General features: G+C 42.6%; 2 protein-coding genes and 1 pseudogene across 7 annotated transcripts in view; all 3 read right to left on the bottom strand.

Annotated features, from left to right (window-relative positions):
* MGAT4A (alpha-1,3-mannosyl-glycoprotein 4-beta-N-acetylglucosaminyltransferase A) overlaps positions 1-120,030 on the bottom strand; it is a 143,083-nt gene extending 23,053 nt beyond the window's left edge. The window contains exons 1-8 of one of the 6 annotated variants that reach the window (XM_059406153.1): positions 119,933-120,030; positions 84,538-84,867; positions 41,234-41,401; positions 38,910-39,050; positions 24,772-24,905; positions 9,691-9,737; positions 7,941-8,054; positions 6,255-6,330 (exon numbers count right to left, since the gene is read on the bottom strand). In XM_059406153.1, the coding sequence (XP_059262136.1) occupies positions 6,255-6,330; positions 7,941-8,054; positions 9,691-9,737; positions 24,772-24,905; positions 38,910-39,050; positions 41,234-41,401; positions 84,538-84,631 (774 nt within the window). In that variant the 5' untranslated portion in view covers positions 84,632-84,867; positions 119,933-120,030. The other 5 variants (XM_059406151.1, XM_059406156.1, XM_059406152.1 and 2 more) reach the window with 5 other exon arrangements.
* Positions 120,031-142,497: 22,467 nt separating this feature from the next.
* CRACDL (CRACD like) lies at positions 142,498-275,057 on the bottom strand. The gene is made up of 10 exons (XM_059407815.1): positions 274,874-275,057; positions 198,397-198,476; positions 186,966-187,134; positions 179,971-180,106; positions 179,470-179,634; positions 173,699-173,926; positions 166,717-168,352; positions 145,330-145,502; positions 144,159-144,303; positions 142,498-143,310 (listed from the first exon to the last, which is right to left on the bottom strand). The coding sequence occupies exons 2-10, from the start codon at positions 198,464-198,466 to the stop codon at positions 143,168-143,170; spliced, it is 2,865 nt and encodes a 954-aa protein (XP_059263798.1). The 5' UTR covers positions 198,467-198,476; positions 274,874-275,057; the 3' UTR covers positions 142,498-143,167.
* On the bottom strand, positions 207,723-217,598 carry LOC132022377 (large ribosomal subunit protein eL19-like; annotated as a pseudogene).
* Positions 275,058-288,358: the final 13,301 nt, after the last annotated feature.

The raw sequence follows: 288,358 nt of genomic DNA, 5'->3' as shown, positions 1-288,358 counted from the left end.
ACCTGTTCTCATTTCCACATCCTGTGATTTCAAAAATGCTATACAATAGAATCGTACAGTACATAAGCTTTCAAGATTGGATTTTAAAGTCCCACCAGTTCCCTCACACAAACTGTTGTGTGTATCAACAGTTTGTTTCTTTTCATTATTCCATGTCTGTGGTAGAGATGTGTCACCTGAAGAACATCGGGCTTATTTCCAGATTTTCGTTAGCACAAACAAAGCTGCTATGAACCCTTAGGTACAGGATTTTTAGGAACATATGTGCTTCTATGACATAGGTGTTTTGGCATGGCAAGAGCCGGTCTTGAACTAAAATCTTACAACTCACTAGTGATCACTAGTTCACAGAGGGAAGCTAAAAAACAAGATGTAAAATACTGTTTTATAATATGCAAATGTGCTATCAGAAACCAAGCATTATATATTAGAATATTATATATGGAAGACTTTATATATTACATTTTGGCTTAATTTTAAGTAAAAAAGAAATTAAAAAAAAAATACTGGGGGTGCCTGGGTGGCTCAGTCTGTTAAGGGTCTGCCTTCTGCTCAGGCATGATCTCAGGTCCTAGGATGGAGCCCTGCACTGGGCTCCCTGCTCAGAGGGCAGTCCACTTCTCCTTCTCCTGCCACATACCCTGCCCCACCCCATGCTCTCTCTCTCAAATAAATAAAATCTTAAAAAGACAGAGAGAGAGAGAGAGAGAGAGAGAGAAAGAAAGAAAACTAATGGTGGTTATCCATAAGGAAGGGAGAAAACAGAGTGATGGGAGTGAAAGTGAGACTTCTGTATATCTTAGTTTATGCAATTCTGACTTTGGAGTTTTTTTTTAATTACTAAAAAGGATAAAAATTCCTAAAAACTGAATATGAAATGAAACAATTAAACCAAGTTTCATATCAATTTGGCAGCATCGTCAAAGAGTATAAAGAATTTCTTCCAGTGGCTTTCAAACACAGAATTTTTACTAGATATCCATATTAGGATATAGGAGGGAAAAAAGGACAAAGAAAATTTAAATAGCATTCAGCAGTCTAAGAGTTAGTAGTGATGCTGGTATGACTATTTTGAAACTATTTCAGACATACTGTAGAATAAAAGAATTGTGTTAATAGGATAATGTTATTAAAAACCAAGACTTTTAATGTTATTAAAAACAAAGCCCTAAAATCTTCATTAGACTTGGGACTATCAATATGAGCTTGTAGTTTTCCCCGTAAGAAATACAATACTCTTCTCTTTGCTAAAAGGCCTAGAAGCAAAGACATCTTAAGAGCAATGAGCATCTCATGCACCCAGATTGTGGTCCTAAATACTATTTGCTTCTACAAAGAAAAAGACTCCTTAAGAGAAACGACTGATTCTAGGAAATGTGCAAATCTTGTGCCAGTCAGCAAAGAAGTGATCAAAGATTGCTGGACTTACATGGAAGGAATATAAGAACCAATTTTTTTTTTTTAAGATGTTATTTATTTGACAGAGAGATACTGCGAGAGAGACAAAGCACAAAGAAGAGGGGTGGCAGGCAGAAGGAGAAACAGGACCCCTGCTGAGCAGGGAGCCCGATATGGGGCTCGATCCCAGTACTCTGGGATCATGACCTGAGCTGAAGGCAGACACCTAACCAACTGAGCCACCCAGGCGTCCCATGAGCCAACGTGAAAAGATTCCCACTGATTTTTTAAAAAATTTTTAATTTTTTATTTATTTTCAGCATAACAGGATTCATTATTTTTGCACCACACCCAGTGCTCCATGCAATCCGTGCCCTCTCTAATACCCACCACCTGGTTCCCCCAACCTCCCACCCCCTCGCCACTTCAAACCCCTCAGATTGTTTTTCAGAGGCTCTCATGGTTCACCTACCCTTCCAATTTCCCCCAACTCCCTTCTCCTCTCTAACTCCCCATGTCCTCCAAGCTATTTGTTATGCTCCACAAATAAGTGAAACCATATGATAACTGACTCTCTCTGCTTGACTGATTTCACTCAGCATAATCTCTTCCAGTCCCGTCCATGTTGATACAGAAGTTGGGTATTCATCCTTTCTGATGGAGGCATAATACTCCATAGTGTATATGAACCACATCTTCCTTATCCATTCATCCATTGAAGGGCATCTTGGTTCTTTCCACAGTTTGGCGACCATGGCCATTGCTGCTATAAACATTGGGGTACAGATGGCCCTTCTTTTCACTACATCTGTATCTTTGGGGTAAATACCCAGTAGTGCAATGGCAGGATCATAAAGAAACTCTATTTTTAATTTCTTGAGGAATCTCCACACTGTTCTCCAAAGAGGCTATACCAATTTGCATTTCCACCAATAGTGGAAGAGGGTTCCCCTTTCTCCACATCCCCTCCAATACATGTTGTTTCCTGTCTTGCTAATTTTGGCCATTCTAATTGGTGTAAGGTGATATCTCAATGTGGTTTTAATTTGAATCTCCCTGATGGCTAGTGATGATGAACATTGTTTCATGTGTCTGACAGCCATTTGTATGTCTTCATTGGAGAGGTGTCTGTTCATATCTTCTGCCCATTTTTTGATATGATTATCTGTTTTGTGTGTGTTGAGTTTTAGGAGTTCTTTATAGATCCTAGATATCAACCTTTTGTCTGTACTGTCATTTGCAAATATCCCACTCGTTTCTGATGTACCAATTGTAAATAGCGATTGCAAGGACTGAGGCAAATCAAATCTATTTTAAAAATCCGTAAGTTCACAATAATGTTTTTTAAATGACCACCACTGGAGATTTCTCAGATACCAACTTCAGAAAAATTAATGAAGAGAAAGAATAGTCATTTATTCTGCCTTTCCTTAGTGAACTGTTTTTTAAGGTAACCAAACAGACAAGGAGGGAAAGTTCTTTACACGAAAACTCAGCTTCTAAGAACATTGCAAGTTACAGAATTAGAAAATTATCACTTGGCCTCCTCTAAGGAAATGACTTATCTGGGGAAAAATAATGATTTCAGAAATCATAGGGGGAGTGGCTGCTGGGGAGCTTTACATGGAGGAGAGATGAGGCTGGCCACCAAGCCCGTTGATTAATGTCAGCATCACTACAGCTGGGACAAACGCACGAAATGGGCATTGTACATGATTCGGCAGGAAACACCCAACAGCATTCTAGAAGACACTCTTGAATTCCAAGTCAGCTATGATACAGCACTTTACCAAAGTGTGAGATTCTGTGACAGGAAACTTCATTCCAAGCCATAAACATAACACCAGAACTGGTGGCCTTTTTTTTTTCTCCTTTAGGAATATGCCTGCGCTGACCATAGAGTTGGCTGCCTTATTAAAAGCACTCTCTCAAAGTCCTGGGTAGGCTACACCTCAGCAGACACAACATGAAGACACACACCTAGCATAATTATCAAGTCTGTACTAAATCCCTTTGCTTCCTCACACTAATTCTCCCCCATTTTGCTGGGTGAACTCTATCCTTCACAAATAGTTAAAACCAATATTAAACTGAGGACTTTTCAGGCTAATCTGTTTTTCCCACTTTGTAGCTCATAATGAACTAGAGAGAATTCTATATAATATGAAATCATGTGAATACTTCAATACGAAGCAACTCCTTTTTGGAGGCATAATTTTTGAGAAAATGGGCAATTACAGGGATGTTCACTGGATTCATCTGTGACACAACTAAAGAGTTGGGAACAATCTCAATGACCAAGAATAAGGTCATTATGATATCTGAATAATGATACTTCAATAAGTGATTAAAAAGTATTCCTACCTGTAATCACTGGCTTGTTAAGGTGTCTACCATAAGTGAAACAACAGTACAACAGGCTATGAGACAGCAGGTACAGTATGATCTTGTTCTTGCAAAAAAGAGTTGTATTAAATGAGTAAGTATGTGTAAAGCCTAAGTTGGAAAGAAAAATGTACGACGTGTGAAGTGTGTCTTAAGTGTCAGTTCATAGCTACTGTGCTTCTAACACCACATATACACACCCTGCTTAACCAAAGTTTTCTTTATCTTTTTTTTTTTAAGATTTTAAGAGAGAATGGGAGAGGAAGCACAAGCAGGGGAAGCAGCAGGCAGGGGAGAATCAGACTCCCCACTGAGCAAGGAGCCCGACATGGGACTCTATCCCAGGACTCTGGGATCATGACCTGAGTCGAAGGCAGATGCTTAATGGACTGAGCCACCCAGCACCCCTGTTATCCTCTTTCTTCACCTTATTCTTTTGTTAATTTCCTAAATGCTTACTTCTTCTATACTCCACATACACACACACAAAAAAAAGCTTTAAGAGTCTATGAATTCTATGGTTAGAGATAAATTTAAAACCCATTTTTTATTTTAAAGATTTTATTTATTTATTTTACAGAGAGAGATCACAAGTAGGCAGAGAGGCAGGCAGAAAGAGAGAGGAGGAAGCAGGCTCCTGCTGAGCAGAGAGCCCGATGCGGGACTCGATCCCAGGACCCTGAGATCATGACCTGAGCAGAAGGCAGTGGCTTAACCCACTGAGCCACCCAGGCGCCCCAAAACCCATTTTAAAAGCAATGTAACTACACTTTTAAATGCTCTCTATAAAGTTCTTGACCATCGTGTAAATATACAGAGGCCCTAGAACAAACAGCAAGATTCAACTACAATAATATGGGGCACATGAAATAAAATGTTTTGAAGCTATTATCTTAAGATTAAAGTAAGACTTCTCTAAGACATTTAAAGGATACCATGTTTTTATCCTCCCAACTCTTGTATATACAATGTTATATTCTGACCCTATCATCATCAATATTTCCCAACCTGAGAGCCAAGAAAGGGTGCCTGCTCATTTGAATGCACGTGGCCCAAGATAAAATGTCCAAGGAGACAAAGTCTGTGCTCCGTAAGACTGCCCTACAATGGAAAAGCAGGCTTCTCTTTCTTTCCTTCCCTCTCAAACCCCTGCCAGCAGCTGCAAAACCATTTACTTCCTTTCTGGTTCAGGGACCCAGAGCCTCTTCTTGCAACTCTCATCAAAACCTCCTTTTTGAAGAATAAATGAAACAAGATGAGATTAGGAGGGAGACAAACCATAAGTGACTCTTAATCTCACAAAACAAACTGAGGGTTGCTGGGGGGAGGGGGGTTGGGGGGGTAGGGTTATGGACATCGGGGAGGGTATGTGCTATGGTGAGTGCTGTGAAGTGTGTAAACCTGGCGATTCACAGACCTGTACCCCTGGGGATAAAAATATATTGTATGTTTATAAAAAATAAAAAAAAATTTTTAAAAACCTCCTTTTAGGGAAAGATCTAATAAACTTTTTATACTAAAAAACAAACAACAACAAAAAGTAACTGACAGGCTTAGTGTGCTTCGCCACTGAGGGGTATCTGCATTTTGAACAAGGAATAAAGATGAAATAAAGATTCAATTCCAACTGTAAAATTTAAGCTTAAGTCACTAAGGAGAATGAACTTTGGAAGAGATAAGAACCTCCTACAAATATTTAAGTTGTTGCCTACCTGGCTAACTTAAAAGCTGTATCATTACAGACTTATTCTCTGAGTCACACTGCTAAAAGCTAGACCATTATAGCTAAACGTCAGTTATACTATCTTCAATATAAATGTTCATGTATTGTACCACTAAAAAAAAAAAAAGAAGAAGAAGAAGAAAGAAAACTGTATTACTGTAAGACCAACAAAAAAACTATCAGAAAATCCAGGTTCCTGGGTGGCTCAGTTGTTAAGTGTCTGCCTTCGGCTCAGATCATGATCCCAGGGTCCTGGGAACAAGCCCCACTCTGGGCTCCCTGCTCAGTGCTCCCACTCTCCCTGCTTGTGTTCCCTCTCGCACTCTGTCAACTAAATAAATAAATAAATCTTTAAAAAAAAAAAAAAAACACCTATCAAAAAATCCTTCTTTAAAGTTTGCCAAGTAATTAAACCTTAGCTCTTTTTAACAGGGGAGAGAGGGAGAATGAGAGCAAAGATGGAGGGATAGGAGAAGAGGAAAGAGATAAAGAGATGAGTGACCTGCCCACCATCATACCATTAAGTAGAAAACTAGTGTTTGTGCTAAACCAGAGAATGGAACAGCAGAACCCACATTATCAGTGACTGTGATGTGACAGACCTTTCTGCTCTCTGATATACTTTTATAATCTGATACATCTTAAAAGGCTTACACTTTCAAAACTTTCTGTTTCAATGAACATATACTCTGGATATTACTTTTTCCTTAAAAGTGTGAAAAAACATTACAGGACAAACCATACTTACCTGAATGTAATATATTCCCTTTTCCTGAGCATACATCATTAGAAAACAATAATCTAGGTTTTGCTTTGTTCTCCATCTAAAATAAAAATTTTCAGAAATGAGTTAAGAATCAGACTCAAATTTAGCAAAATAAGATTCAATGTAAATATTTTATAATGCATACTACATGTTATATTTTATAATATATATACATACATTCCATACACACAGTAGACAATATATACAAAATATCTGTCGACCCACAGATACCTATATATCTATATATGTACACATAGGTTACACCCACGTAGGAGAGCATGAAAGAGAATTTACTTTTCTCTAACGAAGCCTTTATCAAAACACTAATCGTCAAGATGTCCTGAGGAAAAAAGGAGTCTAATATCAAGTAAATTTGTAAATCATATCTATCCCCCTTCTGGAGACATATTCATATATCACAGGCACTGAAACTTCCAAAAGTAAATAGATTTGTTGAATAAAAACTTTTCTATTATTTTCCAAACTCCTTCGACTGAAGGCCCTTTTTGCAAATGTAATATCTTAGTGTTTCTGGGAAATGGTGCTTCAAGAACTATACTTTGAGGATCACTGCTTTGCATGAAGGCAGAAATTAATAAAATATTATACTGAATGCTTAAAAAACCCAAAACACATTAAAGTTTACATTATTAAGTCCTTTCAGGGAATTCCTAGTAACCTACAGAAACAGACTAATGCTGAATAAGAGAAGTAGTTGTACAAACAAGTTAAAAAAAACAAAAACAAACAAACAAAAAAAGGGTTTGAATCATACAAAGTAAACTTCTCCAGAATATACCTTGGAAGTTGTTCTGAATTTAATGAGACCACCTAGAATTTACCGAAACCATTCCCAAATTTTTTAGAACTAAAATATTTCTTGAGAGACAACTCATTAGATGGTTATATCCGTCTTTCAGACAAATTAACAACTCAAAAAATATAATCTCTTCCCAAAACGTGATGTTTTCCTTCTTTCTGGTGACATAAAATTCAAAACTAATGTTAGTATCTCTTAGATTACATTGTTTTTAATAACAATACAATAAAAGTTTTCAGTCCTCCAATTTTAGAGATTTAGAGACAAATCCGGTTGACTGGATTTTTATATTATTACAATATAATTCTGCAAAACAGTAATATTGTTTTTATCACTTCCACTGAATCAGTACTCATTTACTTTGCATACAGATGTTAGGTTTCTATCTGCACTAGCTTTTGCATTATTCTGAATATATCTTAAGTCATAACCCACAGAAGAGCAGTTATAAAAGTTATAGAATGCAGTGGCTGCTTGGTTCCATGATTAAGTGCCCCCAGACCAGGTCATCATCCTGGGGTCCTGGTATTGAGTCCCGGCATCAGGCTCCCTGCTCAGTGGGGAGCCTGCTTCTCCCTCTCCCTCTGCCACTCCCCACAGCTTGTGTGTGCGCACGCTCTCTCTCTCTCAAATAAATAAAATCTTAAAAAAAAAGTTATTGCACAGAGCAAATCCAACCTCTCATTATAAACTGCATATTTTCCAATTAATAACCAAAAATGCATTAGCTCTCACAAATTAGCTGAGTCGTAAAATGTGTTACATTCCAGTAAATACTTATTACATGGTAAACATTTATTCCATATCATACTCACAAGAGTGAGGGATCTTAAACAACACAGGCTCACCTTACTCTTTCTTTGGAGTCTCCAAATGTCTCCTTTAAGTTTGTCAGGTCAGGATAATAGCTTTCAGGAGGGGATATTATTTCCACCAAGCCAGAACTGATTTCTTTAGAAAATCTGTCATAAGAAAGATTAGCTGAGTTATTTAAGCTTTGTGGGATTTTATCTATCTTAATGCTCAACTTAGTGTGCTTAACATAAAATATATCAGTGAGGTATACTGTTAGGGTCACTCACGGAAGCAGCTCATCATTGATTTTACTTGCCAGAAAATAAGAATTTTTTGAATAACACAAAGGGTTTTTTTTTTAAATAATGCTTTAAAAACAGTGCAAAAAATGCTACTATCCCTAGAGAAGCATAGAAATCCTAAGCCAACTGCATGTATTATATTCCTAAAAAGTATCAGAATTTTAAAAAATCAAAATGAAGGTATCACAGACAATAGAGAATTGAAGAAAAACAAACTAACAAATGTGTGTGTGTGTCTGTGTCATACATGGAGCAACGTCTGAAGGAATCCAGTTGTCCTAACTGTGGGATGTACTACTGACTTTAGTGGCAGACATCAAGGAGGGTGCTCAGTACCCTGGACACATACGAGGGTCCTCACGACAAAGAATTATCTCGCCTCCCATGTCAATAATGCCAAGGTTGAGAAAACCCGTTATAAAGCTTTTGTGATCAGCTTGACTAACTCAAGTGTATTCCTTCCACGTTTGCATTCCCCTCATTTAGTTTTTGCAAATCTCCACAAAATCCTTGTGCAACTACCCGCATTTACACAAATGTGGTTCATGCTTAGTCATACTTTTTTCCGGGCTTGGTGTTCCTACATACTGAGGAAGAAGAGAAATGACAAAAATCACAGCATAAACCCCAAAGACCTGACCATGTGGCCAAGGGGTGGAGGGGCTATAATTAGTGCCCTGCTCCTGTATTTGAGGAATCTATACTAAATTCTGTTTATATAAAGGGTAGCCAAGAAATTGAGCACTTGAAGGAAAAACAACAACAACAAATGCACAATTTACTTCTGCACTCTTCATAGGTTTTTAAAAAGTTTCTGGTTTCAGCATTTTAGACAAAGTAAGAACCACATTATTTTAAATCTAGGGTTGACAAATAATTGTTGCTTCCTTTTGGCTTTTTAAGTAAAAGATACATCTTTAGGGCAAAAATAGGTAAAAGTCAATGAAGAAACCCATATCATGACGAGTTTTTATGGTATCACTATTAAAGCTATGAAGGCAGTATTATGAAAACTAATATCAGAAAATTACTAAGCTTTCCCCCTATTAGCTGGTAAGTGCTTGCTCACAGTAAACTATTAATCAGTCTTTGCAGAATAGAACAGATTTAGCCATAGTTTAGCACTGAGGTTTGGAACCACTACAACTACAACAAGCTACAACCACTGTAAGACTATCCACCGTGATAGCAGAGTGTTTTCTCTGTCAACTGAGGGTGAAAGACATAAGTAATCTTGTATGATCCTCTCTATGGTCTTTAAGATCGATAATTCATTAACAGAGTTACATATGTATGGCATTCAAATCTTTTCTATACTGAAATATACCACTTTGTCCATGATCAGAAAACCGTATATCCACCCACTTTAAAAGACCAATGATAGTGACCCAATGAACACTAAACACAGAGAAATGAACTATAAAAGAGGCATTTTCTTTTAGCAAAAAGCCAGTAAGTAACAGTAACTAAAATATTATCATTTTCATAATTAAGAACTTACTCTTTCTCCAAGTTGGCTACAACACTGTGTACATAATCACTATCTGTCTGGGAAAAGAAAAAAAATTATACATACATTACTGTTTTTAAATTTTTAACTTTTAATACTGAATTCAAATAAATAATTACAATATTAAGGGAAAGCATGGCATCTAATTTTGAGACATGGATTTGCATTTCTGTATTCTATTTTATTGCACTACAATATATCATGGAGTACTTACTAATACAATAAACAGAGGTCAGTTTTTATTATGTTCAGTGGTCTCTGATTAGGTAGAAAAAATGGTACAGAAACTATTTTTGCTTCTTCTGAAACACCCAAACTATAAGCAGTGAGTTAATCACAGATGCACCACGCTATAGGGAAAGATTTCTCCACTTACAATCCTAAAACCTAGGTTCAAGATCTGTCTCCGTAGCTACTTGGCCTGTATTAAGTGAAAGTAAGTCACTTTCGTGAGCCCTCCTTTCCTATACTATTAAAAAAAAAAAAAAAAAAAAAAAGGCAGGAGGAAAAAACGCCTTAGAGACTATGACACTTAATGATAAAACCACTAATAAAAAGCTGTTGTTGTCTGTATTCTTATTATCGTCATTATTATTAGCCTGATAATGAGAACCCAAGTCAAAAGCACTTTACCCAGAGTTAGAAATAAATGCTTATCAGACCTGTATATTTTAAAATTGTATACAAACAGGGGTGCCTGGATGGTTCAGTTGGTTAAACTTCTTGATTTTAGCTCAGGTCACAATTTCAAGGTCCTGGAATCAAGCTCTGCTTTGGGCTCTGTGCTGGGTGTGGAGCCTGGCTGGGATTCCCTCTCCCTCTCCTCCTGCCCATCCCCACCACTTGTGCAGTCTCTCTCAATCACTCACTCAATCAATAAATTATATACAAATAGAGTTCTAATACTCCCTACCAATTTTAAATACATTCCCAGCTTATATTAAAATGCTCAATTGTCAAAGGAATCAGTGACCCATAAAATATGATCTAGGGTATAGAGACTGCCAAAAACACTTAATACTGGAGAAAAACAAACGGAAAAAAAAGATTAAGCTTAACCCTGGAAATTACAAAACTATTAAGCTATAAAAAGTTGTATAAAGGGTTTTCTGTAAAAGTATTTTACCTCTAATTTCTGTTAACTGAAAGTGATTTCTATTTTTATTATTACACTTAAAGAATGAGGAGTGCGGCAGTAACACCACATCCTTCAAACTCCTAACAGCTATGGAGATAAAATGGGCACGTAACTCAAACCTCTCCATATTCTTCCCACATAAACCTAAACATTAGTCAGTGATTTCTCTTTTAATAAATTATTCACAGACATGTGTAACCAATGAGTACCTTACCACTCATCAGCTCTAAGTTTGGAGAATATGATCAGAATTGGTTTATACAAATTTTAATGTTTAAGCAACAACCTGATATGCAATATGACAAGCATTTGTGAAGGGCCACTGATTTGCCAAGCCAAAGGAAAAGGAATACAGAGATGAACAAGACCAGTTCCCTCTCCCCAACAGGCTGTTCAAGAGGTGGGCTAAGATGAGTGGATGCAAGTGCAGATTTATTGTGTAATATGTAATAAAAAGTATGGAACTCAAGTGAACCATATCTAATATCTAATTACACGGAATCCTTATTTTGCATGCTAACTGACATAACTAGCAAAATATTTGCTTAAATGCCTGTTAACTGGTGTCACTTTTCTCCAAGAGAATCCAACCTTTCTGGTACCAGCTAAGGAAACCGTGCTGGGAAGCCTCTGAAGAAAGCTCTTGCCCACCTGACCTCGAGAGGGCTGGCCAGCCGGGCTTTATCTCCACAGGGCCACTCCCTACCTCTCCCCTGTAAAGGAAACCACCTACATTGCACAGTACATTGCGCAGTAAAGGAAACAACTTACAGAAAAGGAATGCAATGAAAAGTCAACCTACGGAATGGGAGGAGATACCTGTAATGGCGGCTATCCAAAATACTTGGAGAACTGATACAACTCTAACAAAAACCTGACTTAAATGGGGGCAGAAGATCTGAATAGACATTTTCTTCAAAGAAGACACACAAACAGGCACAAGAAAAGATGCTCCCTATCACAATTATCGGGGGAATGCAAATCAAAACAGCAATGAAATACCACTCCAACCGTCAGAACGGCTATTATCAAAAAGACAAGAAACAACAAGTGTTGGCAGAAGAAAAGGAAACCCTCGTACCCTGTTGGTGGGCAATTAAGTCAGTGCAGCCTCCTCTGCAAAATAGTACGGAGGTCCACAAAAAAATTAAAATACAGCTACCATATGGTTCAGGAATGCCACTTCTGGGTATTAATCAATAAAAAAAAAAAAACCACAAAAGCACTAATTTGAAAAGATACTATGTATCCTGATGTTCACTGCAGCATTACTTACAATAGGCAAGATACAGAAGCAACTCAAGTGCCCACTGATGGACAAAGAAAATGTGATCTACAAAGTGGACTACTGTTCAGCGATAGCAAAGAATGCAATCTTGCCATTGGTGATAACACAGGTGGACCTAGAGTCAATAAGCCAGACAAAGACAAAGACAATAAAATTTCGCTTATATGTGGAATCTAAAAGACACAACAAATTTACAAACAGAATGAAAAGAGACTCCTAGATAGGGAGAGCTAGTGGTTGCAGGGTTGGGGGGTGGTGAAAGAGGTGAAGCAGATTAAGAGGTACCAACTCCCAGTTATAAAGTAAGTAAGTTATGAAGATGTAATGTATAGCATAGGGATAGAATGCATAATACTGTAACAACTTTGTATGGTGACAGATGGTAACTAGACCTATCATGGTAATCATTTAAAAATACATAAACATACTGAATAGCTATCTTGTACATCTTAAACTAGCATAATATTGTATGTCAGTTATAATCCAATTTTTTAAAAAGTCTGAATTAGTCAATAGGCCATAAGAGTCTCCAGAAAAGAGGTCATAAAAATAACAATATCCACCACGTTGGATAGTTACCTCCTGCATAACCTCTTAAGACTTTGTATCATTAGGTTGATAGCATTGTACTAGTCTTCTATATCCTTACACATTTTTCTTTATTCGCTCTATCGAGTAATGAAAGAAATTACACTTAAAATCTCAAACAAAGATTGTGGAAGAATTTGCTAACAACTCAGAAGCTCACTAATCAATGGCCTACAGCCCATGACGTAGCAGAAGGCCAAGCACACATTCAGTGTGGACCAGCCCTTAGGCTGCCAACTAGTAGAAGGGATCAAGGTACCCTTTGATTCTTTGATTCTTTGTGCTAATTCTGAGAAAAATGCCATTGTTATCTGGACAGAGGTTACACTGTATCTGTATACCGCTCTAACAGACACCCACATACCTGGGTGTCATGAGGATGTATGTAGCATGAATACTTTGTAATGTTGACTGATGAGATCTAAGACAATTCATCTAAAAATTTAGAAATTAAAAAAAAAAAACAAAACAGGCTCTTCCTCTAGCACTTTAAAGACATTGTTCCATTGTCTTGGACTTGCACAGTTTCTAACAAGAATCTATAGTATTCTTACTCTTCTTTTTCTGTGTATAATGTATCTTTGCTTAGGCTTCTTTCTAGACTTGCCCTTTATCTGTTTATAGCAATTTGATTACGACATACCTGACAGTGGTTTTCTGTTTATTCTGCTTGGATTTTTTTGGACTTCTTAAATCTAAGGATTTACACTTTTCTTAAAAAAAAAAAAAAGGAAAAATTTCAGTGATTATTCCTTCCTTCTCCTCTCCAATCTGGACTCTCATATGGTAGAGCAGTTACTATTATCCCATAGATAAATGCAGTGAGTAACACTGTACTTTTTCAGTCTCTTTCTCTATATTCTTAATTTTGGGTAAATTCTACTGTCATTCTTAAATTCAAAGGTATCTAATCCTTTCCTTTGGTATCTAATCTGTTAAGATTATATAGTAAAGTTTAAGTTTCAGAGATGTACTTTCCTTTGCTCTATGTTATACCATTTGATTCTTTATACATCTTCCATTCCATTCCTCAGTGTGTTAAGTACTTGAAAACGTCTGTAATAGTTTTGTTGTCCTTTCCTTCCAATTCTATCACCTCTATCTCTTCTAGATTTGTTTTGTCAGCTAAATTTTCTTTTAGTTATGGTTCATTTTTTTCTTCTTGGCATGATAGCCCTTTTTTATTTGATGACAGACATCATAAATCCTGCATTTTTGAGTGTCTTAATTTTTTTTTTTTTTTTAAAGCACTGGGCTTGATTTAAGCAGGCAGGCAACTGTGGATCAGTTGACCCCTCACAGGCCTCTTTTTAGCTTTGGTGGGGTGGGTGGGACTAGAATGACCACTTCAAAGACAGTTTGACTCCTCTGGATTCTCCAGTAAATGTCCTGGGTGACTACCAAGGACTTGCCATTCAGGCCCATCAGAACTCAAAGTACATGAGCAATGGCAATATTCAGGTTGCAGACCCCTGATCATTTTTCTCCCCAGACTTGTGTAGTGTACCCTGTGCGCACACACACCCCAATATAACAAGGACCCAAAGGCACTCTCATTTTCTGTGCAGCAGTCTCCTTTCTGCAACTCTGTTCTACAGTTTCCCCTTGCTCTCCCTGTGACTGCCCTTGTGCAGTGTGATCTGGAATGCATCTCCAGGCAGAAAGTTGGGGAAATTGTGGTATTCACTGCATTCATTTTTCTGTCTCAGGGAATCCTGTTGTGCACAGTCTGCTGTCCAATGTCTGAGAACAAAGGAATCATATTTTGTTCAGCCTTCTAGCTGCTTATAGCAGGAAAAGTAAATCCAGTCCTTATTAACTCTTTCAGGGCCTAAAACAGATGTTACTTTACATAACAAGGAACCAAAGAAAATTCCAGAAAACTAATGTGTACAAGTGACAAATCAAAAGCACTAAAGGGACCCCATGGGCTAGAATGGGACTGGCAGCTCATAATAAATTTTATGTCCCTAGGGTCAAAGGAGAAGCTATTCCTATCCATCTAATGCTTGGCTTTATGATACTTTAAATTCAATGCAGACGTATCAGAAAGGCTAATAAATACCAGCTAGCCTTACTAGTTTCTAGTAAAATGGTCAAGCTGTTAAAAGAATAAACAAACATACACACACTTCATTTCCAATATGTCTATCACAGTCTTTCCTCCTTTCCTTCTCCTAAATAGTTGATGCTACAGCAACAGTTCTCAAACTTTTCCAATCAGAACTCATTCCGATCAAATTCTCACCACCTCTTCAATTATCCTAGTCTAAGCCTCACCTGTATTATTACAATAGTTTCCTAAGCAGGTTCTTTGCTTTCCTTTCCAAGGAAGTCAGCGTGACCCTTTCAAAAGGTAAGTCCTGTTATTCTCACCAAAAATGCATAACTACGGTCCAATCACGAGAAGATAGCAAACAAATCCAGACTGAGGTATTTTACAATGTAACTGACTAGTGTGCTCAATGAAGATCTCCAAGTTCATGAAAGACAAGGAAAGTACAACCAGCTGTCATGGGTAGAAGGCAACTAAGGAGTCAGAACAACTAAATGCAAGGCGGTACTTAGGGCTGGTTTGCTAAAGCATAAAAACGACCATAGGTGGAAAAACAACTAATTTGAATAAAGTCTACAGTTTAGCAAATGGTATTATACTAATGTTAGTTTCCTAGTTTTGATAGTTTTGTCATGGCTACATATGTGGTAAATATTATGGCAAGCTAAGTCAAGGGAATAGTCTCTGTATTATTTGCATAAATTTTCTATAAACCCAAATTATTTATTATTAATATTCTTTCTAATATTCTTCTTCTTCAAAAACTTATTACCATTTTCTGTAAGTTTCACTGGAAAGAGGCTTTGTTTTACTCAAAGATATGCCTAGTACTTACCACTGTTTGGGTAAATACTGGTTGAATTATAAGCAAATTTAATAGGATATTATGTATGTACCATTTCTTCCTAATTGACTTGGGTATGATCTGTAACAAATGCTTAAGTAAACATCTTAAAATGCAACTGCTAAAAAAATTACAGGCCCAAAACACTATTGATGCACTTACACAGTAATGTGTAATTTAAAATGAAAACCAGAAACCTGAGACAGATAATCAGCAAGTCTATTTAAGATCTGAACAATATAAAAAAAAAAAAAGATCTGAACAATACTACCAACTCGATCTAACAGACATTTATAAAACACACCTCTTGGACAATAGCAGAATCCATTCTTTTTAAGCAACATGGAATCTTGTCCAGGATAGACCATATGCTAGCTTATAAACAAGTATTGGTAAATTTAAAAGGTCTGAATTAGAAATAAAACAACAGAAGGAAATTCAGGAAGTCTACAAATAAGTAAAAATTAAACAATACATTTCCAAATAATCCACGGTCAGAGCAGATTACAAGAGGATTTAGAAAGTATTTTGTACATAACAAAATTTATGAGATGCAGCTAATGTGGAACTGAGAGAGAAATTTAAAACTTGAAATTGACTCTATTAGAAAAGATCTCCAGCTAATAACCTAAGAATTCAAGAAAAAATTCTAGAAAATCTAGAAGGGGGGGGGGGGGGCCTAAGAATTTGGAAAAATCTAAAGATCTAGAAAAAGAGTAAACCAAACTAAAAGCAGTAGAAAACTAAACTAAAAGTAGAAGGGAAGAAGTAATAAAGAATGGAAATTAATGTAGCAGGAAAATAAAAAAATGATGAAGTCAATAAAACTAAAAGTTCTTTGAAAAGATCAAAAAATAATGTCAACTGAAGAGCATTATAGGGAGGTCTGTCTGGTCTGCCTGGCTGCCAACCAGCTGGGTGAGAGGATGGAAAAGGTCTCAGCGGGAAGGAAATGGCGAAGGGAAAAGAAGGAAATTAGAGGGGCGTTAGGAAGAGTGAAGACAGGAGACTACTGTTTAGAATAACAAACTCCGCAGACTGCTGGGACTCTTCAGCCATGGGTATGTATAATTAATATATTGTTCTCAAATGCAGAACAACAAAAGTAAGTAGAGAAAAAAATATCCCTTTGTAATGCTAGATTACAAGAGCACCATCTCTTGTCTAGTGGATTTTTTTTAAAATCTCCTCCAGGACTTTCTTCACCTTAGTACTTCAATAAATACATGTTCATCGAATGAAAGAATAATTAGAATGGTATCTGTACTTCTGCCTTTATTTAGAAAAGAGGACTAACAGGTAATTATAAGAGCTTGAGAAAACATAACCAGACAGAGGACTACTGTCTCTGAGGCTAATGTAATCTTCAGATGCTTTGGGTGGGAAAAAGTTTCAAAGCATTCAGGGAACTGAACTCTCACTGAAAGCACACTAAACTAACTAGAAAAAATTGCGCCACTTATATAGAGTTTGCCTAGGAAGCACTGACATTATACAGCATTACCAATGAGAAACAGATACAAAACTGCAAACTCCATTTTCAGTAAGACAAATATTAATAACCAAATTTCTCAAACTCTAAAGGAATCCAATGTGGTTCCAATAATCAGAGGTAGCCTGAAGAATTACACAGACCAACTATATTTGTAGGAAGCAGCCTGACTGTAGCAGCTACAAAGACAGTCTTTGATTAAAAAACAACTAGTCTGGAACACTACTTTACCCCCTCCTCCTCTTGTAACCCGGTGGCCTAAAGGAGAAAAAAAAAAAAAAAAGCTATTTCCTTCCACGATGATTCATAAAAAAGGAACCAGCACAGCAACTATACAAAAAAATATAAGAAAAAAAGGAGAAATTCAGCAAAACCTATGAACAAAAACAAACAAAAAAAACCTGTATCGATAGCCACAAAACAGATGAAAAATCATGACCAAACATTTCCCCACTAATTTAAAAGAAAAAACACCCAGTTAAAGCACTTGCTACTATGAAGCAACACTAGATATTAGAAATGATTGTGAAGATTCTAAAATGTGCATGGAAATGCAAAGGACCTAAAAAATCTAAATCAATTCTGCTAGTAACAAAATTGGAGGACTTAATCCACTACCTTATTTCAATACTTATTCAAAGTTATAGTAATCAAGATAGTGAGGTACATGCGTAAGGATCAACCTATAGGTCAATGAAACAGAACAGAAAAAGACCCACATGTACGTGGTCATGGATTTTCAACAAAGGCATCAAAGCAATCCAGTGGGGAAAGGAAAGTGTTTTCAACAACTGGTACTGGAGTAAGTGAACACCCACCTGAAAACAATGAACGTGAACACTGTGTTACACCACAACAAAAATTAACCCAAGACGGATGGCAGACTTAACACAAAAATTAAAACAAAGTTTTCAAAAGAGATAATCTTCACAATTTGGGGCTAGGCAAAGATTTCTTAAGATCATGGAGAACAATAATTAGAAAGCAAAAAATTAATTAGACTTCATCAAAATTAAAAACTTCTCCTCACCAAGAAAATGTGAAAAACATGAATAGACTTCCACAGATTAGGAGAAAATACTCACAAAACACCCATATTTGACAAAGTAAAAGTATCCAGTATATATAAAGAACTCTGATAACTCAAAAACAAAACACACAAAAAACCACCACACAATTTTTTTTTTTAAATGGGCAAATGGGTTGAAGACAATTCCTGAAAGAAGATATATAAATACAATGGATTAATGATGGATAAAGGATGGATAGGTAGGGATATGATAAATGAATACTAAAACTTTAGTAGTAAAATATAGGTGTCATATATGCAGATATAACTGTAAAATTCTTTCAACTTTCTTGTCTTTAAAAGTTCACAATAAAAAGAACATTCAAAAGTTCTTTTCTGAAAAAAACAAGTAAGATTTGATTCTATATACCTAAAGACCATATTATGTGCCAGGGAAAAATGATCCACAATGGTTGAAATCAAGACGTGTTAGAGCAAGATCACTAGGCTTTAAGGATGGAAAAAGAATCATTTGGGCCACTGGGCAAGATGGGTTTCTTACAGCAAGCAGTGAGAAACGTGGAAGGTCATCTAGCTGGCTTCAGCACTAGCACTCCCCTCCAACCTCCTAAAAAAGAAACTGTGATTGGGGGCTTCTATACCCAAGCAAATAATAAAGGCAGAAGATAACATCTTGGACCACCCAGGACTTCTGGGAGAACTGCTCATGTGGACCTTTCTTGAAGAAATTAGAAAATGAACTTTAACCAACAGGTTTAAACAGATCAGCAATACAGAAACTACTTGGTGCTTATTTGGGATTAAGCAAGTAAGCAGATACACTGTGAATCATGAGGCTAAGTTTCCCACTAATGGGGAACTTAGTAAGAATAAGGAATTAGGGGAGGCTAGAACGAACCCTGCAGTATTGGACTGGAATCAAAGGTGTCATTACCCAACTCGTGATTTTTAACACATACAGATAAATGGACTTAAGACCTGTATAGATGTACAGATGTGTGTATATATGCATACATGTATTTCCTATTAAGAGATAACAGGTTTGTTTCTCTCCAATTAATTGGTTTCTCTCCAATTAAGAGATACTAGGTTCCCTCCGGACATGGCTGATTCCAGGTTTGGGGGAGGGAAAATACAAAATAAGCTGAGAACTTCTTACGCTGCTAGGATATAAGGAAAAATGATGGGGCATATTGAAAGAGCAACAAGTGGCCAAATTTTAACAATTTTAATAACAAAGTAAAAAATTTACCATAATATCCACAACTTCACACTGGTATCAATAACCAACAAAATAAAATTGAAGAAAAGGATAGTTCTTCCTTGCAAAATTCCAATTAATGTAGAAGAAACAAGGAAATCACCATTCAACAAACATAACTGTCAGAGGCAAGAATCATTAAGAATGATTAGTTGGGAAAAGTTAAAGAGAAACAGGATATATGCATGATCTCAAAGCGTCACTCCAGAAGATAGCTTCTAAGTACATCTGGAAAAAGAGCTTATTTATAGAAGAGAAACCTGTCAGACACCACCTTAATCAAGTGATACAAGTTAACAATGGTGATAATGAGATATGTCAAAATCCTCTCAATAGGAGACTCTGAAAAAGAATACCATATCACTTCTATGGTGTTCTTGCTAAAAAATGTGGAACTTGAATTTAATCATAAGGAAACATGACACAATCCCAGACTGAGACATATTCCAGAATCCCTGCTTCTTTAGAAAAATACTTTTAGAAGAAATGGGTTTTTTGCCGGTATATAGAAAAATAAATCAATCTCATCCAGTCACCTTGACAAATTTCCCTATTATTTCTAATAATTTGTCTCTTTATTCTTTGGGGTATTCTGTGTTATCAAAAAATAATTAAGCTCCACTCAAAGTCCAGAATAGGAATATCCAAGTGGCTGAGCCCAGGTCATATGCCTGAACTGGTAAAGCAATTATCTGGCATTTTTAGTTTGTATAATGGGAGGGCGGCTTCCTCCCAGTCAGATTTATAAAATGGGAGAATTCTCTAAATATAAAAACAGAACAGGAAAAACAAATTTTGCTGAAATCCAGAGGACACTGTAGGAAAACATTTTAATAATATGAATGATAATACAGTATAAGAAATACTATAAAATACATAACAAATAATGAGACATACAGACAAAAGATCATTAAAATGCAAAGGTCATAATTTAAAGTAAAGTGCTAAGTTAAAGTAAATGTGAGAATGATACAATCTTAAAATCTGAATATCACACTTGGATCATATCATGGATCCTTCAGAGCAACTGGAATTTATTCCTCTTAAGTCCTGCAATTCTAGAATAGAGTCAGTAAACTTTCAAACAGTACATTAACAGTCAACTCTCAAAACCTTGCATGTTCTATAAATGTCTCATCATTTATGCCCAATTGACCCCAGGGGAGAAATCACCAGAGAGGAACAAAGAACAAAAATAGAGCCAGGAACTACTTTTTTGTGTCTCCTCTTCTCCCAGAGGGGCAGTCTCATGGACCCTCTCCAAGAAAAAAAGAACATGAAGAATGGGAGGTCAAACAGGCATGAAAAGACTATGATATATTTTAACATCTATATGCTTTCTTCTACAGCTCTTTTTCATTTTTAATTTTTTGCTCACACATTAAAGTGGACCAGAGGTAATTCACACATTAAAAATGTTTGCAAAAGATCAGTTTACTTCTACCTATTTAACCTAAACAAATTTCATATAGGAGGCTGAGGACAGTTTCATAAAAGGGATGAGCAGGGACCTGAAAGATGATTAAGAAAGAAAGGAAGAGGCCACACTTCAGGCTAAGGAATAACACAAACAGAACTGAGGACAAGCTAGGTCTATGTGACAAACTGAGAGTAAAAGAACTGGAACACAGACCTATTAATTCTGTGAGGTAAAAAAGATTTGAATAACATGGGAATTCCCATGAATAACATGGGAAACCTGGAGGAGAAGCAGTTTGAGAAAACCAGATTAACTTAGTTATGGACGGATTAAAAACTGCTCATAAAACATTCAACTAATGTTATCAAGTAGGCAGTTCGAAATGCAGGCTTAGGAAGATGCTAGAGATCTAGAGCCAGAAACCATGCAACATACAGATCGTGGTCACCTCCACAGAATATGTATTTGTTACTAGTGTTAATGTGCCTCAGGCTACCAAACACTTAGATTAATAACTACTAATCAAGGTAGAATCAAACATAGTGATTAATAATTCTCAATTGCCTAAAGCAATTCAGTGAACTCTATAAATCCATCAATTCTTCAAATCAACTTTGTGGCTCAGAACAGATTTTCTTCCAGATGCTGAAATCTACATCAACACATATACAAACACCGCAATTCGGGGGTCTTCAGAAAACTGCAGGCAGTCGCACTGAACTGTAAGCATGCAACACCTCTCCCTGTGTGTGATCTCACTACACCTGCCTGCAACACTGCTGAGCTTACGAGGCTCAAGTGGCAGTTAAATGGCAGAATTCAGGCCTTGAATATGGGTCATCCACCCCACACCCAGTGTTATTACATCTTAGTGATCAGGTGAAGGGTCCTGAATTCTTATGTACACAAATCTGACCCTATAGACTGAAAACTATTTTTAAGTTATGGCATTGTGATTTGTAATATTAAATATATATTTGGTCTTTGCCCCATTTCGGGCACAGAGCTCCCCAAACCCTGGCAATTTCACAAATAATAAGCACAGCAGATGTTCTTCTGTTACATTAATGAGGTGGTTTGGGACCCATCCCTTCCCACCACCCTAATGAAGGATGGGGGCTGGCTGCCAGGAGAGCCAACCATGTGATCAGAGTGTTGGAACTTTCGGTCCTACCCCTCCAACCTCCAGAGAAGGTAGAGGACCAGGAGGCTGAATCAATCACCAATGGCCAATGATTTAGTAAGTCATGACTATGTAATGAAGCCTCCAGAAAAACCCAAAAGGACAGGGTGGGGGAGGTTGCATGCTGGTGAATACATAAAGGTGCTGGGAGAATGGCGCCCTCGGTGAGCATGGAAGCTCCACACCCCTTCCTACTTACTTTGTGCTGCACACCCCTTCCATCTGGCTGTCATCTCTATCCTTTATCATATCCTTTCATAAATTAGTAAACATAAGTATTGCACAGAGTTCTGTTAGGCACTGTAACAAATTAGTCACACCCAAGGAAAGGGCTCTTTGGAACCTCCAACCTATAGCTGGTTGGTCAGAAACACAGGGCTTGCAACTGGCCTCCGAAGTATGCGTGCATGTGGGCATGGGAGCCAGTTCTGTGCAAACGAGCCCTTAATCTGTGAGATTTGACCTCAACTTCAGGTAGATCACATCAGAATTCAGTTCAACTGTAGGACATCCAGAAGCTGTCACAGAGAATTCCTTGGGGTGGGCCAAAGTTCCATACAGTTGCTGACCAAAAGTGTCCACGAAGTGTCTAGGTCAAAGAAGAGACAGGGATGCCTGCGAGGCATGATCCTACCAGAGTCCCGGGATCAAGCCCCATGTCAGGCTCCCTGCTCAGCGGGGTGCCTGCTTCTCCCTCTCCTCTCTGCTCATGCTCTCTCCCTCACTATCTCTATCTCTCAATCTCTCTCAAATAAATAAATAAACCTTAAAAAAAAAAAAAAAAAGTAGAGCCACACAGGGAACAAACACACCGTAGGGAAGTAGTGAGATTTCCCTACACAGGAAGAAAAAAAAAAAGAAAAAAATCTGAGTCTTCCCTTTACCCAAGTACAAATTTCTTTTCTTTTATGGTGTTAAGGCTTTTTTTTTCTCATTAAAAATCAGTACATGCTCAAAATTCTAATCTTACAAAAGTGTATACAAGAGAAAGTGGCATAACCCCATAATCCAACTCTCACAACATGAAATGTTTGTTCCACAAGACCATTATCTCTATTCATCTAATTAATGCATACGTAGGAGCTGTATAAATGTGTGTATAAGCCTGAATATATTTACACACTTGAAAATGCTTCTACTACCTCAATTTTTAGAAGCAGAATGTTAGGTCACTGAGTATTTAGTACTTTAAATCTGAACAGCTATTGCCAAATTGCTTTCCAAGGAGACTGTCCCAATTTCTACTAGTTGACAAAAATTTGTATAAATACAAATGGCCACAAGACATATAAACCAAGGAGACTACTCCAATTTCTACTGACATACAATATGCTATTGACAAATACACTCTATAAATACAAGGGGTTAAAAGCCAATATTTAATCCCATTTGGTAAAGAAATCCAAATTAAAAGAAATATTTTCTTTTTACCCATCAAGTTGGCAAAAAACCCTGAAGACCAATATTATCTAGCAGTATTATCTAACAGAGCATGGGAACAGGTCTCTCTCAGACAGCTGGAAGAATAACCTAGCTCAACTTCTGGAGGGCCTTTGACCATGTGTGAACATTTTGATGTATGTGGACTATGAACAGGCAATTACACATTTAGGAATGGATCCCACATCAGTAAATATTCCAGTCCCCAACAATTTACTTATAGAAATGCACCGTGCAGTCTTTAAAAAAAAGAGCAAAAATTTTAAACAATCTATGTCTATCAATCAGAAACTAAGTCAATTATGTTAAAACCATATGATGGATTATTTTGCAATCACAAAAAATGATGATATGATATTCTTTTTAGCATAGAAAAATGTCCATGATATGAACAAATATATATAATGATCCCATTTACATATAAATGTATACAAGCCATAGGAAGAATTTCTTAAAATATATTTCAGAACATCAATAGTAGTTATATCTACATGGAGGAGTAACCAGTAAATTTTCATTACACATTTCTGTAATTGTTTTAAATGGCATGCATGTGTTTACTTTTATATTAAAGAAATCATTAATAATATTTTTTTAAAGACATGAGAGACCAAGAAAAGTTGCAAACCAGTATGCTAGAACCAGAAAATGTCCTAAATCCTTTCATATTCTGAAATTCTACATGATAATTACGAAAATATTTACTCCAGGTGCTTTTTTCCTTCATTATTTCCAAAAAGCATATTTAATATGCTTTCCCTAGATCTTGTGAGGAGAGTAAAATATAAGAAATGTTCCCTATCCTTATATTTTTTTTTAATTTTTTATTTTTTATAAACATATATTTTTATCCCCAGGGGTACAGGTCCGTGAATCGCCAGGTCCTTATATTTTGACTTTTAAAATAATAATGGCTGCATCTTGGGAATGCAGAGTAGGGGGGAGAGAAAATAAGGAAACGATAAAACCCCAACCCAGGCAAAACCTTTCTCAGGTTTCAAAACTCCCAAAGAAAATTAGTGCAAAACTCTAAATTCAGGTCTGAGAGCTGAATTTAAATACGGGGACTCATTGCTCTTAAAGATTATTGTATATAATAATATCCTCCTCACAAGAGATCTCTATTCCTGGACTGTTACTATAGGAGACAAGTTAAGGAAAACATAACAAGTTAGACTTACATTTAACTATCAGAAAAAAATGTATTATCTAACACTTATTCATTACATTTTTAAAAACATGCTTATAAAAGCATATTAAAACATTCATTTGTGGTTTCAACTCTTATACATTACGTTTAGTAAAAAAAAAAAAATAATGACAAATAATTACCTCTCCTATGAAGACAACTATAACACAGTCCAACTTCTCTTCAGGATACAGATTATCAATAAGGGAATGAAGGGTTTCTATGAGGTAAGATTTCACTTCTCTCTTCACTGTGGGAATTCCCATTACTATTGACACTGAAACAAAATAATGATAGTAATTACATAAAAAGATTTCACAAAGACAGTATAGAATAACACTAGTATTTCAAAAATGATTATTACCCTCTCAAATTGATAGCAACAACTGAGAAAGTGAAATATACTACTCAATAATAATTGAGGAATCAAAATATACTATAAAATGTACAACTATACAAAGAAAAATAATCAAAGCCTATAAAAGCATAGCCATAACAGTGTAATTCTTTTCCACAGGGCTTATAAAAAAAAAAAAAAAAAGTCAAAGTACTGTTGAAAATGAAGACATTAAAAACAAGTGACAGTAAAGTATTAAATATATATTACACAAGTAAAAAATAGAAACACTGAACACATCTTAAAAATTAATGTCTCAAAAAAACCCCAATGTCTCAGATATCATGTATATAATGCAGTCAGAAGGACACAACATCCCTTCTGTGGTTTTCTTGACAAAAACGCATAATCTCAATCTAACCATGAATATCAGACAAATCCAAATTAGGAGGGATAATCCACAAAATAATTGTCCAGGTGTTCTCTGAAGTGTCAAGATCAGGAAAGACAAAGAAAGAATAAAGAACTGTGAGAGATGACAGAAGATGAAAGAAGATGAAGGAAACATGACAAGTAAATGAAATATGGGATCCTGAGTCTGTCTGATCCTGGAACAAGAAAAGAATGAGAAAATGACAAAATCTGAAGAGGCTCTAAGGTTAGTTAACATGACAGCATCAATGTCAAGTTCCTGGTTTTGATCATTATATTATGGTTATACAAAATCTGAACATTTAGAGGAACTGGGTGAGGCATATAAAAACACTGTGTGTACTATCCGTGCAACTTTTTCAAGGCTAAAATTATAGCCAGCTCTGCTATAATGGTTGTTTTGCAACAAAATTTTTTCCTGAGAGATTAATGTATTAGGCAACTATCTAAGCATCATGTGGATTTTGCATTTGCTTAGGTGCAATTTCTCCTCTGGGACAAGCATTCACTAGGTAAACACAGAAAAAGGCAACCATTTGAAATGAGCTAAAAAAAAACTGAACCAAGCAATGTAGAAATACACAAACAGTATACACTTCTAACTTCTACCAGCTGCCTCAGTTTGCTGCACATGAAAAACCACACATGTCTACATCTAGTGTTGAAATTTCCACCAGATTGCAGATAACCTGCCTTGTATCACACTTCTCAAAATCTTCCAAGAGGCAGTCCTTCTGAAGCCCATTTTAACAGGCAAACCTCAAGCATTATTCAGTACCTTATTTATTGTAGTACTTAGTATTTCTTAATCATTTAGCATGTGTAAAACTGCTGGGTTTTTTTTGTCTTTTTGTACATGTAACAAAGTTTCTGACCACTGCAATACTGACTTTTCTCCTTTTATTGAACAATTCTATATAGTATAATTAATTTTAAGAATGCATATATTCTGTTATAATAGGACTGTAATCCACAGGAAGTTATTTTTAAATAACATCTTTTAAAAAGCCAGTAGAGAAATATTTTGCAAATATTAAAAACATTTAAGTCTCAGTAATTAAAAATTTATCAGAAATGCTACAAAATACTTAGAATTCATGAAATTCTGAAACTGGAAGGAAGCTGGAAGATCAGAGCTCAATGAGTCTACTACTATGATTCTGCAAATAACAATACTAACATTCATAATTTGGCTATATGCAAAAGAAGGAAACTGGACCAGTTTGTTACACCATATACAAAAATAAACTCAAAACAGACTAAAAACCTAAATGTGAGACATGAAACCATAAAAATCCTAGACAAGAGCATTGGCAATAATCTCTCTAACATGGGCCAGAGCAACATTTTTCTAGGTATGTCTTCTGAGGCAAGGAAAACAAAAGCAAAAATAAACTATCAGGACTACACCAAAATAAAAAGCTTCTGCACAGCAAAGGAAACTATCCACAAAACTAAAAGACAACCTACTGAATGAGAAAAGGTATTTGCAAATGACATACCTCAGTATCCAAAATAAATAAAGAATACAACTTAACAACAAAAAAATAATCTTTAAAAAATTTAAAAGTGGACAGAAAACTTGAACAGATACTTCTTCAAAGAGGACATACAGATGGCCAACAAGACACATGAAAAGATGCTTGACATGACTCATCATCAGAAAAAGGCAAATCAAAATCACAATGAGATAATACCTCACATCTGTCAGAATGGTTAAAATCAACAACACAAGAAAAGAGGTGTTAATGAGGATGTGGAGAAAAAAAGAAATCCTCATGCATTAGTGGCAGAAATGCAAACTGGAACAGCAACTGTAGAAAACAGTACGGAGGTTCCTCAATAATTAAAAACAAACTACCCTATGACCCAGTTAACTATACTATTGGGTACTCACCCAAAGAATATGAAAGCACTAATCCAAAAAATAAGACCACCCCTATGTTTACCACAGCATTATTTACAATAGCCAATAACGGAAGCAGCCCATGGATGGATGAAAGGATGAAGATGTGGTGTATACACACACACACTGGAATATTATTCAGCCATAAAAAGAATGCAGTCTTGCCATTTGCAGTAACATGGATGGAGCAATAGTATATAATGTTAAGAGAAATAATTAAGTCAGACAAAGACAAATACTATATGATTTCCACCTATAGTGAATTTAGGAAACAAAACAAAGGGGGGGGAAAAAAGACACAAACCAAAAAAACAGACTCTTAGCCACACAGAACAAAGAGATGGTTACCAGAGGGGTGAGTGGGAAGATAGATAAAATAGGTGATGGGTATTAAAGAATACACTTATGATGAGTGCTGAGGAATACATAAAATTACTGAATCATTACATTGTACAACTGAAATGAACACTATATATGAACTATACTGGAATTAAAATTTAAAAAGCAGTAACCACCATTCCCCCCAAAAGAACACTAAGATCCAAATGGTTTAAAAAACAGCCCCAAAAGGTAGACGCCACACTCCTCTCTTCCATTTTGAGATGAAGAGCTTCCTGGGGTTTAAAAAGGGATCTGTCATATTTGGACTTCTGAGAAGATGGCAGAGCAGTAAGATCCTAAGCTCATGAACACACAGTGCAACTAACTCTGGAAAAGACTCAAAAACTGGCACATGAGATTTAACAGTCAATCGTAGAGAAGGCCACACTGAGAAGTACAGGAGGGGCAGAAGGGGCAGAAATGCATTTAGGAACCAAACCTCTGTGAGACTAACCTCACACAGGAGGGATACCAAAGCACCAAGGAGGGAGAGGAGCAGAATCCACAGCAGGTACCACAGGTATGGAGAACCCACACTGGAAAGATGAGTCCCCATAACATCTGGCTTTGAAAACCAGTGGGGCTTAACTTCCAAAGTTTTAAAATCAGCAGACCCTAACTCCAGGTATTTTTAAATCAGCTGGATCAGCTTCAGGAGAGCTGGAGGATAACAGAAAACTGAGTCCCCACCCTCAAAGAGCCAGCATAGCAAATACTTCTGCAGAGACACTGCAAGGCAGAAGCAGTTTGGAAAGTGCCTGGGGTAGCTCACATTTTGTGCTAGATGTGCAGGAATCTTTAGGAGACTTCAAGAACAAAAGTGCTAGCCAGTGCCGTTCTTTTACCATGGCACCCCCCCCCCTTTATAGCCAGATACTTGTGGAACCACCACAAACATTCTCTACACATATTGCTCACACCAAGTCCCACCTCTGCCTTCCCTTGCAGAGGTACCACATCCAACCTGACCCACTCAGCAGGCATGCCTCCAAAGCCACATCTTCCCCAAACACCATGCAAGCAACCCCAGCAGGGACCAGTACCACTCCAAAATGACTCCTGTCCTGGGGAGAAGGGAATATAACCATACAAACCAGTGTAGCCACAGTCCCAGCAGCCAAACCTTATAACTGGCAGTGCAGACATAGTGCCCCGCAGCTCAGTATGCCTGCAGTCCCAGAGCACACTGACTAAGGGCAGGCATCCAATCTGACTGCTAACCTACTACAAACCCCCTAAAAGCACAGGGACCAAACCCTGACCAAAGCACCCCAAATAGCTAAAAATGGACCCTTGCAGCCAACTAGACTAAAGGTAAATGCAATCCAGTCACACAGTAGGACCCACATAGCTACACAGGAGACATCCCTGAAGTGCCTGGTTCCAATGAACAGAGGACACTGTGCTACAACACACCACAAAACCTCTTCATAAGGCCACTACTTTTAAGATCAGGAGATGGAGCTGATTTCCCTAATACAAAGAAACAAACACAGAGTTAGACAAAATGAGGAGACAAACTAATATGGCAAAAATGAAAGAACAGGACAAAAATCACAGCAAGAGAGCTAAATGAAATGGAGATAGAAGCAATATGCCTGATAAGGGATTCAAAGTAATGGTCATAAAGATACTCACTGGCCTTGAGAAAAAAGTGGAGGATCTCAGTAAGACCTTCAACAAAGAGATAGAAAATATAAAAAAGAACCAGTCAGAGATGGAAAATTCAGTAACTGAAATTCAAAATACACTAGAACAAATTGACAGCAGAAGAGAAGAGGCAGAACAACTAAGCAGTGATGTGGAAGACAGAGTAATGGAAAGCAACCAAGCTGAACAGCAAAAAGTAAAAAGAATAATAAAAAATGAAAATAGGGTCAGGGAACTCAACAATATCATCAAGCACAGTAATGTTCACTTCTTAGGGATCTCAAAAGACAGAAAGCAACAGAAAACTTATTTGAAGAAATTATTGCTGAAAATTTCCCTGTTCCAGGGAGGGAACAGATATCCAGACCCAGGAAGCATGGTGAGCCCCCCCACAAAATTTACCCAAGGAGGTCCACACCAACACATATACTAGTTAAAATGACAAAAACAAGTGATAAAGAGAAAATTTTAAAAACAGCAAGAGAAAAGAAAACAGTCATACACAAGGGAAACCACATAAGCCTAACAGTTGATTTTAAAACAGAAACTTTGCAGGCTAGAATGCAGTGGCAAGATATATTCAAAGCCCTAAAAGGATAAAACACTCAACCAAGAACACTCTTGGTGTTCAGTGAGGCAATCATTCAGAATATAAAGAGAGATAATGACCTTCCCAGACAAACAAAAGTTAAAGGAGTTCATCACCACTAAACTAGGCTTACCAAACCAAACCAAACCAAACAAAAAAACATTAAAGGGAATTCTTTAAAGAAGAGTAGAAAGAACAGGCAACAATTTAGTGTAAGAAAATTATGGAAGGAAAAAATTTCACAGATATAATAAAATAAAATGCAAACATATAATAAAAGTAGACTAATCACTTACAACACCAGTATGGAGGTTAAAGCACAAAGGCAGTAAAATAAATTATAACTATAAAAATCAATCAGGAGATTCAAAGAAGTATAAGTATGACATGATATACATAAACTGGCAGGGAAGTGGGAAGAGGCACATAGAAAAAATTCCGTGCTTTTAGAATGGGTTCAAAACTTAAGTGACCACCAATACATAGACTACATAGGATGTTCTATATGAATTTAGACTATATAGGATGTTCTATATGAACATAATGGTAACAAATTAGGGGAAAAAAAACCTTTAATAGATACATAAGAAAACAAAGAGAAAGGTATCCAAGCATAACACTAACAAAATCCACCAAACCACAGAGGAAAAAGCAAGAGAAGAACTGAAAAAAACAAAACAAAACAAAACAAAACAAAAAAACCCTAAAACAAGAACAAAATCGTATTAAGTATATACTTATGAATAATCACTTTAAATGTAAATGGACTAAATACTGCAATCAAAAGACAGTAAGACAAGAAGGTGACTGAATGGATAAAAAAGCAAGACCCATATATATGCTGTCTATAAGAGACTTCATTTCAGACTGAAAGACATGCAGATTGACAATGAAGAGATGGAAAGACATGTACCATGCAAACTGAAGGTAAAAACAAAACTGGGAAAGCACAATTTCTATCTGGCAAAACAGACTATGCAATAAAGACTAAAAAAAAGACAAAGGACACTACATAATGATAAAGAGAACTACCTAACAAAAGGATGTAACAATTGTATATATTTATGCACCCAACATGGGAATACCTACATATATGAAACTACTATTACAAACAGAAAGGAAGAAATTACCAGTACTACAATAATATTAGGAGATACCCACTTACAGTAATGGATATATTATCAAGACAGAAAAATCAACAAAGGAAGAATGGCTTTGAACAATAAATTAGATATATTCAGAACATTCAATCCAAAACCAGCAGTTTACACCTTCCTTTCAAAGGGATTTGGGACAGTCTCTGGAACAGATCAAATAAACATTAGACCACAATGTAAGTCCCAATAAATTGGAAAAGATTGAAATCATGGCATCCATCTTTTTAAACCACAATAGTATAAAACTAGAAATCAAAAGAAAAAATCTGGAAAGAACACAAATACATGAGGATAAATAATAAACTACTAAACAATGAAGCAAAGAAATCAACCAAGAAATCAAAGAGGAAATTAAAAAAATACACAGAGAAAATGAAAACATAACAGCCCAAAATCTTCAGGAGGCAACAAAAGCTATTCTAATGGGAAAGTTTATAGCAACACAGGCTTATCTCAACAAGAAAAATTCAAGTAAACAACCTAACATTTAAAGGAGCTAGAAAAAGAACAAACAAAGCCCAATGCCCACAGAAAGAAAGCAATAATAGAGATTACAGCAGAAATAAATGAAACAGAGACTTAACAGTAAAACAGATCAATGAAACCAGGAGCTAGTTCTTTGAAAAGATCAAGAAAATTAATATGCCTTCAGTAAGATTCAGCAAGAAAAAAAAGAGAGACTCAAATAAATAAAATCAGAAATGAAGCAGGAGAAATAACATCAACCCTTCAGAAATACAAAAGCATTTAAACTTTCATAAGAGATTATGAAAGTTATATGCCAACAAATTGGACAATATGAAAGAAATGGATAAATTTCTAGAAACAAACAGTTTTCCAAAACTAAATTAGGAAAAAATAGAAAATCTGAACAGATCAATTACTAGCAACAAAATTGAATCAGTAATTTTAAAACAAAAAAAAAAAAAACAAAAAAACAAAACACCACAACTCCCAAAAAATATAAGTCCAGGACCAGATGGCTTTATAGGTAAATTCTACCAAGCATTTAAAGAGTTAATAAGTTAATACCTATTCTTTTCAAATTATTAGGAAAAAAAAAAAAGAGGAAGCTTCAAAATTCATTCTATGAGTTCCAGCACTACCCTGACACCAAAACCAGAGGAAGGCACTAAGTAAAAGGAAAACTACAGGCCAATATCTTTCATGAACATAGATGCAAAAATCCTCAACTAAATATTAGCCAACTGAATCCAACAATATGACAAAAATAATTCACCATAATCAATGGGATTTATTCCAAGGAAGAAAGGGTGGTTCAATATACACAAATAAATCAACATCATACATCATGTTAATAAGAGAAAAGACAAAACCATAAGATCATCTCAATAAATGAAAAAGAATTTGACAAAATCCAGCATCTGTCACAATAAAAACTCTCAACAAAGAGGATTTAGTGGGAACATACCAGAATATAATAAAGACCATATATGAAAAATTAACAGCTAGCATCACACCCATGGTGAAGAACTGAGAGCTATTCCTCTAAGATCAGGAACAAGACAAGGATGTCCACTCTCACCACTGTTATTCAACCCAGGAATCAAAGTCCTAGCCACAGCAATCAGACAAGAATAAGATATAAAAGGCATCCAGATTGGTAAAGAAGAAGTAAAACTTTTACTATTTGCAGATGACATGATACTATATATAGAAAACCCCAAAGACAGCTAGAACTGAAAAATGAATTCAATAAATTCACAGGATACAAAATACACAGAAATCAGTTGCATTTCTATTCACTAATAATGAGATAGCAGAAAGAGAAATTAAACAATAATCTCATTTACAATTGCACCAAAAAGAGTAAGATACCCAGTAATAAATTTAACTAAGGAGATGAAAGATCCATACCCCAAAAACTAAAAAACACTGATGAAACAAACAGAAGATGACACAAACAAATGGAAAGGTACTACATGCTCATGGCTTCAAAGAATCCACATTGGGGCCCCTGGTTTAAACCTCTGCCTTCAGCTCAGGTCATAATCCCAGGGTCCTGGGATTGAGCCTCGCATCAGCCTCTCTGCTCAGCGGGGAGCCTGCTTCCTCCTCTCTGCCTGCCTCTCTGCCTACTTGTGATCTCTGTCAAATAAATAAATAAACTCTTTTTTTTTTTTTAAAGAATCCACATTGCTAAAACTTCCGTACTACCCAAAGCAAGCTACAGATTCAATGCAATCTGTATCAAAATAACAATAGCATTTTTCACAGAACTAAGACAAAGAATTTAAAATCTGTATGGAATCACAAAAGACCCTAAATAGGCAAAAAAATTTTGAGAAAGAGCTAAGGTGAAGGTATCATAATCCCAGATTTCAAAATATACTACAAAGCTGTACTAATCAAAACAGTATGGGAGGTACTGGCATAAAAACAGATCAATGGAACAGAACAAAAAACCCAGAAATACACCTATACTTATATGGTCAATTAATCTGTGACAAAGGGGGCAAGAATATACAATGGAAAAAAGAGAGTTTCTTCAATAAATAGTATTGAGAAAACTGTACCACTTTTTTACACCATACACAAAACTAAACTCAAAATGGATTAAAGATCTAAGTATGAGTCATGGAACCACAAAAACCCCTAAAAGAAAAGATAGGCAGTAATCTCTTGAACCAATGTCCAATCCTTACCAACACTGTTTTGGAGTCGTCTCCTCACACAAGGGAAACAAAGGCAAAAATAAACTACTGGAGACAAACCATAAGTGACTCTTAATCTCACAAAACAAACTGAGGGTTGCTGGGGGGAGGGGGTTTGGGAGAAGGGGGTGGGATTATGGACATTGGGGAGGGTATGTGCTTTGGTGAGTGCTGTGACGTGTGTAAACCTGGTGATTCACAGACCTGTACCCCTGGGGATAAAAATATATGTTTATAAAAAATAAAAAATTATAAAAAAATAATAAATAAAAAAATAAAAAAATAAACTACTGGGACTATACCAAAAATAAAAAGCTTTTGCACAGCAAAGGAAACAATCAACAAAATAAAAAGATAACCTAGTGAATGGGAGAAGATATTTTTGCAAATGATATATCCAATAAGTGCCTCATATCAACTCAATACCAAAAAACACAAAAATCTAATTTTAAAATGGGCAGAAGACCTAAGAAGATATTTTTCCAAAGAAAGCATACAGATGCCCAACAGACATAAAAAGATGTGCAACGTCATCAGGGGAATGCAAATCAAAACCACAATGAGGTATACTTCATACTTGTCAGGATAGCTAAATTTAAAAGGACAAAAAATTACAAGTGTTGTCAAGGATGTAGAGAAAAAGGGACCTTCATGCACAGTTAGTGGAAATGCAAGTCGGTGCAGCTGCTGTGGAAAACAGAATGGAGGTTCCTCAAAAAACTAAAAATAGAACTATCCATTAATTCTACCACTGGATATTTACTCAAAGAAAAGGAAAACATGAATTCAAAAAGATATATTCACCTTTATGTTTACTGCAGCATTTTTACAATATCCAAGATATGGAAGCAATCTAAGTTTCTATCCATAAATGAATGGATCAAGATGTGGTACATACATACAATGGAATACAACTCAGTCATAAAAAAGAATGAGATCTTGCCATTGCAACGATATGGATGTACTTTAAGGCTATAATGGAAAGTGAAGTAAGTCAGAGAAAGATAAATACTATACAATTTCACTGATATGTGGAATTTAAGAAACAAAACAAATAACAAAAAAGACACCAAAATATGGACTCTGAAGTACAGCAAATAAGCTGGCGTTTGCCAGATGGGAGGTGGGTGGGGGGATAGGTAAATAGATAAAGGGATTAAAAATATACTTATAACAAGCACTGAGTATAAAATTGTTGAATCATATTGTACACCTGAAACTAATATAACACTGCATGTTCAATTTTAAAATTAATTAAATAAAATTATTTTTAAAAGAAATTTCCCATATTTGTTCCAAACAAATATTTACTGAACACCTATCAAACCCAAGGTATTATTCTCGTCGATAAGGATAATAGTGAACAACGAAGGTAAGGTCTCTCCCCTCACGGAATCAATATTCTAGCAGAGGGAAAAAGATAAATAATAAAATCTTAGCAGGTGATAGGTTCTAACAAATTAAAATGTGGCAATATTAAAAAGAGTAAGTGGGGAACAGGGAAAGGGACAGATATCTCTATAGACACCAATGTTATGGAAGGCCTCTCTTCTATCACCTGAACTGATAACTAATGATAAGAAAGAGCAGATGAAGAACATTCCAGAAGAGGAAACAGCAAGGCCCCAAAGAAACAATCTTAACACAGTCAAGAAATAGAACAGAATGTATCTAAAGCAGAATGCGCCTATATTCAGAGAATTAATTCGCGGTCAGATCAAATGTAACCTTAAATTTAGTTTTAACTGACTATAAGAGAAAGTCACTGTAGAATTATAAGTAGGGGAGTGACATTATCCAATTTTTAATTTTAAAAAGATTACCAAATTTTGTGGCAAACAGATATAAAAGTAAAAATGTTTTGGGGAGATCAGTTAGAAGATAGGTGCTCTGAATTAGGGTACTGGAAATGTAGCTGAGTGGACAGACTGGAGAGAGAGCACAAGTGGGGGTAGCAGCAAGCAGGCAGGAGGAGAAAGCGAAGCAGGCTCCCCACAGAGCAAGGAGCCCGACGTGGGGCTCAATCCCAGGAACCTGGGATCATGACCTGAGCTGAAGGCAGCTACTTAATCGACTGAGCCACCCAGGTACCCCATCTACCCCAATTCTTTGTGCCCTCAATGCAGTGTTCTACAAGAACTACATAGCTCAATCGTTCAGATTGCTAATCTGATCTTCAGCTGTATCTACAGTTTATTAGTCCATCTATATGGTAATTTTAAATATAAATCGATGAAATTAGAACCAGAGATAACTAACTAATCCTTTATGAACTGGCCTCTAATCCCTCTAAAATATATTGAATATGTGTAATTTCTAAATTACATTCTTCTTGCTCTGCAAATTCAATTTCCTTGAGTATTAAAAGTCATTCACAATGTGGGTTTCCTTAAATATTTTGTAACCCTAGTTGTACAATACGCCCTTTACCCATCTGTAGTTGCTGTATGTATTTATTGCAGCCTGCAAATTTCATGGAAGGATCTAGAAAGGGTGTGGGTTGGGAGGGGGTGGCTGGCAGGTTTTTGTTCTTCACAAGGAATTCAAGCCCCTCTTTAGACAGTAGTTACCTGGAACATTCTCCCTCTTTAGTCTTAGGAAGACTTAACTGGTCTGAGTGCTGTTCCTTATTTAGTCAGCCTGACCACTTTATAACAATTTTTAGCAAGAAGTAGTTTTTCTTTGATCTAAAAAACAGAAGAGGCACGTGGGTGCTCAGCTGGTTAAGTGTCTGCCTTTGGCTCAGTTCATGATCTCGGGGTCCCAGGATTGAGTGAGCCCTGCATGGGGCTCCCTGTTCAGTGAGAAGTCTGCTTTTCCCTCTGCGCCCCCTCTGCTCATGTTCTTGCTCTCAAATAAATACATTAAAAATCTGAAAAAGAAAAGTTCTTAATATAAAGTCCCTAAAAAGATTTTGGAGCTGCACAAAATCCCAGCATACATATACAGAATTACTTTTTCTATGTACATTTTTCTAAATAGAAAGTGTATAGTTTTCCTAGGATAGCCAAAGGGTTCTTTGACTCTAAAAATGTTAAGAACCACTGCTTATGGATTTAAGAAAGTGATTTTAATGTAAATCTGAGGGTTTTCTTATATATTTTTTTTCAAGCTTTTTTTTCTACCTCTCAAAAGTAGTGCCGGCTTGGTAACAATGCTAACTAGCAGAAATCTGGCTGACCAAGATTTCATTATATTTATGATAAAGTCATAAACAAATGGGATGGAACATAAGTATCTTCAAAAGGGTAAGAGAATGTCACATTTACAAAATAACAAGGAGCTTCCATAGGAGAACCTGTTAGATGTTGCGAACTTTTAAATGACTTTAAAAATACTTGTACTTTCAGAATGGATAAAGAAGATATGGTCCATAAAGATATGGAGGAATATTATGCCTCCATCAGAAAGGATGAATACCCAACTTTTGTGTCAACATGGATGGGACCAGAGGAGATTTTGCTAAGTGAAATAAGTCAAGCAGAGAGAGCCAGTTATCATATGGTTTCACTTACTTGTGGAGCATAAGGAATAACACAGAGGACATTGGAATATGGAAAGGGGGAGTTGGGGGAAATCAGAGGGGGAGATGAAGCATGAGAGACTGTGGACTCTGAGAAACAAACTGGGGGTTTTAGAGGGGAGAGGGGTGGGGGGTTAGGTGAGCCTGGTAGTGGGTAGGTACTAAGGAGGGCACATATCGCATGGAGCACTGGGTGTGGCGCATAAACAATGAATCTTGGAACACTGAAAAAATAAAATTAAAAAAAAAAACTTGTAGGGGCGCCTGGGTGGCTCAGTGGGTTAAAGCCTCTGACTTCAGCTCAGGTCATGATCTCAGAGTCCTGGGATTGAGCCCCGCATCAGGCTCTCTGCTCAGCCGGGAGCCTGCTTCCTCCTCTCTCTCTGCCTGCTTCTCTGCCTACTTGTGATCTCTGCCTGTCAAATAAATAAATAAAATCTTTAAAAAAAAAAAAAAAAAACAACAACTTGTACTTTCTTTTCATTTGATATTCTTATTAATGAAGACATCATCTAGACCAGCAAATGTACTAAATGACTGAGACACCCTACCCAAACAGTGATTATTAAATGGAGAGATAGAATATCAACTTCAGAAAAAATTAATGATTAATGTTCTGAAGAAAATAATTCAGAGTACACCACCCATCTTGTTAGTCGTTGTACATCCAGCATCTGCTGGATAATTATTTATTTAATCAATAAGGAAATGGAAGAATGAGTTAGTCTGAACATGATATTTTAAGAATTATCACTTCGTTAGGAAGGCAGAGTGCAATTTTAAATGATTCATAAAGTAGAAAGATGGCAGAACTAAAAGACAAATATAAAAGCTTATGCTAATAGATCAAATAATATAAGAAAATGCAACATACACAAAAAAGTAAATACCCAAGAATCCTACTGAATTAAAAGCAGATTAAATCAGCGTTTCAGAAACATTATCACAAATATGAACCCCAGTATCTATCGGGTAATGGTTTTAACAAAAGACAAAAGACTTATTAGGGGAGCAAAACGATATTTTGCTATCTACATTTTAAAACCTCCAAAGAAAACATTAATAAAGTCAAAATAGAGGAATAAAAATAATGAAATAACAGTTAAGTAGGGCCCACAAGGAAAATTAAACGTCTGGCAGTTTTAACAAGAGGAAAAAAATAAACAATAAACTATATTTTCACTATATGAGAAAAAAAGTAAACCAAAGTATTTCTATTATTGTTTGAAAGGTTAAATGAAAGCGATTATATGCCTTCCAGCTCTTTAAGAAAAAGCAGGGGCAAACAGAAAAAAACCTCTCTTGACGATGACGAGACTGTGAGAACTATTAATGTAGAAAGAAAACACAAGAAAAAAAAGTCACCTCAAATTTTCAAAACAGAAAAATTAAAAAGGTTTAAACACTTTTCTGCCTGGAGATGGGGCTTAAACCAGATTTCTCATGCCTATATACTCTGATCTATGGCAAAAAATATCTAACTCCTTTCAATGTAAACGAATCCTAAGTTATTATGCAGAGAGAAGGAATTTTTCTTCTTTGACCTGCCAGACTTCTAATGGTCAATGTTATACTCCAAGATCCAATTAAGACCAGCAGTATAACCACAGTAAAAAACAAAATAAACATACCTCCTGTTCTTCCGTTACCAATCTGCAGAGCAGGCTGAAGGCTTCTTTCATTTTGCAATAAATGAGGCAAATGATAATAAATACTTGGCACTTGAAGAGATTTTTTGCTTGTTAACTCCTTTAATAGCTTAAGAGTATTATCTAAAACAGAAAAGCATAATTAATGATCGCCTTACTTACAGAAGTTACTGATTTTACAAATATAGCAGTAAAAATTTATGAGCACTAGAACTAAAGAATTTTCTTTCCTGATTTCATACTTTGGTGAATAAGATCTCCATTTAAAATGAAAAAAGACACTTCTGCAACCAGAGTTTCATAGAGTCCCAATGTTGATACCACTCTGAAGAAGCCAAAGTACCATGAGAAGACAGAATGCTTTCATCATGGAATGCTTTCATCATTTGCTGTTAAAAAGGTTCAGTTCAGAACTCAGGCCCTGCAGAACACACTCGAAACATGCTACCCATTTATGAAAATGTAATAAGCACATTCACCACAATAACTTTCACTCTCCTTATGCTATTCTATTTTACTGAATTTTCAAATGGAAGATTTTTTTTCTTTCAAAAAAAAAAAAAAGTACAATAATTTAAACAGCACAATTTGAGAATGCCCTATACAGATCCTAATTTTCAAGTAGATTTTCTGGGTTTTTTTGGAGGACTTAATGAACCCTTTAACATAATATGAAATAAAAACTCAATCTAGTAGGCAATATTGTTTTACAGTTCCAACTCTATTTTAATTTAACCTTTTAAATACGGAGTTGGGAGTAAGGATTTAAAGCCTCAAAGATTTCAGGCAAAACTATATGAAAACTCCATTAAAAATATGACAAGAATCAACAATTCACAAAAGAAATGCAAATGACTGTTATACTTAATCTCACAAGTAAAGAAACAATTATAAATTACAAGACACTTGTTTCAACCTATCAACTTAGCATAAGTTGATAATAATATTAAATACTGGTGATAATGTGATACATGTTTCAGCTCTTCAGCTATTCAGAAGAGCATCAAAAACCCTAGAACAAGTCTGCTTTACTAGTCAATAATTTCCCTTTTAGGAATTTCACTTTTATGCATGCAACAAGTATTTATCTATTTTGTCTCAGCGACTGTGTCATGTGTTTAGAAATGAACAAGCCACTAAAACATAGATCCCTGTTTTTAAGGAAATCATAATGTAATGAAATAACATAAGGGCTACCAGAAATGTGACAAATTTATACACAAAGTTGTTCATCGCAGAGTTAGAAATTGGGGAAAAAAAACAATATAGGAAAATCCTATTTGCCTAATATTAGAAAAATATTTAATTCATTATGGTATATGGTTAACTGACATATAGCCAATGAAAATAGCATTTTTGAAGAATATTCAAAGACACAGTGAAATACTAATAGCCTAATTTCAAAAGTTAAAACGAGGCTCTAACACCCAATCACAATTTTGAAGAAAAACGTAAGTGGAAAAAAGACTAGAAGGAAACAAAAAATGTTAGCAGAAATCAACTGGCAGCAGGCTTATGGGTGCTTTATTTTTTTTTTATTATCTGTCCCATTCCATAATTTTAAGTGTTACTGTGCCATAACACACATTTCACAATCAGGAGGGGAAACATGCAGCATGAAAATTTAAAATAAGGTCAGGTAGTGAATCCAAGACAAGAGGAATGAATGATAAAGGATGGGAAGAGATGCTGCTAAATGAAAAAATATATTAATCCTGAAAGATTACATAAATTCTGAGGCAACTGATTACATACACATGTCAATTTAATTATTAAACTAATGAAAACACAGAAACAGAGAGGATAATTGTCACTCATCTTACTCTAACCACAAGTTGTCAGAGAAGCAACAGATCAGATACCCCAAAAGTGCACACTGTAATAAAACCATATTTTTTCCCCTGTCAGAGATAAGAGTACTAATTGCTTCAAATAGCTCAAAGGTTCTCCAGAGTCTATCTGAGGCCCATACAGGTCACAACATAAACATGTAAAAACACAAAATTAAATTTTAATCTCATTTGGAATATGGTTTTTAAAAGATCTGGCTTTTTGCTATGGTCAGTGAAATTTATCCAACTGAAATCTAAATCAATATTATGTTACTCTCTTAAAATCAAAGTGAGTAACTAATCACAACTGTTTTATTATAATTTACCATGACAGGGAAAGTTTGTGTGATGTCTCTCGCTGGAAACAGTAATAAATGCTGGCTGATAAGCTACTTTACACGACTTTCAAATAAATTACGTCACGTAACCCTTTGAAAATAATAATTTTTATAAAACTAAAAATATCATTTGTACCTGAAAATTTATTTAATGGATCCTTACTTCCATTTGCTTCTGCTCCTACACGCTTGAACTGCTGTACAATGGCATTTAATTCAGAAGAGCGCTGAGAGATTCTATGTTCAGCTATTCGAAGACGTTCTTTCAAGGCAAGAAACTCTCGTTGATAAGCAATCAGTTTTTCTAGAAGCAAAACCAGAAGTTTTTAATGTATTTAAAAAAAACCAAAACTATAAGATCAGAATTTTTACAGTCACATTTTTCCAGAAAGATATTCATTTGTGTATTGCTACAGAACTGAAAATAAAAAAGAGCCCCAACCAGTTATATATAAAAAAGCCTGCACTAATGTAATGCTTCTTTTTTTTTTTCCTTTCTTAGCATTAGAAAGCAATTTATTTTTTTTTCCCCTGAGGCTGTAAACTTTTTTTTTGGTTTAAGTTCAAGTTAGTAAACATAGAGTGTATTACTAGTTTCAGGGGTAGAATTTAGTGATTCATCAGTTGCATACAACACCCAGTGCTCATTACATCAAGTGACCTCCTTAATGCCCATCACCCAGTTACCCCAACCCCCACCCACCTCCCCTCCAGCAACCCTCAGTTTGTTCCCTAAAGTTAAGATTCTCTTACGTTTTGTCTCCCTCTCTGTTTTTGTCTTTTCTTATTTTTTCCTTTCCTTCCCCTATGTTCATCTGTTGCTCTTTATATCTGTAAGAATGCAAGCACTTTCAACTAAGCACATAACAATGGAAAGACAGGGATAAAAGGATGAAAAGTTTTTAGAATTAACACTTCAAGCATAATACTAACATCATTTCTCAAAAGGTCCAAACAACTATAAAAACCTTATTTGTGGGGCTCCTGGGTGGCTCAGTTGGTTAAGTGTCTGCCTTCAGCTTGGGTTATGATCCTGAGATCTGGGATGGAGCCCGGAATGGAGCCCCGCATCGAGCCAGCACTGCGCCCTGCATCTGAGCAAGGAGCCTGTTTCTCCCTCTCCCTCTGCCTGCCTCTCTGCTTGCTTGTGCTCTCTCTGTCAAATAAATAAAATCTTAAAAAAAAAAAAAAAAAGAAGACCTTATTTGTACTAAGAAGAGAGAGATAAAGTATTGAAACTGATGATAATGTATCTAATAATAAATTACCATTTATAGCATCATCATTTATTTCCATAGGCCGTTTCCTCTGTACTTCCTATTCTGCCAAGATTTTCCTAGGCCAGACTTTGGCCAAATTCCTGATTCCTAAAAACTCTACCAGGCAGATGTAAAAATCAACTGGGATGACCACCGTTAAAAATCATCCTTTTTTAATTTGAGAGAATCACAGGTCAGGAAAATCTGGTCTAGGAAATAAAAGTGGATTTTATGAGGATAAATGTAGGCATTGAAACAACCGGCTCAGAGGGACAAAGTGCAGAGTGAGAAGAGCCCTAAGGACAGAGCCATAGAAATCCAAGGGATGGTGGGAGAAAAAGCATTCATTAACCACGATCAGCAATGCTGAAAGATAGCTGAGGCTATGGGAGTAGGAAGAGTAACTCCACAACCTCATTAAACTAAGAGAAACCCTAACAATGGTTTTCAACTTTGTATCAAGTTAGGTAGGCTACTATTTTGACATCTAAACAAAACACACTTCAGAAAGACTGCTTTTTACTTAATATTATTATCTCGGCTTTATTCAAGGATAGACTCAATAAGAAACAGACTTACAAAAAATAAATCTGCATGTTTCATAAAGCTAGTCTTAAAAACAGGCAATTATGTTGTTCTTTGTCCCTTACACAAAAGCCCACACAGTAAACATCTCTTCAGAATTTTGTGGCAGGGGGAAAAAAAAGTCTACCCTGCTCAACTGTCATTCTTCCTTATATTGAACAATGACAGACATGTAAGCAGCTGTATTGCCCCTTAACTTGCTGGTTTTAGGAGGGAAGGAACGACAAAGCAGGCTGTAATTAGGTCAGACATCAAGGGAGTTTCCAGGTAACCAGCAAGGTCCTAATGACTGACCTGGGTAGTGGCCCAATAAAATTCATTACTATGCATTCATAGTTTAGGCACTTGTCCATATGTATAAACTCATTAAATAAATGAAATGTCAAAAAGATGCTATTCACAAACATGAAACTATCAACAATTATATTCTAACAAATACTGTAACAATTGTAACAAGAGATACCCAAGATTCATGTAATGAAAACTACAAACCCCTTACTGACACCTGTAAGAGTAAATGAAATCATTGCTTAATCCTAAGTGAGAAGACTCAAACTTGTAAAAAAATTAAAATAATAAAATAAATTTAAAAATAAAAATGAATTCTACCACAAATTAAATAATAAATTCAGTTCAATACCTTTCAAATAAATAAACTTCTTTGGAATATGACTTTTTACACGTGATCCTAAAATTCACCTAGAGGAGAGAATGTGTTTAAAGAGGGGAAAAAAGGGCACCTGGGTGGCTCAGTGGGTTAAAGCCTCTGCCTTCGGCTCAGGTCACCATCCCAGGGTCCTGGGACGGAGCCCCGCATCAGGCTCTCTGCTCAGCAGGGATCCTGTTTCCCCCTCTCTCTGCCTGACTCTCTGCCTACTTGTGATCTTGTCTGTCAAATAAATAAATAAAATCTTTTAAAAAAATAAATAAAGAGAAAAAATAAATAAATAATAAAGGGGAACTCGCTCTGAGATCAGAACACACTGGAAGGCTATAGAAATTAAAACACTGTGGACCACCAGGTCCGGAAAGTGTGGACAAGAGCCGATTACACGAAGCAGGCGGTGTCCAAAATCAGCACTAGTGAACAGTCCTTTCAGTTCTTCCCTCTTTCAGCAAGTTAAAATCCTCTTGCGAACAGTCACGCAGTGCTGAGATTGTGGTTTCTTGACACCACCCACCCAATAGAGAATTAGAACTCTCTGGAGGATAAGTTTAAGATGAACCTGAAACAATCTGGTATAAAATAAGAAAATGCTATTTTAAAAACACCACCACCACCACCACCACCACAGGACTTGCTGAAAGGGCACAGCAAGGTACCTGAGGGGCTCCTAACCAAATTAGGGACAAATTTAAGCACAAAACAAATACTGATAGTAACAAAGAGAAATGGGTTTCTTTATAGCAAAATGCCAACTAATAAATGAAGAAGGAAGGATTAATGTTGGAAAAATCACCATTTCACAGCTATCACAGAAATAACTGATTCAGGCAAAAATTAGACCAGCAGGTGAGAGTGTGCTGAGGAAAGGGCTATGTATTTCACCTCCAAGTATCTCCCCACAAAGTGCTCATTACTTACAAAGGGAAAAATATGCTAACGTTACCATGGAGAAACCTGGTAGCTACTTTGCTTAAGTGATCAAAGTTCCCATCAGCAACCAGAAAACAGAAATGACATGACTGCTGATGTGAGGCACAGAGGACACGCCTTATTCTTGTGGCATTCCTGCCAAAAATACATAATCTGAATCTAATCTCAAGGAAACATCAGATGCATCCAAACTGAGAGACAAGGTACAAAATAAAAAGCTCATACTATAAAAAAAAAAGTCACGGCCATCGAAGACAAAAGGCTCGTGAGGAACTGCCACAGATGAAGAGATGAAGGAGCCATGAAAACCCAATGCAAAACACAGTCCTGGGCAGAAACCTGGACCAGAAAAGCTAAACCCTACAAAGAACATTACTGGGGGAAAAATAACAGAATATAGGCTAAAGACAAGATACTACGCCAAAGTTAAATTTCCCTAAATTAGATTTTCATACTGAAGTATTTTGCAGAATTCCTTGTTCCTAGGAAATAAACATTAAATTAGTTAGGGATTAAAAAAGCATGATTTCTGTAATTTATACCCAAATAGTGCTGAAAAGAAACAAATTATCTCAAATAGGTGACAGAGACAAAATAGTCACAAGAGGTGAGATCTATAAAGACATTTTGTGCTGCCCTTGTAACTCTTCTTCATTTGAAACTTAAAAAAAATAAATAAATAAAAAATAAATTAGGACTGGAAGGCATACAGGTTAGGTCTTTTAGCAGCTCTGGATTGGGTGGGATATGGACCTGAAGGCAGTCTCTGTCCTTCTATGCATTTTCTTGGTACTTTTTTGAAACCACCTTCCCAGAGGCCAGCTTCACCAAATAGGGAGAGTAACCATTACCAACAGAGAAACGCCCCCAGCCCTTACTCCAAAACACTGTTCTGCTCTGAGGTGGCCAGGCCATGCTCCTGAAAAGATCCTTTGGGCCCATGGAATACTGGATAAAGCCCTAAGTATTTCCTGTCAGCCCAGATGCTAGTGCTGCTGTTAGCCCAAAGTCCACAGCTATGAGAGGGCTCTAAATGAATCATTTCCCATCTCTCACATCCATCCTTGGTTTCTAACTCCATACTTCCATATTTAAAGGGTTCTCTCCAGACATCACAGCAAGTCCGTACTCCATCTACAATGCCAGGTCAATGAATTAAAGTATGCGTGGTAAAGCCCTTAGCTAGACCTGCTAGGATACCACAGAACACTGCTGGCTCCTTTCAACAGAGAGGAGTTATAATTTCCTCACAGCCCCCCTTGGAATGCAGTCTATCCCTGTCATCTACCCAAACACAGGCTCACTAGTGACTTCTAGAATATGGGAAGCTATATTTCCCATAGCTTTATGCTGCTCCCTTAAGGAGAGTAATAGATCATCCCAGAAGTTCAAACTTTAGCATAAAAGACAAAAAAATTCCTTCAAATTAGTGATCACATGTTTGATGATTCTCTGTTCTCAACATTAGTAACATAATTCTTATTTTTGCTTTTTTTTAATCATTTAAATCAGTTTCTACTGGGGGATTGGCAGGAAACTGTAGGAACTCTTATACTATCATCTTACTAGGAAATGTCTAGTTTTGTTTCTTTTGTTTTTATTGTAGACCGATTCTAACTTTTTTTAATTGTAGAAAATTATATATCCAGATGAGACAATGAAAGTACAAATCATGCTGCATGAACCTAAGACTCTGAAACATACAAAATTTCCAAAGAAATCACTTTAATTCCTTCCAAGCAAATAATCAAGCCAGTTTTCCAGAGAAAAGTGTACCTATAGTTCCTCAAAGACTTATCAGGTTGACCCATATGAAACTGCTGATATTTGATCTTTTTTTTGCAAAAATGTCAATTTCATGTGGTTCAACAATTTAAAAATAACAGCTTTGGACCCAACAATTTAAAAATGCATGAATATAGATGAAAAACTAACAAAAATAAAAACTAATATCCAATATGTAATATATAAAAACAGAACAAAAAATTTCATTTTTCAAGCAACAGTACCTCTTTATTAGCAAGATGTGGGGGACACCACTGAATTCTATGAGCTAACATTAAAAACCAGCTTTTTATATTAAAACTAAAATTACCAAAAATTAAACCCACTTTTAAATTTTATTTTAAAATATATTAAACAATAAAGTTCTGACACTGAGAAGAACGTTGATAAATAGTCTGGTCCACCCCTCTGTCCTTTAGTACTACAACAAACCACTTCACACAGATAAATATTTAAATACATATATATACACACACACACACACCACACACACACACACACACATATATATATATATATGGAGATACCTCAGAAATAGATTCCACAATTTAACAAGCTTTACTTTTCAGGAAGTCATGGCCTTTGAAAAACATTTCACTTCACATTCATCATTCTTAAGACAACCATTTTTTTAAAAAAGAAGGCCCAGATGAAATTATGGGCAGTTTCTCATTTAAAAATCTCTTAAAAAATAAAAGAACTGCTGGGGAAGGTATGTGCTATGGTGAGTGCTTTGAAGTGTTTAAACCTGGTGATTCACAGACCTGTACTCCTGGGGCTAATAATACATTATATGTTAATTAAAAAAATAATAATAAAAAAGAAATGGATTCAGAAAGGGTTTAGAAGAACTAGTCTAGAAAAGCCAAAAGACAAGTGAGCAGGACTCTAAATGACATAGGTTGAATGGGATTTGAACAGACAATTCTAATTAGAACGGATATAGCTAAAAGTTACAAACAAGAAGAGGTATCTCATTCTCTAATGTTCCCATGCCTAAGAACCACCTGGAAGAGACTGTTAAAACAAAACTCTGGACCCCCACCTCAGAGATTTTAATTCAGTAGGTATGACATGGTGCTTAAGAATTTTAAACAAGCGGGGCAACCTGGATGGCTCAGTTGGTTAAGTGTCTGACTCTTAATTTTGGGTCAGATCATGATCTCAGGGTTGTGATGTTGAGCCCCATGTCGGGCTCCATACCTGGGCATGGGACCTGGGTAAGATTCTCTTTCTCCCTCTGCCTCAGCCCCACGCCTCTTAAGATTTTTTTTCAAACAAGCTCCACGGTGAAGCTTAGACATCTACCGAGCAGCACTAAGGTAACCAATACTGACCTCAAACTAGGTCTAGACTCAAGCAGCTGGGAAATCTGTATAGCTCTGCTCTACTCTCTACTAGCTGCTTCTCCTCTCTCTGGCTTACATGTTAAAGGGTCCAGAGACAGAAGGTTCTGGACATAATCCTCAAAATTGCATTTGGAGCACAAAGGGATTTCAAAACATCCAGTAGACACCTATTTCTAAAGTCTTCCTAAGAATTATGAAGAATTACCAAAATCATTCCTTGTTTCTGGAATATTCCACTCAGGATCCATCATACAAGCATGGATTAGAAAAGACCAGCACCCTTCTAAACTCAAAGGGAAAATGTGGTTCACAGATACACAGAACCATATACTGCATTTAAAATAAAACAATGAATAAAATTCCTTTGTTCCCGGGGCGCCTGGGTGGCTCAGTGGGTTAAAGCCTCTGCCTTCGGCTCTGGTCATGATCTCAGAGTCCTGGGATAGAGCCCTACATCGGGCTCTCTGATCAGTGGGGAGACTGTTTCCTCCTCTCTCTCTCTCTCTGCCTGCCTCTCTGCCTACTTGTAATCTCTGTCTGTCAAATTAAAAAAAAATAAAATAAAATTCCTTTGTTCCCTTACATAATGTTTTCACTATGCTTACAAAACAGAATTCTAACTAGTGAATGAATACCACCAGATAAGTTACAGTTGAGAAGTTTTCTAGAATAAAATCATTACTTGCGAGTTGTCCCCTAAGTAATATAATCATTAACAATGTCATTCAAAAGAGACTTCCAGGTAGAGGTTTAATAAGTTAAAATTTATCCACTGACCTTATAAAGCACAATCCCTTAAGATAATCAAATGATGCTGCATATACCTGTTACAACAGACTCCTAGAAATATTTTCTTAATCTAAATAGCTGCAAATAATTTTCTTTGAGTTCTCGGAGGACAGGGAAATCTCCTCTTAGCAATTATCCTGAAGTCCCAAATTCCATTTTCATAGTGAAAGGAGATGGAAAAACAATAAACCGCATAACTTAGGAAAATGCTTACTATACTATACTTAGCCATATGTTTATGACCATTCTTTACTTTCAAAATATATCAACAATGATTTTATCAAACCCAATTTTTAAAAATTCAACAAGCTATAAGGAGCTCAGAGTAAATATTAGACAGTTACGAACTCTTTTCCCTGAGTACTTAAACTTATGAGCAGATGCTTTTCCAAAAAAGTGCTTTGTCCCCAAAGGAAAAATTGTATTCTAGAAGATATAATAGTATGTCTTTTCCCATGAAGAATCACTCAAAACAGGGCATTATATTCTATATTAGAATCATCTTTATTTAAAATGCAAAATACTGGGCACCTGGGTGGCTCAGTGCATTAAGCCTTTGCCTCCGGCTCAGGTCATAATCTCAGGGTCCTGGGACCAAGACCCACGTCAGGCTCTCTGCTCAGCGGGGAGACTGCTGCCCACCCCAACCCTGCTCCCTGCCTGTCTCTATGCCTACTTGTGATCTCTCTCTGTCAAATAAATAAAATCTAAAAAAAAAAAAAAAAAAAGGCAGAACACTGACCATTAGCCAATCCTACACTACGAATTAGCCCTACCAACAAACATCATGTCCTCTTGCTGTAGCTCGCTAGATCTGATTATTTCTTTTAGGATCTATTTCATGCTTTCTTCTTCCCTCTTTACTTTCCTCTTGTTTCTTATTTTCCACCTTTCTCCCATAACAGTCTTCAGCAAAACCCTTTTCAAATTCTTCTGTGTTTCTTTCTGGACTTCTCATTTTCATCCAGAAACTTCATATCTCTCACCTCTTTCTTCTTTCCTATTATTCACACTACCCACCCCCTCATCTACCCTGCAATATCCCCACTTTTTCTGCTGTGTTTGTTTTAAATTACAGAGGACTTTTTTCTCAAATTGACATAAGCAGTCCATTTACCTGGAGACATTAATTTTGCCGTCTTTTGTCTCACTGAAAACAATTGAGAATTTAGGATTTTTCCTTCTTGGAACCACAGTGGCAAGGGAAAAAAAAAGAAATTAGCAGGAAAACATTTCACAATTACTCGATAAATCAGAAAATAGATGGGGAGACAAGTAATATCACTCTGAACTCCAATAATGTTGGTGAAATTGATTATAAAAGTGAAATCTCAGACTATGGCTTTCCAGATGATAATATCATGAATGAATTTCATCAAGTTCAAGATCAAGGCTTCTAGTTACAGATCAAAACAGAGATGCCCCTAGCCTTCCCACTAAATATAATAAAAACCCTGTACATTACATATTACAACAAAGAAGACTCAAGTAGAGAGAAGAAGAGGAGTTAGAAGTGACAGTGGAACCCAAGGAACAGCACAACAGTGAGTTCTCGCAGTCTCTTCTTTTTGCTTGGTATATTCCAGATTGAGTACTGGAGAAGCCAGCAGCATGGAAACACCACAGGAGCACACAAAAACACCCCAAGAAAAATTTGCTCTCTCCAGACAAAGGACTAAGGATGGAGCAACCTAGCAAGAGGGAAAACTTTTAGACAATAAACACTGTATTTCTGACCAAACACCATGAAAACAACCACGGTCCCATCTCCACGCCACTGGCAAAAGCCAACCACAGAGTCTAGACCTCCACCATTGTCCAACTGTAACAAGGTCACACACACACACACACACACACACTGATGGTATCAGAAAAGACTGTGTGCAGGGCATCTGGGAGGTACAGTCAGTTGAGCGTCCAACTCTTGGTTTCAGCGCAGGTCATGATCTCAAGCACATGAGATCGAGCCCCACAACAGCCTCCAAACTCAGCACAGAGTCTGCTCCAGATTCTCTCTCTCTGCCCCTCAAGCTCGCTTTCTCTCTAAAATAAATAAACTCTTAAAAAGAAAAAAAAAGGGGAAAGGAAAAGACTGTGTGAAGAGTGGGGACTTACATTATCCTTCAACAGTAATGTGACCCCCCCCCACCCCGCAAATGCTTATCAGTAGAGACCACATGGAAAACAGTGACAGGGTACTTCCTCCTCTGCCAGCCAAACTTAGTGTCATCAGATGCCTGATAGGGAACCAATCTCCCACCTCTGCAACAAAAATAAGGAGCCCCTTCCCACCTGGTATCAACAGAGGCCAAGTAAGGAAGATGGATTTCTACCTCAGGCAGTAATAAGGTGGCACTCCACCTTTGCCTCCAAATCCAAAATTGGTGTCAGAAAAGATCAGCTAAGGGGCATTTGGGTGGCTCAATCATTTAAGCATCTGAGTTCAGATCAGGTCATGATCTCAGAGTTCTGAAATCAAGCCCTACGTCAGGCTCCCCACTCATGTGGGGAATCTGCTTCTGTCTCTTCCTCTGCCCCTCTACTGGCTCATGTTCTGTCTCTCTCTCAAATAAATAAAATCAAAAAAGAAAAAAGAAAAGAAAGAAATAAAGAAGGCCAGCTAAGACAGCAACTTAAACAAGACCCAGAGTCTCATAACATAATACTCAAAATGCCCTGGATAGCTGAAAATCACCCATCATACTAAGAATCAGTAAATCTCAAACTGAGAGAGAAAAGACAATCAGTAAATGTTAACACCAAGATGACACAGATGTTGGAGTTACCTGACAAAGATTTTTTTAATTTTCTTTAATTTTTTAATTTGTTTTATTAACATGTAATGTATTATTAGCCCCAGGGGTACAGGTCTGTGAATCGCCAGGTTTACACACTTCACAGCACTCACCACAGCACATACCTTCCCCAATGTCCATAACCCCACCACCCTGATAAAGATTTTAAAGCAGCCATCATAAAAATGTTTCAATGGGCAAATTTTTAAAAACTGAAGAAAAAAAAAAAGAAACCCTATGCAAAGAAATCAAAGACAGAAGTTATAGAAACAAATGAAAATTTTACAACAGAAAATACCATAACTGAATTTTTAAAGATTTAATGTATGGACTGAATAGCAGAATGGAAAAGAAGAAAGTGTTGGTGAATCTTGAGAAAGACAACCAAAATTGCCCCCCAATTTGAATAACAAAGAGAAAACAGACCAGAAAAAAAAATTCTCAGGAACCTTTGAAACTGTAACAAATGATCTGAGATCTAACATTCTTGTCAGGAAAAGATAAAGAGAGTAGGCTGGGAAAAGCAGTAGAAAAAATAATGGCTAGAACTTCCCAAATTAGGCAAAAGATGTAAACACACATAAAGATGTGAGAAGCTAAGAAAATAACAAAAAGATAAACCCAAAGAAACCTATGCCAAGAAACAAAATAAATGAACTTCAGAAAATTAGAGACAAAGAAAAAAAAACTGATAGCAGCCAGAGAGAAATGACACATTCCAGTGGAAAAAAATAATAATAATTTGAGTAACTGCAGATTTCTCCTCAGAGATCATGGCAGCCAGAAAAAGATGGCATGACATTTTTCAAGTACTGGGGGAGGGGGTGTGGGATGGAGGAGCCTCAGCAGGTGGAGGCGGGGAAGAAGGAAAAAAAAAAAAAAAAGAACTATCAACCCCAAATTTCACCTGGCAAAACTATCAAATAAGACATTCCCAAAGGAAAACCAATGGAAATTTTCATCAGCAAAGCAACCCTTTCAAAATGGCTAAAAGGAAGTTCTTGAAATGGAAAGGATAAAAGAAGGAATCTTGCAACACCAGGAAAGAAAGAACTCAAAGAGCAAAAATAGGATAAATACAGGGGCACCTGGGTGGCTCAGTCTTTAAGCAGCTGCTTTCGGCTCCGGTCATGATCCCAGGGTCCTGGGATAGAGTCCCACATCAGGCCTGCTTCTCCCTCTCCCACTCCCCCTGCTTGTGTTCCCTCTCTGGCTATCACTCTCTCTGTCAAATAAATAAATAAAATCTTAAAAAAAAATAGGATAAACACAATGAGGTTTTCAAATTATGTTTGGTGGCTGAAGCAAAAGTATAACATTGTCTACGTACATTCTCAATGTAGAGAAAATATTTTAAAACAATTATAAACTATGGAGGGTAAAGGGGCTTTAAAGGATGTAGGTTTCCATACTACACTTAAACTGATAAAATGCCAACAGCACTAAATTGCCATGCATATATATATATATATATACATATATATATATATATATCTCACACCTAGAGCAACCAGTAAAATACCTGTATGAAGAGATACACTCAAAACACTACAGATAAATAATAATGTAGTTTTTTAAATATTCAAGCAACCCTTAAGCTGTTAGGAAAATAGAGAAACAACAAAAAAAGAGAGACTAGTGAATAAAAATAATATGACAAAACTTTATAAAGCCTAACATCACTAATCACATTAAATGCTAATATTCTAAAAATACCAAATAAAAGAGATTGATAGAGTGGATTAAAAATACATAATCCAGGGGTGCCTGGGTGGTGCAGTCAGTTTGAATGCCTGAATCTTGGTTTCAGCTCAGTTTCTGATCTCGGGGTTGTGGGATCAAGCCCCACACAGGGCTCCACATGCAGCAGGGAGTTTGCTATGACTCACTCTCTCTCTCTCCCCCTCTTCCTCCACCCCCCCAAAATAAAAATAAAATCTTAAAAAAAATACATGATCCAATTATATGCTATTTCATACCATGGAAGGTCACTCAGAAATTAAAAGGAACACAGGGTGCCTGGGTGGCTCAGTCCGTTAAGCATCTGCCTTGAGCTCAGGTTGCTATCCCAGGGTCCTGGGATCCCGCAGAGCCTTGGGCTTCCCACTGATCAAGGAGTCTGCTTCTCCTTCTCTCCTTCTTCCTCATTGTGTGTGCTCACTCTCTCCTGCTCTCTCTCAAATAAATGAACAAAATCTTAAAAAATAAAAATAAAAAAGCACAAACTACTGAAACACCCAATAACTTGGATGGTCTTCAATTACAGTGAGTGAAAAACAAACTGTAGTAGGTTGCATACTATGTGATTCTTTTTGTGTAACATTTTCAACATAACAAAGTTATAGCAAGGAGTAAAAGATCAGTGGTTTTCAAGAGTCAGGGAGGTAGGCAGGATCATGGGTGACAATAAAGGGGTAGCACAAAGGAGATCTTTATGGTGATAAAATTGTTCTTTACCCTGGTTGGTGGTGGTGTTAGTGGTGGTTAAGAGAATCTGTACAAGTGATAATATGGCAAAGAACTATACACACCCATAGTACCAATGTCAATTTCCCATTTTGGCATGGTACATTACACATACATAACTTAAAACAAGTAACCACTAGAGAGAAATGGGTGAAGGTTACATTGTATCCCTCTGTACCATCTGCAGCTTCCTGTAATTCTCTAATTTTAAATAGTTTTCTAAGAAGCAAAACAAAAAAGAACCAGTGGATGAACAATAATTTCTAAGGACAAAAAGGAAACACAACATTTTCATCCAGTTGGTCATATAACTGGACAGACATCCTCACAAGATCTGCCATAAAAAGCGAGAACATCCTGTTTTGCTAAAAGGATGAATGATGGTCTTCTCTTGTCTAGCATGTATGTATGCAACAACATTTACTGGATTAGTTCATAAGCAGACAAATGGTAAAGGCTAATGCACATGCAAAAGTCATTAAAAAGATATGATGCAGAAATGGAAAGACTTAACTGGCTTCATCATTCTGTTCATTAATTTAATAATGAAAATGTTTTGCAATTAAGAAGCAAATAAGACAGCCATCTTCTCCTTGAACAAAATTATCAGCTGCAAAAGTTTCCATAAGTTTTGTGTTTGGATGATTCAAGTGCAAAAGAACTAGAAGTAATGAGGAGTTAAACCTATTACAGATGTATTTAAAACCAAGAATTACAATTTATAAGCAGGGTGTATTCCAGGTTTATGGAGGACAGTTGATGAGCAGTTAGCTGTGTTCAAAGGACACTGCCCATTTCAATTTGTATACCTACCAAACTAGAAAAATGTGCAAAAATTTGGCTTTCCTAAATTTAAATTATTAAAATTTACAATAAAGTTGTTTTTACCTACCAAACTTTATTTTTATTTCCATATTATTTGTAAAATTACAATAAAAATAAATGAAGGTTGCTCACTGGACCCAGATGATAAACAATGATAAAAATCCAAATTTACTGTATGATAATATTGTAATAAAATGATAAAACACTATTTTTTCCTGGTAAAATGAGGCCTTTTAGACTGATTTTAAGGAAACTGCCACTTCCATCCACAGTTCATCGCTTCCCACACCACTTAAGGCAAACCTCAGTGTTTGGTGTTTCCACTCTAGAATCATGCTGCAGAAGGGCAGAAAGGATCTCATGATTCAGTCCACTCTAACAAAGTGACCTATCAGGGTAACAGCTCATCCACACTCTCAATCCGACTCTACACCTCTTTCATCTAATGACCTAAGGGCACAAAGAGAGAATGGCCCTATTCCTACAGATATCAGAAGTTGTAGTTGTCACAAAAAACACACACCCTGAAGTTCTCATTCACAGGCTGAGCAGACTTCTCGAAAATTCCTTAGGCCCTTCCTGAAGCTTTGCCTACATTGTGGAATTTCACATTCGCCCACCTTGCTTCTTTACACAGATGCCTCTGTAAACCTTCATTTATCCTTCACCTGGATTAGAATATAACAGTTCTTGGACACCTTCTGGTATTCATCTCCAACTATTCTCTGGATGATCACACAGCTTATCTTCCAAGCTGGAAAAACTTAAGTGACTCCCGACTTAATTCTCCAACATTATCTCTAATGCCACTTAGAATTATTTCTTGCTTCAACAATATCAAACTGCTTGGGTGTCTCCAAACCCAGTACAAGTTTCAACCCTCTCTGTGCATGCTGTCTGCTCATCAGACCTACCCTTCTCTTTCTTCGTTTTTGAAATTCCATTCATCCTTCAAAATATTCTTTGGTCGTCTTCCCTATGAAGTTTTCTTTGACCTCTGTCCTCTTTATCTTTTTTTTTTTTTAATGATTTACTTAGGGGGGAGGGAGAGCAGCAGACTCCCCACTGAGCATGAAACCCAATGCTGGACTCAATCTCACAATCCTGAGATCATGAGCTGAGCTGAAATCAAGAGTTGGATGCTTATCCAACTGTGCCTCCTCTTTATCTTAATTACACTCCTATTTTATACCTACTACACTGTACTATAACTACATATATATCTCCTTTTCCCTACTAAAGTGTGAGTTCCAGGATGGCAAATATGTCAGGAAATCCCAAGACCACACCCAGGTTCGCTGATTCAATAGAAGGACTCACAGTACTCAGCATACAGTCATATAAGCAAAGGGAAAACGCATATGGGTAGAAGTCTGGAGGAAACCACGTACAAGCATCCAGGTCTTCTCCCAGTGGAGTAATACAGGACACACTTAGTTCCTCCAGCAATGAATTCTGACAACACATGCAAAGTGTCATCTACCAGCAAAGCTCACTAAAGACTCCGCGCCCACTGTTGTTATTGGAGGCTAGTCTTGTAGGCAAGCTCTGGCTAGCACATACCAAAATTCCAGACTTTAAGAAGGAAAGCAGATGTTCAGCATAAACTAAATTGCTTGTACAAATAATTTAGGCACAATAAACCACTCTTATCACGTAGGCTAAGTTTTATATCAGTGTTTATCAGCCAAGTTCCTAGATGGGAGCCGAGAGGTCCAGCATTGCAGGCAGGCCTTTCTAATGATAAGCAGTCCCAGCTCTGTTATTAACTCTCTTTGCAGCAGGAATCACATTTTAGTTTTTTTCCCCCTAAATGTCAATGACTTGTAGAATGCTACGTAATTAGCAGCTATGCCAGTGAACTACAAATCCTCTTAAATTAAAAAAAAAAATTAAAAGAAACTGATGTTTAAAACTGTATGTATAAAACTTGTCATAGCCTTATTTACATGGTTAAGCTAAAGATGGTAATTATATAATCGAATGTTTTGGACCCACTAAAAACCATGATATGGGAAACATCTGTGATTTATTAAGCAAAAATGTAGGTTATACATTATGCCTGATATGATACCAATTACATTTATATTTAGTAGAGTAGCTCTCAAGCTTTTTGGTCTCAGAACTTTCACAGTCTTCAAAATTACAGGACCCCAAAGACCTTTTGTTTATGTAAATTATATCTATTATATTTACCATATTAGAAATCAAAACCAATCAACATGTAAAATATTTAAAACTATTTTAAAAACATTAAACCCTTTACATGTTAACATAAATAATATATTTTACAAAAAAATTACTATTTTCTAAAACACAAATTTAGTAGAGTGACATATGCTCAAATCTCTCTAATGTCTGGCTTAACAAAAATACAGCTGTATTCTCATAGCTGCTTCTGCTATTCTTTTGAGAATGAAAAAGGCAACAACCAAATAACTTATCGGTACTTCTCCAAGAATAGTCTTGACTTCGTGAACCTCTTGAAAAGGTCCCAGGAATCCTCAAGTCCTTGAACCACACTGTGAGAACCACCAGTCCAGAAAAATGAAAGAAAATATACCAAAAATGTTACCAACGTAGTTCTACCTGCTAGATTCTGTTGACTAGCATTCTATTTCGGACTTCTGTGCACATTTATATTCTATTAAATAAGACTGACCCGAGAGCTTTTTTTTTTTTAATGCTATTCTTGTCCACTACCGGTTTAAGGGTACAATGTACTTTTTCTGTGTACTTCATTAAACAATGGAGCCTAGAGCTGGACCATTACTCATATCCCCAAAACTTGGCTGGCAGTCTTTCGAAAGCACCACAAAAAATTCAGTTAGCTAATGTTCTGTAATAATCCAGTGTTCTCAATTTAGTCCTCCTCTAATATGTCAACCATGAATAACATCCTTTCAGAGTTAAGAATACGTCAAGCATAGATTTCCACACAACCTCTGAGCACAGCACATGCTTAAGCAGCCTTCCATCCTAGAAAAATTAGATCAGGAAAATGTTTTGGGAAATGGATGGTAGCCAACGAAGCTGAACATAAAATAATGCCAAACCAAGCCCAAAGGATAAATCTGCCAACTTTAATATGTAAGTAAGAAAGGCGACTGGCCTACCTGGGAGAATGTAGGCCCTCTTCAGATTCTGTTTTAAAATTAGGTCCTTATTTACAATGCCTCAGATATTAAAGAATTCTCCCTCTCTCTCTCTTTTTTTTTTTTTTTAGAAATTCATATGGCAAAAACTTTATGCCACGATTCTATATGTATATATTTAGAGCCTGAAGAACCTTAGGTGTAATGGGTCTCAAGCCTGCCTACAAATCAGAATCACCTGACAGAACATTTTAAGAAATGCCCAGAGGACTTCTAACTTCTACCATAACAGACTGAGAAAGCCCACAGAACCTCTTCCTAACTAGAACTGTAAGCTTGCCAAACGAGTCAAAAAAACCACTATTTCAGTGCTCTGGAAATCAACCGGAGACATACAACAAATGGTTTATTCGTGAAAACACTGTACTTTGAGTGAGGACAGAGTTAAGCATGTGACCTTTTTTTTTTTTTTTTTTTTTTTTTTTTTGGCCAGGAACTGCCCTCATCCCTCCTCAGCTCTAACACTCAGAAGTTCAAAAAGGCAGGGGGAGGCCTTGAAACCAACAGATTCACTGTCACGGGGGTGGAGGGGGCTCACTTGATTTGGAGTGTGAGTCAAAGTGGCAATCTCTGAGGCAAATGAATGGGAGGGTCAGCGTCTCCACCAACCTGAGGCTACTATGCTATAGGAAACAGGCAATGAGCAGGCAGAGCAGCCAGGAGACTTCACAAGAAGTTCAAGACTTCACATGAGACAGCAAGAGGGAGCTTAAAAAACTCTTCACAGCTCAGGTTGAGTGGAGGCTATAAGCACGCACAGCAGAGACCAGAGTGGGCCCAGGCCACCCACACACATTTGGCTGATAGAACCCATGCACACACACAGAGGAACTGACTTTCTAGAGGCAAGAGGAAAGTCAAGCCAAGGCAGACCTGAGAATGGCCTCAAGTATGACCACTCCCCAAGTACCCGTTCCCAGAGAATGGAGGTCTTACTAGCCCAAACTGTTTGACTACAACCCCTGACCAATCTTTGGCTGAACACTATTCTATGTGCTTAAAAATAAGAACAAAACAAAAGTGTAGAGAGTTATCAGTAGCCACATACTGTGGGAAAGATGGATTTGGGAGAGTTAGTCCAGCCAAGCTACTGAACAAACAAGGAAGCAAAACCACCAGCAGCTTTAGGGATAAAATTTTAAAAGAATCTACGTTGCATCAATATATTACCTAAAACATACAGTAGTCAACAAATATTTACAAGACATAAAGAAAAAAGAAAGTGTGACCTGTACTCAGGGGGAAAAAAATTAAAAGCAGTCCACAGAAATGTTCTGAGTGTTCCCAGACGCTGGATTTAATAGATGAAGACTTCAAAACAGCTACTAGAAAAGAACTAAATAAAACCACACTTAGAGAATTAAAGGCAAGTGTGATAAAACTGATGTAATGAGTAGAGAAAATAAAGGGGTAGAAATTAGAACACAAAACGGAAATTCTGGAGTTGAGTTTCAACCCCACATTTCTGATGACAGAAGAATCCATGACCCTGAAGTTAGATCACTAGAAATTATCCAGTCTGAAGAAGAGAGGAAGAAGATTGAAGAAAGCTGAGCTATCCCCAAGCATACACAGGAGAGGAGAGAGAAAAAGTGATAGAAAAAATATATGGAAAAAGTAATGGCTTTCCACAAACTAGAAAGAGAGGGGAACTTCCTTAACATGAGAAAGAATATCAACAAAAATCTCCAGCTAATACCAGACTTCATGAGAAAACTAGATGCTCTCCTACTAAGAACAGGAGCAAGGCAAGGATGCCTGCTCGTACCACTCCTATTCAACATCATATGGGAAGTCCTGAATCATGCAACAAAGCAAGGCAAAGAAATAAAAAGTATATAGTTTGGGAAGAAAAACAAAACTTTGTTTGCAAAGGACATTGTCTACACGGCACATTCCAAAGGTTGACCAAAAAACTCCTGGAACTAATAAGCAATTATAGCAAGGTTTCAAGACACAAGGTTAGTATACAAAATCCAAGTGACTTCTTATACACCGGTAATAAACTACAGACTTGAAATTAAAGACACAATACCATTTACATTAGCATCCCCCAAAATTAAATACTGGACTATACATCTAACAGAATATGTATAGGATCTACATGCAGAAAAACCACAAAACTCTGCTGAAAGAAATTAAAGAGGAACTGAGTAGATATTTCATGAGGTCTTTTCCTCCCAATTTAATCTAGAGGGGGGAAAAATGAATAAAGCCAACAGTTAGTTCTTTGTAAAAATCTTCCCCCCAACCAAAACAAGCAAACAAACAAAATATCCAGGTTCTGATGCTAGTATCCATGGTTGCTTCATCCGAAATTAGCATTATTCCAGGAGCTCCTGGCTGGCTCAGTCAGTAGAGAATGCAACTCTTGATCTCAGGGTTGTGAAATTTGAGCCCCATCTTGGGCATAGAGATTACTTATTTAAAAAAATAAATAAAATCTTTAAAAAAGAAATTAATTAATAAACCACGTTAGCAGAATAAAAGACAAAAAACCATGAGTTTTAACAGATGCATTGAAAGCATTTGATAAAATCCAGCACTCATTTATGATTAGAAAAAAACCTGTAATTCACACCACATTTAATAGGAACAGGGCAAGGATGTCCATTCACATCACCCTTTTTTTTTAAATAAGCTCCATGCCCACCCACCATGGAGTCCAACGCAAGGCTTGAACTTGCAACCTCCATGATTAAGACCTAAGCTGAAATCAAGAGTCAGATGCTTAACTGACTGTACAGCCCAGGCAACCCCATTCATATCACTTTTATTCAATGTTGCACTGGAGTTTCTAGCCAGTACAATAAAGAAAAGGGGAGGAGGATGGAGGGAAGGGGGGAAAGGAGACAGAAGAAGGAATATAAATTTTTCAAGTTTCTGAAGGGAAGGGCAAACAGGTATACCAAAAACAGGAAGACTTATCTCAGCCACACTGACTGCAACAATACAATACAGGCATGTCTTAAAAATTCAAAGGAAACATATTTTTCAGATTAAATTCCTTTACCCAGCCATCAATTTAGTGTGAAGCTAGAATTTAAAAATATTCAAAAGCATGTAACTAGTCAGGAAGTTACTAGAGAAGTGCTCCAGCAAAGCGTAGAAAAAAGTCAAGAAAGAGAAAAAACTCAGGATCTGAACATGGAAGCTCAAAAGGAAGGCAAAGGGAACTTCCAGGATAATAAAGGACAGAGTTTCAGGAAGAAACTAACTGGAAAGAAAATAAAATAAAATGACAATCAAAATACGATCGAAATTGACATGCAGAAAACTGACACACAGGAAAAAAGGAAAGTTGTACAATGAAGGAAAGGTCCAATACCTGGCTCAAAAGTAAGATATATTTACTTGGTCCCAATAATGCAAACATGGAGTAGTGATTTAGCTGAAAATTGCCATGTAAGCATACTACAAGAATGAGAATGAAAAACATTCACCTGTAATAGGAAGTCCACAAACGCTATCTTAAAAAAAAAAAAAAAATCAGAAACAACAGATATATATATAATTTACAGATCTGGAAGTATCAAAAAGAAGAGCCAAAAGTACTAAAAATAGCTCCTTCTAGGAACGGAGACTGGAAGAGTATAGAGAAATGAAGCTGGACCCCATTCTTTCAATACACCCTTTCAGTGTTATCCATTATTTTTTAACTATGAGCATATCACACTTTCATAAAAATGATACTTAATTTAAATGCACAAAAGACACAGATAGTAATACCATGGCTTTAATTGAAGAGCCTAGAAAACAGAACCAGACAATCCACCCTGTTTAATAAGAATACAATGAGAAACAACCACGGAAGAGTCATGATCACAGAACTCAGGGAACGCACCTGGAAAGAGAGTGGAGAGGAAATATTGGCACGAGGCTGAGGGTATTTCTGTCCTGACTTCCAAGACCAGTTCGTGGCCATCACGGAGCACAGGAGAAATGCTGGAAAGGAGGTGCCAGGAAGGGTCAAAAGGACAGCTGGAGATCATGGGAGAGCTAAGGCAGTTAAGCCAGAATCTGTGGGATAGGCAAGGCTGTGGCAAAGAGGGTGAGGAGAGGAACATTTGCAAAAGTAAAAAAAAAAAGGCAAGACTTTTGGGTTCACATCAGGTGCTCAGGATGGTGATAACGTAGGAGATGAAGACGAGCTAAATCCTGGAGAGCACAGAGACGCCAGGATTAGAAATGAGAGCTGTACATAAAATTGGTCTGTCCTCATCTCACACAACCTCTCAGCAGCGTTCCACATGACTGACCGCTTTTCTCCTTCTTGAAACACTTCCCTCCATTGATTTCTTTGGTATCACAATTTTCTAACATTCCTCCTGCCTCACCAACTGCTTCTCCTCCTCTACTTGACCTCAGAGATGGGAGTCTGACAGGGCTCAATCCTGTAAGTTCTCTCATGCATTCTGTGACTTTAAATTTCACCTGTATTCCAGTAATACCAAAATGTCTATCTCCAGCTCCGGCATCTCAAATGAATCACAGAACTCTTGATGCCCATCTCTGCTCCACACTCCCTCTTACTAGGCTTTACCTAGTAAGGCTTTACTGACTTTGTGTTCTTTCCGACATGCCAAGCTTTATTCTTCTTTTTTAGAAGATTTTATTTATTTATTTGACAGAGAGAGAGCACAAGTAGGGGGAGTAGCAGGGAGAGGGAGAGGGAGAAGCAGGCTCCCCACAGAGCAGAGAGCCCAATGTGGGGCTCGATCCCAGGACCCTCGGATCATGACCTGAGCTGAAGGCAGCTGTTTAACTGACTGAGCCACTCAGGTGCCCCAATGCTAAGCTCCTTCTTACTTCAGGACTTTCACACCTGCTATTCCTACTGCTAAGACTTCTCTTCACTCTACTTCTCTGGTCTCAATTAAACCATCACCCCCTCAGAGAGGCCTTCTCTGACTATCTGTATTAGCCCTCATTCCCACCTCTGGCATTCTCACATTAGCCTGTCTTACCGTCAGTATTCATTGCTATTCAAAATAATCTCGCCTGTTAAGTTGCTCAGTTATTATTGGGTAACTCCCTCCTCACACCCTTAGCATCTCTATAAAGAGGTGATATCCTTGCTATCACAGAGCCTACCTCATTCACAACTATATCGCAGGTGCCCAGTGAAACAGGACCTTATATATGATCAATAAACACTAGGTAAATGAATGATTTAAAGAAGCTAAAGAGACGGAAAGGACCAGTATGAAGAAAGCTACTTACAAATCCACTAGCATTATGCCCATAAGCCCCCATTAGCCTATAACTAAAAAGATTAGTGTATTTCCCTCAAGTTTATTTCCCTCTAATTCACTACTATAGCAGCTGAAGCACTGAGACAGTTTAGTGAGTTAACTTCTAGACAGTCCATCAAAAAGAGCAGGGAGATACAACACACATGCAAGAAGAAACTTTCTTTAAGGAAGGTGGAAGGAGGACATCTTAGAGTGTCTTATTTCTACTTTATCTCTAACCTTAGTTTTCTTTTCTTTTCTTTTTTTTAAAGATTTTATTTATTTATTTGACAGACAGAGATCACAGTAGGCAGAGAGGCAGGCAGAGAGAGAGGAGGAAGCAGGCTCCCTGCTGAGAAGAGAGCCCGACGTGGGGCTCGATCCCAGGACCCTGGGATCATGACCTGAGCCGAAGGCAGAGGCTTTAACCTCTGAGCCACCCAGGCGCCCCAACCTTAGTTTTCTGATAAGGAAGCCCAGGTTATCTTACCTCCTTGCATCCAGTTGGTTCAGAAAGGGCAAAACTCATTTTCCCTGAGAAGAGGGTTTATTAACCTTCTAGATCTTAATCAGCACCCTCAAAGATAACTTCCTTTCATGACTGCTTCAGCAAATGCTTGCTACCACCTCAGGAAATGCTTCCCCTCTCCTCACGGTTTATACTCCATTCTTAAGGCATTCACTGCAATCCTGTGTGGGTTCCACATGTTTGATTAATACAACGGAACGTGCATTCCCTCTCGGACAGGCAGGCTCACAATGATTCTGAATGATGCTTCTAGATCACGGAACTTCACTTCCCAGCACTACTGAATCAGTTCCCTGTTTTGCCCAAACATGGCCAGTCACTATCACAGTCTTTCACTTCACTAATAGGGTGACTACATATTTATTTACCTTTGCTCAGAGCTGTTGAAATTTACAGCTATTACCCCAGCATAACTGTTAATTGCACTTGCTTTACTCTCAAGTGGCCCAAGTTGGACACAGTATCACTCTAAATGCACAGGAAATAAATAATGTCCAATGAACTTATCTATAGTCACACAATGATGATGTGATCATAGAACAGTCTGAATTTAATGAAAATCAACTAACATTCCCATTACTAGCGATTAAGAGCCAAGTGCACCCAAACATTGAAAATGAGAACTACAATGTGGATGTTGAAGAGACTGATCATAACACAGAGGTTTTGATGTCGTGTCCTAACCATTACCTACCATGTATGTAGGGACAAAAAAGTCACATCTGCTGTGCCATGACCTGAACTCTTAAAAGGCAAACTTCTGAAGGAACAAGGACAAAAATGTTATATATCTAGTTTAGAAGAACTTGGACCAGAATCTTGCTGGGAGCTAGAGAACAGAAAGGTATGAGAAGCTGCTATAGTGTGACATCAGTGAAAATGATGCAGTAGGGCTTTCCAGGGTGCCCTCCCCCCTGGAAACAGTAAAGTAATGTGGTAAAAAAAAATCCAAGATGTTTTTATGCATACAGAATAATGCCTGCATGAAACTATTACATATATAGCATAATGGTATCTGTGTAAACATTTTTAAAACACACACACATACAGATATGCATATATAATTATGGGGTTGACAAATATAAATCCATCATTAAAAAATGGATTAGAAGTATAGACAAACAGGGCCACCTGGGGTGGCTCAGTTGACCAAGCATCTGACTCTTGGTTTCGGCTCAGTGATCTCAGGGTCAGGAGACTGAGCCCACATCATGCTCCATAGGGAGTCTGCTTGAGATTTTCTCTCTCCGCCCCCCTGCCCTTACCCCACTCAGGCATGCACCTGTGTTCATTCTCTCTCTCTCTAATAAATAAACAAATAGATCTTTAAAAAAAAAAACAAACAAACAAGTTCATGATCTAGGCTAAATCCTAGTTCATTTTTGCTGGCTACTAGCAATCACTGCTTCTTCTTACAAGTATTCACGGTGGAGAGCCTGGGTTGCTCAGTCAGTTGGGAGGCCGACTCCTGATTCTCTCTCAGGACATGATCTCAGGGTCCTGGGATTGAGACCCCTGTTGGGCTCTGCACTCAGCAGGGAGTCTGCTTCAGGATTCTCCCTTCTCTCTGCCCCTCCTCCCCCACTCACTCATGCTCTCTAAAATAAATAAATATTTTTTAAAAACCAAACAAACCAAAAATAAATAGATAATTAAGCAAGCAAGCATGCGTGGTCATGAAGCATATTGCCACAAAGGCCAAGCTCTGTAATTAGCAATACCCACCTTCTTTTCCTTTAAAATAAAAAAAAAGAAAGAAAAGAAACAAACAGCCCTGTTGGCCTGCACTTTGCCTTGTAGCATTTTCCCCAATCTTTAAAACTGCCCCATGATCATTACCAGTAGAATGAAAATTAAAATTAAAAACATAAACAAAAGAATCCTCCACAGAGCTCAAGTGACTTTTCCCAAAGTCAAGAAGGAAGCTACAAGGGAACCAAGGAAGGTCTCTAGACTCCTTTCTCCCAAACAAGAACACTGCCATTATTCTTCAGGAAAAGAAAACCATGAGCAGCATCTTTTTAATAACCTCTACACCCATCCTGTCTTTCACTTCTGGAAAGAGATCAAAGCCTATTAATTCCTGAATAACACTGGTTATTTACAATCACTGGAGTTCTTTCTGGATCTTCTCTATGACTTCCAAATAGTTAAAACATCTACTACAAGTCAAAAATTCTACCATCTGATGTTGTATCTAACCCGAATAGAACTCACTCCTAGAAAATGGTTTCAAAGTAACTTAAGTTCCATACTGAAAACTACATTTTCTAACTATCAATAAAAATGTTGCCTTAGATATACCTTAATCGTTAACTCTATTATAGATCAAAATATATAGTAGTCAAGCCTATCTCTTCATCTATGATTTACTCAATGTCAAGGTTATTTCAGTGAGCACAACTGACAATGGTCTGATTTTTCATTCATAATATACCAAATTTGTGATAGTCATTGATAGTGTTTTATTTTAACCAAAGCCACCACATTTATAACTGTCTTTCTCTACATCAAAGCAATAAACCTAAAGTCCTAAAGACTAATATTCTATATATTTCTGAGCCCCCCCAAAAAAGATTATGCCATTCTAAACTATTACACATATTTAGGAAGACACTTTAACAGCTGTACTCAACAACAAAACAAAAATCCATCATGACTCAAGTTAACACAGACTTCTTCCAGAAATACTAGCAACCAATATATAGACATTTCAATTACAAGGTAACTTTGCTAGTGTATACAACAGATCATTTAATGACTTAAGTATCCTCTAACTAATGGCAGGGTGAACTTTTTAACCTAGAAGCAATCAAGGTAAAATAGATTTCTGCTAACTTTACTGAAAACTGAAACCTCATACTTAAAAAAATAAAAAGGTAACATCAACAAATAAGGCTAGAATATGATTAAATACTAGCAAAGGAAATATTGTTTTAGAAAAAGCACATGAAAAAGTCACATTAGGTGACCAACAAAACAAGACTTGCCAAAGCTCCTATGGAGACTCCATTTAGGTGACACACTCTACTGCACAGGAGGTAGCAGGCAGTGTGTCTCTAAGATTAGTACCAGCCGTGGGACCAGATACACCTGGGCTCACATCCTTTATCCTGTCATTCTCCAGTCATGTAACAGAGTGGGATTAAATACTTCACTGGTTGCCTAAGTGTCTCCTTGTCAAATAGGGATTTTTTAAAAAGATTTTTTTTTAATTTATTTGTTGGAGAGAGAGAGCAAGCACAAGCAGGGGGAGTGGCAGGTAGAAGGAGAAGCAGGCTCCCTGCTGAGGAAGGAGCCTGATGCAAGACTTGATCTCAGAACTCTGGAATCATGAACTAAGCCAAAGGCAAATGCTTAACTGACTGAGCCACCCAGTTGTCCCTCAAATAGGGATTTAATACTCACCTACTTCCCTCAAGCTGTTGTGAGAACTAAATGAGATCACGGATGCAAACATAGCCAACAATGGTATTCTTCATTGATCCCAAGTACCAACCCTATGCTTATGTTTGGTCATTACATGCTTATTTCTCTTGAAATGACACCAGTATACAGCAGTAACAGAGTTCTAATCAGTCTTATTATTTTTCTGCAAAACCATTTGCAAATAAATAGGACCTTACCATTGATTAAAAGTAAAAAGGGGGAAATATGAATGGATAAGACATTTGGGGAAATGGTACAGAGCTACAAAAGAGATAACTTGAGATAAATGCAAATTATGACAGGAAGCAACAAATAGGAAACTTTACATCACATGTCTTGAAGGTCAACTTTTTAAGCTCAACCTCCATTGACATAATGAAAGAACAAGGTACCAGGGGAAAAGTCCCATCATGACAGCAAGCCACCAGACATACAGTTTAGGATTATGATAGTTCCTGGAACATTTACCTCTTTTTTCCATAATTCACACACAGGATTTGTGGAGAATTTTTTTTAATTTTTGGTACTCTGAAATAGCAATCCAGGTACCAACAGAAATTTCTGTGCACAGAGGCTTGCCAGGACTCACAAAGAAGTAAATTAAGAAACAGCTGATTGTTTGCCACAGTGAAGAAAGAGATAAACTAGCTGGCAAACTCTTATTCTGTATAACTTTCCACAGTCTAAGTAACAAGTCCCAGACTGCTGAGTTTCCCTGCAAAACTCCAATCCTATTGGAAATTTCTCTTTATAGAGAGCTGGAGTTCATCGATATACAACAAAATTGTAGCGATTAATGAAACCTCACACAGAAGGGAAAGTAGAACACGACAATGTGGTTAGTTAAATCAGAAAAAACAACCAATGGCCATTTCCTACAAACAAGAGCAACACTTTTGTCCATCATTAAGTCTTATGGACATTCAAATTTTGGTCTCTAATACAATTGCTTCTGAAAGGAACTAGGACTCTTAAGGCATAGCTAACTCCACATCTACTGATGGAGGGGAAAAATTAGGATGTGAGTGTGTGAGTCTGTGAGTGTGGAATAGGATAGCAAAGCAAGGACGCTTTCAGAGATGTCAGGGAGAGTTCTTAAGAGATAAAGAAACAGCCTAAAGTATCTCCAGTAGACAAGTGGTGACTACCTAGATATTTCAAGAAAAAAAATTATATTAAGTGGATACAAACTTACTCTGCAAATAGAAAAAAAAATTTCAAAAATAGGCTGAAATGTGAAACAGAAAATGGTTAATTTTCTGTTAATTTAAACAAGTAGAAGACTGGTCAATATACTTGAGTACTTTTTCCTCTAATAAGCATGTTTGCTTATAAAGTGTAGACATAAATTTTTATCTCTGTCTACCAAGAAATGGGGGGTGGGAAGATTCCATGCAAGCTCAAAACTTTGGAAAAAATAAAAAAGGTGGGACGCCTGGGTGGCTCAGTTGGTTGAGCGGCTGCCTTCAGCTCAGGTCATGATCCCGGTGTCCTAGGATGGAGTCCCGCATCGGGCTCCTTGCTCGGCGGGGAGCCTGCTTCTCCCTCTGCCTGCCCTTCTTTCTGCCTGTGCTCGCGCTCGCTCGCTCTCTCTCTCTCTCTCTCTGATAAATAAATAAATAAATCTTTTAAAAAAATTTTTTTTTAAATAAATAAATAAAAATTAAAAAGGTAACAAGAACAAGGGGGTGGAGAAAATGATCAGAGTAATGGTCACACAAATAAATTTGATTTGAAAAAAAGAAAGAAGGAAAATATTCCGATCTGTCCTAAAATAATCAAACTCCTAGACTAATCCCTTATCTTAGAGGAAGAAAACTCAGGTGGCCTTCTAATCACAAGATTCTAATAAAGCATGCTTAAGTTTGCAATATCTCTATCAGGTCAGGGTAATGATAAGACAGCAATTAAGAATCCTATTCCAGAGGGAAAATGCCAGCATGGAAAAAAACAAAAATCTAAATCAGCAATAGGAGCTTAAATGGCCTTATTAACCTAACAATTAGGTTTAATTGCAAAAAAGGATGCAACTAGATAATAAAAGATTTAAATCATCTTGGGAAAAGCAACCAGGTCCCCTGCTCCACTCAAGACTCCGTCAATAACCCAGGGCATGTTTAGCGCCAGTCTCAGTAGACGTTCACTGCTTCTCCCCACAGGCTGGTGAGATTCCTAAAACCTCAGAAAGGTATAAAAATAAGAATTCCATTACCTTACAAAGGTTCGGAAATAAGGAAATGAATGAAGCCCATGCCATTGATAGTTTAGAAAAGTTTAAATATAAATATGGGTGTAAGTTTTGCATTACTTGTACTTGTCTGCTGACTGAGGTGTTTGAAATTCAAATCCAACAGCGGTACTGGGATGCCTGGGAGGCTCAGACGGTTAAGTGGGTGCCTTGGGCTGAGTTAATGATTCCAGGATCCGGGGATCCAGTCCTGCCCTGGGCTCCCTGCTCAGAGGGCAGTCTGCTTCTCCCTTTGCCTTTCACCTGGTCATGCATGTTCACGCAAACATCTCTCTCTCTCATTCCCTCACTCTTGTTTTCAAATAAAATCCTTAAAAATAAATAATCAGCTGTACTTTCTCATTCCCTCTCTCATTCACTCACTCTTGTTTTCAAATAAAATCTTTAAAAATAAATGATCAGCTGTACTTTAAAACTATGAGAAAAAAGATGTGTGCACACACATGCTAAGTGCCATGTCGTCACCTACTCAAAAAATGAACCCAAGTCTAAACAAATAAGGTATCTTACTGGAAGGACAAAGTCACAAGACAATGACCCTCTTCATCATGACCTCTTGCCTTGCTTTTCAGATCTCTCATGTCCTCCCCAGTCATTATATGTGCTTCTGATCGAACAGAAGCTGCCAGTCCCTAGACCCTTCTGATTCCCCCAGTCTCTTCCCACTTTTCTTCCACCCTTTATGCATGAAGTCAACACTTCTGGTCACTCAGGTCAAATGCTTCTGCCATTCAAGTCTTCTGCCACTTGTATGCACCATGGTTCAAGCCAACATCTACCCTCTCCATTATCCCAAGGAGCACTTTCTCCTATCAAATCCCTCTTTATCCGTCAGACCAACTCACATGTCCCTTCTTATAAGGAACTTTTCTAGGACCCCTTTCAGAATGAACTGTTTTTCACTTGATGCTAATCACAGCACTGTGTCCACAGCTCTGGGAGAGCAGAAGGAACAATGGTTACTTGGAGTGCTGGTAGGGCCACTAAAGTAACATCCCCCCTACCGCAGGTCTTGCGTCTCAATCACCCTTGCGTTCCCACAGCTTAGTACAAGATGGGCAAACAGAGCATTCGGTAAATCCCGGGCAAGCAGAAAGGCTAAATGCAAACAGCAGCATGGAGATGAAATCCAAGACTTGGTTCCTTCGGAGAAGTACCACGAGAGATGCTGCCCGGGCAACTTCTAGGTCAAACACCTACAAAATCAGGTGCCAACACACAAAGACACATAGTGCCACAATGTTCTCCTTCTGGGGTTTGTTACACAGATGGTGCCCACTTGGTGACAGCTCACAGAGCTAAACTCCTACAATTGTACACTGACTATATGTACGTTAGACTTCAATAAAAACATCTACTTGAAGAAATAAAATTGCTCTGAAGATAGTAAGTATCGAAACCTGTTGAAATGAAGATGCACAGGCCAACTCAGTGTCCCCCTGGCTAGAAAATTATATCTTATCACCTCAACTGTGAAGAAAGTAAAAAGCCTGGCATGTGAATATTTACTACTTTTTAAATTGGAAAAGTAAGAATACTGACTGTAATCTGCTTTAAGTTACTTTCTAGCTTCCCGTCAAAAAGGTATAAAAAGGGGCACCTGGGTGGCTCAGTCAGTTAAGCATCTGAACCTCGACTTGATGTCAGTCATGATGTCAGGGTTGTGAGATCAAGCCCCATGCCGGGCTCTGCACAGAGAATGGAGCCTGCTGAAGAGTCTCTCTCTCCTTCTCCCTCTGCTTCTTTCTGTTTTGTACACATATATAAATACATGTGTACACACACACACCTATATATACACATACATATATATAAAAATAAAATAGAAATTAAAGCTTCTTAAAAATTGGCCTACCTTTTATCCTTAGGTTTTGAAAATTATATACTAAGTTTGGATGCAAACAAAAATATACTTGAATAAGAGAGACAAAATCTCCTTTTCCTGACTAAGTTATTTAAATCTAAATGGTAATCAAATCAGCTCAACTTCCAGACTGTCTTGTTTACAACATAGGTGGCAACTACAGTTTTCTTCCAAAATATTAAGTCCTTGATTTCCCATGGTATGAAAAAAAAAATAATAAGGCTAAAATTAAACTTAAAAAAAAACAACAAAAAACCCTATAAACTAGATTTCCATTATTCAAGACCCAGCACAATGCCAGACAGGAAATATGTACTTAACATACTGAATACATGCATTAAAAACCTAAACACCCCTAAAGAGGAGAGTGTTTGAATGAATTACAGTATATTCAAAACAATGAAGTATGAAGTTGTTAAAAAGAGAAAAAAAAAAAGAGGAAGACCTCCATGAACTGCTAAGAAGCAATTTCCAGGACACACTGCTAAGTGGGAAGAGCAAAACACAGAGAAGTATCTGTAGTATAATACCCATCACTTAAGAAACAGAGACAAGGAAATGTTCGTGCCTCTGCTCAATTTATGCAACAAGAAATACAGAAAGAATACAACAGGAAACAAGACTGAATACCTATAAGGGAGAGATAGAAACTGGGTAGAAAGAAGGGAGAAATGAAAATGGCATAGAAGGAATGAGGAGGGACATTTCTCCTAGGCTATCTTTTCTTACAGTTGAGTCTCAGAACCAAGATAATGTTTCACATATCCAAAATGTAAATGAAGGCAGTAAACAGGACATGGAGGGGAGCCCAAAAATAGAGTGCAAACATTAATAAATGAGCTTATGTATGGGCTTACATGTATTATAACTGAATGGGAAAGCCACACTGAAAAGGAAGTGGATAAGAAATAAGCTAAGTAACTTTGGAAGACAGCATTTCACTACATAAGACAAAAAGACCTGTACACAGATATTATACCCTAAGAAATTTATTTTTCACCTGGATACTGGTTAACAATTCTGAAACTATTGTCTGTATATACAGTAACTGAGTAAATAACTATATTGGGATACTAACAGCCTTTTTTTTTTTTTTTTAAACTGTGGGATACAGAGATAAGTTAAAAAAAAAAAAAAAAAAAAAAGGCAGGCAGAAACCAGAATGAATTCAGCTGTACTGGATTAAAATGAGAGGGATCAGTATGAACTTTTGTTTGTTTTTGTTTTTGTTTTTTAATATATGTGTATGCACACATATACTTTCTTGCCCTATCTACTGAGAAGCTAAGTGGTGATGCCATGGTAGGAATGAGCACACCAAGACTCCATTCTTTAAAGGAACTGGAGGGTCCCTGAAGAGAGGACTACTTCAGGGCTGGGCCAGAGAAAATGCAAGATGAACCTGGAGCATGTTACAGCACCAGAAAATCAAAAACGGCTCAAGAAATGAGTGATAACTAGATCAAGGTGCTGGTTGTACAACACTGTGAAGGTACTAAATGCCACTGAATTGTTTACTTTAATAGACTTTCTATTTTGTTATGTGAATTTCCACCTCAATAAATTTGAAAAATATGAGAGGGGCATGTGGAAGGCACAGAAGCCAAGGTGAAGAATCACCAAAATCATTAAGGGTAACAGAGGATTATAAACCACAGAACAAAATAAATACCCTTGAGTCCATACTCCTATCCAGACAGGAGAAAGACAGAAGGAAGAAGAGACATCTCTTCCTTTCAGCAGAATTCCAACCACTAAATGTAGAAGAAATGGCAGAAATGGAAAATCACATTGGGCAAACATCACAGTAATAAATTGTTGCAGACAAAAATAATCGATGAATGTTAAAATTTATAGGCAAGAATATGATGAGAAACAAGATATCTGCTTAATTTTCAAGAAGCCTCCACAAAATGCTTATTACTTACTTAGAAGAACATAGTAGCTTTACAGTGGAGAAGCTAGGCAGATACCGGTTTAAGCAAGTGATCCACGTTCTCATAACCAATGGTAACACACTTCAACATCACGAAGCTGGTAAATACGGTGTACTGAGAAGGACACAATGTCATGTCCGTGGTATTCTTGCCAAAATGCATTACCTCAATCTAATCATGAGAAGTCATCAGACAAATTCAAATTAAGGGACAGTCTAAAAAATAACTGGCCAAAGGCTTTAAAAGTGCCAAGAACATAAGGGAAAATATTAAGGAAATTTCCCATAATGGAGGAGACTAGAAAACATAACTAAATGCAATGTGGGATCCTGGACTGGATCCTAGAACAGAAGGACATTAGTGGAACAACTGGTAAAATTCAAATAAGGTTTGAAGATGAGTGAATAGTACTGGATCAAAGGCAATGTGAGGGTTTAGAATATTATTATATTCTGTGGTACTGTAAGTTGTTCATATTAGGGAGCATAGGGGAACTCTGTGTACTGTGCCTCAGATTTGCTGTAAACCAAAAATTACTTCAAAATAAAAAGCTTTAAAAAACACATTTATTATTCATCAGCTTACTAATTGTTTTTTTATTTTGTTTTATTTTTTTGACTATCTCCTGTCTTCCTCCCCCACATTAAAGTAGATTTACTATTTACTATTTACTATTAATTTCCCTTACATCCTGTTTGAAAGGAGCATTCTTATTTTATAAAGAAAAACTTAAAAAAATGTAAAAGCTTTTTATTTACTGTTTTTATTTGTAAATAAGAGCCACAGTTTTACATATAATGGTTTATTTGGCTTCCATATTTCTTATATCTAACAGGTTATGATATCCAATCTCTTCATGCACCCAAGGTTCCATCTTGGTTGCAGCATACTGAAAAGTCATTCCACTGGCTAGTGAGGCAGTGGCTCCACACCAGAAGAGGCAGAGCCAAGACCTCCTCATGCTACTGGCCCCCTCCACTCACCCAGTGCTCAGCTCCTCAAGTGGGAGTACCACTCAGAGAGAAGCTAGCCACTGTCCTCACCCCCAACTCCAGAGGCCTGGCTCAGAAATTCTGCTTGGTGGAAAAGCAGGCCATAAAACAGACAACTCCTCATCTCTTCCCAAAGGAACTAGCCTCACTGCAACAGAGTTTAACAGCAGAAGTCATGGTGAAGGAACTGGGACAATTATAGATCGACTGAAGATACAATCTAGATTGGAGGAGTTGGTGGCTAGTTTACAAGAAAAAAACGAGGAAAGGGGACAGCTAGGAGGAACCTTCCTGTGGTCAGAACAAATAGCAAAAACTCCAAACACAGAAACATTTCTTCAAAGGAACCACAATTTGATTAGATTAGTTTGTAGCAGAATTTATGCTCCAGTGCAGTTGTAAACAACAGAACAATCAGCCCCCAATTAGTGTAGTGGTCACTGAAAGAGTAGAAGAGAGTCCTACCAGTATTAACAGTCACCCTAGGAAGACTGTAGGCAAACCCAAAACTATGTCTCCCTGAGGACCAATACTCAACCTTGCAGAGGGGAGAGGGAAGACAGACTAAAATAATCCAGCCAGTCACTAAACAAATAAATAAGCAAATAAACAAGCAAAGATAACAAGCCCTGGGGGTAGCAATGGGAGAGTATCCAGTGTTGCTAAATTATATTATCTAAGATGTCCAGTTTTCAACCAAAAATTATAGGCATAGAAAGAAATAAGTAAATATGACCCATACACCAGGAAAAAAGCAGGCAGCATAAAACACTCCCTGTGAATATGACTAGATATAGGATTAGCAGGTAAATATTCAAGGAAGCCACTATAAATACATTCACAAAAGTAAAAGAAAACTTCCCTGTAAAAGTAAAGAAATCATAACAACAAAAGAGAGTATCAATAAAGAGACAAATGTTAAGAAAGAACCAAATGCCAATTCTGGAGTTGAAAAGGACAATAATAGAAATTAAAAACACTAAAGGACCTCAACCATAGATATGAACTAGCAAAAGAAAGAATTAGCCAACTTGAAGAGAGATCAGTAGAGATTATATAAACTGAAGAAAGAAAGGAAAAAAGAAGAAAAATGAACAGAATCTCCTAGAAATTTGGGATACCGTTAAGAATAACATCAGAAATATACAGGGAATACAAGAAGAAGAGAGAAAGGTAAAAACAACAACAACAATGACAAAAGCAATACAAAAAAAAAAAAAAATTAAAAAAAAAATTAAAAAAAAAAAGACTGAATACTTCCCAAAGTTACTGAAAACCAGTAACCTACACATCTAGGAAGCAAAGCCCATCAACAGACACATCACAATAAAAATGATAAAAGCCAAACACAAAACAATCTTGAAAACCACAAAAGAAAAATGATTCATCACTGACAAGGCAACCCTAACCCAAGGAGAACAAAAGCTAACTTTTCAGAAGAAATACTGGAGGCCAAGAGGTGGTAGGATAACACAAAGCCCTTCAAAACAAAACAAAAACCTTGTCAACCAGGAATCCTAAGTCCAGCAGAGCTGTATTTAAAAAATGAAGGGTGAAATACACATATCCCAAGATAAACAAAAATTGAAAGGATTTACTGCTAGCAGGCATTCGCTCCTTACAAGAAATACTTAAGGATGGGGCACCTGGGTGGCTCAGTGGTTAAGCCGCTGCCTTCGGCTCAGGTCATGATCTCAGGGTCCTGGGATCGAGTCCCGCATCGGGCTCTCTGCTCGGCAGGGAGCCTGCTTCCTCCTCTCTCTCTCTGCCTGCCTCTCTACCTACTTGTGATTTCTCTCTGTCAAATAAATAAATAAAATCTTTAAAAAAAAAGAAAAGAAAAGAAAAGAAATACTTAAGGAAATCATTAAGCTGAAAGCAAGTAATCCTAGACAGCAATTTAAATCCACATAATGAGCACCAGTGATTATGTAATGATAATAGACACTATTAATGCACACTTTTTCTTTCTCTTCAATTATTTAAAAATAGTATAAAACGATATGCATAAAGTATCACCAAGCCTGTAACACATGGAAATGTAATATATTTGCCAATAACAGAACAAAGGAGATAGGTGAGAATAATGTGCAATGTGCTAAGGAAATAACAGATGGTAAAATAATAACAATGTATTGTTGGGTTTATAATATTGACAGATGTAAAGCATAAAACAATAACACAAAAAGGGGGGGGTGACAGCACTAAACAGAGGTAACATTTCTATATATTACTGCAATTAATGTAGCATAAATCTGAAGCTAATTCTGATAGGCTGCAATGTAAATGATAAAGCCTGGAACAACCACTAAAATATACTCAAAAAACAGTGAAAAAAGTCATTAATGAAATTAAAATGCTACATTAGAAAATATTCAAGCAATGCAAAAAAAAGTACAGAAGAGGAAGAAAAAGATATGAGACATATAGAAAACAAAATGATGGCAGATATAAATCAAACTATATCAATAACAGGAAGAATGGATGGAGAACAGTCTGAACAAAAGGTAGACATCTTCAGACTAGATCTAGAAAATCATGATCAAACTATAGATTGTTGACAGGAGTCAAACTGTAGATTTAAAGACAAATAGATTAAAGTCAAAGAACAGAATAAAGCATAAGATACAAGTAGAAGCCACAGAAAAGCTGGAATGGCTATATACTGATACACTAACAACAGACAAAACAGATGTTCAAACAAAAATGTTACTAGAGATAAACAGGGAATATTCAATAATAATTAATAGAAAATAAATATAAAAATATTTTAAAATAAAAAATACATGTACCCAATAACAGAACACCAAAATACATGAAGCAAAAAAGACAAAAATGAAGAGAGAAATAGATAATTCTATAGCAATAGTTGGAGTCTTCAATTCTCTACTTTCAATAATGGAAAGAACAACTAGAGAGAAGGTCAACAAGGAAACAGAAGGCTTGAAGAGCACTATTACTCCAGCAGGACCTGACAGACATCTAGAGGACACTCCATCTTACAACAGCAGCATATAGAGTCTCAAGTGCACATGCAACATTCTCGAGGATAGAACATATGCTAGATTATTTTTTAAAATCTAAATAAATTTAAAAGGATAGAAATAATATAAAGTATGTCTTCTGACCACAATGACATGGAATTAGGAACCAATAACAGAAAAATCTGGGATACTCACAAATCTGAGAAAATTAACACTCTCCTAAACAACCAACCAGTAAAAGAAAAAAGTAAGGAATCAGAATACACTTTGAAATGCTTGAAAATCAAGACAGAACACACCAAAATATGGGATGCAACTAAAGCAGTGTCTAGAGGGAAGTTTACAGCTGTAAATACCCATATTATGAAAGAAAAGAGATCTCAAATCAATGACCTTGCCTTCTAGAGAAACCTTACCTCCACCAAAAAAAGAAGTGCAAACTAAGCCTAAAAGAAACAGAAGGTAGGAAAGTATCAAGATTAGAGTAGAAAGTAATGAAATATATGATCTCTCTGATATGAGGAATCTGAGAGGCAGGGTGGAGGGTTGTGGGGGGGTAGGGAAGGAAAAAAATGAAAAAAGGTGGCATCAGAGGGAGACAAACCATAAGAGACTCTTAATCTCACCAAACAAACTGAGAGTTGCTGGGGGTGAGGGGTGGAGATAGGGTGGCTGGATTATGGGCATTGGGGAGGGTATGTACTATGGTGAGTGCTGTGAAGTGTGTAATCCTGACGACTCACAGACCTGTACCCTGGGGGCAAATAATATAGTACATGTTAATAAAAACATTTTTTTTAAAAAAAGTAATGAAATAGAGAGTAGACAGAGAAAATCAAGAAAACAAAAGGTGGTTCTTTGAAAGGTCAACAAAATCGACAAACTTTTAGCTAGTCTGACCAAGGGAAAAAAAAAAAAACCCTAAAACTATTAGAGTACTAAAAGAGGGGGCATTACTACTGATCTCACAAGAACAGGAAGGGCTATAAAGAAATATGATGAACAACTATACACCAATAAATTACATACCTTAAATGAAATGGACAAATTAGTAGAATACAGCCTACAGAAATTCACTGGAGAAGAAATAGAGAATCTGAAAAGAACCGTAACAAGTAATAAGATTCTATCAGTCATCAAAAAACTGACAGAATCTTATTACTTGCTGTGGGTCTTTTCACAAAGAAAAGCCCAGGCCTAGATGATATCAGCGCTGATTCCACCAAACATTTAAAGAACACTTATTTTCCACAAACTCTTCCAAATAGAAAAGAACACTTCCCAAATCTTTCTATGAAATGAGTATCACCCTAATATCAAAAACTGACAAACACAAAATAAGAAAACTACAGACCAATAACCCTTCTGACTATGGATCCAAAATCCCCAACAAATACTAGCAAACCAAATCCGGCAACATCTAAAAAGAATTATACACCATGCCAAGTGTTACTTATCCTTAAGGATGCAAGGTTAGTTGAACACATACAAATCATTTAATGTAATATATCTTATCAACAGAATACAGAGCAACAACAACAAAACAACAACAACAACAAAAATCACTCAACAGACACAGGAAATTCATTTGACAAAATTCAACATACTTTCATGATAAAAACACTCAGCAAGCCAGGACTAAAAGGCAACTTCCTTCACCTGAAAAAAAGACATTTACTTAAAAACCACAGCTTATATTCCACTTAAATAAATGTAAAGACTGGCTGCTTTCCCCTTAAGACCAAGACAAGGAGGTCAGCTCTCACATTACTTCTATTTAACACTGAAATGAAGGTTCTAGCCAGAAAAATTAAACAACACAAAGAAAAAGCATTCATACTAGCAATGAAGAAATAAAATTATTTGTATTCACAGATGGCATGATCTGGTACACAGAAGATCCTAAGGAATCCACTATAAGAATAAAAAAGCTCAGGAAGGTTGCAGGATACAAAATCAATATACAGAAATCAATTGTGTTTCTATACACTTGCAATGAAAACTGACAAAGTTAAGAAAACAACTCCAGCAATTGCACTACTGCGTATTTACCCTAAAGATACAAATGTAGTGATCCAAAGGGGCACGTGCACCCGAATGTTTATAGCAGCAATGTCCACAATAGCCAAACTATGGAAAGAACCTAGATGTCCATCAACAGATGAATGGATCAAGAAGATGTGGTATATATACTCAACTGAATACTATGCAGCCATCAAAAGAAATGAAATCTTGCCATTTGCGACAACATGAATGGAACTAGAGCGTATCATGCTTAGCGAAATAAGTCAAGCAGAGAAAGACAACTATCATATGATCTCCCTGATATGAGGAAGTGGTGATGCAACATGGGGGCTTAAGTGGGTAGGAGAAGAATCAAGGAAACAAGATGGGATTGGGGGGGAGACAAACATAAGTGACTCTTAATCTCACAAAACAAACTGAGGGTTGCTAGGGGAAGGGGGGTTAGGAGAAGGGGGGTGGGGTTATGGACATTGGGGAGGGTATGTGCTTTGGTGAGTGCTGTGAAGTGTGTAAACCTGGCGATTCACAGACCTGTACCCCTGGGGATAAAAATACATGTTTATAAAAAATAAAAAATTTAAAAAAAAAAAGAAAACAACTCCATCCAAAATGCTATCAGAAAGTATAAAACTGTGTAAATGTATGCAAAAATCGTTGAAAAAAAAGTAAAGACCTAAATAAATGAAATCCGATGTTTTATGGATTGGAAGACTGAACACTATTAAGATGGTAATGGTACTTAATCTGATCTATAGGTTCAAAGCAATCCCTATCATAATCCCAGTTGACTTCTTTATATACATTGATAGGCAGATGTTAAAATTCACATGGAACTGCAAGGGACCCAAAATAGCCAAACAATCCTGAAAAAGTATAAACTAACAGAATTTATACTTCCAAACTTCAGAAGTCACTACAATGTAATAATCAAAATGGTGCTGTATTAGAAGGAAGGAATATCAATGGACTAGAATTGAGAGTCCAGAAATAAATCCATACATTTATGATCAACTGATTTTCAACAACAGTGCCTAGACCATTCAATGGGGGTAAACAAGGGCTAGGACCACTGGATAGCTAGATGCAAAAGAATCAAGTAGGACCTTTACTTCATACCACACACAAAAATTGACCTAAAAATGGATTAAAGGCCAAGACTCTTAGAAGCAAACACAGAATTTTCATTATTTCAGGTTTGACAATGAACTCTTGGATATGACACCAAAAGCACAAGCAACAACAAAAACAAAAAAAAATTTGAATTTTACCAAAATTTAAAACTCTTGTGCTTCATAGGGCACGATCCAAGAATGTGACAGACAACCCACAAAATGGGAGAAAATATTTGCCAATCAAGTATCTGCTAAGTAAATTATATCCAGAATATATAAAGAACTCTTACAATTTAATAAATAGACTTTAATTTTTTTTAAATAAGCAAAGGATCCAAACTGACAATTTCCCAAAGAATATATGCAAACTGCTAAAAGAATATAAAAAGATGCTAGACATCATTAGTCATCAGAGAAATGCCACTCAAAATCACAATAAAACACTATATCCCCAACACTAGAATGAGAATTGAGAGCTTGATAATATGGGTTGTCAAGAATGTGAAGAAACTGGAACTCTCATATGCTACTAGAAGGAATGCATAATAGTCCGGTTGCTATGAAAAACAGTCTGGGGGCGCCTGGGTGGCTCAGTGGGTTAAAGCCTCTGCCTTCAGCTCAGGTCATGATCTCAGGGTCCTGGGATCGAGCCCCACATCGGGCTCTCTGCTCAGCAGGGAGCCTGCTTCCTCCTCTCTCTCTGCCTGACTCTCTACCTACTCGTGATATCTGTCTGTCAAATAAATACATAAAATCTTAAAAAAGGGAAAAAAAAAGAAAACCAGTCTGGCAGCTCTTCAAATGATTAAATATAGAGTGACTAAATGATCCAGCAATTCCACCCCTAGACAAATACCTAAGAGAAATGAAAACACATGTCCACACACAAACATGTACATGAATGTTATATGTTCCTATGAACAGACGGATTGCTTGCTCGGTCTTCCCCAGTTTCTGGATTGTGCCTGAGCAAAGTAGGAAGTTCCTTAGGAGAACCCCAGCTACAAGTGAGACATGTAATGAATGACTCTGGTCCCCTCTCACAATGTCTGCATACAACTTTCCAAACCTGTCTATTCCACATAATTGGAATTCTGCCTCATTTAATTCTGCATGCTCTGCTAAAACTGGTATCCCCAACCCCAAACTCCATCTTCCCTGGCTGGGTTCCTAACATCCTCCCAAACTTATGCCAATCCCATGGACCAGCTCGTGTATTCTTCCAAGTGTTAGATGAAGACCTATGAAAAATAGGTTAAGGACTGCACTGGATTACCAACTAAACCTTGAGAGTCTAGGAATCTTACATGCCTATGAAACTGAGTGTCTCCTAATTCGAAGGCACAAATATACTACACCGTTTCAGAGCTTTTTGGCTGCACAAGGACCTCTCTACCTGACGTGCCCACTATCTACTACTCTGCCTGGCATCATCTCCCTATTTATTCTTCCTCTGTGAAGTGATTCAAGAATTAGTATCTTCAGTCTCTGCTCTTCTGGCAAGCCGACCAAGAGCTAAGAGCATAATACCTGGAACCAGCATGACTGAGCTCAAACTTCACTTTACCACTTAAATGTACCACCTTGTCAAGTTTCTCAACCACTTTCCCTCAGTTCTCTCATCTAGTGAAAGGGGGTAATTCTTTTTCCCAGGCTTGTTATAAGGATTAAATGAAATCATATATAACATGTAATATGCTTCCCCAGCACTGGGTTATTACTTCTATCTCAATCTATTGATGGTATCATATTTGTTTTGTTTACCTGAATCTTCCCCTACCAGTCCCTGAGCCTCTCAAAGGTGTTAAGTTTATTATTTCTTTCATATTCATAGCATTTAATGCAGTGCTAGGCAGTACATTAAGGGGCCGATGAGTGAATGAAAAATAAAAACTACTAGCCCAGCAAAGTCAATGATTATGGAAACCACGCTTTCAATATAAAAATCAGACCACATGGTTGATGAGTGTACTAGACCTAACTATCTAAGAGCAGGCCTGCTCTGGAAAATCCAGACTATCTGACTGCCAGAATGATCTAGAAAGAATCCAAATGCTCAGCAGTTACATAAACGATAGCATTAAAACACAGAGGACTGGGGCACCTGGTTGGCTCAGTCCATCAATCATATGCCTTTGACTCGGGTCATGATCCCAGGGGTCCTGGGATTGAGGCCCACGTCAGGTTTCCTGCTCAGCAGAGAGCCTGCTTCTCCCTCTCCTTCTCTCTCTCTCCAATAAATAAAACCCAAAACAAAAACAAAAATAAACAACAACAAAAACAACCAGGATCTTGTATAACCATAACAGGAGTCATCTGTTGACACCTGAAAGAGTCTGGACAAAACACTAAGCAGAAAAACAGAGCAGAAGAATATGCATGAAAGGATTACAGAGCTGGTCAAAGAATGATAATCAAAGAGAACAGACTTTATGTGTATCTAATATCACAGAAGGAAAGAATATTTCTATGTTTTAAATTTTGATTCTAAAGACAATTTTTTTAAAGATTTTATTTGTTTATTTGACAGAGAGAAAGTACATGCCTACATGCAAGTGGAACAGCAGGCAGAGTTAGAGGGACAGGGAGAAGGAGGCTTCCCACTGAGCAGAGTGACATGGGGCTCAATCCCAGGACACTGGGATCATGACCCGAGCCCAAGACTGTGATCAGCCAACTGAGCCACCCAGGGGCCCCTAAAGACAACTTAATCCACAAAGAAAATAATGCTTATAATGCCTTTACACAAGAAACAAGGTAAGTGGAATAGAGATTCCGAAAGTTTTAATCCCTTACATAAGACTCAGTGAAAAGGATCACATTTCTCCATTACTATAACTCTGAATAGATAAGTTTCCTGATAAGAAAAAAATCCAGATATGCCCCTCACGGTCAATTCTCTTATTTCAATAAGTAAACTTATAAGGCCAGGCATCTGTTTTGGTCATGTCTGGGACAATCAACAGTTTGATTAAATTAACCAAAGTTCTTCCTAAGTATGTCTTCTCCTTTCCATACAATTAAAAAACAAAATCCAAATTGTATATATTTGTCCACAAAAAATAAAGGTCTTCAGCAAGTTTTTCATTCATTTCTCCCTGAAACAGTTCCTCTCAAAATTACAGCCCAACTCAGGAAAAAAAAAAAAAAAGAGAGAGAGAGATCGTATACTTGCAAGAGATAGTATACTTGCTCAAAGAACAGATCCTATGCTTTTCACTTTAATCGGCTTATTTTATACATATGTACTCACACAGATATATACACATCTGCATATATATATACCTATACACACACCAGAGGAAAATTAAGTAATGAATGCATCTTTTCAGTTATCTTCATATAAGTTACTAAAACAGGACCCTAATAATCTGGAGATGATGACTACTCTAACGATTCTAAAAAACAAAATATGTACTTCCATCCTTCTATGCCATCAACTTTCCCTAGATTAACATAGGAATGGGAGCACCTGGCTGGCTCAGTAGACTGACCGTCCAATTCTTGATTTTTTAGGTCATGATCTCAGGGTTGTGAGACTGAGCTCGAGTCACTCTCTGTACTGGGTATGGAGACTGCTTAAGATTTTCTCTCTCTAGGGCGTCTGGGTGGCTCAGTTGGTTAACCAACTGCCTTTGGCTCAGGTCACGGTCCAGGAGTCCCAGAATCCAGTCCCGCATCAGGCTCCCAGCTCCGTGGGGAGTCTGCTTCTCCCTCTGACCTTCTCTCCTCTCATGCTCTCTCTCAAATAAATAAATAAAGTTTTAAAAAAAAAAAAAAAAAAGATTTTCTCTCTCTAACGTCTCTCTCTGCCCTTCCCCGATCGTTCCTGAACTCAAAAATAAATTAAAAAAAAAAAAAAAAAAAAAAAAGCAAAGGCATTATCCCTGAATACCACTTAACAAATAACCTTCCTTAAAAACACAATTAAACAGTCTAAACACAATAAACTTAAAACTGGTTTCCAATTTTGAGTAAGAATTTATCCTCACCTACTTCATAAATACTCTTGCCCAAAGAGCAATCTGTCAACACATGTAGTTTAAATCATTAACTACAACAGCACCAAATCATTACTATAATCAGCATGTAAATTTCATGAAGGCGCTGATTGTGTCCTTTTAAGCACTTTAAACAACATCCAGTACAAGGAAGCTTATTAAACATTTATGATGTTTAATAAAAATAAAATGCCAAAACAAAAGTCTTTGTTATTCAGCTTGGCTGCCATGTATAATATAACCACTGATCATTATCTATTTCTCCAAGAGCAATTATAAGGAATCGAAAACAAACCCCATTCAGATTAGAAATTCTGTCTCCTCTGTCCAAGAATACAGTTTCATTTTTGCATCAGAAAGAAACTAGCAGGCCTCCAGCAGAGAGCATGCAAAATGCAGATTGTTGTGGTGCTTAACCCAAGCATTTATGCATTGTTTACTACTATATTTCATGCACATTTTTGGAGATATTTGCCTTACCTTTCCCATTTTGCCACGTAGTATACCAAGATAAAGTCAGGAACGACGTGATAAATGCTAAAACAGTAGCTACAGTTCCATTTCGGAGCCTCATCTCATTTCACCATCACACTGGTTCATATGTTTATGATGATAACCAAAACAGTTCTCTTTCTAATCCTGAAGTCAACTGAATCCAGTACTCCTGGCTCGGGGCCAATAAAAACAATCAATAAGAGAGGTTCATTTCAGATGCTCTGCAGAAGGAGCCCAGCAGCAACACCATTCATAATTGCAATTCTGGATTGTCTTCACAGTCGTCATAGGCTGCTGTCTCAGGCTTCTTTCTTCCTGTTCAGGGGAAAAAGAGAAAGGAAAACTTGTTCAATAATGCAAAATACTACTTTCTTCATTTATCACTCACCATTATGAACAAACTTTTGGCTGGGCTAATCCCCAGCTACCAAGATTATACCCGCATCTAAACAATTCATTTAATATACTAGAATCATATGATGTTTCTCCTCCAGAAAAAGAGCTTCAAACTATATTCCCTCCTCCTTGATTCGGTTTTGTCTGCAAAAAAAGAAAGTTATGGCTCATTATTTAAAGGGAGAGGTTGTGGGGCTCATTAAACAAATAGGAAGCCACAGATTTGAAGCTGATTAACTCTGAGGATCATGCAACGGGTCCTACGAAACAAAATCATCATACTCCTCCATTTTCCTCTTGCAAAATAATAGTCAATGTTTTGAAAACTTTAAGAAAAACTGGGAGACTACAACAGACAAGCATCAAAAAACCTGGGCTCTAGCTCCAGCAACATCATTATATATAGGACTTCAGGTGTGCCACTGATTTAGGCCTTGTTTCATCCATAAAACAAGCAAACCACCTGGCCTGGCTCCACTTCTAGGACACAAATAATGTTTATAAACCATAGAAAAGTCACAGTGATTATTGCCATTTATCATTATCATAAAAGAAATGTAGTTTTTCAGGTGAGTAACCTGCTCCCAAGGTGTCAACTGGGAATACGAAAAGGCATTTAGGAAACGAAGCAACCCAACCAGAACACTGCAGGACCTAGGACCTCGTTCTGCTTTCACTCAGAAAATCTGAACATCAAATTCAATCAAGTCCTTATGGGTACTTAAGTATACTCACCTAGCATTTAATAGGTTCTCCATAAATGTTAATTGTGTTAAAAAATAAAAGCAAACCAAACAAACAAAACTGCAGCCAGCCACGGGTTTGGTCTGCACTATGCATTGCCAGTCTCTTTCCCTGGGGGCATGTCAGGCACTCCAAGATGTTCACGGATTCCCAGTGACCTCAAAGGGACCACAAGATGCACTTGGCAACATACTGAGACACACTGTACTGGGGTAAGTTAATGCACTTCCAAAAATGCCTCACAAGCCCCAGGGACAATTCCCTTGGCTACAAAGTATGGCTGATAAAAGTAGCCATTGGCAGGCAATTCAGAAACCACCATGTCAGCTACAGTTGTAAAACTGAACATAGTGACTAGAAATCCCCCCTAGACTAAGGGATAGTACTGATGGTAAGAATGACAGACTCTACAAGGCACTGAGTGTTTCCTATGCAACCACTATATGCTTTAAATCTTCAACAAAACCCTAAGAGGCAGACCTTTTCTTTAACTGAAGTATAATTGACACACAATGTCACATTAGTTTCACATTAGTTTCACATTAATAATGCCTGCCTGAGACAGGCATTATTAAACTGGAGAGGGAACACTAATCTGTAGGACTTCAAAGTTCAAGCGCTTACCTACTGCCCTTTGCCTTTCAAACTAGGCCACCTGCACCTTGTAAGAATGAAGAGAAGGGCAAGGGCCACTCCCAGTCTAGAGCACCTTCCTGAGGTATTAACTTCACGCAACAGTGTGTGAATTTCAAAAATTTTCTCTTTTATAATGAATATGTATTTACTAGGAAATAAGCTGCAAAATTCATAGGAAATTTCTGAGTTTAAACCTAAAACTTTTTTTAAAATTTTTTATTTTTTAAAGATTTTGACAGAGATCACAAGTAGGCAAAAAGGCAGGCAGAGAGAGAGGGGGAAGCAGTCTCCCTTCTGAGCAGAGAGCCCGGTGTGGGAGATCCCGGGACCCTGGGATCATGACCTGAGTAGAAGACAGAGGCTTAACCCAGGCGCCCCATAAACCTAAGACTTTAAACAAATTTCTCACTTCCTGTAACCTCTAGCTAAGCACCCCTCCCCCACCACACACACATCCAAGCATGTCTTCTAACCCTCCTTAGCCAACAGCTCTCACTGTGGCATCATATTCTGGAAGCACTGAACCCCTCTACTTCCTTGCTTCTTCTTACTATCTGAAAACAAGGAACTCCAAAGATATTCTCAGAAGTTATCACTATTTTCTACAACCAAAGTTATTCATCTTCTATAGTTAAGACAAGTTAACATCAAACACGCTCACATTGATGGTTTAGATTTTAAAATCTTTGTGGTGAAATCCTACAATTTGTACTAAATTCCTTAAAGTGCCTAATATATTGTCTTATATTAATAAGCACCCTAATAATGAGTTCTGATTATAAAAAGAGATGTGATAACTCAGTGAATTATATAATACAGAATTACAATCCTGGTGCAACATTATATAAAAATGCATCTAGCTTTCTGTTGCTACATACTTAGCTGCACCCTACTTCAGGAAGAATTTTGTCCTAGTTAAAGATCTAAAAGTATACAGGTTATTAGAATAAACATCCAATTGATAATTATGGGGAAGTAAAGAAGAAATCATAAAGGATATTTTTAAATAGTTTTATTAAATACAAAAAACGCCCATATGATAAAATTCAATATTAACACGTAGAGACAGTAAAAGTGAATGACTTCAAAAGTCAAAGTAAGCTATAGATATGCTATTAATAATATGCAAAGAATATACCAAATATGAAAAAATTAGATCCAGGAAGCCATTAAGCTCTGGTTTGAAGAAGATACTTATCAATTCTACTAACAAATAGGACCTAAAATTCTGCAGGAGAAATATAAGAGCACTTTACTCAGTAAGAATGTAGTAGTACATTTTAATTAGGGTTTCCAAACTAATCAAATATAACTGTACAGTACAACTGAAGACTCCAGACTAAAGCAAAACTAGTGATCTCTATGATCTTCAACCAGGAGAAGCAGTCAGGCTGGACAGCCAAGAGCCCTCTGGACTGACTGACTACCTAAAGCAAGAAACAAATTGTGTCATTATTTTTATCGGTATCCACATTTGCAAAAATTTCAACCTAACACCTTAATACTCTCTGAGATTATCACTTAATGTATCCGAATCTTTAACAATAAAAAATGTGATAGCTAAAACTTTCAATCATCTTCTTCACCCTCCCAAAGACATATGGAACTTCAACTCAAGACCACAAACTGAAAAACCTGTTTTATTTGACTGTTCTATTGTTTTATTATTGGATACAAAAACCTTAATTTAAAGTGTTTTCTGAACTATTCAATACATTTTATGGCTGAGAACACTTTGCTGAACACTTGGCATATTCCCTCATTATTCCATAGACAGGACAGAGGTGCCTGAAGACTGAAAGGCAGAAGCATGAAATCCATGACGTAAGCTATATAACTTTATACAAATTATGTAAAAATTCATTTTAAATTTATCAAAGGTTTAATACTTTTCATTAACACAGCTTACATAATTTCACTGTCCAGCACGTTTTTGGATTTACAAGTGTGGACTAAAGAATCCCATGCCACGATAAGCTGTTAATAAAACTATTTTTTTTAACATTCAGAAAACGAAAGATAAACCACAAAAGGCATTATCTGATTCTAAATTTAGGTTTTATATTCCACCAAACGACGCTATCATTATCTTTCATGAGAATTCGTCCGAGAGCAAAAGCAGAACAGCAAAATACATGAAAAGCATTAAAAATATACATTATGTCTGCTTATATTTCGCAATTCGGACTGTAAGCAAATAAACGGGCTCAGGAGAAACACACGCTGCGAGAAATAAAAGCGGGCGCGCAAGTGGTATGACTGCCAGCTCATAAAACACGCCTCAGAGGTGTCACCTGGTACACTTTGTGTGCAATCACCCAGACCCAATCTAAGGGTCCCACTTGCAGCTTCCTCCTTCAGGGCAACTGGGGCCTGGGGGGATGGCGGACCCGCACACCTTCACTTTGTAGAAATATTCGCGACGACCGCTGCACACCGCCTCCGCCACGGCGGGAGCACCCCTGCCTCCATGCCCCGCACCTCCTGGCCCCCACCCCACCTGCCCCCGGCCCCGTAAAGGCGCCCACCCCCGGGCCGGTGAGGGCCCTGGGGCGGCCCGGTCCCGCGGACAACTCTCCCTTCCTCCCAGTACCCCCTAAGCCCGCACTTTCCTCCACTTTGCCCCGAAGTCGACGAGCCCCGCCGCGCCGGGGAGCGCCGGGAAACGCACCAGGCGCCCTGCCGGCCACAGCTAGAGCGCTCGGCACCAAGGGGCTGTAGCGGCGGCGGCGGTGGCGCGGGGCTGACCCCACGACCAGGGCGCCCCGGCCCGCGCCCCGCCCCGAGGCCCAGCCAGCGCCCCGAGCCCGCCCCGCAGCAGCCGGAGACGCGAGCTCCCGGTCGGGCCGCGGCGCGGGTAGCTCCGTTACCAGCAGGTGGATCTCCCGCGACCCCGGCGCCTCGGAGCCCAGCAGCCGGCACCGCCCCTCCATCCTGCGCCCCTCCGCGCAGCCGCCCTGCGCCCCAACCTCGAGGCCGCCCGCGCGCCGCCGCCAGCCGCGAGCCGCGAGCCGCGAGCCCCTCACCCGCCGCTGGTGCTGCCAGTTCTGCCGCGGCCGCCGCCGAGGCTGCTGTGGCCGCCGCTGCAGCCGCTGCCGCTGCCGGGTGCCCCGCCTCCCCAGCGCGACTCCGCCCCCGCCGCTGGAGCGCCGCAGCCGCCCCGCCCCCCGGCCCCGCCCGCGACCCCACCAGCCATTGGCCGCCGGTGCTGCGCGCCCTCCACTGGGCGCCCCCGCGCGGCAGAGCCGCTCGCGTCAGTGGCCTGCCCGGCTGTCATTTAGGGGCGCCGACTCGCAGCTACATAACTCTCCTGAGATCCCTTTCCTCCCCCCTGCATTTAATGTCACGGCGAGGTCTGGCTCTGCGTCTTGGTCTCCGGTCCCAGGCTCCAAGAGCTTGGCTTCTCCGCGCAGCCGCCCCAACCCCCCGCGCCCCGCCAAGCCACATCTGGCTTTAATCCTCCCCGGCGTGTGCAGAGGCAGCTCAGACTGCCAACGGAAGGCCCCAGGGAACCCTCGGCCTCAGCCTGGGCGCACGACCCGACCACCCTGGGCTTCCTCAGTCGGAGCCCCTGGCCCCAGCTGCAAGTGCCATTCCTCGGTCATCCGGCCTGGGCAGCATTCCTGGCGACAGGTCCCGGGGGCAGGTCCCAGGGGCAGGTCCCTCTCCAAACCAACAATAGCTTCCGAGGCCCAGCAGTTCCAGGACATCAGCGACTGTCTCTGACCTTCGCAGCATCCCCAGCGATAGGCATCCCTATCTCCAATTTACGGGGACTCAGAAGGAAGGACTGGCATAAACATAGGAAGAAAAAATACAAGGTTTAAAGGCAGATCGTTTGCGTGCCAAAGCCTTTGATTTTACCACTGCATCACATATCCTGCCCCTTTCTCCTGGGCCCCATGTTCTAATCTTTCACCATGTCAAGTTAACCAACTAGGTAATCGTCTATAGAAAGCCTGAGTGGTCCACCTCTCTTTTGCTTAGTGTTCATATGTATTATGACTTGTGTTAATAGTAACTACCATTGAGCACATCATCTTTTGGTTATACCAAAGATGTCTCATTTTAACCATTACCATAATCCTCACAACAGCCCTCCAAGTTAACATTTACAGGGAACTACCAGCCAAAGATCAAGGGAACATCCTTCTTCCTGCCAAGCTCCCAAAGTAATAAGTAGTTTCTTTTTAGAAATCCATAATCTAAAAATTCAAAACTCTTAAGAGACAAACCTCAATCAGAATCGTTCCCCGCCCCCAGCAAAATTCCTTTCTTTTGTCTCAAGATAGTGGTAATTAATAATCAGCTATGACATGCATGGATTTCTTAGTTCTTCCATGGTGATATTTCTCTCCATGACTGTTGAGCTGTTTTTAAAGGTCCAGGAAGACCTACATGATTCTTTCCTCTCATGGTTCTCCCTCAATTCAGGGGGAGTAGACAAAAAGGCTCCTCCACTACCCAGCACCACGAACATAACTTAAGCATGACAGCCATGACATCGAATGACAACTTTTCTCTCTGCCTTGGGGGCCGGAGAACCAGATTTCCTGTGTTCTATGACAATGACATTTCCTTGTAGCAAGCTGACAATAAGATTTCCAGATGTAAGCATTAAAGACTGAGGCCATTCTAGGATACAACCTTTGAGACACTGCTTGATACATGTTGCTGAAAATATCTTTTGGGAATGGAAAATCCTAGACCTTATTATACATTGCTCTTAATGACAGACTAGCCTTTTGCAAACAGAGAAAGCTCTGCCATTTGACAGATGATGGGGAAAGCCACCAAGCCATGCCCACAAGATTGGCCAAAAGACCGTGTACCTGGGTAGCTACTATTCTTATTTTACAGAGGAAGAAACTGAGGCTCTGAGAGATTAATTTAGCAGCTGCAAATAGTAATTTAGGCAACTAGTAAATAACAGAACCAGAATTCACATCCAGGTCTGTTGGATTCCAGAGCCCCTACATCATTCCACCACACCAACTCTCTGTTTGAGTCTTTAGCAACTGACAAAATTTTGTTGAATGGATGAATATCAAAAAGATAAGTTTCTCTCCACTTTCTCCATCTTTTTCCCTCGCACGAAGAGACAGAAATGAAAGCATTCACAAACATTCTGTAGAGGAATATGTCAGAGGAGAAAGGAAAGCCTGGAAGGCCAAGTTTCAATTGCAGACTCAATGGTCTTATTCAGGAAGGTGGCAGGAACTCCCCCTGGACACTGGTTAGTGGCAAAACCTATAGCAAAAGACGGAAAGCAAGCAGAAAAAAAACAAAAACAAAAACAAAAAAAAAAAAACCAACTGCCTTCCTTTTGGGGCCTTTCTGATGATATGTTGCTTCTCTATCTGTCAGCAGAAGGGTAGGTTTGGGAAGAAATTTGGCCCTACAGTTAGTCATCACTAACCATTCACATTTTAGCTCAGGAAAATCTGGATTTCAATTCATTGTCCTAAAAACTGGAATGACATGGAATATGGGCCTCCAAAGCGTAGGTCATAATTGGTTGCTCATTTGTCCTAACTTTGCAGAGCACAGGATCCTGGATTTTCCAACTACATCCGTGGTATCTGTTTAATAAAGGCAGTCATGCCAAGCCCCACTGAGTCCTCTTTTTCTTATCTTTTCCATGATGATTCCCTCTTTTATTCCCTCTTTGTTGCTTCTCTACTGTGCAGTTTCTTTTTGCCTTCTCCAGGCCTTTAGTTCAGAGTCAGTGGAAATAAGAGAAGTGTTTAGGCAAGAAGTTCTGCCTGTAACTTCACTGATCTGGATTCTGTCCCTAGCATCTTTCCACATTTTCTGAGGGCCTAGGAGGTGCAGAGGTAGCCAGCATCTAACCACAGGGCCATCACACACTACTGGGAGAGGTAAGTAAGGAATTAAACCCCAAGATACTGCCACAAGTTCAAGGTACTAGGACAGAAGATAGGATGGGGCCACCAGTCAGATTCTCAGGACAGGGAAGGCCTCCTGGAGATAACATGGGAGCTAAAGGCAGAGTCCACACCAAAGCTAATCTTTTCCCTTTATTGCTTTGAGGGGGCATAGTTATTGGTGGGGCCACACCTACAGTAATCAACTTCTAAGAAATGAAGCAAGTCATCTTTAGTTCTCTTCAACCCTGGTCCCCTCCAATTGCATCATATATGAACATTTATAATTGTTGTGATTCTGGAGCACCTGGGTGGCTCAGATGGTTAAGCCTCTGCCTTTGGCTCAGATCACCATCCCAGCATCCTGGGATTGAGCCTGCCTTGGGCTCCCTGCTTCTCCTTCTACCTGCCACTCCCCCCCTGCTTGTGCACTCTTGCACTTTCTCTCTCAAATAAATAAATAAAATCTTTTAAAAATAAATAAATGTTGTGATTCTGGTTTGTTGGCTACTCACTTAAATGGGATCATTTTTCAATTATAAAGGCTTCAAGAGGAATCGCCCCAGGAGGTCCTTCCTGGCTCCTATAGATCTGGCAGGAACCCTCTCATTTCTCATGGTAAACAGTGTGCTCTATCACTTTTAGTCTAGAAGCTACAGAAAAACTAGGGCCAGGATGGGCAGTAAAAGCTTATGTGTTTTCAGACACAGTATCCAAACTGTTTCTGCTGTGTAATGAGACACAGGGACCAAGAAATTAATGAAACAATTCAAATAGAACCAGCCTATTTAATATGCAACTCTAGGTAGGCATGAAGTTTCAGCCAGCTGGACAACAGAGAGCTAAATGATTTTTACTTCATTTTTACAATTCCTCCTCACACCTTTGCTTATCCTGATGTGAGAGAAACCTTGAAAGAGGACTTTCCACTTCATTCACATTCACATTGTTGGGGTAGAGGGGCCTATCCCATTATTCAGACAAAAACCGACATGGGCAGCTATGTAATTTTGGAATTGGGGGTCCTCACCATACTTAAATGCTGTGGTCGGTGCCACTTGTGTATGTGTACAAGCCATTGCTAAAATTGTTCAAGAAAACCCCAAAAGAGGATCCTACCACCTTACTGAGAAAGGGCTCCCTTCCAGGCATTGTTAGAACAATCGGCAATGCCCCGTGGCAGGGAAAGTCTCTGCCAAGAGTGTTTAGAAGGATTGGAGGGATCACTCCCTTTTTAGCCACACCATTAAAGCTGACTCACTGGTTTTATTATATTTGATGTATACTCTGAAGGTACGAAGGAAGAGAATGGTGAGCCAGAGAATTACAGAGCTTTGGGGATATTTTTTTTCCTTTCTTTTTCTTCCTCTGTAAATTTGGTAATTGTAAAAGATGTTGGGTCACAGCCTTGTGTCTGAAATCCATCCATGTGTAACACCAAATCCAGCAGTTCAACTGTGCTACTCTATCCGTTCCTTTCAAACAGGATAAAAACCTCTACTCAAAAAATACATGCAGGACCATTACTGCCCAGTATCAGGCCATTTGGAGCTATGGATAGCTGGACAACATAATCATTGTCACCTTTTTCATAACAACCAGTATTTCTTGCCCCTCTCTTACAGGGGTGGTTTACCACCCTACAAGCAGGTGGGTGTATCAGCCAGGCACCAATCAGAAAAGAAAAAAAGAAACAATTCTAGGTATTTTGCACAGAGGAACTAATACTCGGGAGATGGGTTGCAAAGGTGTTGGGAGGACAGAAAGAAGAAAGAAAAGGGTAAAGAGCAGAAAGAAAGCCGGATGGTTACCCAAGGATCCTGGGTTGCTGGTGCCTCCAGGGTGGACACTGGGAGCTTGCATCTGCAGCTGCACTATTGGTTCTAGAACCCTAAAAACATACTGCCTCCGCATGGGGGGCTGGAGACAGGAATCACCCCACCCCTTTAGCTCACGCAGCTGTTGCCAACAACCTCCAGCAACCCTTGGTCTCAGAAGCGGGAGGCTTTTCGCTTGTCTGTGACTTCTCATCTCCAACCACGGTCTCCTCTTGGCAGATGCTACTGGGAAGCCTCAGGGAGCCTTGGGAACGGCCCCTCCCAGCTCCAGCCTCTCAGGGCAGAGGACACAAAGGCAGCACGGGTGAGGCTAGAGACCGGGGTATAACCAACCCAGTGTCAGAATAAAAAGCCATGTCAGGCATTCTGTGAAGCGAAACCAGAGCTTGTCCTGGAAACTTGAGGGACTGGAGAACTGTATGCCTGTCAGATCTTTCCACTCCAGTGGGGTTCACACAAACTCTAGAAAACACAGTTCACATTCACATTGCTCTTAAGAGAGACTGTTCATGTGTCTTATGGCAGCCATCAAGACCTGTCACTAGTAAAGAGAGACTGTGCTATCAGACAAGGCCATATTCAGCCCTTACGTGAGTAAAAGTTTGGAAGATGCCGAATTGTAAAATGCGGTCTCATCCCCCCCACCCCCGGGTGTTCGGATTCTGGCTGGAAGAACACCCACAGCTCTCCTAGTCTAACACCCATTTGCCACAAGAGCCACATTCTCCCTGCCCCCGCCTCAAGCTGAGCCACGCCATCCTGAAAGGCTCCCTGCCTTCCACAAAGGGGCACAGGCGGTCTCCTCTGGCGACTCATTCCCTGTCCCCCTTCCACCACCCTCGGTGGCCAGCTAACATCCTCGGCGAGATTCAGCTTGCTGCCACTTCCTGGGAAGCCATTCCTTACCTACGAGCCTGGGAGACAGACCCAAGGCACTCCCGTCTCCACTCCTACATATGGATTCCTCACTCTGTAGCATTATCCTGAGTTTCAAAGCTGGTGTTAGTTGGAGGAAGGGAAAGCTTTGGCCCCTCTAGGCCTTTAGAGTGATTGGGTCAGATCTGACTGCAGCTGGAGCCCTCCAGCTACAAACAACCCTGGGGCCATGAAGAATGTTATCATTTTCTCTGTGTTTTTTTAAGTGAAAAAAGGTGGGCTGCCAATATCATCGTCTGCTGACTCATTCACTCATTCACTCAGCTATTATGCTCTTCACTAAGCAATGTGGGACAGGCCCGAGGGAATTACTCTGCACATGTTTGTTGATGGAATGGAGGGTTTCATGGAACAAGATACACTTGCTCTGAGTCTTTAAGAATAGGTATAGGGGAATTGGACAGGTGTAGGGGAAAAAGAAGCATTACAAGAGAAGAAGCACACATAAATACACACACACACACACACACAGAGGGCAGTGCACACTGGTTATTCATGGCACCTGGGCAGGAGTGGGTGAACAGAGGCATTGGGGAAAATATGGCAGGTTATGGAGGAGAGTGCAGGAGAGTCCCAGCCTCGGGCTTGGGTAAGAGGAAAGTGCGGAAGATTTCTGAATTGAAACGCAATGTTACAAAGCAAATATTCAAGGGTAGAGAATCAGACCATTGACACCAGCAAGAGAATTGCTGTAGTATTTTTACCTGAATTTAAGAAAATGAATCTTAGGATTATCAAACAGGTATTTTCTGAACTGCTACTCTTGGGCCCATCTGTGTACTCTTCTAGAGGCACTTAGTAAATATTTACTCATTGCTTTGGTTGTGCTTCCTACTTTAAATTTTACATTGGTCTAGGATCAAAATCACAAGGTTTATGAAAGGCTGAAGAATGAAGAAAGAAGTTTCTCTTCAGTAAGTAAACATTCTAATATTGGCATCTCAGACGCAACCAAAAATACAATATCACTTCAGAAATGAACTATTGTGACAACTAAGGCATCTCTTCAGAGGAAAGAGTCTTCCAGAATTCTGAACACTCCATTTAATACACTTCTTCATAGTCATGTTCATAATGACTTTGGGGAGGTAGAGACATTGTAAGCAATCGAGAGTGTCTTCTGAATACAAAATCTTGGTACACAGAGGTACCAGTAAGACATTCCAAGACAATCACAGCGGAGTGCTTTGTAAAGCTAATTTTTAAAATATTTTCTACAGAACTTTTGGATAGCCACTGTTCTGTGTCAACGCACGCTGATTGATAGTATATACTGTAAGAGTGAACTGCCTGTGGCTCTCTGCATGGGAAGGAAGTGGAGGAGCAAGTTTCCACTCACACCGTGGAGGCAAGAGGGGGTGTCAGCAAGGACTTCCCAGTTTAGGGGACAAGAGAACAGCTCGAACAGGTACAAAAACTTGAACACAGTTGAGTTTGAGCACAAAGGCCTCCTCCTAGGGGAACTCAATTCTGGTACAAATTGGGTCCTGTTCCTTTTCCCCTGGGCCCCCAGGGCTGGTTCATTGCCTTGTGCTATGGTCCAGCCAGCTGGCCTGGCTTTTCCTCAGATGTTGACTTCTTTCACCATCTGAATAATTGCCATATCCTTTCATGGCGGAGAACATTTTATTCCTGTCGTTCTCCTCACAAGGGCTCCACAAGTTAAATGTATTGAGTAAGCATTTCCCTAGTTTATCCAGTAATACACAGACATACAGATAGACAGAGGCATATACAATCAAAAGTTCTGACTCGCAGCAATGCGATGGCCAGCTCAGAGATGGCTAGCCATTAACTGACAAGCTGGTGTCCCAGGATACAGGGCCCTCACACATGGACCCTCCCGTATTTTTACACTGGCTGGAGACCAACAGAACTCATCAAATCTCTTCTCTGAAGGGCTCTGAAACAAAGATGTGCAGTGTCAGGGCAGAAACAGAAAGACAGAGGATGGAGTACACAGAAGCCATGAGAAAGAGGAAGCCAGAGGTAGAGGGGAAAGCAGAGAGAAGAGAAATGAGTTCATGAAAGGGTAAGAAGTAGCAGCCTGGCAGGGAAGCAGACTGAGCAGTGAGGCTTAGTCTAGTGCTGGACCAGCCAATCAGGCCAAGCCGCTGTGGGACAGGAGTGCCTACTGCGGGCAGGACAAGGACTTGAACTTGCCCAGGAGGCTGAAGGCTTGCTTCCTGCTCTTCTCAAAACTTCCCTTCACAGGACTTTTTAGGGAGGGCAGAGCAGAGAGTCAGGGGTTTGAGGAAGGCTGCCTTGTCTTCATAAGTAGGATTTGACTGTTTTTATAAAGGACCATGAGCTCTTACGAGATCACATATCCACATGCAAATACAAAATCTCAAACATTCTGGAATCAAAGCCGTATTTTAGATTATCCACAGTTCACGTCATGTGCTCCACTATTCCATTCCCCTGTCACCTGTGAGTTGAAAAAAGTAAGTAATTATACTTATTTCCATTTTGAAATTTGAACTTAAGACAGTTGGGCATGGATTGAAAAGGGAGAGAGGCCAAGCTGCTGAAGCTCATCAAGGCAGCCAGAGATTCAACAAGGCCAAGATTGGATAAATGTGTAGTCACATTTGATGGATGTCTTCATATAGAGGACAAAATGTGTAGTCACATTATGGATGTCTTCATATAGAGGACAAAAATGATCTCTTTCTGATAATGATGATCATAATTTCCACATTCCATTCTTTTCCCCAAAACCCAAAACATGAGATCACTCAGATAAATCCTTTTGCATTTTGGAATTCATTAGAACTGCCTGTGTGGTATATTTTTTTTAATCAGCCTTCTAATTTTCAAACCTGAATCCTATCTCACTGGCCACATTTATGTTGCCATTCAACGGTAACAGAGATGATATTCAGAAGTACCAGGGAGTTGGACTCAAACTTCTAGCAGGATGTGGATTTGGCACTGTGGGCTTCTAATGAAAAAAATATAAGAACTGCTCCCAGCTAATGGAAAAATAAATTGGAATTGTATTGGGAAGGTGCCCAAAGGAACTTGCCTCAAATGAGAATTGAGTTTTTATTAGAAAAATCAGATAAGAGTAAAAAAATTCCTCTGATCCCTCTAATTATCAAATGGTCCTTATAATTTATTGTTTCGTTGCCCTCTATAAAGGGATATTACACGAGTGTCTGTCAAATGTTCTGTCATTATGAAAGTCCCCTCTGTCCAGCAATGTGAAATAATTTCCCCTTTCAAATGAAAACTTCAACCTTGCAGTGAAAAGTATGTGTGCCAATTTCTGTAACGTCCAAGTGCTAAGGGAAAAGTCATCATCTTGGCCTCTGCAGAGAAAAACAAATATTTAGGAAGCTTCTTCCTCATTTTAGCGTTTGCCGTAGTTGCTATTTGGCTACACATCATATTTCTTTCCTCTTCAACAAATATTTACTGAGGGCTTACTGTGTTCTGGGCACCAAACACTGTGTGGCACACACAACTGAACACAATTCTTCATTTTGTTTGGAGTCGGGGTAAGAGCAGGAATATAGCAAGAAATGAGGCTGCCCTGAAGACTGGTGTCTGAGGTCAGTTTCAGGGGGAGGAGACTGGGGGAGGACTTTGGGGCTAGCATAGGGAGTATGGACTTCTTTTGGTAGATAATGGGAAGTCACCAGATAAGTTTGAGATAGGCGGATTGGAGCTGTGTTCAGAACGTGTGTCCTGACCCTCCTGGTGGCAGCCTATACTGTGGGGTGGAGGGGAGGGAGGGTGGAGCCTCTGGGCAAGCATAAAAGAACAAGAGAGAAGAGATGGCAAAAGTGGCATGGAGATTTTGAGCCCAGTGACGGGGCTGACAGTAGCATCCAAAACCAAAGCAGAAATTACAGAACTTCCATTCTGGCTCTGCTGAATCAGAGCTGTTAAGAGATACAGAGATGGAGCTCTTTGGCAGGAGTGGGAAATGAACATCAGACCTTAGGAGAAAGATCAAGTGATGCCAGCAAGATGGAGAGAAACAGGGGTGAGCAGAAGCCACGGGGTTTACCAGTTAGCTCACGGGCCACCTTCACCAGAGCCATTTCATTGGAGAAGTGTCCACAAGAGGCTCCAAGGCCATTTGCCCAAGATGAGTGGGTGGTCAGGAAGTGAAGGCAGTGAGTGTGAGCTACGCTTGACAGGGTGGAGAAAAGCCTTTCTGGTTTTCCTGATCAGATACATTTGAAGAGGAAGAAAAAGGAAATCTAATGGATGCATCATAGTTCATCACTGGCTACATCCTACTGAGCATTCCCTTTTAGATTTGCCAGCTTCATATTCCTAATCATGCCTTATGTCTCCGCTATTTTTCTATAGTTGCAAACAAGAATGAAGTAATCATAAATAGAGCATTCCCAGAGCATTTATTTACCCTCCGCCAGACATCACACTAAGAATTCTTGAAGTATTAGTTAATCTTCACGACAGCTATAAGGTTGAAACTCTGATTTTGCCTGTTACACACACAAGGAAACTGAGGCAAGAGACATTAAACAACTTGTGTAAATTCACACAACTAGGAAGTCACTGAGCTGAGATTCAGCCTGGGTGTCCTGCTGAAGTCTGTGTCTTTAGTTGATATGCTGGCCTCCCCCACCACTGCAAAGGTGTAAAAGGAGTCCTAGGAACTTTATAGAAGCTAAACAAAATCATAGAAAGCTTTCAAGTACTTACTGTATTTTGAGAGTGACTTGGGCTAAGTTCATCATCCCTGTTTCACAGCCAAGAGTTATACAGAGAACTTGAAAAATCTGCCAGCATCCTAAGCCTAGAATTGATGACTCTAGGAGGGAGGAGGAACCCAGAAGCCCCTTTGGTCAAGTGCTTTCGTCACTTAAAAAGAAACCACCATCTGGGGTTTCTGGGTGGTTCAGTTGGTTAAGCGTCTGACTCTTGATTTTGGTGCAGGTTGTGATCTCAGGGTCCTGGATTGGAGCCCCACAACCAGCTCCAGGCTCAGCTGGGGGTCTGCCTCAGAATTCTCTCTTTCCCTCTGCCCCTCCCCGCATTTGCTTGCTCTCTCGCGCGCTCTCTCTCTCCAAAATAAATAAATAAATATTTTTTAAAAAGAGGGACTCTGGGTGGCTCAGCCAGTTAAGCATCACCTTTGGCTCAGGTCATGATCCCAGGGTCCTGGGATCAAGTCCTGTGTCAGGCTTCCTGCCTGCTTCTCCCTCGCCTGGCTCTCCCCCTACTTGTGCTCTCTCTCTCTCCCCCTCCCTCCTTCTCTCTCTCTGACAGAAAGCAAACAAGCAAGAAAGAAAGAAGGAAGGAAACCACCATCCAGAGAAGCAGGGTGGCTTGGCCAAAGTCACATGACCAGCTTAGTGTCAGCTAAGTCTAGAACTCAATATCCTGAGTCTTTCTACTGCACCCAAAGGAGCTGGAGATGGAGGGGACAGGGGAGGGTGTGTGTGTGGGGTGGGGGTTGGTGAGAGAGGACAGAAGCCACTGGAGCAAGGCTGTGCCCTAGAACCCAGTTCAGGGTGAGGGTGAGCAGTACCAACCTGTCTCCGGACCTTTTCCTGAAAGAGCTCCCTGAGGTTGTGTGTTCCCATCAGCCATTTGGTGCCACTCTGATTTCCTAATTTCGCCCCATCTCCACCCACCCCCACACCCTCACGCTGTCTGTGCCCAGAAGAGAGGGTGGATGTGGATGAGGCCTGGCATGCAAGTGCTTAATGAATGTTTTAAAGTTCATTAATTGACCCACCAAGGAGTGAATAATTAAGGGAGACACATACAAAGGAAGAGCATCTCCATGGGTCTCCCCTTGATCCGCTAGGGAAGCAAGGACATAACCTGGAGCAGAAGCTTCTGGGATCCTGCAGAGTGCACACATGTGGTCTGGACCAGTGACCGGAGCTGTGCGGTACTGGTACCGGTCCATTTCTTCTTAAAATGGAGGCTCCCACCATATGAGCGGCAGTTGGTAGCTTTCACCTTTTATTGGCATTTAATTCTGCTGCCAACAGGGACACGAGAATGTGAAAACACTAAATAAGTGTCTCTCACAAAAACAACTTTCCACAGAAAAACTCACTGTGCAAACACAGCTGCTCCCTAAATGGCCCTACACATAAGGCCAAGAGACAGAAAGCACATTTTGCAGAATAACGGCCTCTCCCAAAACTGTTAGAGATTTTGGGGTGGTGTTAAATCTTGTAGGCAGAAGAGGGCGAAGTCATGATGATTCAGGGATGGTCTTTTGTGTTCGGCTTGGAGATGCATGACGTTTTGAGGCCATTCTATTTGTATGATTAAAGCAAATGACTTCAGGAAAATACAAAATTCGTCCTCATAACAAGAAAAACTTTTTTTCTGATGATGTATGGTGATGGATGTTAACTAGACTTGTTGTAGTGATCATTTCACAATGTGTTCAAATAGCAAATCTTTCTGCAGTACCCCTGAAACTGATAGTGTCACATGTCAATCACACCTCAATTAAAAAAAAAAAACAAACCAGAGATAAGAGATCAAAACAAACACACAAACAACCCACTTCTTACGCAAAAAATGTAGCAAATTTCCAGCTTGGATTTGAGAGTATGCAGAATTGGAAGTTATGTATATGGGCTTCATTTCAGGGATAGTACGACAACCCCAGACAAAAAATATTTTTCTTGGTGATTCTCAGCTGCCTGAACATTAATACTTTGTTATGACTTATCACCGAAGTGTAAGAATTTTCTCTTTGATCATTATCTGGATCTTGGTAATCGTTCTATAATACATGTTTCTCAAATCATGTCATATACTTTAAATATATATAATTATACTTGTCAAGTTATTCTATAATAAAGTTTTTTGGTTTGGGTTTTAGTTTTGTTTTTGTTTTTGTTTTTGTTTTTGTTTTTTTTAAGAGCAAATGCCCCTGAAAAGGACACTGCATTACCCCAAGGATGCCCCAGGCCTGTGGGTCCAGACAGGTCATCACAGACAGTGACCAGGGCTGGAAGGGAATGTTTTCTGCCCCAGGGGCCACAGCTACACAGTTCAGCTTGTTATCACCTCCTGTGGACAGAGGCCCAGAGGAGCCCGATCTGCTTTTTCAGAAGAAAGTGAAATCTTTGCTCTAATGTTAATTTTCCCTATATGAAAGTAACAGGTGGACCAAACAAGACACATTTTCTAGCCATAGATGAATGACAGATCTCAGCTTCCAACCTTGCAAGATATTCTTGGTTAATAATATCTTGACATGAACCGATGGATCTGATCCTTAGACTTCATTTGAACCCCAGATCTTCCATTCAATAAATGTGTTATATATCGGGATGCCTGGGTGGCTCGGGTGGTTAAGTGTCTGCCTTCAAGTTAGGTCATGATCCTAGGGTTCTGGGATCAAGTCCCACATAGGGCTCCTGGCTCGGCAGGGAGCCTACTTCTCCCTCTGCCTCCTGATTCCCCTGCTTGGGCTCACACTCTCTCTGATTTAAAAAAAAAAAAAAATGTGTTATATATGAATACATGATGTATATATTTTTTCAAAGATTTTATTTAGTCATTTGAGAGAGAGGGAGAGAGAGAGGATGAGTAGGGGCATGGAGAGGGGACAAGCAGACTCCATGCTGGGCATGGAGCCTGATTCTGACAGATCCCACCACCCTGAGATCAGGATCTGAGCTGAAACCAAGAGTTAGATGCCAACCAACTGAGCCACCCAAGGGCCCCTATGATATATATTTTAATCATGTATGTGCTGCATATTAGTATAGATATTATACATTATATCCTGCATATTATATAAAAATATCAAGTAATTAGGTCTCCTTATACTTAACGCTTAGAAGCCCAGTTTTGACACCTATGAAATAAGTATGACATTGGCCACCTTGCAGAGATGTCGTGAGGATTTATTGCATACATCCTTTCCCATTCTGATTGGCCATCTTGGAGGAGCTGCCTGACTCCGGAGGACTCCTGCATCTGTTATTGTGTTCATAGCTTGTGCTTAGCGTCAGCAGAAAGCAGTCAGGGGTGGGATCAGGGACCTGGTGAACACGGGGAGAGTCTGCCGCAGCCACAGAAAGGACTGAAGACTGGACTCATTTTCTCATCTTCAGTTCTCCTATTTTCATGACTGGTTGAGCTTTATGAAGTTCAGTACACAGTCCTCTCCAGGAGCATTCACCCTTCTTCGAGATCAGAGGGAGAATAAAAAGAGAGAGCGCTCTGGCGGGGCGGGGCTGGGGAAGCCACACCCCAGGGCAGGAAGTGGCCCTTTCAGACCCAGGACGTGGCTTCTTCCACCATACTTTGTCCCTGAGGCCCCAGCAGCTCCTGTATCCTCAAGTTTTGCCTAGCCCAGCCCTGCCCAGACAGTGGTAGTCACATTAGGTTGTTTAATAAAAGCAACTTACACTCAGTGTATAAAATACAATTCTAACGTCATAAAAGGAAATGTATACTCTGATATGGAAACCAACGTGGAAAGAACCCGGGAAGTGTGGTGGTGGTGGGCGGGGCTTGGGGCGGGGTTGCCCGGAGAACGTTTAAGCTTGCAGAATGGCCATGGCATAGTCCTCAGTCTGAATTTTTCCCCTTTCCCAGCAGTGTTCAGCTCTGAAATTCCTTCCGCTGGGGTAGCTCTGAAATTCCTTCTGCGGTACCATGCACAATGCTTTACTGTTCTGTGCCCTCTCTGGGTTTGAGTTTATGCCTTCCTCCCACCCTGTCATGTAAAGGGGTACAAGTTCTGGTGCTCAGTGGACGCCTCTCGTCCCCTTTCTCCCTCTGCTTTCTACCAGTGCATCCCCCGACCCCCATCTCTGCCCCCAGCAAGCCTGTTATGTCATGGCCTGCATTCTATATCATGGCCTCTTTGTCTGATCATCTCCTGCCCCTACATTGTCCATAAAGCATCACCTGAGAGGGGACTCTGCCCTCAGATGTTAGTGACCAACTCCCCTCCTTCTTCCCTTCTTAAACCAAACTCATCATCTTTCGCCAAAATGCATCTTCTCCTGCCCCTGCCCCCATCTGAGGGATTAGTATCCCCTTGCTCACAGCGGCTGAGGCAGAATTCACAGACTGAGCCTTTGCTCCTCTCCCTTTCTCCTCTTACACATGGGGTCAGCTGCCAATTCCCATCTGTATGCCTTTCATAAATGGTATGGGCTTCTGATCTTGTTTCTCATGTGTCCTCATTAGGACAAGCCCTCATGACATCAGCCTTCCTGAAAAGTGTTACAGAAATCCCGGCCAGCTAGCTTAAATGCAAAAAAGGGACGCATCTGGGCTTCATGAGGGATGGAGCCAGAAACTAGAACCAAAAACTGGGGCACACCTGGTGATAAGTTAGTAGCACGACTGGGGAGTGGTGGGGGGAATGGAGAATTCAAATTACTCCAAAGGGTGAACCCCAAACTCTGGTGACTGGCCCTCAAAGCTTGCCTCAGATGTACTGTTTCCTGCCCAGCCAACAGTACCTCATTGTATTTTGTTCTCAAAAACACATGACCATTTTTGCTTCTCTTTCCTGATACTTTTCAGAAAAATATGATTTTAAATCACAAGGGGCCTTATGCAATAAAAATGTCTGAGAAAAGAAATATGTCTCTTTAAGATGAAGCCCTCTTTTTCAATACAACATATGTAAAAATGAGATTTAATATGTCTTGCTCTTTTTAGAAAGTACACTTTTATTTCACTTATAATTAGCACATATGGCATCGGTGTTTCTTCTGCTATTTACTGAAGGAGTCCCATGGGTAAGGAGAGAACTCTCTCTAATGGGTGTCTGTTGGCTTGGCTTCTGGTTAACCAACATCCTTGTGACAGAGACAAATAGTTGCCTTTCCATTATCAATTTTCCAATTGTCTTTACCAACTGAACCCTGATTTTTCTGGGAATGGCAATGTATCCAACTAAATACATTTCTCAGTCACCCAGCGGATATGGGTGACAATAGGATGAGGTTTCTGCCACTGACAGTAATGCAGAAATCATTACATGAGGCTTGTACCCTTGCCCTTCATCAGACCCAATGGCTGAGGCTTTAGCCGTTATTTTGTGACCACACCCCGAGGGACAGTAAAGCTCAAGTTTAAGGGGAATCTGGTTCCCTAATGCTTTGGGAAACTACCACACCAGACTTGAAGGGCCTAATTTTAGATTTCTCACATAAAATAAAAACAAACCTCAATCCATGGCTCTGAGCTTGAGCTGCCCACAGGACTCATCAGAGGAGTTTTAAAAATTATTGTTGCTTGGGCCTCACCTCAAAAAATTGTTATGTGATTGATATGGGGTATGGTCTGGACATACAGTTTTTTTTTTTTTTTAAACTTCCAGATGATTCAGTGCACCAAAAGTTGCGGTCTGCTGCCCTACTCTGTGTAAGCCATTGCTTTCCCAATTTTTGTTCCTTGCAGCCAAATGCAATGACTCACAGACGTGATCTCTATTCTCAATGACTCAGTGTGTTTCTAGTTAGAATGACAGTCAACAGTACACAAGCTACTACATAAAATCAGACCCAAGGATGGGTAGGTAACCTTACCAGGACCAGTAAAATAAAAACCAGAAGCAAACCAGGAGAATAACTTCATGACCTTTTGGCAAAGATTTCTTCAATAGAATATAAAAAGCACTAACCATGAAAGAAAAAATCAAAAGGGTTTTCTTTTCATGTTGATTAAAATGAAAAACTCGTGTTCATCGAAAGATACTAAGAAGAGAATGAAGAGGAAAGCCATGAGTGGGAGAAGATCTTTGCACTACATATATCCAACAAAGGACTTATGTCCAGAGTATACAGTGAACTTCAATCATTCAATAAGAGGCTGTCAGCCCAACAGAAAATGGGCTAAGACTTGAACAGACACTTCATGAAATACAATATCCAAATAGCGATCAATATATAAAAAGGTGCTCCATCTTCTTAGTCATTAGGAAAGCGCAGAGAAAAAGTATAATGTGATACCATTGTATACCCATTGTATAATGGTGTAAAACAGCTCAAGTGAAGAAGACTGGTCATACCAAGTGTGGCTGAAAATACGGAGTAACTGGCAATCTTCCAGACTGCTAAGGGAAGGGTAATTAATACCACTGCTTTGGGAAACTTTGTTTAGAAGTAGCTCTAAAGTCTCTTGAAGGGAGAAATGTAGAAGAATTTTTTGGACATCTTTTTATAACCACCAAAAATCCCACGCCAACCCCAAATTCTGAACACTTTAACAAAGAATAAAGAAAAACAACCCAGCAAACTTTGATACAAATCACATCTGGAGGACCAAATAAATTGCACGTTGTTTATAGTAATGATACATAGCAGGGCCATATTGGCTGGAGAACAGAAATACCATCCAGTATAAAGTGTAAAAGGTCTTTAGGAACATAACTCTGAGGTAAAATGCAATAATGTGTACTGGTCTATATTGATAGCATATGATCAAACATCACTAGAATTATTAGGATAACTTTGAATGTAAGCACTAAAAGCCAATTAGAACAAAAATTAGCTAAATAAATAAATAAATAAATAAATAAATAAAGGATTTTTATGGATGAATGCTAGGTTAAGAGCTGTAGAAGAGACAGCCTCAGGAACAGCTGGACCTAAACAGCCCTGGAATGCCCTTGTCCCCCTCAGCTCTTCAATCTTCCCCATGTATGGCTTCCTTCTTCTTGCTGACTACATACTTGCCTCTCTCTACATAGTCTTATGTACAATTTCATCCCTGGGAAGACACTCATTTTTTTCTCATTTCCAGTCTTAAAATTCCAGGGAAGGAGAGTGATTAGCTTCATAGGTCAAGACCCCACCCCTAGACCCCTCAGCTGTGGCTTGGGGATGGGGCTGATAAAGACACTATGAATGTCCAGCCCCAGCCAGGTGCCCTGTATGAACTCTGGCCAGAAGGCATATTTTCAAAATGCCTACTCCTGAGTTCTCATGAAAATTAGGTGAACATGGTGGAAACCAACACCAAGAAACGTGGGACACCAGATAACTGGGGAGAAGCACATTCACTTTAGGGAAACTTAGATTTTCCTGTTGAACACCAGGTTATGTGATTGTGTTTTCCTGTATGATCATTTCCCTCATTCAGCCTCTATGGGGACTGAAATTGGAAGAAAATCGGCCACAGCTCCTAGTCACTATCTACTTGGACATATATCCACAGGGAGCCTGACATGCCTAAAACAAGACTGCCACACTCCATCAGCCATAAACTGTACTTCCAATTATGGGATTGGGAAGCAATGTGTACTCAGAACACAAAATGTCAAGCATGTCCTGCATCAGTAAATGTAGACCGTGTAGTATGCCCAAAAATAGAACTCATGGGTTGCTAGCGGAAGCCCAGTTATAAAGTGTGGGGCAACAAAAGTGTTCCCTGATCTCCTAGAGCTTGTGGAGGGCACACTCAAAGCATGCAATCTATTCTCTGAAGATGGACTGCTTGGGAGATCCCAAACACCAAGGGCAAGTCAGTGTGTGTTGCTCAAAACAGAACATGGCGGCACCTGGATGGCTCATTGGGTTAAAGCCTCTGCCTTCAGCTCAGGTCATGATCCCAGGGTCCTGAGATCGAGCCCCACATCAGGCTCTCTGCTCGTCAGGGAGCCTGCTTCCTCCTCTCTCTCTCTCTCTCTTTCTCTCTCTCTGTCTGCCTATTTGTGATCTCTGTCAAATAAATAAATAAATATATTAAAAAACAAAAAGCCAGAACATGGAGGCAAAGGTATATGCCCTCCCATACAAAATCTAGTCTCCGGATGCCCCCTCGCCTCAAAAGTGGGGATCAGGCTGTTCCCCTGCTCACTATAGAGAATTTTGGAAGGTCTGTGTTCATGTCATTAGCTGCAGAAATCCAAGAAAGTCCCATGAACTTCAAGACTGGGTAGACCAGAGTCTTCTGGAACTAATTCTGTGTGTGCGTTGGATTTCTCTGGACAATAGGAAAACTTTATACTTTGTATCACATGTTTCATCTACCAACTTAGGGTATTTCACAGGAAGTTGTCTTCCTGTATTTTTACCAGTAGAGTAGATGTACTGTGGCAGAACACAGTCTGCAACCTGCACCATCAGCACTCTATCTACTCATGGTGTGGCCCATGAGTACACACACACACGGCAGACTTCCTGCTATGCATCTGTCTGGGTTTTTGTATAGGTGGAAGCAAATGTTGCTTCACGGAGTGTTTCCCAATTCATTTCCTGAAAATACAGCTGTCTTCTTTCAATTCCCTAAAACATGCTTTAATATCTTTTTTATTTTTTTAAGATTCTATTTTTAAGTAGTCTCTCTACCCAGTGTGGGGTTTGAACCCACAACCCAGAGATCAAGAGTTGCACACTCTACCAACACATCCAGGCAGATGTCCCTGTGCTTTATATAGCTATAGCATAGTTCTCAAAATTTTGACTTCATGGCATCAGAAAGAAAGTGGTCTGGATCTGCTTCCTAGGGACAGAACTCAATTTGTAACTTTCTCAATGCTACAAAAGCAAACAAACACACAAAAAACAAACACACTGCCTGTTAGGCTCAAAAGAGCCAGTTCCCTAATTGAATTTTACTTAAGGTTTTGGTGACTTACACAGACAAAGCCTAGGTTTCTTGGGGACCCCAGGGCATGTCATCAAAGACAAAGTATCTGGTAGAATGCAGGAGAGCATTAGGAGGCAGGAGGTCTTCATCATGAAATAAACCCCAGAAAAGGGAGCAAGTTCCCAGAGATGGTGGTCACGTGGGAAGCCGGGAGCCAGGTGGGATGAATGGTGATGGGTCGGACATGCCTCTTAGTGCTCTAGCACTGCCTTAAATCAAAGGAGAGGCCTTCTGAGTCCTGACCTGGAATTCCTCCCTTCTCTCCTGAGCCTCTGCCCCCTTGGCATGCCTTGGCAATGTGATACATAAACCACGGAAAGGAACATTTGCCCACACTGTCTTATAGATGAGGGCATGTGGCCAGGAAGGAGCCATTAGAACCCCTGTTTGTGCTTCCTCCTCTCTCCCTGTGTCTGGAGAACCTCGGGTAACAAATAAGAAGGACTCCAAAACATTGATTAAGGTGGCAAGTAAGAGTTTAGTTCTGGAAACCACATTACTGTAAGTGCCATGCAACGTGCCTGGTGGGGTGAGGGGGAGAGAGAGCAAAAAAAAAGAATGTGGGAGAATAAGAGGGAGTGTCCCTTCCCACAAAGGGCCCATTTATACCGACAGACAAGATCAGAAATTAGAAACAGCCTGGTTAAATTGGACCAAGAGAAGGGTTCATTTAGTCCCTAAATTTAAAAAACAGGAGATTTCCACATTAAAATCTGGTAACTGACTTCTTGTGAAAATGAAAAATCACAACCCCAGATGTGCATCCTCACAAGGCAACAAACTGCTGGGGTCTGGACGGCCAGGCATTCTCCACTTGGGAACAGACGGTACCACTCTCTGCTGCCTCACTCCTGAGCACTGTAACTGCGCGACTGCCACAGCGTATCACAGAGGAATCTGTCATTCTTGGCTGGACACCAGAAACGTGAAATTAGAGGATGATTATATAAGTTCAACAAAAGGCCACTTCGAGGACCATCACGAATTCTTGTGGAAAGAGGAACACTGAAACTCAATTCCATAAATTATCTCAAGCTCTACACTCAGGAGTACAGGGTTGGTGCTGGAGGAATCCATCCGGCTTCTGGAAGTTGGACCAGGCAGCCTAATTGTAGTGGCTGACCTCCTAGTTTCTGAGCCCACTTGGAGGAGAACCAATTGTAGGATGGGGAATTCTATACCCAGCTGCTCAGCACGGGGTCAGAGAGGGAGTGCAGGTCCTGCCCTGACATCAACCTTCAACAGAAGAGTGCCAAGGGGGAATCCATGAATAATTCAGATCACCACCAGATACATGCCCAGTCAGCGTCGATGGCCATGAATTACCTTGTGTGTATTTCCTGCCTACATGTCAGTCTATCTTTTCACAGGCGTCCGTGGCAAGTTTATGAATGAGCACATTCTCTAACGCCTCTGCTGTAGGCAAGGCCGTTTCAGGATCTTGGCCCAAGTTTCCAAATTTCTGACTTGTTATTTACCAACCGTACACCATAAGAGATCGAATAACTCATGACTAAAAACATGCCCTTACTGGGGTGCCTGGGTGGCTCAGTGGGTTAAGCCTTGGCCTTCGGCTCAGGTCATGATCTTGAAGTCCTGGGATTGAGCCCCACATTGGGCTCTCGGCTCAGCAGGGAGGCTGCTTCCCCCTCTCTCTCTGCCTTCTGCTCTGCCTACTTGTGATCTCTCTCTTTCTCTCTCTGTCAAATAAATAAATAAATAAACAAAATCTTTAAAAAAATAAAAATAAACAAAAACATGCCCTTGCTAAAGAGGAATGTGGGTGGAAATAGAAAAACAATATTTCTTATAAAGCCTCTGGAAATTTGCGTATGTCCAAGTCATGAGACTTGGGTGCTCTGGGGAGAAAATGTGGTAGGGAAGGAGCAAAACCAATTATGGAACACTCACTCCTTGGGCACCTGACACGTGGTCCGTTAACTTCATTTTCCAGGTGGAGAGACAGAGGTTCTGTGACACCCCTGTCTAAATGGAATATAATGTGGATCATGTTCCTAATGGAAGACTGTCTAATAACCACATTTTTAAAAGATAAAAATAAAAGGGGGAAATTAGTTTGAATAGTGTATTTTACTTAACTCGATGTGTCCCAAATAATTGCTGAAATATGTCATCTATATAAGCTACCAATGAACCCAAGACAGAGTTGACACTTAGAGCTCATCTCAATTTGGACCAGCCTGACTGCTGTCTCTGCGCGAGACAGGGGCACAGTGCTGTCCTGGTGAACAGTAGGTGCACTTGAGATCCTTGGGCAGATGGCTGAACTTTTCTGGTCCCTCATTTCCTTATCATGAAATGTGAAGAGTAACAGTTGGACAAAGCATGAATGCACAGTTCCTCGAGGTCTTCACGATAACAGATTAGCCGGACACAGAGGCCATTGTTACATGAAGATAAGAAAACTGAGGGTGCAGAAAAATGGCAACATGACCCTCTGCGACATAATTACAAGTTGTATCTCAAATCTAGGGGATGTAGCTCATTAAAGGCAGTTTTCACAACCATCTGGACTTTGGGGTGACACCTGGGACTTCCCCCAACCTGTCAGGCCTTCACCTGGACAGGAAAATTCAAATGCCCACAGCCACAAGCATCTTCTTTGAGAAACTGGGGAGATGACAACCTTCCTTAATCTTATCACAGTGAACTGTAACTTGTCTAAGATTTGCAGGTCGGATATTTGTTTACAATTTTTACTGTCCCAGAATAACAAAACACATGCAAAAATTCTGTATCTAACTATTGAACATTCGTTTGTTCAATTTTATTCAGACCAATCAGATGGTCTTTTTTTTAAACCATTTTTTATAGTTTTTATTTAAATTCCAATTAGTTAACATACAGCATGATATTAGTTTCAGGTGTACAATTTAGTGATTCAACACTGCCATACAACACCTGGTGCTCATCATAACAACACCACAACAAATCCCCATCACCTGTTTCACCCCCCACACCACCACATTCCCCTCTGGGAACCAACCATCCGTTCTCTGTAGTTAGGAGTCTGTTTCTTGGTTTGTCTCTCTCTCCCTCTCTTTCTTTTGGCTGTCTGATTGCTGTGGCTAGGACTTCCAGTTCTGTGTTAAGCAACAGTGGAGAGAGTGGACATCCCTTTCTTGTTCCTGACCACAGAGGAAAAGCTTGCAGTTTCCCCATTGAGGATGATATTAGCTGTGGGTTTTTCCTATATGGCCTTTATTATGTTGCAGTATACTCCTTCTAACCCTACTTTTTGAGGGCTTTTATCATGAAAAGATGCTGTACTTTGTCAAATGTTTTTTCTGCATCTATTGAAATGATCAGATGGTTCTTATCCTTTTACTAATGTGGTGTATCACATCGACTGATTAGCAAATATTAAACCACCCTTATAACCCAGGAATAAATCCCACTTGCTTGTGGTGAATGATTTTTTTTTTTAATGTATTGTTGAATTTGGTTTGCTAGTATTTGATCGAGAATTTTTGCATCCACGTTCATCAAGGCTATTGACCGGTCCTCTTTTTTAGCGAAGTTTTTACCTGGCTTTGGTATCAGGGTAATGTTGGCTTCAGAGAATGAATTTGGAAGTCTTCCATCCTTTTCTACTTTTTGGAATAGTTTGAGAAGAATAGGTATTACCTCTTCTTTAAATGTTTGGTTAATTCCATCTGACCCTGGACTTTTGTTTGTTGGGAAATTTTTAATTACTGACTCAGTTTCTTTGCTGGTTATTGATTCTGTTTCAGTTTTGGTGGTTCATATGTTTCTAGGAATCAGGTTGCCTTTTTAATATAATTATTCAAAGAACTAACACTCTTAAGGTAAATCTTAGTTAAAGAAAGTTAGGTAGAATGAGAATTTTATATAAAGGAGAATATTTTTGTTATCAAAGGGGAAGTTTATTCTGATAATAGAAAGCTCCAGTATAGAATAAGATACAAGTTAAAAATATCAGAAATAGGGATGGGACGGAGCAGAAACTGGATCCCCTCAACCCTGAAGGCAAAAGCCAGTATTCTTTGGCTGCTGCCATAAGGAAAAATAGGAAAAGCTCAAACTCCATTCCTCTTCAGTGTGCCGTCTTGCAGGAATGCGGAGAGAGGATGCTTACTGAAAGGATGCCTGCTCCCAAGACTGGACTTGGGGGTGAAGACAAGACCAAACCAGTCAGCGCCGAGGTGGACCCCAGGGATGACCTTTCACCGACTTTCCCCCTCATTACAATACTAAAAAAAAACCCCGGGGTGGAGATTTACCATGTTAATTAGACATGGGGCACAAGAAGCATGACCTTTAATTGCACAGGTGCTAATAATAAATCCCCGCCTCTACTTGCTTAGATGTCATCCTTGCCCCACCTGGGGTCTTTAAAAACTCTCCCTGACCTCTCCTTGGGAGTCAGTCTGAGGACCCTCTCCTCTGTGCTGTCTCCCTTGTGCAGAACATAAGCCTGGATAAAGCCTTGCCTGAAATTCACATTTGGCCTCTTGTCAGTTTCTTCTGGGCCCCCCTGGGATGAGGGACAGCAGACACACCTTTGGAGCTGATGGACCTGTGTTCACCTCTTGGTTTCTCCACACTTTTCTTTGTGACTTTGTTTAAATTTAAGATGGGAAAAATTTCAAATGGGAAAATTATGTCCCTTCCAGAGGCGCAGGATGAAATTAGTTTCTCAGCAGGATAAATGTTAGTACCCCTTTTTATCTACATCAGTAAGAAAGGATGGGGTAAAATAGTCAAGAAAAACATCAGGCAAAGACCTTTAATGTTTTGTTTTCGCTTTTTTTGTGTCCTAATTTCTTTTTAACAAATAACAATAATCTCTCTGATTAGGAAAATAGTACATTTGTTGCAGAAGATTTGGAAAATATGGCAAAATATATTTTTTGAGTTGCGAGCAATTCTACCACCCAGAGATAAAGACTGTTAATGCTTTTGTGTTTGTCCTAAGCATGGGTGCATGGAAACATTTTTCCTTCCTTTTGCAAAACTGGGATAATATTATTATATAAATATTACATATTTATATAAATTTATAAATTTATATAAATAAATATTATTATATTATATTATAGCCCATTTTCACTTTATGTGTACTCTTATTTTTTAAAATTTCTTAAGAAGTTTTGGAATTTCTCTTATTTTAAAAATATTGTTCAAAAACATAACTTAATGGTTATATAATATTTCACTATATTGATGTACCATATTTTACTTAGTCCTATTTTGGAACACTTAGACCATTTCCAAGTTTTCTCAAAATAGAAATTCTACATGGTAATCTTGCACACAAATTTTGGTGCACATCTGTTGATGTCTTTAGGATAAATTTCTAGGAGTGGAATGAGTAATTCTAAGGGTTTTTAAGTGGTCCTGACACATTACTAAATCACCCTTCTGAAAGATTTTAACAATTGATGAATGATAATTTTTGTACCATCTGGTCTCAGAACTGAATGATCAACTACATTTTGAAAGTATTAGATTGAGAACTGATGGATTATAGCTACATTTGGGGGATCTATTTATCTTTCTATGAGGCTCTCTATGTGATTTTCCACAATTTGTAATGGGGATGCAGAGCTGCAGAAATTTGGGAGTGAGCCAGATGATTTCCGAAGAGACTGGCCTGGGCATGGAAAACGGGAAACATTTGTCAGTTCTGTAGATCAAACACAATCAAGTACTAAGACTGAGGAAGGTCCATACAATTGGGAAGATGCTGGGTCAGCCCCAAGTTTTAAAGGGAACTTGCACTAGACTTGACTTCCGCACTTGGTGAACGAGGCTTCTGGCTGCCTGCCAGTTAGGAGCAGCTAGGAACAGAATGGCACGAGAAACAGTAAGCCAAAGTGGGGGCTGGGAGACACTGGCAAGGGGCTGGAGGAGAGGGACCACGGAAGGGGAAAAGCTGCAAGAAGGAGGGTCTGGGTCTGTGATGCTCCTGGGGAAGCTGGATGCCCTGCTGCAGCCATAGCAACAGCTTACTGGAGACAAATCACAGAACTTTCCAGAAAAGGCCAGGCTTCTCTGGTGCAGTCTAGGAGGATAGTTATGCGGGTACCTGAAACTGTCAGGAGGATGTCCCTGACCAATGTGGGGAACACCCAGGAGGCAGTGTCACACCCTAAGCTTGGCCTAAGCCAGCAGCTGCTATGGCCAACAGTAGGCTCTAGGTTGTGTGAAGATTCAACAGTAGTATTAGGAGTTTGGAGATGATACGGAAGCAAAGAATTAATTTATATTTATTTAAACTAGAGATACGCACAAAACACAAGTCCTGGTGATTTAGAGTGCCTAACAATTGCCATGGATTTTGATAACTTTAGGAGAATTAGCAAGGTAACTAAATAAGAAACTGATAAAAATCATTCTCAGGTGGAGGGGGTGGTGAAACAGGTGAAGGGGATAAAAGGTACCAGCTTCCAATTATGAAATAAGCAAGTCATAGGGATGAAAAGTACAGCATAGGGAATATAGTCAATAATATTGTAATAACTTGGTGCAGTGACTGATGGTAACTACACTTAGATTGTGCTGTTCATTTCCTACATAATTGTCGAATCATTATGATGTACACCTGAAACTAATACTGTATGCCAACTATACTTCAATTAAAAAGAAAAAAGAAAATGATGCTCAGAGTTGTCACAAAAGAAAATACCTAATCCTAATAATTATGGATCCCCTGGCTTTGGGCTCAGGAGCTAGAGCAGGCCGACTAGGGGTTTACACAGAGCTTGGGCAGGAAGGGGGCTGGCCAACTCCCAACAAGTGTTCTTTGGGGGACCCCAGTGGAGGAGTTTGGGTGCTCTGAAACACCCTCACTCTGGCCTCCAGACCCCGAGTCTCAGCAGCCACGTTCTGGCTGGGCACAGATCCCTCCATGCTTCTCTTTGGAGACTTGGCCCTAACTTTTCCAAATATTTATGGATCCCATACTACTTAACCCACCCCAGGACTAAACACAAAATGCTCTTCACTGGCTTTGGGAATAACAAATCCTACCAGACCGGTAAAACTCTACTGGTTCTAAGTTTGGTAAATCAAATGTTATCGTTTACATGATGTATGTTAACTTCAGCAAGGGGTTTAAACTCCTCCCACATAAACCACTCAACAAGCAGAAAAATATGGTCAAAGTGTTGGTATTAGAAAACACATAGTGTTTTCAAAGGCTGGTCTTGGACCAGTATATCCTAAATTTTCACTGGCAATGGTACAAGGTGACGCATATGAATAAATCAATCAAAGAGATGACCCAGTATGGGGTTAGAACCTACTGTCACATTAACTCTCTAAGGTGAGAGACAAAGACTTGGAAATCAAAACTCATAGATATATGGAATGGGGTTTGATAGCATCAGGCACAATAAAGAACAGAATAAGCAAACAAAAAATGGGGTGAATCCATAGTGTTGTAAAACTTCCACCTTCTGGAGTGTGCAAGAGCAAGTCCCTCCAGAAAGCCAAGTTTCCAGTGACTGAGATACCTTTAAGCATAGATTTTAGGTTTTTATCTATTTTTGGTGGAAAATTTTTAAAAAGCTATCATTCACTGTTTTTTAAAGGATGAGTATAATGTAGCTTTTTCTATATGACACAGGGCAATCATTTATGATCAATTTCAATTCAGTAAGTATTTCCTGAACATCTTTGCTTTGTGCCAAGTACCGTATATTGAACTTTAACCATTTTTTATTTACTTTAAAACTAGATTTTTGGGAAAGAAGCCAGCCACGAAGGACCACATAGTGTGTGACTCCATTCAGATGAAATGCTCTGAAGAGGCAAATCTGCAAATAAAGAAAGTAGATGGGTATTTGCCTAAAGCCTAGAGGGAGTGAGTGGGGGAGGGAGGTATTGGGGCATAGTGGCTCAGGGGCACAGGTTTCTTTTGGAGATGATGATGTTCTAATGATTCACAGCTCTGTGGATATACTAAAAAAGCCATTGCATTGTACACTTAAATGGGAAAATTCTATAGTATGTGAAGTATATCTCAGTAAGGCCATTAAAAAAACAACAGGTTGTCAATATTCAGAGAACAGGAAGAGACCCCTGAGCAATGATGGGGGAGGGTGGACTGCGCTGCACAGGTGGGGAGGAACCAAGATATTAAACTCCTACTCCTGCCCCGATGACTATGCTCTCTTCTCGTCCTCCTGTCCTTGAGAGACCAAAAACAAAACAAAACAAAACAAAACAAAACAAAACACACCCCCTCCCCCAGCTAGAAGTGCGTTTCTAACCAGCTAGTTTCGCTTCTCTACGAACGCTTGCTTTTTCGCGCATGCGCGGGCTAACCGGCCAGGTCTGCTTCTGTAAGATTGCTTTGTCAGCTTTCTCCCGGATCCTTTGTCTGCTCACACGCGGACCCTTTGTCTGCTTTCGTGCGGACCCCTGCTTGTGTACTCGGGTCCCCCTGGCCCAATCCACTGGCGCCAGGTATACCTGTTCAAACTGTGGACCAATTAGCACAGCCCTACCCGAAACTTGTTTGTACCCGTCTATAAAAATCCCACACCGACCCAGCTCTGGACCTCTCGGCATTATCGGCAAGGAGCGACGCAGAGGTCCAGGTTCGAACCTGCAATAAAGGACCCTTGCTGATTGGCTTTGACTCACGTCTCTGGTGGTCTTTTAAGGTGGGGGTAATATTCAGTTGGCATTTCATCCTCATGCCTGCCAGTGACACGTTCTGTGGCATCAGCTGCTTAGCCATCAGCTCTGCTTCTGGAAACCACAGAGCTTTAAGGCCCCGCTCAGTAGTCAGAAAGGCCTGGGTTTAAGGACTGATGGTGTGATTGTGGGCAAGTTCTTTACCTTCCCCATGCCCCAGTTTCCTTATCTGCAAAACAGGGTCGATAATATTTACCTCATAGTGTTGTTTTAAGGATTAAATGAGATAAAGCTCGGAATGTGGCGGCTTTGTGTCTGACTCACCCTCAGTGTTCAAAAGAAGTTTGTGTCTGGAAAGTGAAAGTGTCACTACCAAGAAACCAGTCCTCAGAGTGTGACTTTGGTGATACTCATTCTGACTATTGGGCTGTTGAGCGGGGTAAGGACATCGGTGTCAATGAATGTTCCTGCCAGATGAGGTGTTACAGAATTACCAGCTTTCCCTAACATAGTACAAAAGGAATAAACGTTCATTGAGCCAGGTACTTGACATTCAGGATCTCGTTGAATCCTTATAATAATAGGTCCATGCTGTAGATGGGGAAACTGAGGCTCACACAGCTCACCCCAATACTACTGAATGCTTTTACGGTGTGCTATGGTTGAGCACTCATTCATTTAATCCTCACTAACCCAGTGAGGTCACGTGATATGGTGATTTATATGAAATAGACATGTGGTCTGTGTCCCCACCTCTAACAGTTACCCAAATCCTCAGAACTTTCCTGGAGGAGAGCGATACGGGCCTTTTGTTATGTTAATGAGGTGAATTCCAGGCCAAACCCAAGGGCCGGAGGCCCAATCAGATTAGAGGGGTGGACCGGTTAGTCCCCGCCTCCTGACTTCCGGAGGGGGCGGGGCCAAGAGGGTTGGAGGTGGTGTGGCCACCTCCGTGAATCAGTCGTGTTTATGCAGTGAAGCCTTCATAAAATCCTAATGGACCGGGTTTAGAGAGCTTTCAGTTAGTTTGGTGAACATTGGAGGCTGCAGGAGAGGCTGCACCGGAGGGCAGGGCAGCTCTGTCCTTTCCCTGCCCTCTCCCCATCCCTCGTCCTCGGCATCTCTTCCACATGCCTGTTCCTTTTATAATAAACCAGTGATCAAGTGAGGAAAATGTTCCTGAGTTCTGTGAACTGCTCTAGCAAAATAATCGAACACGAGGAGGAGGTCATGGGAACCTTTGATTTAGAGCCAGTGGGTCAGAAGAAAAGGTAACAACCCAGATTTGGAACTGGCACTCGGGTGCGGGTGGGAAGTCTCGTAGGACTGCACCCTTAACCTGTGGGACCCGAGGCTCTCTCCGGGGGCACTGTGTCACGATCGCGTTGAACTGTAGGACACCCAGCTGGTGTCAGAGCGTTACCTGTTGTAGGTGTTGGGGCAGCCCTACACACACACACACACACACACACACACACACACACACCCCAAAAGAGGTAGTTACCATCATTATCACATTTTACATATGAGGAAACTGATGCACAGAAAGAATGAACTTGCCCAGGTTTGCAGATCTGGGACACAAACAGAAATAAATCTGATTCCAAAGCCTGTGTCTCTTCCACATCTGTGCTATCCACTAAGACACAGCAGAAGGTCCTAGTGGTCCCTGTATCTAACAGGAAGGCATGCTTCAAAAGGCACAGTGGGTGGGATGTTGTACAAATTAAAAAGAAGACAGTCCCTAGCTTCAGTCAGGGAGTTGTTTCTTTGGGGGGCATGAGGAGGCTTCATTAGGCTCTTCTAGACCTTCCTACCTGAGAATACATACAGAGTACAATTTTTTTTTTTTAGCTGAAGGCTATGTGTGGTTTTGAGTTTGTCAAAGTGCTCTTGACAGCTGTTAGCCATTGCAAGGCTGCTGGGTGGCTGAGTTTCTGACATCTTTCTAGTATGTTTGTAGTTGTTTCTCACATGGTTTTGATAGCAGAGAGGAAAGTCCTGAGGGACTGGAGAGGCTAGGAGACCTCTGAGGCCTCACCTACCTTCCCATCCTGCACTTGACAGCCCAGGTTAGTCTTTTTTTTTTTTTTTTAATATTTTATTTATTTATTTGACAGAGATCACAAGTAGGCAGAGAGGCAGACAGAGAGAGAGAGAGAGAGGAAGCAGGATCCCTGCTGAGCAGGGAGCCCGAGAGCCCAGGTGAGTCTGAAAAGTGTGTGTAGAGAATGAGGAAAGCAGTCTGGACTGGGGATTTTTCTTACCTGTAGACAATCCAAGACAGATAGTGGCCAGCTGTTCCCAGTCTCTGCAGAGCCAGCAATCCAGGAAAAAAGGCTCGTACCCTCCTTCTGCTCTTTAAAGTATCCAGACTCAACTCCCTTACCCATTCCTGCTTTTAAGTGAGGCCCATTTGACAAGGTTGTCCACAGCCTAATGATAGCTGCATTTAATCAGTTTACCTTTGTAGGGGAAGGGGTGGGTGTGGTGGAATATATTTTAAAATGTTTTTTCATGGCTCAGATAGCTAGATAAATACAATTGTAATATTCAGATCCCTTCCCGAAATGTGTTTTCTCCAGACTCAGGGTTGTTTTGCTCGGGGTCAGTGACCCATGCTAGAGGAAGAAATCCCCACAAAGTAAATTGCTATTAGAGCTTCTTTTCCTTGTGCTCTTTCCAGCTACAGATGTGTACTATTAAGAAAACAATCACTGTACTTACTCATGGGAAGAGAAGTTTCCCAGCGGATTCCAGCATGGGCCGAGGTCGGGGGGGGCGCTGGTCCTCTTAAACTTCTCTCCCACCCTCCATCAGAGGCTGTTTGGTCTCCCACTGAAAGAAGACACTCCAGTCCCTTTCATTAGGATGGGTTAGCCCACACAGTGGGAGGTGGCCTGAGGAAACACCTGGCAGCAGTTAATATTTGACTCCTACAGGACTGCCATTCAAAGGGCTTCCAGAGAAGAACAGTGACCACCTGGGGATGGCAGTTGCAAACAGGCCTTGGGAACGGGGCAGGTGCAAGGCATGGCCTTAGATGGGGTGGGAACAGGACAGATGGGCCCCTCCACTCCCCTGCATTTCCTGTCTGCTCAAAGGTGGCTGTTGAGGGGCGCCTGGGTGGCTCAGTGGGTTAAGCCTCTGCCTTCGGCTCAGGTCATGATCTCAGAGTCCTGGGATCGAGCCCCATATCAGGCTCTCTGCTCAGCAGGGAGCCTGCTTTCCTCCCTCTCTCTCTTCCTGCTTCTCTGCCTCCTTGTGATCTCTGTCTGTCAAATAAATAAATAAAATCTTAAAAAAAAATTTATAAAAAAAAAGGTGGCTGTTGAAGTTCAAAGTGCCGCTCAACTTGGCTTCTCCTTTCCTGGGCTGGGTCACTGCCATGATCAGGGTAATATATGAAGCTGTTCACAGTTCCTTACACTTTAATATTAATCTCCAACATGCAGCTGCCAAGATCAGGTTTTTTTTTTTTTTTAAGATTTTATTTATTTATTTGTCAGAGAGAGAAAGAGAGAGCACAAGCAGGCATTGTGGTAGGCAGAGGCAGAGAGAGAAGCAGGTTCCCCACTGAGCAAGGAGCCCGATGTGGGACTCGATCCCAGGACCCTGGGATCATGACCTGAGCTGAAGGCAGTGGCTTAACCAACTGAGCCACCCAGGCGTCCCCAAGATAAGGTTTTAAGAGAGAGAGAGGGTGATCCTCATGAGGGCTAGCCTGGGTGGGGACCCTTTAGAAGCAGAGTTGAATGGGAGACACACTGTGAGGACACTGAGGACGGTCCAAGGACTGGGGTGTATTAGTCTGCTCAGGCTGCCCTCACAGAGACCACAGACAGGGGCTTCCACGACAGAAATCCATTTTCTCACAATTCTGGAGGCTAGAAGTCCAATGTCAAGGTGCTGGCAGGTTTGCTTTCTCCTGTGGCTTCTCTATTCTTGGCTCACACACGGTTGTCCCTCTGTCTGGGATGTTTGCTTGCTAATCTCCTCGCAAATACTTCATCGGGCTCTTCATGCCATCTCCAACTCCATCATGGGGCCACGATTCAAAGGGTTTCCAGGGAAGAAGAGAGTTCACCTGGGATTGGGGACAGCTAGGAACAGGGCAGGTGCTTAACAATCCCATTTTCAACTCATTGTCTCTCAAACAAAAGGCCCCTCTTTGGAGGCCTTTCCTTCAAAGTCAGTCACTTTCCAAGGCCCTGAGAGTTGGAACTTCAACATATAAATTTTGAGGGGGATGCCATTCGACCCTTAGCAGATGAAGAAAAGGACAAACTCCAAACACAACCTCCTCCAGCTTGTGGCAAACATCAGAGTCACATGGCCCTGCGAAGCATTTCCTGAGAGACAGGTTCAATCTTCCATCCAAGAAGATGTCCTAGGCCTGAGGCGCCCCACAGACCAGGGCTTGTAAGCTCAGGGCCTGGCCTACACCCTGAGGGCTGGGCTGCTGGGAGGGGTTCGGTTTTGTCTGAGCAGGAACCCAGGACCCAGCAGGACCCAGGCAGGAACAGAGGCCCTTGCCCTGCTCCACAGTTATGAAGTATACTTGGGGGAGAATCAAACTCCGTGATAATTTAATAGTTATTAATAATTAATAACATTCATTCCTCAAGGATTGTTTGCACAGTGCACAGAAGCTTGAGAATTAGCGATAATAAAATTTTAGTGTTAAGATAAAACTGGGTTAACAGTTTCCCTGCCTTCGTTTTAAATGTGTGTATATATGAAATATTCATTTTGAGTTATAAACTAATAAACAAAGATGTCCCCTAGGCTCCAATGTGTGAAAATCTAATGTGATACTGTAAATCAAGAAAGAGTAATAAAGAAATTATAAGAAAATGATCATTTGGTACACAATGAATAACTTATTAGAGTAATAGGTCAACACAAAGAAGAGAACAGGAAGGGGAAGGGGCTGGCATTTTCTTTTGCTCCGTAATTTGTGTTGCTATGCGATTTACAGGCTTCACCTTTACCTTAATAGGCATCTACTGGGCAGCTACGATTTGACAGATGCTGAGCTGGTCTCCCCACAGCTGGGAGATGGGTTCCATATGTGGTCCTCACTCACCTTCCTGCCCTTCTTTTTCCTTCTAGAGTAATTCCAGGAACGCCAGATGAAAAAGAGAAGTAAAACACAGATGCTTTGGGTTCTTAAGCCAATGGTGGTGGTTGTGTGCAGTCTCCCTGTTTCACCTCTGGTGGCTCTTTCTACCCAGTCTCTATTAAATGTTGGTGTCTCCAGGGGTTTTTCCTAGAGCTTCTGCTCTTCTCTATCTACATTCTTTTCCTAGTTGGCTTCTTCCCTTCTCATGGCCTTACAAAGTGTTGACACAGACAACTCCCAATTTATATGTCAAGCCGAGCCTTCTCGGAGCCCCGGACTCACAGATGTGTCTCCTGGACATCTCCACTTCAATTCACTCAATTCTCAAGGCTTCCCAAACCCCTACCCTCACCCTGGCTGTCACCATGCCTCCTTCTGTCTCAATAAATGGCAACTCAGTCACTCCCCTGCTCAAGACCAGACCCCAAGAGGCATCCTTCATTTATCTCCTTCCCTCACTCCCCATATCCAACTCATTAGGGAGTTTTTTCAGTTCTATCTTCAAACCCATTTGGAGTATGACTGCGTCTATCCGTTTCCTTGATTACCACACCACGTCTGGTCAGCATCATCTCTGGGTGACATTTGTGCAATAGCCTCCCAGTGGGTCTCCCCATTGTTGCTTTGCCAGCCCAAACAGCAGCTAGAGTGATTTAGAAACAAAAATTTGGTCATGTGATGCCACTTCTACCCCTTAGTCTGCGTAAAATCCTTCAGTGGTTTCCTGTTGCACTTAGAATAATATCCAAGCTTCTTACTGAATCCCCTAAGCCTTAACTAAGCATGCCCCATTCTCCTCTCCAGCCCCATCTTGAACCATTCTCACGACTCTCACGACATTCTGGCCAGATTGCCCTCCAAAGTTCCCCTAGGGTTTTCCTACTGTAACTGAAATTGCTGGATCAGCAGTCTCAGAAACTTATTAGAAATCTCAAGATCTACTCCAGACATCCTGAACCAGAGTCAGGATTTCTACAAGATATCCAAGTGACTTGTATACAAATTAAAGTTTGAGAAGTGCAGCTGTAGACTAGAATACAACAAACTCTTTCTACCTCAGGGCCTTTGCACATACCGGTCTTCAAATGACTCATTCCTGAAATATCTCTGGAAATGGATATAACAAACTATAGCTGCTTCTAGAGAGAGAAACTTGAAGTCTGACATCAAGGACGGGAGGGAGAGTTACTTTTTATAAGATACTTTTCAACTTTATAAAGACATTTAAATGGATTTCTCCTTTCCAATCTTCAATTTTGCTTATGTCCATCACTCTATAAAAAGCAAACTTCCAATTACTTGGTGTCACAGCATCCTTTTATTTCCTTCATAGTGCCTGCCACTATTCTGTAATTATGTGTCTTCACCTATCATTTGCCTTGCTCCCCAGAATGCAGGGTGGATTGTGTCTGTCTCAGGCACCACTGTGTGTTCACTGTCTGCAGTTCCATGCCTGCACATGGGCACCTCTCAGACTCTTCCAAACGTGGCTGCTCTGAAGTCTTACATTCAGCTACTCTCCCTGCCTCTGACACCTCTCCCATGCAGTGGGCATTCTGATTTTCTGCCAGCAGCCCACGTCATTCCTTCTGACAGCCTTGGGTCCCTTGCCTGTTCTCTGTCTGCCTCCCACCTCTTGTCTCGCAGCCTCTTGGTTTGGATCTCTGGTCACATGCCTCTCTCTTCATCTCCTCCCTCAAACCCAGCCCTTGACTTTAGTCCCCGTGACACGCAAGAATGGAAGACACCAGGAAGAAGGCCTCACTTCTCAGCCCTGAATCCACAAAGCCGGCTCTGTTTGCTGCCACCTGTTTGTCTTCCTGTTTGCTAAGATGACACCCACTGCGACTGTCCATTAAGTGCTCTCATCTCAGGGCCCTGTGGTGTGCTGATGAATGCCTAACACCAGGCTCTCTGGAGTAGAGAAAGCTCTGGTTTGTACAGTCCACTGATTTCTGTGGTGTAAATACTCCCACCACAGCCAATTACAAGCTACCAATGTGGTATCACTAAGCGTAGTTTTAAGACACACACGGGGGGCGCCTGGGTGGCTCAGTGGGTTAAGCTGCTGCCTTCGGCTCAGGTCATGATCTCAGGGTCCTGGGATCAAGTCCCGCATCGGGCTCTCTGCTCAGCGGGGAGCCTGCTTCCTCCTCTCTCTCTCTCTGCCTGCCTCTCTGCCTACTTGTGATCTCTCTCTGTCAAATAAACAAATAAAATCTTTAAAATAATTAATTAATTAATTAAGACACACATGGAAGTGCATTGTCATCTAGAGCACTTTTTTCTTAAAGATTTTATTTATTTCTTTGACAGGACAGAGAGCACAAGTGGGCAAAGTGGCAGGCAGAGGGAGAAGGAGAAGCAGGCTCCCCGCCGAGCAGGCAGCCTATGGAGGACAGTCACGTCACACAGATTGAAACAAAAACTTTGCAGTGATTCTTCATGGGTTTTATAGAATAAACTCTAAACTCCTGAACATTCTCTCCACAGGGACCCTTCACCCCTCAGCTAATTCCTACTCCTGGTTCGGGTCTTCGTGCAATCCTCTCAGACGTGGTGTTGCCTCCTCCACCCTCTCCTGAGTCGGGGTCGGGGAGGCCTGCTCACATGGGGTTCTCTGTCTCTACAGCAGTCGTTACGTGCATACCTGCACAGGAGGGCCATGCTGTCTCTGCCATGGGACCTGACTCTTCCCTTCTTCCCTTCCCCTTCCCCTAGTGCGTATTCAGTTCCCTGGCTCATGATGGATGGTCCGTACATACTGTCCCGAGAAGCCGTTAAGAAATGAGCCTTCTGAGACCATGAGCCAGCCCCCAAGAATGCAGATCCCAGTGTTGTTGGTGTTGGAAGCATCTGGTCTCTGGAGTCCTGCCAGTCTCTCCTGGGTGCTGTAGACTGTGTGCTCAGGAGGCCTGAGGAGTTTTGGACATGCCAGGCTCCAAGAAATACCAGGAACACGTGATTATTTGCTCCCTCACGGTCCACCTCCTCTTTTATAGCCACATTTTGAATGTGTCTTGAATGCCCGACCACTCTGTGAAACTTTCCCTGCCCATCTTGGGGAAATACACAGCTCCCACTGCCAGCCTCTCACTCAGTGCTCGCACGCATATTTTCTTTCGAGCTCAAGGTCTAATTACTTTTTTAAAAAAGATTTTACTTATTTGAGAGAGAGAGGGAGCATGTGCAGAGGGAGAAGCAGGCTCTCCGCCAGACACAGGACTCGATCTCAGCACCCTGGGATCACAACCTGAGCCGAAGGCAGGTGCTTAACAGACTGAGCCACCCAGTTGCCCCTAAAGCTCTAATTCCTGATTTCTGTGTGATGCCTCTATTTACAGCTTGGTTACAACAAAGGGATGCTGTTCCTTGTCGTCGAAGCGCCCAGGCGGTTGGATTGTGAACTGCTCTGGCAAGGAGGCCAAACAGTGACTTTGATGTGTAGCCGTCGGCATGAGGCCTCCACGGGTACCTCAAGGATTACAACAGTGCCGACAGAACGTCCCTTCATTCTCAACTTACTCTCTGGGGCTGTGCTAGATGCCGGGCAGAACACAACTCCCAGGGTTCCTGGAACCTGGGATCAGCTATTCAAGTCCAGCAGGAAACGTCTGGACCTGTTCTTTCCCTAACTGGATTCCTAGCTCAGGGTCCAGGGGCCTGCAGAGTACCCTGGGAGGAGAATGGCCTGGAGAGACCAGGAAAGGTCTGCGTTCCCTGTAGCTCCCTTGGGCCCCAACTGAGGCCCATACTGGGCCCTTCACCTGCAGCTGGCTTGCTGGAAACAATCAGAGGAAGCAAGCGTGGACTGCGTCCCTGTGAGGCTGGCTCTCAGAGCAAACCCGCTGGGCTGTGGCTTAGCTGGAAGGAAGGTGTAAGACGCCAAAAGCATGTCAGGAGAAGGGCCATGAGCCCCTGTGTCTTATAGATTGCGTCACTTCAGGGACCTGGGGGTACAATCTCAGAAAACCACAGTGAGCCACATGTGGGAGGGAGGGGGCGGGGAGGCCAGTCCCAAGCTCTCCTTCTGAGCTAGAGGAAAACCTTCACGGGGGCATGGGGGAACCCTCACCTTTCTCCAAGCTGGCTGACAACCAGAGGAGATTCCCCAGGCAAGTCAAACACAGAGCCATATTTCTGCCCCTGGTTTTAAAAATGGAAGTTATCCTAATATTCTCCCAGGGCCATCCTGCCCCACAGCCCCAACTTCGTGTGTGAAGGGCTTGGGGGTGACATCACACACTTTCTTGTCCACTGGGTCTCACCAACCTGTTTCCAAAGTGGGGGAAAATTGCAGCAGGTAAATTACCAGTCTGAACAACCCCTCCCCAATGTCATTCTGGAGTGAAAGGTGTGAGAACAGACAACATAGTTATTGTCCTTGAAATACAACAATGGAAGTGTTAGGTGGTGTATTAGTAGGGGTTTCTCCAGAGAGATGGAACCAATAGCATTAGTTGTTTGTTTACCTTTTTATTTATTCTAAGGTATTGGCTCACAGGATTCTGGAGGTGGAGAAGTCCAGTCTGCTGTCTGATGTGGAAAACAAAGGCAAAATAAAAATTTAAGTTTCCTTACTACTCACAGCCCATTGACAAGACCCTGAAAGAGGCCAGTGACCTCCCTCTACAGACTCTGCTGCCTTGATGTTAATACTTTGCTAAGGGCAAACTGCAATCTTAGCCAACTCCCTCCCCCCCCACCCCCCACCATGCAAGTCTACTTTAACATACAAAGATTTCTTTGGAAACTTCCTTTATCTCCACCCGCCAAGATACATGTTGGTAATCATCCCCCAAGCATATGACCCACCGATATACATCTGAAAAGTCTCATGTCTGAGTTTTTACTAAACAGTAATAAATGACGTTTTCTTAACAGCGTACCCCCTACAGGTCCAGGAAACCTTGCTTCCAAAAAACCTGGGACACTTACCCTATCCCTAATCCCCACCCAATTTGAAAGCATATAATGTTCCACTCCTAACGCACACTGCTCTTTCTGCCCACAGGTCCTGTCCCCTTTAATATAACCACCTTTTGCACCCAAGATGTCTCAAGAATTTCTTTGTGGCCATCGGCTTTGAACCCTAATCTTCCCTGAGTCTCTGTCCGCAAGCTGTAGGCCTAGGAAAGCTGCAGGTGTAGTTTCAAAGCCTGAGAGGCAGAGAGCAAGAACGTAGATTCCAGTCCAGGCGTTAAAGCCTGAGACCCAGGAGCCCCTCGGGCGGAAGAAGACAGAGGCGCCACCTCTGAAATCAGGCAGAGACCGGACAGATCCAACCCCTCCTTGGTCTTTTTCTTCCCTTCAGGCTCTCAACAGATTGGAAAGTGCCCGCGTTGGGGAAGGCCATCTGCTTTACTTAGCCTGCAGATTCACATGCTAATCTTTCCTGGAACAACTCCGACAGACACACCCAAAGATAATGTTTAACCAGATAGGGCCCCATCCAGAGATCTAGGGAGGCTCATGGGCAAAACCAACCGTCACAGGTCGTGGTGTTTTTTTTTCCCTCAAAGTGGCTAAAGAACGGTTGGGCAGTGTCCATTTTACATGGTTACAAAACGCAAACTAGTGAACACCTAGGTGCTTTGGCATTTTCAAACAAAGTCCCTGGATCAGTACTAGAAACTGCTTTTTATTCCGAAGGCCCAACAGGTTCATAAACATGCCCACAGAGTGGTTCCAATTTATAGATGAATATTCAAGTGGTGCATTATAGTATTAGAAAAAAAAAAGACCTTTATTTTCCCCCCTGTTTTAAATAACATTCTTGGCATCATGATTGTGCTTTTTGTACAGAGGACATAAGTGAGTGTTGTGGCAAACACATCTGCATACCTTGCAGGGTATGCAGGTATGTAGGTAACACATACCATACCTTGCATGGCCTTAATAATAATGGCATTTATCAAAGGCTCAAAAAGGCACCAGCACTAAATCATGGGGCTTCAGAAATGCAAAAATAAATCTACAGTTGAGTCTTTGCAGAAAAAATATAAACTGCAAATCAGCTGACCTCAGACAATTCATTTATTTAATTTATCCTTTGGATTTATGAAGGAGTCCAATTAATTTAAAGATGTCCTCATTACTGCTGGCTGCTGTGGATGGTTCTTCATCAAGAATGTTACGTTCCTGGAACCAATGACTCACATCTTAGATTTCTGTGCATCCTGCTCAGCCACTTGAACACACACAGGCTTCTCTGTCTCAGAAGGTCAAGGAATTAACCCTTTCAACATCTTAAAGGGGATGCACCATCTGGGTGGAGATGCTGGAAGGACTTTTCTCCCAGGGGAGAATCCTTGAAGCAAACAGACCCATCCAGTCACCAAATCCTGCCTGACGGTTTCCAGAAGCTTTGCTCAGATCTCTGAGCACCAGGATGGCAGGAGCCAGTGTGTGAGTTCAAAACTCCTAGAGGAGCAATCAACTCACTCCTTACTTTGTTCAGCGTAGGCTGCTGAGTTTGTTCACTTTTAGCTTTCCAGGCTGGTAATATGATCAATGATATCAATATGCAGAGAGGAAGGAGAAAACAGTTCTGCCTAATGGATTAATAATATTCTTTCAAATACCCCTAAAATATGAAGAACTCTGGCCACAAACTTACTCTTTAGAGTAGGGAAAATCCGGGTTGAAATTCTGTCTTAAAGGTGTTTAGGCACTGGCAAATCTCTTTTTTAGCAGTATTTATGCCTTATATTTATTTATTTATTTTAAAAAAGATTGTATTTATTTATTTGACAGAGAGAGAGAGATCACAAGTAGGCAGAGAGGCAGGTGGGTGGGGGGGATAAGCAGGCTCCCTGCTGAGCAGAGAGCCGGATGCGGGGCTCGATCCCAGGACCCTGAGATCATGACCTGAGCTGAAGGCAGAGGCTTTAACCCACTGAGTCACCCAGGCGCCCCTGTTCTTTATATTTAAATATGGAAAAATCTAAGCAATTGTTTTATTTATTTATTTATTTTTAAATTTAAATTCTAATTAGCTCAATATTGATTCAGGAGTAGAGTTCAGTGGTTCATCATTTACATACAACACCCAGCTCTCATTATAACAAGTGACCTCCTTCATCTCCATCACCTGTCTAGCCCATTCCCCACCCACCTCCCTCCATCTCTATTTGTTTGTTAAGAGTCTCTCATGATTTGTTTCCCCCTTTCCCTCTTTTTTTCCATCCAGATTGTTCATTCCGTTTGTTTCTTAAATTCCACATATAAGTGAAATCATATATGTCTTTCTCTGATTGACGTATTTCACTTAGCATAATATACTTTAGCTCCATTCATGTCGTTGCAAGCGCTAAGATTTCATTCCTTTTGACGGTTGAGTAATAGTCCATTGTGTGATATATATACCACCTGTTCTTTATCCTTTCATCAGTTGATAGGCATCTGGGCTCTTTCCATAGCTTGGCTATTGTTGATAATCCTGCTATAAACACCAGGGTGCATGTACTCTTTCGAGTGTGCATTTTTGTATCCTTTGGGGAAATACCTAGTAGTAGGCATTTTTCCCCCCAAAGGTAAATCTATCTTGTGCATTTTAACCAGTGGGCAATTGTACCCCACAGCTTCAGTTTTTCTAGGTTCCTGCTGATGGTTTAAAAAAACAAAAGAAGAACAAGATTGAAGGCAAATGCACACATTTACCTTGCCTCCTTCTCACAGTTTCACTGAGAAGCCTAAAGAATCAGGTATGAAATGGAATAATCTTATAAGACAGAGAAGAACAGAAGGGGATACCAACAGAGATCAGATTTAGATAGAATTCTAGAAGGTGGAAAGGGATGTAATGACATAGCAGAGTGAGCCACAGCTCAGAAGATACAAAAGAGAAAATTGCTGGACAACAGAGACTTTGTCTTAGCTACCAACATCTCTGTGTTTAGAATTCAGTTTTGTGCCTGGGCACAATTAAGCCTACCAGACGACCTTCCCTGTCCATGGACTTGGTCTTCCTATTCCAGAAGAAGATCTGTAGAGAAAAGGGCTACACAAGTACAGAAGAAACCACGACAAACTCCCCACATCAACCAGTCTGGCTTTCATACATAGATATAAATGGACAATGAAGATAGCCTCGAGGACAACCAACCGTTTCAGAGAGAAGAACTAAGACAAGAAACCCAAGGATGGTTCCCAGGGAATGGATAGAGAGAATTCAAAAAACAGCAGTCTTGGTGATACTCTCGGTGTGAGCATTGCATCCATGAAACAAGAATAGGTCAACATGGAAAAGGAGCAGAGAACCAAAGTTCTTGAGGATTAATGTTGGGTTTTTTAGGATAAAACTGCAAACTAATACATGACACAATTATGAATATTTGCTGGAGTATAAGAAAAAACAATCCACATGGCTTTGATGCTTGGAACATTCTCTGTAGAGAGATAGATTTAGTACCTGAGGATTACATTTCTTTTTCCAATCACACTACTTGGTTCTATAGTGATTAATATTTATATAATTAAAATGTTGTGAATGCTCTTTCTTAGTTTGCATTTTTAGAGTTAACTTCTGGCAGAGCACCAAAGACCTAGTCAATATACAAAATGGAGTGCAACTATTGTAACATGGGTACTGGAAAGCTAGCAGGAGTTGACAATAGTCAGGCAAGATAGGCAAGAGTATAAGGTGAAGAAGGAATAACCCAATCCTCACATCATGGAGAATCAAGAGGAATGGTGTCCTGTTAACAGAAAAAGAAATAACAAAGTAATAAAGGTAAACAAAAGAAAAACTACAAATATGTATGTTTATAAAAGTTGAGTCTTGGGGAATAGTGGAAGGAAGAGATAATATGAGTCACACAATTTTCTCATATTTCATAAGGGGCTCAGTAGATGCCATGTAAGATTAATAAATCAGGAAATAAAGCTATAAGCATATTACCTAGAATTATGGGGGTAAACACCCAAAGAATACAAAACCGGGTAAATGTGGTTATTCTGCCTCTGGGAATGCAAGCTTTGGTTTTTCATTTCATATTATCTTGCAGCTCAACTGTCAGCAAAATATGGCCCCAGACAGGCTGCCTATTTCTGTAAATAAAGTTTTATTGGAACACAGTCACTCATTTATATAATCTATGGCTGATTTTGTGTTAACAATAGCAGAACTGATTAGTTATGGCAGATACTCTAAGACCTGTAAGCCCAAGATATTCACTATTTAGCCTTTTACAGAAGAAGTTTGCTGGAATTACTAAACAGGTTATGGTTTTTAAAAAATTATGTGCATTATCCTTTTAAAAAAAAATCTCTACACCAGATGTGGTGCTTGAACTGATGACCCCAAGATCAAGAGTCACGTGCTCTAATGACTAAGCCCACCAGGTGCCCTGCACACATTATCTTGATTCTTTTCTTCCTTCCTCCATTCCTCCCTTCCTTCCTTCCTTTCTCTCTCCTTCCCCCCGCCTTCCTCCCTTCCTCCCTCCCTTCTCTGCTTCTTTCAGGTAGGCTCTATGCCCAGCATGGAGCCCAAGGTGAGGTTTGAACTCACACCCCTGAGTTCAAGATCTGAGCTGAGATCACGAGTTGGAGGCTTAACCTACCGAGCCTCCTAAGTGCTCCATGCATTATCATGATTCTTAAAAAAGAAAATTAAAGTGGGAGGAAAAGTACACTTCCCACTTTTCAATACTTTTTTTCAAACCACTGTAAACTTAACTCTAAACCCTAAATACAGACCACACTAGACTTGTGTATTAGTTTGCTAGGGCTGCCATAACAAAGTACCACAGAAATTTATTTTCACTTAACTCTGGAGAATAAAAGTCCAAGATCAACATATCGGCAGGATTAGTTTCTTCTGAGGCCTCTCTCCTTGGTTTATAGATGGCCATCTTCTCCCCGTGTTGTCACATGGTCCTTCTTCCCTCTGTGTGTATGTGTGTGTGTGTGTGTGTGTGTGCATGCACGTGTGTGTGCCCTGATCTCTTATTAGGACACCAGTTATATTGGATATGGGCTCACCCTAAGTGACCTCATTTATTAATTACCTCTTTAAAGATCCCGTCTCCAAGTACAGCCACATTTTGAGGTCTTGGTGGTTAGGACTTTGACCAATGAATTTGGGGGGATATCATGAAGCCTATAATAGCTTGCAAGCTCAGTGCCCTGTAGGAAGAGTTCACAATAGAAGAAAATGTCTGGAAACCTACTACAGTCAGTGCATGCACAGAACCACAGCCTTTAAGGACAGGAGCTGCTTGGACCTCACTGCCAAGAAACCTGGCTCCCAACTGGCCACTTTGAGGTTAGTACTTGACCCCACCTCCTTTGTAAACTCCTGCTATGCTTGGAGCTCTGAAAGGATAGGGCAATGTGAAGTAGGTTGCCTTCCACTCATCATGACCTCCTTGGAGCCAGGGCTGCTCACTTGGCAGGAGTGCCTGATCCTTACAGACAAGATGGTAGATGAGGGCGTGGGTGTGGGTGATAAGGAAAACAATCTGATCCATTCCCTCTTTCCTTACCTTAGGGAAGAAATATGGAGCATTTACATTTAAAGGTTTCAGCTTCTGAAAGATTGGGTTTATTTTGTCTAAAGGACTCCCTAGTGATTTGCCTCTATTTTCCTTTGTCTCTGTAGCATTTTGCATTTTTCTAAATTTGATACCAGAATTCTTATCCTTGTGGGGGATCTTTCAGATGCAAGTTGTTCTTTATTAGATTGTGGGATAAATGTTGAATTTCTGTTTTTCTGCAAGTGTAATAGCAATTGTCAAACCAGGCTCTGGGCAGGGAGGGCTGCTCTTGCTCACAGGCATGTGAGTCTGGAGGCTTCTGGCTTCTATGCAAATACTTCAGGGTGCTCTTAGGGGAGGTTAATGAGCAAACACCAACCATCAGCCTGACTGCTGTTGTTTTTAATAATCTTCTGGGCATCACAAACATATCTCTCCTTTATTTCCATGCTAATAAGGATAATTTCCCCATGGAGAAGGCAGGAAGGATGCTAGACAATGCATATAAAGCAAATGTCAACCACTGCCTGAACACCTGTGCTATTACCCCAAATGCATGAATTCATCCTGCATTATTTCTGCTATTTGGTCTTAAATATTTCCCTACACTTAGGAGTTAAATAGACTAATGGGACAATTCAAGGGGTGCAGCTGGGGAAGCAGATCTGCATAGCTGCCCTCACCACGTTCACCCATAGAGAGGAAACATGAAGATCCCATCTTCTGACTGGTTGGTTCTGTGTGGCTTCCTTCTCCTGGTAATAAAAAGCTTTCAAAGCACTCTGGACAACTACATTCTACGTAAAAGCCCATTTGGATCATTTTCTGGATGATTACTTCTTGATAATAATTAGTATTAAGAGGAATGTAATGTAATTACATTGTAAAACTAATGTAGGAGGCCCTACCTCAGACTGCTCCATGTTGCAGACACAGAGTAACTCCAGTCCTGGGGAGGCCACCGGGTCCAAACTCCTTGCCAAGGTGAAGATCTGGACAGCCTCCCAGAGAGATGGCTGTTCTCCCCCTCAGCTTGCTCACTTTGAGTGTCAGGGAGCTTTCACTCCTGGCTGGGTATCTGTTCCATGATGGACAAGAATAATGATTAGAACATCTTTGTCCTCCTCTTGAGCTTTTATTTCTAGTCCTGGTTTGTTCCCTGTAGAATTGCACAGAATAAGTTGATTCCTCTTCTTTCTTCAAACATCTGAAGTTGCCTCTCCTGTCTCCCCTTGGTCTTTCTGAGCTTAATATCGTATCTCCTTTCTCTGAAGTTTCTTGCACAGGATACTTCCTTGTCTTCTTGTTTGTCCTCTCCTGAGCTCTCTAGAAACTTAGGGCTTGGTATGTGGGATGCACATCACTGCCACTCACAGTCCCTTAGCCAGAACTCAATGACAGGGTCCTACATATAGGTGGATGTGCTGGGTGGGAGACGGCTGCAGCTGGAGATGTAGTCACTGGCTGGACACCTGCTTCTAGAAACAACTTCATATTACACAAGGGGATCACAGGTCTTTGGTGCATCCTCCCCCCACCCCCACCAGTTATCTCTGCTGCAGTCCCTAAGACAAACTGAAGTTTGGGAGGTATTAAGTAAAATTCTGTCACACTGTGCTTATGGTTAACCTCAAGTAAAATACCAACTTAAAAACAAGGGAATTTTCACTTTAAGACCCAGAAAAAAATATATGAAACTACTGTATTAGGTACAAGTTTCTCTGTAACTCCAAACCTTAGTAGCTTAAAACAACATTAAACATTTATGACCTAACAATTTCAGTGGGCAGGATCAGGAGCAGCCTCACTGGACAGTCGGGCCTGGGATCTCTTGTGAGATAGCAGTCAATATGTCAGCTGGGTTGCAGTCATCTGGAGGCTTGACTGGGGCTGGAGGGGCTGATTCTAGGGTGGCTCCTTCACATGGCTCGCAAGCTGGTGATTGGCAGGGGGTGTATTAATTTGTTGTGCTGCCATAACAAAGCACCACACACTTGGTGGTTTAAATAAGAGAAATGTGTTTTCTCACTGTTCTGGTGGGTAGATGTCTGAGATCAGGTGTTGGCTGGATTCATTTATTTGGAGGCTTATAGATGGCCATCTTCTCCTTATATCATCCCATGGTCTTCCTTTTGTGTATATCTGTGTCCAAACTTCATCTTCTTATAAGGACACTACTCATATTAGATTACGACACACCCTGATTACCTTGGTTAAACTTAATGTCCTCTTTAAAGGTCTTATCTCCAAAAACAGTCACCTGCTAGGTACGGGGTCGGGGGTGGGGTGGGGTGGGGGGGGGTGGAGTTAGAGCTTCCAAGTTCCGGGGGCAGAGTTAGGAGTTTAACATATGAGTTTTGGGAGACATAACTCAGCCCATAACAGGAGGTCTTGGTTCTTGGGCCTCTCCAAAGGGTGTTTGAGTGTTCTCCAGACACGGTGACTGGCTTCTCTCAGAAAGAACAGTCCAGAAGGTAAAGGCAGCAATGTCTACCATTACCTTGTGTTTGGAAGCCTCACACGGTCACTTCTGCTACATTCTAGAGTTTGAAATGGGAATGAAGTCTGTCTCACACTCAAGGGAAGGGGAATTAGACTCCACTTTTGAAGGCAGGATTGTTAGAGAATTCATAGATATATTTTAAAACCACTGAAGCTGCCGTAGGACTATTTCTCTATTCTTTTCTCTCAGGATCCAATATAAAGATTTCAGGTTTTCCATCTTTTTTATTCCTCCATCTTCCTCTTCAAGCTGTTGCAAATCTAGAGCCACCTCACCAATTGTATTTTTCCTAATATTTCACAGACACATGCACTTACTCAGTAATTTTTTCTTCTTCTTGATGACTTCTGACCTATGAAACAGATGAGCAGCCTCTCCTCAGTGTGGTTGAGGGAGCCTTGGTTATCCTGCAATTGGCAGACTTGCTCAAGCTAGAGACAGTGACTGAGACTTATTCAAGCCTGTATGAAGTCTGGAGGGAGAGACTCTCCAGGGTTTCATATGGATTCCTATAAAATGGATGCTTTGAGGAAAGAAGCATGACAACTCAGGATGGATGGAGTCACAGTAACTTCCCAGGAGCCACAGATCCTGCTGCTGGTGGTTTTAAACATTAACCAAAGGATAGGCTTGAACGAAGTGGAGACAATTTTATTCATCAAAATTTTCCTCAGCGAAATGACTCCATTTGTTTTGAAGAAATTCTGATAAGCCTCTTAGTGTGGTATATGAATGTGAGAGATGGAAGGCAGACCTGAGGTGCTCAAGACAACCAAGAACAATTTGTCCTGATGGTGAGGGTGGGCTGCGGGACTGGGAAGCTAGAGAGGGATATGGCTCCTGGGATAGGTCTCTGCTGTGTGACTCTACCCTCAAATATTTAGTAGACCTGACCAAAGAATGTCAGGTGTGCATGGGTTTCTTCTGCAGACTGCCAAGAGCCAAGTTCTGGAGAGGACAGCAATAAAAATGCATGAGTTCTAAGAAAGAAGGTGGCTGTGGGAATGGAAGACCCAGGGCAAGCAGGGGAAAGACATAACCAGGACAGTGTCATCACAGTTGGGCCTCTGCTAGCAACTGGATCAAAACCTGGAGCTCCTATCTCTAGGAACAAGAGCAGCCCACAAGTGCAGGCATTCATCCTTGTGGGAAAGTTCTGAAAGGCAAGGTGTGCTTCAGAAAGACCTACCTCAGAAATTTTTCCTTCTCTCCTCCTACACATTAATTTCCTTCTGCACATAAACACACTCTTGTTTGTCTTTTCTAACAAATGAACAAACCCTCTATTGGCCACACACCCCTTCCCCTTTCTAGTGCCACTTCTCCCATTCACAGTAAAATTTTGAAAGTTGAATACAGTTGATGTTTCAACAGGCTGGCTAACCTTGACTCACTCTACTTGTGCTTCTGTCCCCAGCATGCCACTGAAATTGCTCTTGTCAAGGTCACCTATAACTTCCATGTTCCCCAAGCTTGTGGTCATTCTTGTTCCCATCTGGCTGGATCTCTTAGATCCCAGCCGACACAGCTGATTCCTCCCTCTTCCTTCCAACACTTTCTTCTCTTGCCTGCTTTTCCTCCTCCTTCATAGACAATTCCTGTCTCCTTTGCTGGCTCTGCTTTCTTTAGATCCTGAAGCGTTGGTTTATCCTAGGGTTAATCCTGAGAGCCTTCTCTTCCTTTTCCACACCCTAAAATCCCTATCCAATCTAAATGCTGATGATTTCCAGCTATACGACTTTATTTTGTTTTTCCACTTAGCTGTTTAATGGAAATCTGAAAACTAGGATGTCCAAAATCATACAAAAAAGGAGGCAAAGATAAACAATGGGAAAAGGCTGTCTTCAACAAATGGTGTTGGAGAAACTGGACAGCTACAAGCAAAAGAATGAAACTGGACCACTTCCTTACACTACAAACAAAAATGAACTCAAAGGATTAAACACCCAAATGTGACACCTGAAACCATAAAACTCCTAGAAGAAAACATAGGCAAGAATCTCTGACATCAGCTATAGAAACATTTTTCTAACTATGTCTCCTTTGGTAAGGGAAACAAAAGAAAAATTAAACTATTGAGACTATATCAAAATAAAAAGCTTTTGCACAGTGAAGGAAACCATCAACAAAACAAAAAAGAAAACTTACTAAATGGAAGAAGATATTTGCGAATGACATATTTGATGAGGTGTTAATATTAAAAAAAAATATAAAGAACTTCTATAACTTAACACCAAGAAAACAAATAATCCAATTTAAAAATGGGTAGAAGACATGATAGACATTTTCCCAAAAAAGACATCCAGATGGCCAACAGACACATGAGAAGATGCTCAACATCACTCATCATCAGGGAAATGCAAATCAAAACCATAATGAGATACCATTTCATACCTATCAGAATGGCTAGTATTAAAAAGACATGTTTATAGTAGCAATGGCCACGGTCACCAAACTGTGAAAAGAACCAAGATGCCCTTCAACGGACGAAAGGATAAGAAAGATGTGGTCCATATACAGTATGGAGTATTATGCCTCTATCAGAAAGGATGAATACCCAAATTTTGTAGCAACATGGATGGGACTGGAAGAGATTATGCTGAGTGAAATCAGTCAAGCAGAGAGAGTCAGTTATCATATAGTTTCACTTATTTGTGGAGCATAACAAATAGCATGGAGGCCAAGGGAGAGTTAGAGAGGAGAAGGGAGTTGAGGGAAATTGGAAGGGGAGGTGAATCATGAGAGACTATGGACTCTGAAAAACAATCTGAGGGGTTTGAAGTGGTGGGGGTGGTGGGGGGTTGGGGGAATCAGGTGGTGGGTATTAGAGAGGGCACGGATTGCATGGAGCACTGGGTGTGGTGCAAAAACAAGGAATACTGTTATGCCGAAAAAAAAAAAAGACAAGAACTAGCAAATGTTGGTGAGGATGTAGAGAAAAAAGAACTCCAGTGCAGTTGGTGGGAATGCAAGCTAGTGCAGCCACTGTGGAAAACAGTATGGATATTCCTCAAAAAATTAAAAATAGAATTACCATATCATCCAGTTAATTCCACTTCTGGGTATTTACCTTCGGAATTTGGAAACACTAATTCCAAGAGATATATGCACACCTATGTTTATTGCAGCATTATTTGCAAGAGCCAAGGTATGGAAACAACCCAAGTCTCCATTCATAGATGAATGGATAGGGAAGATGTGGTATATATACACAATGAAATACTACTCAGCCATAAGAAAAAATGAAATCTTGCCATTTGCAACAACATGGATGGATCTAGATGGTATAATTAAGTGAATTAAGTCAGTCACAGAAAGACAAATACCATATGATTTCATTCATATGTGGAATTTAAGAAACAAAACAAATGAACACAGAAAAGAAGAGACAAGCAGAAAAACAGTCTCTTAACTAGAGAGAACAAACTGGTGGTTACCAGAGGGGAGGTGAGTGGGGGGATGGGTGAGCTAGATGAAGGGGCACACTTCTTGGGGCACACTTATCTTGGGGCACCTGGGTGGCTCAGTGGGTTAAAGCCTCTGTCTTTGGCTCAGGTCATGATCCCAGGGTCTTGGGATTGAGCCCCGCATAAGGCTCTCTGCTCAGCAAGCAGCCTGCTTCCCTTCCTCTCTCTCTGCCTGCCTCTCTGCCAACTTGTGATCTCTGTCAAATAAATATATAAATAAATCTTTTTAAAAAAAAAAAGGCACACTTATCTTGATGAGCAACTAGTAATGTATAGAATTGTTGAATCATATTGTACACCTAATATTAACATAACACTCTATGTTAATTACAGTTGAATTTTTAAAAAATGTCCAAGAGTGAACTCCTTTTTGTGGCATATACTCCCCTGACTCCATTTCTGTAAATGATATCACTACTCATCTCGAACTCCAGCCAAAAATTGGACTGTCATCTCTATCTACTTCTATCCTTTCCTTTCACACTAAGTCAAACCCATCATCATGATTGATTTTATCCTCCCTTCAAAAAGTATTTTGAGGGACGCCTGGGTGGCTCAGTTGGTTAAGCGGCTGCCTTCGGCTCGGGTCATGATCCCAGCGTCCTGGGATAGAGTCCCACATCCCATTCCTTGCTCAGCAGTTTCTCCCTCTGCTTCTGCCTGCCTCTCTGCCTGCGCTCACTCTCTCTAACAAATAAATACAATCTTTTAAAAAAAAGAAGTATTTTGAATCATTCATTTCTCTCTGCCTCCATCATTATACCTAAACCAGACCACCATGATCCCACATGGACTATAGAACAGGCTTCTAGATTTGTTTCTACCTGTGCCCCCATATGATACATTTTCACCTAGAACCTACAGCCATCTTCTTAGAATGTAAAGCACATCACCTCCCATCACTTTTCATCATTGACTTCCCAAAGAACTTAGAACAAATCCATCTCCCCGTATGGCCTGCCAGGCCCCTCACAACTGGTCCAGACTGCTTCCTGGTGTCTGCACCTGCTCCTCCCCCTCGTCCTGTATATACTGGCTACGCTGCTTCCTGAACATGCCAGGTCTGAGGGCCTGGGACTTTATAGAGCTGTCACCTCTGCCCAGAGTGCTCTCCCCTAGATCTCTGCACAGCTGGTTCATTTTTATAACTAGGTCGCCTCTTCAGCAAATCCTTTCCTATCCACCCACTCTCAAATAACCCTTTCTGCCACAACAAAGTCCCTCTGTTTTAGGCTCACTATTTCAGGTATTGCTGTTTTCCCCATGTTTCCTATCTATTTATTTAGTTCCCCTCCCCAACTAGAATGCATATTATCTATTTGTTCACCAGTGTGCCACCCTGGTCAAGTAACTGCACAGAACTGTCAACTGAATGAAAGAATGAATCACAGTTCGTGTAGGTACTCATGATGAAAAATTATGAAAGAACCCTCATATTTTCTCCAGTCCTTCTTGGAAACTGAAGGATAAGGGTGAACACAGTTACCCAGAGAAGCATCATGAGGTCCATGCTTGTCTCTAAAACATATTGTGTCTTAGTCTGTTAGGGATGCCATAAACTGGATAGTTTATAAACAACAAACATTTCTTTCTCACTGTTCTTGATGGAGGCTGGGAAGTCCAAGACCAAGTCGCAGGCAGATCCAGTGTCTGATGAGAGCCCTCTTCTCGGTTCACAGAGAGTTGTCTTATTGCTGTGTCTCACATACTGGAAAGAGCAGGGAGGTCTCTGGGAACTCTTTTATAAGGGCATACTAATCTCATTCATGAAGGATCCACCCTGAAGACTTGATCACCTCCCAAAAGGCCCCACCTCCTGATACCATCACACTGAGTGTTAGGATTTAACATGAGTTTTAGAGACACACAAACATTCAGTCTACAGCCACATAAGAGCCCTTAAGGTCAAATTCAGGACTCCCTTGTCTATATTATGTTTTTGAGGACATAGATTCACCTCCATGCTAATGGTTTTTGAAAATGGAGTTGTCGCTGAAAGGTAGTGTTGAAAGGCTGGAGTCAATTACTGGGTACTCACTCGTTGTGCAGTCTTGTGAGATCTTAACCTTAATGTGCCTCAGTTTCCTCATCTGCAAAGTGGAGATAAGTACTTACTCCCAAAGGATTGTGGAGCGAATTAAAAGTTATACTTATGATGCACTCAGAGCAGTGCCTGGCATACAGGAGGTGCTCAGTAACTGTTCGCTCTTTCTTGTCAGGAAAACCAAGCGTGGCAATTCTCTGCAGACTTGGACCATCTCTGCTGCCACTCTAGACTTCGTTCAGCAGCTCGAAATTTTGGCCACTGTCTCAGCTTCTCCTGTGATGGCAGAAGATCACAACCTTCACGCACAGGGCTGGCAGATACAGAGCTAACCTCCCGCCACCCCCTGCCCCTGCCTTGAATTCTCCCAGTGTCTTAAAAATCTATACCCGGGGCGCCTGGGTGGCTCAGTGGGTTAGGCCGCTGCTTTCGGCTCAGGTCATGATCTCAGGGTCCTGGGATCGAGTCCCGCATCGGGCTCTCTGCTCAGCGGGGAGCCTGCTTCCCTCTCTCTCTCTCTCTGCCTGCCTCTCTGACTACTTGTGATTTCTCTCTGTCAAATAAATAAATAAAATCTTTAAAAAAAAAAAAATCTATACCCTTCTAACTTACCAGGTGCCAAAGAGTATGAAACAAAGCCCTGAAACACACAGAGAATACCATTCTCTATTTGAATAAACTGAACCAAGAACTTTTGATCTTATGGTCAAATCTACTGCCTCAAAATTGTTCATCTGAAATATTCTGTTAATAAGGGAAATGGTGGTTTGGGATAGTAATGGCCAACAAATTTTTTTTCCTAGTTAAACTTATTTATGTCTAACCTGTTGGAGCAATTCTAGATGGACAGAGTTTTTGTTTAGAGCACATTTACCATGGCATTCAATATTGATGTTCTCTATGAGACTGAAATTAATAAATTAATCTGGTTAGGAAAAAAAAGAGCTATCCAGGGACTTTTTCAATAAAGGAAGTCTTGATCAAGTTCTAGCTGATCAAGATCAAGTGTAGTTCTAACAGCTAGAAAAATAATTATTCAGGAGGATACAAAGTACAATAAAAATAGAATTCAGGGTATATAAAATCAAATTATAGTATCTATAAAGTCTTACTGATTTTGGTGGCTACGTGCTCCCAGCTGTACATATTCTTATGAAGATTAGCTTGTTCAAAGGAACAAATTGGAAATATTTTTAAAAATAGAGGTATTATATAACTGAGACACAATTCTGAGATCCTAAATATACACTCTTCCTCTGCTGGCTTCTCCACATTCTACATTCATGGGTCATCCTGGCTAAGACACTGATAACCTAGTTTTCAACAGAAATGTGCAGGTTAGATTAATTTGATACTCAAGAATTACAACTTTTTAGAAATTTTATATTTTTAAATGTTGTACCAAGTAGATGAAAACAAGAAAGAAAAAATACCCCACATTATCTTCCAAAAATAACACTGAAATTTTATAGAAAAAAGAAGAATCTCAAAAAACCCCAGATCAATCCAACTGAGATTCTACAGTACACACACACTGAATTACACACACACACACACACACACACACACACACACACAGAAATTCTATACACTGCATTTCACTTGTTGCTGGAGGACATTCTCCAAGAAAGAACATTTACGCGTATGACAGAGGCATGTTTGAAACCTTTTATTGAACAGGCAATACATTGTGCAATGGTTAAGGACACAGATGCCTTGTGGAAAAGTTTAAAAATTATTTTTGGAAACAGTCTGTGAATTGATGAACCCGGCTATGTTCCTTCCACTCCTTCGTAGAGTGACTATCTTCAGGAAGACGGTTTTATAGCTGCTCTTGGAAACGGCATCCCTGTTTTACCAAAAATATCATGCCTAATAGTGAACATGAAAGGAGAAGATGGGATCCACAGGCAAGACAAGAACCAGACACACAGGTTGATCTCAGGTGGAAGCACAGACACACGTTCCCCTGGAAGACCTTCTCCTCTGACCTTGCAGGAGCTCCTGACGTAGGCATTCGTGGTTCACTGCCACTCTCTTCCTGTCCGAGCCCTCTTTATCAAGGCGATTCTCAAAGCTTCACATTCATACCTTTGGGCACAGGACCTTGTTCCTGGCCCTTTTCAATGGTGTTCTTGTTTTAGGGCACCTCTGGCCCAGGATTGTGGCTGTGTGTCTGTCTTTGTTGGCCTGGTTCCTTCCTCTTCCCCAAGCTCACTCTCCCCTAACTTGATGATAAAATCACTCTTCAGTTTCACAGTTTGTTTGCCTTGATTTACTGGCAGTTTTTGACTCAATGACCCGTCAAGGAAGTGGACATTCTTTAGCAGCAGGCTGTCAGCCTATTTTATAATTTGGGGCATGTCACTCCAAGCTTGAGATTTCTTTCTGGCAAGTTCCATCCAGGATGGCTGATCTGCACTGGCATAACTGGCTCTCTTCAGCTGATGCAATTCCTTCTCCGTCATCACTGCAGACTGAGCTGCTGGAAAGAAGACAAAACAAACAGAAACATGAGAAATGAGTTTGGATTTCCACTTAAGCCTCTTGTGTTTCTTTAAAATATACGTCAAGGTCTTAACTGTGGTCTCAAATGTAAAATCCATTAATGCACAAACATGTAAAGAAGATTTAGGCATAGAATAATTTATATAATAAAAAGTCTTAAGAACAGCAGGCTCAAAAACAGTTCCAGCAACACAGTGAGGTGAGAGAAACTTCCAGAATAAAACTGTAGGAACTCTGAAGATTGGTTTGCACCACAGTGTGTATATTCTTAACACTGCCAAACTGTATACTGACAAATGGCTAGGATGGTAAATTTTGTCATATGTGTCTTACCACAGGGAAAAATAAACTTAAAGATACAGATACATGCGACAATAGAGATGAATCTTGAAGACACTATGCTTGGTCAAAGAAGCCAGATACAAAAGAATACATATTTTATGATTCCACTTATGAGAAATGTCCCCAAAAGACAAGTCATATGGAGACCGAAAGTAGATTCGCAGTTGCCTAGCCTTGGGGTTGGGGATGGTGAATGACTGTAAATGGGCATAAGGTTTCTTTTTAGGGTGAGAGAAGTGTTCTAAAATTGGATTGTGATGGTTGTACATGTCAGTAAATATATTCTCACTGTCAATATATACTTGCTTAACTGTACATTTAAAACAGGTGAATTTTATGGCACCTAAATGACATGTCAGTAAAAGCTGTTTAAAAAATCAATGTGGCGAAGTGATTTGGAAAAAGAAAATAAAACAAACAAAAAGTGCAGGACCAATCCTGGAAAAGCATCTCAGTGTCTGGTACTGCTTGCAGGCTTCTTACCCAAGTTCTGATGGGACAACGAGATTCCTCTTTGCAGCCCCTCCTGGAGGCAGAGCTTTGTCCCCTGCCTCCGGTCCCCAGAGGGCTTGGCAGGAGCCACCAGGAAAGACTTGCTGCGGATGAAGTCGGCTGGCTTCATGGGCTCCTATTAAGACACAAGAGAGATGCATACTGTTTGGTCACCCGAGAGTCCCACAGGGGGAAAACATAGCGAAAGGCAACGGACTATGGCATTTCTAGACAAAGATGAGTCGTGCCCCTGGTACTCTCTTGGCAGAGTTGACTTGTGCCCTTGCTGAGAGGGGCCTTTAGAATGGCAGACTCAGATGGCATGTGGGGTCCTGTGTTCAGCCCACACAGACATCATGGCTTCTGCTCTATCCCCACAACTGGCCTCAGCCCCACATGTTGGATGGCAGGGATTCTATTTAAAAGTCAGAGTGAACTGTGTCAAAGCGAAATAGTTTTGAGATTTGTGATACCTGGTATGAAGGTGGATGCCCCAAACCAAGATGATGGGTTAATTGGCTTTATAAATTCCCTTCCCTGCAGGAAGGTTTTCAAGTTAGGTATGATGGAGGTTTTGTTCCAATGAAGGGAAGCAGGTCCTATCGCAGGTTCAGGCTCATTTTCTCACATGGCTGAAACACACTTATGGGTTTATCATGGTGGCTATTCAGGGGAATACAAAAGCTGTGGGTCTCATCCTGCTTCTAAGTGTAGTTGCTTGGGGTTGAGAACACTGTTTCCATCCCAAGTGCGAAGCAGAAACCCAGGTCCCAGCCCTCCAGCTCAAGGTGAGGAACAAGGAGCCCCAGCAGGCAGCCAGCAGAGCAATAAAAGCAGGGCTCGCCATCACCACACAACGAGCCAAGATGGAGCTGCTGACATGGTCTCCAAGCTTCTAACTGAGAAGTTCTTTTACCCCGTTCCATGTCTCCTGATGCTGAGCTGTGTTGCCTAGGAGGCAGGGAGAAGAGAGCTGTGTCCACTGCCTCAGCAATCCAGCCGCTTCTAACAGCGCAGCACACAGAGGGGGCAGACATCAGCAATCATCACAGGCAAGGGTCCTGGGGATGACCAAACAGAATGCGTGGGGGTGCCAGGCCCCAGCTCCAGCTGCCTGGTCCCTCCTGTACCTACAGAGACAGAAAGCATTTGCTCTAAGCACCTGGGCTCTCTCGGGGGCCTTGGCTTGCTTTCCTATTTCAGACTTCAAGGTGCGGGCCCCAGGCTTGTCTTCCTGGTTTGGGGGCTGGTCTGAGGTCCCTCGTCGCTTCTGCCGAGCGATGGTGATCCAGGGTGGTGCAGGCTGGCCCTCAGCTGCAGGAGGAGGACCCTTCTCTGTGGGTAAAGACACAAGGTTAGGCAAAACATCCCAGCCCCTGTCGCATCTCACCTTTGGCTTCTCCCACACAGAGAACACTGCACAGAGGGGCTGCAGGCTGGGATAGGTGCGGCAGGAGGAAAGAGAACCCGGGAGCCTTTCTGGAGAGACTATTATTTTTCTTTAGGGGACTTGGTTTTCTCACTTAAAGATGCATCAAAGAGATGATGCTCCTCTAGTCTGAGCCACAAAATATTAAACGCAGCTGTTCCTACACGCACATTTTAAAGCCACCTTCCTCCCACGGAATACTTTCTGGAATGAGATAAAAGTAAGTACATAAATAGATAAGATTTCTTTAATATAAGCCTGTCATTTTGGGCTAGTACATACTAAGTGATTCCTGATTTGCCTGGAAGTTTTGCAGACACACGGTTATTCCTTTTTTTTTTTTTTTTTTTAACTGTAAACATAACCTTCCTTTTGCAGAGAGTCACACCACAAGAGCCACACTGGTTTTCCTTAACGTTCTGGAGAGGAGAGAAATGGTGCCTTTAAAACTTTCTTCAAGGAAACCTATGGATTAAATAGTGGCTTCTCACAGGTATATCAAAAGTACACTGAAACTGAAGGTTCGCCATGACCCTGCCTCTCGGAATGTTTGCCTGTCCCCACACAAAACAAAGACAGAAGTGCACCCCCACCGACAGTGTAAGAGGGGGAGATGCAGCAAGAGGTTGAGAAAAGAGCTACCCTATGACCCAGCAATTGCACTGCTGGGTATTTACCTCAAAGATACAGACATAGTGAAAAGAAGGGGCACGTGCACCCCAATGTTCATGGCAGCAATGCCCTCAATAGCCAAACCGTGGAAGAAGCCGAGATGCCCTTCAACCGATGAAAGGATAAAGAAGACGTGGTCCATATACACAGGGGACTATTCCTCAGCCATCAGAAAGGGTGAATACCTAACATTTGCATTGACTTAGATGGGACTGGGGGGGATTACGCAAAGTGAAGTAAACCCAGCAGAGAAAGACGATTATCATCTGGTTTCACTCATATGTGGGACATAAGCAATAGCACGGAGGACCACAGGGGAAGGGAGGGAAATCCAAAGGGGGAGAAATCAGAGAGGGAGATGAACCAGGAGAGGCTCTGGACCCCCTAGAAACAATCTGGGAGTTTTGGAGGGGAGGGGGTAGCTGGGTGATGGGTATTGAGGAGGGCACGCGCTGTCATGAGCACTGGGAGTTATATGTCACTAATGAATCATTGAACAGTACATCAAAAACTAATGATATATTATACAGTGGCTAACTGAACAAAAGGAAGGAAGGGAAGGAAGAAAGGAAGGTGAAAGAAAGAAAGTAAGAAAAGAAAAAAAAAAGAAAAAAAGAAAAGGAAAGGAAAGAAAAGGCATCCCCATATGCCTGGCCCTAGCCCTTTACACTCCCCCTTCAACATCTTGGTTGGCAAGGGGAAGGCAGGATCCATGTCACAGCAACGCATGCAGGGGTCTGGGATGAGTTTGTGGTGTTGTTCTTGGTGGCCTGACATTTGCCGCCCCTTGCTCTGCTGTGATAGGATATGACTCTATTTGTTCTTGTTCCTGCCTCCAGTTCAGCCTGCAGTCTCTTTCTTTCTGTCCACACAGGGGCCTCAGGCCAGGATGGGTGAAGCAGGAGGAAAGAGAACCCGGGAGCCTTTCTGGCAAGACTTCTACTTTTCTTTAGGGGACTTGGTTTTCTCATTTAACGATGCATCAGGGAGATGATGCTCCTCTAGTCTGAGCCACAAAATATTAAATGCAGCTGCCCCAAAGAGGGGACAGCAGCCACAGCTTGGCAAGCTTCAGTTTCATGTCAGAGTTGGGAAGGGCCTCTGGCTTCACACACTGACCTCTCCCTGGCCTGGACAGCTGGGAATGGTTCCCACTCTCCTGGCTGCTCCCTGGAGCCTCCACCCCCCTGGACTGGTCCCCAGGGAATCCTGCTCCATCTCTTCCATTCGCCCCCTGACCCTTCCTGCCTCTTCAGGCTTTCCCTGGCTCTCCTCTCTTCCTTGATGCTTTGCAAAGTGTCTGGCTCTCCCATGGCTCAAAGAAAGGAACTGTCTCCACTGAGCCTCACCATCCTCTGTTCTTCTCCACCCTCCAGTGGCCTCGGCCTGTGTCTCTTCAGCTAACTCCTGATGGGGCCACACAACAAATGCTGTTCTCTTCATCTACCTGACTGCTAAACCATAAATCCTGAGGTCTCCCCATTCTCCATCTGCTCTATCCCTCGCAGCACTGATGGAGCTGCATAACCTTGCTTGGAGGCCTGCCCTCCATGGGCATGCCCTCTCCAGGTCCTTGTCCAGGACTCTTGCTCCCAAACCTGGGAATTCCTCCTTCTTCCTGACCCTTAACTTTCATCTCTTCTTCCCCCAAATGTTCTCTGTTCCATGCTTGATTTCAACACTCGGATCTTCTCAGACTACTTCTAAGTGTACAATCCTTTCTGTTAGCCAGAGCCCAACATTTCTGCTCTCTTGCTCCTCCTGCCTACCCTCCTGCTCCTTCCATCCTTCCTGCCATCCCTCCTTCCAGGGTTAATGTGTAAGGACTGTGTTAAATGCTAAGGTGGAAAAATAAACCACCAACTGTCTGTTCTGTCAAAATCTCAGTCTATTGGGGGAGACTAAATACAAATAAGCAGCTGTGGTGGAAACTGGAAGATGCTGGAGTTTACTAAGTGCTGGGTGAGGAAGGGCCTGACACTGGTACGTGGCAGGTGAAGGGGTGTCTGGGTTGGGACCTGGAGAAGGAACCTTCCAGGCTGAGAAGAGGGGTAAGGAAAGGTCTCCCAGGTGAGGGGGGCAGAAGGCAGAGTTGTGGGCAGGCTGGCCGTGAGGAGCTAAATGATCAGGCACGAGGCAACTGAGAAGGGTCTTCTTGGTCTTTCTCCTGTCCATCATGGGGAGCCATGGGGTTTGAGCCAAGGGGGCACCCTGGAGGCTGTGTGGAGAAGGAGTCTGACTGAAAAGGGATGGGAGGCTAGAAGGAGAGGAGGGAGGCTGTGGCCACAGTCTAGGCGGTGATGAGGGACTGGACACCCTGTTCCAGAATCATCCTTGTTTGCCTATGAAGTGTCTGTGCAGATGCTGCCTCCTCCATGAAGTCTTCTCTGTTCAGCCTAGCTGAACATGCTCTCCTTTTCTGAATCCTTCTGTGACTCTCAAGAGATTTTCCTCACAGCTTGGTGCTAAATATGTCTGCTCGTTCACCGTCTACCTCACCGATCTATGCTTTTGGTCATTAAAACTTCTTATTTACTTAACAGACACACCCCAGAGACTATGCACCCTGCAGTGTTCTAATATCAGCTCATTTATTTATTATTAGAACTCTTGTCCAGAGAACCCAATGCATGTCGGGCACACACAAGGCAGTTCCATGTTTTACAGAAAGTCTGCATTTCTCATCCCTTAATCTCAATCCCTCATTCCAGGGAGTCCTCATGGTCTTTCTGGACTTTTAATTTTTTTCTTAAACAGGCTTCTTTCCACTTCTCCTTTGATTTCTTCCTCACGCTCAGTGACAGTCGTGCTTTGCTCCCTCCTGGCCCAAGAGAGATGTCTGATGGTACCATTCTCCCCGAGACTTTGCCACAACACAGGCCTACCGGAGAGAGGGCTTTCACTATGGGTTCAAAGTCATTACCTCAGCCACCAAAATATTCTGAATAGTTCTGTCAAGACAAAGTGTGCACAGAGAGAAAATTCCCATCCTAAGTTTTAAAGTGGAGGCTGAGCAGCATCTCTGAGTGCTCTGGGTGGCTCCCCAGACCCTCGGATCTGTGTTGCGCCATGGACATACATATCACTCTCATCACAAGGGCACAAGACAGGCCTGATGAAATCCTAAACACTATCTGAGCCAAAATAAGTATTTAAAAAATCACTGGCAAAGGTTTTGTAGAACAGGGGCTCTGTGGCACTCCTACGGACCGTGCTGATGGGAGGTCTACGGCAAGGCAGGGGATTCCAAGGGCAGACTGAGGCTGGGGGTCCTCGGGGACCAGGGGCATATCCTGTTCTTCTGTCCAGTGTGCTTACGGAAACAGCAGTCCTGTAAACAATGCAACCAGGTCAGGCTAGGCAAGAGGTGGTTTTTCCTTCCTCACACTGAGAGAATGCTGGCAGATTTCATCCCAAGCAGGGAAGGTGCACGGGCCTCTGTTCTGCCTGTCAGCGGGCAGCCACGTTTCTGGGTGTCCTCTGTGTGTAAGCGTGGACACATGCCTCCAGCGTTCACGGGCAGACACATGGCAGTGAGTGAGTACTGCACCTGTCCTGGACCAATGTGGGATCAAGTGACCTACAACGGCAGCCTCCCCAAACCCGGGCCTGGCATAAGGCCAAGATCTGTCACCAATCACTTCTCTTTTGGAAGTAAATGGCCTTTCCTTGTATCCTGTACTCTGTCCTTGACCACTTTGCTCCTTGTCAGGAATGCAAGCAGGTCACATGGACCCTGACAGCCTCTACCTTTCACAGGACGGTCCAGGGGCAGCCTCCTGGGTGGAGGGCACAGGGAGGAGGGGTGGGCGAGATTCCAGACCCCGGGGTAGGAGGGAGAAAAGCCACGAAGCATCCTGCCATTGTACCAGGGTTTAAAGAGGCCTGCAATTCCACCCGGAGGTTCATGTAACCCACATAAGTACCTGTCCCAGGTCAGCCCAGGCAGAGCATCTGGAAGAGACTCTGTTCTGATCTGTGGTGGAAGGCACACGCTTCCCTGCACTTGGTGCCCCAGTAGGGGCAAGGGTTGAGGGAGGGTGCATGTGCCATACTCCACAAGGAATGGGAGGAGAAGGGCATCGAAGACACAGGTAGTCTTCAGGATAACACAAGTTTCAGATGCCAAAAAACTTCCTAGGTGATAGCTCTACAGCATGAATACTGTAGGGTCAAGGTTCAACCATAAAATAGCTTCTGAGATTAAGCATGTTCAAAATGTCATTAATCCCAGGATAATATAGATGTGGCAGTAGATTAAATAAAAGGAGATGAAAACACTCCTTTGTTTACTTCTTTCTGCCTCAACACAGACAACCTTAATCTTCTGGGGATTTGGCTAAAGGGCTCTGACATCTCAATTTCTCCTCCTTAAGTGACAAGAGGTTTTGTAAGCTGTCAGTTATGTCTGGGTTTACCATGGACAGCCCAGGAACGGTTCTCACACACAGGGAACTATCAGTTCATGTCTGTATCTGTGTGATCTCCCTTACTGAGAGCCCAAAGGAGAGGGACTCCCCCAAACACATCTCCCTTGGAAAGAAAGATTGCAAACTTGACCTGTTGCACAGCATATGTAGGGTAAAATTTCCGGAAGACAGAATGGTCTCGATGCAGGAAGTTGTGACAGCCACAGAGCTTGCCTTAAATAACTTAATTTCATAGGAGGGCAACTTTTGGTAGGGGAAACCAATTTTTTTGTTGTTATTATTTTGAGGATATGTTCTGTCAAAGAGGGAGGCTATGAGTTTATACATAAGCTTTTCTCCAGATTCCTTTTTCTTGATATGCTCTCCCACCTCAAGAGTTTAGTCTGAAAAGTATATTTATTGTTCTAGCATTCATTTCCAAGCGTTCTTGTTCTTGGGGTTGGTTCAGTAAGCTGTGGTAATGAGGACTGCTTCCTCCCTGGGGCCAGGAAACAGCAGCTACTGATGTGGCCCTAGGGCCTCCATGTCTAGGAATAAGGCCTCGGGCTAGCAAGGTGCTTTTGGGCAAATTCCAGAACCTCTCTGTGACTCAATTTTAGTGTAAAATGAGGAAAGGAGCAGCGTGTGCCCCTCTTAGCGGGACTGAAGATTGCACGAGCTCATCTACCATCCCTGCCTCCTATGTGATGGTGAATATGTGATGGGATGATCCACAGGAAGCACTCAGCACAGCGTCTGGCTCTGTGTGAGCCAGAGAGGGTGAGCTGCCCTGCGGCGGGTGCTGTTGTTACTCTGTTGTTGTTATTGCTGCTTGAGGAGAGAGGCAGCCTTTGGTCAAATTCCAGCCAGGACAGGATGGCGGCCAGGAAGCCTTTTGCCAGTGTCCTCTCCTGTGATAAAACAAAACAAAAGAAAACCCAAAGCAAGCACTGGGTTGTCCTTCAGCCTTTTGCCTGGGCAGGGGGCCAGGCTGACTCTTGGTTCCCAAGGACATGGTCCGTGACGGTTCAAACAGACGTTAACCTGACGCTGTGTGTGTCCTTGTCTCCTCAAATGTCTTCCTTGTTTATAAAAGTACACATGCACACCGTACAAATTCAGAAAGCAGATAAAAGTATAAAGAAGGAGAAGAAAGTTTCCCATAAATCAACAACCCAGGAGAGTTGTGCTAAATAACACTTTGGCACGCTCCTTCGAATCCTTTTCCGTTATGCTGTCATCTTAAAAATACATATCAACGGCTCATTCCCAGCTTTTCAAAACACTCTTTGCAGAAGGAAAGGCCCGAGTTTAGGCTCTAAGATTTCTGTTCTAAAGTGCATGCATCGTTAACAACTGTCATAGCCAGAAGCAGCCAGAATCGCGCCGTGGTGCTGCAGTAACAGCAAACATTCTCTGGCTCAGTCTCCCCTCCAGGTCCTCTGCCACCGCTCTGATTTACATGGGGGCGATGACGGGGACTGCTGGAGTCGGGGTGGCATCCTGGACTCTCGAGACATGTGGGGCCTCATCTATGCTGAGGATTTATGCCAGGCTTCCTACATGAAAGGTGAGGGTTTTTTTTTGTTTTTTTTTTTAAAGCATTTATTGATTGACTGTTGGTCTCAGCTTATACAGACAGTGCCTGATCAATACATGCTGGCTAAGTCTGTAGTCGCTCCTCACCAGTTCTGCCCGTGAGCCAGGCTGGGCGATCTTATAGTAGAACTTGGGCTTGTAATTCTCATGTCAGCATCTGTCTCAACACAGCGCTGAGCGTTCGGGAAGTAAGGGCTTTTCATGGAATGATGTGTGATAGGGCTGTGCTCTAGTTCTACCTCCAAATTAAACGAATTGCCATTCCTTCCTTTTCTCATTCAACCAATACAGTTGGTCCTCACTACTTGTGGATTCTGTATTTGTGAATTCGCCTACTCGTTAAAATGTATTTGTAATGCCCAGATGGGTTCTTGTGACCCTTCATGGTCATCTGCAGACATGTGCAGAGCGGTGAAAAATTTGAATATCTGGGCGAGCACAGTCCCAGCTGACGTCAAACAAGGGGACTCTGTTTCTTTCCTGTTTCTCCTTTCATACTATAAACAAATATCCTTTTCGCGGTAAACTTAGTGCCACATTTTTTGCATTTTTGTGGGTTTTTTTTTTTTTTTTTTTTTTGGTAATTTTGCTGTCTAAAATACCCCCCACATCTACTGCTAATGTGCTAAGAAGACTGTGAGCAGCCTCACGAAGAAAATACGTTCGTCAGATGAAGTTCATCTCATCAGGGCTGAGCTTTCGGTTTTGCTGGCTGTGAGTTAGATGGTAATTAATAAATAATACATATAGTACGGTGTCTTTAAACAGAGACACACATAAAACTAGGTTATGTGCTGATCAGTTGGCAAAATGTAATCAGAGGCTCACTAACTCTGATTTCTACTCTGTTTCTTCTAGGAGCAGTGGTTTGGTGTTCACTAATTCAGTATTCACAGCAACTTTATGGAGCGTAACTACTCTAAATAATGAGAATCAGCTGTACCTGATTAATGCCCACGAGGCACCAGGCCATGGCAGGTGCTGAGTCTATAGCCAGGAAGGCTGTTTCTAAGCTAACACTTCTCTCCAGGGCCCCGCGCACAGGCTCTTCTGAAAGAGTAATCAGCAATAGAGGGACCCTTCAACAGCTAACATGTGGTCCGTGGTCTGTGGTCCATGGTCCAGGAATGAGTTCCAGAGTCTGGGGCAGGGAGTATGAGGGGCCTCTGGGGCACTGGTTTCATTCTGTTTCTTGTCTGGGCTTTTGGGTGTGTGAAAATTCATTGAGCTGCACACATACCTGGGCCTTTCTTTGCACGTGTATCATTCTTAGAAAAAGCAAACAAAACAACCCACAAAAACTATCTAAGATCATCAGGACTCACTTGGTGCTTGGATAGCAAGGAGGAAGGGTCCAGCTGCCTGTACAGAAACAAGGCAAGGTTGCACCATGGAGCTGTTTCTACACTGCAATTAGGCAAGGCTACTGCCAGAGGAGGCCGGCATTCTCCCAAGGATGTCCCCCTCCCTCGTCAGCAGAACCTTTCCATCCTCTTCATATCCCATCAGCCCTCAAAAGCACCAGGAGGTCCTTGGACCAGTTGCCTTTCCTACTGCTGTCCCTCCTCACCCAGCCCACCTCCTTCTTAGCTCCAGCCTCTGAAGGTTTACCCTGAATCCCCCTTCCTCCATTTCCTCTCCAAAAGAAGACTCCACAGCTCAGCAAGACAGAGAACAGATCTCTCTAAACACAGCTCACAGCCTGATGGCAAAAGGGAGCTCTCAAGAAGATAGCAACTGTGTCTGGAAACCTCCTTCCCGGCCACCAGGCCAAACTGCCCTCCCGGCTTTTCCCTCCTCTCAGTCAGGAGGCACTGCGGGGATCTCCTCCCCACCCCAGCTCCTGAGACCCACCTTCAGAACTACAGATTTTCTTTCTCACAATCTTCACAATCTCTTTCCCACATGACAGGAAAAAAAAAATGCCACTGCTTTTTTAAATGGTCCTGGTAGCTTCTTTATATCATAAGCTGTGAGAGCCTATGAGGGCCAGGACTGCCCCCCCCTTTCCTGGTATCATAGTCAGTCTCCACAGAGCATGTCACGCTTGCTCACTGAAGTGGGGGCACACTCGGTCAAACAATACTGCTAACTCTCAGGGTGTCACGGTTTTACAAGTGATTAGGCCTAGGGAAAGGGCCAGTGGAGTCAGAAGGCTTCCCGGGTCACCTAGGTGGGCTCAGTGGGGTAAGCCTCTGCCTTCGGTTCAAGTCATGATCTCAGGATCCTGGGATCGAGCCCTGCATTAGGCTCTCTGCTCAGCGGGGAGCCTGCTTCCCCCTCTCTTTACCTGCCTCTCTGCCTACTTGTGATCTGTCAAATAAATAAATAAAATCTTAAAAAAAAAAAAAAAAGGCTTCCCAATGCCAGCATTCATGAGGGTCTGATAATACAGCATATTCCCCAGTGGGGAGTGGTCAGTCCTTGCCCAAGGGCAGGGGTGTTCACAAGCCTCCACAGTGGCAATTTATGTGAGTCTTTCCCCCAGTGGGGGTCTGGGATCTGCTTTGCTTTTCTTCTTCTTGTTGCTATGGCACTAGTTACAACTGCTTTAGGGCTCTATTGCTCCCAGGTAAAAAATATGTGAAAAAAACATTTAGAAACAAAAACCAATGTGTGAATCATATCTGGATTTGGATGTGTGAGGTTGGGAACCTGGTCATGTGCAGGCACATTTATTGGGGGCACCCGAGGCATCAGATGCTTTGCCAAGCCCTTTGCTTAATTTCCGGTACAGATACCCAGTGTGCAAGGGCAAGATTGGCAGACATTCCCAAGCTGTCCAGCCCAATCCCCTCATCTCAAAGTGGAGACCCCAGAAGCCAGAGACAAAGCTCAAGGACAAAGAGTTGGGATGTACAAGCTTGGACTCAAAGTTCATTTGCTCACCTGTTGCTGTGCAATTAAAACAGCCTCTGAGCAGAAGGCAGTGGCCAAAGTCCATCTCTGGCCATGGAGACACTTGCTGTCTGTTACCTGCCAGGTAATATAACTGAGACCTTATAAGGATATGGGGATAGAAAGGCACTGCTGACCTGAAAATAATTTTGAGCTATAGCAGATGAAGGGGAAGAAGGAGTGAAACTCTACTACATGGCACTCCCTTATAATTCAGCATGTCCACAAACAACCCACCCTGGATTCCTTGTGGCTCTCCAGGGACAGCTGGAATTCTCTAAGATCTGTCTCAAGTGGCCACTGGAGAACAAGTGATTAGTCTTAGGGATGGCCCTTGTCCACAGGGCTTAGATTTTCCTTCTTCTGTTACCCCGTGGCCCTCCCTCACTCGCCCTGGACAGGTAGGGAAATCTCTCCCCATCCAAGAAATGTTCACGGCTAAGGTTTATTCAGTCTTGATTTTCAGAGCAATATCATATTTCTAATGACCCTCGCAAGCCTCCTTGTTATGTAAGAATCTTTTCAAGCCCCAATTCAGAGACAGGAGCACAGAATCTCATGGAGTAAAAAGGACTTGTCCAAGATCATATATGTCTGATATGTAACAAAGCTGGGACGTGAACACAGGCTTTGTCTTTACTCTTCATTCACTATATCTCAGATCATCTCCTGTTAAGGATTATAACCCCCCCTTTCCTATACACCATTCTCTCCCCATGATAACTTATTCACTGAGTGGCAAACAATAGTTACTCAGCCTTGGCACTATTGAGACTCGGGGCTGGATGATTCTCTGGTATTGGGGGCTGTCCAGTGCACTGCGATATGTTCAACCCCTCACACTAGATGCTGGTAGTGTCTCCCTCCTGCCACAGCTGTGACAATCAAGTAGTCTCCAGACACTGCCAAATGTCTGCTGGAGGACAACGTTGCCCCCATTTGAGAACCACCACAGTACGGCATAACAGTGAAGATCGCAGCTGCAGGGGAGGTTGACGTGGCACCAAACTCCCCTCCCCAGGTCACCTGCTATGTTCCTTTGGGCAAGTTCTTTTGCTACGTTCCGGCTTTCCCATTTATAAAATAGGATTGTTGTTGGAAATTAAAATGGAAAGCACATAATGATTTTTGGCACTTAGTGACTGCTTAATACACATTAACAATTACTGTCATTCTTTACCTGTATACTGAGTCTAAGCGGTAGGTAAATCTAGGGCAGACCCTGACTTTGGGAAGCTGATGTAGTGTGGGAGACGGACACACGGAGAAACAGGTGAAAGTATTATGGGAAGAGCACAACCCTTACAGACTGCTACTTGCCCCCAATCAGGGCCATCTAATGGAACTTTCTGCAGTGGTAGAAATGATCCCTGTGCTGCTGGCTAGTCACAAGATACGGGGCTGCTGAGTCCTTGAGATGCGGCCAGTGTGACTGAGGAACTGATTTTGCAAATTTAATTGCAATTCATTTAAGTTTACATTTAAACAGCCACACGTGGGGCGCCTGGCTGGCTCAAGTTGGTAAAGCATGCAACTGACCTTGGGTCCTGAATTCGAGCCCCACGTTGAGTTTATTAAAACAAAAACAAAAACAAAACAAAAAACAGCCTCATGAAGCTAACAGTTCCATGTTGGATAACACAGATTTGGATCCTTGCTACTCAAATGTTGGTCTGTAGACCAGCAGTACTATCCTCATCAGAATCAGAATCTTCATTTAAAGGAGATTCACAAACATTTGTAAGTTTGAGAAGTGCTGCCCTAGAATAGGTGTTCTCACCCCTGGCCTCACATCAGGATCACCTATAGGGCCTTTATCACTCCAATGTCTGGGCTCCCCCTGCACCCATCAACCTGAACCCGTGGAGGTGATGACCCCAATTTGCGGCAAGAACTGGGAACCAATGATTTCAATGCTGCTCCAAGTGTCTGGCCTGAGGGAGGCTTGGAGAGCCCACGATGTCTTCTGGATGACACAGAGGGCCTGACTGACCAGGTGGTCCAATTCTGGAATTGGGCTGATGTCCCTGTTCCAGGCGAATCCTGCCAGAAATCAGCCAGTGCCCCCTGCCTTGTATCTGGACATCCACTCCAAGGGCATCCCCGCTGGAGTTTCTGCAGTCCTGGACTGGCCTCACCCCTCTGGCTTTTGGCACCTTCTGCCCGGGACACTTGCCCCCTCCTGTCATGAAGATGCTGCCTTCTCTCTTCAAGCCCACCTGTCTCCCACTGTACTGAGCCCTGGGCTAAGCACACAGAGGGCTTCAGTTCCCACATGATGTTCATGGCTGCCCTGGAGAAAAGTGCTTCATGCACTCAAAAGTGGGACTTTAGTGCGGCAGACGGACAGTGGGGGGCACTGCCCCTCCACACCCTAGGGGTTGGGCTGCCAGGTTTTAGAGCAAAGGTTTTAGAGCACGGCATAACCCTGATGTCCTATAGTCTATCACACTGCCCCCAGATGGTTACCAGAACATTCTCAGTATCTTCCTGGTATCCACATTAGGATGGCCAGGGCCTGCTGACCAAAGAAGATATTTTCATCCACTGGATTGAAAAAAAAAAAAAAAGATAGACTGACAATACCTCATGCTGATAACAGCAGGGAGAAACAGTCTCTATTGTGCTATATTCTGCACACACCTACTCTTTGGGGTCTTGTATTCCCATGTTGGCGCCTTCATTGGTTTAAACCGGACAGAGAGAATCCCCTTCCACAACTATTCTATGCAGCTCCGATGAGGATATTTTGGTACACCCTTAGGAAAACATGACTGTGCTGCTGGAAACTGCAGCAAATTTTGTAGTTACAATGCTTTTGCTGTCCCATGTATTACTATTAGTAATAACTTCATTTTACAAAGGAGGAAATGAAGACTCAGAGGTTAAGAAAGTCACTTGCTCAGAATTCCACAGCCCCCAAAGGGGGACCTTGGAGTAAAACCTCCATATCCACACTCTTCAATCTTACCACCCAACCCCGTGCCTTGCCCTTGCTGTCCTGCAAATCATGGCACTGTACACCACTGTAGGCCAGGAGACCCTCGGCATGGATACTCCACAGAGAAAAACAAAACCGTGGATATGCTCAGGGGGCTAAAGATCAAGTTCAAGAATGCGGAGTGTGCCGGGGGCAAGCAGGGGTGTGTGCAGAGTGGGGAGGGGAGCTGGTGGCAGGGGTGGGGCTGGAGATGTCAGAGGAAGTGAAGGAGTTAGCAGGCAGACTTAGGAAGGCAGAAATGTTGACCTTGGCCAGAATCTACAAAGCCTTAAATGCCTTCCCCAGGCATCTAACTTTTATTCCCATATATAGTGGGAAGACACCGAGAGGGTTAAAGAGGAAAGCTCCATGGTTAGACCGACATCGGGAAAGAGAGAGTTGTAGGTAGGTGCTGTGGTGGGTTAAGAACCAGGAGGGCTGACTCAGGGGCAGGATAAAGGCACTCCACGTTAGCATGGCCAGGACCTGCTGACCAAAGAGGACATTTTCATCCATCGGATTGAAAAAAAAAAAAAAAGTGACAGATAGACTGACAACACCTCGTGCTGATGAGAGGGGGGAGAAAGTCTCTATTCTGTGCCAAGAGGTGTAAACTGGTACCACCTTAATGGGGGGGGGCAATCTGAAGCTGTCTGTTAAAACTGTGTATGCCCTTGAGTCAGAAAGCCCCCTTTTAAGAATCTGTCCTAGAGAAGCAAAAGTGTGACTCCATTGAGATAAAAAAGATAAGAATGTTTATTGCAGCAAAAGGAAAAAAAAACCCCACAAAACTCAATGCGCTCAGAATGCCCTTCAGTTCGGAATGGTTAAATAAAATACAGTATGTGTACTCCGTAGACCTTAAAGGGAATGAGATTAAGTGACTCATTCTGATCAGAAAAGAGACCCATGTCTTATGGTGGAGTAAAAATACAAATTGTGAGCCAACACGTACAGCATTTTTGTGATTAAAAAAAAAGTTTCATGTGCCTCTTTATGTATGTTGATAATGATGTAGCACTGACTGCAACAGGCACAAGAAGGAGCTGGTGGTGGTTCTTTCTTTGGGTGGGATTTCTGAGGTTCAGAGAGGGGTGAAGAGGTGATGGTCACTTTTTTATGCCATTTAAAAAATTATTTTAAAATTTACATAGAGTAAAACTCACGTTTTTTTGTTAAAGAGTTCTAGGAGTTTTAACACACTTAGATTCTTGTATAAAGTCACAAATAGTTTGCAGAACAATGTCAACACCCCAGAGAGTTCTCTAATACTAACTCCTTTGTAGGGACCTTACCTCTACCCCTAACCCCTGACATCTACTTGTCTGTTCTATCTCTATAGTTTTGCCTCATCCAGATGTCATACAAATGGACTAATACAATTTGTAATCTTTCAAGACGGGTTCCTTTCACTTAGCATATGCATTTAAGATGTTATTGTGTGTACTGACAGTTCATTCTTTTTTTATTGCTGAGTAATATTCCATTGTTTGGTTGACTGAAGGATGTGTGGGGTGCATCCAGTTTTTGGTAATTATGAATAATGCTACTATAAACATTCATGTGGCAGGCTTTTGTGTGCACCTAAGTTTTCATTTATCTGGGATACTTATATGTGGAATTGCTAGGTCACAAGGTAACTGTATTTTTAATTTTGTAAGCAGCTGCCAAACTGTTTTCCAAAGTGACCGCACCATTTTGCATTTCCACAGGCAGTGTATGAGAGCTCCAATTGCTCTGCATTCTCTCCAGCATCTGGTCATTCTAGCTTTTGTATTTCAGCCATTCTAATATGTAAGGATATCTCATTATAGTCTTAACTGTTGCTCCTCTAATGGCTAATGATTTTGAACATCTTTTCATGTGATAATTTGCTGTTGGTATATTTCCATTGGTGAAATATCTGCTCCCAATTCTTCCTTCCCATTTTTGAATTGTATTTTTTGGCTTTGTACTGTTGACTTTTGGGAATGCTTTGTATATTTTAGATACTAGTCCTTTACTGGATATGTGGTTTGCAGATATTTTCCCACATTTTGTAGTTTTTCTTTTCATCCTCTTAATGGGGTCTTTGGCAGAGCGAAAGTTTTTGGTTCTGGTAAAGTCCGATTTATCCATTTTTCCTCTTATGGATCATTTTTTGCTATCAAGTCTAAGAACTCTTTGCCTGGTCCTATGTTCCCAAGATTTTCTCCTAAAGTTCCTGAAAATTTTATAGTCTCACTTTATATTTAACTCATTGACCCCCTTTTGAGTTAATCATGGTACATGATGTGAGACTTAAGTCAAGGTTCCTATTTTTGCTTATGGATGTTCATATGTTCCAGAACCATTTGTTGAGAAGATGAAATAAACCTATGCAAATACAGCTTTTTTAAAACAAAGGCAAAAATAATTTGCCTGAGTTTTTTGGATCTGCAAATTCATGTTTTTCAAAAATTTAGGAAGTTTCCAGTCACTGTTCCTTCAGATATTTTTTTCTGCTCAAATCTTTCTTTTCTCCTCCTGAACTCCTGTGATATGAATGTTAGATGTTTTAATATTGTTCCAAAGTCTCTGAGGCTTTTTTTCTTTTCTTTTCACACTCAAGCTAGGTATTTCCTATTTATTTGTTTTAAAGTTCATGGGCTCATCTGTGATCCCTATTCTACTGGCTTCTTCTAATGACTCTTTTATTTTTGTTCCTATGTTTTCCTTTTCTAAAAGATGCCTTTTTTTTTTTTAATAGCTTCTACTTCTTTGCAGAGAATTTCTCTCTTTCTATTCATTTCAAGAGTGCTCACTCTTACTTCATAGGACATGGTATACTTCGTGCTTTCAAGTCTTTGTCTAACTTTAATTCCAGTTTATGATGCTAAAACAGAACACAGCAAAGCTTTGAGCCTAAAACAGATGGTTAATAATAAATTTCATATGGTGGCTCTTACTAATATTCACAGAGCGCTTTATATTCAAGCATAAGAGGGCACAAAACAAGCAGTTTTTTTTAAAACCACAAAATCATGAGTTTTTTTTAAATGAAAACCATTGTTAAAAATAAAAACAAATAAAAAATAACGTGTCTAATAATGCTAACGTCTGGATCACTTCAAGGTTGGCATTTGCTGATCACTTTTTTCTATGTTCTCCTGATTTCTTTTGAATTTTGAATACCTCTGGTTTGTATCCTAGATATTTTGAGTGAGACCCATATATTTATGTTGAGATCCAGTCCTGTTAAAATTCTCAAAGGTTTTGCTCTGCTGATTCTTGTGGGTCTCATGCAGGTGCAACACGGAGATGAGTCCTGGGCTTCATACACATAGGTGAAGGACCCTTTCTCAGGTGTCTCCTTTCTGAGATTTCCACCCCCAAAGTTCTCTGGCTGGAAACCAGGGTTTAGCCTTTATACTGTGGTGTGCTCTCATGACTGGGACCCCTGAGGGCAGAGTAGCGAGAGAAAGAAGCCTTTGGGACCGCCACCAGCACATCTATCACTGTTGCCACTGCTGTGGAGGGGCTGTAGCTTCATGACTGGATTTCTATTAGTGAGCTTTCTGGAGAGCTAAAGGGCTCTGAGCCTTAGGTGCGGCTATGGGTGGAGGTAGCTGCCTTTCTGCTGAGTATGGTTGGAAGAATTAAAAGAGCTCTGCCCTAAAAGATGCCATTGCTACAGCGACCAGGATGAGAGTTTCCAGTCTGCCGTGGCACTTGCCCAGTGCAGGGATGAGAAAACCCAAGGCGTTCCACCCTGCAGGGACTGCTTTCATAGATAGGGGCTTGCTGCTTAGCTGCTGGCACTCAGAGGGAGAAGGGCTAAGATCATCTGACAAACTCTGTCCTGTGGAGTTGGTGCTGGGCCTGGTGGCAGTTGGGAGTAGGAGGAGCAGGACTGGAGAATCACCAAGCTGAGGTGCTGATACCTGGTGGAAGGGCAGGGAGGTCTCCTGCAGGGAGGTCTTCAGAGTCCTATCATTCTCTCTACCCAGCATACCCACTCTTACCTGCCTTCCAGAATTCTGACATTCACTTCCTGCATTTTGTCCAGGGTTTTAAATTTTATCAGTGGGAGAGATAGGGTGGTTTACTCCATTTTGGTCAGAATTGCAAGTTCCTTTTTACGTAACTGTAGAAAAGCAGAATTACAAGGTGATTTTTCTTACAACTTTTAGGCCTTTCAGTATTTTCCATATTAAAATATTTTTGATGGCTTGGATATCTCTAGCTTATCTGGATAGTTGGGGGAATGGAGAAGGAGAATGATCTGGGGTGGGGGAGGTGTGGATAAACTGAATTATGAATGTTGAGATGTCAAATCAGGTGTGCCCACAGATGGCCAGGGGCTGGATGCTATGGGTGAGGGAGTCAAGAGAAGAGAGAACTTGAGGAAACAGGTGGGAATCTGAGATGTGTTCTGTTTCAGGGCACCAAGAAGAGGCTGGAGCACTGGGAGGCAACCAAGGACGAGAAAATATATGTGGTCTGAGGGGCACAGGAATGGTGGAGAAGTGGAGGCCCAGAGTGTTGACCATACTTGCTCAGGAAGGGACTGTGCAGGGAATGATAGACCAAAAAGAAAGGCGGGCATGAACAGAGTTGGTTTTCTTTAAGAATTCAAGATATATGAACACAGTTGACCCTTGAACAACAAAGGTGTGAAGTGCTGGGGTCCATTTATTTTTTTAATTTTTAAAAAAATTTTTAGTTTTTTTTTTTTTAAGATGTTATTTATTTGACAGAAAGACAGAGATAGTGAGAGAGAGAGAGAGAGAGCGAGAGCAGGAACAGAGAGGAGGGGTAGAAGCAGGCTGCCCACTGAGCAGGGAGTCCCACGCGGGGCTTAATCCGAGGACCCTGAGATGATGACCCGAGCCAAAGGCAGACGCTTAACTGACTGAGCCACCCAGGTGCCCTAGGGTCCATTTACATGTGAATTTTTTCGATAAATATAGTACAGTACTTTAAACATACTTTCTTTTATGATTTTCTTAATAAAATTTCTTTTTGCTAGCTTACTTAATAAGACAGTATAGAAGTAATAAGACAGTAAGAAGACAGTATACAATACCTGTAACATACAAAATAATATGTTAGTTGACTGTTATTGATAAAGGGTCAAGAGTAGGCTATTTGTAGTTAAATTTTGGGGATTATATGTGGATATTTTCACTGCATGGGGGGCTGGTACTGTTAACCCCCACACTGTTCAATGGTCGACTGTACTTTTTTAGCATAGTAACTCAAATGAACTTGAATTTGAGTTCCTGTCCTCTAGAAAATGCCCCCAGCAGCCAAAGACAAGATGGGCATCTGTCTACACTCTCCTGTGGCATCCAGCTGCCACCTTGCCTCCTCAGGCCGGTAAGCTCCTTGAGAATGAGGTCCACATGTTTTTCCTGACTGCCTTTTGGGAGCCAGCACAGTGCTATGTGTATGGCAGATATACATGACATATTTGTTGCAAGAATGAATGCATAATGAGTGACTACTAGAGTCTAGAGAAAGAGGTTCAGAGACCTGGGTGTGCCACTTTGATCACCAGCCCCATCTGGACATAATGAGTTTGGACTGGAGGCTCATTATCAAATGAGGCCCCTAGGTGACAATGGCAATTTGTCCAACTGTTCTCCAAAATATCCCACATGTGACTGCAACTACATGAAATATAAATTACACACAGAGAAAGAAGAATGACCCGAAAGAAAAGCCAGCAGGGATAACATCTAGAAAGCAGACTCCTAAGTGGATGTTTTTTTTCTATATACTTTCTGTATTTTACCATTTTTCCACATGAAAGTCTTGAACGTCTCTAACTTTTTTGCCTAACTCATCCTGTGCTCAGAAGGGTGCTCTCCAATCTGCCATTTAGACTCTGATATGGACTATCCTACCAGGAGGATGGTAATGTCCTGCACAGATGAATAAAGTTGGTAACCCGGGGCCATTCGCCTCCTATTAACAGTCTCATTTGCATTGATGAGCACAAATATGGTACTGGCCTTGCAGTAACCACCCCAACGTAGCCCCGTGAGGTCCTGCACTTAGCAAAGCTGGGCTCCTCTGTTTACTCCAACAGCTGGGGAATCCTCCCTGCCTCCCCCACTGAAGGGTTCTTCCATGTCTCCAGAGAAAGAACACAGAGTGTGGATGAGAGGAGGAAGGATAAGCAGGCGTGCTGAGGACACAGTGCTTGGGTCCCTAAGGTAGAACTGTGCACCCATCTGGGACACCTCAGTAACCTAGCTTTACGGTGTGTGCCCCTGAAAGGGGTGGCAGCCCATCTGGGAGCTCTGGGTAAAGTACCTGCTACCACAAGATAATAAACAGCAGTAATAAGGCCTCTCTGGAAAACTGAATAATACTGTTATTAAAACTTTTATTACCTGTTTTATATGAATTTAATTGCCTCCGGCAGCTATATTTTGGGAGCAATGAGGATGACAGAAATAATAAGAATGAATTAAACCACAAGCAGATCCAGTATCTGGGGAAGACACAGAGCCCACTTTCACTAACAGGATTGACAGCCCAACTTTGCAATTCTGCTCTGGTCTACATGAGGCAGCCCCAAGACCCCAAGGTCCCAGGGAGCAGCCACAGCCTGTCCTGATATTTGCCCCTCAAATACCAACCACACTTTGGGAGAGTTGAGGTCAAGCAGAATGAGAGTAATTCCTCCCTTCCTCTCTCTGCACTGAAATGAAAATCACTACCCCTGCCCTTAAGTAACCGGAATTCTTTCATTATGGATTTCATCTGGATCAGTTATTTCTGTGGCTTAGAGAATGTTAATAAATGGACAAGGCAATTCTTTTACACTATACTTTTAAGTAAAGCTGTTAACATATACTATATTGTATTTTATAAATTAAAGAAAAAAAAAGTAAAATCTTTATAGACCATTCCAGGCATTTGACAATAAACAACCCTAACTCTCACAGTCTGGGCTGAGGAAGTTATAAATTATTAATGTGTCAAGCACTCCCCTCTGAAGCTTCTTTTCCAGTGCTGACCATGAACCCAAGTATCCTGTATTTTAAGTTCCATTCAGGCAGCAAGCCCCTGAGACACATTTTCAATTCCAGGCCATGAAGGTGGATGGTGCTGATGTCAGGGTTTCATCTGCACAGAGCAAACCCCCTTCTCCCTTGATATTTCCATGGGTTTTTGAAACACTCTACAATAGCTTCAATAACCTCGCCAGCAATTTGTGGAGTGGATCATCAGCTCCAGCCTGAACCTCTCCCAAAGCTCCCTGATTATCCTAATGTAGGGGCAGTAGTAGCAGCAGCAGCAGCAGCAGCAGCAGCAGCAAAAAATCACCACTGAGCCAAGAGGCCTTGGATCAGGAAGGCTCTTGGAGGGTGTTTTCTTGGCACTTCTGCCTAGAGCTGTCACCTTCCCAACTTAAAGCACTATATATGTATATATGTAAATGTATGTATACTCACACACACACTGCATTTTCACTCACTTCCCAGGAAGGAAGCAGAAAAGATAAGAATTTCTTTAGCTTGCCTTTGCATTGCTTTCTGTGAGCTTATTTTCCCCTCATATGTGTACACTTTCAGGGTGTGGGGTCCCTAGAAGAGCGGGGTCCTACTTCCTCTGTCCTGCAATGTGGTGTTTCAGTGGAGTCCTAGACTTACAGTAGCCACTTAAAACATCCTGAAAGTTGTTTCCCCCCCGCCCCCCAAATAAAATTTGCCACGGAAAACTTCTCCTCAGGGACTTCATCACACGCACATGTGACTCCTTTGCATAGTTTTGTTTCTGGCACACTGATTTCCATTAATAAAAGAACCCAGCAACGAAATAGTCTTCAGCTCTACCACAAATACCCATTTCCAACAGATTGGTCCTTTCATCTCAAACACCAAAAATAAAAAGCGACAAATGTCAAAGACCTAGAAAGGTCATCTATTTTATCTCTGCTCATTTTAAAGGACAGTTGCTTTAAAAGATTCTTACATACTGCCCCAACCTTCACACCATCTCTTTTTTGGGAAAGGAAGTTAACGCCCACCCCAAGGGGGCTCCCCTTTTACAAAGGCTTGTGACTCCAATAAATGGGATGCTTTCCCCATGAGGCTGGGCCACGTGAGCCTAATTATTAAACAGGAAAAAAAAAAATCCTCCTAGGGGCAGGGAAGGGGGCGGTAGGTGAGGACACTAAGTGACAGAGAAGCCAGAAGCTTCATTTCTCACCAAGAAGTGGTATAGGCCCGGGGGTACCTCCCTCTGTCAGAGTACCCATATCCCAGGGTTCTGGAACTCACTGAGCTTCTGAGGGAAGAAATGGAAGAGGCATCTGAGTGATTCCCTGGAGGGCCCATCTCCTCTCAGGGAGTAGCTGGAGATGTTTTTCCAACTTCCTGACTTCTCTGAACTGCTGCAGAATCCTATTTGTTTCCCCCCTTCTTCAGTTTCTAACTCGACCAAACGTGTTAGTGATACCATGAGGAATTCTGATTTTTGATCTCAGTTCCCCTGCAAGGTTCTCACCCCAAGCGCTGACATTCTCCGTGGACGTGGGATTTGCCCACGGCCCTGCCCCTACCCCACCGCGACTTCGGCTCTTACCCGCGGCCCTGTGCGTCGACCGGGTCTCGGCCATCCGGCTGTCCCGCCTGGAGTCCGGGGGCGGCACGACCTTCGCATGCTCCCCGGGACCGGTGTCCGGGGGCTGCAGGGGGCGACCGTGCAGCAGCGGCTTCCTAGGCAGGGGAGGCTTGGCGCTGAGCGGCTCTGAGGGCCGGGCCCTCGCCTTTCCCGGCTCGTGCGGGGACCGTGCCCCTCGAGGGGAGGGGGCCTTCACGGCCGGACATTTCTCGTCTTTGGGGAGCAAAGCCAACCCCCCTTTTTCTAGCCGGATTTCAGCGCTGTATCTCTTTACCCCTCTGACTTCGACAGAGGACGCCTCCCGGTGCCTGAAGGACAGAGAGGTGGAGCGCAGCTTGACAGGGAAGGGGCCTCTGTCGTCGCCCGAGGGCGGCTCGCGGGCGACCGGGCAAGGGTCTTCAGGGGCATCCCGGGGGGTTCGGCCCGGCCCGGTCGCCGTGTCCCCTGAATCCCGAGAGGCGCCGCTGCCGCCTGCCGTCGCGGGTTTCCCGCCGTGGGGCTCGGGGGCCGGCCGCAGGTCGTCGAGCGCCGCCTCGCTCCTCCACACCAGGCTGCTCTTCAGAAGCGGCAGGCGGCCGGCCGAGGGGCCCGCGGGGCCGCCGCGCTCCAGCACGCGGGCGCCGCCCGATCGCGGCCACGCGCGGCCCGACGACACCGAGAACTTCACGGCCCGCAGCTCGCTGCCTCCCCGCTCCACCTTCCGCTCCGGCGCCAGTCTCTCGGGACCCCCCTGTGGGGCCTCCGCCGGTTCGGCCCTGGGCTGCTCGGCGGGGGCGGCATCTCCGTCCTGGGGACGCGGAGCGGGCTCCTCCGCGGGCGACTCGCAGGCGGGCGGCGCGCTGGGCCCCGCGCTCACCGCCGGGGCCTTGTGCTTCAAGCAGCTCTTGGGGGCCGGTGGGCTTGGGGCGGGGGCCTCGGGAGATCCCTTCCCTGCTCCCTCGGTCTCGGGCTCGGTCTCGGGCTCGGGCTCCGGCACGGGCACGGGCACGGGCACTTCCAGCGTCAGCTCCCCCTCCTTCTGGACACTTGGGTCTGGCCCCTCTGGACCAGCGGGAGTCTCCGAGGTGGTGACAGCGTCAGTCTCGGGAGGTGTCGTGTCCTCCTCAGGGATACAGGGAGATAACCGAATCTCCACGTCTGCGGAAACGCAGACCACCTCCTCAGCGGGTTCCCTGGCTGGGGGACACGTGCTTTCCAGGGACACTTCGTCCCTCTGGTTTTCACTGTCGGGATTATGGTTTGGGGAACCTTCAGGCAGAGAAAGAGACTCGGGGCAGGGGGCCGGGCCTGACACAGGCTCGGTGACCTCGGGGGTGGCCGGGCGGCTTGAGGGATTATCCCCAAGAAAGCTCTCCTCCTCCTCCTCAGCGCTGGCACTGAGGGCTGGGCAGTGCTGCAGGCGCGCCCGCCTAGCGCGCGCCCCGCCAGGCTGCAGCATGGCGGCTGGCCCCCCGGGCTCTGGGCTTCTATCCAGTACCGCATCCTGCTGTGCTGAACTGGGGCTCTCTTCTGTGTTGACTCTAGGTAATGACTTCTCCTCGTATTCCTCTTCCTCTGGGGTACAGGTCAGATCACTAAGCGATTCAGACTGTGCTCGCTTGCAGGAATAAAGAGAACAAAAGACAGCATTATTATGTCGAATATTAGGAAGCCTATGACCTTTCTATTTTGTACAAGATTTAATATGGTTTAAAGGAAGCAGTATGTCTCTTAAGCTGGCACCTAAGCAGACATTCACACATGGTGTCTCTTCTTAATGCCTTACCCATCTCTTTAGAAACTTGCTGTACAAGTTCAGCTTTCAGCAGAACAGTGGTGGCTATGCCCTGAAAGGAAATACTGCTTAAGACTCTAGTGACTGGGGGCGCCTGGTGGCTCAGTGGGTTAAGCCTCTGCCTTTGGCTCAGATCATGATCTCAGGGTCCTGGGATAGAGCCCCACATCGGGCTCTCTGTTCAACAGAGAGCCTGCTCCCCCCACATCTACTTTTGATCTCTACTTTTGTTCATTTATTTGAACATCAAATAAATAAATTAAATTAAATTAAAAAACGATTCTAGTGACTGAACTACAAAACCAGCGGATACTGCTCTAAAAATTGAAGCAAAGGGGACCAAATAAGCTGGGGGTCTGCCGTGCTTTGCACTCTACATCTATTATTTTATTTTCTCTTGATTCATCCCAGTAAGGAAGGATTATTTCCTTTTTGTACTTGAAGAACTGGGAGCTCAGAGAGGGCCACACCTTGGTAAAGATTGAGCTTATTAGCTCAGCTGAAAAGCTGGTGCTCTCTCCATGACCCTGTGCTGCCAAGAGCTAGTTTCCCAGCTCAGTGCTCTCTCTCCAGGGATGGGCCCCATGGTGAAGGGCAAACCAGATCTTGTAAGGTAACGTCCCAAACCATAGCTGATGGATAAAGTCCAAACTTTACAGCTTAATTAAAAGTCCTATATTCTCTGGTCTTAAATTATTTCTCCCAATCCCTGCTCAGGTCAAGCCGGGCCCGCACTACTGAATATGCCAGCCTCTGGGCCAAGTGACTGGCCAGCTCCTCTGTCCCCACACCTCCAGGGTGTTCTGCCAGCAGCCCCCCAAGAACAGTCTCAGATTCCACTCCTATAGGAGGAAGTCTTGCCCCTTCCCTGAAGCTTATGGTGCCCCTCTTTTCCTGAAGCCCTATTGGCTTGACAAACACTGCCTTGTATTTTTCTTCTGAAAAGTGTCTGGAATTTAAATTTAGTCCAGCTTCCTTCTTGCCGTACCCAAAGTGAGTTGCTGCTCGCTTAGGAAGGAGAAGAGACCAAGGTAGTCATGAATTATTCAAAAATACTATGAGAAAATGACCAAAAGCTTGAGGGTGTTGAGGTCACTCTTAAAAAAAAAAAAAAAAAAAAAAGTTCAGGACATTAGAAAACACTTCGATCTTCTTGGAAAAAAAAAAAAGTTCAGGACAGCAGACCTCCTTTCCTTTATGTTAAGAAATGTGCAGGAGTGTTTGTTTAGGTTTTTGTTGTTTGCTGGTACTATTTTAACATTTGTTGTTTGCTGGTGCCATTTTAACATCTTCCAGCTGGCCTCTGCTTGCTAACAGAACACAGGATAACTAGGGTATTTGCGATAATACCTTAGCTAATTCTCTAATTCTTGCCAAGGGGCACAGCCCTATGCCCCAGGATTGAAAAAAAAAGAAGATGTGCAAAGAAATCTAGAGAAGAATTTTCAAAAGCCGCAGGTTCAAAAGGTGTCACTGGCCTTCTGCTACTACAGGAAATCACTGATGTTGAAACCTGTTTAGGATGTGGGTCACGTTTTAAAACTATCACAACCCTCACAAAAGGAGCAGAAAGCTGAGAAGCAGGCTCAGCTGGGCATATCTCACCTTGAGCCACTGGAAGCTACAAGGAGGTGAGAGTGAAGGACTGGGCAGGACAAAGGCAGCATGGAGTGTGGACTTGGGACACTGAACAGAGGCTCTGCAGGGAGCAATGGGGCTTCTGACTCAGCCTGGGCTCAAGCACATGGAGTCCAGCAGGAAGACTGCACTTACCTGCTCCATCTCCACCGCCGCTGCCCCTCCCTTCCTCCTCTGGGCCCTCACGGCAGCTTCATACCCTGCAATCCTCTGGAGGAATGGAGAGTGGAGGACCCACTGCTCAGCTGGCACCAAAATGGAGACGGTCATGGCTGCCTGCTCATCAGCCTCCTCTCACCAGAAAGAGTGAGTTTTGGGGCAGCAACTGTGTCATCTCTGGGCAGAGGACACTGCTGAGAAGTATTGACAGTCTCTAAGACCCTGAACTCGTAGTTGGTAGCTCTGTCAGCCACAACCTGGGGCTACTCATATCACTGTGCTGCTCCCACTAAAAGAGAATTAATATTCCCTGCTCCTGGCACTGCTGGGGTGGGGGTGAGGACTAGCCAGGGGCAAGATGCTGGCGTAAACGTTCAGTTCACAGGCATCTGCTTCCAGCACGTCAGAGCCCCACACAGGCCCTGCTCCTGAGAGCAGGATAAAATGCTGAGATAACAGCCAGCTTTTGTCTTTTGTGTGTTTCTCTTCCCCGACCTCTGCTCTAGTGGGACAGAAGGATGCAGCAAAATGCACTCTTGGAAGTGTTTTTCCAACTGGTAATAAATATCATGGTCTTAATAGCCAAGGTTGGTTTGTTTTTTAACTGTGCCAAGATGGAGTTTTTAAGGCAAGAAAAGCCCACCCCGCCCCTTTTTTTTCTCTAGAGCTCCAAAGATTCAGAGCCTAGATGGTGTCAGGTAGAGGGTTCACCCCCTCCCCACCATGACAGAGCTGGAAGGTGCCTGGCCAGGCTGGACAGCTGTTCTGCCCAAAGGGAGGACAGAATGTGGACAGTGGCAGGAAGAGTCTGAGGGCGTGACTCAGAGAAAGATGCCTGAGTGGGGGCAGCAGTGAAAATGGGGAGGCATAAAGAAACCTCAGATGTTAATGGGGGATCAGAAAAGCAGGGGAAACCTGAACCTCACTGTTCAGTGAAATCGGAAGGAACCCTGACCTCTGCAGAAGTTTCCAGGGTTCCAGGGGGCCACGGCAGCTCAGCCTCACCCTGGGAGCAGAACAGGAATGCAGGAAAGCACCCTGATCCCCGAGAAGGGCCAGGTACCAGGAAGATCTTCATGGTTGGGAGGAGGGACCTTACAACCAAAGGGCAAAGGGTGCTATGAACACTGAAGGACAGAGGCCTCCACCTTAGGGCCCAAGAGTGACACTGGTGACAACTAGCTGGACACCTCTGCCCAGTCAAAAACTGAAGGGTTTTAATCCCTACCAAGAAGGGAAAGCAGAGGAGAAAGGAAGATATGTAAATGACGGTGTTTAAATCAAACATTTAATTTAAATTAAATGTTTCCCCAGAGTGCCTATATCAGAATTTCTGTTATTCTAAAAAAGAAAATAAAAAAATGGGGTTTGAGGGCTAAGCCAAGCTGAAAAATGGCGAGGTACAGTGCTGTCCAGTGGAGAGCGAGAAAGGATGCTGCATTTCCACCTGGAGGATGAGCCGGGCTTCCCTCTGCCACAAAGTCCTGGCCAGGCTGTGGCTGGCCCTTTGGTTGTGAGGTCCCTCCTCCCAACCATGAAGATTTTCCTGGTACTCTGGCCCCTCTTGGGGATCAGGGTGCTTTTGCCATGGCAAAAGACATCCCCATGGGAATAAAGCCCAGGCTTGAGGCCAGAGGGAGCTGGCTCTGTCCCTGCCCTGTGGCTCCAATCAGCATGAGGACAGGCAGGTTGGTTACTGGTCCCAGCCAAGTCCCACAGCACCAAACCTTTAACTGTAAATGTGTCAGGTGTGCGAGCATTTACACAAGTACCCTAGTGACCAGCTTGCACAAGGACACATTAGTCTGACGGTAACCACAGCTCACGTCTCCAGTGTTACTCTCCTCTAAAGTCACCCCTGCTGGCAGGCGTTTAAAATGTGCACTGATGTCCTTTCCTAGTACTAAAAAAAAAGTGTGACAATAAAACCTTTTTTACTAGATAATAAAATAATCCTCACTTGAAAAAAAAATTTAAAAAATAATTAAAAAAAATAAAAAGCACCTTCCACATGCCCAAAGGAAAACCTACTATCCCTAGCTGAGCACCTAGCTTGTCTGGGGCTTTTCACCACCCTACAATCTTGTCTCCAGGGAAGGAAGGAGAGAATGTTGGTCTGTGGGCAAGTCTTTCTCAACTCTGTCATTCTCTGTGGCCAGGCTGGCCCCACACCCTGCTCTCAGCTCCTCCAGGGCTGAGACATTGTGGTAACCACTGGGCAGCAGAGAGGGCAACGATCTTATGTGGACCTTGAACGCACTATGAATCCAAAGCACTCCATGAATGAGTTCTTGGCTCTTAGAACTATGAGCCGATGACTACACAGGCAGCATGCCTGGGGGTGGGGGGGAACATCTGTCCTCACAGGGGCACAAACCCCACACTACTAAGTAGGTCCTTGCCCAAGGCAGGCGTTCGAGCTAGTGTGTCAGCTTATCTGTCATTGTTCATTCCCTCATTCAAATGTACACTAAATGCCAGCTGTGCAGCTAGCACTGCTCTAGGGGCCGGACACAGGGCTGGGGTGAGGGCTCAGGAAGACTGGTAACAGGAACACCTGGGTGGCTCAGTTGGTTAAGTGTCTACCTCGGGCTCAGATCATGATCCCGGGCTTCTGGGATCGAGTCTCACATTGGGCTCCTTGCTCCATGGGGAGCCTGCTTCTCTTTTTGCTTCTGTTCCCCCTGATTGTGCTCTCTCTCTGACATATAAATAAAATCTTTAAAAACAAAAAACAAAAAGACGGGCAGTAAATAAGTGAGCACACACATTTACAAACATTACTTCTGTGTGTGGCCAGGGCTATGAAGGAAGGGACTCTACTGGTTGGAAGGTGGGGCTGCTTTCCACAGGGTGGTCAGGTGAGCCTTTCTGGGGAGAGGACCTCCGAGCAGAGACCCAAAGACAGAAGGAGCCAACCAGGAGGAGAGTGTCTTAAGCCGTGGATACAGCAGGCATCAGGCCTGAGGCCAGAAACAGCTCTGCAGGCCATAGTGTGTTGAGAGAGAGAGGGAGAGTAAGAGGAAGTCTGAGAGGTAGGTAGGGCCTGGTTGTTCCAGGCCTGGAGTACGGACCTTATGCTGACCTTACACTGCCATGGGAAGGCAGGGGCCCCACAGGGCATGATGGCTTCATGGGAGGTGTTGCAGAACAGATGAACAGATGGCATGTTTATGCAGGAAAGAGACCTATGTGATGTTCATTGAAAAAGAAGAGCAACTCCAGCTCCTGCAGATGGTCCCACTGATCATGGGGGTTTCTTACAAGGGGCATATGACCCTGAGAAGAGAGAGGCCAGGGTTGGAGGGGGTGGGGGTGAGGGCGACCAGGCCTGTGCAGCCTGCCTCTGCATATAGGAAGAAGCCCCATTACCGAAGACAGCCGCCTCATTTTGCTGGACCGCTGGTTGCGAGGCTTAACCAGGAGCTTGTGCTTAGCTGCAGAGTTGTCCAGGCAGGAGGAGAATTCTGGAGGGTAATCGAAATCAGCCACAGGTGCCGTGCTGCTGTCCGAGGTGCGGGGGGAGATGCCAGCATCGCTTGCCTGCCTGGAGAAGAGCTGGTCCGGAGACTGAGGCCGGGATGAGGAAACTAAAGAGACCTTCATGGGACAAGGAGCAAGCAGGCCATACGTTAACTTTTCAGTATGAAATGGGTCCAGCCAACATATCAGCTCCCTTCTTATATTGTGCTCAGGCTTCCCACGCCATCTCTGGGCTTTACATGGAGGGACAGACCTACAGCCTCTCAACAGGGAGGACTCTAGGGGACTTCCTTAGAAAGGAGTTTTAAATGTTGGGCCAACCCCTACAAACTTCTCACTCATTTTCATGGCCATGCAGAGAGCCTGCATCCCGGGCAGTCTCGGTGAGACAACTCTGCCTTCACCCTTCCAGGCAGGTACAGGCACTTCGGTCAAGAGCCTCTTTCTCTGATGAGACAGACCCACCTGATCTCTCTAAGATCAGGCGTGCTCCTGCCTCTAGAAGCTGATAGTGTGGCCCAGAGGTGGTTTTATAGGCTGGAACAGAGGATGGGCAGTGCCCATTAACCCAGCAGCCCATCGCTGCAGCTGCATTTGTTCTTTCCAGAAGGTTTCTGTATCTTCGTGTGTCCTCCTGCAGAAATCTGGTGTGACAGATATTTTGCTAGCTTACACCTCAGCAGTGAGGCATTGACAGTCAGTCAAGGGCAAAAGCGCTGCCAGGGAGAAAGGGGATTTTGGTTGTCCCCCAGAAGAATGACGGTAGCATGCTCTTGCCCGCCCACTGAACTTGGCCATCCCCTTCACTAAGTGAGGTCTCAGTGGGTTCTACTGCAAAGAGGTTTATCAGCATGAAGAGGCGGAGGAGGGCACCCAGTGGGCACCCATGAGCAAATGTAACGCACACAGAAGCAGGGTGCAGAGAGAGAATCCGAGAGGTGCTGGGCTTTAGCTATAACCCTGTCCCCTGCTTCTATTCTGTATGGTGCTCAGAATTAGTGTCAAGTTTGCATTTTTCTCCCTGTGTTGTTCATCTTCCACATTTTGTATGTATACACACAACAAAAGTTACCATTATAACTGCTTCTAGCCATACGGTTCAGTGGCAGTAACGACACTCCTGTTGCTGGGCAACCATCTGCAGAACTTTTTCTCTCATAAAACTGAAAGTCTGCGCCCACTAATCAACAACTCCCCATTGCCCCCTGCCCCCCAGACCCTGGTAACCACCATTCTACTAACTTCTATCTCTATGACTCTGACTACTCTAGCTGCCTCACATTAAGGGGAATCATACAGGATTTGCCTTTTTTTGCCTTGCTTGTTTCACTTAACGTTCACCCATGTTGTAGCCTGGGTCAGACTCCCTATATTCCACTGTATGTAGATACCACATTTTGTTTATCTGTTCACCCATCAATAAATGATGCAATAAAGCAATGTGGTTGCTTCCATATTCTAGTTAGCGTGAATAAAGCTGCTGTGGACATGTGAGTACAAACACCTCTTCAACAACTAACTTTCAGTTCTTTCAGTTATATACCCAGAAGCGGAACTGCTGGATCATACAGGGGTTCTATTTTTAATTTTTTGAGAACCCCCATACTGTTTTTCCCACAGTGGCTGCATCATTTTGCATTTCCACCAACAGTGCACAGTGGCTCCAATCTCTCCACATCCTTGCCAACACTTGTAATTTTCTACTTCTTTCTCATGCAGCACCTGAGCCATCCTGATGGGTGCAATGTGGTATCAAGCTTACATTTTAACCTAAGCCCATAATTTTAGGCATTTCACAACTATTTAGTAAGCCCCCGTGAAGATGGTCTCCTCAGGAAGAAGGCATCAAACAAGACATGGGCAGTGGGCAGACTCCCAGTGGCCTGGGTACATGTTGCTCAGTTTCTTTTCCACAACCCTGGAGCCCCACACAGAGCATGTTGCAATAGCTTCTGCTAAACTAGGGGACCCTAGAAGAATGTCACTGTTAGAGAGACAAGCTGATGCAGGCACTGCCCCTGCAAGGGAACTTCCTCGGAGAAATGTATTTTCCCTCTTAACAGAAAAGTCCCTTATGTATTCTCTTGCAAGTATGAAGTTTATTTCTGCCAAATGGGGGAAGACTATTACTACAATGAGGGGAAAAGGGTAATAAGTGGACATAATCTATTTTAATTCTCTTGTTTCAGTTACATGGGTACTTACGGGAATAAAGCAAGAAAAATTATTTTTAAAAAAATAAACCACAGGACAAGACTCCCGGCTTCCTCTGTGCCTGTGGCTTTGGCTCCCACTGTTGTAGCTGATGACTCAGTAAGTCACCCCAGATTAGACAGGTGACACCTTTCCCAGATGTCCTCCCTGAGGGTCACCATTAAAATGGGTACATTCCAAAGGTCAAAAGAATCCTTCATTCTACCCTTGTCCAGAGGAACAATATGTATATACACATGGTAAAATTTGGGGTTTTGTTTTCTTGACTGTTTGGGACTTAAGAGAACAGGAGAACAGGCCAGATGAGCTGCTTCTGCAAATGAAGTGACTCCCAGGTGAGAATGATTATGCCTTCTGTGAGGATATGGGCTTTGGTCACCTTCCTATAAACGCAAAGAATGAACTTTCTCTGCCTCCTCTCCACTCAGCTCCCCGGCTCATGCAGCACCTGAGCAGCTGGTCCTGGGCTCAGGCCCATTCCAGCCCTGGGAGGGTGGGGGGTGCAATCTGGCAATGGGCTTAACTTCACAGAAACTCTGACCACAGTGACCTCTGTCCCTGCAAAATGCCTGTACAGGCTGTCATGGCTGGTCTTTCCTGCTAGGGCGCCCAACTCTCACTTCTCAGTCTTTGTGGTCATTCCGAGAGTTCTTGGGGCCTGAAAAGACCAACACCTTTCTGACTCAGAGGAGAATTACGCATCCTGTCTTTGATCAGTGCAGCAACTCTGTGAGGTAAGATAGGACAGGGCAGGAAAGCTGACCTGTGTTTTTATCTGTGGGCTGGAACCGTTCCCATTTGCACTGCTTGCTCCTAATCACCCGGTTTGTACTGAAATCTGTGCTTCTGGATGATTCTGGAAGTGAATGATTTAAAAAGTCTAGCAGGTGGCCAGCCCTTCATTGGAGGAATGGGACTCAAATGGGAAAATGGCCTGGGATTCATGGGTTTTCCAGGGGTAACCCTGGGTGACAGCTGCTTTACAGTGTTTGTCCTCAAACAGAGGGGCTCAGCCAACGAGGTGTGGGCTGAGGCTTGTGCACACGGGAACAGCCTGCAGACATTAAGCAGGGCCAGGGGGCCTTTCTGGGAAGGCTGTCTCCCAACAGGCTTCACATCCCCAGCTGAAGGCAGGGGAGGCACTGACTTACCAGATCTCACATAATCCTCTCCAAAACCCTCTGAGAACATGGATGCATTTCTGCTAGAGCCTATGTTGTATCTCCCCATGTGATACCTGCCCTCATCTCCTGGGACAGCTTGTCAGCTGGCCACCTGCTACCCAGTGCTTTCTACTTAATGGCAGGACACTTAGCAGATGGCTAGTTGGATGTCATTTTACCTTAAAACTCGCCAAATAAAGTTTTATTCGTTGTCACCTCATGTTTGGTAATGAGATTTTAAAAATAATTCTAGGCATTTCCTGAAAAACTCATTCCATCAGAAAATACAACCTTGGCAGTACCATGAGATACTTGTTACTGGAAACATTTTACCACAATAATCTTCATTAAGTTTCTCTATCACACATGTGGGCCTGCTTCAGGAGTCACAACTGCTTCAGGAGTCACAACAGGAAAAAATGAAATAGCCCGCAATCCCATCCTTTGGGGATTTAGGGTACCATTATATCAAATATCACCTGTTATATGAAGACATTTTAAAAGGTGCACTATTTCCCCCTCTCAACCAGTGCCCAAGAAACTTTCAGGGCATTAAATATGATCACTGTGTCTTAAAAACTATGATAACAAAGGTTACACAATTTTTTTTTTTTAAGTCTTAAAGGCTCCAATTTTAGTTTCCCATTACCCAATTAATAAAATTATCCAGTTAATAAAATCTCAGAACCTTGTTTTTTCAGCAACATGACCAGGGATGCTGAGAAGGATGAGACTAGCCCTGCCTGGTGAGAGGAGCCCCCACGCAGCTAACTACGTATTCTGTGCACTGTGGTGCTTTGCAGGTTCAGCGCTGGGCTCATGCCTTAATGAATGGAACTAAAAACTTCCTGTTCTCCCGTTACGGTCCCAGCTAAAGGCAGAGAGAGGGCAAACCAGTCCATATGGCTTATAAGAGTTGTCTCTCCAGCACGTGGCCCTGAAACTTACAACATCCATCTGCCCCTGAGGCTGGAGACGCTGACGCTCCATATATCAGAGTACGAGATGGGTCTGCCATGTGACAATGCAGTTAGCCATCGCCTGCCGACCTTCCCCTCCAGGATTTTAAGGGTTGGCTTGAAACCCACCAAATAGGCCAAATTATCCTCCTTGTCTTCTCCTCCTTCTCTTCAACGTGGGAGAACAGATGTGGGTAGTTCACTGCCTTCAGACCCTGCTCACGGAACAAGCAGGGGGCAGGTTCACCTTAGAGCAGAATTCTGGAGAGAACAATTCTCTAGCCAGCTCTGAGCGAACTCCCAACCCTGGGGCTTACTTACGTGTAGCTATACCACAGCCCTTCATCTGGCTTTCATTAGTGATGCTCAGGGGACCCACAACCGCACCCAAGTTAGATAAATATTCTTTCCCCTGCCTTTGCCAGGGGGCTTCTGGTTGTCCAAGCTGAAGTGACTGCTGATGTATTACAGAGTAGCTCAGAATCTACAAGACAGTGGTTCATGATGAATCCCTGAGATTCCCAGTGAAGAGTTCTTCACTAGGGCACAAGCCAGAGCTCCAAGAATGCACCGGGCAGGGGAGTGGCTATAAAGCATGGACTCTGGCCTTTGTTTTTCAAGTGTGAGCAAAAAACATATAACTCAGCAGGGCTGGTCTAAAGGGAAAATGATCATTTATGTACAAGCACAGCCTATGGGCTTAAGATGGCGGCACCACGAGCAGGGTGACTTCCTTGGGGCGCAATTCTTCATCCTGTTTCCTAATGGGAAAGGGTGTTATCTACAATCAGCTCCCTTGCCCTGCTGAGGTCATAGATACCCCTCCTGCTTGTCAAAGCCCTGTTTTCCAGCTGCACACTACCGCATTCTAGCCCTAGACCAACAGGTTCTCATGGTCCTAAACTAAGATCAGAGAGTCCAGATTAAGTCACATATGTTCGCCACTCCCTCTCCCTCCAGCCAGATGTCATGACAACAGAAAACAGACATAAAGGTGTTTTCCTACTTTCAGATGGGATGCCTGGTCTGGTCATCTGCTCAGACAGGAAAAACCAGGTAGAGGATTGATTGTATCAGATCTGTAACCATTACAAAAAATGTTACCAAAACTGTATCTCCTGACAAGATGGACATTTCTGCTCAAGTAACAGAAACAACCCAAGACTGTGAGCTCCACTTACCTGGTCTGGAATACCGCCTGGCCACACAGACCATGGGACTCTTACATAAGGAGCACACGGGGGCCACCAGAGCACACCCCCACCCTCAGTGCCCTTTGAAGTGGGTGCACGCCAAGCCACGAGGTGGCACAGGCTTCACTTGCCTTTATGGTTGTGCCAGGACCGATGTCAGGTAGCAGGGACATCTCTGGGGGGCTCCTGGGTAGACCGTCATCCTCAGAACTCATTCCGGCGTCATCTCCCCGCTTGGCAGGAAGGCCCCCCGGAGGAGGTGGCGGCCCCATTTTCACATTACACTGTATTTTTAGCTAGATTGTAATAAAGAACATTTGCTCTTATTTTCATCAGCAACTTCTTATCAACAAATCTTCCTGCTCCCATTCATTCATTCAGGGTCTATTTTCAATGTCCCTGCCTGGTGTAGTGGACTGAACTGAAAAGCGTTGTCTGCCACCATACTTCCTGCTCTTGAAAATGAGTGGTGACAATTCAGGATGAGTCAGGATCTGTCTGTAAGTAATTCGGAGTGTCCTGCATGCAATTATACTTCAGAATATGTCAAATAACAAGTAGAAAATAACTTGAAAATGTCTTGACTCGTATTTGACATACATACCAAGTGTCACTGCCAAGGAGAAGTTTACCTGCAGGGCTTTAATCCGGTCGCACACATTTTCTTGGGAAAATACCCGCACAGGTCGAGGGGGATCTTGTCCCGACTCAGGAATGAAAATACTGTCATGCGACAGGGCCCGGCTACCCAGTGCGCTCCTCGACTCCCTAGGACACAAGAGGCACCATGAGAGTCTGCACTCCTCCCCGTCTCATGCTGGGTGCGCAGGATGGACAGGAGGGCCGGGGCCGAGGGGCACAGCCACAGTAAGCTCTCAGTTGTATTTATTTTTAAATGGCTTTTCACTCCGGTTTATCCCCACCCTGTCAAATACCACAGCCAATGATGAGGAGCACTGCAGAGGTAGGGATTTTCCTGACAGCTCTGAAGGTTGTGTGAATTCTTTTTATTAATGGGAAAACCAGGGTTTGATGTGGTGTGAGGTCCAAGACAGCAGGCCTGCAAGAGGAAGGGCTGGCTGGGTGGGGTGCGGGGTGTGTGCAGAAGACTGTGCTGGATGCCTGAGGAAGGTGAAATCATTCCTGTGGGCAAACAGGCCGGTCCTCAGTAGGCTAGATGTCGTGTCTGCACAGCAGCTGAGGATTTGCCTGACAGAGGCATCCTGGCAAGGCGGTCCAAAACACACATCCACGGACTGGGTTTGAAATGGGAACTGCTGATCTGCAAAGCTGTGCCCTCTTTTCATTACCTGCTGTGAATGATCTGTCTAATCCAGCTTGTGTGCCTAGCCCTGGAGCACAGATGGTGGGGCCTTTCCATCATCCCCATCCCGGCCTCTGCCCCAGCTCCGAGCTCGAGACTCCATTTAGGAACCGAGTGCACAGGACATTCACACAGTGTCTGTCCTAAGAGGATGTGGGAGTTAGCTGTCTGAACAATAGGTGGAAGGAGATGATTGAGACCCAATGATGAAGGAAGGAAAACCTGCCCCCACCGGCACTGGGCATCTGTGCTCTATGCTCCCCCACCCGCAGGCTGCCCCAGGCATCCTGTTCTCTGTGTGGCATTAAGAACTCTTGGGGGTGGTCCCACTCCACTGTAGATCACATTTTGTTGGTTAATGGTGCTTGCCAACTTCTTTCTAGCTCATGGTAGTGAGTCTGCATCAGGGGAACCTAGAGGCTCCCAGAAGGATGTGTCCTCACTCTTCTGGGAGGGTATGAAGCCCAGTGAAAGAACCCGGCAGGCCCTCCCTGCCAGCGGCATCTCCTGTTACAAAGATCACATGCACACCTGCCTTTCCTTCCTACTGTGGGTAGCCCATAGTCATGCCCTTTGAGAACCATAACCACTACTCCAATGTCTCTACTCTTGGTATAAGCAGAAGTTGAGAGAGCATGAAAAGGCCTCTGCAAAGATACACTGGCAAAAACATAGAAGGTCATACACTCAGGGCCATTCATTACTATTACAGAAGGAAGAGACCACCAACATCCCAAATGGCCCTCAGCAGGTATCTGCATAAACCAAGGCACATCATCTAATGAAGACTCCTTCCCACCCTGCAGGTGACCATGTGGTAGGGCAGCACCAGACTGCACAGAGTGGAAAATGAAGCAGAGTGCATGACAAGGTTTATGGTATGTCAGCTCTATGTGGGGAAGGGGTGTCTGAATATAGGTGAACATAGGTGAAGAGGTATGTTGTTTGCTTACATTTTAAAACATAAAAATAGAAGGATACGTAATAGTTTCCGTTGGGGGGAGGGACAAGACATGATCGGGGAACAGGGTGCCAAGGTACTTATACATGTATAATTTTGCCTTTAGAATTATGTAAATGTTTTATATAGTTAAGCGACAAAATCAGACAAAAAGAGAAATAAGATAATCTCTGAAACTAGAAAACAAACAGAAATAAACGAGCCTAATTTTATATCATATTGTTAGCATAACTGCACAGAGGACAGAATGGTTTCAAGTGATTTTAACTCAACATCCAAGTGACTGCTTTTTTTTTTTTTTTTTGAGAGAGAGAGGGTGAAGGAGAAGTGAGGGGAAGAGGGGAGAGGGAGAGAGAGAGCATGGAGCCCAACAAGAGGTTTGATCTCACAACCCTGAAATCATGACCTGAGCTGAAACCAAGAGTTGGACATTTAACTGAATGAGCCGCCCAGATGACTTTTGGTGCCCCCCAGATGACTTTTGACTCTCCATTCATAACAGGATAAATTCCAAGAACAAAAGAACCCACAAAGTTATAAAATTACACTTGGTAATCTTTTTGGTAGCAATACTGATTTTTAAAAATGGTACAGAACAATCTTAATAGACGTAACCTCTATGTGGGAAAGCGGGGTAATGAGATTATTGTAGGTATATTATATGAGGAAGAAAGTGAATAATTTTGTTAATATCACTAGGAACTAAGTGTATAAGAGAACAGAGAATTCAAATAATTAAAGTAAAAAAATTTGTCTTAAGTTTGAACTGGAAATATCAGTGAGTTATTTTTCTCTTAAAAAACAGAATTTATTTTCTAGTATCTAATCTACTGAAGAAGTCTAGAAGCAATGAGAGCCAGCTAGCAATCATCACCTCTGGCAGCTAGACTGTGGTCTCTAAAAATCATTTCATACTAAAAGGAATGGGGACCATATGAAGAGGTGGCTGATCGTAGGTCTAGGCCTGGAAATGTACCAAATAAAGCAGGGATTTCTCATCGTATAAGGAAGCAAGGAAGGTTTCAAAAATAAATGGGGTCATGTCGAAAGAACCCAGGAGCTAATCTGAAGTGACTCCCAGTAGTGTAAGATGAGGTATTGTGAGCATAAAAATGAATACTGTCATGTGCTAAAGCAAATAAAATATATAAAAATCCATGCATTCACAATGATATATATTAAAAAAAAAAACCCCAAAACTCATTGGTTTGTGCTGGAAGTGAGGGTACCAGCTAGAGCACCAGAGCGTTACTCTGAAGGTAGATTGGTGAAAGGAGAACCAGGCATTATTCTGCCTTTCACGGACAACTTGCATGTTACAGAAACCAAGGGGTTGATGGAAAAAAGTTCTCCACCAGGTAAGAATTCCAGCTAACATATGCAGAATGAGTGATACAATTAGGAAAGCCACCATTTTGCAATAAAATAATGGATCCAGGCAATGATCATCAGTAGGTGTTGAAACCATTAGGTGAAGGTTTGTGGAGCTATCACATGGAGAGAGACCCCTGACCCCACTGTTCTGTCTCAGTGTTGTGAGAAGTGGGACAACCAGATGGCATGTGCCTCATGAGGCGATGTGACAGTAAGTACCCAGTACCTTCTTGAACCTAAGTCGAATTAAATATCCAGATCCATCTAACACTTTACAAGAGATTCAGAGACTATAAAAACGAGTTAAATCACACCAAGAGAAAGCAAATCCAGAATGTGGGATATTTGGCAGAGAAAATTACCTTGCTTCTCCATCAGATCAATGGCATGAAACAAAGTGGGGTGGGTCGAGAGGGAGAAGGAAAATCATTACAGAATAAGAGACTTAAAAAGCATAACAACACAGACACAATAAATGGTTGTCAGCCTTTTAAACCCACAGGGTCCCATGTGGTTTGCCAGCATTAACGCACCTTGACAAATGGAACTCTTTGGATCTGGTGTTGGATGAGAAGTTGCTACAGAATCTAGAAAGCACACAGACTCTCAAAGGGGCTAAAAAGTGCCTCTAAGATTTTGTCCATTATATAGTCAGTTAATTTATAACAAAGAAGCCAAGAATATACAATAAGGAAAGGACAGTCACTTCTGTAAATGGTACTGGAAAAACTGAATAGCCACAAGTGAAAGAATGACACTGAACCCTATCTTACACCATAGAAAAAATGAATTAAAGACTTAGATATTAAGACCCAAAACCATAATACTCTTGGAAGAAAACAGGTAGTAAGTGACCTTGACATGGGTCATGGCAATAATTTCTTAAAAGCAAAGGCAACAAAAGAAAAATAAAGAATGAGACTATATCAAATTTAAAATCTTCTACACAGCAAAGGAAACCATCAACAAAATGAAAAGACAACCTAGAGAATGGGAGAAAATATTTGGAAATCATATTATCTGATAAGGGGTTAATATAAAAAATATATAAAGGACTCATATAAATCAATAGCAAGAAAAAAAAATCTGATCCAAAATAGGCAGAGGAATTAAATAGACATTTTCCCAAAGACACACAAATGGCTAACAGACACATGAAAAGATGTTCAATATCACCCATTGTTAGGGAAATGCAAATCTCACACTTGTTAGAATGGCTATCATCAAAATGGTAAGAGATAAATGTTGGTGAGGATGTGGAGAAAAACAAACTTTTTCGCAGTGTTGGTGGGAACACAAGTCGGTGTAGTCACTGTGGAGAAGTGCATGGAGGCTCCTCAAAAAATTTAAAATAGAACTACCATAGGATCCAGCAATTCTACTTCTGGGTATTTATCCAAAGGAAATGAAATTAGGATCTTGAAGAGATATCTGCCCTCCTATACTCACTGCATTATTCACAACAGCCAAAATATGGAAACAATCCAAGTGTCTATCAATATGAAGATTGTTAATATCACTAGAAGCCAAGTGTATAAGAGAACAGTGAATTCAAATAATCAAAGTAAAAAAATTTGTCTAAAGTTTGAACTGGAAATATCAGTGAGTTATTTCCATCCAGATGGATGGATACAGAAAATGTAGTCTGAATGTGTGTGTATACATATACACATGGTATGTTACTAAGTTACGAGAAAGGGGGACATCCCTGGGTTTGTGACAACATGGATGAGCCCCAGGGGCGTTACACTAAGTGCAACAAAGAAAACAGAGAAAGATAAAAAACTGTATGATTTCACTTAAATGCAGAATCTAAGAAAATTGAACTCACAGAACACATAGTAGATGGTGGTTACTAGGGGTTGCAGGGTGGAGGACATGGCACAAACTTCCAGTTCTTTTTTTTTTTTTTTAAGATTTTTTTTATTTATTTGAGAGAGAGACAGTGAGAGAGAGCATGAGCGAGGAGAAGGTCAGAGAGTGAAGCAGACTCCCCATGGAGCTGGGAGCCCGACTCAATCCCTGGACTCCGGGATCATGACCTGAGCCGAAGGCAATCGTCCAACCAACTGAGCCACCCAGGCGTCCCAAACTTCCAGTTCTAAGATGAGGAAGCAAGGACATTGACAGCACAGTTTTGTATGGCACAGTCATTATCGTTAATACTCTTGTATTATACACTTGGAAATTGTTAAGAGTCTAGATCTTAAATACTCTCGCCTTAAAAAATAAATAGTAATTAGGGGACGTGATGCAGGTGTTAGCTCTACGGTGGTAATCTGTTTTTAATATATATGTGTATTAAATCAACATGTTATATGCCTTAAAATTCCAAAAAGTTATGTATTAATTTTCTTCCAGTAAAGTTGGGGGAGGAAAAGATCTTGTCTTATCCTCTGTGTTGCTCCCTAAAAGCAATGCACTTCCTGGGCCTCATCAGACCCCACCCCTAGCCTAGCATCACTCTGGCAAACTCCTCCCCACCTCCATCAAGGAGCCAGATGCATGGCTTGGTCCCAGGACCTTGAGATCATGACCTGAGCCAAAGGCAGATGCTGAACTGACTGAGTCACCATGGCGCTCCGTCAGCAAATTTTTACCAGTAATTGAGGACCTGGCCCCTGCCAGGTGCTGGGAACATAAAGATAAAAAGGAATTTGTCCCCATTGTCTGTGGGCTCCAGAGACAATGAGGAGACACATAAGTAGAGAGGTCATTTCTCACAAATGTACAGACACACACACCCTGCTCCCCGCTCTGCTGTGGTCCTGTTCTCTGGTTGGAAGGGCCACTGTGTTCGGGTCAAGAGACAGGGCATGGGCAGTGAGTGAGTGTTATAATTTCCCTGGGGCTGGTCCAGTGAAGACATTTACTAATCAGCAGGATTATCATGATAATGTCTTGCTCCTCCATAATTTGGAGCACACTGTCTTAAAAAATGCGTGCACCGCCCGTCCTCCACGCTCTTGATGAAGTGTAATGTGGGTCCTTTCGGCTCCCTGCCAGCACCAGGAAAGACAAAAAACCCACCAAAAACCCCGAAAGAAAAAAAAAACTTGAATCTTTCCACTTCAGTCATTTGGTGCCACCAAGTGGTCAACGCAATTTCTACTCCTCTAAAGCCGGCAAGGAGCTGGGGGGAGAAGAAGGGGACCGGGATCCTGCAGTACCGGGATCCTGAAACTTGTGACCCTGTCCTAGCCGGGTCTGTTCCCCCACCCCAAGGGTCATTATACCTTCTGTGGAAACAAACTATGTTTGTTGCATGGCAACAAATCTGTTTTCTCCCCCCTTTTATTCATAGAAGTGACTTCTGGAATCACTGAAGCAGGCATACTGCAACTCTATTTTGGTGAGGTACTAATTCTAGAAATAAGGATTACTTCACTAGATTTCCCCCAAGTTTTCATACCTATTGATTCTATTGTATCCAACAAGAATTTTGGATGATTTTTCCAAGACTTTCCCCCACCCCTCTCTCCTTCTAATGGAAAATTTTCTTATTAGATAGTTCAAAGTTCAGGCTTAGAGAGATGTATTTTCCTTGTATATTCTATGCCTTCAAAAGAGTGTTAAGTCATATAAAATCATGGCTTGTGTCCTAATCTTACAGCTTTCACTTGCAGGGCAATGGGCAAGTTCTCCAAAACTTCTCTAGAGCTTGGTTTGCTTACTTATACGATGGTAGTTCTGGCCTCCTCTCCCACAGTGATTGGAGACTTTTAATAAACACAGCACTTGGCACATAGGTACGTATAATGTTTTCCCTCAACCTTCTCCATCCCTATATATGAAAAGACAGAAAATACAACTTCCCTGGAAGAACCTCCAGTGGAATTCCCTAGAAGAGAAAGAGACTCAGAAATCCAGCCAGTTACTAGGACACCAAGACAGAGTATCTGGGTCCTCTCACACTCCCACCGGCTTATTGGGGCACAGGAGCCTGAAGGATGGATGGGGTAACTTACTCGAGCTCATCCTCTGAGTCATATCCTACTGGCCCCGACTCGATGGCAATCACCTCACTTTTCGCCTGACTTTGTTTCCAGGTGCTATTTCCGGTGGAAGACGTGGATTCCTTTCTCTTCTTTTTCCCGAAGAACTTCTTAAATGTCTTAAACTTGGATTTTTTCTTTCCTATGCAGAAAGAATGCATGTGGTTACTTGCTGAGCACGTGTGAGGTGTGCACCATGCATCCATTACTTACTCCTGGGAAGTCCACACAGAAGTACGTGAAGTACACAGACAACTGCTTTTGCACATCTGAAAAAATCGATCCCACAACTCTGTGATCATGACCTGAGCCGAGATCAGGAGTAGGATGCTTAAACAACTGAGCCACCTGGACACCCTCACATGCTTCTTTTTTTAATTGCTGAGTAACAGTCTACTGTACAAACAAGAGCAAGTTTTTATATCTAAAATATACAGAGCTGAAAGCCAAAAGACCTGGTGAGGTAAAGGCCATGTGTTAGCTCAAATTAGTTTTCTGAATAATCCTCAGCTGCTTCATTTCTCATGAATGTGTGCACCAAGGACAATCAGAGGAGACCCAGCCTCATGGTGCTCACTGGAATGCCAGATGCCAGGAGGAGCTAACAACTTGTGGTGGAAAAGAAAACGTCAAACGGTGGTGGCAGCACTGATCCCCCCCGCTGTACTATGCTTCCTGGATTGTTAGAATTTTTGACACTTTGAAACATTTTGTGATCTCTTCTCTGATGCTTCCTTTATTCTCACCCACAAATTCTATCATGTTTAGGATCCTGTGACGTCACATGACCAGCTCAGGGAACTTCATTCCTTTCCTTCTGAATATTTATGATAAACAACAGAAAGATGTGACATCAGAGATCATCAGGATATGTCAAACATATCTTGAACATTTCCTAAAACAATTTATTGGTTTTATAAGTAAACAATTTTGTAAGCTTCCTTTAAAAAAAAAAAAAGATGTTATTTGAGAGAAATAGAGCAGGGGAGGGGCATGATGAGCAGGGGGGAAGGGTAGAGGGAGAGGGAGAAGCTGACTCCTTGCTGAGCAGGGAACCTGATGCAGGGCTCAATCCTGGGCCTCTGGGATCATGACCTGAGCTGAAGGCAACCGCTTGATGGACTGAGCCACCCAGCTGCCCCTAGCTGACTTCCTTTTAAAAAAAAACCAGTATTGAGGGGGGTAGGGAGAGGGTGGTGGGGTTATGGACATTGGGGAAGGTATGTGCTGTGATGAGTGCTGTGAAGTGTGTAAACCTGATGATTCACAGACTTGTACCCCTGTGGCTAATAATACATGATATGTTGATAAAAAACAAAACAAACCCAGTATGTTTATATTTATATGAATGTTCCCTTGGAAAGTTCACATGATCTTGCCTTAATGTGGAGAATTACTTAGGATTACTCTAGCTGGGGGTCCTTATATTATCTTAGGTGGAGCAGATCCCTGCACAAAGGGATATCAGTCCTATAGCTCAGTTTTCTTAGGTTCTAGTGGAAGTTTCTTTACCTTAACAATCACAAAATGTTTATGTTGTTAACTGGTGGTTCTCAATGAGAGTTTATTTATTTACTTTAAAGATTTTTATTTATTTGTTTGACAGAGAGAGAGATCACAAGTAGGCAGAGAGGCAGGTAGAGAGGGGAAGCAGGCTTCCTGCTGAGCAGTGAGCTCGATGCAGGGCTCGATCCCAGGACCCTGAGATCACAACCTGAGCTGGGAGCAGAAGCTTTAACCCACAGAGCCACCCAGGTACCCTCAATGAGAGTTTATTATTTGGAAAGCCTTTAGAATTTTCTGCATTTGCCAGAACACCATCTGGCCTTTGCCTAGCTGACACACTGGTCTGCATCTCTGAAGGTCTGAACACACGTGCAGCCTCGCCGCCCTCTGCAGTCAGAGACGCTGTTTCTGGGCCCACGAGCGTGGCTATGAAGACCCGGTCAGTAACTGCTGACCACTCCTGTCTGAACTGGAAGTGCCTGGTCAGCCAGCCACGTGGGCTCCTGTTAGATCTGTTCACCTGTTAGGTTGTTAAATTAAATTTCTTTAATGGTCACGGGAACTATTTGGATCTTTTACTTCTCGAAATTGTTTTATGAGGTTATGTTTTTCTAGGAATTTGCCTATTTTTTAAAATTTTCAAATTTACTGACATACAGTTATCAATAATATCCTCGTATTATTTTAGTATCCACACCGCCTGTAATAAAGCCCCCTTCCTGAGCTCTAATATTCATTCTTTGTGCCTCCTCATTTTCCCTTGATCAGTGGTACCAGAGATCAATTTTATTTGCCTTTAAAAAATGTTGGCTTTGTTAATTCTCTCTGTTGAATGTTTATCTTTTTGTTCTATTCATTTCTGTTCTTATCGTTATTCTTTTTCTTCTATTTTCTTCAGATTTACTGTGCTATCTTTTTAAACAACTTAGCTAATTAATTTTTAGGCTTCTTTTTATAGTATATATATTTAAGGCAATACATTTCTCCCTAAATTCCTTTTAGCTGCATCCACATTTTTTAACAGCATGGACGATGTTTATTTCTTTCTTTATTATTTTTTTATTATCATGATCAATTAGCCAGAATAGAGTACATCATTAGTTTTTGATGTAGTATTCAATGATTCATTAGTTCCAAGTTTTGATATATTTTCATTATTACTAAAATATTGTTGAAATATCTTCTAATTTCCATTATAAAACCTTCTTAGACCTAAAGGTTATTTAGATAAGTGGATTTTAATTTCCAAGCATTTGGAGATTTTCTTAGTAACTTTCTGTTACTGATTTCCAGCTTAAGTGCTCTGTGATCAGTGAGCATCTGGGTGATTTGAAACCATTCAAATGTGTTAAGATTTGCTTTACAGCTTACCATAAATTTGTAAATGTCCCCAGTGTGCTCAACAATAATGTATGTTTGCCAATGTTCTGTATGTGTCCATTAGAACAAGACTTTTTTCTTTTTAATTATGTTGTGTAGGTATGTTGTACCTTTACTAATTTTTAATACATTTGTTCTATCAGTTGCTGATGGACATGTGATATGGCCCTCTTTATCTTTAGTGATACTTTTTGCCTTAAATTTTATTTTGATTGCTTTTAATGTATCTACTGAGCTTCCTTTCTCCTAGTGTTTACAAGATGCATGTTTTTCTATCCTTTTACTTTCAGATTTTCTGAATCCTTCTACCTAGGATGTAAGTTTTAGAAATCCAGTCTGATGATCTTTAACTTCTAACTCGAACAATTATTGTAATTAGTCTACTTACACTTACTGTAACTACTGCTATGTTAATAAAAACAAGTCTACATCTTAATACTTTTCCGTAATCTCCTCTTCTTGTTGTCTTTTGGATTAGCTGACTTTTAAAAGTTATGCCACTCTTCCCACCACGAATTTGTAAGCTATGCCTTTAATGTCTGTTTTGTCCAGTAATTACCTTGAAACTATGCTATGCATTCTATTGTAGAACAAAACAAGGAACTTAGAATAGTTCAATCCTATTTATATGCCCTATTGTTTTCATTCTTTGAAAAACCCAGAAGATATTCTTCTATGTTCATTTAGATGTGTCTGCTTGTTTCTCATTTTCCTTGCTTGTCATTCTTCTTGTGTTCCAGACCTTCCATCTAGGGCAATTTTCCTTTGGAATCTGCTTTGGGAGGGTCTGCTGAGGACAAATTCAGTTTCTGTTTGTCTGAAAATGGCTTTATACCTCCTTCATGCCTAAAATATATTTTTCCTAGGTATAACTTTCTAGGTTGGCAGTTATTTTTTTCTAAGTTATTCTTTCAATAATACTGAAAGATTATTTCACTGTTTGGCAGCTTCCATTGTGCAGTGGAGAAGTCAGTTGTCAGCTTCTGCTCCTTTGAAGGTCATCTTTTTTTTTCAGAATGATTTTTCATTTTGTCTTTGATTTTCTACATTTTCACTGTATATGGATTTCCTTTTATTTATTCCTCCTGGGGTTCATTTGATTTCTTAAATCTGTGGGTCAGGTCATCATTTTAAAAAATCTGTTCCAGAAGATTCCCTGCTATTCTCTCCTCCCTTGAGACTTTGGTCATGTGTATGTTCTATTCTTTCACTTATTTTTGTGCCTCTTATACTTTTCTGTACCTCCCATCATTTTACCATTCAGTGCTACATTCTGTATACCTTCTTGTGATTGGTCTATCCTGAGCTGATAGATTCTGCTGTTAAACTCATCCACTGAATTTCTAATTGTAACAGTTCTAAAAAAGCCATTTGATGGTTTTCAAATCTGGTATGTCATTTTTTAAAAAGTTATTTTAGAAATTATACAGTAAAGCCAGACTGCCTGGGTGGCTCAGTCAGTTGAACGTCTCTTGATTTCGGCTCAGGTCATGATCTCAGGTTCGTGAGTTTGAGCCCCGTGTTGCGCAACGTGCTAGGTGTGGAGCCTGCTTGGGATTCTTTCTCTCCCTCTCCCTCTTTCTGTCTCTTAAAAAAAAATTACATAGTAAAATTCACTTTTTGGGGGGGACATATAGAGCTTCATAATTATCTCAAGATATAAAACTTTACCACAACTCTTCATACTGTCCTTTTGTAGCCAAACCTGTCCCCTAGCTTTCACCTCTAGAAACCACTGATAGCTTCTCTGTTCCTATAGTTGTACCTTTTCCAGAATGTCATATAGATGGAATCATATAGTATGTGTCCTTTTGATTCTGGGTTCTTCTTCTCAGCACTACACATTAGAGACTCACCCATGCAGTTACATCCATCAGTAGTTTGTTCCTTATTACTGCCAAGTACATTGTAGGGAAAGACCACTTTATTTAAACATTGAGCAAGCTGAAGGACATCTGGATTCACTTCAGTTTTTGGCAATTATGAATAAAGTTGTTATAGGTTTCCTTTTTTTTTTTTTTTTTTTTTTTTTTTAAGAAAGAAAGAGAGACTACGAGTGAGGGGATGGGGAGAGGGGAAGGAGAGGGAGAGAGTGAATCTCAAGCAAACTCCACCCTGAGCCAAGCTGGACAATGGGGCTCATTCTCACCACCCTGAGATCATGACTGGAGCTGAAATCAAGACTCGGAGGCTTAACCAACTGAGTCACCTAGGCGCCTCTTGTTAAAGTTTTCATTTCTCTTAGGTTAATACCTAGGAGCAGGACTGCTGGATCACAGACTAAAGATATATTTAATTTGACAAGAAAATGCTGAAATATTTTTGAAAGCGGCTGTACCCTTCTGCATTCTCAACAGCAGTATGAGGATTCCAATTTCCAATTTCCAATTTCCCTGAATCCTCCAGCACCTGCTGCTGTCAGCAGCGGTGTTGTTTCTGTTCTGCTATTCTAACAGGTGTACAGTAATATAGTAGTTTCGACTGCATTAACTAAAAGTTGAGCACTTTTTCATGAGCTCATTTGCCATCTGTGTATCTTCTGGGGTAAAGCATCTTTTAGAACCTTTGCCTATTTTTTATTTGAGTTGTTTGTTTTCGTACTATTGAATTTTGAGAGTTCTAAACACAAGTCCCTTGTCAAGGATGACTTACAAATATCGCCTCCCAGGCTGTGACTAGTCTTTTCATTTTCTTAACAGGGTCTTTCACAGAGAAATTTTTTAAATTTTAATGAAGTCCAAGTTAGGGATGGAGGTGTCCTATCTAAGAATTCTATGTAATTCTAGGTCACCTACATTTTCTATGTTTTCTTTGAAAGGTTTCATAGTGTTACATTTATGCCTATGATATATTTTAAGTTTACTTGTATGTCGTCTGTAGGTGTAGGTGAAAGTTCTTTTTTTTTTTCCCCATCCAGATGTTCAATTTCTTCTAGCACCCTTTGTTGAAAAGACAACCCTCTCTCCACTGAATCAGTGCTCTATCTTTGTCAAAGACCACTTGACCATATTTGCACGGATAGGTCTGTTTTTGGCCTGTGCTCTATCTGCACGTATCCATCCTTTTGTCAGTACTGCACTTGGCTTCATTATTGCAGCTTTACAGTAAGTCTTGAAATCAGGTAATAGGAGTTCTCCAATTTTGTTCTTTGTCCAAATTGTTTTCACTATTCTAGTTCTCTTGCTGTTTCATGTAAATTTTGGGATCAGCTTGTCAATGCTGGAAAAATATCCCGCTGGGATTTTGATTGTTTCATTTTATTCCTCCTCCTCCTTCCCATCCCTGTCAGGTTATTTCAAAGCAAATCCTCCCAGATACTATGATCACTTCATCCAATGGATCTGGTTTCTTCCTAAATAAAAAAATCTTTGACTTTTCATGGAAATCAAATGAATGATCCTTGGTCTTCACGCTTGCTGAACCATGTCCAGCCTTCCCCAGCGGATGTATAAACAGTCTCCTCTCCCCCAAAGGTATGAATGCACCATTCTGAAGCTCAGTTTGGGGGAGAACTGACATTGTAGCAACACCGAGTCTTCCAATCCATAAATGTGGTTTTAGTCCATTCAGACTTCTATAATAAAGTACCATAGACTGGGTAGCTTATGAGTAACAGAAATTCATTTCTTGCTGCTCTGGAGATGAGAAGCTTGCAATCAGGGAACCAGCATGGTGGGGCTCTGTTGGGAGCCCCCTCATGGGCTGCTGACTGCAAATTCTTGCTGTGCCCGCACGTGGCAGAAAGAAAGCAAGTAGCTCTCTGGCCCCTTCTGATAAAGGCACTAATTCCATTCCTGAGAGCTCCACGCTCATGACCTACCTGCCAGAGGCTCCACCTCCTAATATCATCACATGGAGGGGTTAGGACTTTAACATATGAGCTTTGGGGGGAAATCAGATACTCAGTGCATAACGCTTAATATGCCACTCCATGTATTTAGGTCTTTGCTGATCTAGGACTTTCTTTAAGCAACTCTTTTTTGTATTTTTCAGTATGTGGAGCCTGCATATATTTGGTCAGATATATACCAAAGTATTTTATTTGTGCTATTGTAAATGATACTTTTGAAAATTTAGTTTTTCAATCGTTTATTGCTAGTTACAGAGAAATACAATTGATATTTGTACTTTGACCTGACATCTAACAGTCTCACTAAACTTGAGAGATCTAAGTACTTTTTTGACATTTCATATAATCATGTCATCTGCAAATAAAGATAGTTTTATTTCTTCCTTTCACGTGTATCCCTTTTATTTTTCTCTCTTGCCTTTGAGCACTGGCTATGACACCTTTTATAGTTTCTGGTTCCTTCCAGATACTTTCAAACTTTTAAAAAATTGTCTTTGAATATACTGTGCACAATTGTTTTATAGCACATATATGATAGTTCTGATATTTGATGTCTTTGAGTGTCTGCTTCTCTTGTTTCTGCTGTATATGAGTTTGCTAGGGCTGCTAAAACAGTACCACGAACCAAGCAGCTTCAACGGCAGAGTTGCTCTGGAGTCTCAGTTCTGGAGGCTAGAAGTCTGAGGTCAAGGTGTTTTTGGCACTTTACTTCAAGTCACTGTGACAGGGAAATCTGTTCCATCTCCTCTGACTTCTGGTGATTTGCTGGGAACTGCTGGCATTCCTTGGTGTGTAGATGCCATCATCCTGATCTGACTTCGTCTTCACACGGTGTTTTCCCTGTGTGTGTCTGTGTCCATATTTTCCCTTTTTATAAGGGCATCAGTCGTAGTGGATTAGGGGCCCACCATCCTCCAATATGACCTTCTCTTAACTAATTATATCTTCAATGACCCAATAAGGGCATTTTTTTGAGCCACTAGGGGTTAGGACTTCAAACTATGACTTCTGGTGAGACATAACTGAACCCAAAATGTGTCAGTTCTCATTCATAGTGCCCTACTGCTTTATATGCTTGATCATCACTGACTGTATGTTTGTCATGGAGCTGAAAACATTTTCTTTAATAATTTGAAGTCTAGATAGAAGGCACCTTTCTTCAGAGAAGATTGCTTGATTCTATAAGGTACCTATGGTCATATCCAGACCAAGAATAATATTAGGCAAGTTCAAGGGCCGAGATTCTCTAAATTACCCAAGTGATGGAAACTCAAGCTACAAATCTATAAAGGGTTGACTTACCCCTGGTTCACAATTACTCAGATTTTATTGCTCCTTGGGCTCCCAACTTATTTTCAGGAGGGTCCTCTCATATACGGCCCACCTGGAATGGACCTGTACTTTGATATCTGACCCATTGCCTCATCTACCACTCCATGAAGATGTGAAAATGAAATTTCAAAACTTCCAAGATTGGTAAATGATCTGAGAGCAAAAGTGGCTTCTATGCTCATTTATCTTTCTGGATTACCATTTCTTTTTCAATTCTGACCTTCTTATTTCTTATTTTTAAAAAGATTTTTCTTATCTAGAATTTTTTTTTAAAAGATTTTATTTATTTATTTGACAGACAGAGATCACCGGTAGGCAGAGAGGCAGGCAGAGAGAGAGGAGGAAGCAGGCTCCCTGCCAAGCAGAGAGCCCGATGCGGGGCTCGATCCCAGGACCCTGGGATCATGACCTGAGCCGAAGGCAGAGGCTTTAACCCACTGAGCTACCCAGGCGCCCCTTATCTAGAATTTTAAAATCATTTTATTTTTCTTCATCAAGAGAAGTGTACTTTTTCATCCCCATCCCCTATTTCCCCCACCCCCCAGCCACCTCCCCTCTGGTACCCATCAGTTTATTTTCTGTAGTTAAAAATCCGTTTCTTGGGACGCCTGGGTGGCTCAGTTGGTTAAGCGGCTGCCTTCAGCTCAGGTCATGATCCCAGCGTCCTGGGATTCGAGTCCCACATCAGGCTCCTTGTTTGGCTGGGAGCATGCTTCTCCCTCTGCCTCTAGCCTGCCACTCTGTCTGTCTGTGCTTGCGCTCTCTCTCTCTCTCTCTCTCTAACAAATAAATAAAATCTTTAAAAAAAAAAAATCTGTTTCTTGGTTTGTTTCCCTCTCTCTTTTGCACCCCCCTTGCTTGTTTGTTTTGTTTCTTTAAGAAATGAGTGAGATCATATGGTATTTGTCTTTCTCTGACTGATTTATTTTGCTTAGCATTATACTTTCTAGCTCTATCCATGTTGTTGCAAATGACAAAATTTCATTCCTTTTTATGACTAATATTCCTGTGTGTGTGTGTGTGTGTGTGTGTGTGTGCATTTATGTAAACCACATCTTCTTTACCCATTCATCAACTGGTGGACACTTGGGCTGTTTCCAAAGTTTGGCTATTGCAAATAATGCCACAATAAACACGGGGGTGCATGTATCCCTTTGACTTAATGTTTTTGTATTTGGGGATAAATACCAGTAGTGTGATTCCTGGATCACAGGGTAGTTCTATTTTCAATTTTTGAGGAACCTCTATATTGTTTTCCACAGTGGCTATACTAGTTTGCATTCCTACCAACAATGCACAAGGCCTCCTTTTTCTCTAAATCCTCACCAACACTTACTGTTTCTTATGGTTTTGATTTTAGCCATTCTGACAGGTATGAGGTGATATTTCATTATAGTTTTGATCTGCATTTTCCTGATGATAAGTTATGTTTAGCGTATTTTGATGAATCTGTTGGCCATCTAGAGGTCTTCTTTGAACAGAAGTTCAAAATCAGATATCATGTCTTCTGTCCATTTTTAACTGGATTATTTGTTTTTTGGGGGGTAATGAGTTGTATTAGTTCTTTATATATTTTAGATACTAACCCCTTACTGGATATATCATTTACAAATATCTTCTCCCATTCAGTAGGTTGTCTTTTAGTTTTGTTGATTGTTTCCTTTGCTATGCAAAAGCTTTTTATTTTGATGAAGTCCCAACAGTTTATTTTTGCTTTTATTTCCCTTGCCCATGTATCTAGAAAAATGTTGCTATGGCCAATGTCAAAGAGATTACTGCCTGTGCTCTGTTTTAGGATTTTTATGGTTTTAGGTCTCACATTTTCTTCATTTCGAGTTTATTTTTGTACATGGTAAAAGAAAGTGGTCCAGTTTCATTCTTTTGCATGTGGCTGTCCACTTTTCCCAACACCATTTGTTGAAGCTTATCTAGAATTTTAAATTTTAGCAAAGGGGTTGATGTGAATAATTTAGTTCACTTATTCGGAAAAAAGAATACTTAGTTTCTCTTTTTCTTTTTAAAAACTGATTCCTCATGGTAACCTCTGTAAATATCCAAAACTGGTGATTATGGAGGCTGTTTCATACTAAGGAAACACATCTTCAAAGAGTATTTTCTTGTTTAATTAATAATTCAATATCCTGGAATATGAGAAGTTTTGAATTCCATTTTCTCTTACATTTAATTTTTAAAACCTCACCTTGTATTTAGGCCTATTTGGTGTCTATCAATATGTGACAGAGGAAAAGTAGTTCTAATATGGGATAATAAGGAAAATCTGTCTATAATATATGAAATAGCATCTTTAATGAAATTTTAATATCTGAAGCTAAAGGTTAGCATGTAGGATTTAGTACTAATGGAAGTTGTTCCTCCGGGACTATATCAAAGAAAATCATTACTAGCATTTTAACCTTAAACAAGACAGTGATGGAGACCTTTGTTACTGAAATAAGGTGAGTATAAATGGCTAATCTAGGAAAAAGGTATGTTGTCCAAGGATCGGTGTTTTTTTAAGTTTTTTTTTTTAAAGATTTTATTTATTTGACAGAGAGAGATCACAAGTAGGCAGAGAGGCAGGCAGAGAGAGAAAGAGGAGGAAGCAGACTCCCTGCTGAGCAGAGAGCCCGATGCGGAACTCGATCCCAGGACCCTGAGATCATGACCTGAGCCGAAGGCAGAGGCTTAACCCACTGAGCCACCCAGGCGCCCGGATCGGTGTTTTTTAATGCCAATTTTACAACTCTATCAAAACACAAATAACAACCGACAGATAACAGTGAACCAATCACACAACTGGGTAACTCTTAGAACATGTAATGAGATCATGAGTCATGGACCTGGAATTTAGCTCAGTAAGGGGTATAATAAAGGTCTCTAAAGGAGAATAAAAGCCATAAAAGAGAGAGATCAAAGGCTCTTTCTTAATAATATTATTTCTTCTGCATGATCAGGCCATCTCATACTTTTTCCAACCACCAGTAGATCCTCTGGATGTTCTTAGGTGATAAATGATTCCATTGCTTTCAAGTCAAACAAACGTGGGGACAGATTTACCTCCAGGAATGAGTAAAGTGACTTTAAAAGCCTGTATTTGACAAGTATGAGGTGATACTCAGGGGTACTGCCCTGATTGGCTTGAAATCATCTGGATATGCTCTCTCATCACCGTAGGAAGGGCATGGGGTATTTGAACACAGTATGAACTGAACCCCCGCCCCCCCCCCCCCCCGCCCTGCCACACACATAATCCAAAGGCTTGGCTCTGTCAGCCTCTCTCCCTGGCCTGCAACCAGACATGGGCTCTTCCCAGAGAAGAAGAAATGAGGGCCTTACCTGTGCTGTCCTCCCCAAGGCCTTCTGCAGTTTCCCGAAGCTTAATATCCATCACCCTTGTGGAAATCATGTCCAGCTCACTAAAATCAGATGGAAATTCTTGTTAAAATGGACATGCTTAACGGAAGGTAACAATGAGTGAAACAGCTTTGCTGACTGCTTTTTGCCCACGACTTCACCTGCACACACCCCAACAAAGAGAGACTCCAGGGCAGAGTACAGGGCAGCGAAATCCAAACACATGTCCACAGCTCAAGATTAGTAGCCTCATAGACGTTTATCTAATCACCAACCAGAGCAATTTCATGGAAATCGATGAACTGGAACGAATGCTACACTAATTTGCACAATACATATTTGTTTCCTTTCTTTCAAAAATGTTTTTTTCAGAAAGTATATTTTCCTCATGGGTGATATTAAGAGAACACTTGTCACGATGAGCACTGAGCAGTGTACAGAAATGCTGAATCATTACATTGTACGCCAAACTGCTATCACACTGATTGTTAGCTGTACCTTGAGAAAGAAAAGGAAATTATATTTTTCTCTTACTCTCTGTAGAAAGTTTAGAAAGTAGACAGAATGAAAATTACCCCAAATCCCACCTTAACCAAGGGTAACCACAATTAAGGTTTTGATTTTCTTCCAATATATTTGTGTGTATGTGCATGCCCACATCTTATTAGGAAGACTGACTTCTTGATTTTCTTGTATCACATCATTAAAATTCTTCATAAGTGTTAATGGCTAAATAATATTTTGATATATAGCTGCAACATCATTAATACATAGTGAGTTCTTTTGAATTTTTATTATGAGAAATCTCAGAGAGATACAGAAATACAGAGAATGTATAATGAACTTAACATATTGTCACTCTTGTTTCATTTTTACACCTTCTTCCTCCCACTCCCACAAGGTTATTTCAAAGCAAATCATCCCAGATATTATTATCACTTCATCCATACAGTCTCATGGTTTCTTCCTAAATTAAAAAGCCCTGGCTCTTTGTGGAAGTCAATTCAAGCTGTGTCCCTGCCTTCCACGGTTGCCTTTAAAACAGGGTCTTCTACTCCATACATACTAACTCACCATTTATATGGAAAGCTGTTTATTACCGGCACTTACTATGAATCCTCAAACTTCATAAGCAGCTCAAACATCCAATTAGCCAACTAATATTTACCACTTGTACACAGCACATAATGGGAAATAATGGGAGAATTACAAAGAAAATATTTAACAAAGGAAAGGAGTTGCTGGTCTTTGCCAGAGTTGGGTATAACATTTAGGTTTTTAATATTAACGGCAAAATGTCCATCTTCTAGTTAGCCAATTCCCGAAAAGGTGAACAAAGTTTTACTGATTTTGTTTCTCCAATGTGCATATAATTTGGCTTCATAAAAATGTCTGGTCAACAGAACGAGGAGAAAAAACCCACATGATCATCTCAAATGATGTGGGAAAAAAATGGCTGACAAAATTCCATACATTAACATAGTAAAAACATTAAATAAGAACAGGAATAGAAGGAAACTCAACATAATAAAGGCCACATCTGACAAATCCAGAGCAAACATCATCCTCAACAGTGAAAAACTGAAAGCTTTTCCTCTAAGATCAGGAACAAGACAAAAGGGACTGATTTCACCACTTCTATTCAATAGCGTATTAGAAGTCCTAGTTAGAGAAAATTAGGCAAGAAAAAGAAGTAGAAGACACCCAAACTGAAAAGGAAGAAGTCAAGGTATTTCTGTTTGCAGATGACATGATCTTATATGTAGAAAACTATAAAGATCCTCCCTAACACAAAAAACTGTTAGAACAAATCAATGAATTCAGCAAAGTTGCAGGACACAAAATGAACACATGAAAATCAGTTGTTTCTATACACGGACAATGAACAATCTGAAAAGGAAAATAAGAAAAACGCTTCCATTTCTAACAGCATCAAAAAGAATAAAATACTGAGAAATAAATTTTACCAAGGAGGTGAAAGACGTGTATACTGAAAACTATAAAATGTTGCTGAAAAAAATTAAAGAAGATATCAGAAAATGGAAAGAGATCGCATGTTCATGGACTGAAAAAGCCTTATCGTGATTTCCCCAAAGCAATGTACAGACGCAATCCCTATCAAACTCCCTGATCCCATAGTGTCCTGATATTCTATGAAACTGTGGTGGGGGCAGGGGGATGTGGTACCAGGGCATTTATATGGAAATAAAGAGGGAACAAAGAAGGAAAAGCAGGAAAATGTAAGAAGCAAAGAGAATCAAAATTGTAAGGATTGGTTAAAAGTAACCAACTATTTCCCTGGGTATCATCCTTAAGGCTGCCACTGAACTAGAAAGTTCAAGGGCAAGAGCTTTCTACTGCTTGAGCCACAACAATTGCAATGAACTCTTAAGCATGCAGTGTATCATCTGAACTACCTCATTTAATCCCCAGGAATCTGTAGTATTCACATTTTGGGACCGAGAATATACATCAAATAAAATAATATTTATTTTATTAAATTAATTATAAATTTTATTAATTATAAATTAATATTTATTTTATTAAAATGAAATATTAAATAAGTATATTAACTGGCTCAAAGTAGCAAAGCAGGGACACCAACCTGCATATTCATGTTGACTATATATCTAACAAGGGTGGGCACTTCTTTGGCCTGGGACGCAGTGTGGATGAGACTGACATGCTCCCTGCCTCTTGCAGGTGCTGACCCAGTGAAGGTGAGAGTCCTGAGCTATCATCAGAGGGGTTTCAGGAAAGCTAGGAAATCCAAAGGATATGCACCTCCTACTGAAACGACTCTGTCTGTTAAACAGCCCTGTGCAGAAACATGCCTGCACCCAGAGGCCAGAGGCCCCAGGAGACCAGCCCCTGGGTTTGCCAGAACATCTCAGTTTAGGGTGAAGGGGTTTAAGGCTGTCATTCTGTATCTGTTATCACCCTTGAGGAGTCATGATCATGCAGGTCTATGTGGAAGAGTGCGTGCACAAGCCCCAGGGGTTGGGGTATAGAAGGGCACTGCATCCCACCGAGGGTGGAGCAGATCTGGATGCTTACACTGGCTTCCGCCTGGCTTGAATGATGCAGCTGTGGTGAAGTCATACATGGCAGCAGGTTCAGGAGCTGGTGGGAGGCCCAAGAGAACAGCCCAGTCTTCAACTTGCTATAAGGCATATCCTGGTGGGGCCGGATGCAGGGAGCACAACCAGATGCCAAGGCTGTTAATGGACTCACACACAGAGGCAAAGATCACCCCACAGATGAAGAGATTACATGGGAATCAGGCTCAGCTTACATGGGAAGTTTTAGAACCTGCTTATATTTTCTGTTCTGAGCATCTTTATACCAAGAAGAGTGTAATATGGTGCAGAGGAAAAGGGCAAAGACTGGGACATCAGGGAGTCCAGGGGTTGAAACCTCACCCCACCACATACCAGTGCTAAGCCTCAGTTTCTCCATATATAAAATGGGGATAAAAGAAAACTTTAATTAAATGGACTGCAAACACAGCACGCACAAGCACTTGCTGAGAACAGCTGTCAGTTTCTGCAGCTTGTTGCCCACCTCATACTAATGCATGTTTTTGCTTTAACGTCAACAAAAGCATGCACAACCAGCATGTCCTGGTATCGGGGGAGTTTGAATCTATCTCATGAAGACAGTTTGCTTGTGCAAGAGGCTCATGTTAGAGCCAGTGTTACCCAAGATCAAGACATCTGGATTCCCAGAGGACCCCTGTGCTTGTCGAGCAAGGAGAACCAAACCACTGCCAGGTAACTGGTGAGAACACACTCCAGGCCACTCTAGAATGTCCACCCCATGGGACTGTGGAATGTGCATATGGAGGACCTTCCTCTTCACTCAGATACCCCAAGGGGTAATACTATAGAGCTGTTATGACGGAATGTCTTCTCTACTGGGCCCAAGGGCTTACCTTTCTAAAAACATGTTCTCCAACTCCTAGTAAAATTCAAGGACATGCCAGAAGAAAGAAAACCATAATGAGAAAGGTAATGTGGCAAACACCCTATAATTTCCAGCACCCCTTTTCCTTGAACTCCAAGTGCACCTCAGGCCACCTCAATGCTCCCCTACAAGCTTTCTACCCTCTAGCACCATCCCCAACCTCTGCTGTTCTGACAGCTCTAGTCCAGGGAAAGGAAAACTTATTCTTCAAACTTAGACCCGAGTGGATCTCTTCAGGGGTTCTCACTGATTTAAAAGGGGACTGAGCCTCCAGCCCCCTCTGTAGTTCACAGCACTCATCAGTGTGATCAGTAGTGGGGGCACTTACAGAATCCAGGGGAGTCCTGCATCTAATGAAGCCTCCATGGGTGGGGGGCTTCCCCACTCCCTCTCTCTGAACCCTAACTGTAATCACAGGCTCCTGGCAAAATTTCATCATTAGTTGCAGCTTATATTAAAAAATTCTACAAAACTTCATTCATGTGAAGAATGAGAATAGTTTTAATAAGGTATTTTACAGGTTCTAATCCATTATATTTACCTACAGAAGGCAAAGAAAAATATCTGTATGATAATTGACTCTCTCTGCTTGACTTATTTCACTCAGCATAATCTCTTCCAGTCCCGTCCATGTTGCTACAAAAGTTGGGTATTCGTCCTTTCTGATGGAGGCATAATACTCCATAGTGTATATGGACCACCTCTTCCTTATCCATTAATCTGTTGAATGGTTTCACTTATTTGTGGAGCATAACAAAAAGCATGGAGGACATGGGGAGTTAGAGAGAAGGGGGTTGGGGTAAATTGGAAGGGGAGGTGAACCATGAGCGACTATGGACTCTGAAAAACAATCTGAGGGGTTTGAAGTGGCGGGGGTGGGAGGTTGGGGTACCAGGTGGTGGGTATTATAGAGGGCACGGATTGCATGGAGCACTGGGTGTGGTGAAAAAATAATGATACTGTTAAACTGAAAATAAATAAATTAAAAAAATTTTTATATATATTAAAAAAAAACACTGATGAAAGATAACAAAAAAAAGAAAAGAAAAGAAAAAAAGAAAAATATCTGTAAACTGACTGCATAACCTGAGCACATAATTACGTACGAAAGCCTTGGTGTTCATCCCTACAGACCCGCCAATCCCACCACACCCTACAGGCCATGTTCAGATCCCTGTGGTATTTGTTCTCAGACCTTGTACCTTCTTTCACAATGCCCAGCAATGCTGTTAGCAACTTGTTTATAAGATGTCTGCCTAACATTCCCTTCCCTTTCAAGAGGGTGAGCTAAGCAGGATGAGCTCTGTGCCAGTTACATCCATTGCTCTCCTACCAGCACCTAGGACAGTGCCTGCAGCAAGGAATGGAACACAACGCAGGACCAAGACAGCTGACAAAATGAGAGATGTTTCTGCAGATGACTGACAGATGTACTAAGAGAATGAAAAACAGTAAATCATCCAGTTCCAGAAATGGATCTATTCTTACAATCTGATTTAAGACTGGGGAAATCCTCTAGGAAACTGATACCTAACTTTGTAAAAAATAAATAGTCCTTATCATGACCCTTCTCAATGGAAACTGAGGGAGGACTGAAGGAAGCTATATTTTCTTTACAAAGCAATGCAACTTTGAAAAGATTAAAAACAGAGGTAAATTTGGCCCAGGTGAAGGTATTTCAGTGAGGACAAATCTAGGTGTGCTTCTCTTGTACTTCTTCCAGTGCCTGTGGCTACTTGGTTAGTCATGAGTCCTGGAGAAAGCTGACTCTACCTTTGCCTGTGATTCTCACCTGAGATTCTCAGGGTGAATGATGACAATTACAATTAACTTCTAAGAAAATTACAAACCAGTGATCACAGAACCACAAATGCAGTTTATGTTTAAAAATAAGTCAAGGACACCTGGGTGGCTCAATCAGTGAAGTGCCTGCCTTCAGCTCAGGTCATGGTCTTGGGGTCCTGGGATCAAATCCCACGGCAGGCTCTCTGCTCCGTGTGGAGTCTGCGTCTTCCTCTCACTCTTCTTCTGTGCTCTCCACCCCATCTCAAATAAATAAATAAAATCTTTAAAAAAATAAAAGTAAATCAAAGTGAATCTGAATACCAATGCTCATGTGCCAGATCATCTGAAAAATCTTAGAACCATTCCCAAATACCTGTCTTGAAAATGTCATTTGATCAGTGAGATCTTTTGCTTTCCAGTGTCCTGCAAATGGGAGAACATGGACAAAGAATTCAGCGTCTCAGAGCTAGTGCTTCTTCCCAGATGACACAAAAACTGACAAATATAAAATTCAACAATAGCTGAAGATTTCAACACCCTACTCTCAATAAGTGATGAACTAAGCAGAGTATCAACAATGATACAAAATATTTGAAGAACACCATTAACCAACTGGATCTAATAGAAATCTATAGAGTACTCCACCCAACAGAACGAACAGCCTTCTCAAGTGCACATGAGAGATTCTACAGAATAGACTACATCTAGGCCATAAAACAAGCCTGGATAGATTTAAGTGGCTTGAAATTACAGAAAGTATGTTTTCTGACAGCCATGGAAGGAAATTAGAAGTAAATAAGAGAAGGAGATTTGGGAAAGTCACAAATATGTGGAAATTAAATACTATGCTCCTAAATAACCAATGAAATGGCTGTATTGATGTCAGAGAAAAACAGATTTTAAGAGGAAACTGTTACCAGAGATAAACAGAGTCTTTCTGTAATGATAAATTGGTAAATCCATCAGGAAGACAGAACACTTATAAACAGGTATGTACTTAAAATCAGAGCCTCAATACACATGAAGCAAAAATTGATAAAATTGAGAAAGGCAATTCAATAATAATTGTGGCAGCTTTAATAATTGGGGACCTCACTTTCAAAAATGGATAAAAAATAGGCAGAAACTCAACAATGATGTAAAGGACTTGAGCAAGTCTATAAATCAATTACAATATATTTATATATGTACCACTCCATTCAATGACAAAATACATAGCTGCCTTCCCTGCTATAGAACATTATCCATGACACCATATGGCAGGCCACAAAATAAGACTCAATAAATTTAGAATGAGTTAATTCAAATAAAATGCACTCTTTAATCACAATGGAAGTAAGTTAAAAATCAAAAGTAGGAAGAATTTGGGGAAATTTACAAACACACAGAAATTATACAATGCACTGCTAAATAACCAATCAAGTCAAAGAAGAAATAACAAGTGATAACATACTTTGAGATGAATAAAAAAACACAACTTATCAAGACATGTGAGATACAACTAAAACACTGCCTAAAAGAACTTATACCTATAAACACCCACATAAAGAAGATCTTAAACCAATATCATAGCTTTCCACTATATGAAACTAGAAAAAGAGAAAACGAAACTGAAAGAAAACAGAAGAAGGAACATAATAAATATTAAAGCAAAAATTAATGAAATATAGAATAGGAAAACATTTTGAAAATCAATGAAACAAAAGTTGATTCTTTAAAAAAGATCAACAAAATTGACAGAACTTCAGCTAAATAAAAGGAGAGAAGATTCAAATTATTAAAATAAAAAATGAAAGAGCATTACTACCAGTCTTAGAGAAACAAGAAGGATAAAAAAGAACATTATGAATAATTATATTTCAAAAAATAGATAACTTAGATGAAATGGACAAATTCCAAAAATGACCAAACCACTGAATTTAAATCAACACGACATAGAAAATCTGACTACCTTTACAATAAATAAAAGGATTAAATTAGTCACTTAAAATTTCGCACAAATAAAAGCCCAGGCCCAGTTATATTTACTGTTGCATCCTATTAAACATTTATAAAAGAATTGATAACAAACTTTCCCTTTCCAAATTGTTCTTCAAAAAATAAAAAATGGTCATAACTCCCAACTCAGTCTATGAGGCCAATATTATCTCCTGAAAGTCAAACCAGAGGCTACAATAGAAGAAAACTATAGACTGACATCACTTACGAATATAAACACAAAAATTACCAAGACAATACTAGCTAATCACATCCAAAAAATGTAAAATTGAGATTTATGCAAAGAATGTGGGTTGGTTTACTATATGAAAATCAACTAATTTAATGGCTGATCCCTTGGCACAGAGAGAGCCTACAGCAATTGAAAAAATAAAAACAAACCCCAGCAAATCCTGAGGAAGAGAGAAAATCTGATTTCCGGAGTTACCACATTATTAGAATCAAATGTCCAGTTTTGAATCTATCCCTAAAAAAAGGCCCAAAGCAGATCTACTGGACAAAGACCTTAAAACAAGTATCTAAAGAACTAAAGAAAGATGTGGAGAAAGTCAATAAAGCAATGTATGAACAAAATGGAAATGTTAATAAAGGAGAAAACCTAAAAAGAAACAAAAATAAATTCTGGAGCTGAGAAGTACAGTAATTGAAAGAGTCACTAGGATTCAAAGGCAGGATTCAGTAGGCAGAAGAAAGAATTGGAAAACTTGAAAGCAGGTCAATGGAAATTATTGAGTTTGAGGAACAGAAAGAGAAAAGACTGAAGTAAAATGAACAGACCTTCAGCTAAATAAAAGGAGAGAAGATTCAAATTATTAAAATAAAAAACAAAAGAGCATTACTACCAGTCTTAGAGAAACAAGAAGGATAAAAAAAGAATATTATGGGCACCACCAAGTAAACAAACCTAGGCATTGTGGGAGTCCCAGAAGGAGAGAGAAAAAAGGAAGCAGAGAGAATATCTGAAGAAATAGTGACTCTAAAGTTCCCAAATTTGATGAAAAGACATGAATATAAACATTCAAGGAGTCAATGAACTCCAAACAGGATGAAATACCCACACTGAGATATGTTATAATCAAACTGTTGAAGTCCAAAGATAAAAAGAATCATGGAAGCAGCAAGTTATCACATGCAGGAGATCCCCAATAAAGCAGACTTCTCTCAGAGAGTCTAGAAGGCAGAAGGCAGTGGGCTGATACAGTCAATGTGCTAAAAAGAAAAATGTCAACCAAGAACATTATATGTGGCAAAGTTGCTCTTCAAAAGGGAAGGATAAATTAAGCTATCTCCAGATAAACAAAACCTGAGTTCATTACCACCAGCTCTGCCCTGCAAGAAGTATTTGTTCAAGGGTGGTCCTGCAGGGTGAATGAAAGGGCACTAGATAGTAATTTGAAGCCATATGAAGAAATATCTTAGTAAAGGTAAACACATGGGCACATGGGTTTATAACTCCACTTTTTATTTTCTATGTACTTATGAGACTAATGCCTTTCTTTTTTGGGGGGAGATAAAGGTTTGTTTTATTGAATGACTGATCTGTGTAAATGCCGAGGCCACTATGTATAGACAAAAGAGGGGGAACTTTGGTTCTTGGCCTCTTCCTCGTTGGACAGAGTCATAATTTCCTCCTTCTTGGCCTGGAGCCACTCTTCAGGGCACTTAGGTACTTTCTTAGTCTTAGACCTGCAGGCCTCAGCTCAGTCCTAGAAGCTTCTTGTCAGCCTTGTATGACATCAGCCTATGGATGTGTTCAATGAGAATGTGTTTGTTTTTCCACATGTTACCTCCATTTTCAAGTACAGGCTGTGACACATGTGGCTGTCAGTCTTCCTAGGTTCACAGTATCTTCTAAGCAGCCAGCATATAATTCTCATCCTCCTCATCTAGGTAATCTTCCTGGTCATCTGAGTGCTAGCAGTAGCCTTTCACTCCCCCTGTGCCCATATGCCTGCTTTCCAGTGGGGCCAAAGTGTTTTTCTGCCATGGACTCCAGGAATGGATAGTCACAGGCTCCCCGATGATCAGCCCATCTTTGATCAGCTTCCAGATCTGCTGATGGGAGTTGACTCTAGTAATTACGTTGGTCTCATTGAGATCCAACCAGACCTTCTTTTTGCTACAATGGAGGACACCAGAGGTAAGCCTCTTCCAAAGCTGAGCATGGCAGCAGCCATGGTGGTGGAAAGACCGAACTCCAATCTAATACATTTTAAATTTATTTTTATTTTTTGAGAAGAATTAATCTACTTCTTTGCTTTTTAAAAAATTCTTTTTAAGTAGGCTTCCACACCCAGCATGGGGCTTGAACTCATGACCCTAAGATCAAAAGGTGCATGCTCGGGGCACCTGGGTGGTTCAGTGGGTTAAGCCGCTGCCTTTGGCTCAGGTCATGATCTCAGGGTCCTGGGAACGAGTCCCGCATTGGGTTCTCTGCTCGGCGGGGAACCTGCTTCCCTCTCTCTCTCTCTCTCTGCCTGCCTCTCTGTCTACTTGTAATCTCTCTCTGTCAAATAAATAAATAAAATCTTAAAAAAAGAAAGTTGCATGCTCTACTGACTTAGTGAGGTGCTATTTTTTTTTTTTTAAGATTTTATGTTTTTATTTGAGAGAGAGTGTGTGTGCACAAGCAGGGGGAAAGGGGAAGAGAAGGGAGAAGTAAACTCTTCATGTAGCAGGGAACCCAATTCAGGGCTCAATCCAGGACCTGCTATCATGACCTGAGCTGAGGGCAGACTCTTAACCGACTGAGCCATTCAGGTGCCCCACCCTAAAATGTTTCTTAAAAAGGAATTGGTAGTCGAAGACCTTGCAATGTTGTAGTTTTGGTTTGTAATTCCTCATTTTGTTTTCTACATTATATAACAGAATGATGTATTTTTAAATTACTAGTTTGTGTTTTTGGACACACAATGCATAAAGATGTTATTCTGTGACATGAACAACTGAAACAAATAAAGACAGACTTGTAAGGGGACTGGGTGTTACTAAAGCTAAGATGGTATAAATCCAAATTAAAGTGTTACAACTTTAGGATGTCAAATGTTATTCCCATAGGAACCACAAAGGATGGGGCTACAGAATATGTACAAAGGGAAAGAAGAAAGGAACTGAAACATTTCACTACCAAAAAAAATCAACTAAACACAAAAGAAGACTGTAATGCATGAAATTAGTGATAAAAATCTATAAGATATAGAAAAAAACCAGCGAGATAACAGAAGAAAGTTTTTCCTTGTCATCCTTAAAAGGAAGCAATTCTTAAATAAGCTACAATGTGGAGGAACCTTGACATTTTGCTAAGTGAAATAAGCCGATCATGAAAAGACAAATGCTCTATGATTCCACTACTCAGAAGAGTCAAAATCATAGAGACAGAAAGTAAAATGGTGGTTTCTAGAGGCTGGGGTGAGCCGTAATGGGGAGGAGCTGTTTATTGGGGAGTGACTGTTTAACGGGAACAGACTTCTTGTTTTGCATAGTGAAAAGCATTCAGGAGGCAGACAGTGGGGATGGTTGCACGACAATATGAATGTAGTTAATAATGAACTGCACACTTAAAAATGGTTAAGATGATAAATTTTCTGTTGTGTGTATTTTATAACCAAAAAAATGAAAAAGAGGGTGCACAAAAACTTGTCCATCAATGTTCATAGCAGCATTATTTCTAATAACCAAAAAGTAGAAATATCCCAAATGTTCATCAGTTGATGAGCAAATAAAAAAACATGGCGGCACCTGGGTGGCTCAGTTGGTTAAAGCCTCTGCCTTCGGCTCAGGTCATGATCTCAGGGTCCTGGAACTGAGCCCCACATTGGGCTCCTTGCTCAGCAGGGAGTCTGCTGCTCCCCTGCCTTCCATTCCCCATTCTTGTGCTTGCTCTTTGTCTCTCTCTCACACTCACTTTAATAAATAAATAAATCTTTTTTAAAAATGTGGTATATACATATGATAGAATATTATTCAGCCATAAAAAGGAATGAAGTACTGATTCATGCTACAATTTGGATCAACTGTGAACACTACGTCGCAAAAGACCACAACATCAATGAAATAACTAGAACGGGCAAATCCCTAGAGATGGAAAGTAGATTAGTGTTTGCCTAGGGCTGGGGGGTGGGGAGCTGGGGGAAGAGAGGTAGAGTGGGAAGAGACTGCTAGTGGGCACAAGGTTTCTTTTGGGTGAGATGAGTACATTCTAAAGTTAGATTATGTTCATAGTTGTACACTCTATATAAATCCTCCAACACCTGTTGAGAGTGCACTTTAAACAGGTGAAGTTTATGGTACATAAATTATATGTCAACAAAGCTCCTGGATTAAAAAAAAAAAAAAGTGTTACCAGAAATTAAAAAAAAAAAAAAGGTGAGATAGCTTTTTGGAACAGAAGATGTGATACAATTTGTCTCCAGCAATCCCACACTAAAACAAATGCTAAAGGAAGGAGGATATGATCTCAGATGGAAGCTGAAGATGTGGACAGGAACAGAGAGCAATATACAGGTGGGTAAATCTGAGTATGGACAAGAGGGGTAAGGAGTCTGGATTTCAGTCAGAGGCTCTGTGCACAGATGGCACAAATGTGTGCCCTGGCCCTGCTCTCTTTTCACACAATGTTCCATTTCTTTCCAGCCCAGGGCCTTTGCAGATGCTGTTCTTCTGCTCAAACACGCTCTTCTCTACCCTCACACCCTACTTGTTTGCCTTATTAATTCCAACTTATCCTCAGTTTCGTTTCCTCACAAAGACTGATGTGTCCCTTCAGGATGACCCAGGACCTCCCACAGCACACCTCCTGGTAACAGCATTTGCCAATTTTAATCATTATCTGTATTCGCATGATTCTTTGATCCAGTTCTGTTTTATAGATTTAAGCCTGCTTACATTCCCTATACATTTAATCAATTTTTCCTTTTCTTGAGAAAAAAGATAAAAATAAATTGTGACTTAACTATTGTTCTCTAGTGAGTCACACCAGGATCCGCCTGTACCTTTTTTAGAAAAATAAGTTTCACATTACTGAGGCAAATGGAATGTGTAATGCTTGCAAAGCTCCTGTGAGAAATCTCTCTTCAAAAATTGTGGCAGCTCCGTGATTCATGATAGATATTATTATCCTCCAGAGCAGCCTTGACCACTGTATCCACCCCAAAGTGACAGGGCTATCAAGGCTGGCTTTACCACAGCCATTTCTCTGACACCTAGATGCATGTGCATAAAACCTTCTCTGTCCACCTGTCAGAAAGGAAGCGGGGGGTGGGGAGTGGTGGATAGATTCATTTTGACATTTGGGAGAAAAGAAAGCCAAGAAGTCTTACGAGCAAAGGGTTGAAACCAAAGAACTCAGACATTGAGTCACAGTGTTTTGAGTGGAGCAAGAGGGGAGAGTAAAGGAACATACTGGGTGGTCAGTTTTGAAGTTTCCAGTATCCTGTAATTGTTTATCTTATGAAACACTAAAATTAGGCTTGGCCTAGGGAAGCGAGTCATCCCGTATCAAAACTTGAAGACTAAGTCAGCATTGGGAATGTACAACAGGTGCTCAGTAAATACTGCTGAATGGAGGAAGGAAGGTGGGGCGGGGGGGAGGAACCAGATGTACCTATAACACTTGCTAGATAAAAGAATCACCTCCTGATAAAAATGAGACAGTCTCAATTACCCAGTCAATTCCCAAGGCCACTTCTCACTCCACTTAGCTAAACTATGTCACACTTCTTCAGTCCGAGTTCTGCCTGTCCATTGTCTTCCTTTAGACATTACTGAGGGACAATCATGCAGAGCTAAAGTTCGATGGCCTTCAGGAGTGAAGGAATATGGATGCAGAGGACGGCCCTGCTCCAGATGCCTTGGCCCCATCCTCAGGCTTCCCTTTGGCTATGGGCTGGGTAGGAACAGCAAGGAATTCTGGAAAGAATGAGGCACTGGCCACATTTCACTGGCATGTTTCTTTGCAAAGAAACGAGTTTCTTGATGAAGTCCAGGAAGTTCACTTTCGCTTTTGTTCCCTTTGCCTTTGGAGACATTTTGCTTTGAAAGAAGTTGCTGTGGCCAATGTCAAAAAGGCTACTGCTTATGTTCTCCTCTAGGATTTTGATGGACTCCTGTCTCACATTGAGGTCTTTAATCCATTTAGAGTTTATCTTTGTGTATGGTGCAAGAGAATGATCGAGTTTCATTCTTCTATATATATACTTCATCAAGATAAAAAGCTTCTGCACAGCAAAGGAAACAGTCAACAAAACAAAAAGACAACCCACTGAATGGGAAAAAGATATTTGCAAATGACACTACAGATAAAGGGCTGGTATCCAAGATCTATAAAGAACGTCTTAAACTCAACACCATCAAACAAATAAGTCAAAAAATGGGCAGAAGACATGAATAGACACTTCTCCAAAGAAGAAATACAAATGGCTAACAGACACATGAAAAATGTTCAACATCATCAGCCATCAGAGTAATTCAAATTAAAACCACAGTGAGATATCACCTTACACCAGTTAGAATGGCAAAAATCAACAAGACAAGAAACAACAAACATTGGGGAGATTGTGGCAAAAGGTGAACCCTCTTACACTGTTGGTGAGAATGCAAGCTGGTGCAGCCACTTAGGAAAGCAGTGGGGAGCTTCCTCAAAAAGTTAAAAATAGAGCTACCCTATGACCCAGCAATTGCACTACTGGGTATTTACCCCAAAGATACAGATACAGTAAAAAGAAAAAGCACATGCACCTCAATGTGCATCACAGCAATGCCCACAATAGCCAAACTGTGGAAAGAGCTGAGATATTCTCCAACAGAGGACTGGATAAAGAAGATGTGGTGCATATATACAAAGGAATATTATTCAGCCATCAGAAAGGATGACTACTCGACATTTGCATTCGACATGGGTGGGACTGGAGGAGATTATGCTGAGTGAAAGAAGTCAAACAGAGAAGACAATTATATGGTCTCGCTTATTTGCGGAACATAAGGAATAACATGGACATTAGGAGAAGGAAGGGAAAATGAAGGGGGGGAATCGGAGGGGGCGACGAACCATGAGAGACTATGAACTCCGGGAAACAAACTGAGGGTTTTAGAGGGACGTGAGGTGAGGGGATGGTCAGCCTGGTGATGGATATCAAGGAGGGCACGTACTGCATGGAGCACTGGGTGTCATACATAAACAATGACTCATGGAACACTCCATCAAAAACTACTGATGTACTGTATATAATAGAATAAAAAATTATTTAAAAATTGCTGAATCACTGTTTTACCCCTGAAACGAATATAATGCTGTATGTTAATTATACTGGAATTAAAAATTTTGAAAAAGAAAAAGAAAAGAAAGAAGTTTCATTCAAACAAACTTGGTCATCCACAAGATAAACAGCATAGGTTATGAGCATATAAACAAGTATCTTATATTGGATAACCTATGCCATTTTTTGGAAATTTACATAACAATTGATTTCATGGTATTAGGAATCCTCGTAAATGGGCAAACTGATAAGCTACTTAGCTGGGAATGCATACGACACAGTGTGTACATGGAGACAGGCACACATGAACCTGTGTTCACACATGAAGCCTAAGCCTCCGTCAATATTCTTCAATAAAAGTTACATCTCAGACTGTGGTACATGCCAGCTCTCACAGGAGGAACCTGCTTTTACATATCCAGGAGTGAAAGTTTGCATATGAAATTTGAAGAATGTTAGTTTAGACATTCCCTGGTTATTAAGGTGAAAAAAATTCTTAGAGACTTCTACAAAACTATTATTTCAAAAAGAGGTGAGTTCAAGACCTTCCAACTTTGCAACCTTAATGTAGATACTGTATTTGCATAGTTCTTGGTAAAACAGCATATGAATTCACTCTAATGCTGGGGATGTCTTGCCAAGATGCTGTGTGACTTAGAAGCTTTGCGTCTTGAAGGGAGAGCTGTACCTTGGGCAGAAGGCCGCACACACATCTGACCAAGGGGACACTAGAAACCAAGGCATAGGGAAGCTTTCCCAGGGCTGGATCACATTTAACTTCATCAGTTTACTGAGATAATAAACTACCCATTTTCCAGAAAGATTTTATTTATTTGATGGGGGGGGGAGGGAGGGAGTGCATACCTGTGCATGAGCAGGGGGAGGGGCAGAAGAGAGGGAGAAGCAGACTCCCCACTGAGCAGGGAGCCCAAGATGGAGCCCAGTCCCAGGACCCTGAGATATGACCCAAGCTGACGTTGGATGCTTAACCAATTGAGCCACCCAGGTTCCCCCATAAACTTGCTTTTTAAATGACGTATACCAAAACTACTGACACAAAGAAAGTTCTTACAGCTTCATTTATTTAGGATGTTACATATGTGATTGGCATTTCAGCAGCACGGCAGATGCACCGCTGAGATTTTTTTTGTTTTGTTTTTGGTAGGAAGTCATGCTCCAAGGGCTATTAATAAGGAGACATAACACCACCTCTCATTCTGGCCCACTCAAAATAGGCAGACTCAGACACTGAGGCTGAATAATTATCAGTAAAAAGATTTTTCTGAAATAAGAACAATGATGAGGAGGACTCCCAGGCATAGGGCTTTACACAGCACAAAGGCCTGGCTTCACAGGGAATCCTAAATTGCTGGGTGGCTGCCCCTTGGTAACAGAAGAAAAGAGTGAGGCTCGGTGGGTTGGACCATCTGCCCCCAAGTCCCTGAATGTCCCCCACATTGCCAAGGGGTGTGCTGCCGAAGGCACACCATCTACATCCCAAGACCATCCAACCAGCCCAGGTGACGCACAGATGTGACAATCACCTGACTGACAGAGGCTGCCATACTGAGAAATCTCCATCCGGGGGACAAGACCTATGACTTGTTTCTCCTGAGCAAGTGAAGCTCAGTCAGGCCACGGCTCTGCTTCCTCTGCACCACGGTGACAGAACCCACTGCACCAGGAACCACATAGCTTCAGAGGATGCAGTTGTGGGCAGCAGGGCAGCTCCCACAGCCCCGTCTATCAGCTGGGGACAAGTCCCCGAAGCTGGGTCCTGAAGGGCAGGAATAATTCTAACCGTCTTTTACTCTGGCCTCTGCTACATTCTGCCCCCCTCTCCCCGCCACAGTGTACAGACTATGCCATGGGGATCCCAGTGTCAGGTGTGGCACATGAAGAGGAAAATGCTCCCAGTCCTCTTCCCCTCTCCCTTCCTTTCATTCCCCCGCCACTTCTGCTCCCTGCTTCTCCTCTCTCCGTATGCATGTGCCACAAAGAAAAACAATTCGTACACGCCAAGGAGATAGATTAACGTCTGTAATGAGGGAGGGCATAAACATACTAGAAAACATGACAAGAGATGCAGAAGGTCTATTCTTTTGCCCCAGGGATGGCAGTTGTGGCCTCCCACCCCCGCCTCCCATCTCTCTGTGCTCAGAAGCCCACCTGGGCTCAGGCCTGAGGCACTGCTCACAGGAAGCCACCCTCTGGGTGCTGAGTAAGCTCCCTGCACTTTCATCCTTCTGGAAACCAGCAGCAGGGCAGGAGAGAGGGGCCTTCCCGGTCCCATCTCCACATCCTACCATGGCCGGGGCCCTTGGGACACCGTCAGGTGCTGATCCAGAGCCTTCTTCCTTGTGTCCCCAAGCAGCCTCACTAGGTCTGGCAACACTGTCACCTCCCCGGCCACAAGAAGTGGGGCCTCTGCCAAGTACAGCCACTCCTGAGGCCCTGCAAGCCCCCCAGGCAGGGGTGAAACACACAGCAGTAAAAGTTAAGTAAAAGCTAAGAACACATTCACTTGCTTCTTTCACTCCAAGTTGGGAAGGTCGTTGGGGGTGGCCTGGCACCGCAGGAAGCTGGTCCGGAGCCAGCACTTGCCTCCTTCTGAGTCGCTGCCAAATGGCTGAGGATGAAAAATAACCAACTTTGTTTCACTGGGCTTGCTTGCCACAGGGGCAGGCAGAGGGCACTAATGGGGTAAGGCTGCCTTTTCTATCTGGGTAGTCGCTGACCCCGGGAAGAAGTAAGATCCAATGCTGAAAAAATTCCCAAGCGGATTCTGAGCCTAACACAGTCAAGTCGTATGCCTCCCACCTGTTCCGGCCCCAGAACACACAGCACGGCCTGCCCTCCTTTAAGTGTGCTGCCACCTTCGGAGCGAGGTGCCACTGCTGGGGACACCTCTGTCTCTGCCACTGAACACACACTCCTTAGCTTTGCTTTTGCTTTCTTGTTCTTTATTTTAAAGACCCATCATGTTATCCTGGGTCCATGATAGGCTTTTTGGTCTGTTTTCCTGGGACCCTCCAAATGCTTGTGCTCGTGGGGCACTGGCTCATCCTACTCCCTGGCAGGGGCCCCAACTGGCAGGGGCACAGACCATACCACTGGAGAAAGCACCCGTTGCTGTCAGCTTGGTGAGGCTCCCAGGCCTCTCCCCAGAATGATGCCACCCTCCCTGGAGATGTCTTCTCTGATACCTGTAGCTGGGCCACTTAGGAGTGATAGACTCCCAAAACCCAGCTTCACAATGCCACCTGCTTCCTGTTTGTCCAATGTCTCAAGGCTGCTTAACCAGGACAGTCAGCAGTTTCCAGGCAACGTCTGGAGGGTTGGCAGAAGGCTCTAGATGACAAGTGTGATTCTGTATTATCACTGAAACCAAGGAGCAGGCAGGCAGCAGGGGGTGGGGCTGACTTCGGAAGATGGTTCTAAGAAAGTCCTAGCTTGCTTTTCTGTTTTCCAAAATGCATCTATATAAAGTTCTTGTCAGACGGTTCACAACTTAAACAATAAAGCATGAGCCGTGTATGTGATGGTGACAAAAGAAAGCAGTGAATTGAGAGAACTTGGGAAATAATCACCAAGAGCTTTGAAGGTTTTTATATATACTCGCTTTTGTGTGCTTTAGACCTGAAGGCCGCCTGCCTCGATGCTGGCGGGAGTCAGCTGCTAAGGGTTCAGCCTCCTCCCAGAAGAGGGACAACAGGCTGGTAGGGTCCCTCATTTCCTATAGGTGTTTCAGGGGCCCATGAGGTAGAATGAACTATTGAAGAGTCAGGGATGGCCTCAGGGATCATGTCTCTGAGGTTCCAGGTAGCAGCCCTCCCCCAGAGGCAGGAGCTAGGCAAACCCAGCAAGACCCAGGCAACAACCCACTCCTGCTCAAGGCTGGCCTTGCCAGCCACACTAAGCTCTGAGCCCATCCCGCTGCCACCTGCTATGGCCTGCCCCATCTTGGGGTCACGGTGCTGGATGTCCCTGGTCCCGAGAGTTATAGGAGGGGAAGATGGGCTCCAGGCAGCTTGCACAGGCACTCCTCTGTACCTCGCCCCAGTGGGTGCTCTGCGACACAGTTTGGATCTTAAAACTCTGCTCAATTTCAAGAAAAATGTTCATGAATTTCCTTTCTTTGCTGCTTTCTTTGCCCATCTTTGCAGTGCCAAAGCCATACATCCCTTGGGACATGGAAGAACCAAACCGAAAGGCCAGTAATGCCCCTGGTACACTAATATTCTAATGGAGTCTATAAACCCCCAACAGGAAAGCTTTCTGCAAGGACATCAAAGGGCTTTGTGTCAGGGCCCTGGGCTCATTTTATTCAGAGGAAAGAGACTAAAGCAGGTCCCAGGTCTCAGATGGCCTATACCTTCTCTCACAGAATGCTCACGAACCTCTCTGAATTAAACATCTCATCTTCTTTTTGTAGGTAAGAAAAGAGGATCAGAGAAGTTCAGCAACCTGCCCAAGATCACCCACCCAGGAAGTGGAAAATCTGATCCTCAAATCAAAGCCTGTACCTCACCCAGGTGTGGTACCAGCCACCCACCTACTAGCCGCCTATCACAGATTCTGCTTGAGCCCATCTGGGCTGGGGCTGACAGGCTTGTAGTTCTACCAGGTCCCCGGGGGATGCCAGGGATATTGTCCATGGGCCCTCCCTAGATGAGCCCTGTGTTCTAAAAGAGTGTGTGCAACAAAACCCACTATTTTTTGAAAGTCTCTGGATGTATACGAGGAATACAGGCAGGACCACAAAGAGATGTGACCTGCAGTTATTTCTGGGTCATGTAACTGTATGTATTTTAAGCTCTCCTTTTGTGCTTTTCGAAGGTTTTGCAATTTTTCTGATTGAAACTGTATTTTATTCATAATTATGAGAAGCTTTAATAGTTTCTTTTTGAAGGCAAGACAGGGGCTATCAGTGATCAGGACTTGGGGTCTTCCCTCCCTGAGTCTGTGTCTCCTGACCTGGCAGCCTGAGGAAGCTGGGGCAGCTCCGGAGTGCAAGTTCCTGCCCAGGGCAGGGCACACCGAGGGCTCTCATCCACTGGAACCAAGAGCTCATTTGGGAGATGCCGTGCCTGTCATTTCCAAGGTAATTTCCCACTTGTTCCCCGTGTCTCCACATCATATCCGTCTCCAAGCTGGAGGAGAAAGTACCACTACAAGGCAGGCAATCCTCTCAGCTACGGCTGCCGGGCACGTCCGGGCCCACAGTGAGCATCTGTCACAGGACGCAGCTTCTCTTCTGGTCCCACCCGTGTCTCCTGTCCACTGGTGGGCCCTTCCCACTGTGTTCTGCGCCCCCCTCCCCCAAACTGCCCTGGAACAGGGATGCAGACCTGGGGTCCCCGAGGGCCTGCCAAGAAGCCAACTGGGAGAGACTCCACGGGGCATATGGCACTTAGCCTCTCTGTGCCTCTAGAACAGCCCCCACACACACTTGGGACTTTAAAGTTATCACAATGTGGTAACCAGCATTCGCAAGTACAAGCCTACCAGGGAATATGTTTCATTTCCTTGGCTGCCTCATTCCTGTTACATTTATTTTTTAATATTTTTATATAAATGCAGATACTTGTACCTCTTTACTTCCATCAGCATGAGCAAAGCCCATTCTCTGTGTTGTTTCCCAAAACCCTTGATGCCCCATGCTGAATCATTACCTGGTAGCTGGAGCTACCAAGGATTGGCCCTTGTGGGCATGTGTGACACCTTTGGTCACCGCACAAATGTGGCCTGCTGGCCTATTCAGTTGCCTCTGGGTCATTTCTCAGATTTTCCATTAGCCAGCTTGATCCCAGGTTAAGCCACGAGCCCCCGAATTAGCTTCCTGTTATTGAGAGCAAAAACCAGAGTGCTCCAGTGATCAGTCCGAACTGGAGAACATTCAGGTTTGGAGTTAGATGCGAAGCTTTGAGGAAAGTGTAAAATCCCTGAAAACAAATTCTAGATCTTGACTTGTTTGCCTTTGTTTTTTTGAACTGTGTAAGGATACAGGTAGCTTATTTTAACGAATTAATAGGTCTAACAGTGCCTTGCTGATTTACCTATTTAAACGGTATTCACTTAGTTTTTAAGTTGATTTAGAAGAAAACAGCTGATTTAGACAACCAGTACAAATGCACTGCAGAGCATAAATCTGTTAAATTACTTTTCAGAGTTTTCCCATTCTGTTACAGGCTGCTGACGTTCCTTACTGAACATGACATTGGCCCTGAGGCTGAGCTTAGTAAGGGCCAAGCTACAGGGGATACGGCTTTGTGTCCCCAGCACCGAGAGCTGTGTCAGAGCCCAATATGTGCTTACTGACTTACATGAATATTTTGGAAGCCTCATTTTTAAAGTGACCACAAACCACAGTTTCTGAATTTTTGTACTACTTTTTTTTTTTTTTAATTATTTATTTATTTGACAGAGAGAGCGATCACAAGTAGGCAGAGAGGCAGTCAGAGAGAGAGGAGGAAATAGGCTCCCTGCTGAGCAGAGAGCCCAATGTGGGCCTCGATCCCAGGACCCTGGGATCATGACCTGAGCTGAAGGCAGAGGCCCTAACCCACTGAGCCACCCAGGCGCCCAGTACTACTTTGTTTTTATCATCACAAGGAAAGGTAAGGTGGAATGGTAACACAGGCCATGTCCATGGCCGTTCTCCCATGGCTCGTCCCTGGCACACATCAGTAACCAAGCCCAGCATCATTATCAGAACGACTCCTTACACAGGACTCCGGGAAGCTACTCCCTGTTCCTTGGGGCAGCAACACTGTTGGCAGAAATGGCAACGTATCTATAGAACGCTTCTAGCCTTGGCTCTACCGCTAAAGAGCTACTAACCGGCTGAATGACTAGGGATGCATCATTTCCCTCTCTGGGCCTCAGTCTCCATTACGATAGGAGTGGCTTGGACTCGTATCTGATCTCGGAAGAGACCATTAAGTTACTTCGGAAAAATAAAGGTCTGTGAAATTAGCACACATTTCTCTTTCTGTGGAGATGTGTGAGTCAGCCAACATATAAAACATGTTGGAGCTGAGGAGAACGTATAATGAAAATACATCTTGTTTTCTTTTAAAGATTTTATTTATTTATTTGTCAGAGACAGAGAGAGAGAGAGAGCACGAGCAAGGGGAAGGGAAGAGGCAGAGGGAGAAGCAGGCTCCCTGCTAAAGCAGGAGCTCCATGTGGGGCTCAATCCTAGGACCCTGAGATCCATGACCCGAGCAGAAAGCAGATGCTTAACTGACTGAGCCATCCAGGCACCCCCAAAATACATTTTCCACATCAGGTTCTCAAAGTACTGCTTGTTTGCGATCCACAAGTGGAAGTACAATGGTAATCCCACCCTCCGGTCGGCCCCATCCCCCCCTTACTTCCCCTCTTCTCCCCCACAAAACCACAGGCAGCCATGCCCGAGATGCAGCACACCTGCCTGGAATTCCTGCTCTTCACCTCCCACACTCGTCAGCAACTCCCACCACCAACCCAGGCCCTGGGAAAACTCTGTGCTTGTCTGGCGCCCTGCGTCCTTCCTGGGAACCTCTGGCCAGTCACCACATTCTTTCTTACACATCTCTGCTCCTGGACCTTGGGTTCCTTAAGAGCAGAGATGAGCTCTTTTCATCTCTGGAGCCTTCACCCACACACCGTTGGTGCTTCATAAATGTGTTCTCAGTGAGTGAGCCTTACCACTCATGTAGCTAAAATCCAAGGGCAGCTTGCATTAGGTAACAAATCCATAATCACTTTTAAGGTCTTTCACTTTGTTAACTTTCTTTGGGATGTCTAAGAAAAAAAAAATCTCAGATAGTTGATTTTATTTCAGCCATTTGGTAAGATTCCCTGACAAAGTGCTCCTGTGTGATTCAAATGTGGGGGCTGGCCGGGTTTGACATAAATATCTTCCTATGCCATAATCTAGAGACACCACGCTTGGAGAGTAAGGACATGGAGCAATGTGAACTTACATTTGGCTGGTTATGTGAAGAAAATTAATGTTCCAAATTATTCCAGCCTCTCTGGATTTTGAAGATCTTTAAAAAGCAGCAAAATCCCCATTTCCTGAAATATTTCCATGGGATTTGGGTGTAGTACACAGAGCTCCCACAACACTTAGCAATTAATGACTTTTGCAGTCTCATGGGTCATAGCTGGCTTCTTCAACTAGACTGTGAATTCTTTAAGGACAATACCAATAAATCTGGTTATTTCTTTTTATCCCAAGGTGCCAAGTGTGCAGCAGGTGCTTAATAAATGCACAGTGATGAACACAGTGCAACATATAAATCATGTTCTCCTCCTACTGGCCAGGGTCATTTGCAGACACAGGACTAAGCACGGTACTCGAGTCTTGCAGGGAGAACGGCATGCATTCTCTACTTGGCTGATGCACAGGAAAGTGACCACAGAGAGGCAGGTGCGTCGATCTGGCAAGACCTCATGAACATGTGAGAACACTGGGGATTTCTCAGATTCTGCCTTTTAGTGAGCCAAAGCCTGAAGATGATGGCAGCTCACCACATGCCAAGAATTGCTGTAAATATTTCATATATGTTTACTCTTTAAATGTTGGCTGAACTGAGTACTGTGAGTGTATTGTCCATGCCAGGCAACTCTGAGTCGTTAATCGGGGAAAGAGTCACCAGCTGGCAGTGGGCAAAGCAGGAAGCAGCAGCCCAGGCACAGGGAGGAGGTGGAGTACTGAGACCACGGGGCTGCTGTTTCTGAGCATGTTTGCCCGGTGCCTGCTCCTCACGCAGAACAGGATTTCCAGGTCTCCGGCAGCAGATCAAGTAGCTGCACAGTTCAGAGTCTAGCTTCCCTCTCCACCTAGTTTCTCCCCAATGATAAGGGTGTCGAGGCAAGAAGTGACCCAGAATACCTGATAGTCACAGTGGGCTCCGAGGGAGGACAGAGGTGCTGGGGAGCCCCCTTCCTGGAGCTCTCTCTGGGAGCTGCATCAGCTAACCCTGTGACCAAATCTGACACCCCCACTGCCATCCAAGGGAGGGACCTGCCTGCCCCTACTGACCGCCCCCAGGGACCAGCTGTCTCAGCATTACCTGGGAGCTGGTGAGTGGTGCAGACTGTCAGGTCCCTCCAAGACCTACGGATGCAGAATCCCCACTAGAACAAGATCCCCCAGGTCATTCCTCTGCATGTCCAAGTCTGAGAACCACTGCTTTAGGGGGGTTGTTCCCAACCCTTGTTGCACATCAGAATCATCTGGGGAGGTTTTGAAACTCCTGATACTCAGGTGATGCCCCAGCCCAATTGCTGGCCATGGGACCCAGGTGTCAGTATTTTCTTAGTGGTTTCAGTGGCAGCCAGGGTAGAGAACCACTATCCCACGGTGCGTCAAGACCTGTGAGTGTGGCCCTCCTGTCATTAGGTGAGCATTCTGGTGAGACACACAGGACGTGTGTAAGGACACAGTGCTCGCCCATAAGGATAAGAAGCAGCTGCAAGACTGGTGCCTGCACAATCCAGGCCATGCTAGTGTCCATGACCTCGTGGTGGGAGCTGGGCGCACAGCTTCATTGGCTGGGGGAGGAGGGCTCTTCACACTGATCGAGCCCCCTTCTGAAATGCTGCTTACTATACAGGCTTAGAGTAGCCCAGAGAGATCTACCTGCCTAGGTAGAATACTCGTGGCTAGGCTGCACTCAGAAGGGCTAGAAAACTGGACTTTCTGGGGAAGGACAGAATGCTTCCCAGCCCTCAGGGGAGCGCCAGGGAATAGTAGGGCTGATGCAGCTAAAGCACAAACTGGGAGTGGAGTGGGGAGCACATGGGTCTGCGTCCAGTGCTGCAGCCTCCACCAACAAAAGGTTTTCCTTTAAGTCACTGAAGGTCAAACAAAGCAAAACTGAGGACCGCAGCCTCTTAGGAACAGAAACCCATGCAGCAGGGGAAGGTTAAGACTGTCCAGGCCGCATGCTAATTCAACTGGCTGGAAGGGGCAGCAACTCCATTCCTGGGCACTGCTGAACAGGGAGGGGGTAGGAGGGGTGGAAACCATGTGAGCTCATGGACTTAGTAAGAACCTGCCAAGGTTTGACTCTCAGGCCACCGTGTGGCCCAAGACAGGAGCTACAGCGATCGGCCAGGTCAATGTAGTTCCAGCCCCTAGCAAGAGTGGCTGCTGCAGGGACAGACACACGACTTATTTCAGGCCAAAGAGAGAGCCAGAGCTTTTCTGGAACTGTTGAAAATAATTCTTTCCTGTTGAGTCTGGGAAGATGTGAGTCTAGAGAGGAAAGCGGCACCAAGACACGACGAGAGATCCGCAAATGCACCCGGGCACTTTCTTTCGAGTCGTCCATTCAGCTGTTCCTACAGCCAGCTCTCCATGACATTCTAGCCACAAAGTCTGTCTCCCTGGTTTTTTAAATACCAGACAAGGCTTTGCAAGCCTTATGCACAAAAGAAACTAATTCTCTGAGCAAACAGGGGATGGATAAACGAGGTCAAACGATCTGGACCCTCTGAAGTCACAGACAAGCTTTGTTTGGCTCCACTTTTTAAGATCTGCAGGTCAAGGGCGTCTGGTGTACTTTCAGGACAGCTGCATGCAGGACAGGCTGGAATGCATGATAAAGCAGGTATCAGTGAGTGAAGGCGGGTTCACTGTAGATTTGCATGGGGGCAAAGGCATAACCCCTGTGTCAGAGCTGCTGACGTACAGAGGTGGGCAGGATAAGCAAACTCTATGCCCCGTGGCATTCCCTGCATGTGCCCATGGGGTCATGGGGGACTTGCCTCTTCCCTCTGGTGGGAAACAGCCTGGCAAAGGATGAAGGGCAAGCGCCTTAGAGTGACACAAACCCAGGTGGACGCAGGCAGCAAGATTCTTGGGCAGAAACAGCCATGAGGGGTGCTCAGGAGAGCAAGGCTTACTTTGTCCAGGGGCCTTCTAAGCCCCAGGAGAAGCAGGGGGTAGAAGAACTCCCACGCCTCAGGGGTCACCTGGGGTAAGGCAGGTCCCCGAACTCCAAGGGATGACGGTGAGGGAAGCCTCAATGCCAGCCCAGAGCAACTGGCCCAGAAGAGGGAGGACAGGGGTCTTGATAGGTCAGGGCACCAAGCACCAGAAGCATTTCTCCCATCCGGATACCAAGCACCACAGGCCACCTCCCAGAACACGGGTGCTACTCCCTGGGTGCCGAGAGCTGGGAGAAACACCACACTGGCTGAGGTCAAGACTGGAGCCCATGCACCCCTGGGAGCTACAGCAGAAAAGAAGCGGAGCTGCAGGAAAACCATGCTGTTTATCAGGCACCTGTGCTGGCGGCCAGAGACCTGCCCCTTGGGAGCCCAGCCTGGGGCAGAAGCGACCGCACCTGGCTCCCAGGGGCCTCACACCACCTTGAGGAGATTGCGTTTGGCCGATGCTAACACAAAGTGAAACTTGCACAAAGAGCCAGAGGCTATAAAATTCTTACTCAAATAGGGGAGAGCACTTGTGACGAGCACAGGTGATGTATGGAAGTGGTGGATCACTCTATTGTATGCCTGAAATGAATACCACACTGCATGCTAACTGGAATTTAAATAAAAACTTTAAAAAAACACAAAGAAAGACAGGGGAAAGCTGGACCTGGGTAGAACAGAAAGAGCACCAAGCTGCTGTCTGCCCTGGAGCCCTGGCTGTCACTTTCCAGTCTGGCCTCAGTTTCCCACTTCTCACCAGTAGTCACATGGGCATGTGCAGGACGGAAGGAGGTGATGTAATGCATAAGAGAAGGATGGAGCTAATGGGAGGGATCATTGCTCACTGTTATTTTTGGCATCTCTCGGGATGCAGCACATGGGTGCCCACCCACACCACCTCCACAAGAGGCCTGCTCTGGCTGTCCCGTCCCTAACTCGCGGGGATGTGGAAATAGTGCCGCCCACAGGAGATGTTTTGTGGCTGGGGAGCAGCCTGCACAAGATGGGTGGGGGGAGGGAGGGGTGGCAGACCCAGAGGGGCAGGGGCCACATGGAAACAGGGCTGGCAGAGGGCGCAAGGGGTCCTGTGGGTTAGAAGCTGGTACCAGTCAGCAAATACCTGCTCCCTGCTGGGGACTGAGCCACGCTGAGGAAGGTGAGCAGGGATCAGCAGCAAATTCCCTGGATGGGCCAGATGACTCAGGGGCCTGCAGAGCTCTCAGAGCTAGGAGTGGGGCTCTGGGCTCACAGATAGGACATGGAAGGGCCCCGGGGAGCCACAGACCCATCATAGGCTCATGTGCTGGCCTTCTGCAAACAAACATGCAGGGGCTGGAAGCCGGTGAAAAGGGATGAAGATGGGGCAGAGGGGTTGATCAGAAGGGCATTCTCTCCCATGATGACTGCCAGCCAGCTCGCCTGGCCATACCACCAGGACATCCATGACTCATCCGTGCCAGCCAGCCCCACTTTGGTAGGGAGAGAAAAGTAGGGATAATGCTCTGGCCACCCCCTCACCACCACCTGTAGTCTCCTGAAAAATGGGAGGATGAACCTGAGAGGAGTGGCCTGACCCCAAACCCCAGAAACAAGAGACCACGGGGCTGGCTTCACCTCACAAGGAGGGGAGTGAGAAAGCACCTGGAACAAAAATGAACAAGAGTGTGGGGAGGGGGTCTGTGTCCATGTCCATGGGGCATCTGTACTACAGAACCACCAGAAGGAAGCTGGAACCCAAGAAAAGGGGCTGCACTTCACGGAGATGATTCCATCTAGGTGGTGACTGAAATCCATGACTGGACAGTGCATTCAGTGACTGAGTTCTCCCGCAGCCTCAAGAAAGGGCTCAGGGAACATGGCATCTTGTTTCCAGACTTGGGAGATCATCCCCCAGCACAGGAGGGCTGATTTAAAGGCTGCTCCTTCCACTTCATGCGAAGGAGCTGCTAACCTGTGATGTTGGTGGGAAGAACAAGTACATTTTTTTTTATTATGGTAAAACACACAACAGCTGCATTTTAAATTTCTCAGCAAGAATAAAAAGCCAAAAGCCACAGTGATGCTACTGGAAGAATATTTATAGTTCAGAATAAAATAATTATTACAAAAATATGATTGACAGAGTGTGATAAGAGTTGTTTTTTTTTTTTTAACTCCGTAAAAGCTGCATTAGGAAGAACTGAGATTGCAGATGAAGATATGGCTATTAGAAGCTCAGAATTAGGAGGTGGGAAACAATGGAGTCTTCACTTGACAACTAACCATTTTTCAAGCAATGGAACTGAAGCTGAAAGGTTCTATAGTATAACTTGCCCAGGATACAGTGAATTAATGACAAAACCGAGTTATCTTAGCTAATCAAATATGATGATGCCAAGTATCCAGTGTGATTTAAAATACTTTTTTTTTTTTAAGATTTTATTTATTTGAGAGAGCACAAGCAGGGGGAGGGGCAGAGGGAAAAGCAGGCTCCCTGCTGAGCAGGGAACCCCCTCCTCACCACCCCCATGCTAGGCTTGCTTGATCCCAAGCCCCTGGGATCATGACCTGAGCTGAAGGCAGGCGCTAAACGACTGAGCCACCCAGGTGCCCCTCAAAATACTTTTAATAATAAAACCATAAGCAGGTGATATCAATAAAAATGGTAGAATAAGGACCTTCAAAAAATCTCTCCTCCAAAAAAGCAATGAGAAAACTGGGGAAAATGTTAGAATCAACTTTGTTACAACACTGGAAATTAACCAAAGGCTTGCAGTACTCCACGGAGCATTAATCAAGAGACATGGCTGAATCTTGGGATGAAGTGAGCTTTGTAGCATTTTAACTTGCCTTATTCCAACCCCCTGCTCTCCAGCTTTATGGCAGCCTTGAAAGCCAACAGCTTTACAATTACTCTGCAAATCAGCAGTCTAGCAGCCACTAGAGGGGGAAGAACCAAGCTGGAACTTCTTCAAATCTCCATTCCCAGAGAACTATCATTCTGCCTCTCTGGTGGTTCCCTGGCAAACCCTAATTTGACCTAAGTCAGAGCTCCCTCAGTGTGAAAAGCCTCTCCCCACCACCACCCACTGAGGTATTTGTTAAAAACAATTAAAGCCAAATGTTTACATTAAATGGAAATGGGTTAAATACTTCAAATAGAATACAGAGACTGACAGGATGAATTTTTAAATGATCCAAAAATATGCTGTCTATAAGAGACACATTTTAAATTCAAAGAAACAAATAAGCTGAAAGTGAAAGGATGGAAAAAAGATACACCATGCAAAGAATAACTAAAACAGAACTGGGGTAGCTATACTAGTATCAGACAAAACAGACTCCAAGACAAAATTACTAGAGACAATGTGGAAAATTATACAATAATAGCGTCAATTCATCAAGATTTAATAATTATATACATATAAGTACCTAATAATAGAGCTCCAAAATACACAAAGCAAAACTGACAGAATTGAAAGAAGAAATAGACAATTGGGCAGTAATAGCTAGAGTCTTCAATGTCCCATTTTAGTAATTATAGAACAACTATACATAGTATCAACAAGGAAACAGAAAACTTGAATACATGATGAAGGAACTAGATCTAACAGATCAGAACACTCACTCAGTAACAACAGCATGCACATTCTTCTCAAGGGCACACCGAACATTCTCCAAGATAGGACATTTTTTAGGCCATAAAACAAGTTTCAATATATTTTAAAAGATTAAAATTATACAAAGTATGTTCCCCAACACAAAAGAATTAAAAATTAGTAACTGGAGGAAATCTGGAAAATTCATAATGTCTGGAATAAATTAAATAACATACTCTTAAACAACAATAGGTCAAAGAAAAAAAATGAGACTTTAGAAAATACTTTGAGATAAATTAAAACAAAAACTTACTGAATACAGCTAGAGCAGTACCTAAAAGGAAACTTACAGCTATAAATGCCTATATTTAAAAAGAAGAAAGATCTCAATCAATAGCTTAATAACCTACCTTAAGAAATTTAAAAAGGGGCAAACTCAACTGAAAGCAAGAAGAAAAATAAAAACAATAAAGATGAGAGAGGAAATTGAGAAGACAAAAACAATACAGAAAATCAACAAAAGCAAAAGTTGGTTCTTTGAAAACATCAACCAAATGGACAAACCTTTAGCTAGACCGAGCAAGAAAAAAGGAAAAAGGCTCAACTTACTAAAATCAAGAATGAAGAAGGGGCCATCAGTACTGACCTCACAGAAATAAAAATGTCTATAAGGAAATACTATGAACAACTGTATGCCCACAAACTAGATAAACCAGATGTGTCTGAGAAAGACACAAACTACCAAAATTAACTCAAGAAGAAATTTGGACTTGACCTATTACAACTAAGGAGACAACTGGGAATTTTGAAACCTTCCACAAAGAAAATCCCAGGCTCAGGCTTTTCTGGTGAATTCCGCCAAATGTTTAAAGAGGACTGTTAATGGATATGTACTTTCTTCTGGGAGATGATGAAAATGTTCTGGACTCTGGTGGGATCTGTGAATTATATCTCAATTACTTAGAAAGGGCTGGAAAACAAAAGTAATCCAGTACAGTTGTAACAATGTAATTTCTGGACCTTTTTTTTTTTTCTTATTCGATAAAGTTGAACATTACTTGGATCATTGTATGTGAATCACACACCCCTATCTTTTTTTTTTTTAATATTAAAAGTAGGTGACTTTCTATTTCATCTCTTCCAAACCTTTCCTACACTGTGAAAGTTTTTGATAATATTGAAAGACATGAGTCAGGTGAGGAGGAAATATATACAATATCTATGAGAAATGGAACATATATTTCTGATTTATAAAGAACTCTTATAAAGCAATATGGGAAATACAAACAACTCCATTGAAAAGTGGGCAAAGAATATGTACAAGTATTCACATGATAGGGAATAGCTGGTAAGTGTATAAAAAATGGCCAACTCCACTAACCAAATGAAACAAGACTATCAGAAATTTTAAAAAAGGTAATACTATTCATCACTGGTAGAGTGTGAGAAATGGTCTTCCCGTATGCTCCTGTTAGGAGTTAAAAAAATGATGTACCTTTTTTTAACAGACATTTGGTAATTTTTATCAAAATATTAAATGTAGCATAGCAATTCCACTTCTGGAAATTCATTCTATAGAAATATTCAAAAGCACATAGCGATAAATGAGTAAATACATTCCCCACAGCCAGATTTGTATTAAAATTTAGACATATTGTAAATATTCCTTCATATGGGAATGGTTAACCAAATTATTTAGAATACTAAGGAGTGGTTAAAAGAAATGAAGTAGATTTATTTACTGACAGGGAAGTATTTATAAAATATACTGTGAGGTTTAAATAAGGATCTATAGGAAAATATGCAAACATAGTATTTCATTTTTACAAAAAATGTGAACCCCAATATATGTGTGTGTGTGTGTGTGTGTGTGTGTGTGTAAAAATAACCAGTTATAGACCAAGCTGGACTCCTCAGAGTAAAAGCAGAAACCTACAGCGTCCTTCCTCACACTCTTACTAAACTCACTCTGCAGACCTGTTCCTGCCACCTCCACACATCTCAGCCAGAGCTTTTCCAGGCTTTCTGAAATAGATGAATAGACCATCTATTTTTGGCACCAAGCACTTCCAGTTCCAGTCAACTGGAAGGCAGAGTCCTTTCCACAAGAAAATGTCTTAACTCCCTGGCGAACAGGCCCAGAGGCTCATGGAGGAAAATGTGGGCACCTCCTTGCCTGGCCCACCACCTGACTTGGACTTGGACAAAGGGTCCCGAAGGCAGGCCCAGTCCAAGCCAGGGTCCTCCAGGTGGTTTGAAATCCCCCTCTCTAACCCTATTTCCACCTTTCTCCAGCATTATTGCCCCTGATCTGGGCCCACCTCCCCTCTGCTGGCTCCCAAACTGTCCAGGAATCCCTTTGGCCAAGTCCCTCTTGGGAAGCCCTTACCATGGCCACCCCTGGCAGGACTGCCATCAGTCCAGAGACTTTCCCAAGAGCTTTCCACAACCTCTGGGCACAAAGTACCAGGAAGGCACCTTCTCCTTCCAATGGGAAGGTTCAGGGAAGGAAATGGGCTCACTTGATAATGTCTCCAAAGAAATTATCTCCCCCAAGATTCTAGGTCTTCAGCAGGCTGGAGACAGGTGGGGCCAATGTGCCCCACTTCACCATCCTGTGGAAATAATAAGGGCTGTGTGGGACCACACAAATGTCCTCAGTCAAGAATGAAGAAGAAAATGCTGCTTCACATTCTGTTGTCAAAGTACAGAAAAAAATCGAAAAGATATACAATGGCTTAACTCTGGAAAAGGCATTATAGTTTTTTACTCTATATGCTTCTGTAGTGTTTGATTTTATTTTTAATTACTCATGTAACTAAAAGATAATTAACCTGAGTCTATTTTCTGACCTTCTCAGCCTAAGCACACTGTCTTTTGCTGACAACACCCAGGCCATCAGCAGGAGCCTGGCCGAGGGTCTGAATCCTCATGTCCATCTGAATCCCCCTGAGCTCTGAGAGAGTCACTGGGGCACCATCCCCAGAGATTTCAATGTCATTGGTGAGGAAGAGGTTTGGGCATGAGGATGGATTAGGAGCTCCCCAGGGGATTCTCATGTGCAGCCAGGGTTAAGAAGTAACAGGCCTGCTCCTTTCAGCAGGGCCCAACGCTCCTAGCCATCCCTGTACTCACCTCATGCTCCCCTGCCTGGGTCAGTACCACCTCTTCCTCACCCAGGGGAGCTAGAGAGACAATGCAGAGGGAGAAGTAGCATTTGGTGAGATGAGTCTATGGGAGCCCACAGCCAGGCATGGGAGGGTTGATATTAAGCCCCAGTGTCACTCACTTTCCACCGAATGCTATGGCCAGTCCACTGGAAAGGAGACCCTTTTGGTGGGACCTCAGAGCCTTCAAGAGTCAGGATCTGTTAAAGCATTCCCATTTTTCTTCAGCTTTCTTCACTTATTCTGGATCATCAGCTGCCACTGTTTCATGTACATCATGTAATCCTTGTATGGGTTTTTTGGTGTTTTTGTTTTGTTTTGCTTTTTTCTGTGTCTGAAAGGTCTCTTTGATTACCCTTCCCCGCTCCCGCCCCCCAAATGGCATGTAAAGGTGAATTGGCATGTAAAGGTGAATTTTTGAGCTTCTGCAGACACAAAAATGTCTTTACTGGTCCTTCACCTGATTAACAGTTTAGCAGAGACAGTTTAGTGTGTTAGGCTGGACACCATCTCCCCTAGACTTTGGCAGATGTCATGCCACTGTGGCTCCCAGTGGTGCTGACCAGAAGTCTGTGGCCAGTCTGAGTCTACTCTTGTTGGCAACCCACTTGTTCTCTCCAGAACTTTTAACACTATTTCTTCACCCTTACAATCTTGAAGTTTTTCTGGAATGTATTTCCCTCGGGCCTCTCCTTTGAATGGGAGGCAAGTTGTGGCTCTGGCTGGGTCAGTGGGACTCTCTCACAACTGCCACAAAGAAAACAGCTTCAGTTCTCAGTGGAAAGGGTATGATGTCTTTTACTCCTGGACAGCACCATCTTTCCCTTTTTTATTCTCCTCAAGGTCTGAGGTCACCTCAGGGTGTGCAGTAATTCTTTCTCAGACCCTAACACCACCACCAGGACATGCCTAGTCTCTTTGGCAATCTGAAGAGAAAGCTCTCAGGGTTCTGTCTTGGGGGCAAACTCTGCCCTGGGCTACTCAGCAGTCCTCTTGGTGGAGGGCTCTTTTTTTTTTTTTTTTTTTTTTTTAAGAAGAGACAGCACTAGAGAGAGAGAGCAAGCATAAGTTGGGGGGAGGGCGAAGAAGAGGGAAAAACAGGCTCCCCACTGAACAGGGAGCCTGCTGTGCGGTTTGATCCATGACCTTAGCTGAAGGGAGATGCTTAATTGACTGAGCCACCCATGTGCCCCAGTAGAGGACTCTTCTAATTCTGTTTAACTGACTGGTGCTTGGGGCATCTCTAGGGCTCCCATGAAAGACTCATGTCTAGGGTGTTGGGCTGTAGTGTCTTCTGCTCTGGTTTCCTTGTCATTCCAATCTGTTTTTACCTTCTAGAGATTCCTCTGCATTCCCAGTTTGCTGAGGCTATTTGGACATCACTTCTTTTGGCCTCACACTGTTTATCCTTTCACTGGGACCAGGGAGGGAAGAAAGTGGATGTGCCTAGTCTACCATCCCAAACCTGTAACTCCCAGGAACAGTAAGTTTATTAAATCAAACTTTTTAAAAGATTTTTTTTTTATTTATTTGACAGAGAGAGATCACAAGTAGGCAGAGAGGCAGGCAGAGAGAGAGAGGAGGAAGCGGCTCCCTGCTGAGCAGAGAGCCCGATGCGGGGCTCGACCCCAGGACCCTGGGATCATGACCTGAGCTGAAGGCAGAGGCTTAACCCACTGAGCCACCCAGGCGCCCCTTAAATCAAACTTCTGAAGAGAATCACAGTGACCACACCTCATCTGAACTGCTCATTGGACAGGTGAGGAAACAGAGACCCAGAGATGTGTCCCATCAGCTGGTCATTGGGAAGCCAGGACAAATTAAGGGTCCTGCAATACAGGCAATGCTCGTAAGCCAAGACCAAGGGACCTCCCAGTTTCTGGAGGCTTTAAACAAGGACACATATATGCCCCCAGCCCTGGCAGAACACTGAAGCCAGCAGAACTTCTCAGCTCTCTGTGACAATCTTGATGGCTGTGGAGCAAAGCAAAACTTTCCGAAAGGAATGCTAAGACCAAGAAGGCAGGCAGGTTCAGCCTAGTACTGGACCCAACTTCAGGGATGGCTGATCCAGGTCTAGGCACAAAGCACACTCCCTTCCCTGCCCTGGAGTCTAGCAGTTCGGATGGTCTGAGCAGCAGCTCACCCCACCTAGCACCCTACAATCACCTGGGTCATGGGCTGGAGCACGGGAGCCAGAGACTCAACCTCAGAGCTTCTAGAAATCCCCTACAAACAGAGCTGGACACAGGCACTTCTGACAACAGCTCCCGGGCAGACCACAAGATAGAGACTGCTTTCGGAACCCATCCTGGGTTCTAATCAGAAGTACATGTGCTCAAACTTTGATTGAAGACACTGTGTTTCCCAAGCAGAAAGCCATCTTTTAAGGTGTAGGAGAAGTACACAGGAGCAGGAAGAGGGAAGAAGGGAGAGGAAGCCCTTGTCCTACCACATCTCTATGGACATTTGGCTGAGGACCACTCTGCAGGAGGGAGATAGCTCACCAGAGGCTGATTTGGGAAGTGTTTCCAGGTTGATGAGGGCAGAGAAGCAACAGCACAAACATGCCATGTAAACACAGTGCGAAGGAGAGAGGGGTGCAGGGTCCAGGGGCCACATAACAAATTCCCCCTGTGATGTGACAAGAAAACCCCTGAGGCTACCCACAGAGGGTGAGGGGCTGGCCCTCATGGTTCATTGCAGGTGAGTGTTTGTGTGTGTGTGTGGGGGGGGAGTGTTAGTCCACAGTGAGAGGCAGACACAACAGGCAGAGAGTTAGGGAAAGCAGTTCTGGGAAGCTTCCTTAGCAGCCTCAACTCCAGATGCCACGTTAGACCCTGGAGTCCGTGTCACATGGATTAAGAGTTACTCTCTCTCCCACTAGACCATAAATAATTCCGAAAGCAGGCACTGGCTCCTTAAAGTCATTAGATTCCTGCTGGCCTGCTGGTTCTGGGGTTTTGCAGATGACTGTCCATCACTGTAGAATTTTTCCTCAGCACCTTCTAGCTCTAAGCACAAGGCCAGGCACCTGGGACACAAGAGTGACCACACAGGGAGGACCCAAAGATTCAGGAACAATTATGATACAGCATGGCAGATGCTAGGATAGAGAAACAGGCAACTCGGATGCCAGGAAGGAGGGCTGCTCAGCACAAGAAAGAGGGACCTAGCCTGAGGATGGGGAAAAGAATAGAAAATCTGTCAGACAAATACTAAGTGAACAAAACCTGTTCAAGCCACTCTAAGAAGTGTGAGGACTTCTGGACTATGGGAGGGTAAAGACATTGAGCTAGAGAAATAAGCAGGAGAAAGCTAGATGATTCTAGAATATTAAGCAATGTAAGGTGTTTGGGCTCTATATTGACAAGATTTTCAGCAGGAGAATGATATCTGAGTGTCAGAAAAATCCTCTTGGCTGAAGGGTTGAGTCAGGGGCATGAGGGGATGAGGGAGGCAGCACAGGATGGAGAGGAGTGGGTCGATCTGAGGGCTGTTTGGGAAACAGAATATATAAGACATGGAGTGTAAAATAGGGCTAGTCAAGAATAACAGGGAACAACTCTGGGTTTCAAAATCAGACATGTGGGTGGGTGGCGGATCCCTCGCTCAGACAGGGGCTTCAACAGTGCTGGACAGAGATAAACGAAGATGCATGTTTTCAGAGAAGAAAGAAATTAATAACCGACGGAGTAAATGTTCTAAATCTATCAATTTCATAGGAGCACATTCCTGTAAACATTCATAGGAACACTTACAAAAGGACATCCTGGGAGTGGCCAAGAAGTTCCCTTAAACGTGCACCCCACGTCCATCTGGAGGGGCAAGTCTGGAGCAGAGGGGTGAATGCCACAATCTTTTACACAACAGAGAAACCCAGATCACAACCCTGGATACATCCCAACAATGGTCTGCCGAATGGCACTGGCAACCTTGACCTGAGCCAGGGGTTTGGATGCCTTTCTAAAGTTCTCGGTACAGAGGTGGTTACTTCTGGGAGAGGCATGGGGGCTCGAACCTGCTGTTCATGACCATACAATTCAGGCACTGATCGCCCTTCTGGCACTATTTTATTTGTCAGTGATCATACAGGCCATCTGACTTATCCATGGCACACAGTTCTAGGAATCCCAATGCATGTATAGATTCACAAAGCTGGGACACAAAACAGTTCCATCACCACCACCCCCCAAACTCCCCCAGCCTGCTCCTTTGCACTCACACGCTCTCCCTCCCCCGCTCCCTGGCAACACCGATCTGTTCTCTACCACTGCAGTCCTGCCTTTTCGAGAATGTCACAAAAATGGAATCGTACAGTGTGTAACGTTTTGAGACTGGCTCCTTTCACTAGGCATGATGCTTTCGAGATCTGTCCAAGCCAATGCAGAAATCAAGAGCTGTTCCTTTCACCCTTCTGGAATTAAATGCAAAAGAACCAACAGCATTGCAAATCTGTATTTGCTTTGCTCCTTTTATCACCTACATTGTCTCCTTCATGGATGCCAGAGAAATTGTCTCTCTGCCACAGGTGCCCCGAGAGAAGCAAACCAGATCCCTAGTAACGAGTACACAGAAAATCAGTGACTTCTGTTAAATTAGTAAAACACAAACGCCCTGCGGGTTCTATTAGGTATGACTTTTTTGATCATTTTTAACTCCTAAACTTAAGGATGCTCCATGTAACCCAATTAAAAGAAAAATTAGCCTTTATTTTAATTCTTTACAAACCTAACTTGGGAGACACAGTTAAGTCTTAGTTACAGGTTTTCCTACCCATTCTTACAATATCAGAGAGGAGAAGGAGCACAGGGCACTCATGTATTCAGCAACTGACAGCAGTCTAAGCTACAAGGCAACTCTGGAGGGCATGCTCATCAGGCCATTTCCTCCGCAGATGTTACTGAGTGCCTGCATATGCACAGCACAGTGCTGGGAACAGAGAGGTGGTGCATCCCTCTGCCCTCAAGAGACAGGGCTCCCGATGGTCCCCAAACCCTGAGCCCACTGTGAGGTTTCCTGCAGCCAGTGGACTTCCCTCACTGCAACTTGCTTAGGTCCAATTTAAATCATGGTGCTGGGGTGCCAGGGTGACTCAGTTGGTTAAGCTTCTGCCTTCGGCTCAGGTCATGATCCCAGGGTGCTGGGTTCAAGTCCCCCATCGTGCTCCTTGCACAGCAGGGAGCCTGCTTCTCCCTCTGCCTGTCTGCCCCTCCCCCTGCTTGTGTGCGTGTGCTTTCTCTCTGACAAATACATAAAAGCTTTTAAAATAAATAAATAGATCACAGTGCTCCTCACACTATCAATAAGGTGGGTCACAGGGCCCCAAAGCTTGCTGAACAATGGGGGAAGCTAATATGGGATTTACAGTTTGTCATATATAATCCCCACATAGCGACCTCACACCTAACAGTGAAGAGTTGACTGCATTAGGGCTTAAGTACTCTAAAGAGCAAGCTACAAAGATTGTGGGATAGGCTGAAGGGAAATCCTCTACGGGTCACTTGCCTGGAAAGTGGAGTGTTACTGCTGGCTCTCTTGGGGAGTTTTACTGTGTTTTTTTCACACAAAAAAGAAAAAAGTCAGTAATTAATCCTCATTAAAAGGGCCATGTGCAAGTCAACTTGGTAGGCAATATGGGGGTCTTGAAGAGATTGGAGAATTGAGTCCTTACTCCCCTAAGATTATGGGGGAAAGAAGATGGGCCTACAAGAAAAACACCAAAGCCTGGCATCACGTGCTGAGCACCAACGCAACACCATGAAGCTTACAAGAATGGCCAGTCAGCTCCTCCAGGGTCTCCACCAGGCCGGGCACAGCTGGAGTCCTCGTCCCCAGCCACTAATGAGCATTCTCTGGGTCCAGGGCACATGCCCCTGGCTCAAAGGGGCTTGTTGCCACCGAGAGTCTGACCTCCTGGGGCCAGACACAGCACCTGCCTGTGGCTCCCGTGCTGTCCAGAGCTCAGCAGGACCCTCCAGACACTTTCTTGCTGCCTCTGCCACCCCAGTAGCACAGCAGGGAACCCACATGGATGTGCGGAAGGGAGGCCCTGTATCCCATCACTGAGAACCATAACCCGTGATGGCCAAAGGCTACAGAAATGTCGCTGTGCTCAGACGGCACGAGGGCAGACTCTTTTCCTTCACAGGATAGCAAAAGTCTAGGACACACACCTTTTTTTTTTCCCCTTCTTTTTCTTAAATAGGAGAATGCACTAATTTCTCCCAGAAAGGGTATTCTTTCCAACAGAAGACAGAGGAGTCACAATCCAGGCCTGCACACCCCAAACATACCCTCTGCCTCATGGAACCTAAGAGGGACCGTGAGGACAGAAGGAGTGACCTGCGCTGCAGGCAGGCCGGTGGCAGAGGACGTGGAATGCGCCTGCTGCCCTGCGAGCCAGGTCCTCCAGCCCAGGCTCCATTTCCAGCAAGACTCCATGCGGCCCGTCTGTCCACTGACCAGAGATGGCCCTTGGGCCCGGCACTGGCCACTTGGTAACGTGAAGAGGTAAGACGAGGTCTCTTAACCTCAAGGTGTTGATCCTTTCTCTCAAAGTGAAAACTGTTTCGTACGCGCCCCAGGATGACAACAATTACCAAACGTGAGTCCAATACAACCTTGTAGATTTTGTGGGGAGGACAGATATAAAAAGTGGAACGAGGCCCCAGGATAAAGGAAAAATGTCCTGAAGGCAGTCTGGGAGCAGGTGCTAGGTGGATGGGCGAGCATGGAGCCGCAGGGAGGGCCTCTGACACGGACAGCAGCCACACTCCAAAGAACACGTAAGGCCATGTCCAGGTGAAGAAGCAGGGGTGAGGGTTGCAGGTAGCCCCAGGGGAGCGCCCGAGAGCAAAGGGCAAGATGTGGTTGGCAGATAGACGGGCCCCATCAGACAGGAGAAAAAATGGCTCAGGAGGACGTGAAAGAATAAAGGCTGGAAAGCGGATGCGGCCCAATGACAGCGCTCTGGAGACTGGGTCCCCCGCTCTGTGTTTGGGAAATCCTGGCCCAACAGGAAAGCGAGGGCTGGACAGGTGGCTCAGTGTGTGGCATGTCCTGGTCTCCCCTGTGGCCCCAGCCAGGCCACAAAACCCACGAGGCAACAACTCTTCCAGGTGTCACAGGGAGCCAGGGCCCAAAAAGAGCAGAGGTGGGACTCGGGCCTGGCTGTCAACCGTGCCCATGGAGAGCCATGGGATGGTGGGCTGTTTTATAAACCACAGAGGAGGGCAACCACGCGCACTCGTCCCATCCTGACTGGCGCCCCGAAAATGACTCAAGGGCCCCAACCCAAGCAAGGAGGGATCCGCGCCTCCTCCCAAAGCCTCGCTGGGCAGAGCTCATCAGCCACAGGAAACAATCAGGGATGGTTTCAGTTCCCCTCTGGTGGTGGCTGCCAAGACGGAGCCCTGTCTCAGAAGGAGCCTGGCATCCAGCTCCACGTTCTGTGACCAGAGCAACGGCTAGGGGAAGGAAGAAGAACCACAGGAAGAAGATCTGGGCCCTCTCCTTGCTTAGGAAAGGAAGTGGTTCAACAAGGAAAGGGGATGGGTGGGCAGTGGGCCCAGGGCTTAGAGCTTTAAAAACACAGGGTTTTACAGGCTCTGGGTTTCGATCTTGGCTCTGCCACTTAGAGAAAGGTGGCCTCTCCTTGCTTTCTCATCTGTGAAATGGGACCATGCCTCCTGGCAGGGTTGCTGAGAATTCAGTGAAGATGTGTTGGCTTAGGGCCTGGTCTTAGGATAGGCTCAATAAAAAGGAACCCTTTCAACCATCAGGAAGCCTTGGAGCCCCTGCAGCAGCGGGAAAGTTGCCAGCATTGCACAGTTTTCTGGCTCTGGTTCCCACGTGGCAGAGACAGCAGTCTCCCCAGAAAGGGTCTGCCCATCCCTGGTACACAGGGCATCTACAAAAGCATCATTCCAGGGCTCCCTTTCTCCAGAGAGTTCAGGGGGATGGAGTGGACATCCCAAGTGCCTTGGGGGTCCTGACACAGAACAGCACCGGCACCTCAGCCAGGGGGCTGCAGGCTGATGTCATATCCACTGAGCACCCAGGCCACTGTGCTTCCCCGTGTGTGACACACCACACACCAGAGCACAGGGCCCACGCTGCACAAGGAAACCTTCCATCTTTCCTTAAAGTCCTGAATCACAAAAATGACACAGTCTACGGAGATTCTAGACTCAGGGGAGAGATCTCTACTAGAGTCCAGGATGGGCAAAACTCGTGCGCCTCGTCTGGGCATGTGTCACTGGCAAGTGGAGTCCAGCGCCAGCAAGTGTGAATGACAGTTGGCTGAGAACATGTTGTGCCCAGCAGCCCCAGGCAGAATCAAATACAGCCTTTCCTCACAAGGAGCCCAAGAACGAGCTGAAGTAGTAAGACACGAACAGCAGAGAAGCCCAGGAACAGATCCCAGCAGAACGTTTCATGACTGGACAGCAAGACAGAACGTTATGGGCGTCTGCAAACAGAAGGAGCCATTTGGAGGCTCACCAACCCTAAAACGTGACTTGGAAACACAGGCAAAGGAGATTTAGATGTCAGCCCCCATGGAATCACTGAAAGGGGTCCAGAAAGATGTAGTCACAGACATGGGAGCAGGCTTGCCTCTCTGAGTGTCATCAGAGGTATGGTGAGGGGGTCCCTGGAAGCCTTCAGCCATGCTCTGGCCTGCAAGGCCCCAGTGAGGCCCCCTCTCCCACAGCCAGAAAAAAGCCCCTCTCTTTGCCTAAGACTATGAACAGCTCTCACCGGAGACTCTGTGCACAGCATACCTCCGGTGTATTGAGTGTGCTCACCGAGCGTGCGGGTCCCAGGAATGTGTCCTCAGAGTGGCAGGCACAGGGGCACTGCTCTTCAGCACAGACACAGGTTCTCTCCTAAATTTGCCAACCAGGCTGTCAGCTTTCAGAGCAGTTCTGACTGAGCTTGGTGAGGGGCAGATCCCTGGTCACAGCCACGGCCCGATCACTCCTCAAGTTGGAGGGAAAGTTCAGTAGGACCTAGGGTCCTGCTCTAGATAGGGGTCTCCCCACTGGGCGGAAACACCCTGAGAAGGCCAACTCTAGGGACTTGCCATGGCCTGCCTCCATAAACTCTGCAACCCTGTATTATCTGTTGACCTATGGGTTCAGTATTTCTGGGCAACTGTCACCTCTTCATTCAGAGGACACATGCTGATCTACATGTCATCTCTCTAAGACAAGCCAAGAAGCCCCAAGTTTATCAGACCTATTAAGGAAAATTTACTAACTGTCCCAGTACCCACAGCCAGCTTTACCAGTGTCTCTTCTGGGGAGCTCAGTGACCTAAAATGACAAAACCCTTCCTGCTGGGGGGCACCTCTGTGGGGGCCCATGCTGGCACCCTTACCTGCCTCAGGTACACAGGGGAGGGGGGCCATACTCACAGACCAGGCGCTCGCTCCCATCTGCTACGTGGTGGGCTCAGCCTCCCTCCCTTTGGAAACCTAATCTCCAGGACAGCACAGAGGCAGGCAAGAGCTCCCTGAGGCTTCCTGCAAACCAGCAGAGCCAGCACCCTGAATCCAAACAGCCTGAAGCAGAAGCAGCTCACTCCCACCCATTTCCCTGAACTGTGCACATTAACACAAGGACAGGCCTGCCAGTGAGCACCTGGCAACAACTAGGCAGAGGGACTGGCTTTCCTCAAAGCCCCACGCGCCCGCCTCTGGGACACATGACCTTCCAGAATTCCATGATTTGAAAACGCACTGTATTTTCCCCCTCCTGACCAAAAATCTCGCCCAGGAAAAAAATAATGGAGTCTTCTTACGATTTCTCAGTGAACTATAAGAGAGGACGTCATGCTTCACTGTGTCATATGATTCCGCGTGTGGGAAGAAGCCATATCTCAGTGGGCACCGGGACCCAGGAGGAGATTTAAACTACTACAGACACTTAAATCAAGGAATAGATTTTTTTTTTTCTTCCTAAAGCAACAATATAGCAATGACAAAAACACATTTGGGCTTTGATTATATCCAAACTCTGAGAGTGAGCTAAGCCTTCTTAACATGCCTCATCTGACAACTGCTCTGCAAGTTTATCCTAGTAGTAATTTTTTTTTGACGTATTACTACATCATGAGTGCAAAACCATTCTTTTCAGCATTATACACATACACACACAAACACACACACAGGTATGTGGTCTTGCACTCAGAAGTGGTACTGCTGGGGTGCCTCGGTGGCTTAACTGGTTAAGCATCTTCCTTTGGCTCAGTCATAATCCCAGGGTCCTAGGATTGAGCCCTGCATTGGACTCCTTGTTCAGCAGGGAGCCTGCTTCTCTGCCACTCCTCATGCTTGTGTGCACACTGCCTCTGTCAAATAAATAAAATCTTTAAAAAAAAAAAAAAAAAAGGAAAGGAAAGGAAAGAAATGCTGCTGCAGTCAGAAGTGTTGTTTTTGTGGCCCTCAGTCGGGGTGGCAGTCTGCGGTCTGGCCTCACACCCAGAGTGACATCTGCAAAGCACGGCCCACAGACTCATCTAAGAGAGCCCCAGCCAGGCTCATCAGGGCTGTGGGCAATACTCCAAGCTCCCATTAGCTCCACGCAGACCAGAGCCACAGATTGGTGAGGACAAGGTAAAGTGATCCCAACAGACTTTTTTTTTTTTTTTTAAAGATTTTATTTATTTGTCAGAGCGAGTGAGAGTGAGCACAGGCAGTCAGAGTGGAAGGCAGAGTCAGAGGGAGAAGCAGGCTCCCTGCAGAGCAAGGAGCCCGATGTGGGACTCGATCCCAAGACGCTGGGATCATGACCTGAGCCGAAGGCAGCTGCTTAACCAACTGAGCCACCCAGGCGTCCCCCAACAGACTTTTAAAAAGTGAGAAGATATGGCCCATGTACGTAATGGAGTAGTATGCCTCCATCAGAAAGAATGAATATCCAACTTTTCTATCAACATGGACGGGACTGGAGGAGATTATGCTAGTGAAATAAGTCAACAGAGAGTTAGTTATCATATGGTTTCACTTACTTGTGGAGCACAAGGAATAACACGGAGAACACTGGAAGAAGGAGAGGAGAAGTGAGTTGGGGGAAATCAGAGGGAGAGATGAACCACGAGAGACTGTGAACACTGAGAAACAAACCGAGGGCTTTGGAGGGGAGGAGGGTGAGGGGTTGGGTGAGTTTGGTAGTGGGGATTCAAAAGGCAAGTATTGCATGGAGCACTGGGTGTGGTGCATAAACAATGCACCAGGAGTATCTTGGGATACCAAAAAAATAAAATTAAACTAAAAAAAATAATATATACAATCAAAAAAAGTATGAGAGATCACTGAGAAAAGTCGACACCGAATATACAGGTAGGCATCAAAGTACCCACTCCTTACACATGCCTCATGAGAGTTCATTTTAATCCCTTTCCTTACTTTGGGTGCCTACCCTCAACCTTTCCTACAGAACAATCTTTGGGAAGCCTCCCCACTGTGGTTATCATGGTTTTAGTCATGATATGATACCTTTGTCTCCGTCACTCTTGGTGATCTGCCCAATGCATGAGGCATCTCGGGTGGAGCTCTTCAAGGAGCACTTGACTTGGAGTTCCAAGACTTGGTCCTTGTCCCAGATGTGCTACCTAATATGGAAATACTCTTGGGAAATCCATATGATTGCTCCCTGCCTATTTCTTCATCTGAGACTGAGAAGGTATTTTTCTTGTCTATTTCGAGGATCCAATGAGATACCATGCACACAAACGCCCAATCCCCTTTCATTTGGCAAAGGTCCTCAGAGTGTTTATTGACACGAATTTCAATGAGAGAAGAAAGAGGTCACCTTTATTTCTTCCCCTGGGTTCCCAGGGCCCAAAGGAGCATATATTACAAAAGCCAGGGCCTCGCGGAATTGCTCACACCCATGGACCGCTCCACAGTCTCCCCGGGTTCTCCACCTGAAGCTGAAGCCAGGCCATTGTTCTAGAACCCTTAGGACTTGGACCTCGGGGGCCTTCATTCAACCTCAGGGCCAGCAGGACCCTTCCTGTGCCTCTTCACACTATGAAAACATCTGCTGGGCTGACCCCAGCCTCCATTCCCATAGAGCCTGTCTTCAAAGCAGACCTCAAAAATCAGCAATATTCTCTTCCTCCACCTGCTGCCTCACCTTCAGCACAGGTGCACAAAGCATCGATACCAGAATGTTTAACCTCATGAAAATAAGAACTGGGGGCTGCCTGCCCACAAGTGACCATGCAAGAACTTGGGAGCTGTTTCCCAGCACAGGACACAGTGGAAAGGGACATGGGATGGAAATGCTGGACTCCTGGCTTTAGCACCTCTGTACAGCCCTGAATGGGTAACAGAATCTCTCTGACCCACCATCCAACCCGCTGCATCACCGGGTGCTGTGTGGATCCAGTGTGGCAATGCCCAGGAAAGCACTTTGCAAATGATGGTGTGCCATGCAAATAACACATGCCCTACAGAGGCGCCTGTCCCACTGTCCCACCTCAGGACTTGACGAGACATCACTGTTTTTAACGGAAAATTTTCTTTCACACTAAAATATGGATTTTTTTCAAAAAGGAAAATGGCAGATTCAAGGGCCTACCACACCAGACTTGCCCGTTAGGGTTTACCCCCAAGCTCCATCCTTATTAGCACAACATTTTGTTCTGAATCGCCTGTAAACAAATATTTATTGACTGCTGTTAAGGTCCAGGCCATGCTGGATACTACAGATTGGGCAACAAACAACCACAAAAGACAAAATCTTTGTTTTAATGTTCCAAGGGGAAGAGACAAGGAAGAAATGTGTCCAGTATGCCAGGTGGTGATGAGGGAAAGACTTACCTTTAAATGTTTTAAAAAACAAAGCAAGGTTAGGAGGTGATATTTTACTTTTAAGATTTTATTTCAGAGAGAGGGAGAGAGAGAGAGAGAGCTGCAGAGGGAGGTGCAGAGGGAGAGGGAGAAGCAGGTTCCCCACTGAGCAAGGAACCCAACACAGGGCTCAATCCTCAGACCCCAAGATCATGACATGAGCCCAAGGCAGATGCTTAACCCACTGAGCCACCCAAGGAGCCCCAGCGGGTGCTTTTTTTTTCACATCTTATTTATTTTTTTCAGTGTTCCATGGAGGTGCTATTTTAAATAAGGTGATCAGGAAGGCCATCTCTGAGAAGGTGACAGCTGAGCACAGACTTGACTGGAATGAGGTAGTGAGCCAAGGCTGTTTGTGGGGAATGGGTGTGCAGGCACAGGGAAGAGCCAAGTCCCTCTGAACACAGCAGAGGGAGCCAAGGGGACAATAGGGACAGATCAGAGACATGGTGGGTGCCCGGGGAGAGGAGCCTACCCAGCAAGAAGGCCATTTAGCTCACAGGCAGGACTCTGAATTTCATTCTGAATGAAGTTAAGATGTCATCAGAAGGTTCCAAGTGGAATGCTGGCACCATTGGGACACAGTGCAATTGCATTTTCCAGTTACTCTTGCTAGTGTACAGGAACACAATAAATTTTTGCATGTTGCCCATCGATCCTATGACTTTGTTAAATTCACTTATTTTTTTTTTTAATTAAGTGCAATTAGCCAGCATGGTTGGAACTGGAGGGTATTATGCTAGGTGAAATAAATTCTCTTACTAATTAAGATTATTTAGAATTCTGCCTTCCACAAACACAGATAATTTTCCTTCTTCCTTTCCAACCCTTATGGCTTTTCTTTCTGTTGCCTGATTACATGGACTGGGACTTCTAGTCCTGTGCTGTAAAGAGTTGCGCACACAGACTTCCTTGCCTTGCTCCTGATCAAGGAGGAGAGAATTCTATGTGTCATAGTTTAGAATGATTTCAGCTGTGGATTTTTGAAAGCTGTCCTCTAACACATGGTGGAATTTCCCTTTTATTCTGAGTTTGCTGAGAATTTCTTATCATAGGCTGTGAGTTTTGTCACATGTTTTTTTCCTGCATTTACTGCACAGATCATATAATTTTCCTTTTTTATTCAATTAATGTGGTGTATTACAGTCACTGAATTTTCACATGTTAAAGCAACCTTGTATTCCTGGGGAACCCCACTGGGGTATGAGGTATCATGATTGCTGTATGCAATATGCTAGGGGTTTTGTTATTTTTGGGAGAAATATTGGTTGTAACTTCTTTTTCATTTTTTTTAACATGATTATACTGGCCTCATGAAATTATATGGGAAATGTTTTTCTCTAATTATTTGGAAAATGTTTCCTTGTTCATACTGGCAATTTAGTTTCCTTTCCTTTTTCCTTCATTAGTCTTCTTGAGGGGTTTATAATTTTATTCATTTTTTTAAGAGCCAACTTCTGTTTTTATTGATTATTCCCTATCACATGTCTATTTTTTTTCATTTACCCTCCTCTCATCCCTTGTCATATCTTACTGTTACATATATTATAAACTCTTAAATAAATTGCTACTATTTTGCTTTAAACCATTGTCTTTTAATGAAGTTTAAAAATAAGAAAATTAGGGCGCCTGGGTGGCTCAGTGGGTTAAGCCACTGCCTTCAGCTCAGGTTATGATCTCAGGGTCCTGGGATCGAGTCCTGCATCGGGCTCTCTGCTCAGTGGGGAGCCTGCTTCCCTCTCTCTCTGCTTGCCTCTCTGTCTAGTTGTGATCTCTGTCAAATAAACAAATAAAATCTTTAAAAAAATAAGAAAATTAATTCTTTTATATTTACAACACATTTCCCTTTTTATGGCACTTTTAATTCCTACATATGGATCCATTTTATCTGGTGGCATTTCCCTTCAGACCAAAGACTTCCCTTTAATGGTCCTTGTTCCGTAAGTCCGCAGCAAACAGCTTCTCTCAACTTTTGTCAATCTGAAAATATATTTGTTTCACATTTATTTTTGAAAGATTTTTTTTTTCAGAACACTAATGATAATGTCTTACTGTCTTCTGCTTTGCACTGTTTTGATAAGAAGTTGGCCATATTTTTACTTTTGCTCCCTTATATGTAATAGATCTTTCCTCTGGCTGCTCTATTATTTTATTTTTCTCTTTTGCTTTCAGCAATTTAATTCTGGTGGGCCTAGGTGTGATTTTCTCCAAGTCAACTCTGCTTGGGATTCCTTGAAATTTGGGAACCTGCAGATTGAAATTCTTTTCCTATCAAATTTGAGGGAATTTCCTCAAATATTTCTCTGCCCCAACCTCTCTTCTTATAGAATTCCAACTATACTAGACTACTTGATATTATCTCTCCCATGTCATCGAGGTTCTGTTCATTTTATGTTTCTTTTTTTCACTCCATGCTTCAGTCTGAATTGTTTGTATTGATCTGTTTTCAAGTTCATGGGTATTTTCTTCTATAGTGCCCAAACTGCTGTTAGATCCATCCAATCCAATTTTTTTTTTTTAAAGATTTTATTTATTTATTTGAGAGAGAGACAGTGAGAGAGAGCATGAGCGAGGAGAAGGTCAGAGGGAGAAGCAGACTCCCCATGGAGCTGAGAGCCTGATGTGGGACTCGATCCCAGGACCCCGGGATCATGACCTGAGCCGAAGGCAGTCGTCCAACCAACTGAGCCACCCAGGCGTCCCCATCCAATCCAATTTTTCATTCCATACCACACATTTTTCAGTTCTGGGATTTCTATTTGGTTGTTTCTTAAATTTTCATTTCTCTACTAAAATTCCTATTTGCTCATTATGCTTGGATGGGTTTTTAATCTATTCATCTTTTCCTCTTTGTTATCACTCATACTACCCTGCATGTCTAGTGTTTTTTTTTTTAATTTTATTTTATGCTTGATGTTGCAGATAATACTTTGTTTAAATAGCGTTGAGTTTTAGTCTGCCAGACAGTTGGCTAGACCATCATCTGATCCTAACAGAGCTTTCTTCTAGGTTTTGCTATAGTGGGTTTAGTGAGGTGCTTAGCCCATGCTAGAGTAGAACTACTCTTGAGGTGGTGGTCTTTTTGTGGCCTCAGGTAAAAGACTGAGGTTCTCAAAAAGTCTCCCCAGTCTGGCAGGTTATAACGTTACCCCTCCCAGCACCATGTGACCCTCAGAATCTCTGCTCAGCTCACTTCCCAACCCTCAGGAGAGCCTTGTCCTATGTAAACACTGATTAGTATTAGGTAAGAATCTAGGCGACCACTTGGAAGATTTCTGAAATCCTTGCTCTGCTCAGAATTCTCCTTTCCAACACCCCGCCCCCCCAAATGCCAGCTGCCTCAGCACTCCAGGATTCTGATTCCCAGTCCCTCCAATGAGCTCTGTGCCTGAGTCTACCTCCCTGTGCCTTGGTTGCAGAGACACTCCCCAACTCCCCCTCCCAGCCAATAGCAAGCCAGGATGAACACACAGCTTGCCTCCGTTTGCATCACACACTGGCAAGGAGTGACATCGCAGTCTTAATAACAGTTGCTTCATCTGTTTTGTCCAATGTCATAATTGTTTAGGAAAGGAGAATAAATCCAACATTTATTGGTCCATCATGGCTGGAATCAGAAGTCTGGTTATATTCTAAATGGTGGCTCTGGCAGCATGCTGCACAGAAGAGGCTATAACACAGATGACCTACCATGAGAGACCCCACAAAAAGGACTGATAGTGAAGCTTCTCTCAACACAGAACATGCACATTATCTGATACTGACTAGACATCCATGCAGATTCTGCAAGGCATCGGGAGTCAAATGCATAGCTGTAGATAAACCCACGGTAACATGAGGCCAGTTCTTGTCTCTGATGCCAGATACAGACCTGTGATTTAAAAGTCTGGAAAGACAGGATCCCCTCTCCTAGCCCAGCTGCAGCGGGAGCAGGAGGAGGCAGTCCCTGAAGCTCCTTCTCTGTTCAGAACTGACTGGCCACAATCTGCTAGACTGGCCATCTCATCTGGAAGACCAGCCACAAGGGCAGAGGAATCCAAAAGAATGGCCTGGAGAGCTCTGAGGTCACCCTCAAGTATCAGGTCTCTTCAGGATGACTCCAAGTCCTCAGCTGCGGGGCAGGAGTCGGGTCACACGTGCTGTCTCTCTCCTACAACTGCATGACTAAGTTAATCCTCCAACAAGTCATCTTTCTGTAAATGTCTGGCCGTGGCACTGCAAATAGGGGTATGGGTGGCTGACAGGCCAGAAGTCCTTCCTGACCACCAAGCTAGAGGTTTCTGTGGCTTCTCCTGTCCAAATCCTGTGGACAATTTGTCAACCAAAGAGTTTAAACGTGTATAGGAAGATTTTATCAGCCCAAATAAAAATGCAAACTCAACTGACAGAATGGGAGAAGATATTTGCAAACGACATACCAGATAAAGGACTAGTGTCCAAAATCTATAAAGAACTTAGCAAACTCAACACCCAAAGAACAAATAATCCAATCAAGAAATGGGCAGAGGACATGAACAGACATTTCTGCAAAGAAGACATCCAGATGGCCAACAGACACACGAAAAAGTGCTCCATATCACTCGGCATAAGGGAAATACAAATCAAAACCACAATGAGATATCACCTCACACCAGTCAGAATGGCTAAAATCAACAAGTCAGGAAATGACAGATGCTGGCGAGGATGTGGAGAAAGGGGAACCCTCCTCCACTGTTGGTGGGAATGCAAGCTGGTGCAGCCACTCTGGAAAACAGCATGGAGGTTCCTCAAAATGTTGAAAATAGAACTGCCCTATGACCCAGCAATTGCACTACTGGGTATTTACCCTAAAAATACAAACGTAGTGGTCCAAAGGGGCACGTGCACCCGAATGTTTATAGCAGTAATGTCCACAATAGCCAAACTATGGAAAGAACCTAGATGTCCATCAACAGATGAATGGATCAAGAAGATGTGGTATATATACACAATGGAATACTATGCAGCCATCAAAAGAAATGAAATCTTGCCATTTGTGACAACATGGATGGAACTAGAGCGTATCATGCTTAGTGAAATAAGTCAAGCAGAGAAAGACAACTGTCATATGATCTCCCTGATATGAGGAAGTGGTGATGCAACATGGGGGCTTAAGTGGGTAGGAGAAGAATCAAGGAAACAAGATGGGATTGGGAGGGAGACAAACCACAAGTGACTCTTAATCTCACAAAACAAACTGAGGGTTGCTGGGGGAGGGGGGGTTGGGAGAAGGGGGGTGGGGTTATGGACATTGGGGAGGGTATGTGCTTTGGTGAGTGCTGTGAAGTGTGTAAACCTGGCAATTCACAGACCTGTACCCCTGGGGATAAAAATACATGTTTATAAAAAAAAATTTTTAAAAACAAATTAATTAATTAATTAAAAAATGCAAACTCAAACCTGCCCTATCACTGTGGATGTCTATCAGCAGATAAATAGCTGAATGAGCCGTCCCCTCCCTTCCCTGGTACAAGCTGCTGCTTGCCCTGGACAACAGACCAAGGCTCGGGTTTCCAAGGTGGCTTACAGATCCAATGACCTTCCCCTGCCACCCCCCTCCCCCGTGCCGTGGCACTGCCTTCAACAGAGAAAGCACAGAATGAAGCATTTGCCATCTATGAAACACCAGGGTCTGCCCTTGAGATGTCGACCACACCTCACCATTTCCACTAAACGCCCTTTCATATAGAAATTAATTTCATTTACACCTGGCCTATTTTCTCTCATTGGGGTCTGGGTCCCTATTCTCTTTGGTACAATTAGCCAGAAAGTCTTAAAGGTTCAGAGGTCAACACAGTAAAAGCCCATGACCTGAAACTTGACTTCCCCGACCCCATGTTTAAAGGCTGAATCTGAACTCGAAGTGTAGACATTGTATTAATGCGTCCTGGTTTTCAGCCTCACGGAGGCCTGGGAGGACTTTCCAGCGAAGATTAAGGACAGACTGGCAGAGAGTCATCAGGCAGGTTCTGTGGAAGGCTTCTGAGCACACCATGAAATTCATATTTTCCAGAGCCCTAGACAGCAGTAGCAAATTCTTAAATTTCCCTGATGATATTTGCATCAGATTCCCTGTGCTTCTCAAGGGATACTTATTTGTTCATAAAATTATTTTATTTGGTCCAATTTTCTTCGGATTTAAGTGTAGCAGCTGTGCCATGTAATTGCTGTAACTTATAAGAAGAGGTAGACAGGTATGGGAAAGCCCCCATGAAATGTCTGCGAAAACATTCTTGATTATTGGGTAAAGGACACCAGAGGACATTTTGAGTGTTTCCAAGTAATCTGGACCCAAGCAACTGTCATCTAACTCAAGTTCATAAAAACTGCAAATGTAAACGAAATGAGCTGTCAGGAGCAACCTGGCCATGTAAAATGGAACTTCCTCCTTCCCACGCATTCCTGTTGCCGACCTGCTCAGGCCCATTGAAATTTGATGCCCAGGTTGAGGCTGATCGGCCTCCCAGGGGAGCAGAGCCCTGGCATGGAGCCCTCCATCTGGTCGCACACCCCAAGCCACCTGGCCAGCTGCTCCTTTACCCTCGTTCCCTTTTGGCCAAAGGAATCATGTTCCTGTGCCACCTGTAATCTCAGGGAGCCTTTCCCCAGGTCTGCAGCCCATCAGTGGGCCTGGCAAAGGGCCAGCAAAAGGGTTGAGGGAAGACCAGAGTGAAAGGCCTAGGTAGCAGGGCTCTGGTGGCTTTTGTAAAGGGGTCCTTTAACCCTGAAGAGGGAAACTGCTACATGTTGGACAGATCTCAACCCTCCAGCTTCATAAAACATTGAGCAGTCTTCCTCATTGTGTCCTTTGTCTCCAACATCACACTTGGGTGAATTCTACTCCCTGGCCCCCCTCCCTGCCTGGCACGGCCTCCCAACTCGGTCCCTGCAGGCGGCAGATTTCAAAGACCTCTCACCAAGAGGGGTTGTGGGCCGGACCCAAGCTCAGGCAGGAGACCCCACATACATTTTGAGAAAAGCAGTCAGCACATCTTCTCTAAAAATGTACTCTGAGAAGTTCCTTATTTCCCAAACTGTTGCTCTCAGGACCTCTCAGAACTGGATCAGCTCTGGCTCACGATGAAAACCATTCTCCAACAAGGAGCCTCAAAGAGGAGGGTGTCCGACATCCACCCCGTGCTAGGGTATGGGCTTTGGAGCACACCAGGTCTAGGTCTGCTTACATGGGTGACCCTGGCAAGGGCATGTTTCCTTTTCTACAAAGCGGAGCTAGGAACTGCACCTTCTCTTGGGCTTCACAGGGGGTTCAATATGGTGATACAGATCAACTGGTTAGCTCAAGTCTGTATAAAACTCCCTTTGGGTGAAAGGGGCAGCTCGGGACTCAGGTGTCAACGAGCTTGGCACAGAGAACCAGAACCTAAGAAACCTTCTATTTTTCGAGAAAGGTTGAGAAGTTGTCCTCAAACCCAGGGGACTGTCAGGAAGTGGAGTATACTGCTAGGCCTGAGGTGTCTCAGTGTTGAGAGTAGCTGTTACACAAGGATCATACCAATGTCACTGGCAAAGAATTAGAAACCCAACTGGGATTTTCTTTTTTAATTTCTCCCCAGAGAATTCTTTCCAACATTCAACCTACTGCAAATTACTTCACTCTTGTTGGCTTCGGTGCTCATACTTGGAAAATACAGAAATTGTCCAATCTCTGGATCTATTCTTGTTCCAAGCTGCCCCAGTTTGAGGCTTACCAGTGGGGTCATGACACCCAGAGTTCTGGGTGTAGCCCGGAGGGACAGACTGATGGGATAATGCCAGGCAGCAGGCGAGCAGCAGGCCCCTGGGCAAGGTGCTGAAGTGAGGGGCCAGGGAACCTCTGCGCCTGTCATTCTGCCCCCAACACAGGCACATCCTTTCTACCGTCTGGCCCTCAGGCCCTAACAAAAGGCCCACACCCTATCTACTACCTGGCCCTACCTTGTCCTTTAAAGGGGAATGTTACTTCCAGCCCTGCCCACCTCACAGTTGATGTGGGGCCCAAACAAGACAGCTGAGTACACGGTGTGCCTTGAAAAAACCAGATGGCTCTAACAACAGGAAAGTTTCTTCAGACTTGTGGGACCCTTAACACAAATGTCCCCAGGGACTGGCCCCAGGTACCAGCAGAGGGAGCCCGTAGGTACAACCTAAGGTTGTGTGAAGAGCACTGGATCAGGCACTAAAGGAACAAAGCTGGCTGAAGCGTGGTCCCTGGTCTCCAAGTGTCCCAGCAGGGGACTACTCCCTCCCTGTGCTAGGTCTAGGTGTGGCCCAACACATCCCTTCTGAAATCCTGTGTTCAGAGCTGACAAGGCTGGCCAGATCAACACTGCAGTGGCAGTGCTAGGGCAAGAAGGGAAGGCACTTGCGAAATGGGAGCGCTGCTCCTTTGTGGGACAGGACACCAGTGGCGGGCTCACTGTGCGCAGAGCCAGCCCGTGGTGGCCTCTGAGGCACAAATGCAGGTGATCACGTGCAGGCCGGGCTGTAAGGCGGAAGTCAGTTGCTGCGCTTCAAAGCTGGGCCACCCTGAAAACCTTCAGATGCTTTGTTTTCTTCCCCAAATTGTTCTACTCACGCGATTCCACCCACAGTAACCCCCAGCACACCAATCACTCAGATTGTGAGCATTTCATGTGGCAGCGGGGAAGCCACAGCAGCAACCTCGGGTATCCAGGCCGCATGCTGGGATCTCTGCAAATGTTTTTTCTAGAACAATGCTGACACACATGTGATTTAATATCCTACCATTCTACCTAGCTGATTCATTCGGTGGCTCCAAAGTGCCAGGCCCCTCCCCGCTCCTGGGAAGCATAAAGCCTGCCCCTTTGTTTGGCACCAACTAGCAGCAGCGGCAGTACTGCTGCCCTGTTGTCTCCAGTGACAACCGCGGGCGTCCTGGGCAACACACCAATGCCAGAGGTTGGAGAGAGCAGGAAAGGGGCAAGGGAAAACAAAGCATTTTGCAATCTGTTAAAATACCCATGCTCACCAATCCCTCCCTGGGAATGGAAAGGCAGCTCACAAAGAGAGAACGCCAGGCAGAGGAGCAGGGCGTGCTGCCTAGGGGTGGGGTCAGCTCAGGGGCAGCTGGGCTCTGCCTGGCTCAGTGTGCAGTGGGCAGGTAAAGGCACAGAGCCACCAGAAAAAGAGCAGGGAGCACAGTGGTGCCCATACCTGTCTGCCACTCACTCCTGGGGAGTGACCTGACTGTGCCCTCCTGGCGCCCACATCTGTCTCAGGTGTGCTGAGGCTACGCCAGCTGTGCTGGCACAGGTCTGCTTCTCGGAACCCCTGCTCATCTATAATTGGGTGTGTGCCAGGCACAGAGCAGGCCCTCCCCCAATGCCCTGGGGCCAGGGTTGGCTCCTGAGAGCAGACCTCCATGCCACTCAGGACTGCTGCTTCTGGGCACCCCCCTCCATGCCTGACACAGCCACCTCCTCCCTGCTGCAACCCTGCTAAAACACAGCTGAGCTAATTCTGGGCTCCCTGCCACCCGCACAAGCCCACGCTGCACATGTTCTGACTCATTTCTGAGGCTCCCAGAAGCTAGGGCCAGGAGAAAGGCTGCAAGGGACCCACCAGGCACCCCATCAGCCCAGGCCCAGTGTCTTTAGGCCTGGCAGTGGAACCAGAGGCAGATCTGAGACTCTAGCCACCACGACCCCATCACACTGGTAGGAGACGAGCCCAAATTTTAAACTCCATGAATATCTTGAGATTCATATATTCATAGCCATAGACTCATAGTACACATAGCATGGAGTTAAAATCTAAAATTAAAAATTAAACCTATGCTACTCTTACCACCAGGACCCATTCTGACACATGGAAAATTCTCACCCTATTAAAGCTCTCAAATATAAAAAGCATGAGATCAGAAAAGAAGGAGAATATTTACACTGAGCAACTCAATTCTACCTAATTCAAAAACCATTTCCTGGGGTGCCTGGGTGGCTCAGTGGGTTGGAGCCTCTGCCTTTGGCTCAGGTCATGATCCCGGGGTCCTGGGATCAAGTCCCGCATCAGGCTCTCTGCTCGGCGGAGAGCCTGCTTCCCCCCTCTCTCTGCCTGCCTCTCTGCCTACTTGTGATCTCTGTCAAATAAATAAATAAAATCTTAAAAAAAAATTTGCTGAACACCTATTACGCATTATTCTTCCTTGTGTTTCCAGAACCCAAGGCACAGTCTCTACCCTCAAGAAATCTCAGTCTGTGGAGGAAACAGTCATTTCCTACAGTCTGCTTATAATGAAGGGACCTATAATGTGACAGGGGAAGCCACAGGGAACAGTCATTTCTTCCCAGGAGGTGAGGGAGCAGAAAGAGTGATCTGTGGCCAGGCCGCTGGGTGGACCCAGTGGGCAGCTTGTGGGCAGCAAGGGCACAGGACTGATGTCTGGAGAGCAAGGAGTATAAAGGTTGCAACCTTTGGGCAATGAGGGGAGGGGTTGGTGTCAGAAGTGGTTACAGGGCCAGACACCAAGCCCCTTTGTAAAGACGTCCCTTCCAGCAGAATGCAGGTCTGGGCATCAAAGGTGTGAGGGAAGGTGTGGACTTCAGAAGTACAGAGACACCCCCCCCCCCCCCAATGCCTACAGCAGGCAAGCAGTTCACATGCTCTGAGCCTCACAATGATCAGAATAAACAATCAGAACAAAACCTACCTTTCAGGGCTGCTCTGAGGATTAAATAAGCTATGGAGAAGCCCCTGGCAAAGCTTCTGGCCCATGGCCAGTGATCCTGCAGTGACCCAGTAAGACATGATGGGGACAATACACAGTTTAGAGCCAGACAGGCTGGCAGTCAAACCACCATCAAGAACCAGTACAACCTGGGGAACATTACTTCATACCTCCAAGCCCCAGCCTCATCAACAAGAAGGGCAAAAACAAGTGACCTGTTACTAGGCTTAGAAATGATCTCTGCATTACAGACTTTTATTATCATTCTGTCATTCCCCAGGACCCACCAGCTAGAGTGGGGTGGGCAGGATGGCACACATGCTCCACTTGTGGTCAGAAGCCAGGATTCAAAGTCAAGCACAGGCCGGAGCCTGGGTAACCATGTTCCTGGAACTCCTCTATGGAACCTGCTACTCAGTCACCTCCTCCTGCCTCCTCCAGCACCACATGGCAACTCAGCCAGCTCCAAGCAGCATGGAAATTTACTCAAGGTGGCCTCTGCCCCTCCACCCTAGGCAGGAAGTGCCACGGAGCCGGGTTTCCAGGGGGAAGGTGCCTCTCTCTAACACAGGCTGTGGCACCCACGTGCGTGAATGCTAATGCTATGAACATGCAGAGAAAGTGCACGTGGGCAGCTTCAGACACAAGAGAGGGCCCCCTGAGAAAAGCAGGGTCCTGCCCACCCTGATGCTGAGGGTGGCCCCCAGCCCGCCGGGCTGGCGTGCTCCCCCACAGGCTCCCTGAACATCCTGCCCCACCGAGCTCCTGCGTGGGCAGGCAGGCAGGTGGCATTCCTGCTTGGTGTGGGCTACAGCAACATGCGTACCCACGGGAGCCCGGCGGAGCTTCCCTGAAAAACTGCCCCCGCGCTGCTCCAGGCTTGGGTTACAGAGGCTGGCTCCTGTCACTGCCGCCCACGGTGGCTCTGAGATTACACGAGCTGGACATTGTCCAGGCAAACCTACTGTTTGTTTTCATCCTCTTTGAAGGAGACTTAAAAACAAACAAACAAACAAACAAACACCCCCCCCCCCCCCCCCGCAAAAACCAGGAGTCTGGGCTGGGGAGGAAGCAGCCCTGCTCCCGCCCCCTCCTCCACCTTCTGGGGAGAAGGGCCTCGCTCACAAGGGTGACTGTTCACTGGCAGAAGACCGGGGCCCTCACCACCAACAGGCTCCTGTTGTCTCCAAATAGGAGGGCCCTGTGCAAGGAGGCAGGGGTGGCCTTGGGTGCAGGTGCCCATCAGCCAGCACCCATCCAGGGAAAGCCAGCCACCCATCCTCCTGCTTCTGTTTTTGACAATCTCATCCTGGAACCTAAGACCCCTGAGAGGGAAGGAAGGCTGATGTGACTCTCAGCTCCCCCATGCTGTTCCTAGAGCGGGGCTCCAGCCCCTTGAGACAATGTCTGGTCGTCAGCAGGTGCACAATGGGCAAAGGGGTGCAGCCCAGAGCAGGAGACCCAGGCACCTGGGTATCAGCCCCCTTGTCAGACTTGGGTCTCTTCCAGTATGGGCAGTTTTGGTGTAGGAGTTGGCATGGGGCCCTCGGGGTAGAGATATAATGGAGGGAGGGAAGGCAGCAGGTTGGGAGTGTCCATTTCCAGGTCTGGCACAGGGACTGGGTCTAACCCCTACTCAGAGTGATAAAGAAAGAAAAGGACATCACATAACAGACCTTAGGAGACTGGGGCCCGGGGACAAGGAGGTATCCAGAGTGTGGGAGAGGGGTTGCCCCTCACTGTCTCCTTTCTGCAAGGAAACAGGGGTAGCTAAGTCCTTCCTTTGGGCCTAGGATTATCTAGAGGAGGCCAGAGCAGAATGTCACAGTGCACTGGCTTCTGAGCACACTGGAGACACCTTCTGGTACCCCCAGTGATGAGGGCAACCACAAATAGGGGCAAGAGCATCCTAATGCCTGTCCCTGTGCCCACAAGGACAAGTGAGGCCTGAGAACACGACTCTTCTGAGACCTCAGGAGTCTGGAGTCCTGCAGGAGCTGTGTGGGTTTGTGCTAAACTAGGAGGTGGGGAGACCTTGTGAAAATCACCGGAGAGCGGAGGGAGGAGGGCTGTCAGTTTTGTCCAAGGGAAGGACAGGAGCTGCAGGGAGATGGGCAGGGGCTGCACTGGGCAGGTGAAGAGGGGGATGCTGGGGCACAGTGGGGAGAGTGGTCAGCTGAGGAAGCCGGGCAGGCAGGCTGGTCATCGCTGGGCAGGCACAGTCAGGTCCATGGGATATGTCAAAGTTACACACTCAATGCCAGTTTGTGACAAGAGGTCAAGTTCCTTCAACACAGCTTTCTCTGACTCTCGAACTGAGGAGAAGACAAAGGCAGGTCTTGAAAATCTCTGCTAACCAGCACTTCATCTCATAGAACCAAAACCAAAACTCCGACCGTATACAGCACAAGTGTTCAAAGGCTTGGCTAAGCCTATGTTTGGCAAATGATAGCACCTGGTCCTTCTGGGCTTTCCAGATTGCTGCCTTTTAAAGCCACTGTGTCAGGCTTGGAAAACTGCCCCAAACTTCTAGAGGGGGATGGATAGTAGGAACCCCAACAACACTGTCTAATCTCAGGGTACACTTAGAATAATGGAGATATTCCTAATTATAAAAGCAATTCACAGGGCCGTAAGAAACCCGCAGCATGTACACAATGGAACACTACTTGGCAATAAGAAGGACTAAATCACTGAAACCTATATCTCCATGGATGAACTACAAAATAAGAGGCTCAAAGAAGCCAGACGAAGAGATTCCATACTGCAAGATGGCACTGACTTAAAATTTTAGGGAATATATACTGAATAACAGTGACATAGAGGGTCGGTGGTCACCTTGTTGGGAGGAGATTATGAAAGCCATGATGGATATGTTCATTATCTTGACAGTGTGTGTCAGTTTCATGGATATGTATATGGGTCAAAATTTATCAGATTAAACTGCAGGCTATGTGTCAATTATTCCCAATAAAGCTGTTTTTTTAAAAAAAAAACTCATCCATCCTGATTGTAAGAGAAAATACAGAAAGATATTATATCTCCCATAATTCTATCAGAGCTGACTGGAAACAACATTGTGATAATGTTTTCCTTCCAGTATTTTCTCTATACACAGACATAAATAATATCTGAATTTGTTTTTATGTAGAAGGCAATCTCTTTTTTTAGAAAGTTTTATGTTCCAAATTATTATTATTATTTTTTAATTTTAAAATGTTCCCTCCTGAATGTTTTTTGTTTGGGTTTTAAGCACCAATCCCTCAGGCATGCTAAGAAAAGGAGGTGGGAATAAGCAGCTCCCAGGAAGCGAAGAGCAGCAAGGCGAGGGGTAGAGCCCCTGCAGCGAGCCTGTCCAGAGGGGCTGGGTGGACACAGGTCCCTGACCCTAAGTGACAGCCTGCCTGAGCTTCTGGGAATGTCCACACCCCTTCCTTTGGTTCAGTCCACCCAAACCCTATTGTGCACCAGATCAAGCTGAAATGACAGTGCCATGTACCCAGTACCCATTCCATCAAAATTTGCCAAAGGGAGTCTTGGAAATGTGATGACCAGCCTATTCACCCAGCATCTCTCCCATTCTCACTCTGGCCCCCAGCTCTTTCCCTCTGGTCCTTCTCTCCCTTCATTTCCCTTCCAGCTCTAGCCACCATCCTAGCCACCAGCTCTAGCCTTCTCCATTTAGCCTTAGACCATGAAGCTCCCTTCACCAAGCATCCTAAGTAAAGCTCTCAAGGGCTCGACCACACTCTGGCATGAGACTGACTCATTTCCCATTACTGGATGCTTAAGTTGCTTCCAAATTTTCATCTTTATAAATAACACCGTGAGGAGCATCCTTGCACAGAAACTTTTTGATTGCAGAGTTCATTGTTTCCTGGGGAAAAATTCCTAAAAGCAGAATCACCAGGATAAAGGGATGAATTCTTTTAAGGGTTTTGGGACATTCTGCCAAAGCCGCTTGGCAGAGAGCTCTTACCATCCCTTTCTAAAGGCACAGGGGAGTCCTTGCCACACGTGTCCACTTGTGCGGAGCACCATTAGTCACAAAAACAATATACACCAAAAACTTGCTAATTTGATAGCAAAAATTAGTACCTAATTTTCACATGCATCTATTTTATTACTGTAAGACTGACCTTCCTCACATTTGCTGCCACAGGGGGTGCCTGGGTGGCTCAGCTCGTTGAGCGTGTGACTCTTGATTTCAGGTCAGGTCATGATTTCAAGGTCCTGGAATGGAGCCCCACTCAGTGGGGAGTCTGCTTCTCTCCCTCTTCTTCTGCCTATCCCCCTCGCTCCTGTGTGCACACACACTCTCGCTGTCTCTCTCAAATACATAAATCTTTATAAAAAAAGAACACCAACAAATCCATATCCTTTACCCACTTTCCTACCAGTAAGTTCATTTGTAATAAGACTTCTTCATATCAATTATTAGATTTGTTTCCATAAAAGAGTATGTGTCAGACACATCACAGGAGTTTTTTCTTAGTTTAGCAACTGACTTTTGACTTTGTTTTGGGGTTTCTTCTCTTGGCATACTGAAATTTTTATTTTCCCTGATGAATAAACAAAACAATTGTGGCATTGTGGCTTCTGCCTCTGGCATCATATATCGAAAGATGTTTCTCATCCGATAATTTCTCATATGCTTAAAGTGAATTTAATAATTTCATTTATAAATTTAATATATTAGGGGAATATATTTTGAGGTTTGATGACTGAGGGAACTGATGGTTTCCCCACATGGTTAAATATCAACTGTATCTGTTAACTTCTATTTTCCGGACTTTCTAGTCTGTTCCACAGACATGTTTTCTATTAATATCTCAATATCAAAACGTTTAAAGTATGACAAATTTATAATGTTTTACTATCTGGTGGGTCATCTTTCCAGATCCTGGCTGGAAGCTGCGTTAAATCCATAATTTGGGAACAACTTAAATATGTAAAGTATTGATCCCTCCCTCCCAGAAGCACACTGAACATTTTTGTTTACATACTGCCCCTTTTGTGTCTCCAGCGCTAACTGACTGTGTTCTGCATACAGCTTCTACACAGTTCCTAGGACATGCCCTCCCTACGTTTGCCATCTTTGATTCTGTCAGGAGAGAAACAGTTTCCCCGCGCACACATTTCCACATGGAGGCGCTGTCTCCGCGACGTCCCCCAGGCCAAGCATGGCTGGTTCCAAGCCCTTACTGAGGGATCACCCTGACCTCCAGGGCCATGACCCCTGCAAGGAGCCCACCTTCCCTGTTCAGCTGAAGCCTACTTCTGTAAACTCTTCAGCCCACCTCATCCCTCCACACCATCCATGTCCTGTCTCATCAGACTTGGTTCGTTCCACACGTCACACCCCTCGTCCCCCCGTGCTTCCCTGACTGTGGAAGTGTCATTCACACCTCCAGACCCACAGTGCTGCCTCTGTAATCGAACTCATTAAGCCCCACGAGGTGGGCATCTTGTGGAGGAGCCCCTATTTCCATCTCCTTTATGATAAGGGGTGTTCACACGTCTCTGTTCTATCAGGTGATGCCACGAAGGCCTGACCCATGTCTAAGCTCCCCTGCCTCAAATCATAGTGCCATGCACATGGCTGCAGCAAACGTGTGTTGACAAACTAGATGAGGGAAACTGGAAACGTGGGTGTGCAGAAGCTGCTCGTCCCTGCTCATTCCTTAAGCCAAAAGGAAGGAGTACTCCAGGAAGACAGGGAGGCCCATGGGGCTGAGGACAAAGGAGCTCCTGTGCCTTCCCAGAGTGAATGGGATGCAGGCCAGCTCAGTCTTGCCCTCTTGGACTCTCCCCAGAAGGTCTGGGGCTCCTCCCTCCCTCAAGAAGGTGAGAGCTTCTGTCTTGGAAGTCAAATCTGCCAAGCCATGGCCCAGACATGCTCCGGTGAAGGCCAAAGGCCTCAACCCCGGCCACACAGAAGATTCACCTGTAAAGCTTGTTAAACACAAACTATGGTCCCACCCAGACCTCCTGAGTCAGCCTGGTAGGGGAGGCTGGGGCAGCTGCAAGTGGTGCTGGTACCTGGCTAAGGCACGGCCCAGGGAGGCATGGCCCACCTCCACCTTGTAGGCCTGCCCCGAACGAGGCAAAGCCTACGAGTGAAGCAGAAGGAAACCAACATTTGACAATGCCCAGAGGCGAGGCACCAGGCTAGGAAGGCATTTGGGATGAATCAGCTCATTTCCTCAGCAAACCTGTATAGCTTACTGTCCCAACTTATAGATGAGGAAACATGTTCCAAGGCATGTGTCTCACCCCCAAGGGACCAGGTTGGGACTAAGACCAAAAAAAGTACCCCTCATTTGAGAAAGCCAACCTTTCTGGGTTTAGTTAATACTCTGAAAGTCCTAAAATTCCCCAGAATGTCCCTCCCAGGGACATCTGAACCTGAGGTACACAAGCACCTGGATGCAAACCCAAGGGCTATTTGCCTTTGATGAACAGGTTGTGGCCAACGTGGAGCCGGGTCCTTGCTTTCCTCTAGCCCCAGTCCGCACTCATGCATTGCTGACTCAGGCCACTGAGTGGTCCCTACCCTACCCTGGTCATCCCCGCTTGTGTGACTCTGCTCAGGCAGTTCCCTGAATCAGGAGGTCCCTCTGTCATACTTGTTGCCCAGGCCAGTCACTCTGCCACCCCAGAGCCACATTATGACTTCTCTGGGCTCCGGGCACCTTTGCCTATATAGGTCCTCTCCTCTATTAAAGAGCAATTAGGAAGTACATGTTACAATTGCCTCAGCATAAAGACAATTATGTAACTTGTCAAACCTAAAGTTCATGTTCCCTTCTGATTTTAAAAGAAATTAAAACCTTTCCGTGGTCCCCTGCAACTATTACAGACCCTCAGCATCACACCTCCCATATCTAGTGGGCCAGTCAGCCCCATCTGACCATGAGCCCAGCAGAGTTCCCTCAAAACTCCCCGTGGCAGACCCCGCTCAAGCCTGGCTGGGGTCTCAACCACCGAGACCCCACAGACCCTGCCCTAGGGGAATCCACTCTTCTCATCTGACACCTCTGCTGCACTTACATGGATATATCCAGAGCTACTGTACAGGCTGGGAGCTCACAGGGGCCCTGATAAGTGTGTACTGAAAGAGCACTGAAAAATAAACAGACTGAACTTTAACCAGATGAACTGAGTTTCTTGTGGCTGTGTATTTCATATTCAAACTAGCTCAACACCCAGCTCTCTCTCACAGGTGAAGAGGAGGCCAAGGTACCCTTCAAGACTGGGTTACTAGGGGAAAAACATGGCCTAGACAGAGCCTTCTGCTGGGGTCCAGGGGAAAGTCAGGGGTCTGAGGTGCCTCATGGTCCCCAAGTGGCTAAGACAATATGTATAATTTTAATATGAAAGCTATACTGGGCTGTGACACCTTAAACCCTTTGGAAGGAGTGCAGGGGCCAATGGTTTGGATTGATTTAATGCTTGTGAGCTAAGAAAAAAGTAAATATGGAATTAGAAAAAACTAAGCTCTATTAGAAAACTATTAGAAAAAAATAATCACTGGAAATTTGGTGTTATTCAGTCTGCTACATCTTTTAAATTTGTCTTCAAGTTTGGTTACTTCTTCTAGACAATATTCTCTTAATTTATAAACATTTTTGCAACTAAAGTATTTTTGTCCTAAAAAGAAGACATTCGGGAAGAGAAAACTACACTTGGTCCCATCACTGCTGTGAAGCCTGTGGAAGCATCCTAATCCCAGGTACCCCCAGGTGGAACATACTGAAATTGCAAGCAAAGTACCCACCAGGAAAAAGTAAACTGCAAAAGGGTACAACCACTTTTTTTTTTTTAAATGGCTACAGATATGCAATTTCCAAACATATATCCTTAGTTCTTTACATGTGACTCCCTGTTCTACAAGCTTTATCTGGAAAAGGCACCGATATTACATCACATACATATACAGGTAATTTTTCTTCAATACGTGTAGATGTGATTAATAAAATGCAAAGTTGACTCTTAATCTCACAAAACAAACTGAGGGTTGCTGGGGGGAGGGGGTTTGGGAGAAGGGGGTGGGATTATGGACATTGGGGAGGGTATGTGCTTTGGTGAGTGCTGTGAAGTATGTAAACCTGATGATTCACAGACCTGTACCCCTGGGGATAAAAATATATGTTTATAAATTTAAATGTAAAAAAAAAAATAAAATGCAAAGTTATCAAGATGAGCTTCAAAATTGTGTGCTTTTGTTTACATATATTTCCCTCATTGATGGCTCACAAAAATATAGTTACTGTCATTTGAAAGTCTTCCCAAATTGTTCGATGTTACAAAGGGACCCTCACTCTCAGAAAAAACAGGCACTTTGGCTTTAGAGGAGAAGCTACAGCCTTTACAAAACCAAATACCATGGTAGGCCATTCTGGACCTTGCTCACTGCTGTGAGGTTAGATGGGAATTCCAGTATGGCTGGCTGTAAGGAGCCATAACTTTGTACAAGACTCTATGTCCACCAGAAGAAAAATGATCTGGTAGAATATCAGCACAATGTCACAACAGACATGTTTATTTGGGAATGGGGGAGAAACATGAACAGATGATGTTTGGGAAGTGTTTGCTCCTACAGCTAATCATGCTGGTACATGGTGAACAGTTCCCATAGGATGGCCCCCTGGAGCCAGAAAGACTTGGGACCCAGTCCCCTAGGTCTCCTCGGGGCGGGATGGGGTTATCACTTTCACCTCCCTGAGCTTTAGTTTCCTCACCTTAAGACAGAGATAATCATTTCTGCTTTTCAATGTTATTTCCAGAATTAGTGGGGTAATAGATTCCTTAAGTGCCTAATAGTGCCTACAGTACCATACATGCTTAGCCAATGGTGGCTCCAACCCAGTCTCCCTCACTGTGCCTCTTCAGTTTTTATTCTCACAGATGGTAATGTTGTGAAATGTTGGGGTTCAGAGAAAGAATTCTTAAGACACCTTCAGTGCAAAAAACAGTGGTTTTATTAAAGCATGGGGTTAGGATTCGTGGACAGAAAGAGCCTTACTGGGGTTGTGTATACTTACAAGTTGGGAGGGGGTTAGGGATAGCATTGAGTCTAAGGAATTTGGAAGCAACCTTGAGGGTTAGCTGTTGTTAGGAAAAAGTCATTTATTACTGTCCAGTAAACCCTTTGTCATGAGACCCTTCAGAAGTGTATCATGGGCCATACGCCTGGAGGATGATTGCCAACATACATCTTGGGAGTGGGGAGGACAAGATAAAGGGAAGTTTCCAAAGGGATATTCATATGTCAAAGTAGACTTACAGGATCCTGGAGGTCAGGCTAACGTCAAGCTAAGGTTGCCTTTTGCCTCTAATGAAGTATTTTTTTTTTTTTAAGATTTTATTCATTTATTTGACAGAGACACAGCGAGAGAGGGGCACAAGCAGGGTATTAACATCAAGGCAGTTGAATTCCTGGAGTCACTCCACCTACTTCGAGGACTTATCAATGGGCTGTAAGTTGTAAGGAAGTTTAATTTTTTTCTGTATTTCTCTGGCCTTTGACCACCTCAGTGGCAGCCATTTAGCTTTTACTCCTTCAGGTGGCAAGGGGCTAAGTATGTGCTCACTATGGGCCAGGCACATTACCAACACTAGCACTCCAGCCAGTCCACACAACTACCCTCTGAGGTGGGTACTAGTCCCATCCCCAGTCCCAGGGGGGGAACAGAGGCACTGAGAGACCACATGGCTGGAGAATGGGAGAGTCAGCCTTTGTGCCCAGAGCCCCCAGTCACAAGGCCTTATTCTAACTAGAAATATAAAGGGCTTAATTAATAGAAAATGTCATTTCTAACTCACTCTTGTCCACTGGTTACAGTGTATCTGCCATTTCCACATGAACTATTGCTCTCACTTCTCCCAACACCTCTGGGAAGCATGTATCTCAATCTCCCAGTGTGTGCAGGAGGAAAAGGAGCCCAAGGCTGTGCTCAAGGTGACCCAAACAGCCAGGGACCTGCCAGGTTGTGATCAGCCCAGGCCCCAGCCGTCCCCTTCCACCTGCCACCTCTACCTGTGACCTTCCTCTCCTCTCCTTTCCTGCAAAAGCTGCTGCAGGCTGGCCAGGAGAGGTGGGAGGGAAGAAGGGTCTCCATGTAGACTCCAGTTGTGGGTGGTAAGTCAGGGAGGTGGCTCAGCAGGAAGTTGCCCAGGGAATAAGGAGCCCCTCTCATGCCCCAGGCCCTGTGCACACCCAAGGGAATAATTTGACAAGAGTGTTCACTCAATAAGTAAAACCCTGTGGGGTGGTGGTTATAAACATAATTCTCTGCCATTGCCAAGTTAACCGTTCAAGACAGGTTTAAAAAAAGGAGAGAAAAGACACTGGATTCAAATCCCTGCTCCACTGTGTACTGGTAATTTAGGTAAGTCCTATAACCTGTGTGTGCCTCAGTTTGCTCCTCTGTAAAATGGGGATAAGAACAGAAAGTGGTGAAGCAACCATGACAGCACCTGGGTGTGTTTGCTAACTGGTATGAGCTCGAGCTAACAGCAACAGAGCCAACAACCACACAGCACTTGTGCAAGCGGAGGGGTGAGTGCCTGGGTGGTTTTCAAGGGGAAATCATCTTCTCAGAGAAATGGGGTGGGTGGAAGCTGAGTTCACAACTCTTTCACTCACTAGCTGAGGGACCTTGGCCAAGGTACTTCACTTCTCTGGGCCCTAGCTTCCTTATTTATAAGAGGCACAGGGTGACTGTAAGTCTTCCGTGAGAGAAGGTGAAACACTGGCCTTCAACAGGTAGTAAATCTAGTGACTGGCTCTGACATCACTGACTCTGGGCTGGAAAGGGACTCTTCTTATACGCCCATACTCACACTTTACTACTTTATAAGATCGGTGGCGGAGTGGAGGAGTGTGTGGGATTATGCAACAGGCAGCCTGGATCATCCAGTGTTTACATGCCCACCCCACCCCTCAGAATCTCATTTTATATAGTTGGAGGAACTGACAGAGAAACATCTGTTGCTGGTAAAATTGTTATTCTGGTTTACTTCATAATATACAGTCAGGGTACAACCCCCCCAAATTAAAGAAAGAGAAACAGGATTAAATATAAGTTAAGTCCTATTTTTAATTCCTAGAAGGAAGGTGCTGTAGAAATCCAAGGTGGATCACTTGGGATATATGGAGTGGCTATTACTTTCCCCTTTTCAAAAGATATGGATTTCTTGGATGGGTTTCTAACACCTGATCCACTAGGCCCTCCCCGGGGCAGTCCCAAGGGCTGTCACACCCCACCTTGAGTTGGAGGGTGGGCTCTTCTCTCCTCAAGCCCAGCATCCACTGTGAGGCTTCGAGTCAGGGGCCACCAGCTTTACTTTAAATAGTCCCTCTCTGACTATAAGTGGGAGAGGGCCCATTTAGGGCCAGAAAGGTGTGCACCATCAGTCACCAGAATACCCAGGCCCACCAAGTGGCTCGGAGTCGCTAAAGACACAGTCTTTCCTGGAACCATGCTTTAGTAATGCTTTTCTTGAACAACTGAAAATACAGAAATCCACTCAAGAGGGGGTCCTGGCACCCTACAAACACCTGAATTCATAGTGATTATGCAAAAAAGCCTGTTTGAAGAGGCAAAGAGAAATATAGTTCAACAACTGGCTGTTAATCAGTTATGGCTCATGAAAAAACCAACCAACCAACCTGGCTCTTAACTTAGCAGCATGTTAACTCGTGTTTCCTCCCCATGCCTAATAACTGAGGGCTGTTGAGCATGAACGTGACACCGCCAGGAAAGGAGTGGAGAGAGTGAAGAGTCTCCAGTGCCGAAAGAAAACAACTAGACAGCCCATGCCCCTCCTACTGAGGCAGGACTCTGGGGATCCGATTCTGAACTACGTGGTCTATGGACCAGGCAAGTGCGCAGGAACTATTTGTATGTGGCTTCATGCTGTTTTGCCCCCTATTTTGAACAAAGCTCAGGCCGTGGAAGCTTCTAATCTGGTTTCTGAGAAAGAGCAGGAAGGAGGCTGGGGCTCATGTCAGCAGGGACTGAAATGAAAACCTTATCTGTCAAAGATTCTGGGCCTTCTGTGAGAGAAGAATGATGGATTCTGTGAGACAGGGGCCAGGCCCACTGTGCCTGTGGCTACAGTCTATGAATCTCTCACCTCTGCCTGCATCAAATATGATATTAAAGGCTCAACATTAGAAAAACAAATAAAGGCTGAGATGCCATGGACACCATCCGGCTTATAATATAGCCTGCTGGAGGCTAGAAAACCAAGGACCACACTTCCTAGCCTCCCTGCCTGCCAGGCCCCCCACATGGAGTAGTTTACTGTGCATCTCTGCTAACATAGAGGCATCAGGTTTTCCCATGGGAGAATTGCGGTGGGGGTGAGTGGTGAAAGTCCCAGAGCCTCTTCCCCCACTTCATGGATATCCACGGAGTAGAAGGAGGGAACTCTGTGGAACAGGTCTGGTTTGGGAGGGGGTTTGGGGGTCACTCTTGCTGGTCTGGCCAAGGGCCAAGCCTCTAACAATTCTGTCAGCCCTGAATTTCCTGCATTAAATCTTCTTCTGCCTAAACTAACTAGAGCAAGTCCTGAATAACACAGATGCTAAACCACTGTTGACCGGGCGCCTGGGTGGCTCAGTGGGTTAAGCCGCTGCCTTCGGCTCAGGTCGTGGTCTCAGGGTCCTGGGATCGAGTCCCGCATCGGGCTCTCTGCTCAGCAGGGAGCCTGCTTCCTCCTCTCTCTCTGCCTGCCTCTCTGCCTGCTTGTGATCTCTCTCTGTCAAATAAATAAATAAATCTTAAAAAAAAAAAAAATAAACCACTGTTGACCAAGATGACCAAAAATAAATAAATAAATAAACCTTTAGTGTGAAGAAAGATCATTCCAGGCAGGACATATCAAAGGAGGAGATAGGTACATACACAGGAAATCTACGTATGAGCTAGTACTTGGAAGGACCCAACCAGACAAATGTGCTAAAGAGCGTGGACAAGGATGTTCATTGTCCTGCTGTTACTAAGAGAAAAAAGGTTGAAAATAACCCAAGTAAACATCCATCCAACAGAGGACTTGGATAAGTAAGCTGGGGCTACCCATGCAAGGCGACTTCCTCATAGATGATGTGAAGGAAAAACATCTAACGATGTGACAAAGAGACTCAACACATACTACTAATTCTGAAAAAGCAGCACAAAACAATACAGACATTACTTCTTTGTATCAAAGATATACTTTTGTGCGTGTGCACACACACACACACACACACACACACACTCAACATAGCATAGACAGAAGTTTGGAGGGATACGCGCTCAAACCTATCAAGACGCCCCCTCATGTTCCACCCCTGGGGTTCACTGGGTGGTGGAGACGCGTGTTGGGTAGCTCCTGGCCTTGTGCCACTTGAGGGAGCAGCCAAAGAGCAGCCTGACTGTGACGAGCCAAATCACAAGTCTGGTCGGCACTCCAGACAGCTGGCAGGCCTGCTTCACGCCAAGTTTGCTGCCTTCTAGGCCTTCCCTGCTTGCTGACCTGGCTGAGTCCTGTGTGCAGTTATTCCTTCACCACCAAGAGATGCCCCTGAATGCCTCAGGACCCACGAAACATACCCAGTGATTTCGGTTCTAAACCTGGTGCTGGGGAAGCCTCACTTACCTGAACACCTCAACTGAAAGAATCATCTTTGCTCATGAAGCCATGAGGGAAACAAGATGGTATGGGCCAAGCCTCAGAAAACAGAGACTCAAATCTGCAAAATGTTCTGTGTTTGTACTTCAAGCACCTGTCTGACCCAGACAGCATACTGGAGATGCTACTACACAGTGATTTAGAGATCTGTTTCCAGTGGAGCATGCAGCTGACCCCCAGCAACCATCCAAACATTTGTGACTGCTTCAGATCACTGTGGAAGCAACCCCAGTTTGCAAAGTGAATCACCAGGTGAAGCAGCCTGACCGAGTGATTCTGACGTCAAGTGCATGGGTCTGACCCACCAACAAACCCCATCCTCCTCCTCGCTTCCATTAGTGGAGTTGGCACTCGCGGCTTCCAAGTCCTAAACCCTCCACACAGAAAAGGACCCACAGAAACGTTCTTGCTGCCACTTCTTGGGGAGAGGAAGAAAGAAAGATGAGTAATTAAGGTATTAAAGCGAGATGATGGAACACACGTTGGGACGAGGAATGGGGTACTAAAACCAGGTGGGAACAGCAGGTGCAGAGAGGGGATGGAGCTTCCGAGCAGCTCATGGCATGACCCATACCACCAGCAGCAGAGAGCCACAGATGTGGCAGGGCAGATTCGTCCCTATGTCTTGCCACTAGAACAAGCGTGTGTGTGTGTGTGAGAGAGAGAGAGAGAAAGAGAGAGACACAGACAGACAATTGGCCCAGGGCACCTCCCGTTTGCCAACCTGCTGCTAGTACCTGAACTCCGCTACTTTAACCACACATGAGCAGGGCAAGCTAAGGCTTCAGAGAGGGATGGAACATGTGAACATGGAGTACCCCAGGACTCCAGCGCTGAGGCTCCACCAGCTCACACCCTCTCCTACCTGTGCTACCTTCCGCGTCCCTTTCCCCTTCCTCCTCACTGCATGCTTCCCACGTGCCATCTACCACCAGCTCTGCTCAGACGCACTCGGCAGATATGCCCATCTTCCTTCAATGCCATCAGGTCTTGGATGCAGGAGGACCCTTTATTGCTTTAGGGTACTTATTAGGGGGTTCTAACTGGGAAGTACAATAAGTGTCCTTGTACCTTCTTAAAAAAAGATAATGGAAGAATAAGAGTCATGAATAATTTATGAAACATTTCTTCTGCTGATACAGTACCTCAAGTGATGCTTGTGTGTGTGTATGTGTGTGTATCACCCCCCACCCCATTCTTGGGATGCCCGAGGTTGCAGGGACTCTTCATGGCATAGCTGAGACCAGAGCCCTGACTGTGACCCTTGTCTGGACCATGTGCTTTAAGAAAGCAAAAGTCCTCTGACATTTTCATATCCCACATTCAGGACGGCTGTTCTGAGAGCAGTTTCTTGGGAAACTTGCACACCACAGTTAAAGCTTCTATTGCCTCCCACAGACCTGAGAATTTATGGGGTGGTGGGGTGGGCAGAAACCAGAAAGACTGGTGTATGGACCTCAGAGGTGAGGCCAAGTATTCTGGAAGTTCTCAAACTTCATATGTTTACAAATGGGCCTCACTCACCAGGGCCAGGAAGAGGCTTGAGAAAACTTTCTACTCCTTACCTTTCAAAAGGAGCTTTGGTAATTTCTTTTCACAGATACCTTAATCAGAAGGAAAATACACGAAAGTGCTTCCTCCCAGGAATGTGCACAGGAACAATGCAAAGGTCTGCATGGAGTCAGGGGCTGACACCAGTGAGGAGGGTGGCTAATTGACACCTGTCTCATGTCAAATAGCCACTAAATTCCTATGGCATCTTCTGGTTCGTGATCTGCTGAGCTCAGAATTCTAGGTGATAGCAATACAAAGAATTCTCAGGTAATTCCTCAGAATTACAAATGGGTCTCAAGGACCACTGACCTGACCTAAAAGTTTAAAAGTATTTTCTACATATAAATATCTATCTAAGAAAACAGGGTTAGTTGGAAACTCCTCTGATTTCCACTGTGTAGAGAAAACACAAGGAACTTTGAATGCCACCCTTTCCTCTTGTCTTACCTACAAATGACAGTAACTATGCAAGTGTTTACAGGTACCTAGACAACAAAAGCGATAAGCATGACCCCAGGAAGGGTCAAGCCACAAGTGGATCCCAGGGGTGGAAAGCCTTTCTGTCTCTAGGTACTCAAGAACTTCTCATGGAAAGTTCTCTTTAATCTCATATCCATGTAGCTAAATCTTTTTTTTTTTTTTAAGATTTTATTTATCAATTAGACACGGAAAGAGAGAGAAAGACAGCATGAGCGGGGTGAAGGGCAGAGGGAGAAAGAGACACCCTGCTGAGCAGGCAGCCTGATGCAGAGCTTAATCTAGGGACTCCAGGATCATGACCTGAGTCCAAGGCAGCCACTTAACTGACTGAGACACCCAGGGTCCCCATGTGTGGCTAAGTCTTAATGTTACTTAAGGTCACCTCCTCCAAGAAGCCTTTCCTGATTACTTCACCTTCCACCGAACTTGAACAAAACCCAGAGCTTAGCTTTATAGGTTTAGGCTTCCTAAAGGCTAATCTTATTCTCCAAATAATTCCTGAAGAAGCAACTAATTTTGACTTGGATTTTACTGTATTTCTCCTATGCTTTTAGTAAATGCCAAGTACACGGCACATCATTCTGATGACGAAGAAACAGCAACATAAATGGGGGGGGTAGTTTGAAAGACACTAATCCACAGGAAACTGGTTCACTGGGCTGGACTAGGTAATGCGCAAGCCAAAAGCTAGTCTCTTCTCCCACCCACCACCAAATCTTCAAAGCTGCTCTTTCCCCATTTCCTCCCAGCCTGTCACTGGCATCTCCAGTGGGTCCTAGAGCTTTCACATATTAGGAAGTCCAGCACACATAACCCAGGTCAGCCTGCCAGAAAGATGAAGAAGGGGGAGAGGAAGGGAACAACTTCTCTATTTTCCCAGTTTGTTCCTTCCTGACTCCTTCCCACACCCACCAGGATGCATCTGATTTTTCCCAGGGAAGGGGGGGGGGGGGGAGTAATAGAAAAAGATGTTTTAATTCCCTCTGCATATCAAGAGGAGAGCTTGGAAGGGTTGATCCCAAAGTTTTATTCTAAGCTATAATGAAGAGATGATAGAAGGTATGACCTAATGAAGACCAGCCCCACAAGTTAAAAAAGAAAGAAAGAAAGAAAGAAAGAAAGAAAGAAAGAAAGAAAGAAAGAAAGAAAGAAAGAAAAAAGCTCTCGGGGAACCTGGCTGGCTCCGTCAGTGGAGGAGCATGTAATTCTTGATCTCAGGGTGGTAAGTTTGAGCCCCACATTGCGTGCAGAGATTACTTAAAAATAAAATCTTTAAATTTTTTTTTTTTAAAAAGCTCTACTGGTACGGAGAAAAGAGGAACCTGGAGGGACAGAGTCCCCTCTCCCCCCTTCCTGTGCACCTTGCCCAGAGGAGAAGGGGTAGTAAGGGAAGAAAAATCTCTTGTAGGCTGAGGGGGACACAGAAAGCATGGGAAGTTTTCATCCTGCTTCCTACTGGGAACACTGGGGACAGCTTGGGACAGTGGAAATGGAAGCCTAGCATATAGTGCCTCCCAACTTGGGCAGGTTCTCATGTGCCCAGGAGAGACCTCGAAGAGAACCAGAGTGTGCAGAGCTCCAGGCCAGATGCAGGAACCAGGTCCCAGCTGTGGCTTAGCCCAGGGAAACCCAGCCGGACCATCCTCTACAAACAGGGAAAGGAGGAGTGCCTGGGTGGCTCAGTGGGTTAAAGCCTCTGCCTTCGCCTTGGGTTGTGATCCTGGGGTCCTGGGATTGAGCCCCGCGTCGGGCTCTCTGCTCGCCAGGAAGCCTTCTTCCTCATCTCTCTCTCTGTCTGCCTCTCTGCCCACCTGTGATCTCTGTCTGCTAAATAAATAAATAAAAATCTTAAAAACAAAACAAAACAAAACAAAACAAAAAAAAAACTACACAGGGAAAGGAGGCCCAGTTGTGAGGAGGAGAAACTCCCCAGAGGACAGCAAGAGGACCAGATGACTGGCAAGAGGCCTCTCTCCCACACACCCTGATGTGACTACAACCTTCTCCTGGTGACCAGAGACCACCTGTGGGGAGAAGGGGCCCCCAAGGGTAACCAACACAGACTGAGACACTGACTCCCAAGGGACAAGCTGTTTTAAGCTAGATAGTGACTGAGATAATACTACTTGACTTGGGCTCAAGAAAATTACAATCATGAATGAGGACTAAATATACCAAAAGGGAACCAAAGTCATTTTGTTTGCAGTAGCAAAATTAAGTTCACTTATAAAATGTTTTGCATAGTATGACCTGCGGCTGGTGAACTTCACCACTCCAAAATAAACCCTCAACAGGAAACATTTCTACTTTGGTTCAGCTGCTTCTGAAGGGTCTTCGTACAACACAAGCAGAATTTAAGAGTGTCTGTGTATGGCAAGGCACAACCTCCACAGGAAAAGCAAGTGGTTTCAAGCTTGCAAGGAAAATCCAGGCCCCCAAGCCATCACAGAAAACTTACCCTCCAGGAGGGCCAGTGCCTTCACACACATTCTCATTGAACCCCGCCAGCATCCCTGTGAGCTGGCTATTATTACTCCCATTTTGCAGAACGGCAAACTGAGACTCAGCAGGATTCAGTGACTAGCTCAAATGAGCAGGCTGAGGGGCCATACGAATAGAACAGCCACCCGTCACTGTCCCTCCATGGCTAGTCCTATGCAACAGCCCCATGTCGTGCGTAAGCTGTGCATCATCTATGGAGGGTCCACTTTTTTTCTTTTTTTTAAAGATTTTATTTATTCACTTGACAGAGAGAGATCACAAGTAGGCAGAGAGGCAGGCAGAGAGAGAGAGAGGAGGAAGCACGCTCCCCACTGAGCAGAGAGCCCGACACGGGACTCGATCCCAGGACCCTGAGATCATGACCCGAGCCGAAGGCAGCGGCTTAACCCACTGAGCCACCCAGGTGCCCCTGGAGGGTCCACTTTTTAAAAAATTTTATAAAGGAGGAAACTGATGCTTACAGAGGTTAAGAAACTGGACTCACAGGCAAGTCTAGAACTAGAGTGAGGAAAGTGAGTCATGCACCTCAGGCACAATATTTAGGGGGGATACCAAAAAACTCCCTAAGGTGAAACATTTTAATGCAATGTTTTAAAACATCAAATGAACACAAAATCTACATTGTTCTAAATATCACAATTTTGAATAAAGACAGGATTCACATTAGTGATTTTTCCTTTTGCCTCAGGCTCCAACATGGCTCAGCACAGCACTAGGGCAGAGCCAGGAAACCAGCCACTTCAACCCTTCTCCACCAGCCCCCAAAGACAGGGATCCCAGATACCACTGCAGGGGCCCTCTCCAGATGCTTCCCCTCACTATTTAATAATCTCAAAGGGCTCTTATGAGTGACCATCATGCTCCATAAATCCAGGTGAGGGGGGGGGGGTTGCTGAGTTCCAGGTTGAAGACCAGAGGTCTTAAGAGATTTATTCCGTGGTCCCCAGCATGTGTTATGTAAATGAAGGAAGCTTGCAGGCTTGAATAAGAGAGTAGGATATTTTAAGATACCAGCTTGAGAAGGTATGGGGTGGGCTCTGAAAGATCACACAGCTGCTTGTCTCCCACTTGATAAATTTCCTGGCTCAAAATTAAGTGTTCAACAGTGACACGATGCCAGCTGTCAGCCTGTACCTACACAGGTCCAATTCAAACGGTGGCATTCCTTTTTCCTTGCATTTCAAAAGCCAAATGTTAGCTCCTTTGAGTAACTACCTATGCTCGGATCACTTGTTAACCTCAAATTAAAGCCCTACCTGATATCAAGCATCTGTTCAAGATCTATTTTATCGATTAAAATTTGAACACTGTGAGGAGCATTGCATAACATACACAACTGTCGAATCACTATGTTGTACACTGGAAACTAATATAACATTGCATGCCAACTATGAAATATAACATTGCATGTCAACTATGATTTAAAAAAAATCACACCCCATAATTTGAATATTTCTTAGATCAAACCCCAAATCGCTTACTGGTAGCTTGTAATAGAAGCCTAAAACCCATTTACAAACAAACCATTAACTAGAGCGTAAGAAAGTTAATGAATTTGTCCACTAATCTCTCCTGCAATGGCCTTTAGAGACAGCAGGCACAAATACTTCGTACACTAACAGTTCAAACCCGGCAAGACCGTCTTCCTGTTCCTGTATTTTCTTAAAGCTTGAAAAGCTTCACCTCACAATTCAAAGTTAAGTCCAGCAAAGTGAGCAAAGGAAAACTTCGGGCACTTGGGTGAGCGCGTCTGCTCCCCTGGGCCGGTGCCCGCCCTGCCCCAAGAGGCGGCCGCGGGAATCGCGCCCCCAACCCCCGGTCCGAGGGGCACCTGGCCGAGTGGGCTCCGTGCTGGCTGTCCCACACCTGGCCCGACGTCGGGGCGCGCGCGACTCGGTCTGCGCCGCTCCCGCCCGGGTCTCCCCGCGCCACCCGGTCGTCGGCCCACGTACGCTTCGCCGCCAACCCGCTTCGAACCACCCCGGTACCTGGCGCAGGAGCTTGGCGCGGGCTCGGCGAAGCGCAGGAGGGACACCGTCCGCAGGGTACGGGGTAGGCTTCTGCCGTGAGCGCGCGCGCCCGGCGGACCCCGCCCGGAACCTCTCAGTCGCCCGCGCCGGAACGCTGAGGCCCGCGGCGCGACGCAGCAGGTGGCCGCTGGCCTCGCCACAGTCCCGGGCCGGAGCCGGAGAGCGGGGCGCGGGCGCGACCCTCGCGCGGACCGCCCTCTGCCTGCTTCGGCGCGCGCTCCCAGCTGCGGGCGCGCCGGCTCGGCTCGGCTCGGCTCGGCTCGGCGGGGGCGGACGCCGCGCCGCTCCGCTCCGCTCGCCCGTGGCCGCCGCGCGCACCTCCCCCGCGGCGCGCCGCTTCTGCAGCCGCCGCCGCCGCCGCCGCCGCCGCCGCCGAGTCGCCTCGCCGGCCGTGTCACGGCCAACTGCTAGTGGGGAAAGACGCCGGCGGGCCCTCGCTGTCCCCCAGCGCCCGGCCGGGACCACTCCCCACCCTGAGGCTGCTCCCGCCGCCCTCCTTCGGCCGGCCTGCGCGGAGGCGCTGTCGGGGTTCCCAGCCAGGCCACCCTACCTTGGCGAGGTCGGGGTCCACCAGCGACCCCGACGGGCCTGGAGGACAAGGAGTCCACGCCCCGGCGGCCCGGCGCTCTTTGGAGGGGAGAGATTCGGCCCGACTCCAGGCTCAACCTTCCAGGTCACCAGGGGGCTTGGCGGGCGACGGTGCGGGGCCTGGGGCGCTCCGGATCCGCCTCGCAAAGCAGGCGGCCCCAGAACCCGGGGCCGAAGGGAGTGGGCGCAGTGGGTGGGAAGTGTGCGTTTGAATAAAAGTAAAAGTTTTTGTTGTTGTTGTTGTTGTTTTTAATAACCGTGTGGGTCCGGAGCGTCTCCAGGCTAATTAGGGAAGCTGCCGCCCTGTGTTGAGGTGAATCATTGCTGTGATACCACAAGTGTGGGAAGAAAGGCTGCCGAAGACTTCTCAGGCTCGCTGCCCCCCCCCTTTTTATTTTCTTTTAAAGACAGATTTTTTAAGAAAATCGTCTTAGGAAACTTACTGGCCTCAGGTGGTCGCTCAGCTCATCAGCTGGAGAGTCCTCAGGGAAGCTTTGGTTGGCTGATTGCACAGCCCAGGACTATGTGCCCCCAAGAGCAAGGAGCTTTTCCGGCAGGGAGGGAAGATGAACGTGAGCTGCGTCCCCGCAGAGACAGAAGCCACGACAGCTTACACGCGAGAAAATTTCACGCTTCAGCTAGAAGAGATAAAGCTAATGTCAGAGAGTGTTACCCGACGTCCGGATTATCAGCGACATCGGTGGTGTTATGTGGGGACCACCCAGAATGTGCACCACATCCTAGGATGGTGGGTCTGATGATTTCTCCCTGCAGAGAACTGAGGATAGGGAGAAGCCAACATTTGCATAACTATCTGCCCCAGAACCTGGGTAGAACCCTGGAAGGGACTTTCTCCACCTCTGGCTTCAGACAGGATCAAAATCCTAAATAGAATAATCTGAGGCATGGGGAAAAAAGGCTAAAGACAGATCTCATTTACTTGAGCATATAAACAGAAGTTTCCTTTACAATTTTTAAATGCCCATTTGGCACAACCTGTTCACTTAAAAGCCCCCTTTGATGGTTAAGAGTTTATAAATTCCTTTCATGAAAGGAGTAAATTTATATAGGGAATCAGTCTACAGCCCCCAAGTTAATAACCTGCATTTGAAATGGACAGGTGACTCATCATTCTTAGAGACAATGACTTTGTTAGGTGTGTTTTCTATTTTCAAAATCCTCAAACTAAACGACAACTACAAGCAAATCCACACTCTCTTCTCTCACCTTGAGTCTCCACTTCTTGCTATTCAGAAATCACATTTTTTGTTGTTGTTGTAACTACTAAATATTTTTTGACTTTATAAGTCACCTTTTCACCTAAGAATTTTATTTGTTCCAGAATATCTTAAGCCTCTGGCTTTATTTGTGTGTGCTGTGGGTGGCTTTTAAAGTTACTGGCGGTTTTGAGAGAACAAAAACCAAAGTTCTTGGTGATTAGCTAAGGCTGAGAAAGAACATAGTGTCAATACCCAAAATAGAAAGTGGTAGGGAACTATGTGAATACATTAGGAAAATGGGAAATTATCTGGCACCTGGTAGAGCAGGTCCATTTAAAAATGCCCCCCCGCTTCACAGTCACTTCCATCTTCTTGCTGAGTCCTCCAGTCCCCACGGCCCTGCCATGTGGCTCAAGAGAGCTCTTTCCCTTCTTAATGTTTCTTGGACCAAACCTTGAAGCTGGATTGAGAAAAGGATAAAAGGTTAGCAAGGCTTTGCTAAAGGTTCAAAGGAAACAGAGAACCATGTAGTTTCTGGAAGCCTGCACCGACCACCATAAAGTTAAGAGCAGGGGTTTCTTTTTTCCACCCCTCCCTCCCCCGGGCTCCAGAAAACCTCACAGCTATCCCTGAGAACCTCACTGATACAGCAAAAGAAAGAAGACTCTGCTGTTTCTAAGTATATTGCACTTCATCTGGGAACACATTTTTATCAAATGCTAGGCACTGTTCTAAGCCATTTACAATTAATCGCTCATTTAAATCATTCAGTCCCTAGAAGAACGCTGAGCTAAGATCAGGCATTACCCCTGTTCTCCAGATGAGGTTCTTTTATTATCTCCATGTTGTGGATGAGAAAACTCAGGCATGAAAATGGCAAGTAATGTGTGCACAGTCATGCAGGAAGTAGTGGCAGAACCCCCAGTCTGCACGCTTCGGCACTGAACAGGCTGCCTTTCTAAAAGTGGCAACTGATTCCGCAAACTCAAAACTGCTTTTCAGCTTAGAAAAGAAAGGAGAAGTGGCCCTTCCCACACTCAGGAAGAGGAATCCTTTGGGATATCAGAAAACCAGAGTATTTAAGTTCAGTGTTTTTATCCAAGGATTCTGCTCTTGGGTCCTCATTAGACACACAAACTGCCTCTCTCTGGGTTCCAAAAATAGACCCCGTAGGCACAGGCATCCCTACCTAGGTAGAGAATTGAAATGAAGGATCAGCCAGGAACTACCTAAAAAAGAGCAAGGCCATCCTTCTTTTGCCCAGGTGAGCCTTAGTGAGAGAGGTCAGATTGAACAGTGTCAGAGTCAGAAGGCACATGAACCCTATTCCTGAGGGACTTTTTCCATAAGCTGGCTATCCAACAGTATTCAGATCCAGCCACAGTCCCTCCCAACCTCCTCTAGTAATATGAATGATCATGTCATTTCCCTCTTTCAAAGCCCTTCCGTTGGTTTTCATCCAATTAGGAGAAAATCCAAATCCCTTAACGGGAGCCTGATCTGTTCCTCGCCAGGCTCTTTCATGGGCTTCTTTCAGTACCACCATCCACTCACTGCACACCAGACTGGCCTTCTTCCAGTTACTAAACACTCCATCTTCTTTCCTGCCCTGGTGCCCTTGCCTGAGCAGCCCCCTCTCCTGGAATACTTTGTTTCTGCCCGTCACCTTATCCTCACCTGACTTCATCTTGCTAACTTCCTCTTATGCAAACGACATATCCTTCAGGTTTTAAGCTTAAATGTCACTTCCTTTGGTCTTTTTTCTTGACCTGTATTTCCCACTTGCACCTCCTCTTTAGAATACATATCCTGCTTTGTAGGGGGTTATTTTTGGTTTCACACTGAGTGCTCCCATCAGAGCATGACTTCAAGAGGGCAGAGACTTTATCTGTGTTGAGCATGATTGTTGCATATCCAGCACTTAGCAGAGTGCTTCTACATAGTAGTTGCTTGATAAATATCTCTTAATCCATCACTGTCACAACCTTGGATTACTGTATCTACCTCAGATGTATTAGTCTATAGTGCCCACTCCCTCTTTCCAACTCTTCCCTACCCTGGTCTTGCTCTTCCAAACTGCTATTTCACCTTCTAGGAGCTTTCTGCTCCTTGCGCTCTTGTCCTAAGAGTCATCTCTCCATAGCACCCATCCTTTGCAGTCCTGATCCTCATGAACATCACCCCAACTGCTCCTCTGTACTCCCAGTGCCCTCATCGCTTGGTCCTGAGTAAAATCACAGAACTATGCAGACCAAAGCCACAAAAAGTTATAGTCTCCAGCCTTACTTGGGCCTTACTTACCTTTAAACTTTCTCTGAAAAACAAGTAGGACCATACATAAAGTAAGAAATAAGGAATAATTCCAACCCCAGAGGAATCACTATTGCCATTTGTTTTTCCTTCCAGTGTTTTTTCATAAAAAGACAATGAAGTTAGGCTGCAAATTCATTTGTCTTCTACGTAGTTGAGATGAAGCCAAATACATAACTTTGAGTTCTGTACTCAGTTCTGTACTTTGGGTTCAACTACATTGTACTACAAGTATATTCCATGGGATAACCAAGTCTCCATAAATATAAATCCTAATAACTGGCTAGTAGTCCATTATGTGGATATACCAATTGATTTTACCATTTCCCTATAGCATTGCTTTCAGTTTGAAGGTATTCTAAAACATTCTTTCACAAATAGCTGTGTACATAATTTGTCTGCATTTATAATTATATCCTTAGAAGCGATCTAGAGGAGGGATTCCTGAGTCGGTGGCTATGAATGAGTCTAGGAATCTGATTGAGTCAGAAGGTAGAAGAAGACCCAAAGGACTCAACTAGACACTATTTTCATTTGAGTCTGGGCAGCTTCTTCCCCCATTCCCCACAGCAACTAGTCATAACTGCTCTCATGCAGCATGTGTTCTCAGTCTCCATCACACTCTTCTGAACAGATGATTTTGCTTCCTTCTTCAGACAAAATTCAAGTTTTCTTGAATTTTCAACGGAAATAGTTTTGTTAATCAGCTGACTTTAAAATAGGGAGATTTTGCTGGATTATTCAGGTGGTCCCAATGTAACCACGGAGGTGCTTAAAAAGGGAAGAGGGAGCAGAGAGATGATAGTATGAGAAGGACTCAAGTCAATATTGCTTATTCTGAAGGCATAGGGTGGGGCCACAAGTCAAGGAAAGTGGGTAGATTTTAGAAGCTCAAAAAGACAATGAAATGGATTCACAAATCCTTCCGACACCTAGATTTTAGCTTAATGAGACACATATTAGAGTTCTGACCTCCAAAATTTTAATTAGTGTTGGTTTAAGCCACTAAATTTATGGTAATTTGTTACTGCAACAATAGGAAAGTAATACAAAATTTATCATGGAACTCCCTACCCTTATTCCTGGAAACTCCACTTCTCTATCCCTACTCAATGGCATCTACAGCAGAGTTCCCATTAAACATGCCTTGTCTGAATTCCAGGTGAATAACTTTAATATTTTATTTATTCTATTTTTAAAGATATTTATTTATTTACTTAATTACTTATATATTTGAGAAAGAGAGAGAGAGAAAGAGCAGGAGCAGGAGGGGCAGAGGAGCATAGAGCCCAATAGGGCTCAAACCCATGTTCCTGAGATCACGACCTGAGCCCAAACCAAGAGTCAAATCCTTAATTGATTGCTATCCAGGTGTACCTAACTTTAATATTTTAAATGGAGGTTATTATTCAGACTGCTGTAATGGGATTCATTCAGACTCTTAGCTGATACTCATCTAGACATTCCTACTTTCTTTTTTTAAAAAAATTTTTAAAGTGGATCTTTTTTTTTTTTCTCAAGATTTCATTTCTTTATTTGACACAGAGAGATCACAAGTAGGCAGAGAGGCAGGCAGAGTGGGGGAAGTAGGCTCCCCACTGAGCAGAGAGCCCAATATGGGGCTCAGTCCCAGGACCCCAAGATCATGCGTGAGCCAAAGGCAGAGGCCCAACCCACTGAGCCACCCAGGCACCCCTCCTACTTTCTTTTTTGACAAATAGTCTGAAATTTTGGACCCTTGGGCAGCCATCTAAATACCTTTCAGGATTGTTCATAACAATATCTTCTGGTAACTCAAAAACATTTTTGATTTTAACTTGCCCAAATTTTGTAAATTTATTTTTAGTTCCTCCCTCTTAAAAAAAAGTGTTCATTATGACATCTAAGAATCATAGTTATGCTAGTTTTTAACACTAATAATGTAATTTTTCCATAAAACTCTTATTTTAACCTAACAAATATTTGTTTGTCCAATGGTATCAGCTTCCCGGACTGGGTATGAATCTAAAAGTTTGTTTTGGAAAAATGCCCACGACTGTCCCCATTTTATGTTTATATGGAAGAATATTTTAAATAAGAGACATGAGAACTTAAGCTTATGAAGAAAAAGTCTAAACTGCTACTTTTCTTTTGGGCAGAGAGATAAAACAAGCATATATCTGATTTATGTGCTGGCCCACATAGCTCTTTTTGCAAATGTGGCTTTAAACCAGCTAATCTTTTAAAAGTCTTTACACTGACTAATTTAGAAGCAAGGAGAACAAATGTGGGAGTATAAATGTAAGGCACTGAATAAGAGTGATAATCTCTGCCAATGAACACACTGCTGTGTTTCTGAGTACCCAATGCAGTTCATGATTTTCATTTAGATGGAGCTTCCTGGAGCTTGTCTTGCCTCCCCAGCACGATTTGCTACGTGACTGAAATTCAGATTTGCAAGGTTAGATCTGTCCAGGATCTTACAGCTCATGTGCTTCAGCCTCATTGTTTGGGAGATCACGTAGGGCAACTAGCCACTGGTTATATATACATCAATGACGGAGCCACACCTCACACCTGCCTCTTATATTATGCACCTGCCCACCCGTCAGTCATTCTGTAGCTTCCTGAGTCTCTGGTAATCACCAACAAAATTTGGACCGAAAGCTGATCATCTTAGTAGAATAAATTAGCAACATTATTCATTTGATAGATTATAAATAAAAATATAATATAAACGAGTATAAAAATCCAAATGTAGAGTGTTTTTTTTTTTTCCAATTAGAGAAAGTTGTCAGTATTTGGGCAACTTATTATTTCCTTATTTTTGACAGACTTATGAACAAAAACATGCTCATAAGGCAGTTGTTGGATACCTAAAACATATGCTCTCCTCTAGAAACTGCTGGAACAGCTACCCCTTGTCTCTATCAGTGAAATGATATGACATCAAGGTGAAAGAACTAAGTGAATGTTTTCATAGCAAATGCTAACACTAAAAATAGTGTTTAGAATGAAAGTAGGATGAGGAATAATTTCTTCATTGCTTCCATGGAAAAACAGGAAAGTGGCATCCACTGACTGTGGATGCCTTACATAGATTTGGGGACTTCCTTAAAAGAAATAGAATGGCATCTACTGACATAATAACTCTCAAAAAAGCTGTTAATCATTTCACAGTCATCTCTATGATCTCTTCCCATTCTAAAAGTCTATGAGACTGATTTATTTCATGCGTATATGGAAGTTTTTGTTGACTGTACTTTTATAGAAAAGTTTATTATTGCCTGATCCACATTCATTCTATGCAAAATTGCACAGGGGTGCCAACCCTATGCAAAGTTATGATGTAGGTGAAGCTTGTTCTTGATGCACTTAGAATCCTCTTGCAGTCCAGAGACTTATTTTGCAGGTGTCCTACAGGTGCCTTAAACCAACATGGTAGTAAGCCAGTCCTTTCAAAGATGTAAATGGCAAGTACTGACATACTATTTTTCTGTCTATATCTTCATTTAATAAGAGTATGTGTAATTTTTTTAAATATTTGGAAGAAGAAGTCCTAGAAAAGGCATGCCTGTTGGTAAAAAACATAAGACAGGGCATTGGGGAAAAAGATGCTGGGGTGCAGGTCTCTGGTAACTTCCCACCACAACATCGAGCCCAATCTGCTTTTCCATGAGCTGGTCATACATCAAGCTTTAGTTTCAGACATATGTTGCTATTTAATACTCACAATCCACCTATAAAATAAATATCTCCATTTCAGGAGTTAAGAAACTCAGAGGAGGGACGCCTGGGTGGCTCAGTTGGTTAAGCAGCTGCCTTCGGCTCAGGTCATGATCCCAGCGTCCTGGGATCGAGTCCCACATCAGGCTCCTTGCTCAGCAGGGAGCCTGCTTCTCCCTCTGCCTCTGCTTGCCATTCTGTCTGCCTGTGCTCGCTCTCTCCCCCTCCCTCTCTCTGATAAATAAATAAAATCTTTAAAAAAAAAAAGAAAAGAAAAGAAACTCAGAGGATTGCTGAAGTTCATAGAGCTAGTCATTGAAGTCAAATTCAGACCCAACCTGGTCTGAGTCTAAGGCACTTAGTATGGTCCTGCCTCTCCTCTCCATTACAAAGACTTTGAAGAAATTCTGATAATTGGGTTAAGATAATTTGGTGGTTCTGAACTCAAGTGCTTGGTAGAAACAAGTGTATTTCTTTCCAGCCCATGGGGCATAACTTTAAAACCAGTCAGCTGTGTGAGCTTCATATGGTGAAGCTGACCCCCAGGCTTCTCTCTCTGGGATTGCCTGAAGCCTACATATGCCACCCCATGGCTTGTCTTCCTCCTGTGGCCTGAGAACAGATTTAGCTAAACTAACACATTCCTGCTTACTTGTACACAAACAGGCTATGGCTGAGGGAAGATCTGTGATTAAAGTCACTAATGAGATTTTGTGAGCCTCTCAGAACATGGCTCTGCAGTCCTTTTAGTTAAGCCATGATGTGCAAATAGCACATTTCAGTGTTCAGTGCTCCAAAGACATCTAAAAGTTGTGAATTTTATATCAACACAGATGACTTTATAGCTCAATTTTAAAACTTAAAGTTTTTAAAAGCTCACCCCAAATTTCTGCCCTTGAGCACAATGGTGTAAGAAGGACCAGACTCAATAACTAAAAAACTGGAACAAAGATATAAAATAATTAAATTATTTAAATTTAAATAAATTAATTTAAAAAAAATCACTCTTGTGAAGGACAGGCAGAAGAAATGTTGGACTTTTCAGTAGGGTTCTTTAAAGATTTTGCAGACAAAATTTATATATTTGAAGACCATGCCTCATTTGGGAGTTTTAACTAGATATTCTCCCAGTGGTTAAACCAGTGATCTAAGAACCTACATGATCAACAGGCAGACCCCCAAAAGCAAATCTGGTTGTTTCCTTCCAGTGGGCTCAAATATTATGATTGGACTAGAAAAAATTGGATGTAGTCACATGACAGTGTGCCTTTCCATGAACTGCTGGCTAGACAGCAGTTTATAATTAATAAGTGAATTAAAATTATCCTCCTTGGTCTGTTCAGGAAAAGGTATTAGATGATCAGCTTATTTTTAGACACTTTAAAAGCTGTAAATCCAAGACTACTGCTTTGTTCTGCAGTTGAATTTGTATCTTTTCCTTCCCATTTCTGCAGACAGTTGGACTGTATATGACAGCTTTTACATTGGATTGAAAGAATATATCATTTTCCATCCCATCCTTGCATTTTAATTGTTAATATCAGATGAATTATTTTATTTTGATTTCCTCACATGATCTCCCTTATCTTTTATTTTATCTACAAATGTATATATACTTAAAGATAGTAACCTCACAAAAAAGAAAAATAAAAAGAAGGAAAAAGTCTTGGGAGCAATATGAATGGCTTTACTCTTCATATTCTGAAGGACTTCAACCCAACCTTGTTATTACTTATTAAAATGAGTCTTATTAAAGAGTAAACCACCAACAATCCCAGGCCCCTTTGAAAGCATAAGACCATTTCCGAGCCCTTTAGTATTGAAGTGATTAGAGCAGAATGGGAATTCTCAAACAGATGACCATTTGTTTGTTTTTTGTGATACAAATGTGTGGCCTTCAGTGGGACAACACAAGGAGATATACTATGCCTTCCTTCCAAAAATCTCCAAGATTCTCCCCTAAGAAAAGTAGGGGGAAATGCTCTCTCCATAGGATGAGTGGCACAACATAATAAACAAGGTCAAAAAGCATAAGAAGATGCTACCTCTTCTTGTGAAGGATAAAATAAATATAAGTGGTTTTAGTATTGGAAAAAGAGCTCTGGTCCTAGACTTGGCTCAGCCTGAAGTAGTTGTCTATCTGTAGGTAAGTTTCTAAAACTTCCTAAATTTTATTTTTCTTATCAGTAAAATTAAAAGATGGAACCATTTAGAATGCATTTTATTTCACATTCAGATGCCAGTGTTCCTGGCAGAAGACTAATAGGCTAACTTTCATTCCTTCTTGGTAGATGAGAGATTGATCTACCATCTTGTTATTTATTTTCTGTTTATTCCATCTGTTAGTCCATTCATTATAGGTGTGTGTATATAAATTTTATTTTTTATTTTTTTAATTTATTTTTTTTTTAATTTTATTTATTTACTTGAGAGAGAGAGAGAATGAGAGAGAGAGAGTATAAGTGGACAAATGTCAGCGGGAGAAGCAGATTCCTTGTCAAGCAGGGAGCCCGGTGCGGGACTCCATCCCAGGACTCCTGGATCATGACATGAGCCGAAGGCAGTCACCCAACCAACTGAGCCATTCAGGTGCCCCTGTATATAACTTTTAAAAGTTAAAAACACAATATCTGAAATTAAAAGTTCACTAAATGGGCTTAACAGTGGATTAAACAATGTGGGAAAAAATGAGTGAATTTGAAGACCTATCAATAGAATTTATCTAAAATAAAGCCAGAGAAATTAGACTAAAAATAAAATTGAACAGAGCCTTAGTGACCTGTTATATCAAGTATTTTAAGATATGTATTAGACTTCTAGTAGACAGTAGAGAGAAGAAAAAAATTTTTTAAATATTTGAAGGAATAATAACTGCAAAATTTCTAAGTTTGATAAAAATTATAAACCAAAAGTTGGTTCTTTGAAAAGATCAATGAAACTGACAAATCTTTATCCAAACTGGCCAAGAGAAAACAGGTTGTAATGATTAAAATCAAGATTGAAAAAGGCATCATGATCAACTTTCCAGAAATAAAAAGCCTGCTTCTCCCTTTGCCCCTCCCACCCTGTTCCTGCTCTCTCTCTCTGACAAATAAGTAAATAAAATGTTAAAAAAGACAACCCAAACATTCACAAATTATATGTTGATAAGGTGTTGTATGCAGAATATATACCGAACTCTTACTACTCAATAATAAGAAGAAATAATCCCATTAAAAGTGGGCAAAATATTGAAAAGCCATCTCACTAAAGACATATGAATGGCTAATAAATAAATTATAAGATGTTCAACATCATTACTTGTTAGAGAAATCTAAATCAAACCCATGACACACCCACAAGAATGGGGTAATGAAAAAAAATGATGTTTGGTAATTAAGAAATATAATTTAAAAATAACCCATGGGTCAAAGAGGAATTACAGTAGAGATTATAAAATTTCTTTTAAGATTTTATTTATTTATTGTCAGAGAGAGAGAAAGTATAAGCAGGGTGGGGAGTGGCAGGCAGAGGGAGAAGCAGGCTCCCCACTGAGAAAGGAGCCCTATGGGAGACTCAATCCCAGGATTCTGGAATCATGACCTGAGCCAAAAGCAGATGCTGAACCAACTGAGTCACCCAGGCGTCCCGAGATTATAAAATATTTTTAACCAGTCAACAATGAAAATACGATCTCACAAAATTGTGAGATATACCTAAATACTTTGCCTTAATGGAACATTTATTCTGTTCAAAACACATATATTAGAAAAGAAGACTGAAAATCTGATGTAAAGAATCCTTCCTCAAGAATTCAGATGAAATAACAACAAATTATCCTTAAAATGGAGAATAGAAAAGAGAAGAATTTGGTAAAATAGAAAATAAAAAGCAGGGCACCTGGGTGGATCCATTGATTAAGCAACTGCCTTCAGCTCAGGTCAAGATCCTGGAGTCCTGAGATCAAGTCCCACATCAGGCTCCCTGCTCAACAAGGAGCCTACTTCTCCTTCTGACCCTCTCCCTTCTCATGCTCTCTCTCATACAAATAAAATAAAATCTTTTTAAAAATCACAGTAAAAAAGATCAACAAAGGCAGAAATTAATTCTTTGAAAAGAAAATTGATATATTCCTGTTGAGATTGTGAAAAAAATGAGAGAAGACAAAAGCAGTCAATATGAGGAATGAAAAAAGGGAGATTACAGATTCTGCTACATTAAAGAGATAATTGCATGATTTTATTTATAATATTATGTCTAAAATTTTAAGTTAAATGGACAAATTCTTTTTAAAAATTCAAAATACTAAAGCTGACTTAAGAAGGATATTTGAATAGTTCTATTACTATTAAGGAAAATGAATTTGTAATTGTAAACCTTCCCACAATAAAAACTATAGGCCCAGGTGGTTTCACCACTCTTATAATACTCTCCCAGAATATAAATAGTTCCTAATTCATTTTTGGAGACTGGCTTAATCTTAATACCAAAACTTGATAAGATCATTTTAAGAATGAAAATTTACACAGCTCAATTTCATTCATGATCAAAAATACCAAATACAATATTAGCAAATCAAATATACCAATAAATAAGAAGGTTAACATGTAGGGGTGTCTGGGTGGCTCAAAAAGTTAAGTGACCAACTCTTGATTTTGGCTCTCATCATTACCACAGGGTCGTGAGTTGAGCCCCACATTAGGCACTGCCCTCTGTGTGGAGCCTGCTTACGATTCTCTTTCTCACTCTGCCCCTTCCTGCTTGTGCCTACACAGGCACACACTCTTTCTCTCTCTCAAAAAAGGGGGAAAAAAGGCTAACGTGTTAAAAACTAAGTTGACTTTTTATTCCAGGAGTACAAGGTTAAACTAACATCTGAAAATAAATCAACACACATTAACTACATCAAGATAATAAAGGAGAAAGTAATATGACCAAAATAGATGCAGAAAATGATTTGATAAATTTCAACATCCATTTAGGATTAAATCTCTTGAATTAGAAATTAAATTTGTTAATCTGATAAATAGTACCTTAAAAAAGAACATTAGCCTATAGTAAATATCATACTTAATGGTGAAATGTTGAACTCTTTCCCTCTGTAATGATACAGAAAACAAGAGTGTCCATTATCATCATTTCTATTCAGCTTCAAGTGGGTGGTCTTAGCCAGTGAACTACTCAAGAAAAAATAAAAAGTTTAAGAATTGTGACAAAATAAAAATGTGATTTTTCATGGATGATATGACTAAATATGTAGGAAATCCAAAATAATTTATCACTAAATTATTAGAATGAATCAACGACTTTTATGAAGGTTGCTGTATAGAGTACAAGGTCAAAATATAAAGTTCAAATGAATTTTATACATCAGCAAGAATAAAAATAAATAATTAAAGATAATATGTACTCATTTACAAAAGCATCAAAAATTTCACATACCTAGTAACAAATATTTTAATAATTTAAAATATGTGGATCAATACCTTAACTAAGAAAACTATGAATATTACTGAAAAAAGGTAAAATAAAAAGAAGAATATATGTTCATGGATTAGAAGACTCAATATTAGAATGTTGTGAATTCTCTCCAAATATATCCATAGATCTCATTCAGTACATTAAAAATCTTAACAGGTTT

This window comes from Mustela nigripes, chromosome 7, assembly GCF_022355385.1.
Source record: "Mustela nigripes isolate SB6536 chromosome 7, MUSNIG.SB6536, whole genome shotgun sequence".
NCBI classification, from domain to species: Eukaryota; Metazoa; Chordata; class Mammalia; order Carnivora; family Mustelidae; genus Mustela; species Mustela nigripes.
The sequence above is the reverse complement of the archived record's forward strand: the minus strand, read 5'-3'. Positions and strand labels throughout refer to the sequence as shown.

Excerpts from the sequence above, each read along its gene's own strand:
- CRACDL (XM_059407815.1), bottom strand. The coding sequence starts at position 198,466 with ATGATTTCCACAAGGGTGATGGATATTAAGCTTCGGGAAACTGCAGAA. Across the intron at positions 173,927-179,469 it reads GTCCTGGCACAACCATAAAG|GTCTCTTTAGTTTCCTCATC; the intron begins GCAAGTGAAGCC and ends TGTCCCATGAAG. Across the intron at positions 144,304-145,329 it reads AGGCCCCCGAGAGAGCCCAG|GAGCCCATGAAGCCAGCCGA; the intron begins GTGCTTAGAGCA and ends GTGTCTTAATAG.